General features: G+C 42.0%; 2 protein-coding genes across 3 annotated transcripts; one reads left to right on the top strand and one right to left on the bottom strand.

Annotated features, from left to right (window-relative positions):
* The first annotated feature begins 1,014 nt into the window (after positions 1-1,014).
* GAS6 (growth arrest specific 6) lies at positions 1,015-119,241 on the top strand. 2 transcript variants are annotated; one of them, XM_077482703.1, is made up of 15 exons: positions 1,015-1,305; positions 5,097-5,260; positions 30,600-30,624; positions 34,784-34,846; positions 60,834-60,956; positions 64,886-65,008; positions 79,144-79,269; positions 81,155-81,276; positions 82,728-82,846; positions 85,308-85,497; positions 97,417-97,581; positions 97,803-97,971; positions 104,244-104,416; positions 110,715-110,940; positions 114,050-119,241. In XM_077482703.1, the coding sequence occupies exons 1-15, from the start codon at positions 1,236-1,238 to the stop codon at positions 114,199-114,201; spliced, it is 2,010 nt and encodes a 669-aa protein (XP_077338829.1). In that variant the 5' UTR covers positions 1,015-1,235; the 3' UTR covers positions 114,202-119,241. The 2 variants fall into 2 exon arrangements, with proteins under 2 accessions (XP_077338829.1, XP_077338828.1); XM_077482702.1 differs by having other exon boundaries at positions 1,016-1,305; positions 5,094-5,260.
* Positions 119,242-123,643: 4,402 nt separating this feature from the next.
* Positions 123,644-230,426, bottom strand: TMEM255B (transmembrane protein 255B). Its single transcript, XM_077482704.1, has 9 exons — positions 230,164-230,426; positions 218,954-219,096; positions 215,597-215,659; positions 200,313-200,402; positions 166,106-166,186; positions 161,240-161,325; positions 153,439-153,598; positions 130,523-130,663; positions 123,644-124,550 (listed from the first exon to the last, which is right to left on the bottom strand). The coding sequence occupies exons 1-9, from the start codon at positions 230,204-230,206 to the stop codon at positions 124,383-124,385; spliced, it is 975 nt and encodes a 324-aa protein (XP_077338830.1). The 5' UTR covers positions 230,207-230,426; the 3' UTR covers positions 123,644-124,382.
* Positions 230,427-235,037: the final 4,611 nt, after the last annotated feature.

Raw genomic sequence — 235,037 nt, forward strand, 5'->3', positions numbered from 1 at the left:
TAAAAATCTAGGGCAAGCAAAGGGTTAAGCATGTGCCTAGCTAGTGTTTTGGTGTACTGTGTGTGGTGATTTTACTAAGGAAAGTAATTGATTTTATTCCCTGCTTTGCTGGGAAAGAAAATCGGACTTTCTCGCTGACAAGACACAGCCCTGTACTGTGAAAAAATTAATGAGGATCGCTGGGTGCCAGCAGTAATCCATTGGCTGGCACCCAGTGATTGACGTCTGCTGTGTTTAATCACAGCATGGCTGGGTTTCTGGTGGTGTGCGCACATGCCCCATACCCGGTAGTGTCAGATCACATACTAGGCACGTGATCTGGTGCAGCCGAGCTGCCATATATCTAGGTCAGGGATGGCGAACCTTGGCACCCCAGATGTTTTGGAACTACATTTCCCATGATGCTCATGCACGCTACAGTGTGGTTGAGAATCATGGTAAATGTAGTTCCAAAACATCTGGGGTGCCAAGGTTCACCATCCCTGATATGGTCGGCAAGTGGTTAAGCTTCGACGTTTAGGCTGGATTCACATTTATGCATTTTTAGTGCTTTTTGCATTTTGCAGATTTGCACTACAGAAAGTGTTCCGTAGGAAACAATGTTAGTTGGACTGTAGTGCAAATCTGCAAAATGCAAAAAGCACTAAAACTGCATAGGTGTGAATCCAGCCTTAAACTAGGTGCAAAATATGCTCAATGCAAAAAGCACTCAAAATGCATAGGTGTGAATCCATGCATATTGTGTAGCGCTGGCAATTAATGCGAAGTGTCGCATAGTGACGGCGCGTGAGGTGCAGAACAATGCAGACATGCTGTCTTATTTTCTGCACATCACACCACCGCACGTGGTGTGAATGAGCCCTAAACAGCTGTCCATGCTCTTCGCTGATGTGAATGAGCCCTTTGAAAATGAAATCTGCAAGCTGATTGGCTGCTCCAGTCCTGGTGAATTGCCCTGTGTGTAGTGTGATGTGATTGCCCCTGGAGTGTGCTGATGGCAGGCTGTGCTCTCTCCTGCTCTTTCAGCCTGTCAGGCTGATCTAGGTGTGTCTGTTGATGTATGCAAACTTTTTATCAAATGACTGGGAGGGAGTGAGCCTCCCCCGTCGTGTCTGCTACTGCCTGTGAATGCTATTCTCTCCCAGGAGCTCCTACTGCTGGAGGCACCCACCCTGCTGGCTCTGTCCGTCTATAGGAGGAACCACACAGCTCTGCCCGGCTCTCCCACACCCGACATGCCGAGCACAACCACCCTGACAGCAGCCCTGCTCCTCACCCTGCTGGCTGCAGACTACACACATGCCAGTGAGTACCCGGGCACTTCTCCTGCCACCTTTGCTTGTCTCCTATATGTGCCCCCAGGTGACTCCTCTCACACACGGCGCTCAGGGGGGTCACTTCTCTGTGCTTTATCATGGTAATGTGAGCAGGGAGCTGTGTGCTTTGTCAGCAAGTCTCCATGATTGCTTCACCCAGCCTGCTGCTTGTCTCTACACATGGCAATTAAAGAGACACCAAGCATAGGGCCACAGGGGACACACCTGGGTACTGGAGCCCCTGGAGGGCTTTACTTCCCCCTTCTATCAGGAGGAGTGCAAATGTTCTTATCCTTTCAGATATATAGGTTTCTAATAGTTCCACACTTCACCCAGCTTATTTATCTTGTATCTATTTATATTTCTATGTCTTTAATGTATTTACTTATCATATATGGTTTATCTATTTGTTTATTTTTATATGTATTATACAGCTTTGTTATATTTATCTATTTTTTTTCTATGTATTTGTTTACCTTCTATGTTTTTTTTTTTTTGTTTTTTTATATTTCTATGTATTTAATGTATTTGTTTACCTTCTATGTTTATTTTTTTTATATTTCTATGTATTTAATGTATTTGTTTACCCTCCTATGTTTTTTTTTTTTTTTATATTTCTATGTATTTAAGGTATTTGTTTATCTTCTATGTTTTATCTATTTATTTTGCAAATTTGTTATACTGTTTTATCTATTTGTATTGTTTATCTATTTTGTTTTATTTAGCTTAGAATAGATAAACATAAAAGGTAAACAAATACAACAAAATAGATAAACAATATAACACATTTGCGAAATACATAGAAAAAAAAGTAGATAAACATAGACGGTAAACAAATACATTATATACATAGAATAAAAAAATAGATAAACATAGAAAGTAAACAATGTTTCTATGTATTTTGCGCATTTGTTTATCTATTTTGTCTTATTTATTTAGCTTATTGATCTATTTAGCTTTATGTTTCTATTTATTTAGCTTATTTATTTAAAGGCTCTGTTTGTTTACACTTGTGTGTCCTTTTTTAAGTGGCGGCACACACTGCTGCGTCGTGCGAGATCACATGTGATTCGCACCGCACTGCAGATCACATGCGATGTCCATGCGATGCAATTTCAGCCATACAGCAGTATGGCTGAAATCGCACCGCATTCAAACCAAACTCACACAGAACCCTTTTTTTTTTTTTGTTGGTCTAGGGCATAGGCTCTTTACCACGTGATCAGCTGTGACGGATCACAGCGGTAACTAGGAAGTGCTGGTAACCGACTTTCCTCAGTTTGCGCTGACAAGTTGCAAAAGGAGGAGAGCCAATAGGCAACTCTCCTGACTAGGGATGAGCTCAGGTGTGTTCGCATGGACCACGTGCAGAGCCCGCCAGGAAGTCGGCGCAGCGCTGCGCTAATCACAGACAGTGAGACATTGTCCGATCTCTGCAGCCACACATCGAGGCAATGTCTCACTGCCTGCGATTAGAGCAGCGCTGCGCCGACTTCCTGGCGGGCTCTGCACGTGGTCCATGCGAACACACCTGAGCTCATCCTTACTCCTGACAGGGAAGGTCTGCGCTGATTATCAGTGTAGCCCCTGTCGGAGGTGCCCATCAGTAATGCCTGTCAGTGCCCATCACAGATGCCAATCAGTGCCCATTAGTATTGCCTGTCAGTGCCATCTATCAGTGCTGTATATTGGTGCCTCCTTGGCAATGCCCAGCAGTGCCACCTTATCTGTGCCACCTCATCAGTGCCCATCATTGCAGCCTCACTAGTGCCCATCAGTGAAGGAGAAAACACATTTTTATAACAAAAACAAAGAAAAACATATTCGTTTTTTTGGGGGGTTATTTTGGTCTTTTTTAATTTGTTTAGCAAAAAATTAACCCAGTGGTGATTAAATACCATCAAAAGAAAGCTCTATTTGTGTGAAAAAAATAATACGGATTTTATTTGGGTGCAGCGTTGCATGACCATGCAATTGTCATTCAAGGTGCGACAGCGCTAAAAGCTGGAAATTGGTCTGCTCTGGGCAGGAAGGGGGTTAAAGTGCTCAGTGTTGAAGTGGCTAAATGCATTTGCACACGTTTTAACAGCGTGCAGAGTTTTTTTGTGGTCCCAAATCCCTCTTCTGAACGCAATTTCAGGGAATGCAGAAAACATCCTCTAATCTCCCTGCTACTAAATTGCTAAAAGCAGTGTGCATGGACACACAGGAAAACATTAGGGGTGTTCAAGGGCAGGGGAAAAAAAGCCTAAACTCACAAAAACATTTAGAGTTTAACAGCAGTGTGTGCATGAGACCTAAATTAATCTTTTATTTGTAACTATAAAAGCAAGCAACATTGCAGGGCCTCAGGGGATCCCCTTCATAGACAGTGACTGCTAAGACCCAAAAACTTGTACCTTATTCTAAGTCACACAGAAGAGCATTGCTTAGGTGTGAACGGACTTCTTGAACAGTATGGGATTCTTCTTACTGTGTGCATTACTACGTGGCAGCCAAAGCACACCAAAACGCACACCTTCACATTTTAAGACCCATTTACACTGGGGCGTTTTTCAGGCATTTGTCAGGCGCTTTAGCGTTAAAAAAAGCGCCTGTAAAGTGCCTGAAAGAAGCCTCACCTGCAATCCCAATGTGAAAGCCCGAGTGCTTTCAAACTGAGACCCCTTTCAAACTATGGCGTATTTCAGGCGCTTTAGCGTTAAAATAAGCGCCTGAAAGAAGCCTCAACTGCAATCCCAATGTGAAAGCCCGAGTGCTTTCACACTGAGGCTTTATTGGGCACTAGCGCTCGAAAAACGATGGTAAAGCGCTGATAGTTTAAGCAGCACTTTACAAATGTTTTTCGGGCACTGGCAGTGTGAAAGGGCTCTTAAAGCACTTGGGCTTTCACACTGGGATTGCAGATGAGGCTTCTTTCAAGTGCTTTACAGGTACTTTTTTTTTAACACTAAAGCGCCTGAAAAAAGCCCCAGTGTGAAAGGGGTCTAACCTGCACGCGTATATGCGCCTGCTGGGGGGGGGGGGGGGGGGGCTTTATTGCCGAGTGGCTGCATATGTGCATCCATTGGGAATGATTTTCTGTGCTCCCAGCACAGTAAAGGTGCCCATATGTGATTCATTTTTTTCTGTTCAACCAGTGGGTTGAGCGAAAAAAATAAATAAAAAAAGAGCCATTATCCACCATTCCCACATTCTGGCTGTGGTTGTGTTCTGATAACAAGGGAACTCGCCTTCCATCAAAATATAATTAGTGTTTCTTATAGCCATCACCACTGATTGTTTGTCAAAAACACGACCAGGCTGGTTGTCGATCAATAGACTTGTGCACAACCAGCCTGCCCATACATGGATCAAAATGTAATTTGAATTCTGATCCATGTATGGCTGTAAGCACCCAATGCATACTTGTGATCCGGAGCTTCCGATCATGTAACTGCTGTGACAGCCAATCACAGACTTCACATGATTGGAATGCCCACCTCTGCCTCCTGGCAGTTAGATTATCTTAAAGAAACGGGTTGGCAGCAAGGGGTTAAAGAAAAATTCTAGGTATGGATAGGTTTACACATGGAAATCACTGATGTAGACACCTCTCCACTAGAAATCTCAGCTTTCTTCTAGGTATCATGTGGAGCGCGTACAATTCTGCTTTCAATTCACCAATGGCTAAATGCTTGCTGTTTGCTATACATTTTATTTTATTTATTTATGTGCCTCTGGGAATATTTTATTGATGTACTAACAGCCTTCTATTTTTATATTTGTTGGCCGCAGCAGTCTTGTTGTCTGCCAAGGAAGCTGTACAGTTTTTGCACCAAAGACACAAGAGGGCTAATCATCTGTTTGAAGAAACCAAGCAAGGCCACTTAGAACGGGAATGTGTAGAAGAACAGTGCAGCAAAGAGGAGGCAAGGGAAGTCTTCGAGAATGATCCAGAAACTGTAAGTATTTCCATTTCTACCTATCTATGTAAAACATAAGCACAGTTTAAAACAAAGTCAACATTTTCCCTTTTCCCCATTTACCCTGACCTAACCTAATCCAGCCTCTCTCTCCAGGGATTGATGTCTTAATTCAATGGCTGTTTGGTTTACATTCGTCTATGGGGCCGCCCCCCTTCTTTTCCAGCTTTAGGGCACCACCCCATAGACGAATGGAAAGCTGTAATGTGCAGTCAGACAACAAGACTTGTGAAGCTGTATGTAAACCAATAACCGAAGCTGTGACCACTAGATCAAGGTTAGTATGCATCTTTGGAGGGGTGGGTTATGTCTAGGTAAAGGAGCAAAAGATATAGGTGCTTTTGTGTAAACTTTTTTTTTTTTTTTTTTTTTTTTTTTTTTAAAGTCTAGAGTAGGGAAGAGTTAGAACCTCTTTCAGGCTTTTGTTGATGGGTCCCTGTTAAGAAAATTCACCCTCCTTTTTTTTATTTTTTATTATCTGCACAGATAAGAGCACAGCAGTACTTATTTAACCGCTTGACGACCAGCCGCCTCAGTTAGACTACGCCAAGCTGGCTCGACTGCGCGAATTGCCGTAGCTGTACGTTTGGCTTGTTCATGGCTTTCTGTGGCACGTGCGTGCCGATTGGCCAGCAAGGGAGCCAATCGCGGGCACCTGCTGTTACAATTTAAAAACAGTGTGGCTGTGAGAGGCTCTGCTCACACAGCCATGTCATTCATTCACAACTATCTGTGAATGAATCAACTACAAGTCCCACCTTCCACTGTGACAGACGGCTTGTAGTTCCCAGTGAATTGCAAGGGCGCTGGTGAGTACACTCGCTGTTCATTGATTCTCCCTACTCTTCAGGAACTGTCTGCCCGTATGGAAGGTATGGGCAGACAAGTGTACTGAGTGTCTGCAGAAGCCTGACATTGCACCCATAGTTTGCCAATTGAGGGTGCAATTCTCTGCAAGCTCCTGAAAAGATTTTCCTGCAACCTGTGAATGTATCCTTTAACACCTTGGTGCCATACGCACGCAAATATGTGGACTCTTGGTGGCCAAGCCTTGGCACAGCACTGTAGGCACTATTGCATAGTTATGTGCAATAGCGCCTACAGTGCTGTGCTGAATGTGCGCTTCCAGCAGTGACCGGCAGCTCATGAAAAGCTCCCGATCGGTGCTGGCAGTTGGGAGTTTTCCCATCATGTGACCGTCGTGACAGCCAATCACAGAGGTCACATGGTCACAAGCCCTGCCCTGCCCCACCCCGCCCCTTCCGGAACTACAATACCCTTAGCCCTTCCGTCGGAATGTGTCCTATCGGACCGCGTCGTCGGATAATCTGACTGTGGTATGCATCGGACTGATTCCGTCAGAATATCCGTCAGACCCAATTTTCCAACATGTTGGAAATATTTCCCGACCAACTGGTTAGATCGGACATACTCTGATCATGTGTAGAGAATTTTGATCGGACCAAGTGCCACGCATGCTCAGATCAAATTCCTACATCAAAGCTGTTGGCTACTAGCCTGAATGTAGTCCCATCGTAACGAAATTACGTCATCACGTTCTGAATGAATGGATTTTTCGACAACTTAGTCCGACCGTGTTTATACAACAGTTTCGGACAAGATCCGACGGATTTGGTTGTCGAAATCTCTGACCGTGTGTACAGGGGCTTAAAGGGTCGGCGGGAGCTGACACCAAGGGGTTAAACTCACCGTGTGCCACTTCAGTCTCAGAAATACTTATGTTTTTATTGTGGTCTCGGAATCCGATGGGGATAATCACCCCTATATTTTGTCCTGGTGACTATGAAAACTGAGACAGAAAGTGAGGGTAAATTCAAAATTTCAGTGTTGTCAACAGAGTAATAAGTAAAGGTCAATTGTCTGGCCATTGAGGCTGTTTTTAAGGGCGCTTCCTGTTAAGGGGTGACAGTGCTTTGTCTAGTGGGGTGGGTAATGCTACATAACTGCAGCAAATCTATCCCTTTTAGACTCCTGTATTCTTCCAAGACTAAACTGTCAGCTAGAAGCCTGTTTGTGAGGATCACACAAGAGCTACTGGTCAGGTAACCAGTGTTGGAAGGTAGAAGGAATATATCATCGATAATGGAAGCTAATATGGGAAACTGGGAGTGTTAAGTGGCTGACCAGCTCATGTGGTGAAAATTTACAAATCTACAGAATAATGATTTTTTTATTTCAATAAATTTTTATTGAATTATAGAGATAGATACGTATACACAAACAAGGTGTGAAACAAACAACAAAATACAATACAGTGCAGTACAGGTCACATGGGTAGAAACAAATATAATACCATGGGTAAATGCAGTGACGTTAATGCCTGGACGCGCCTAAGGGGGTTCCCCTCTTGCTTGTCCATATACTCCATGCCTAACTTAATGCCTCATGGCATCGCCAAACATGCGTTCAAAAGTATAGTTATGGTCTATGATTTTCTCCACATCTGAGAGGTTGTGAGCTAACAGAGATTTCTGAGTATCATGGAGTGGACTTCTAGCAATATGTGAGAAACGACTGATCTGTGCGAAGAAGGGAAAAGATCTATTCTGAGTTTAGTCAAGATTCCCATGCATGTGGAGATTATTGGAAATATTTGATTCCAGAAGCTAACAAGGTTGGGACATTCCCAGAAGGAGTATAATAGGTTTCCTACTTTGCCACAGTTGCGCCAGCAGAGTGGAGCAATGGTGGAGGAGAATTTTGCCATCCTGTAAGGGGTGTAATACCACCAGTTGGTAATTTTGAAAGTCGGCTCCACATGGCTGGTGCAATGGGTGGCTTGGGAAATTTACCTGAAAGGCCAGAATAAGGATTTTAAAGATCTACACTGGTACTGATTTTTACACAAGTGTGTTTGGCGATTTATGTAAATATGTGATTATTTTGCATAGAATTAACATGAATTATCATGGATGTTTTTCTATTTATTTCTTTATTATAGGTATTTATACAGTACCTTACAATACCTTGAAAGTATATTCATACTCCTTAAAATCTTCCAGATTTTGTCATGTTACAACCAAAAATGTAAATGTATTTTATGTGATAGACCAACACAAGGTGGCACATAATTGTGAAGTGGTAGGAAAATGATAAATGGTTTTAAAATGTTTTAAAATGTTTTTACAAATATGTGAAAAGTGTGGTGTGCATTTATATTCAGCCAGGACAGTACTTTGTAGAACTACCCATCACTGCGATTACAGCTGCAAGTCTTTTGGGGAGGTCTCTACCAGCTTTGCACATCTAGAGAGTGAATTTTTTTTGCCCATTCCTCTTTTCAAAATAGCTCAAGCTCTGTCAGATTGGATGAAGAACAGTTTCTCAATTGGATTTAGGTCTGGACTTTGGGCCATTCTAAAACACGGATATGCTTTGATCTAAACCATTCCATTGTAACTCTGGCTGTATGTTTAGGGTCGTTGTCCTACTGGAAGGTGAACCTCCGCCCCCAGTCTCAAGTCTTTTGCAGACTCTATTGCTGCGTACACCCAAACGGAGTGTCTGACAGAAAAAGTCTGACGGAAGCTTTTCATTGTATATTCCAATCGTGTGTATGCCTCATCTGACTTTTTTTTACGAAAGTTCTGACAGACCTAGAAATGGAACATGTTTTAAATCTTTCCGACGGAACCAATTCCTATTGGGAAAACCGCTTGTCTGTATGCTGTTCCGACGGACCAAAAACGATGCATGCTTTGAAGCAAGTACAAGACGGAGGCTACTGGCTATTAAACTTCCTTTTTCTAGTTCCGTCGTTCGTGCTGTACGTCACCGCATTCTAAACGGTTGGACTTTGGTGTGATCGTGTGTACGCAAGACAGTTTCAGCGGAACTCCGTCAGAAAAACCTTTGGAGTTTATTCCGACGGGAAAACTGGTCGTGTGTATGCGGAATGACAGGTTTTCGTCTAAGATTGCCCTGAATTTGGCTCCATCCATCTTCCCATCAACTTTGACCAGCTTTCCTGTCCCTGCTGAAGAAAAGCATCCCCACAACATGATGCTGCCACCACCATGTTTCACGGTGGGGATGATGTGTTCAGGGTGATGTGCAGTGTTAGTTTTCTGCCACACATAGAGTTTTGCTTTTAGGCCAAATAATTCAATTTTGGTCTCATCTGACCAGACCACCCTCTTCTACATGTTTGCTGTTTCAAATTGCAAACAGGACTTCTTATGACTTTCTTTCAACAATGGCTTTCTTCTTGCCACTCTTCCATAAAGGCCTGGTTTGTGGAGTGCACGACTAATAGTTGTCCTGTGGACAGATTCTCTCACCTGAGCTGTGGCTCTCTGCAGCTCCTCCAGAATTACCATGGGACTCTTGGCTGCTCTTCTTGCCCGGCTTGTCAGTTTATTTGGACAGCCATGTCTTAGTAGGTTTGTAGTTGTGCCGTACTCTGGACAATTTCAGATGATGTGTTGAACAATGCTCCGTCAGATGTTCAAAGCATGGGATATTTTTTTATAACCTAACCCTGCTTTAAACTTCTCCACAACTTTATCCCTGACCTGTCTGGTGTATTACTTGGCCTTCATAATGCTGTTTGTTCACTAAGGTCCTCTAACAAATCTCAGAGGAACAGCTGTATTTATACTGAGATTAAATTACACACAGGTGGACTCTATTTACTAATTAGGTGACTTCTAAAGGCAATTGGTTCCACTAGATTTTAGTTAGGGGTATCAAGATTAAAGGGGGCTGAATACAAATGCACACCACACTTTTCAGATAAATGTTTTCAAAATTTGTTTAAAAAAAATATAATTTTCCTTCCACTTCAGAATTCTGTGCCAATTTGTGTTGATCTATCACATAAAATCTCAATAAAATACATTTACGTTTTTGGTTGCAAAATGAAAAATGTGGAAAATTTCATTGGGTGTGAATACTTTTGCAAGGCACTGTATATCACTGTCAGTTTACACAGTGCTATATATATATATATATATATATATATATATATATATATATACACTCATGGCAGTCCCCTCAAGAAGCATACGATCGAAGATTCCTAGAATGCATACCTACAAGTGTTTGTTTCTTTTAAAGTAAACAAATTAAAAAACCGTTATAGGAAAAAACAGAAGATGAATTTTTGTTAAAACAATAGGGTGTACATGGCTCTTCTTGCATAGTACAGCAGGGATGAGTCAGTAATAAAAAATATAAATGCTATTTCCAGGAATAAAAAAGTGTATGCAAGTAAACTTGTCCTGAGAGAATTACAGCAGCTGCCATTGTTGCTCCCCGTCTAAAGCCTTGCTGTCTGTGGATTTAAAGTCAAACTCCAGGCAGATATAAATGACAGCTCTTTAATTATTAAGAAATCATTGAATGTATTTTTGACAAGCTGTGCAAGTACCTGAAATTGACTTGCAATCAATCTATTGCCCGTTTTGTGCTCTGTCTGAAGGATTTATTATAACCAGTACGGTGAACAGTTTACAGGCTGGCTTCTGGAATCAAGGCTTTCTCCTCTTTTATCTCATTGATAATGTACTACATTTTATGGGTGTACCATTTAAACGCATTATTAGTTAAAAATAATATAAAAAAAGCTGTCCCTGCATTGCTAACCCCGCTGGGTAGCTGTAATGGACACTGGACTGCATTATAGAATTTGAAATGTTATCGAAAGAGTGTGTTAAGGTAATGGATAACGAATAACTGATTTGTGCACTGAACTAGTTGTACTAATGTACCGAATTGATGAGACTTTTGTTTTGTATTGTAAACCCACAATAAAAACTATTGAAACATAAAATAAAAAAAGCTGTCCCTTCCCTGTATGTTCTCTGATCCTTACCCAAAGTATTCAAACTTCCTATCTCAAAATCAACATCCATCTGAGAGAGGCTTTTATTTTTGTTATCAATGTTTGTTGCTGATCTAGCTGACAATTTTAATTAAAGATTGGGAATCTAAAACATACCTGTTTTTCAAGGAACCTGATACTTGCCTTGATTGATTTTTAATATTTTATTGCAGAACATAAACATATTTGATCCCCACTTTTTTTACACTCCATCTCAAGGTCTCTTCAAAAGCTGACAACACTAATTCCATGTACACACGACCGTACTTTTCGACGGACTAGGTCCGACGGTCTTCCTGACGGACTTTCCGAATGGACTTGGCCACACACAAGCACACCAAAGACCAACAGATTTGAACATGATGACGTACGACCGGACTAGAATAAGAAAGTTCATAGCTAGTAGCCAATAACTGCCCTAGCGTCGATTTTCGTCCGTTGGACTAGCGGACAGACTAACGGATTTTTCGACCAGACTCAAATCAACAGAAAGATTTGAAACATGTTTTATTTCTAGGTCCGTTGGACTTTTGGGAAAAAAAGTCCGCTGGAGCCCACACACAATCGTAATATCCGACGGATTCATTCCGTTGGACGTAGTCCATCAAAGTCTGGTCATGTATACGTGGCATTAGGCTGCTGCTTTTTATTTATTTTTTTGCATCCATCTTTCCTAGACATCCTAGCCTACCCCTATACAGCCCTATTCCGTTGGCATATACTCCATGGGTGCAATGTACACAAGCTCTGAGGGGTGGGCCCACTGTGCTGACACACACACACTGCACCCATGGATGCCCTATGGTGCCAAGATGGGGGAGCGGTAACATGGTGGTATGTCATATAATTTTGCATATAGACAAGGTGCTGTTGCATGTGAATCTGACTTCCTGATACATTTAATTTTAATCTTAATTATTCTGATATAAAATAATGGATTTGGGGGCCTTTTGGTGGGTGTGATTTATTTATTTTTGGGGGGAGGGTGCAGCATTTCATTCTTGGACCCAGGCAGCACAATGTCTTGGGCCAGCTCTGGCTCCATAACTGTATGAAGTGATACATTTCCTGGAGTTTCACAGGCTAATTGAGTAATTGCTATGGCTGCTTGCATTCCCACTCGCACTTGCATACATTTGACAACTGATCCAGTATCTGGATTCTCCTGGACTTAGGCATACTCGTACCCTGTAAATAAGGTACCCTCCTCTTTTTCATTAGCATGTATTGGCACAAAGATTGTTTACTGTAGTAAGGTGCAAGGTTTGGACCCGAAAACAAGTTAAATGTCCCCAAATATTTCTAATTTTAAACTTGTCCCTAATGATTAACCTGACATAGCCTTATAGTAAATTAACAATTAAAGTAGAGCTATAGGCAAAACTTTTTTGTTTCATTTTGGATAGAGCAAGGGAGAGTTATAACCCAAGTCATATTTTTTTTTTCACCATCTGTGTGCCATTGCGGAGATCTCCCTTCACTTCCTGTCCCATAGCCAAACAGGGAGTGAGAGAAAATCCCTGCAAATGAACTGCTTCTGGACCGCCCACCGCACATTTACTGCAATTAATCCAATTTGTCTGCCGCAATGTCGCAGTCCTGCTAAAAATGGCTGATCGCCGCCATTACTAGTTAAAAATAAAAATGAATAAATCTATCCCATAGTTTGTAGAAGCTATAACTTTTGCGCAAACCAATATATGCTTATTGGGATTTTTTTTACCAAAAAGATGTAGCAGAATACTTATTGGCCTAAATTGATGAAGAAATTCTATTTAAAAATAAATAAATATTGGAATGCATTTTATAGCAGAAAGTAAAAAAATATTTTTTATTTTCAAAATGTCCTGTCATTTGTTTTGCACTATTAAAAAAAAAAAAAAAAAAAAACGCAGACTGCATGATCAAATACCAACAAAAGGAAGCTCTAATTGTGGGGGGGAAGAAGGACATACATTTTGTTTGTATACAGAGTCGCACAACCATGCAATTGTCAGTAAAAGCAGTGATGTATCGCAAAAAATGGCCTGGTCATGAAGGGGGTGAAACCTTCACTAGAACTAGTGTCCCCACTGGAAGATTTCTCCTTTTATTACTTGTATAAGCATGTAAAATAGAGAGGATGACTCTCCAGGGACACAGACAGCAGTAAATACTGACCGGGGTTCTAATCCATCTCTTCTCTATCCAAAATGGGAAAAAATGTTTTGCCCTCAGTTATACTTTAGCCCACCCCTTAAAGTCTATCCATTGATACGGCAGCCCATCTCTGGGTAACATTAACCTTCTCCCTTTATTTTACCCATTTCCTTTGCAAGAAAATACTTTCTGTGTGTGTGTGTGTGTGTGTGTGTGTGTGTGTGTGTGTGTGTATATATATATATATATATATATATACATACAATCATCTCTTTATTGCATTGTACACCCATGATCTTCAAAGTATTAGTTTTTCTTAGAGGAAACCCAGCAAGGGGTATTTGCTTTTAGATCTTTGCTGTCTATATGAAACCTACGGAGTGGTCTGAAAGGGAAGGGGACCAGTCACTGCTCACTTTCATTCAGTTATTGAATGTACATTTTAGCTGGGCTCTCTAATTTTATTTTTATTCTTTTCAGCAAAGCAGGCTTGCATTGCCTGGAGAAATAGATAATTGAGAGACTAGAGTTCCATATGCTTCTTTTTAATGTATTTGCTTGAGTAAAACTGACCCCTAATCAGAAAAGTTCTCTGTAAAAAGAAAAAAAAAAAAAAAAAAAAAAGTAAACACTATTTTATGTCAGTATACAAGTTGCATTTAATTAAATGTAGTGTCCAAATACTCATGCCCAATACAATTGCCTTTTGTTACAATATTTCTGGTAGTGGGGTTACATAGGAGCATATTGCCAGAGGGTGTCTGTACTAGGATTTCTGGTGACCTTAAGAATTAAATGCACACATGTGACCTCTTCACAGGGTAGAGGTGGAGAGTGAGGTCATCACCATTAGGTAATTTATTGATTTCTGCCACCCTGCCTTGTCCATTCGATAACCAGAAAGCACAATTAGATTTGAACATAAGACAACATAGCCAACAACAGTCAACGAGATACAGTTTTTAAGTAATTACAATTCCTTTTTACAATAATACTTTGTTTTGTTTTATGTTTTTTTCTGTGTACCATCACACCCAGTACAATAGTTTATAGGTTATAAGGTCATAGCCAAGCCTTTCATTTGAAGAATATCAATTTAATTATTTTTCCTTGTGGCATTTTAGAAAAAAATAAGCTGGAGAAATAATTCTGCGATAGCTTGTAAGAAAAGTTGCATTTAATTGACTACAGTCTGCATATACTGGTATAGAACTAATTGTAGTTTAGTTCCATAATTGCCTTCGCAAGTACAGAAAGTTCCCCAAAGCTAGGGGAAAGATCCTCTGAGAAAGTTGTCTCTAGAACCTGTTTTCAAATGGAATATTTTCCTTTATTCTAGAGCACTGGTCTCCAAACTGTGGCCCTATGCTTTCCTTTATCTGTCCCTTGGGGAACTCCTCCCACCGACACCAAGGATGGTTCATAAATCCTGTCACTGATACCAACAATATGGCACTATTACTTTTATTAACACCAATAATGGGACACTCTTCTTCCCACTGACACTAATGATGGTGCACTCTTGCTCCCAAGGATACCAATGGTGGGGCATTTTCTACTTCCACTGGCCTCAGTCCCACTCCCATAAAGCCTGAAGGACAGTAAACCAGCCCTTTTGTTTAGAAAGTTTAGAGGCAAATTTCAAAATGTTGGAATTCCTATCACTTTTTTTGCTGGTGGCAATGATCACTAGGACCACTAGTGAAGGTGAATCTCCCCAGCATGGGCAGTGACAGACTTCTTATTTGCAACTATTTTAAGTGGAGGCATGATTAAATACAAAGTAATCCTGTCCTGCATATAGTCTCATACCTCCTATACAGGTCAAATTGCCTGTTAAGTACTGTGGTTAAATCAGAATTCATGTTATGTGTTCCCCAAAGTAGCCGCATACTGGTGAAATCTTGTGATGGGTTCTTGGAGGTATCTCACAGTAATGGTATTTTATGCAGAAGTTGTTACCCTGTATAAACCTGCACCTTCAGAGGCCATTACCTTTTTAAAGTGGATGTAAACCCGATTCATTAAATTTGAGCTGGCCAGATATATTTGCAGTGTTTTCTTATCTCCCTTCCAAGCACTATGTCCTGTAGCTGTCTCCTGCTCCGTTCTTATGTTATCAGCCTGAAAAGTTTTCCGACACATGATAAAAGCAGCCCAAGTTTTGTGTTGGGGAGGAGTGCTGAACTATTCAATGAACAGATCTGAAAGTCCCTACCTGTGAGGAGAGGGGGTGTGCCTTTCCTCCAATCATCTGTCTTGGCTGTATGGCTAGACTTCACTGCAGTGCTGAATAGGAAGAGAAAATCTCCTAACATGATCTGAACTTTCTAAAGAATCCATAAAGCTGAAGACAGCAGATGTACAAGTAAAACTTATGTAGGGAGATTTGTTTCATCGCTGTATCATCTGAGGCTGTTCACTTAACTGGGTATATGTGAGGGTTTACATCCACTTTATTCTTTCACCTTTTGTAGTTTTGCGCCGCACATTTATGACAAATGAGAGATCCCTGTTGTGATAAAATGTTTTAAAAAATTTTTTTGCAAAGAGAAGTAGATCCTCTCTTGAAGGTGATCTTGTGAGATGGGATGGTATTGTGCACTGCTGAACATACACTGTGCAGAGTACCATTCCATTTCACCACAAGATCACTTTGAAGAAATTACATATTTCTGTGTCTTAGACAGACCCCTTTCACACTGAGGCAGTTTTCAGCCATTTTAAAGCTAAAAATAGTGCCCGAAAACTCTGCCTCTCAAGCCACCCCAGTGTGAAAGCCTGAATGCTTTCACACTGGGGTGGTGCACTTGCAGGATGGGACAAAACATCTTTGGGGTGGTGCGGGAGCGGTGTATACAGCACTCCTACACCGCCCCTGGCCATTGGAATGAATGGGCACCACAGCTCCTAAACTGCCATTGAAATCAGCAGCATCTTTGGGGCAGTGTGGGAGCACTGTATACAGCGCTCCTACACTGCCCCAGCCATTGGAATGAATGGGCACCACTTCCAAAGTGCCTTAAAAGCCAAACGCTGCATCATGGATGTGTTTAACCCCTTTTTAACCTTCTTGGGGGTTAAAAGCTCCCTGCTACTGCCCAAAAAGTGGTACCGCTATAACAGCTGTAAAGCGCCGCTCCAGTGTACAAGTAGCTTGAGTAGTTTAGGTAATATTTTACTTGTCTTTTGGGTATAGGCTAATAGAAACACAATGACAAGGAAGCTGGCTAAAGTGGTGCCCACAAAATCTTTTAGTCTGCAGTTAATGCATTTTTTATAGTCTTTGACAATCTTCCCATCCCAGCCATTCTTGTATCCACTGAAAGTTATTAAAAATTTATGGACACATATATATTTAGCTGTTTGCATTGTAAGTTATTTAAATTGGTTGTAAACCCTTTACAACCACTTTTGACTACAGGCAAGCCTATAATTAGGCTTACCTGTAGCTACACCTGCACGGTTTAGGAGATATCCCTGTATTTGCATGTGCCGACGTCATCGGCACATGCGCACTTAAGCAAACTGAAGCAATGGCCCGTACATGCTGTTGCTTCAGTTGTACTGTGCCGTCACCGGCGGCTCCCGTGCGCATTTGTAGGAGTAATGTCATCACGGCTTCAGCCAATCACAGAGCTGGAGCCACGATACCCGGAAGTAAACCCCTGGAGAGATGTCAGCTGCCGGAGCGGGGACCGCATGCTAGCTCATTATGACTTTGTCTTGCAGGGTTTTTTTTTATTTTTTTGATTTTTTCTTTAAAAGCATTTACAGCCACTTTAACCACTTGGGATCCGCGCTATTGCCAAATGACGGCATTAGCGCGGACCTACTTTTCCGGGACTACGTCTATTGACGTCGTCCCGTGCACGAGCGGCCTGCGCGCCCCCTGAGGGGCGCGCGCGGCGCGCTCTGTGATCGGCGAGTCCATGAGACTCGCCTGATCACCGATCCGTGCAAGGGGTCGATCCCGACCCCTTATCACGTGATCAGCTGTCAGCCAATGACAGCTGATCATGTGATAGAACGGAGCTGGTAATCTGCTATTATTCCTCCTCGCGCTGACAGCGCGAGGAGAAAAAAAAAAAGCCGATCACCGGCGGCCGTGATCGGGACATCAGTCCCGATCACGGCCAGCAATACAAGCGACCACCTGCCCCCTGCCAGTGCCCACCTGCCCCCTGCAGAGCCATCCTGAATAAAAGTGCCCCCCGTCAGTGCCACCCAGCAGTGCCACCCAGTAGTGCCACCCAGCAGTGCCACCCACAGTGCCCACAATCTGCCTCAAAGGTGCTGCACCCCAGTGCCGCCCATCAGTGCCCAGCAGTGCCGCCTTATCTGCGCCCATCGGTGCCGCCTTATCTGTGCCTATTAGTGCTGCCTTAACTATGCCCATCAGTGCCCACCAATGCAGCCCATCAGTGCCCACCAATGCAGCCCATCAGTGCCCACCAATGCAGCCTATCAGTGCCGCCTGATCAGCGCACTTCAATGAAGGAGTAAAATGACCCGTTTGCAAAATTTTATAACAAACTATTAAAACATGATTTTATTTTTTTTTTTGCATCTTTTTTTGTTTGTTTAGCAAAAAATAAAACTCCGAGCTGTAACTAAATACCACCAAAAGAAAGCTCTATTTGTGGGAAAAAAATGATAAAAATTTCATTTGGGTACAGTGTTGTCATTCAAAGTGCATCAGCGCTGAAAGCTGAAAATTGGTCTGGGACTGAGGGGGGTTTAAGTGCCCAGTAAGCAAGTGGTTAAAGGAGTTCTATAGTGACAGCATACACTTTCATTTAATAACATCAGCATCGTAATAAAAATACAAACAATAGTTATTTTGGCAATCCAATATAAACTTACTTGAAAAATCCCCTTTCATGTTGTCAGTGCTGTCTGCTGGCCATATCTCTCTACAACTATCTGGATTCCCTGCATGCTTTGCAGCTGCTCCTCTGCTTATTTGGTTTACTTTCAATTTCCAAAGACTATATATCCCATGGTACCTTGCTGCCTGCAAGCAGTGATTTCTATCTGCTCCCTGAACTCCTCCTCATCTCAGCTCCTCTGTTGCACAGTGAATATGTGGCACAGAATTCAAAGTAGTTGTAAACTCCATTCATGACCTGGGCACATATGTCTACAGTTTTACTTATCTCTCTCCAAAGCTCTAAGTGCCCTGTCTTTCTACTGCTCCATTCCTCTGTTAGCAGAGTCACTTCTGACAAGTTCTCTGACACACAAGATAACAGCAGCTGAAAAATTGTGTTGGGGAGTGAGCTTAGAGGTAGATAAGCAGAGAGCTTGTCTATTCACAGTACAGCTCTGAATGTTCCTTTATTAATCTGCCTATGTGGAGTGTGGGGAGGGGGGAGTGTCCCTTTCCTCCAATCAGCTCTGAGTGTAAGCCCAGACTCTACACCCACTGCTGAATGAGGGAACAAGATTTTTAACAGGACCTGCTCCTTCCAAAGAGTGTAGAATGGGAAAGACAGTAAAACTTGTGTAGGGAGATTTTTCATCTGTGTATCATCTGAGGCTATTCACTTCACTGGGTATATGTGAGGGTTTACATCATAAGGAAGTAAATGTGTGAGATTTTTCCCAAAGTATGTTTACAAACTTAAATTTTTTTCAAATTATTAGAAGTAGGCTAGAAATAATTGATATACAATGTCGAAATTAATATATAATTTTACATTTTGACCATAGATACACTTGTACAGTATTTCACAAAAGTGAGTACACCCCTCACATTTTTGTAAATATTTTATTCTAACTTTTCATGTGGCAACACTGAAGGAAATTACACTTTGCTACAATGTAAAGTAGTGAGTGTACAGCTTGTATAACCGTGTACATTTGCTGCCCCTTCAAAATAACTCAACACACATCCATTATGTCTAACCTTCTGGCAACAAAAGTGAGTACACCCCTAAGTGAAAATGTCCAAATTGGGCACAATTAGCCATTTTCCCTTCCTGGTGTCATGTGTTATAAGGTCTTAGGTGTGAATGGGGAACAGCTGTGTTAAATTTGGTGTTATCACTCTCTCTCTCATTCAAGAACTCTCTAAGGATCTGAAAAAAAAAGAATTGTTGCTCTACATAAAGATGGTCTAGGCTATAAGAAGATTGCCAAGACCCTGAAATTGAGCTGCAGCACAGTGGCCAAGACTATACAGCAATTTAACAGGACAGGTTCCACTCAAAACAGGCCTTGCCATGGTCGACCAAAAGAAGTTGAGTGCACGTGCCCAGAGGTTGTCTTTGGGAAATACATATGAGTGCTGTCAGCATTGCTGCAGAGGTTGAAGGGGTGTTGGTCAGCCTGTCAGTGCTCAGACCATACTCCGCACACTGCATCAAATTGGTCTGCTTGGCTGTCGTCCCCGAAGGAAGCCTCTTCTAAAGACGATGCACAAGAAAGCCCGCAAACAGTTTGCTGAAGACAAGCAAACTAAGGACATGGATTACTGGAACCTGTAGTCTGATGAGACTTATTAACCGACTTATTTGGTTCAAATGGTGTCAAGCATGTGTGGGGGCAACCAGGTGAGGAGTAAAAAGACAAGTGTGTCTTGCCTGCTGTCAAGCATGGTGGTGGGAGTGTCATGGCTTGGGGCTGCATGCGTGCTGCCGGCACTGGGGAGCCACAGTTCATTGAGGGAACCATGAATGCCAACATGTACTGTGACAGACTAAAGCAGCGCATGGTCCCCTCTCTTCAGAGTTTGAGTCGCAGGGCAGTATTCCAACATAACGACCCCAAACACACCTCCAAGGTGACCACTGCTTTGCTAAGGATAAAGGTGATGGACTGGCCAAATATGTCTCCAGACCTAAACCCTATTGAGCATTTGTGGGGCATCCTCAAACGGAAGGTGGAGGAGAGCAAGGTCTCTAACATCCACCAGCTCCGTGATGTCATCATGGAGGAGTAGAAGAGGCAACCTGTGAAGCTCTGGTTCCAATTGTTTTGGTCAAAGCTTATTTGAACAAACTGAAATTAGAATCTGTTTAGCTACCATGCACAACTGCACCAGATTGTGCACTCTCTAGTATTAGTTAAGCAAACTCACTGTTGCCCATTCTGACTGTAAAGACATTCCTTTGTGTGTTTAAATGCAAATCTAAAAAGAAAAACTTTCAATAAAGCTTCTTTCACACTGGGGCACGTTTCAGTCATTTTAGCTCTAAAAATAGCACCTGTAAAGCGACTCTCAAGCCTCCCAGTGTGAAAGCCCGCTTTCACACTGAGGCGGTGCGCTTGCAGGACGGAAAAAAAAGTCCTGCAAGCAGCATCTTTGAGGCGGTGCAGGAGCGGTGAATACACCGCTCCTAAACTGCCCCTGCCATTGAAATCAGCGGGCGCATTTAACCCTTTTCTCGGCCGCTAGTGGGGGTTAAAAGCACTCTGCTAGTGGCCGAAAAGTGCTGCTATAACTGCGATAAAGCCCTGCTAAAACTAGCGCCGCTTTACCGCTAACGCACAGGTGCCCCAGTCTGAAAGGGGTCTTAATGCAGACAGCAAGTTTTAACCCATCCCTACCCAATCAAAACAAAAAAAAAATGGCTTTGGATATACTTTAATCTGTAGTAATAGTCGCCTTGTAATATAGTTGTATTCCATTCCATTTGGATTGTAAATGCTTCTAGGTCAAAATTTGTTGCTGTAGAGATATTATTCTGCAAGCTGACAATGGATTCGCTTTTCTAAACTGAAAAAAAATCGAAATATATTAAAGGTAAAAAAGTAAAAAAAAAGGCTGAAAACTGCCTCAGTGTAAAAGGGGTCTAATTCTAGATGCAACAGGTTTTGGTGAAAAACAGCAATAAAAATTTATCAGGGGCCACTTTCCCACGCAATCCAATGCATTTATTTGGAATTACTAGGTTAATAATCCCGTGTGGAATAAAATGTGTGCTAATTTTTCCGCTACAGGTGTTTTTTATTCTGCATATTATTCAGTAAGGGGGAGTGGGTCATATTTAAAAGGCAGACCCTGTAATTTAAACTCCCAATCTAAACCACAAAACAAGAGTGGAATATATTGGAGATTACAACCCTCAAATATGTTTTTATTTTTTTTTTTTTTTTTTTTTTTTTTTTTCACCTGGTGATGCTTCAAATAACACACTTTTGGTCCCTTTATCCCTACAATTTCTCCTTGCTATCTATGGAAGGAGCCATGGTTTGTCAAACAGGCTGGACTTCAAACATGTCTGGCTTTGGCCATGTCAATTATATGGTGGATTGATAAGACAAATTTTTTGCCAAAGAGAGATAATGCTGTTAATACTGTTTTTTTCATCTCACAGAATGTGACATGGACGTTGCATTTTTTTTTGCAAGATCAATAGGTATTTTTTGTACTTGCTAAACATTTTGTTAGCCATAAAAAAAGAAAAGAAAACAAAGGTCTGGTAAGCTGCAACATTTTTTTTTCTTCTTGGGTTTAGTAATGCTTTGGGTGCTTGAAAGCACACTTGATATAAATTTGAGAGTGGATCTCCCTTGCTCTTGCTTCTGGCTACTCAACAATCATAATGCATATTCTGAAATGCTTGCCTACAAGTGGCGTGGCCTCCCCCTGTTCCCTCTGTGAATCTGTGTGAGGCATACGTACTGACTGGCTGCTGCTGCCGGAGTTCATAGCTTGGCACAGTTAGATTCTGAAACTTATAACACTTTTTTTTCTATGATATTTTAATGTACTTAGCTTGGGGTTTTTTTTTTTTTTTGTTTTGTATTTTAAATTGGTGTTTTTTAGGCTACATAGGTCCTTAAGGGTCATTATGGGTATTTTTTTGTATACAAAATTATGTAATAAATGAGTCCATAAACGAATCACTAATGCAATTTTCACCTGCATCTGCCGTCTTGCTGTAATGCACTATTATGGAAATCACATTATGTTCTATGGTGCCTATTTATATCAATTCAATGGGGTGCATTTTTGAAAAGGTGCAGGTACTTCTTTTCAGCACAATGCATTTTTGGTCCCATGGACATCAATCGAAGCATGTGAAATCTGCATGTATAAGCATCTTTGGCAGGGTTTTGTGTTTAACGATCAGTCTCTGCCACATGAAGTATGAGAATGCATCCAAAACTTAATGAACTCAAAATGGTTATGCAGCAGCACTAGTGTAAACCAAGGCTTATATCTGACAAATTAAATCTAAACAATCTAATGATCAAATACGCAGCATCAATCAAAACATTTCGGGTTTCTTTATATAATAATGTTATTATTAAAAGGCTAAGTTCACCTTTTTAGAAAAAAATCATAAATACAATTTTTTTACAGAAAAAAAAATGCATAACGTTTTCCTGCAATAGCATGGAATTGTACTTATGATTAGTGGATCAGGGGTGCAATGTCGGACTTCTGCAGGCAAGCCGTGTGGGTTTCAGCCCGTACCCAGGGCCATCTTTAATATTGATTGGACCCTGGGCAAAACTTTTTTTGGGGGCCCTCCCACCTCCCCATGCAGATTCGCTCTCCACTTGCTCTGAGACATACAATAAATAGCAGCTAGACTCAAAATCAGTTTACTGAATCAGATCAGGCAGCTATTTCCATGGTTGCCAGAGGTTACAGTGTATCATTACTGCTCACTGACTGGTTGCTAGAGGTTACAGCACACATTACGGCTCACTTAGTTGCTAGAGGTTACAGCACATGCTTTCTGCTTGTTGATTGGTTGCTAGAGATTACTGTGGATATGACCTGAGGGGGGCATGATATACATATCAATGCTACTGGCAGACACTATTTACATATGAATGCCGGTAATTTACATGTAAACAAAGGGTCTGCAGGTGAGTCACCTGTACACAACAATAGAGGGCAACATTAGTAGCAGCAATTCACACTGAGATATTGGGACACAGCACAGGACTAAAACCTCAAGAGACAAGGGAATTTAAACCAGGATAGTTGGCAAGTATAAGGCAGCTGCTTTGGGCCCCACAACAATGGCAGGTCCCAGGGCAGCTGCCCCTTTTGCCCTGCCTTAAAAACGGCCCTGTCTGTACCTCCGATATGGTTGACTATTTGCAAGCTGCAGGACTTGTGAATGAACGCCGAGTGTGCTCATCTGTGCCCTCGCAGTTCATTGAAAACTACAAGCTGTCAGCCACAATGGATGCCACGCTGTTTTTAAATTGTGACAGGGTGTGCTGGGAGAAGATCTCCTGCCTGCTGTCACAGGGTGGGGGAGATCAGTGTAACAAGTGGGAGGAGCTGGAATATGTTACATGTTCCACACATATTTAGGGAGGAACATGTAACATGTTGCAACAGGTGAACTTATCCTTTAACAGTTAGGCAAGTGCGTAAAAACTGAAGCAATCACCATACACATTTTTTGATACAGTGGGTTGATTTACTAAAGGCAAATAGACTGCTCACTTTGCAAGGGAATTTAGGTGAATAAGATGAAGCTTTGCTGACTTCCATCATCCAGTTATGTGCTAGCAAAAATGCATCTTCTTCCACATGATTGTATCTTCTTTGGAAAGTGAAATGTGACCATTCACTAAGCCATGTGGATAATTCCCTTGCAAAATTCAACTTTCTTTGCTAAGTGACCAGCCTATTTGCCTTTAGTAAATCAACCCCACTGCTTCATTTGTGTGTTTGATGCTTTTATTTTTAATAAATTGGCACAATTTATTTAAATGGTTTACCTTTTGTGTATTATGTTTATTGCTTAGGGGAAAAAAAATGGAGTATACAGGAATAGCATACACAAATAACGGAGAACATACAATTCAATGCGCAATATAACTACAAAGCAAGTCCATCTCTTATCTAGAAACAAAAGTTGCAGATATATACAGATGTCCTTGAGTTTGACAAAGTAACAAAGTTTAGAACGTTTCTGCATACTGTGAGCTGTCCCACTTATATCAAATATAACTTTGGGTGTTTGGAAAGAAAAAGGGTTTTTCTGGTATAGTAAAATCTGTGTTTGAATTTCTTATTTATGATTGATACAGATTAGATCCGGGGTCTCCAAACATTCTAAACAAAGGGTCAGTTTATTGTCCTTCAGTGTGTGGCCAGCGGAAGCAGAAATGTTCCTAGTATCAGTGAAAGTAAACATTGCCATATTTGGTACTTTGTGATAGTGCCCCATTGTTGGTTTAATAGAGAGGAACAGTGCCCCATTGTTGGTGTCAGATGGCAGTACAGTGTGTCATATCAGTAGAAGGAATAGTGTCCCTAGGGCCAGATAAAGGCAAGCAAGGGCCCCCTGTGGCCCTCGGGCAACAGTTTGGAGACCACTGGATTAGATCATTCTTCCACAGAATTCTTCTCTAATGAAATATAATTATTTTCATTAATTATAAAGTCTTCAGTTCTTTGCCACGCATTTTTTAATGAAAAGCATCATTCTGCTGATATTCGGAAGAGCATTTTATGCTGACGGTATTGTGACTTTTTTCAACAGCAAATCTAAGGCAGCAAAGTCATATTGATGGACAGGATAATTATGTGTCCAGCATAATTAAGAACTGATCTATATTATGCCTGTCAGGGTGGAGTAATTGATTGCATGACACAAAGTAAAGCACCGATTTACTGAAGAGAGCTGTCTATTAGAAGTCAGTCATTGGTGCAGAAAGGACATTTCACTGAAGAACATCCAGAAAAGTAACTCCAGGCTAAAGAAAATTCAGTAAAAGCATATGTTGGACTAAAATGTGGCACCCAGACCATATACAGTATATATTCAAGTAACGTCTAACCTTGCTGGTTTCTGTCTTGCTGAGTAGCAGCTGCACAAAGTATAGTTATTCTTTGTAAGCCTCAGTCTGCACACTTCTCTCTTCTGTCTACAGACAATGTGCCAGTCATGGCTCTCATACAGGGCCTGTCTTTCACATATTGATCTTGGACAGCTTCGTTATTGGCTTTTACATGCTAAGGGCACTAATTGGCTCTTTGAGATATTGATACTAACAGTTCGGTTTATGTCTCACAGATGTTTTCTCTGATGTCCAGCAGCTTTTAGGTCTGATGTTCAAGGTTGGCCTAATCCTGCAATTTAAAGGGAAGGCGCTATGAGATCTCTGCTGTCAGATGGAATAGCTGGTCTGCCAGCTCGAGCTACCAATTCTAATTCATCTGCTTCCTTTTGTGAAAGGTTTTAGACAAAGGGCAGCTTATGTGAGTGTTGGGGAACAGAAGGCCATTGGAGTCCTGTATTTCTTCACAGCCATCATTCAAAACAATTGTACAATTATACACAGGCTCTTTGTGCTCCGCTTCTTCGTGAAATTTAAAATGACATTACCTTTCAAAAAGTTAATATGTGAAAAGGTTCTATGTAATGCTTTGACTATATCTATTTATTTTTTGATCTTTTGTAGTAAGTGAGTGCTAATGGCTGTACTGTAAAGCGCATTCAGAATGTAATTGTAAGGCCAGCAGCATTTGTCAGGAGGCATCCTTGATCTATCAACAGTAATCTTGCTGAATAAGAACAAGCGTAAAGATGTCAATGGACATTACAGGTCTGTTGATCCTTCACAATTGGTCAGACCAACATTGGTGCAAATATCCCATGGCAGGCATCTGTCTAGGCCATATTTGGTGAAGTAAACATGTGTGAAGGCCAACCATTTTGCCTGACATTCTTTGAACCATTAAAATTCGGTCCAGATGTGTTCATCTGAGCACAAATACACTGCCCAACAATTATCTTGCCTTTGTGGCTGTGTGTGGTGATGAGATGAGCTTGGGCGTGTTATTTGTATATGCGGTATAACACGCACCTTCACTTTAAGAGGGAAGTTTCCGGAAAAAAGCTTAAATTTTAAATAAAGAACTGTGAAGCAAAATAAGGATCAGTGCCCATATGCAGCCCCCCACCATTGCCATGACTGCAGCCCCCCACCATTGCCATGACTGCAGCCCCCCACCATTGCCATGAATGCAGCCCCATCCCTGCTGCCATGAATGCAGCTCCGCCCCTGCTGCCATGAATGCAGCCCCGCCCCTGCTGCCATGAATGCAGCCCCGCCCCTGCTGCCATGAATGCAGCCCCGCCCCTGCTGCCATGAATGCAGCCCCGCCCCTGCTGCCATGAATGCAGCCCCACCCCCGATGCCATGAATGCAGTCTCCCCCCCCCCCCCATGCCATGAATGCAGCCCCCACCATTGCCATCAGTGTGGCCTGATTCATGCCCATCTGCAGCCTTGAAGGGGACAGGGAGGGGACGGGATGGGCGCCAACAGATTACATACAGGAGAAACTCCTTTTTTTTCTCGCCTCCTATGATGGCCAGAACAGTCATCCAGTGGCAGCGCAGGAGACGGTAATTCCTATTACAGAGGCCACCATGTAAACAGGACGTTTTCCTGTATGTACGGCACTCGTCCTGTCCTCTCCAAGGCAACCAGCATATATATATATATATATATATATATATATATAATCTATCTCTATATCTTTTGTGGGACCCGGTGCTCGGGGATTCGTTGGGGGGCCACAAAAGATATACATGTCCAAATTACCAGGCAGGCCGTTCTAAACCGCAACATGGCCCGGACTTTGGACATTCCTGGTCTAGAGCCATTATGAGGATTGGATATTTTTTAGCTGATACTTGAATCATTAGATTAGATAAAATCAGATTACATTAGATCAGTGATTCTCAAACTGGCGCTTTGAACCCTTGAACATATTGAAAAATGAAATGGTAAATGTTGCAAACGTTAAAAAGTAACATTCTCGGGAGAACTCGATTACTCTAATTATAATAATAGAGACCGTTCCATTCTAACATTGATGCTTATAAAGTTTGTTCATTGTTTAGTGATGGAGAGATACTTAATAAAGTCTTTGAAAGAAAAACTGTTAAATAAAAAGCAAGGAAGCAAGTGAAATTAAAACTAAATATATATGTAAAAATAAATAAGTTCTTCACCACAAAAATTGGTAAATCTTTTCAGGTGTGCCGTAAATTTTTTTTAGATCCTTTTTGGTGCGCAGTAAGACAGTTTGAGAAACACTGCATTAGATGGTTGTAACAAGGCTTGTAAATGTGATGCTGATACCAGTATCTGAGGTTTTACCAAGATGCAGACCTATTCTGATTCAATAGTTAAATGCTTTTAAAAAGATAAACCGATTGAATTCAGTGGACAATTTACCTATCCACTGGGTCCCCTTTGCCTAAATAGGATTATTATTGGTAATTTTAATTCTGGCCTTTTATGTCTCAGGTTTATTTTTAGAAAGACCTTTCCAAGAACTTTAACTCTTTAATCTAACATGACAAGATATTTGACACTATCCTAAATAATGTGCACACACAAGTACTGAATCCACTAAAGTATGTTAGACCATATTATGATCATATGCTTTAATAATAAATGGCCTACTACAAATCTATAAATCTCATTAAAAAGTGCTGATATACATAGTTTGCTAATATTTGTGTGCCCCCATAAATATCAATAACGAGCTATAGAAACTACCCTTAAGGCCTCATGCATACTACTGTTTGCCTAGTGCTTCTAAACGCCTTTGCTCCTGTCAGGAAAAAAAGCTGCTGGAAATCTTGCCATAAGCTGTTTTTGCACATGTGTTTAGGCATGTTTGGACATTCATTCATTCCATTAGCCAGAATATTATTTTATTCTGGCCACTGGAAGGAATGACCACTCAAGCACTAAACGCACCTAGGGATTAGGCCCATCTACACATCTACAAGTTTGTAGGCATTTAGGAGTGTCAAGCATTTTTTCTGCTCATATGCACAGGTAATGTGTGTGGTGTTTGTTTTTTTTTTTTTTAGCTCCTAAACGCTCCTCCTCACCTGTAAACACCTATGTGTACACGTTCGCATATGCTAACATGGAGGCTGAAAAACAATAGTCAAATGCCCGTAAAAGCTGCATTTAATTTTTTTAATGTCTGTGTGAATAAGGCCTAAATCCACTTTAGTATTTAGGTTAAATATTGTTGTAAGCTCCAGAAATATTGGTAGGTTAACTGTCTCCTTTGCAAATGGGCCCTGATGTCTGCATGTGTGTATGCATGTGAGATAAGGACATTAGCCTAGGTTTCTTGCATGCAGGGACTGATGTACAGTATGTAAAGTGCTGTGTAAATTGCTGGCACTATAACAATACCTGTAATAAATCAATGTATGTAATTTATTGCCAAATCTTGTAATGAGTCAAGTCAGTCTTTATTTTAACAAACCATACCCAACACACACAAGTGGCAGTGCTAGGAGTCAATTGCTCATTTTTATTGCATGTTTATTACTGTTTGACAAGAGTGGTGCTTTGACATTTTTCATTGATTTTGTTTACTTATTTTATGATTTTAAATTTTTTTAGGTTTCAGTTTTAATTTGTTTAGGGAGTATTATGGCACTCTGGTGGGCAGATTTATTATAACAGGATGGAAAGTTTCAGTTTAGCTTTGGTCTTCCTTAATCCAGTTTTTAAAAATCATCCCCATAGGTCTGATTTCTGCTGCTTGTTTTGAGCAATAATTCTTCATTTCTATACATGTCCCAATGCCAATGTTCCAAGAGCCACACAAAAATTATGCATTGTGGCTTCTGTTGTAATTTTCAAAGCAGTTTAGTAGGTCTTTAATATATCTCATATGTCACCTTAGATCTTTGTGTATTTTTTCCTTTGTACCATGTTATTACCCAGAAAGGTGAAGCAGTTCATACGAAATGTAATTTTCTATCTTTTTTTATTATAAATACCTGTAATAAAAACATTTTTAAAGGCTGCTTTTGCTACTGGGTATCCCCCCAACTTCCCCATATTGACATATGACAAAGAGCATTGGCACTTTTAGTGCAATAGACCATGTCTGTTTAAATAAAAGGAACTTGGAGTAACCATATTATTATCTAATAATTTGTTTACTTTACACTATGCTGGGTAAACTGGTATTAAGGGACTTGCGGTGTTTATAAAGCATGTGATATTCATCAAACCCATACTCTATAGTTAGATTTATCCATCTATCTTAAATATTTCATTCTTTTACCAGATAATCTTTATAATATAGCAGTAAAATAGCCCTGCAACCAGAACTTTACTTAAAACCGTATCAACAGTAAATGTCCATCTTTGGTGGGACTGCCCTAAAATAACTACTTATTGGGATAAAATAATAGAAATAATATTTGTGATAACTGGGGATAGGATTGAAAAACTCCCATGAACATGCCTGTTCCACGATACAGAGAAGGGGGTTGCACAATATAAACGAACATTAACCCCATACTTGCTGAATGCAGCAAAAGCCTTGATCCCATGCCACTGGAAAACCCAACAGGTTCCAACAGTAAAGGAATGGGTTAGGAGGATTGAGCAGATAAGATTAATAGAAGAGTCAATATACACGATGGAGGAAACTAGGGAAAAATATCAGAAGACATGGCAGCAATGGTTTACATTTATGAAAATGGAGAGATATTGTTTGATGCTAGAGGGTAATGAGGACTGAGAAGGAGTGGTGTGAGAGAAGGGGAGATGGGGGGGGGGTTCTTTTTTTTTTTTTGGGTTAGGGAGGGTTATGTTAAGTTATAGATAAATGGAATGGTAAATATAGCAGTTCAAGTTATATATGTCTTAAAAGATTGATATTCTGTATAATTATTTATGAAATGTATTGTATTAAACTTTAATATAAAAGATATATATATATATATATATATATATAAAAAAAACAGTAAATTTAGTAACCATTTATTGTAAACCTGTTGTCTCATGCAAAAGTAATATTCTGAATAGAACGTACTATTAGGCACCTTTTGTGAGTGTCCATAAACCAGGGCCTGCTTATTCTAATTTCTGCTTGTAAAGTCAAGCTTTGGATCATCACCTCCTGATGCTATTCATCAGCGTTGATGACCATGTCAGGAATGGTCCTGTAATAAGCGTTGTGTCAGCCTGTACTTTATTAGCAGACGCTGGTATTTGCATTGTAGAGCAAATGTATATGTAGGCAAATACTTGCACCTGCATTTTATTTATTGTAGCAGTTTAATATGTTGTAGGAGTCAGCAGCCTTTATTTCAAGAAATTAAATAAAAAATAACATTTTATAATTGATACTAAAATGAGGTGGTAATACATATAACACTCCTACCTCAGATGTCATTGATGGGAGGCTCTTGACAGGTGCCAGATACCTGTCTTTCTGAAAACCTGATGTAGTGTATATATATTCAATCATGAAAACATTGTTTTGTGAATTTTTGTTTTCTTTAGATTACTCTATTGTTTTAGCCTCTTCTCATATCTTACCATATCATATTTTTTTTCACAGGAGTATTTTTACCCAAGATATTTAGGTAAGTTCCCTGGTAGATAACTTTGTGATTATTATCTTTTACATTGATGGCATTTCTAAATGTACAGTTAAAATGTAATTCCAGGCAAATAAAACCATCCTCTATTTAATATTTCCATGTATTCATAAATCATTATATACAGATTTGAAATAAGAATCTGAGTTTATATTGGCTTCCCATATGACTTGGTCTGAAAGAGGAAGTGCCAGGAGTGTGACTGGTTACGTAGAGATGTCCGTTTCAATTGTATCTCATAGACAATTTTATTTATTTTTTTGTTTAGATTTCTTTTGCTGTTCATGTCTCCATTGGAGAGAGCCACCCCTCTTTTTGTACTGGTGTCCGTAGTCACAAAAAGTGAGAGGGAATGTAAGCCCTTGTACACACGGTCAGACATTCCGACAACCAAATCCGTCTGATTTTGTCCGGATTTTGTCCGAAACTGTTGCATACACACGGTCGGACAAAGTTGTCGGAAAATCCGATCGTTCAGAACGTGATGACGTTATTTCGTTGCGACGGGACTACGTTCAGGCTAGTAGCTAATAGCTTTGATGTAGTAATTTGATCTGAGCATGCGTGGCACTTTGTCCAATCGGAATTCTCTACACATGATCGAAGTATGTCCAATCGGAGCATTTTGTCGGAAAATTTTACCGGTAAGTTGGTCCGTTGGATATTCCGACGGAAACAGTCCGATGGAGACCACACACAGTCGGAATATCTTACAAAACTGTCCGATAGGACACACTCCGTCGGAATCTCTGACCGTGTGTACAAGGGCTAAGAGTTGAACCTAGATCATGAGGTGAGGATAAATCTTCCTACCTTTTCTAGGGACAACTATCTAACAGGAAAATACTTTCACATTGGGAGATTACCTCTAATTTTCTGTTGCTTCTATAGGACCGGGGGGGGGGGGGAGAAATTTCCCCAATGGTACACAGAATGCAAAAAAAAAACTATTAGGGGTTTCAAAGCATCTTTTACTCCTAAACTAAAAACAAAACACTGTGAGTTTGCTTCAGAAGGGAGGAAGATAGGGATCCATTCATCAGTATGCCATTGCTCTTTTTTTCCCAATAAGCAGACTAGAAGCTGGGAAGTGAACAAGCTGCATTAATAGTTTCTAATAAAGAATAGAATGGTCATGAACCTGGATGCCTTAGAAAATAATGCCATCTCCACATTTAGCTCAGCACATCCATTTACCAATAAAGCAATTTTGGAAACTCAGAAGACCAAAACACTGTCCAGGCCTGACATAAACGGTGATGAAGTACAGTATTGTGCAAACATTTTAGGCAGGTGTGAAAAAAATGCTTTCAGAAATGGAAGTGCTAATAGTTTATCAATTAACAAAATAGGAAGTAATTGAACAGAAGATCTTATGTGGGTGTAGACTGCTTCATATCCTTCTGTCTCTTCAAGCAATGACTTGATGTTGATCAGGGATCTGTGGGGGCCAAACCATCACTTCCAGGACTCGTTGTTCTTCTTTACACTAAAGATAGTATTTAATGACATTGGCTGTATGTTTGGAGTAATTTTCCTGCTGCAGAATCAATTTTGGGCCAATTGTATGCCTCCCTGATGGTAAACGATAAGTATTTGCTTGTGTTTCTCAAAATTGAGGACGCCATTGATCCTGACCAAATTTCCAATTCCATTTGCAAAAATGCAGCCACAAGCTTGCAAGGAACCTTCATCATGCTTCACTGTTGCTTGCAGACACTCATTATTGTACCACTCTCTAGCCCTTTGGCAAACAAACTACCTCCTGCTATAACCAGATAGTTGAAATTTAGACTTCTCAGTCCAGAGCACCTTTTGCCATTTTTCTGCAGCCTAGTTCCTACGTTTTCATGCATAGTTGAGTTTCTTAGGCTTGTTTCCACATCAGAGGTTAGGTTTTTGGCTGCAATTCTTCCATGAAGACCACTTCTGGCCGGACTTCTCCAGACAGTAGATGGCTGTACATCACTTCTTCACACCTGCCTAAAGCTTTTGCACAGTATTGTATATCTGCCAACTTCATGTGGAGAATGTCCAGAATGAAGTTCTAGAAAGCACATTCAAAGGATTAGTTACCCTTTTCGTCCACAGCAGAAACTTTAGCAAACTATTGTGCTTCTGAGATTAGGTTGCAGCAGAAGATATATGCAGGGACTTGCATGCTCCTCCGATAGGAAGAAAATATGACCTATTGCTAAATTGGTGAGACATAATGATTCCTAGCAAAAAGCAGACTCAATAGGACATATTATATTAATGCTTAAAAGATAATTTCCTAAAATATGGCTGTAGTGGAATCGGAACACATTATTTGCTCCATATACAGGAGCTATTTACATTTACTAGGAGATGTCATTGCAGCTTGAGTAAAATTGGCAACAATCTTCTAAAACATATGTAAATGGTTTTGGAATCGGCAAAATTCTGCAGCAATTAATCCAAGCATTCATTAGTTTTTGCCCTTTAGGTCCCTTATCTCTGGTTTGAAATTCTTTCTCCAACACCCTCTGACTTAAAAGCTACTTTTTTTTCCTCAAAGATGATTTCTGTATTTTATCTATCAAGGCTTTTAGACAATGTGACAATAGAATGTGTGTTTGTATGCAAAGTGTTATAATCTTATTGGCTGTTTTAGATTATAGTTAAAGAGCAATTGCAAACATTTTTTTAAAGTCAGTATTAAAGTACTGTAGCTGCTGATTTTTAAGAAACCGACATTTACCAGCACAAGAGTCCAGTGCTGTCTTCACCCGGTCCAGTTCTTCACTGGTCTTCGAATCCTGAGCACCGCCACCTTGGCTGTTGAAGTCGGCTGTGACTTCCTGCTGCTTAACAGCTGGCTGCGCATGTGTGAGATTGTGCTACAAATTCAGACTGGTCCCACAGTCTCCTGGGACATGTGATGTTTCCCAGGAGGTTGTGGGCAGAGGTGGCCAAACTTTAATAATTCTTGCCTGAGCTAGAATTGCAGACATGGGAGAAAGTACCTGTAAGAAAAGAAAACACTTTCAAATATGTTAGAGGAGGAGGGTAGAGGCAAATTTAGCTGTACTTTTCACTTTTAAGTGAAGGTCCACTTTAACTGATTGGATCATGCAGATTGTAAATATGCAGGTTACTGATCTTTTACATAGTCAATACAAAAAATATGCCCATATGTGATTTAATCATAAATTTAACTTTTTCAATTTAGTGTGATCATCAAGTATCAATTTTTGCCTAGATCACCACGTTGAATTAAAAAAATTTATAACTTTTATCGGAATGGAATACTTTCTGATTGACATATTTTTTTGTATACACATTTATTGTTGGACATATTATCTCTGACAGCAGTGCCTATTGTATTATTCCGTGATTAATAGAACTTGTTTCCAACATAGTTATTAAAGTTGAACTTTATGAATTATATTTATTGCATACTTACATTGATCTAGCCTGACATGTAAGTATGCATATCTCATACCTGACGGGCTCTTGGGGAATCTGAAAATCACTGTTCTTCCGGGTCCTACAAAGGTTCTGTGTGAGTGTTTTCCCCACAGGGGTTCACTCGCTTGGCACTGGCACCATTCATAAAATACCCTTGTATGTTCTTCAATCAATACAAGGAATTCTCTGATTGGATGAGTAGGGGAGGTGACATCACATTTTTTTTTTCATTAAGCCCAGTCCCTCACATATATTTGATCATTTTATATTCAGCTCTAGATATTTTCTTTTAAGTATTGAGTAGAGTAGGTAGGGTTGTCAGATTTTTTTTTTTATTGCTGTCTTTGCCTGGGCAGGTTCCTCCCCTCAACTCTTTCTCACTATGAAAGAACAAATGGCTAAATGGGGCAGAATGGTCAAAGATAGCAAAAAAAAGTATTTCACAGAAGTTTTAGCCTTTCCCCACTAAAATATTGCTGTATCTGTCCTCTTTGGAGATATTTGCCATAGTTTCCTGCTCTACTTACCTTTTGCCCTAGAGACAGAAAATAAAGAAAAATCTGCCCAATGGGAATGCAGCAATAAAAAACAAATGGTGGTTGTGCGCTTCCCACTGAAAAACAAAATTGAATTGAGATGGGCTATTTGACACCAGAATGTTTTAAAATGCAGCTAATATTTGGAACTTTAATGCATATTCTCTCTCCTCTAGAATGCATTCGTAGGTACTGGTTTCCAGAAAGAAAAGACCCTGGTCTTTCTACCTGCATACATAGTAAGTAGTCCTTGTGGCTTTTCTTAACGACACTTATTAGGCTAAATATAGTTGTAATCTGATAGCTCTTTTTTTATCCTTTTGGATGTGGTATTGCCATGTTTTCACATTACAAATAGATTGCAGCATTACACAAATGTTCCACCAGTATTTTTCTCTGGCTCGTTTTGTCTAGCTTATCTGTTCTTCACAAAACAATGACATACTCGTTTTTATAGTGTGAAACGGAAGCAGCTCCAATGAGCACAGCGTTCATAACTGAGAACTGGCAAGTGACTAGCACTTTATTCATAATTTATATAACAAGTAAGGCCTCACTTGTGTGAGATATTTTGTTGATATTGGAATCCAGCTTGGTATTGCAGTTGTAAAAGCTCAATCAGCAAATATCTGAAATTCCGTACTGAATAACCAGTTCCTTCCTCCTTTTCCCGAAACTCACTACACAGCTGCAAGATAAGGCCTTCCAATCTGCACTTGTTGACTGTACATGACTGAACCTTACATGGGGCCAGCTTTTCACTAGCATGATACAGATTGAATATTAGCTGGCTTGAAATAAAGTCTACTGCATTCAGTAAGCTGAAAAAAATTCCCAAACACTGATTAATATCAACGTTCATCAAACCTTATGCGCAGTAGTTCTGCGTTTCATATGGCCTGTCCACAAGTGCTGTATTCAGGCATACTGTTCATTGGCCTTCACAATATCATAAACTTAAATGTGTGCTGCAGCTGCACTGATCTCTGACAAAATTCAAACTGTATGTAATAGAAAACCTTACAGGATCTTAAATGCAAAATGAGCAGACACAGAAGTTAGCTATATAATTGCAGTAAGCCAGAATAGGTTCAGTATGTTAAATGGTTCTTCCACCTAAAACGGGGGGTGGTTTGAATGGACCTCTGTACATAAACCTATACAGATGTTTGTCAAATTGCCCCCGAAGTCGGGCTGCATTGCGTTTGAAATCGTGTGAGTTCAGCTGAACTAGCACGATTTCTAACCCACAGCAATGTGTACCTGGGCTCATCTCTAATCATTGGTGCATGTTGCAGCTGTGAATATGGCCTGCATTCAGTATTAGGGCCAAAGAATAACCGGGTGGGCAGTACCTATGGATGGCAGTAGATAATAACCGACCCTCTCACCAGACCAGGGGATACAGCAACAACGATTCCTCTGATTAGGTCCTATCAGAACAATCCTCTCCCTCTGGAATCCTGGGTGCACTTCCCCAAAAGCTCTCCCGGGCTCCCGGCGGCTCTCTCTCCCTCCTCTTTAGCCAGGCATGCTGGGGGCTGCAATTTATTTCCTTAGGGTTGCGATGTGCAGCCCTTGGTACTATATGTCCCACAATCCTCTCTGCTTTAAAAATAAAAAATAAAAATGTTTTACCCCTAGCCAATAAGGAGGGGTAAGAAACATAGCTAGCACCGCTCCTGAGTACAGTGGCAAGAGGGAGGGGAAAAGGGAAGAGCCTGCAGCTGCTCTCTCCACACAGATACAGCTGCTTGATCTTCTGCTGTTCTGCTACCACCTGCTGACAGGAGGAGGGAGGGGGAATGGGCAGAAAACACAAAGAGCTCTCCCGTCTTTTAGCGGTGGCTCGAGCAAGGTGGTGAAGGGGGTCTTCTCCTCAGATCTGCTCCTGTCATTTGCCGGTGGGGAGAGCAATTTGCCTAATTAAAGAGCCGCCTGGGAGTCCTCAAGAAATCTAAAATGAATGCCTCAAGGTTTAGCATCTACAGTACCTTGCAAAAGTATTCACCCCCTTGGCTTTTTACCTATTTTGTTACTTTACAGCCTTTAGTTCAATTTTTTTTAAGCTGACAAGCTCAAACTATCCAACTTAAAGGAGCTGGAGCAGTTTTGCAAGGAGGAATGGGCACAAATCCCAGTGGTAAGATGTGGCAAGCTCATAGAGACTTATCCAAAGAGACTTGGAGCTGTGATAGCCGCAAAAGGTGGCTCTCTACAAGGTATTGACTTTAGGAGGGTGAATAGTTATGCACATTGACTTTTTCTGTTATTTTGTCCTATTTGTTGTTTGTTTCACAATAAAAAAAAAACATCTTCAAAGTTTTGGGCATGTTCTGTAAATTAAATGATGCAAATCCTCAAACAACCCGTGTTAATTCCAGGTTGCGAGGCAAGAAAACACGAAAAATGCCAAGGGGGGTGAATACTATTGCAAGGCACTGAATTACAGATCGCAGTATCAGTTTTTGTTGGCTGTCCTTCTAAACACCCTTTAATTTTTTTTTTTTTAACATTAAACATATTAATGTTTCCTCTTTTGAATGTAGAAGTCCTTCTCAAAGCATTAGGCTCCATTCACACTTGTGTGGCTTGTCATGCAACTTTGGACCTTTGGACATCAAAGTGACATGGCAAGTCTTTCCTCGTGTTTTCCAATGATAACCATTCATATACTGTGTGTGCACTACTTGGTTCCCACTTTCATGCAACTTGAGGGCCGTACACTTCAATGTTAACCCTAAAAAGTTGCATGAAATTCATACCTTAATGTTATACAATGCAACAGTTGTCTATTATCACTGGCCAAGGTCATATCCTCCTGTATAATAATAATAATATCCAAGTTGCACTTGTCCAAAGTTGCACTCAAGTCATAAAAGTGTGAATGAAGTTTTAATGCAGCCAAAATAAAGAACAGAAAAATTAGCACAACATAACTTCAATAGGATGTGCCAATGCCTATTCTGTTAGGTGTCCCATATTCCCTCCATTGTTCATGAACACCATGATACAGTACCTATTAATAGCCTGCTTCAAATTTGATGCTTCCATTTTAACCTGATTCCATTGACTCACTTTTAATATAGTACATTTCACCTGGCCTCATTCCCAGACACTGATTATGACCTTTGTTTCTCTGCTGTAAAAGCATTTGTAAATAGCATAAACCCTATGATGCTGCTTCACAAAACCAGTATTGTTTATGGGTGTTCAGTGCATTATGTGGCACAATGCCCTGCCCCTCTCAGTCACCTGTATGGCTTTATTTTGTTTAATGGCTTTGGTGCAAACTAAGGAAAGATTAGTAACCACTAATTTTTGAGTTAAAGGGGTTGTAAATTCAGAAGGTTTTTTTTTCTTCATGCATTCTATACATTGGAATAAAAAGCATTCTGTGTGTAGCAGCCTCCCCAGCACCCTAAATACTTACCTGAGCCCCATTTCTGTCCAGCGATGGCCATGAGTCCTGATTGACTGAGACACCACAGCAGTGCCATTGGCTCCCATGGCTGTCAAGTAAAGTTAGTCAATTGAGAGAGAGGGGGAGGGGCCAAACTGCAGATCTGTGTCTAAATGGACATATGGAACTGCAAGCTACTTTCTGTGGGGGCACTCGACAGGAGGAAAGGGCCAGCAGCAGCGAAGGAGGACCCGAGAAGAGGAGGATCTAGGTTTCCCTATGCAAAATCCCTGCACAGAGCAGGTAAGTACAGTGGTGTGAAAAAGTGTTTGCCCCCTTCCTCATTTCCTGTTCCTTTGCATGTTTGTCACACTTAAGTGTTTCGGAACATCAAACCAATTTAAACAATAGTCAAGGACAACACAAGTAAACACAAAATGCAATTTGTAAATGAAGGTGTTTATTATTAAAGGTGAAAAAAAATCCAAACCATCATGGCCCCGTGTGAAAAAGTGATTGCCCCCCTTGTTAAAACATACTATAACTGTGGTTGTCCACACCTGAGTTCAATTTCTCTAGCCACACCCAGGCCTGATTATTGCCACACCTGTTCACAATCAAGGCATCACTTAAATAGGAGCTGCTTGACACAGTAAGGTCCACCAGAAGATCCTTAAAAGCTACACATCATGCCGAGACCCAAAGAAATTCAGGAACAATTGAGAAAGAAAGTAATTGAGATCTATCAGTCTGGAAAGGGTTATAAAGCCATTTCCAAAGCTTTGGGAATCCAGCGAACCACAGTGAGAGCCATTATCCACAAATGGCGAAGACATGGAACAGTGGTGAACCTTCCCAGGAGTGGCCGGCCCCCCAAAATTACCCCAAGAGCGCAGCAACGACTCATCCAAGAGGTCACAAAAGACCCCACAACAACATCCAAGGAACTGCAGGCCTCACTTGCCTCAGTTAAGGTCAGCGTTCATGCCTCCACCATCAGGAAAAGACTGGGCAAAAATGGCCTGCATGGCAGAGTTCCAAGGAGAAAACCACTGCTGAGCAAAAAGAACATCAAAGCTCGTCTCAATTTCTCCACAACACATCTTGATGATCCCCAAGACTTTTGGGACAACATTCTGTGGACCGATGAGACAAAAGTGGAACTCTTTGGAAGGTGTGTGTCCAAGTATATCTGGCGTAGAAGGAACACTGCATTTCAGAAAAAGAACATTATACCAACAGTAAAATATGGTGGTGGTAGTGTGATGGTCTGGGGCTGTTTTGCTGCTTCAGGACCTGGAAGACTTGCCGTGATAAAAGGAACTATGAATTCTGCTGTCTACCAAGAGATCCTGAAGGAGAATGTCCGACCATCTGTTCGTGTACTCAAGCTGAAACGAACTTGGGTTCTGCAGCAGGACAATGATCCTAAACACACCAGCAAGTCCACCACCGAATGGCTGAAGAAAAACAAAATGAAGACTTTGGGGTGGCCTAGCCAAAGTCCTGACCTGAATCCTATTGAGATGTTGTGGTATGACCTTAAAAAGGCCGTTCATGCTTGAAAACCCTCTAATGTAACTGAATTAGGACAATTCTGCAAAGATGAGTGGGCCAAAATTCCTCCAGGATGCTGTAAAAGTCTCATTGCACGTTATCGCAAACGCTTGGTTGCAGTTGTTGCTGCTAAGGGTGGCCCAACCAGTTATTAGGTTTAGGGGGCAATCACTTTTTCACACAGGGCCATGATGGTTTGGATTTTTTTTCACCTTTAATAATAAACACCTTAATTTACAAATTGCATTTTGTGTTTACTTGCTTGTCCTTGACTATTGTTTAAATTGGTTTGATGTTCCGAAACACTTAAGTGTGACAAACATGCAAAGGAACAGGAAATGAGGAAGGGGGCAAACACTTTTTCACACCACTGTATATACGTTTGTTATTTAAAAAAAAAAGGGACTTTACAGTCCCTTTTTAAAGCATTAGTTCCATATCCCCTGCACATACTGCCTGGCATCCTACCGTCTACATTCCTCTCCTGCAATATCGCCCACTGCCATACCCGCCATTTCTTGCCATTTCGTTCCTTTTCTTTGGCATTGCTTTAGCTTTGTTAGAATTTTGTAACTCTATAACTCTGTGTTCTGGAATGGGTTTAAGATACAGATGTTGGTACTTTTACAATAATGCCAACAAAAGACACTTTATTATTGAGAAGTTATAGTTTCTTTGACATTTTAAGCTAGCTTAGAAGGAAGTAGTGTTTTTGTTTTTTTTTTATATTTATTATAGATAGATATTTTATACAAAATTGTTATTTTCGAAAGTGCAGTATCTATTCCATTTTAGAGGATGAAAGGTGGAATGAGTATTTTTTTTTTTTTTTTTTACATTTGGTCCTGAATATAATGAAGGAACCAAGTACAAAAACGTTATAGATGCCCATTACTGTTAAATAAGGACTTCCTTGATTTTTTTACGCAGCTATGTAGTGCCACCATTTGGTATATATTCTAAATGGGTATATGCAGTTTTACTATCTAGTGTTCACGTCCAGCAGCTGTCTCATTTGAGTGCTTTCAATTCCTTAAAATGACTTTGGGTAAAAACAAAACTTGTCCTTCTTTTATCCCCTTCTTAAAGTAACATGTACTGTTACACTTATTACAGCCAAATACCTTTCACATGCCCAGCTAATTTTTTTAGGGCTAATATTTGATTCATTGTAAACTCAGTAGCCTATTCCGTTAGGTCACATTCATACATTGAAAGCAATGGGAGTGTGTCGATTCCCACAGCTAATTGCAGCCACTCGCAGGTAATCGATATGTGGCAATGAAAACCCTAATTCCAAAAAAGTTGACAATGTAAAATCTACATAAAAACGGAATGCAAGGATTTGCAAATCTCATAAACCCATATATTATTCACAATAGAAAACATATAAAATGTTTAAAGTGGTTATTAACCCACTTATTGTTACTACAATTCCCTCTGTTATAATAAATGATGTGCCCCACTGTATGTATGTGTTTTCTAAAAAAATTCACAGATTATATACCGTATTTCTTTTTCATGCATCATGGGACACAGAGTCAGGCTAATATTCATTACCTACTGGGTTATATTCTATCTCAAGGTGAATGGACACTGGTAGACCAAAGGTCTTCAGACAGGAAGTGATCCCCAATATAACCCCTCCCACACGGGAAGCACTTCAGTTTTTTTTGTTTTTTTTTTACCAGTGTCTGCAAGGTGGATGGCATGGTTTGTTTGAGCTCTCTGAGCTCCAGGTCTCTAGTCCCATAGAATCAAGGGATTGACCAATCAGATCCATTTGACACAGGCTTTATATGCTTGGATAAATGGTACCTGAGCCTTGCAAAGAAGACTCCAGATCCTGCAAGATTTTGCCTGTAATGCAGATTTCGGGGCGCTGGACCCTGCGAAGTGAAATCCTGGACACCACAGCGCTAAGATATTCCTGCAGGGTGCTGTACATGTCCAAGGGAGTAGACCCTAAACATGAAAAGGGTACCCAGTCTTCAAAAGGTCCTCAAGTGACAGGAACCTGCTGTGATGGGTGAAGTTTGAGGTCTTGCCCTGCATCTGGATGGGTAAGTGAAACCCCTTTTACTGTTATTGTGGGGTGTCCCGGTGATTGTAACAATCAGTCAATCTGCTAAAGGCTGCATACCTTTGTGCCGTGACCATATGGAGGAGTTTTGGGCTAGCTGTGGGTGTTTGCAAAGTTTACCTTTTTGGTTGTCTGGCTGTTTCTTACCTGTATGATGGCACACGACGGTGCACGTGTGTTCGCAAGAGTGCCGATGTGTCCAGCAGTTGTTTTTCAGCCTTGGCGCATGTGCATTCGCAAAAGTGCTGCTGGACTTAGCAGTTGTTAGTTTGGTGGCCATGGCGCGCACAGCTTCACCGCCTATGCGCAGTAGCCTTTATCTGGGTACACCAGGATTTATGTCGTACGCGAATACAGCCACTTCCGTTCGGCAGGACTGCGTGCGCACGTGCACACAGAACGTTTCGGCGCTCTCCCAGCTTATTTAGGCTGTGTAGGCCAAGCATGAGGTGATTCCAGAAGGCAGCTGTGGGACACAGAGCAGGCTCCGAACAGACACTTGCAGCGTTTGATTTTTTCCTTATCCGAGTTGCGCGAGTCACCAAGTGTTGCTTGGCAGGCTAAAGGTGCTTAGCAGGACTGTTACATAGGGGCTTGGGAGCCCTATTAAAGGGTCTCCCTTTTGAGGTGTGTTAATACTACACCCAAGTACTCTTTTTGTGGCAGGTAAATGTCTTCAAAAAAAGGCGTGGGATTAACGCTACAGGGAAGGGCACACCGAAGTCAATAGTTCCTGGTGAACCTAGTCGTATCCCTAGTGTTGCATCCCCTGAAACACCAGAGGCTTCTGGGAATCTGAGCCCCTGCGCCTATCTGGTATTGTGCTACTGCTTCACCCTTTATCACTAAGGATGAACTGTCCTCAGTCCTAGCCGGGTTAAAGCACAGGGTTGCTGACATGATTGCCTCCATCCCGCAGGGTAGCAGGAAGCATGACAGATCCCCCCTCCCCTGAGCCTCCTAGTCTGGAACAGGAATGGGTTGAGGATGTGGAAGAGCTTAAAGCTCAGGACTCTGTGGAGGGCCCAGCAGATGAGTCTGCTTCTGAGTAATCTGTAAAAGAAGATATCCAGTAGATGACTGCCTTTCAGTCGCAGAGGCTTTTGATTTTGACTCTGACCGGAAGGGTTCGTTCTGCCTTTAAGTTGCCTCTTGCAGAGGTGACTGAGCCCCCTGGTCCTCTTTGGGATCCCTGAGGCCACTTCAGGCCCCACAGTCTTTCCCTCTACACCCCCTGTTGGAACAGGCAGTGTATGTTGATTGGGAACATCCTGGCAGGATTTTTTTTTCTCCTAAGGTTTTCCCTTTTATATCCGATGGATAAAAATTGTTAGAAAATGGAGCATGCCAGCAGTAGATGCAGCAGTCTCTTCCTTAAACAAGAACATAACTTGTCCGGCAGATAACGCACATGGTTTGAAAGCCCCTGTTGACAAGAAATTGGAGTCATTAAAGGCTTCCTTTTCTTTGGCTGGTTCAACTATTCAGCCAGCTCTTGCAGCAATCGGTATCTGCCAGTCCGTAAAGGATCAGGTCAAACAGCCTGATAGGCCTAACCATGAAGCTGATCTGCCTGAAAGTAAGACGGATATTTCTTGAGCGCTGTTTTGTTATTGACGCCTTAAATGATACAGCAGGTATCTCGTTTGGCTCTCTTGTCTGTACATATGCGCAGACTCTTATGGCTTAAGAACTGGTCAGCCGAGCTTCCTTGTAAAATAGTTTTTGGCAGGTTTCCCTTTTCATGTTTATTTGGTGATCATTTATTTGGTGATCATTTGGACAATTATATCCAAAAGATCTCCAGAGGGAAGAGTTATCTACTTCCTGTGAAGAAAAGCACCAGACGTCCCTCATTTAAGACCTCAGGGACTTCTTCCTCCTATGTCTCAGTGTCAAGGTGGTTCCACCGCCAACAGGGTGCTAGGGCCAGGGGCAATCTGAAGGGCCAGAAGAAGCCCTGGGTCCAAGATTCTTCTAAACCCAGCACCAAGCCCTCTTGAGGGGACACCCCCACTCCATTGTGTGACAGGGAAGGCTGCTGCACTTTGCGGAAGGCTCAGTGGGTCACCTCAACTATATCTTTTGCGGTTACTAGCTAGAGTTGCAGGGGGGGTTGCCCCTTTAGAGGTTTTTAAGATCCAGTGTTCCCTCGGATCCTCTAAAAGGAAACTTATTGCTTCAGGCACTACATCATCTAGTACAGGGATATGCAATTAGCGAACCACCAGCTGTTGCTGAACTAAAAGTCCCATGAGGCATAGCAAGACACTGACAGCCACAAACATGACACCCAGAGGCAGAGGCATGATGGGACTTGTAGTTTTGCAACAGCTGGAGGTTCACTAATTGCATATCCCAGATCTAGTACATCAAGGAGTGATTGTAGAGGTTCCGGTATCGGAAGGGGCCACAGGGTTTTACTCCAAACCTGTTTATGATTCAGAAACCAAATAGGACACAAGGCCCATTTTGGACCCAAGATCCCTGAACAAGTATCTACTGATACAGTCCTTTCAGATGGAGCCTGTCCCCTCAGTAGTAGCCTCACTCCAGAGGGGAGACTTTCTAGCCACCATCGATATTAAAGACTCGTATTTACACATACCTATCTTTCAGCCTCATCAGAGGTTCCTACATTTTGCAGTTTGTGGCTCTACCCTTCGGGCTGGCTACAGCTCCCCGGATGTTCACAAAGGTCCTAGCACCAGTACTGGGTATTTTAAGGGCCCAAGAGATCCTGGTGCTCAGGTATCTGGACGACCTCCTTCTCGGAGATCACTCATTACAGGCTCTAGAACAGAGCATAATATGTACAGTGCGGTATTTGAAAATCTTAGGGTGGATCATAAATACCGAAAAATCAGCCTTGAAACCAGCTCAAAGTCTAAAGTATTTAAGTCTGATCCTAGATACGGTTCAAGCAAGAATATTCTCGCCACCCATAAGGATCTGTGCCCTGAAGGTTCAGGTGCATTAGATAAGGGGCACCAGACAACCCTCTATTCGGCTCTGTATGAGCCTTCTAGGGAGGATGGTATCCTCCTTCGAGGCAGTGCCCTATGCCCAGTTCCATTCCAGGCCTTTACAACAAGACATCTTGTTGGCCTGGACCAGAAGAGGAAAAGCCCTGGATTATCCAATGCGCTTATCTCCTCGAGCACCCTTAAGCCTAAACTGGTAGTTGCAGGATCAGAAAATGCAAAAGGGAAAATCCTTTCTTCCTGTAACTTGGAGAGTACGGACTACAGATGCCAGTCTCTCAGGCTGGGGAGCGACCCTAGAAGGGCTCATAGCTTAGGGGAAATAGTCAGGGACAGACCCTACGGTCCTGGACTGTGGAGCTTCAGGACTGCCCTATCAGGGTTCAGTCTGACAAATGCCACTGCACTGGCCTATATAAACCACCAAGGCGGTACCAGGAGTCATTCAGCTGTGAAGGAGGTGAACCACATACTAGCCTCGGCAGAGGGACACGTGCCGATTTATATCGGCAGTCCATATCCCTGGAAGGCAGATTATCTCAGCCGCCAGCAGATCTGCCCAGGGGAATGGTCCCTACACCCAGGGGTGTGCCACAAAATTTGCCAGCATTGGGGATGGCCAGAGGTCAACCTGATGGCATCCAGGTTCAACAACAAGCTACAGCAACTACAGAACAAGGGATCCTCTGGCAATCTGAGCAGATGCACTGATAGTTCCATGGAGACAGTACTCCCTGGTTTGGGATTTCTCTCTGATCCCTCTACTTCCACATTTGTTGCGCAGGATTCAGAAAGGGGGGGTTCCATTCTGCTGGCTCAGAAGGCCCTGGTTCCCTGAGATTGTGAGACTGACAATAGACGGGCCATCTCTAAATTTTACAGCATGGCTATTGAAGCCTGAGTGTTAAAGGACTTTTGGCATCTCTGGATTAGTAGTGTCTACTCTAGTGAATGCTAGAAACGCTGTCGCTAGGAAAATTTTATCATAAGGTCTGGAAGACTTGTATTGTTTGGTGTGAAGCCAGAAAATGGCATCCTCGGAAATACATGATTGGGAGAATTCTCTTTTCTACAGTCAGCTGTGGAAATCAAATTGGCAATACAATCAGAGTACAATCGAAGATCAAGTTTCTGCCCTATCAGTAGTCTTCCCATTCACTGATCCAAACCTTTATGCAGGGGGCAACTCGTTTGCTTACCCCCATTAAGTCTGTGTTACAGAAACAACCATTTGAACCTATCAAGGAAATTCCATTAGACATGCTGTCACGCAAGCTAGCCTTCCTGATGGCCATCACCTCGGCTAGAAGGGTGTCAGAGTTGGTGGCCCTTTCATGCAGGGAACCATACTTGATCCTTCACCATGACAGATTGGCGTTACAACCTGTTCCATCATTTTTGCCAAAGGTGGTGTCGGCCTTTCATTTAAATCATTTATTTTGCCGCTTTTTTCTCTCAGCTTCGCTTGGCAGAAGAGAGACAACTGTTTTTATTGGACGTTGCCTGAGCAGTCAAAGTTTATTTGTCTAGATCCTTTTACCAAAAGGACCCAAGAAGGGGCAGGCAGCTTTCAAGGCTTCTGTTGCCAATTGGGTCCGTCAAATGGAAAATTTTATCAAGTGGATGTTCGAGCAGCCGAGGATTCGGCTTTCGGCCACAGTGTACTGCGGGCTGCCGTATAAGTTCTGATGGTTTGGCAGGGTGTCTCCCTCACCTCAAGACTATTGCTCTGGGACGTGCCAGTAGGTAATGAATATTAGCCTGACTATGTTGTATGATGTATGAAAAAGAAATTAGGATTTTTTTCATCATGCTTACCTGTAAAATCCTTTTCTTTGAGTACATCGTGGGACACAGAGATCCCTCCCATCTTTTTTTGAGGATTCAGTGTTTGCTACAAAACTGAAGTGCTTCCTGCGTGGGAGGGCTTATATAGGGGATCACTTCCTGTCTGAAGACCTTTGGTCTACTAGTGTCCATTCACCTGGAGATGGAATAGAACCCAGTAGGTAATGAATATTAGCCTGACTCTATGTCCCATGATGTACTCAAAGAAAAGGATTTTACAGGCAAGTATGATGAAAAAATTATATTTTTATAGCGCCGATCGGCAGTCACGGGACCGGCCATCTCTCTCCTCTCCAGGTCTGACAGCAAAGCCACCACTGACATCAGCTGGGAGGAGGATAGGAGAAAAGGAGAGAGAGGTCATGTGACCGCCGAGCGGCGCAATAAAATAAGGCAGATTTTTTGGAAACGTATACAGTAGGGCACAGCATTTATTATAACAGAGGGGATTGTACCGTAGTAACAATAATAAGTTATGATACTATGGGGGGGGGGGGCACTGGTGCGAACTGTCAGGCAGAAAAAGGAGGGGGGAGGAGGACACAGGAGCACAGAGGAAAGCAGAGAGCAGGCACATAAACTGACCATGGTGTGAGGGCTCAACAGCCATGATATACTTTGATCAGTTTACAGAGGGGAGGGTAGAAACTGGTAGGATCAACCAGCTATTTCAGGGGATACAGAGGGCCAAATGACAGCACAAGCACTGTGCTGTATAACATGCTTTAAGGGAAAAGGATCCAATTGTTTTTTTTTGTTAGGTTACTAAACTCTTTAACCAATTTTAAGTGTAAACCTATTCTGACACTTCTCGCACACAACATTCCTCTCCCAAAACTCTAACAACTGGGTTTCTGAGATTTGCAAATCATTGTGTACATTTTTTTAATGTAGATTTTACACAGCAACCCAACTTTTTGGAATTGGGGCTTTACCTTTACTTTGATCAGCCCTGGATGTGGACAGCCTGCATAGAGATTACATGTGAGTGGCTGTAATTAGATGCGGGAGCCGTCAGCCTCCCATTGCTTTCAATTGTGCTGTCTCGCACAGTTAATCACCAGGATCCCCGACTGAGTTTCTCACATCTACACGCTGTTAGGCAGAAATGCAGGTGTGAATGTTGCCATATTCACTGGAAACATTTCAAAGGCACCTTTTAATCTTTGTCTTCACGCAAGCAAATATTTTTATTAGGCTCTGCTTAACAAGTGTTGTTTTCTCCTCCCGTATATATTTATATAGAGTGTACGCATTCTCATGCCTTTTGTTTCTACACCTTATCCCTCCAGATGGTAAACTTGTACAGGCAGGACTCCCTCTCCCAATGGATGTTATTGATGTAAACATTTGGTGATATGTTTTAGTTGTATATTTGAATTATCTGTATTACTCTCCTCTGACTAACTATATTAGTCACAACTAGCAGTAGTAATGCCATGTACACCTGTCTGGAAAAAAAACTCTGAAGGTTTTTCTGACGGAATTCCACTCAAGCTGTCCTGCATACACAGTCACACCAAAGTCGGACCGTCAAGAACGTGGTGGTGTACAACACGTACGACGGGACTAGAAAAAGGAAGTTCAATAGCCATTAGCCAATAGCTTCCGTCTCGTACTTCAGAGCATGCGTTTTGGTACATCGGAACAGCATACAGACAAGCGATTTTCCAGATAGGAATTGGTTCCATCAGAAAAATATAGATCATGTTCTCTTTCTAGGTCCGTCAGAATTTTCAACGTAAAAAGTCCGATGGGGCATACACATGGTCGGAATATACGGTGAAATGCTCCCTCCTGACTTTTTCTCAAGTGTTGAACTAGAGAGCAAGGTTCCTTCTGCATGCTCTCAAGTTCATGTGCTCCTGAATAGTCTATTAGAATGGCTGCATTACAAACAGTTAACTGCTTCCCAGCAGTGAAAGCATTTCTGGCTCTTTGCCCAGTCGATTGTTCATGAAGTACAATAATAATAAAAAGGTGATCAGTGTGTTTTATGTGTGTGTGTAATAAATATATCTTGCTGTATTCCAGCAAAAGACTGTGTTTACAGGAATCTCTGGGTGGCTTCAAGTTTTGGAACCCTTACAATATATCTATGCTGAAATCCACGGTTACAATTTTTGCAATATCTTTGCAGATAATCTTGTTGGTTTATACAGCCTGATTACTTGAATTTGATACAAACTCAGCCAGACTTTGGCTTTATATAGCTGACAGTGACATCCAGACGGCTCTTCTAACGTGTTGCTGGGGTGGGGGGGGGGGATTGTAAACATCCCTTGTGGGGGGCCTGAAGCACAGTATCAATCATTTCTCTGCATGCATTTACTTTACTTGGAGAAGAGGTTACACTTTTACCTATAATTATGTTATTGGGCATAGCTAAGAAACACTAACTGGTTCTGTAAAAGGATTTCTTACTCTTGTGTACATTTAACATGATGTCATTTGTAGAAATGTTCTTGTGTTCATTGGCAAGCACCAGGCCTTTCTTTGCCTGGTCTAGGAACTGAATTCAAGATAATTATGATTATTATTATACAGGACATACACTCTCCGGCCACTTTATTAGGTACACCTATTCAGTTACTTGGTAAAACAAATGACTAATCAGCCAATCACATGGCAGCATCTCAATGCATTTAGGCATCTAGACTTAGTGAAGACAATTTGCTGAAGTTCAAATTAAGCACTAAGAATGGGGAAGAAAGTGAATTTAAATGACTTTGAAGGTGGCATGGTTGTTGGTGCCAGACGGGCTGGTCAGAGTATTTCCAAAACTGCTGATCTACTGGGATTTTCATGCACAACTGCATCTAGGGTTTACAGAGGATGGTCTGAAAAAAGAGAAAATATCCAGTGAGTGGAAAAATGCCTTATTGATGTCAGAGGAGAATAGGCAGACTGGTTTGAGATGATAGAAAGGCAACAGTAACTCAAATAACCACTCGTTACAACCAAGATATGCAGAAAACCATCCCCTGAATGCACAACACATCGAACCTTGAAGCAGATGAGCTACCAAACCGGGTGCCACACCTGTCAGCAAAAACAGGAAACTGAGGCTACAATTTGCACAGACTTACCAAAATTGTTGGACATTGGAAGATTGGAAAAACGTTGCCTGGTCTGACGAGTCTCAATTTCAGCTGAAACATTCAGATGGCAGGGTCAGAATTTGGCATAAAGCAAATGAAAGCATGGATCCATCCTACCCTGTTTCAACGGTTGAGACTGGTGGTGGTGGTGGTCATGGAATGTTGTGGTGGATGTTTTCTTAGCACACTTTGGGCCCCTTAGTACCAATTGAGCATTATTTAAATGCCACGACCTACCCGAGTATTGTTGCTGACCATGTCCATCCTTTTTATGACTACAGTGTACCCATCTTCTGATGGCTACTTACAGCAGGATAATGTACCACGTCTCAAAGCTCAAATCATCTCAAACTAGTTTCTTGAACATGTCAATGAGTTCACTGTACTCCAATGGCCTCCACAGTTACCAGATCTCAATTCAATAGAGCACCTTTGGGATTTGGTGCAATGGGAGATTTGCATTATGGATGTGCAACCAATAAATCTGTGTGATGTTGTCATTACAATATGGATTAAAATCTCTGAGGACTGTTTCCAACACCTCACTGAATCTATGCCACGAAGAATTAGGGCAGTTCTGAAGGCAAAAGGGGGTCCAACCCAGTACTAGCAAGGTGTAACTAATAAAGTGCCCAGGGAGTGTACAAAGAACCAACAGTTTTTTAAACACTTTACAAAATTAAGGGAGACGAAGAGGATTCGAAGAGCTCCCTCATAGAAGCTTATGATTTAAATTGAGATTGGGGAGGGAGCTGGTACAAGGGGTATTAATTGAGGGGAAGCAAAAATAATAATGATTTTGTGCAAATGAGAAATTAAAAGGATAGTCAATAAAAATCTTCTAGAAAATAGCAATAATGACTAGTATGTGAAGTAGTAAAGTGCAATGAACCTCTGTGGCGTGAAGTGTCTCAGTGCAAATAGATGTCAATCAAAATTGACCAAATAAGCAAGAAAAAAAAAAATAGTGAGGAGAGAGAGAGAGAGAGAGAGAGAGAGAGAGAGAGAGAGAGAGAGAGAGAGAGAGAGAGAGAGAGAGAGAGAGAGAGAGAGAGAGAGAGAGAGAGAGAGAGAGAGAGAGAGAGAGAGAGAGAGAGAGAGAGAGAGAGAGAAAATATGAATATATTTATTACGGTTTTTTTTGTTTGTTTTTTTTTCTCCCTCACCATAGGACACTTTATTTATCCTTATACTGCTCACCCATCTGAGTTTATTTATTTACTCACTATTTATTTTTTCTTGCTTATTTGGTTAATTTTTATTGACCTTTGTTTGCACTGAGACACTTTGATCAATTTTGATTGACATTTATTTGCACTGAGACACTTCACGCCACAGAGGATCATTGCACTTTACTACTTCACATACTAGTCATTATTGCTATTTTCTAGAAGATTTTTGACTGTCTCCTTTTAAGTGATTTATTTCTCATTTGCGCAAAATCACTTTATTATTTTTGCACTTGTTTGGTGTTATTGTGAACACTATTAGATTTTGCAGCTTTTGTGATCACATCACTATTCTTTAGTTATGTAGATTGACATATTTAGTCAATCTTTTACTCCTAGTAGCGCGTAGGACCTATATATTTATATTTAACTGAGGGGAAGCGCTGGTGGAGAAAGGGCAGAGGTCACTTTTTTTAGTTGGAGGTAGGATGGGCTTTCCTGAGAGATAAGTTTTCAGGGATCTCCTAAAGGCAGACAGAGTAGGAGGTAGCCGGACAGGTTGGGGTAGAGCGTTCTAGATGCAAGAGTTTGGCATGCGAGCATGGGAGGGGGTAACTGGGGAGCTGGAAAGCAGGAGGTCTTGGGTGAAGCAGAGTGGGTGGTTTTAATAACATCTGAGATAAGGAAAATAAATCCTAGTTTCAGATGGGAGTATTTTTTATATAGGTTATTCATTCAACATGTTGTCAGGTTCTGGCAACAGCAGGTGGTTGTTCTTAACATGGAAATTCCACCATGTTTTGAAATTGTGCAAAAGACCCATTTAAGTAGTGACTTGGAAACCACTGGTCACACCACTTGTGGCGGCAAATAAAAACTTGCCATTTAGGCATCTATGTGGCAAGAAGTCTCAAACAAACCTATTCTTAACCACTTGACCTCCGGAAAGTTTTACCCTTCATGACCAGGGCATTTTTTGCTATTCAGCACTGTGCTGCTTTAACTAGCAATTGCTCAGTCATGCAACACTGTATCCAAATTAAATTTATATCATTTTTTTTTTTTACACAAATAGAAATTTATTTTGGTGGCATTTGATCACCTAAGTGCTGTAAATCTTTTGAGCTACATAAACAAATATTAAGTTCTTATGTAGAAAGCTGTTAGCACCGATCACTTCCCTTAAGAACGTGCACTCAGCACATAAGTAAAAAAAACAAAAACTGCTGCGCTAACTTATACTAATTACCATATTTATCGGCGTATAACACACACTTTTTCCCCTTAAAATCGGGAAAATCATGGGTTCGTGTTATATGCCGAACCGCTGCCTCGGAGGGGAAGGAGGGAACTGGCGCCGCTGAAATAGACAGAGCCGAGTGTACTGTGTACTCGGCTCGGCTCCGCTTGCAGTCGCGCCCTGATCTTGGCCTGCCCCTCTGTACTGGGGGCTACTGAAGCTCTTACCGGACCCAGAAAGACCGTGGACAATTATTTTGATAGATTTTCATTGTGGAGCTCCCTCAGGCAAAGTGTTTTTCCACTATCTGCTGCGTTTTAGTGGATTGTTTAAAATGGCTCACTTGCTGCCTATGAAAGGCACACCTTCGGCTATGGAGACGGCAAAGATTTTTATCAGAGAAATAGTGAGGCTGTATGGAGTCCCGGCAAGTATTGTTTGATCGAGGTGTCCAGTTTACCTCCAGGTTTTGGAAGGCTCTCTGTGATTCTCTTGAAATTGAATTGGCATTTTCTTCAGCCTATCATCCCTAGACGAACCAGCAGATGGAGAGAACCAATGAGACTTTGGAGCAATACCTCCGCTGCTTTTCTGCTTTCTCACAGGATGACTGGGTCTCTTTGCTGCCTATTACTGAGTTTTCCTACAGCAACTCCCTGCATTCTACAATAAAGCAGATGCCATTTTTTGCCAACTATGGCTTCCATCCGTCTTTCCTGCCTAGTTGTATACCTGAGTGTGTTTATTCCCGCAGTCTCCGAAACAATGGACTTCTTCCTCACTAATAATAAACTTTTACAGGAAACCATGGCTAAGACTCAGGAATACAACAAAAGGATGTTTGACAAGAAGAAGCGAGGAGAACTTCTACTGGAAACCGGCAACCAGGTATGGTTGTTCATGGCTAACTTAAAAATGGCTTGTTCTTCAAGGAAACTGGGTCCTAAATTCATGGGTCCTTTCTCAGTGAAGAGGAAAATTCATGATGTCACTTATGAGCTTGACTTACCCAAAATTCACCCAGTCTTTCATGTGATGATGTTGAAGCCTGTTATTCCTAATCCCTTTGCTGGTCGAAGTACCGGTCCACCAGAACCTATTATAATGAACAACGAGGAAGAATTTGAGGTGGAAGCGATCCTGGATTGCAGGAAAAGGCACAACCAAATCCAGTATCTAATTAAATGGAAGGGGTATGGACCAGAAGATAATTCCTGGGAGCCTAAAAACAATTTGGATGCCGAGGAGCTCTTACGGGCTTTCAGAAGTTCCCATGTCACCAGACTGGCCCAACTGGGCACCCGGTGGCTGCTTTTGAGGAGGGGGCACCGTCACAGAAGTCCCCATAATAGACGCAGTGCTGGGCACTCTGGTGCATGTTGTTGTGCTCCTGTTACTCTGTTTGAACGTTTGATCTCCTGACTACCCGGCTTGCCCCTTGGATTATCCTTGTCTTCTGCCTGCACCTTATCTCGGCCTGTCTTGACTCCAAACCTGTCTGCCCCTCTGTACTTCGTTGCCCACCTGTTGCCAACCCTGCCTGCTCCGCTCCTGCACTGCATCTGCTGCCAGTGTACTGGTCTGCCAGCCTGCTGTCAAGGGACCACCAAACCTCCTGCACCTGGATCCCGAGCCGTCTCTACTATCACCCGCCAGGCTCTCATACCACTCTGCACCCCTGTGCCTCCTGTCTATACTACTAGGGGCCGCGAGTCAGACACGCAAAGGATACCTTCCTCTGCTCTGTCGGGCTCATCGGTCAGGTATATGGAAGTCAGATACCAGGAAGTGTATCAAAAAATATTGGTATGTTGCTGTGCATGGCTGTGACTCCCACTAACAGTAAAATGTTCTGTTAAAACAAAGCAAGTGGTTAAATAAGTACAGCTAGGTGTGATGGTGCTCATTCTTGCTCTTTCCCTTATCTACACTGTCTCTTGCTTTTCCTTCTTCCTATTTTTCCTCTCTGATTCCACTCTACACTTTGGTCTTTATTTTTTTATGTTTTTTTTTCCCCAAGCATTGTAATAGAGCCGGAATTATCTATTGAGGTCTACCTACAGTATATGATCCTCATGAATAATTTGAATGGCCACATATTGGTTGCATTTAAAAAAAGTTCTGTAGCAGATGGTGTGTTCTGCTTTGCATGGAACTGTTATGTTACACTTTATCATTTCAGCCCTTTCAGGCTGGATTCATCTGTTGGTTGCACAAAATGTACCTCTGATCTTCCGTGTTTTTATTATTCATTTTGAAAACCCTTTTTATTAGCCTTGGATGAAATTGCATATCGAGTGAATTTAAAGGCCTTTTTTACACCCTACTTGCACATCTACTGTTTAATGGATTTCAGGCGAGACCCACCTACCGTAGATCTTCAATTTAGGTCATTGTATTAGATAAGCACCTGAATAGTCACAACATACAGGTATATACTATGTAAGGCTCGGTTCACACAGGGGCGACTTGTCCAGGCGACTTCGCCGCCTGACAAGTCGCGCTCCGTTCTGTACTACGGAACCGTTCTAATAGGAGCGACTCAAGTCGCTCCGACTTAGAAAAAAGGTTCCTGTACTACTTTTGTGGCGACTTCGGGCGACTTGCATTGACTTCTATACAGAAGTCGTTTTGCAAGTCGCCGCTGATCGTGTGCAGGTCGCGGCGCTGCAAGTTGTGCCGCACGCTGTGTGAACCGAGCCTAATACTGACATAAAATCACACACATAGGTTGGACTTGTGTCTTTTTTCAACCTCGCCTACTATGTAACTATGTATTGTAATGAACATATATTGTATTGTATGACAATACCCATAGGCCATGCTTTTTGGGGTATGTTGTGACTACCTGCTTTGTTATTACTTGTAATGCCCTGTACACACGGTCGGACTTTCTGACGGAAAATGTACGATCGGATCCTGTTGTCGGAAAATCCGATCGTGCGTGGGCTCCATCAGACTTTTTCCGTCGGAATTTCCGACACACAAAGTTTGAGAGCAGGATCTACAATTTTCCGACCACAAAATCCGATAGTTTAAATTCTGTTTGTGTGTAGACAATTCCTATGGACAAAGTGCCACGCATAATTCAGAATAAATTACGAGACGAAAGCTATTGGCTACTGCCCTCTTTATAGTCCCGTCGTATGTGGTTTACGTCATCGTGTTCTGAATGTTTGGATTTTCCGACAACTTTTGTGCGACCGTGTGTATGCAAGACAAGTTTGGGCCAAAATCCGTCGAAAAAAAATCTGACAGATTTTGTCATCGGAATGTCAGACTGGGTGTACAGGGCTTAAAAGTTTGATTCAGTTTTTGGTTTATGCTATATCCCTGTCTAGCTATGTGGTACATGGTTATTCCTTTCCAAGAGAAGTATACAGTTGTCAGCTGCTATTTTTGTATAGTGGAGTTCATAGTAGTATTTTTGGGAATGCTATTTATAGATCGTGTTTATTGTTGATAAAGTGTCGCCTACCCACTGCAATTGCAGAAGCTATTGGTGAGATACATGAGTGAATTTGAAACCATTGGTATATAAGATTCTTTCTTACAACATATATACACTGAGCTGTAAAACTTTTTAGTAGGCAAACTGTTGTTAAGACACCAACTTTAACGTGTAGTTCCAATTCAGAAGTTAAATTTGAAAAAAACTTTATTTGTCTATTCACACAGCATACTCCAAAAATGTTTTTTTTAATAGTTTTTACATTTTCAAGTTTGTTTCTTTGGAGCAGGCCTTTGGGTGGGCTGCAAGCTGCTCCGGACAAGTGAAAATTGAATGAGAAAGTGGAGACAGACATGTTTGCCTTTGTTAACATACAGTGTTAGGAGGACAGTGATCAAATCTAGTTTACAACTGATAAGGAGATCTGCTAGCTCTGTATATTGGTAAACTATTCCACAGCTCCCTCCTTACATAGCAGGGGGAACTTCATTTAAAAAAAAACAAGTAAAATGTAAACAGCAATTTTTTTTCCAGCCGTACATGGATCAAAATTTGTTCGGTTTAGCAGGGACTGGCCGAATTTCGCTCCATGTATTAGCAGGCTGGTTGTACACAAGTCGGTTTCTTCATCAGTGCCGCCATCTATAGCCAGCGGTGCTGATGAGTGTATTCTGATGGCGGAAATCTTCCCTCTGTCAAAATACAAAGGCTCAGTGGGAGGGATTCCTGGGTTGAAAGAAAAAAAAAATGACTGGTGTATGGTCAGCCTTTGGATCGTTTTCACATGTGATCATCAATGGCAGTACCCCAGTTGCTTTAAACACTATAAAGTATGATCCTTGGTATGAAAATTGTGTAGAATTGTAACTTTAAAAATCAAAAATTTCTGAGCATCAGATAGGTTTAGTGTTTGCTAGTTGTAACCTGAAATAATAATTTGCAATTTTCTATGAGAACCTTTTCAAACATGCATGTTTTGTCTTCTTAAATCAAAGTTGATTTTCCTGAGTCTGAGGACTTGTCTTCGCGTGCCCAGGCTGACCTTGTATAATTAAATGTTTCCTTTTTTCCTTATGTTGAACATTACATTGAAGCACAACTTGAATTTCCAGTCATTTCAGTGATGATTGTTCATATAAAAATAAGAGTTGCGAATTACTCCCATGGGTATATCCGTAAAAACATCTGTTGTTTAAGGATAATTAAAGTAATTTTTAAAAATATGGCAGCACTAGTATTGCTGACACAGTAATAAAATGTAATTGATGCTTGATAAGCTGTAAATAAGCATGCACATTTTTACCTCCCATAAAGGCGGTGGCAAACCTATACAGAAGAATTGATCAAATGTTCTACAATATTGGCTACTATGGCCCCATACAAGTGATTAGTCCTAAAAGAGAGGATAAATAATGGGCAAATTTCTGCCTGGAAAGATCACATTTGGGGATTTTTCTTTACACTCTTTACACAGCCCTAGCTGTGTGAAGCCTTCCAATTCGTTTGGGCCCCTAGGCAGTGTTTGTTGTGAATAGTGGTACAAGGATGAGAGAGGCTGGACATTTCTCAAGTTATTACCATTCATTGCACTTTCTTGGAAATTGGCCAGTACACTGGCATATTATTACCGCAACCCAATGCTCCCCAATCCAGATACACAGGGCCGAAAATAAAGGGGGCTGCCCCGACCGTGACATTGGGAGGGGTGCTGCAGATGGTACTGATCCTCCTGCAGCAGCTGAAAGGCCGCTTCTCCTCCTCTACCTCCCGTTAGCATTCAGCTGCTGCAGGAGGAAAATACAGGGATTGGTTTGTACCTGTAAAGCTGACCCAGCTGCCACACCTGTTTCTGCCCCCCCTCCTCTGGTCTCCCTGCAGCGCTCACCTCCTCTCCTCTTTCCTTCACCCACTCTCCATCTAGATTCCTCATGGCTGCAGGCAGGATGGAGAGTGGGGGAAGGAAAGACCAGGAGGACAAGTGTAGCGGAAGCTTGTCTTTCGGATCATATGATGAGCTTCTTCGTGCCAAGGATATTGTCATTATTCAGCCCGCACTTCACAACTAGCAAGGGAGAGGAAGTAAGCACTGCGGGGAGACCAGAGGAGGGGGGCACCAGATGTGAAAAGGGGGGGTCAGAGGAGTTTTTGGGGACCAGAGGAACATAGGTGGTCCAGAGGAGTTTGGGGAGCAGGGGAGCACAGGGGGGTCAGAGGAGCACAGGGGGATGAGAGGAGTTTGGTGGGGCCAGAGGAGCATGGGATACCAGAGGAACAAAGGGGGGGGGGGGAGAGGAGCACAGGGAGGATGAGAGGAGTTTGGGGAGGACTAGAGGACCCTGGGATACCAGAGGAACACATGGGGGGGTCAGAGGAGCAAGGGGGAACCAGAGGAGCGAAGGGATGACAGAGGAGCATGGGGGGACCAGAGTAGCACAGGGGGAAGGAACAGACAACTAACTCAACAGCTATGGCCTGGGATTTTCTCACTTTTCTGCCTAATCCCCCTGTCTATTGTACCAGCTGCCCTGCTTGCATTATCTCTTTCACACAGGTGGGTGGACTTCCCCAGCATATCCGCCTGCTCAGCATGGGAGCTCCCTCTGCTGATTCCTGCTGAGCAGATAGATGACAGGTCAGTCTCCACTCCATCTATGCCGAGCGGACACAGTCACAGCCCACTTTCCTCTATGGGCAGTCACATGTAAACAGACTGCCTGTCCATTTACATCCAACTGTCATCCGAAACATCAGATGGATGGGAACAGATCCCCTATCTGCCTATTTTTAGTGGACACATGTCCATTTACATGCACCACACCATAGAGGGCAAAACTGACAATCGGTCCACCTATGTGAAAGTGTCCTTACACTGCCAAACTGCTGAATGTTGGAGAAGCCACTATCCATTGGCGTAGCATCAAGGGTCATAATGGAAACCCCACTTATGTTCCTGTGATGCCTCCCTGCAACACTGGACAGGAGGGGTGGCATAAATTTAGAATTGATTACCAATTTTTCTCCCTTGCAGCAGCTGCCTATTTTAGACATTTTCTGCATCTTCATCCAAGGCACTGACTGACTTTGTCTCGGTAAGGGGGGGGGGGGGGGATACTGATTCTTTGCCCTGGGTGAAAGAATGTCAAGCTTCGCCACTGAAGACACGATTAGCAACTGAAAATGGCACACACATCAAAGTTATCAAAGCCTGTAATACAACCAACCACCATTATAGGGACACGCCCAAAATCCAGTTGGCGAAAGCCAACCTATTCAGTGGGCAGTGTATAGAAATTTGTACAGAGGTAAAAAGTCAAATGGAATTTCATTTGCAAAGTCTGTGAGGATTCATTTATGGTCTGTAAAGTGGTTATTGATTAACGTTATACATAGCTTAAAGCAGGGGTAGGCGACCTTAAAGTGGCAGAGATCTACCTGAACAACATGGGAGAAGTCAAAGATCACCAGGCACAGTGTCGCCTCCTCACACCTGATTTATACCTATAATTGCCGTACTACTACCGTGTAACAATTGCATTGAACAGCAATCATTGGTTTAAATCGGGTGGTGAGGAGGCGATATGTTGTCAAACACACTGGGATCACTATTCAGAAGAGCAGCAGTGCTGCACTTGTGAATGAGCCCTTAATTGAATTTGGCAGCGACACCCTTAGGGCTCGTTCACGCGTAAAAGCGGGTGGTGGTAAAACCCTGCAGTTGAGTTTACCATTCCCAATACCTATCCCCTTTAGTTGCTGAGGCAGCAGCCAAAAGTGTGCATGTGCCGCAGGAGGAATTCAAATAAATGGGGCCACTCTGCTAGCGCCCTGCAACTGTATGCTTCTGTGGCATCCAATGGGTTAAAGCAAGCGGTGAGAAAGCAACACAACACTGCCTGCTTTAACCCCTTGCTTGCTGTACTGCACAAGGTTGCAGGGCACTTTCAGAGTGAATGTGTCATGTTTGGCAGGTGCGACACCCACCAACCATGACGGTGTATAAATACTGCTGCAACTGCAACATATTACAATTCTGTGTATCCCTGCTTAAACAGTTGGTCTAAAAAAGATACTTTCTCATAAAGGGGTGCATGGATTGTGAGGCAGCATTTTAGGATGCCATTGCTCAGGAATGACCATTGACCAAAAGCCTGTGATGATTGTAGATTAGTGAATGAATTAGTCGGGTCTGCACATTTGCAGATGGAAAATACTGTCTGCACCAAATGTGGAAACCTTTTTGTGGCTTGTGGGATCCCTTCTGTATCATATCGATGAAAAGAGGTACACTGGCAGACTATGGTATGCCAATTATCTTGCATCATGAAAAATCGAACAAAAGGGAAAACCCCTTGATGGGATTTGCAGTGAACGCTGTAAGAGACTAGCCAGGATCTCTGGTTAGTGGCACTACTAGAGTCCGTGAGAGATATAAAGAACATTGATAATAAAATCTACCAGAAACCAAAATAAATAATACATTTCTGTTCTGATGTATACATTTTAATTTTTCACATGTAACAGATGAATGTAGCGGTTTCTATCGTTCTGTTATATAGATCTTCATTAAAGCAGAACTAAACTCTTTCAATCAACATTAATTATTTTATCTCTTATGCTGCTTCCTTGTTTCTGTCCGAGGTCAAAATAATGTCATATATCCACGTGTCATGGTGGGCATTTGTTTTAATTTCATTTAGAGGAGAGGCCTTCTCAGCTAAGCACACCCTCATGCCTGAGCTAAGGGCAGATAGATTCCAGGAAGTAAATGCTACATGCATCCTCTACCCTTACTCAAGATGGCCATGGCTAGAAATGCTAAGGGTGGAGGGGTTCAAAGTGACTTCTCAACAAAATGAAGCATGGAGACATGGATGGGTGAAATTGCTTTGAACATTTTGCATGCGATTATTGCTAGCAGTTATTTGTAGCCTCTAGTAGTAATCACTGTGATGACTGTCTCCCCCGCTACCAGGAGAACACAATCATTTTCACAGGAGGGATTCAGTCAGTGTTGATGGGGGACTCAAGCAATTTTCTTTCCTGCAACAACAAAGTTGCTTCATCTTTGGCCAGATTTATTTGCTCGAATTTCAACTGATAACCTGCTGCCTCAGCCAATTCATTACTACAAGCTTTCAATCAACTTTTGTCAAAGTAACCTATTGGAAAATGTATGGGCACACAGCACCTGCAAGCACTGTTCAGGTATATAGCCCATCAGGGAAGATTCCATTCTGTTCGAATAGAGGAATCTGTTAGCTTGTAATGAGATAATCAATGTTATTCATGCTACCTACCTGTCAGTGATCATAATATTTTGGTTGATTGTAATTTCTGATGAATACTGAAACTCTGTTTACCGATTATAAAAGCTGTTCTCTGCTTTACAGATCTACGAGACCAGTGTTCATCAAAGCCCTGTCACAAAGTTGGATCGTATTCATGTAAAGATCTGCATGGAGACTTCTACTGTAACTGCAAGAAAGGATGGACAGGGAAAACATGTTCCACCAGTAATTTTTTACCTAATTTTCTTTGTAATAAGGCAGCTCATACATTTAGATCTTCTTCTTTTTTTTGGGGGGGGGGGGGGTTCAAGAATGAGCAATTTGACATTAAAGTGGAGTTCCAGGCTTATAAAAAGTCAGCAGCTACAAAAAGTGTAGTTGCCGACTTTTAATAAACAGACACTTACCTGTTCCACGGTCCAGCGATGCGGCTGAACGGGGTGTCGCTCCTCTCTCCCTCCTCTCCGCCAGCGCCTCCATTGCCTCTCTGGGCACCTGGCCGTGACAGCTTTCAGCTTCACAGCCAGGCACGCATGGCGCATGCGCGAGTCGCGCTGCACTCTCGGAGTGGTCAGGCCATCTCCTAGGACCTGTCACGTGTCCCAGGAGATCGCCTACAGGGAGGGGCCGCCTAAGGCGAAAGGAGGAGTCACCTTGGTGGTCCCTGGGCGGAAGGAGGAAGCGGGACAGGAAGTCCCCCTCCTAACAAAGCCCCCACTCCCCCCAAAAAAAATGACATGCCAAATGTGGCATGCAAGGGGGCGAGGAGTGCTTAAAGCGGAAGTTCAATTTTTAGTTGTTTTAAAGCTTTTTTTTTACTGCGTACATATATAACTAGTTTAATGTCTGTAGTCTGGGCACTTTAAAGCTGAATTCTAGGCAGATATAAAAGACAATTAATGTAGCTTAGTCATCATTAATACACCATGAAGTGTATTTTTTAATGCAATTAGTATAAGTACCCGAATTTGACCTATTATCAGCATCTTGCTGTCCCCATACAGCAGGGGTGGAGCAGAGGAAGCTGCAGCACAAGGAGCCAGTCGGTCCATGGGCTGATGACAAAAAGCATACTACTTGGAAGAGAAAGCAGAGTAACAGACAAGCTCATCACTATACTTCTCTTTTCATTGTTTAGTAATAGGCTAGGGCAGGTCCAGAACTACCTGGACTCAGAGGAAGTGGTTTGAATGATCTGGTCATTAGACTAAGGACATTTAGGTATAAAAAAAAAAAAATGCAAGGGAAATCTCTGAACTGAAACTGAATATCGCACTAAAATCTGGTTTAGTTATTTTATCATTTAATGGGCTATTATATTTTTATTTTATTTTTCTCTTTTGTTTTTCCTTTTTTTTTTTTTCTGGAGTTCTGCTTTAAAAAAAAAAGGTTTTATACTATTGCTTTGTAATAAATGCTGCTAGGTATTCATTATTACATGATTGGATGCATTTAGTTTTAAGCACAAGTAATTGAATTGGACTTGGTATCAGCCTTTTGTCTGGCACTATAGAGGGCAGTTCAGACTGGGGGAAGAGAGTGGCAGCAAAAGGAGCCAATCGGTTGTTGTGCTGCATTGCTTTTTTGCTTACTAGGTGCCGAGAATAGAGTGACAGAAGATGAGCTCATCAGTCTGCTGCTTCTCTTTCACTCTTTATTCAATCTCTGGAGAAGGAGAGGAGACCTGTAATGCCGTGTACACATGATCAGACTATCCGGCGGACTTTCCGAACGAGCGGACCAGCCCACACACGACCGGACTTTTCCAGCGGACTAGGTCCGGCGGACAAACCGCCGGACTATGGCGGGAGTCCGCCGGACTTATTATTTGAACGGACTTGCCCACACACGGAGAAAAGTCTGTTCATTTTGAACGCGGCTCCAGGTAGACGGGACTAGCAAAGGAGGTCAATGTCGCTGCCTCCAACAGCAAGATTGACACCTCGCTGGCCCCGTCACCTGGTACGGCCTTAAAGGGGAAGCCCTACGCTGAAAAAACGGCATGGAGGTCCCCCCAAAGTCCATTTCAGACCCTTGTCAGAGCACGCAGCCCGGCTGGTCAGGAAAGGGGGTGGGAACGAGCGAGCGCCCCCCCCCCCCCCCCTTGAGCCATACCAGGCTATGTGCCCTCAACATGGGGGGGGGGGTGCTTTGTCCCCATGTTGATGAGGACAAGGGCCTCTTTCTGACAACCCTGGCCGTTGGTTGGCGGGGTCTGCGGACGGGGGGCTTAGTGGAATCTGGGAGCCCCTTTAATAAGGAGGCCCCCAGATTACTGGCCTCCCACCCTATGTGAATGTGTATTGGGGTACCATGTACCCCTACCCATTCACCTGGTGAAAAAAAGTGTAAAGAAAAAAACACAACACATGTTGTCCAATAAAACAATTTATTGGACAGCTCCGGTGGTCTTCCGTCTTGGGGGGGTCTTCTCGCCGGACTCCTCCGCTATCTTCTGCTCTTTTGCTAGCTCTTTTACTAGCGGAGGAGCCCGGCTTTCTTCTTCATCGCCACTGCCATCCGGGGGTCTTCTTCCGAATTTGGGGGTCTTGTTCCCCTCTTCGGTTCTTCTTGCCGGGCCTCCGCTTTCTTCTTCCAGCTATTTTACTAGCGGTGGCCCGGTCTTTAGCCATCGCCGCCACCGCCTTCTCTTCTTCTTCCTTTTAGATGTTGACTCAACGCGGGATGCGTTGTGCAGCAACTTATATAGGGACAAGGGGCGAGGTCACCGGGTGATGTCACATGGTGAATCCGCCCCCTTATGAATTCACAGTCCTGGAGGATGCAGGGTCTCCATGTGACATCACCCGGTGACCCCGCCCCTTGTCCCTATATAATTCGCCGCACAACGCGTCCCTGTCATTGCAGCCAGAGAGGGCGTTGAGTCAACATCTCAAGGAAGAAGAGAAGGTGGCGGGATGACAGAAGACCGGGCCACTACTAGTAAAAGAGCTGGAAGAAGATAGCGGAGGCCTTTCAAAAAGAACCGAAGAGGGGGACAAGACCCCCGAAGTCAGAAGAGGCGACGGTGACAGAAGACCCGGCCACTGCTAGTAAAAGAGCTATAAGAAGATAACGGAGGCCTGGCAAGAAGAACCGAAGAGGGGGGAAAAGACCCCCAAAGTCGGAAGACCCCTGGACGTCGGCGGCATCAACGAAGAAGAAAGCCGGGTTCCTCTGCTAGTAAAAGAGCAGAGGATAGTGGAGGAGTCCAGCGAGAAGACCCCCCAAGACGGAAGACCACCGGAGTTGTCCAGTAAATTATTTTAAAAACATGTGTTGTGTATTTTTCTTTACACTTTTTTTCACCAGGTGAATGGGTAGGGGTACATGGTACCCCAATACTCATTCACATAGGGTGGGGGGCCGGTAATCAGGGGGCTCCCTTATTAAAAGGGGCTCCCGGATTCCGATAAGCTCCCCCGCCTACAGACCCCGACAACCAATGACCAGGGTTGTCGGGAAGAGGCCCTTGTCCTCAACATGGGTGCAAGTTGCTTTGGTGTGTGGGGATTCTGTAGCGTTTCGCAGCATAATGCGCCACATAACATGCTGAGGTGAATAAATATGAGTGGAATGTCATTTTTTCACATTACAATAAAGTTGGAAAAAGTAAAAAACAAAAATGTAAACAGTGTGATGCGCTGTAATTCACACATTGACAGTGCCTCCTCCACAGTGCACACTAGCAGCCACATTGTGAACCAGCTCTAACAACAATTCTTTAGGTGGAACCTATCAATTGGAAATTGCAATATAGCTTCCCACCTGTTTTCATTCATCAAAGAATTTCTTTCTGAAAAAGTGCCAAATCACACTATACACAGTTCAGGAGGGCTGAAACATTTCTGGGGACAATATGTAGCTATATTCCTTATTAGTTCCTTGATTTTAAAATATAGTTTGTCCGCCTCTGTGCACATAGCATGCGGCTTATTTTCAATATGTATCTGCTTCATCAGGCAATACTTAATTATTATAGGTTTTCTTCACTACTAGTATTGTTGTCTTTGTTAGTTTGTCAGCTTCTAGTATTGGAGATGGACAGCAGGTATTCCAGTGCTAGGCTATGATTGATTGTTATATCAAATTTATTGCTATAGAGATCGCAAAATATTATGTACGGTAGTTAATTCCTATGATTATTTTTGCAGATGTTAATGAATGTGCGGACCGGAATGGAGGCTGTTCTCACTATTGTATTGACAGGCCTGGAACATACCACTGTTTTTGCCAGAGTGGTTTTCAGCTTCTCGCAGACAATAGGACTTGTGAGGGTAAGGATTTACAATATATTCAATTTTAATGTTCAAATAAAAATTGCAAAAACAAAGTCTGCTGTATGTAAATGGTCAGTACATCGGTTTAGTCAGACCAATAACTCACAACCATACTCAAAGTGTTTTAATACGTACAAAAAATCTTGCACAATTACCTGAGTTCAGGTAATTTGTGGGCACCTGATTTGATGCAAACGATAAAATGTATAGTTTTTAACAAAGTACCCCTTTTAGGAAAGTACACATGTAGTGAAAATTTGGCAAAAAATATATATTTTTTTGTTTTCTTTTAATAGGGTCAAAATACTGTTTTTAGAGATTCTGTAAGCTTCATCTGAGAATTTCACTTTTTAAGTGCCATAGAACAGCCTTTTCCAACCAGGTTGCCTTCAGGGGTGCCTTAGCAAAATGCCTAAAAGTTGGCCAAAAATTGTGTACAAGCCAGGAAGTGAATCAAAACTGCCATTTAGTTAGACAAAACCACAAGTTTTCATCGGGGAGCATTAAAATCTTCTGGCCACCAACGTCCCAACAACCAATGATGCCATTGATTGATAAGAAGGACACTGGACACCTGCAAAGCATCTTTGTTTGGCCCTCCCCTGCCCCTCTCCATCAGCACTAGGGTCATATTAGCTGAGTGATGAAGAGAAGCTGAGGGAGGAGCGATACATAGGAATAGTACCAGTGTGAAAAGGTGTATTTACTTTCCAAGAATAAGTCACCTCTAACGTTGGGTGTTCTGCATGTGTGGATGTTGCTGCGTTATGCAGAACTATTACTTTTGTTTTTTACATTTTTGATCGACGTGCCCCGAGATTGAATTTTAAAGGGTGCTTTCACTGAAAGAAGGTTGAAAAACACTGCCATAGAAGTGACTCATTTCCAGCAGATAATGCCAACCAAAATTTGTCCGGGGAGAAACAAACTGGTTGAAAATCTTTTTTCTGATTGTAACATGCCTCCCTAATTGGCCCAAATTTGGCCCTTGATGGTACCAAGGCAAAAGACCAGGCAAGAGTGCCATGTAGGCTGCCAGTGTTATGTTCTGACAAATAGAGAGGATAAATCTCTGTAGCAGGGAAACGGACATCAATAAAAGCCTGATGTTGTATCTAACCTTTCTCTACTCTATCCTTGAGATGCACTTGAAACTCTGTCTCTTAGAACAGAAGACAAACAAGCAGGGTGATCTCTTTTCTGGGAGGGGAAGGGAGTCTTATAACTATGTATTAAATGTGTACTGTAGCAAATTCCCATAAAGTGTAACAAACTGATCAGGCAGAACAGCTGCGGAAAGGTACTTTTAGTACTGTTTACTGAGACAAGCTGTCACAATGAACAAATGACTAGCAACCACACTAGATGGTGATGATAATGGCAGCACGATCAGATGCAGAGGGGGGATTTAGATACGTGCTTTTGGAATCAGCACAGGTAATTCGAAAATCTCACAGAACTCCTAGAAACCAATGTATTTTCAAATAATGCAAATACAGTATTGTAAATTATAAGAATGTAACAAACCACAATGTCCCATTTATTTAAAAGAAATCAGTAAAAAGGACATTACATACTATTAATGCAATGTGGCCTTTGTGCTGCTGGCTCATGATTTATCTTCCTTCTCTGATTCCCCCCACACCCAACTTTGCTGCTGTAATCTTTCAGGGTGGTAAGTGTTAATAGAGCCCGAAGAACATACCATATGCACTTATCAAGAGTACCCAACTATGCCTGCCCTTTCCTCCCACCTTCTCCATTCATTGGAGCTGTACTCTAGCCTCCTATGAATGAAAAGCAATCCATGAATAAAAGACAAGCACATGAAAAGATCTGCCTCCTCCATTCATAGATCACTTTTCCTTTGTGGAAGCTATAGTACAGCTTCTGTGAATGATGGAGGTGGGCATAGTTGGCACTCTTGATGAGTGCCTGTTACAGGTTCTTTGGCTCTATTAACCACCACTGCACCAGATGTTTATGGTAGTGGTGGGGGCTGGGGGGTCAGAGGATGGAAGGTTTCAAATAAAGCAGGAGCCAGTAGTACAAGTCATAAATCACATTGATAGTAATGTCCCTTCTGTTGATGTTTAATGTAATAAAAAAAAAAAAAAAAGATAAACTTAGTTTCTTGATCATACATCATGGGACACAGGAGCTTCATTACATAGTGGGTTCTATAGGCACCTCTGGTGATTGGACACTGGTTAACCCCAATTAAGGAGAATTCCTCCCCTATATAACCCCTCCCATATGGGAGGCACCTCAGTTTTTTAGCCAGTGTCTATGGTGGTTGGTCACGTAAAACATGTGCTATGAAGAAAACTCTGTGCAGGTCCCTGCGGGGGCCTAAGGGCTACATCAAACCGGATCCATATCTCGGGCCGATATTTGACTCCCAAGATGATATGGTACCCGGGCCTCGTCAGCCGAAGAAACAAGGTTTGGCCTGTAAGTCCTCTCCTATTGGAAGACTGGGCTCTGGGAAAACCAGACTTGGTGTACTGTTTATACAGAGCGCACAAAAGTTTCTGGCAGAGTCTTTTACATGGTCCAGGTAGGAGGCTTTTCCGAGAGAGCCCCAGATAAACCTGAAGGTTGGCGAACACTGCCCGCCGTGATGGGTGAAGGCTGGAATTTGTCTGTTTCAGCAATTCCTGCGGCGGGGACAGGTAAGGGAAGTTAATCCTATATATAATTATATGATGGATTTCTTCATTTTGAGTAGTTGTATGTCTTACCTGGTTTCCACCACTAGAGGGAGTAAGAGCAGCCTGATGCATACTTACATGCCTTTCAGTACACACGCTCAGTGAAGCCTGGTTCTCCAGCTGTCTCACGTCTCCACTGCAATCCCTGCCACAATCGAGGTAATACAGGGGGCCCACGCAGCTCCAATGGAGTTTCCCTCCCCCCCCCTGGATTCCGCGGTCCTCGTGCACGCGCGCGCTCCCGGCCTAATGGAGGAGGGGGGAGTGTGGTTGTGAGCCGTGCACGTCAGTGTGCACGTCACTGTACTGCGCAGGCGCCAGGCGGCAGTTTTAAAAAGCCCAGAGCGTCAGGGGGCTGTAAGTGGAGACACAGGAGCTGTGGGCAGTAAGCATCCCAGGGGATTGGATCCAGGCAAACCTTAGACACCTACTCAGCATCAGGTTGTGCAGTTTAAGCATATATATTTATTGTGAGACTTTAAGCACAACAGTGATTGCACTTTGTACTAGTACCTCTGCTTTGTAGCTTAGGACTATGTCTCCTTGTAAGAGGGTCTCAGGGGGAGGTAACAAGGGCACTGGTAAATCCCCGCCTAGGTCCAGGGGTTCTAAAAGAGCCTGTAAGTTACCATCCCCCCCTGCAAGACTGGAGCCAGCCTCTCAGGATGAGTCAGTGGCCCTGTCAGGTTTTGCAGCCTCTCCTAATGTGTCAGCCTCGGTATATGTCACTGAGGACTCCCTTAGGGCTACATTGGAGGGTTTTGAAGGGAGAATAATTAATTTTATTTCTGCTTCCCTGAAAGATAGCAGGAAAAGGGGTAGATCCCCTCCCTCTGCTGAGATTCCTCTTTCAGATGACACTTCTGACAATGAGGAGAGATCCCTGTCTTGGGCCAGGGATCTTGAGCAGTCGGAGGAATCAGAGGAAGAAGAGAGAGTCCCCTCCTCCCAGGCGCTCAGAAAGCAGGTGCAGTATTATACTGAATTGGTGCGTTCCACATTCAGAATGCCTGCTGCTGAAGTCGCTACGTCCTCTGTTTCTTCCCTGGGAGTCAGGAAAGCCCCACAGACTGCTTTTTCCTTTCCAATTCATCCCTTAATGGATAAATTGTTGTATGAGGATTGGGGACATCCCAATAAACTGTTTGCTCCTCCTAAAAGGTTTTCTATGCATTATCCTCTGGAGGAAAGTTTCACCAAGAAGTGGGGGGTCCCATCTGTTGATGCGGCTGTTTCTTGCGTGAATAAAAGCCTGACATGTCCCTTGGATAATGCGCAGGTATTTAAAGATCCAACTGATAAGAGGTTGGAAACATTATTAAAAGCCTCCTTTTCCATGACTGGTGCGTCGCAGCCGTGGGGTTGTGTCAGTTCCTCAAGGAACAGTTTAAGCAGATGCTTGGGCTCCTTCCCAGTGAGGAAGTAGAGAATTATGCAGAAATACCACAAATTCTGTGTTTCATGATTGATGCGATTTTGGATTCTGTCCAACAAGCATCACGTTTGTCTCTCCTGTTGGTACACATGCAAAGGGCCCTATGGCTAAAGAATTGGGCAGCTGAGCTGTCATGCAAGAAGCATTTGATTGGGTTCCCGTTTAAAGGGGAACGTTTGTTTGGAGAAGAATTAGACAAATTCATCCAAAAATTTCAGGGGGTAAATCTACTCTCCTTCCAGTCAAAAGGAGCGAACGTCCTTCATTTAGGCGCGCTCTCTCTCCCAGAGCATCAAGCTCTAAACGGTGGCGACGGCCTTCCCAACCTCCCTCTACAGGAAAGGCTCAGGGCCGGGCCCAAGGGCAGAAAAAGACTTGGAGGCGAAAGCCTGCCAAGCAGAGCCCAAAAGCTTCCTTGTGAAGGGGCGCCCCCGCTCGGCCGAGTGCGGGGAAGGCTCCTGTAGTTTGCAGGAGCCTGGCGGGAAGAGATCTGGGACAAGTGGGTGATCTCTTCGGTATCTCTGGGCTACAGGCTAGAGTTTCAGGAGATTCCACCTTCTCGCTTTCTAAGGTCAAGGATCCCCAGGGATCCAGTAAAGCAAAAACCGCTATTTCTGGCCTTAGATCACTTACTATCCCAGGGGGTGATAGTAGAAGTGGACCCAAAAGAACAGGGTTCAGGGTTTTACTCAAATCTCTTCACCGTTCCGAAGCCAAATGGAAGTGTCAGACCTATCCTAGATCTGAAGGATCTGAACCGGTTTTTACGCATCCGGTCCTTCCGAATGCAGTCAATCCACACTGTGGTCTCCTCCCTGCAAGGGAGAGAGTTTATGGCATCAATAGACATCAAGGATGCATATCTCCATGTGACAATTTTTCACGCACACCAAAAGTTTCTAAGATTTGCGGTAGAGCGGCGCCATTTTCAATTTGTGGCCTTGCCGTTCAGGCTTGCTACGGCCCCTCGAGTCTTCACAAAGATTCTGGACCCTCTCTTGGCAAACCCAAGAGCTCAGGTTATAGCCGTCATGGCTTATCTAGACGATTTGCTTCTCATGGAGAAAACAGTAGCGTTCCTGAACCACAGCGTTACCAGAACGCTAGAACACCTGGAACGCCTAGGTTGGATTATAAACCTAGCAAAGTCGTCCCTACAGCCTGGAATACCTGGGTATGATCATCGACACCGCCCAGGGCAAGGTGTTTCTTCCAAGGCCAAAAGCTCTGGCCATTGGGGATCTGGTGCGCCTAATTCTGGGCAGGAGATCTTCCCCCATTCAATTGTGCATGAGACTGTTAGGGAAAATGGTCGCCTCCTTTGAGGCCGTCCCATTCGCCCAGTTCCACTCAAGGCCTCTGCAAAGATGCATCCTTGTGGTTTGGAACAGGAAGCCCCAATCCTTGGATCTTCCTATGCGTCTATCCCCAGGGACACGCAAGAGTCTCGTCTGGTGGTAACAAACCAAGAATTTGCTGAAGGGCAAAACTTTTCTTCCTTTTCCATGGAAGATTATCACGACAGATGCCAGCCTGACAGGCTGGGGAGCAGTGTTGGAGGAGACGTGCTCGCAGGGGAAATGGTCGGTGATCGAGAAGCTATTGCCCATAAATGTCTTGGAGATCCGGGCAGTTTATATGGCTCTCATAAAGTGGTCTTGCAGACTACGAGGTCTCCCTGTTCGGGTTCAGTCCGACAATGCCACAGCAGTGGCTTATATCAATCACCAGGGCGGTACCAGGAGTCTGGTGGCCCAAAAAGAGGTGAATCGCATACTTGTCTGGGCAGAAAAGCATGTTCCCTGTCTTTCTGCAGTCTTCATTCCAGGAGTGGAAAATTGGCAGGCGGATTTTCTGAGCCGCCAGCAGTTGTGCCCAGGAGAATGGGCTCTGCACCCCGACGTGTTTTGGAACATATGTCACAGGTGGGGTACTCCAGACGTAGATCTGTTTGCATCCAGGTTCAACAGGAAACTGGACAATTTTGTGTCAAGGACAAGAGATGCACTTGCTCAGGGGTCAGATGCTCTGACAGTTCCCTGGGATCAGTACAATCTGATCTATGCCTCCCCCCCGAGCCCGCTTCTGTCGCGGTTCCTGGGAGAAAAAATCGGTCCTTTTGGTGGCCCCGGCTTGTCCCAGGTGACCGTGGTACGCAGAGATCATGAAGTTGGCAGTAGGCAGGCCATGGATCCTCCCTCTCTGGCCAGATCTGCTCTCACAGGGTCCAATTTACCATCCTGCTTTACACAGTCTGAATTTGATGGTTTGGCTGCTGGGACCCACATTCTGAGAGACCGTGGCCTTTCGGAGCCAGTCCTTTCTACTCTGGTCAATGCCAGAAAGCCGGCCTCCAGGCTTATTTATTACAAAATCTGGAGGGCATATGTTTCCTGGTGTGAACTCAGGAAATGGCATCCTAGAAAGTATGTCATTAGCAGGATCTTGGCCTTTCTCCAGTCAGGCCTAGAAATGAATTTGGCCATAAGCACTATCAAGGTGCAGATTTCGGCCCTGTCAGTGTTTTTTCAGAAGCCACTTGCATCGCATTCCCTGGTGCGGGCTTTCATCCAGGGGCCATGCGGATAAGACCGCCAGTCAAACCTCCGGTATGCCCATGGGATCTGAATTTGGTTCTCTCAGCTTTGCAGGGGCAACCATTTGAACCTTTGCATCTGGCTTCACTAGTTCTTTTTGACTAAAAAAATTGGTTTTCTTGGTAGCCATATCCACGGCTAGAAGAGTATCAGAGCTAGCAGTTCTTTCCAGCAAGGAGCCGTATCTAATTATTCATAAGGACCGGGTGGTCATGCGTCCCAACAGGTCCTTTCTACCTAAGGTGGTTTTGGGATTCCATTTGAATCAAGACGTAATCCTACCATCCTTTTTTCCGGACCCACAGTCCGCAGAAGAAGAATCTTTGCACACTTTGGATGTGGTTAGAGCAATCAGTATCTATCTTCAGGCAACTGCTCAGATAAGGAAAACTGATTGCTTGTTTATTTTTCCGGAAGGCACTAGGAAGGGCCAGGCGGCGTCAAAATCCACTCTCTCAAAGTGGATTAGACAGATTATTTCTCAAGCCTATAGTGTTAAAGGGAAGATCCCTCCTTTTCAAGTGAAAGTGCACTCTACTAGGGCTGTAAGTGCTTCTTGGGCAGTGCATCATCAGGCCTCCCTGGCTTAGATCTGTAAGGCTGCAACTTGGTCATCAGTCCACACATTCACCAGATTCTACCAGGTGGATGTCAGAGGGCAAGAGGATATTGGCGCAGTGTACTGCAGGCTGCAGTTTAGGTCCTCCGGTCCATGGCGGTCTATAATTATGATCTGTGTCTCCCTCCCCTCAATCTGAGCATTGCTTTGGGACATCCCACTATGTAATGAAGCTCCTGTGTCCCGTGATGTATGATCAAGAAAATTGTATTTTTCTATACAGCTTACCTGTAAAATCCTTTTCTTGAGAGTACATCACGGGACACAGGGCACACGCCCCTCTTGGGTTTTACGTGGTTTCTTATTGCTTTGCTACAAAACTGAGGTGCCTCCCATATGGGAGGGGTTATATAGGGGAGGAATTCTCCTTAATTGGGGTTAACCAAGGTCCAATCACCAGAGGTACCTATATAACCCACTATGTAATGAAGCTCCTGTGTCCCGTGATGTACTCTCAAGAAAAGGATTTTACAGGTAAGCTGTATATAAAAATCCAATTTTTAAGACCCAGTCTGTACAATGGAACTGTTCTAATAGGAGAGACTCAAGTTGCTCCGACTTAGAAAAAAGGTTCCTGTATTACTTTGGGGCGGCTTGCATTGACTTCTATACAGAAGTTGTTTTGCAAGCTGCGCTGAAGCTGTGCTGTACGGGGCAGCTTCAGAGTCAGGCGACTTTGCAGATGCCCCTGTGTGAACCAGCTCTTAAAGTGAACCTGTCCAGGGCAGGTGTTTCTTGTTACAGCCAAGGTTCCTGTCCAGCACTGGAGTCTGCAGTTCTTTAATGACTCAGTTTATTAAAATAAAATAAAAATCAGCATAAAAGACAGTACTTATATTTAATGAGATGTGTTCCTTGTGCTAGTACCGGCTGTCCTAGTTGCAATCGTCTGTCCTCCTGCCATTCCCCTCCTTGTGACCCCTGAGTTATTGCAGCCATTGGACCTGTCACAGGTACTCATTAAAGGAGACGTATGGGAATGCAAAAATAGGTGGTACATGCTACTCATACCTGCATTGCATTTCTTACTTTGCTCAGCCCTTTAGTTTTTGCAGAATTGTAGAGTCCAGAATTAAACTCTAACGGTTCTTTCTCAGTTTAAAAGTTTGCAGGGGAGGTGGACACAGCTCCACAATCCAGCCCCTCCTTCACTCTCTCCCTCTGGAGGACATGTCATGTGTTTGGTGAAAAGGTGCACACCCAGGCTGCTATCTAGAACAAGCACATTATTCACGTGCCTTCGTTTCCATGGCAGCATGTCCCCAGCTAAAACCCGGAAGCAGCAGCGTGACAAAAGCAGTTAAGTCCTCACCTTTCTCTGGCTGTTATCTGTAAGCTCTCATCTGCAAGCTCTCCTCTGCAAGACTCCAACACCTCTCCCCTGGACTTTGATGTTCCTTCCTGTGTCCTCCGAATTCCCCCCTCCTCCCTCTCACTCAGAGGCTCCAAGTCTGTCGGCTTCTCCAGCTAAAGGGGGGGGGGGAGGGGCTCACAGGTAAACTCTCTACACAGTCACTGTTGTTTCAGAAGAGGGGACATGGTAAGGAGCATAGTAACTTGTTTCCTGTGTTCTCTGAAATGAACAATGTGCTATGTGTATAGAGCATACCTGTGTACAGTACACAGCCGGTCTGCAGGGGCAGTGCAAATTGACAACTTCCTGTCATTTTAAAGTGAAATATCCCTGTTTAGACCCAGATATGTCCCCAGAGTCTCCTTTATTGTACAGTGGTGGTGAGGATAGGGATGGCATCAGTGGGGAGGATAGGGATGACATCAGTGGTGGGGATAGGGGTGACATCAATGGTGGGGATAGTAATGACATAAGTAACATCCGTGGTGAGGCTAGGGATGACATCGGTAATGGTGGTGGTGAGGATAGGGATGACATCAGTAATGGTGGGCAAAGGGATGACATCAGTAATGGCGGTGATGAGGATAGGGATGACATCAGTGGTGAATATAGTAATGACATAATTAACGGTGGTGGTAAGGCTAGGGATGACATCAGTAACAGTGGTGGTGGGGACAGGAATGACATCAGTAATGGTGGTTGCGGGGATAGGGATGACGACAGTGGCGGGGATAGGGATGACGACAGTGGTTAGGATAGGGATAACATCGGTAATGGTGAGGATAGGAATGACATCAGTAACAGTGATGGTGTGGATAGGGATGGCATCAGTGGTGGGGATAAGGATGACATCAGTAACAGTTGTGGTGGGGAGGCTAGGAATAACATCAGTAATGGTGGTGGGGATAGGGATGACATCAGTGGTGGGGATAGGGATGACATCAGTAAAAGTGGTGATGGGGATAGGAATGACATCAGTGGCAGTGGACTGATGTCATCCATATTCCCACCACCACCACTGATGTCCTCTCTATTTCCACAACCGCCACTGATGTCACCTCTAGCCTCACCACCACTGATGTCACCCCTAGCCTCACCATTTAGGCAAAAAAACAACACAAGATACTAGCGCTTTAAAAGATACTGGTGTGTCCTTTTCAGTTCAGTCTGTATTGTTCATTAAAATAAATTCAAAACAGTTTTTATCAAAGCAAGATGTTTTTTAAAAATGTTATCTGAGAAAACAGTACTTGGAATTTGCTGAAAATCCAGAAAGGTTGCTTGCTGTCCTTAGAGGATAAGGGATGTATGTGCACAATCACCTGCGGCAGCTGCTTCTTTAGAGTGAAGTCATCTCATGAATAGGATACCAATAAAGGAATATATAGAAGAGCGCCAAATCAGTAAAAAGTGCATTTATTTTATACAATCAATAAAAGTCTCACTTACATCCATAATTATTATTGTCCTCCGTTTGATAGTCAAATCACTGTTCCCTTTCGCTGGTGCTGTTACTGGATGAATCCTCCTCCTCCACAGCGCGCTAGGGGAAGCTCTGCTGTGTTCTGTGATGCACAGAGACACAGACTGGCTCGTAGACAACGTACGAGCGAGGCTTGCGCAAGCTCAGAAACGCGTTGTGCTTTCGGGTACCCCCCGGCTGACGTCACACGCTGTCTACGAGCCAGTCTGTGTCTCTGTGCATCACAGAACACAGCAGAGCTTCCCCTAGCCCGCTGTCCCACAGGTAATTAACTCTATTTTAACAGAAAAAAAGGAACTTCTCAGAGGAGAGGAAAGATTTGTAGATACTAGCAGATTATAAGGTTTAGAATTAAGCAAAAAAAGCAAACCCATACTTTTCTTTTAAGAGTGCCGACTATTTCCTCCTCTTTCTGAGCCCCCCCCCCCCCCTTTTTATAGTTTCCATCTATAAAAAGCACTTTATGAATGGTGGACAGGTGGATGAATGAAAGAGCCACCTCCTATTAATGTGGTTTTCTAATATATATTATAATAAGTGGGTGTCTTGACTTAGAAGTATTGTCATGAGCCCTCATTCTGTTGCTCTCCCTTTTTTTTAAATAAAGCAAGCCAGACATGTTAAAAAAAATATATATACAGTGCCTTGCGAAAGTATTCGGCCCCCTTGAACTTTTCAACCTTTTGCCACATTTCAGGCTTCAAACATAAAGATATAAAATTTAAATTTTTTGTGAAGAATCACCAACAAGTGGGACACAATTGTGAAGTGGAACGAAATCTATTGGATAATTTAAACTTTTTTAGCAAATGAAAAACTGAAAAGTGGTGCGTGCAAAATTATGCGGCCCCTTTACTTTCAGTGCAGCAAACTCACTCCAGAAGTTCAGCGATGATCTCTGAATGATCCAGTGTTGTCCTAAATAAATGATGGTGATAAATAGAATCCACCTGTGTGTAATCAAGTCTCTGTATAAATGAACCTGCTCTGTGATAGTCTCAGGGTTCTATTGAAAGTGCAGAGAGCATCATGAAGACCAAGGAACACACCAGGCTGGTCCGTAATACTGTTGTGGAGAAGTTTAAAGCCGGATTTGGATACAAAAAGATTTCCCAAGCTTTAAACATCCCAAGGAGCACTGTTCAAGCGATCATTTTGAAATGGAAGGAGTATCAGACCACTGCAAATCTACCAAGACCTGGCCGTCCTTCTAAACTTTCAGCTCAGGCAAGGAGAAGACTGATCAGAGATGCAGCCAAGAGGCCCATGATCACTCTGGATGAACTGCACAGAAATACAGCTGAGGTGGGAGAGTCTGTCCATAGGACAACAATCAGTCGTACACTGCACAAATCTGGCCTTTATGGAAGAGTGGCAAGAAGAAAGCCATTTCTCAAAGATATCCATAAAAAGTCTCGTCTAAAGTTTGCCACAAGCCACCTGGGAGACACACCAAACATGTGGAAGAAGGTGCTCTGGTCAGATGAAACCAAAATCAAACTTTTTGCCCACAATGCAAAACGATATGTTTGGCGTAAAAGCAACACAGCTCATCACCCTCAACACACCATCCCCACTGTCAAACATGGTGGTGGCAGCATCATGGTTTGGGCCTGCTTTTCTTCAGCAGGGACAGGGAAGATGGTTAAAATTGAGGGGAAGATGGATGCAGCCAAATACAGGACCATTCTGGATGAAAACCTGTTGGAGTCTGCAAAAGACCTGAAACTGGGACGGAGATTTATCTTCCAACAAGACAATGATCCCAAACATACAGCAAAATCTACAAAGGAATGGTTCACAAATAAACTTATCCAGGTGTTTAGAATGGCCAAGTCAAAGTCCAGACCTGAATCCAATCGAGAATCTGTGGAAAGAGCTGAAAACTGCTGTTCACAAACGCTCTCCATCCAGCCTCACTGAGCTCAAGCTGTTTTGCAAGGAAGAATGGGCAAGAATTTTAGTCTCTCGATGTGCAAAACTGATAGAGACATACCCCAAGCGACTTGCAGCTGTAATCGCAGCAAAAGGTGGCTCTACAAAGTATTAACGCAAGGGGGCCGAATAATTTTGCACACCCACTTTTCATTTTTTTATTATTTAAAAAAGTTTCAAAAATCCAATAGATTTCGTTCCACTTCACAATTGTGTCCCACTTGTTGGTGATTCTTCACAAAAAATATAAATTTTATATCTTTGTTTGAAGCCTGAAATGTGGCAAAAGGTTGAAAAGTTCAAGGGGGCCGAATACTTTTGCAAGGCACTGTGTGTGTATGTGTATATGTATATGTATATGTGTATATATATATATATATATATATCTTCAATCATCCTAAACAGAGAAGAATTGCTTAACTTCATAGTCATGTATGCATATCAAAAGGTTACTAGAAAAAAAAGCACAAACTGGATTGTGCTTCTTGCCAGCACTGCTGTTTCTCCTTGGCAACCAATACATTAAAAAAATGTAAGATTTTCTTAAATTAAAAAGTTTCAGTTACATTGGCCAGCAATATATTATTTTCATTGGTAGACTGCTTTGTGGGCTGGAGTGAGGATTGAGGTTTGTAGTGTAGTGTACATGACTATGAAGATACTCTAGGCCAGCACTCCTGCAGTTTCAGCACACACTGTTCTCCTTCCATGCATTGCTATACAGAACAAGACTGGACATGTATCTATTCAGCCTCTCCTGTATCCAAAGCACCAGCATGATTCCCAAGCAACAAACCAACATTTAAAACCATCATAATTACTTACAAATGCCTTTAGTGCAGATTTAGCTTTGAGATTACAACGCATTATTGCTTCCCAATACATAAGAGTGACATACTTTAAACGTATTTGTTATATTTGGAAATAACTAAAACAAATCAACTATATACCATTGCATTAGTTATACTACCTATTGGGCAAACAATATGTCTGTAAGCAGTCATATCATATAACTGAATGTGTTACTCTTTCTTGGCTTCATTTATTGAAATGATGGGAAGAAGAACGGACTGTGCTGCCCCATAGAGAGTAATCCGATTTTTATATTCTCGGAGGGAATTTTTGTATCAAATTTGTGTTCAAATGTGATTGTTGAGAATTGGCAAAGATGTATTTAAAAAAAGGGCAAAATGGCCCCTTTTTTCTCTTTAACCAAATGTGGTTGCTGTGGGTAGCAGCTCTTCTAAATACACCCCCTGTAATCTGGTCATTCTGCACGTGTTGTAATTCTGCCCCATGACGTTCAAATTATGGACAGCAGCTTTATGTCTTCCTTTGCTGTGGTTTCTATCTATTGCTTATATATTTTGGTGCCCTGGATAATTAAGTCAGCCTCTCATTTTTCCTGGGTATTATAAGAGAATAAAATGGTGAATCTTGTTGCTTAGGTCAACAAGAACAGCTTCAACTTCAGACACGTTAGGCTATATTTTAGTGAGAACCTGAATGCCTTTAGCTACATTTATCCCATTGCCATAGTTCACATTACGGTATTTGAGATATTGATGAGGAGAGGCAGAAGTGCAAGCCAGTGGGCTAATATACAAATAGAAAAATAAATCCTTTGAGCACAAATAGTTTGTGCCCTGATTTAATGTTCAACATTATTGCCTACTACTGAAGGGCTTTCTTCTTTCAGTAGGAAATGGTAGTTATTGAGCACCTTTCCAGGCCCTCTAAATTTCCCAATCAGAGTCGGTAAGAAAAGTATTTGGTTAAAGGGCAAAATATCAGATTCTAATTCATCTGGGAGCCTACTGAATTGGATTGAATGTAAACCAGTCTTTTATATACCAGCCCAATATAACAAATGTAACTGTCTCTGTTGTGAGATGGAGGATGATACTGCAGAAAGTAAAGGGTATTCTGTAGACCTTATTTTCTAACTTGGTTTATTTAAAGTAAATAAATAAACTTCTTAATCTTTTTTTGCAGATATTGATGAGTGCATGGTATCCCCGGATATCTGCGGAACAGCGCTATGTAAAAATTTGCCCAGTTCTTACACCTGTATTTGTGAAGAAGGGTTCATTTATAATGAAGTGACAAAAAGTTGTCAGGGTAAGCCATAGCAGTATGGATAGTCTTCATTGCACAGCCATTAGAATGATATTTGTTAATTATGGAGCCAACATCTAAATCCAAAATGCATTTCTGTATGTCACAAATTTGTCTAAAACTGGTTCAGTTAAAAATCTCTCCAGCAGGTTTTCTACTGTAGTACAGCAATAAGTGCACAATTAACCTGGTATACAGAGACTTTCCAGCTTTTTGGAAAATCCCCCTGTAAGTCCTGATCCATTTTGAAGGACCAAAAATACTGCATGTGTTTTTCTTGAAGTCAAGCAGTGATTCCAGTGGTATCTGGCACTTGTCCAAGTCATATGAGGAAGGGAATATCTCTTCTCGAGTGACACTTCATTAGTGTACTGGTAAAAGTTAGCCATGGATCATTTTCCAGGTCCATAGCAATATCACAGCTGCACAGTGTGACCCAGTCTCTGAAGGCTTACGTGAGTAAGACCAGTCAAATTACAGCACTAGGAGCTACCTCACTACCTGTACTGCTGGGGCCTTTTAAAATTCCCTGCCACTGATGGTTTTGCCACAGCAGGGGTTATTATTGAGGAATTGAGAATGGGCATCATCTGTTGCATGGCGTGTTGAGTGCACACACATTAACTCCCCATTCAACATAGACAAATCACCATTCCTCTGGTGCTCCTGATTTCAAGTACCTCGTGGAACTCTGATTTCCAGTCCTTTCCCACAGCCCACTTACAGTGAACAGGTCATTTCTGGCCACCTAATCTTATCAGCATTGGCTGCCTGGTTTGTGAGTACCTAAGCCTTGCCTCACACCTTGGGCCAAATTGCATTACTACAATTCTGATGCAACATGTCTGCATATAGACATAAAGGTCGACAGTCCTACTGCCAAGAGTGACCTCAGCCTATACCCCCCTAGTCGTTCTGGGGGCTTCTACTTGGTATCCACTCTGGAGTCTGGTGCCTGTAATCTGGAACCGGATACCCCTATAGGTACAGGGTCTTCTTCATCTGAGTCTTCCTCAGTTCCATCAGTTGGAGCACCTGCCCTGGCCTCATGGACTTCCACTCAGGAGTTTTGACCACATGGACTCAAATCTTCATGTACATGGCCTGCAGAGGCTCTAAAAGTGCTCCAGTGCCATTCTCAGCAAAGTCAAAAGGATACTAGCAACCAGTGATGCTGACAGTGAATGGAGCTGGATGGGGAAGCTAAGGGACTAGTGCCTTGTGATTGTCAACAGGCAGTAGGTGGATTCCATAGCCACTAGCAGGCTGGCTGTTGACTAAGGAATCTGCACACTTCCTGCTTTCAATCACAAGTGAAGTAATGGGGAACTAGTGTCTGAATCCCCATTAGGCTCCCTCCACCCAGCTGCAAAATTATTTAACCACTGTGCTGCCGGTGTGACATCTGCAGCAGTGGGGAGGGGGCTTAACTTCACTGAGAAGTGTGTTCGTATTCATGTACCTGTTTCCAACACCCTCACCAACATTTGTTGTACAAAGGCAAGACTGAATTCTAAAGAGTGTCATAGACACTCTCGGTGTTCTCCAGCCTGTGTTCTGTTCTATATACCAAGAAAATAATTTTACAGATTTTACTAAAGCTTCCCTTTCAAATCAAAGGAAATGTGTCATTAAATTCAGAATAAACAGCAGTGATAATTTGCTAGTGTGTGTGTGTTTTTTTTTTTTTTAACAACTGTACTTCCGCATTGTGTAAGCACTAATGCTAATTAGCATTGCTTTCACTAAAAAGAAATAAACCTTTGCTTTTCTGCATCAACCATTATTTTCATTACAGTTCTATTATATTCATTATTATTACCGTAATAGTAATTATACTATATTGTGCAATTTTTTTTTCTGGATCACTGCTTCTTTTTCATTACAGATATAGATGAATGTGTAGCGAAACGCTGTGAACAAACCTGTCTCAATACACCGGGTAGTTATTTATGCCACTGTGATGGACGAGGAGGGGTGAAATTATCACATGACATGAACACCTGTGAGGTATAACTATTTTTGGTGATTTTTAAATATGGTTAGTTGCTGATTTATATCATTTTTGATCCTGGACTTGTGTGATAGTGCTGGTTATAGACCTGCTTGTGCATTCTTCATATTCCCAACCCTGGGAAATCCGCTCATCCATGAATAACTGAGACTTTTCATGAAGTTGATAATAACAGTTCTTAAAAAAGAAGAAAAAACATTATTAGCACATTAAAGTACATTATTGGCTCCAGGCTGTTGCTAACTGGTGGTAAACCTTTTTAATTTGCATAAAACCTAATGGGACAACTAGCTTGTGCTCTTATTTTTGAATTTTGGGATAAATGTAGCTGTGCATTATACAAAGGCTGGCCTGGCCATGCATTCAAACAATTCTGACATAGATCGCAGTATCACAATATTGGAGTTTGCTATAACAGGTAGCTTCTAAGGGAAATTTGGCAAATAGTTTTTTTTTATCTTTTTCTTTTAGTAAAACGCTTTTTAAAATGCCTTGCACTTATTCAGTCATATGGAGGTACATATTCGATGGAATTCAATACAGAAAAAAACATACCGGGAAGAGTGTATGTGTAAGCATGTGTATTAATGCTGGAAAGGGGACTTCTGAAAATGTATTTGCAAATAGAACTCTCCAAAAAGAGACATTTCTGAATGGCAAGGCTTTAAGTGTATTCCTGAGTAGGTCCCGTTCACATCTAGGCATGGTAGAAACGCAGGCAGAAACGTGTGTTTGTTTCTACCCGCATTTCTGCAAATATGCAAAAAACATGCAATGCACGTGCAGTGCAATCATTTCTTAATTTCTTCTGCAATGCAGGTAGCAGTCATAAGTTTCCATGCGACAAAACACTTGAAAAATGTGCAAAAACGCCCATTGCAAAATGAGCTTGACTTGGTGCCAAAATTTGGTACATGACCCTCTTTAGCATATTTTTGGAAAGAGAGAAGACTGCTCAAATGTTAAAAACGCAATGCTGCAACGTCACTCATGTGTGAATGGGGCCCTGGATATCAATGCGTGTCAGTGACAGAGGGCTTATACTTTTGGCTAAGTGTGTTTCTTTTTTGTGGGATTCAATAAAATTGCACAGATCCCATCTCTGCACCTCATTGCATAATCCTTCATTAATAGTAAATACACCATCTCTAAAGAGACATATTTGATAAGGTCTTACAGTTTGGGTTGTCAGTAGCAGAAGTATATTGCAGTAGGGCTACACTAGGAAATACTTTTTTTATTGAATAAGTCTGTTTGTTTCTTTGGTTCTACTGCTACTAACCTTCAGCAATTCATAGATATAGCAGTAAATGCAGCTTGCTCTATGGGTTGCTGTGGCTCACAATAATTGTGAAGATCACAAAATACCATCAATTGTTTGGCAGAACCAGTATTCTGTTTCTTGTATCCTTATCAGTTACGTACTTATACTGCTTTCTGCTCACAGGATATAATGCCATGTGTTCCATTTGCTACGGAAAAAAGTAAAACATCCCTGTACCTTGGCAGGATGTTCAGTGGTACACCTGTGATCAGGCTTCGCTTTAGGAGGAAGCAGCCAACCAGGTGAGATTTATAAACTCCTAAAGATGAGCCTCTATGGCATGGGACAGGGTATGGTGCCCTACATTATAGTTATTTTCGTCATATTTACATGTGAAGATCCCAAAAATTGTATCTTCAATGCCATTTGAACTACTTCAGCAATTACAGATTTTACTCTATAACTGCTTGCCTAATACTAATGAGATTATTCAATTTTCCTCTGTTTGGCTTCTATACACCTGGCCCCCAGCCTTATCTGGATTTCTTTTTAAAAACACTGTTTGACGTTTTCAGCTTTCTCCATTAGGTTGAAAGCAAATGCTGGCACGTGTAAGAACAGACTTAAAATTTGGCTGTAGAATGTCTACTTGTTGGCCCAGTTTATGGAAACGGTCCTGATGTTTTTTTCTGAAGAATTTCCTAACACTGTGAATAATGACTTTAGTGGTTTTTATGATTTCTCACTCCTTTTTGGCTCACAGCTCGCACTGACACTGTACATAGGCCTTTTGCATTTTTAACTTGAAGTCTCAAACCAGGTTGATGAGAAAATAACATCAATGATGCTTACTTTCAGATAGAAATTTGCAAAACATGGGAACAGGTGTAACCTGTAACATGTGCAAAGTAAATTTTAGCTATGATACAGCAACGCTGCTTACTGTTTTGCCAAAACATACAAATCATATATAAACTAATAGGTACATAGAACAAATAGCATTGCTTCCACCAGGGACCCGGGTAAACAAATATACCGTGCTGTCTAAACATTAGCAGCCAGCACAAAAATGTGTAAATAAGCAAACGTAAATATAGAAAATGTGCAGTGCTAACTAAATATCAAGTGTGAAATTAACTTATGAAAAAAATTATTAACAAAGTTGGAAATACATATATTCAATAAACAATATGTGAAATCCAATGGTAAGTGAATAACAGTCAAAAAAGTCTTGGGTCCAAATGTGATACAAGCGACATAAGAAATCCATCAACAAAAGCATCAGTCGCTTACTGAAAAGCGTGGACTCATACAGGTATACACCTGATGAGTCAAACTGGCTTTAAGAGATGACCAAAAGACTCAGGCTCGCTGAATAGATAAGACCTCCAAACGATCGTTTTGAAAATGTTGAGTGGGAGTCATCTTGGCTGGGTGCCCATTTCTAGGAAGAGTAGCCACAGTACTAAATTGTCTTCATTTATAGACAATTTGTCTAACTGTCCACTGATGGATGCCTACACACTTTGAGATTGCTTTGTATCCCTTTCCAGCCTTATGTAGAACAAGTACGCTTGATCGTTTCTTCAGAGATCTCTTTTTTGCATGGTTCACATCAGCTTATGCTTCTTATGAACAGTGAAAAATTTTGAGGGTCTTTTATCAAAGTATTCTTATGCAGGATTTATGAAGTAGCTCATTTGAGAGATAAGTATACATGCAGGAGGCATGTATATCCTTCTAGATAACCAATATTGCAGTCGTTTAGAAAGGATGAGTGGGTTTACATCCACTTTAATGTCTGATGAAGATGCTGTGATGAGGATCAGATTACATTTTATGGCAAATTACAGCTGAAACCCAGTTAATTCCATGGGGTTCACATTCTTTTTCTTATAGTTCTAGAAAGCCGCTCACATGTAAAAAAATGTTCTCTTTACATGTGAGGGGCTTTCTAGAACTATAAGATTAGTAATTAACTGGCGATGTTTGTGCGCACCAGTACTGTTAGTTTCACATTCTTTTTCTTGCCACTGTATGCTTAGAAACCCAACAAACATAGTTCTAAAATGCATGGGGCTAACATACTGCAGAATTTTGCAAATGTTGTATTAACAAATGCTAGACTTGGTGCAAAAGGACACTACACTGAGGGCCAATGCACACTAGACAAAAGCAGCATAACATTTTTCCATAGTAGCTAATTTTACAGTAGGAGTTAGGAGAGATAATGGTCATTTGCTTTTATAAGTGTTTTTTTTTTTTTTCAAAAACATCCCCGTTTTTGCTCAGTTTTCACTTTTTCACTATAATCAATATACACATGAGAATGCCAAATGCTAATGCTCCTAAATGCCAAGTTTAGGCGTGTTTTATTGTTTAGCGATTTTTTTTTATTTTTTTTGTTCTGCCTGAAAACTCCTTTTAAAAATGCGCTTGTGATGTTTTTTTTTTCTGCCTCTAAAGAAAATATCCCTCTAAACACCCTAATGTCCATGGTCACATAGGATAACACTGGACTGCTTCTACAGGCAGGAGGAAAAAAAAATGTGTGCATGGATCCTGAATATTGGCATGACCAGCGATAAAATACATGTAAAACCTGGTCAAAGGGATCTGATACTCATTGGACAACTAAATAGAAGGTCATTTATACATTGTTCTGCCCATTCTAAACTGAGGAAAGCTGGTTTGTGATAGGTAGCTGTGTGTGCCCAACTGTATTTTGAATTAATAAGACAAAATGTATTTCTTTTTTGTTAGACTTGTGGCAGAGTTCGAATTTCGTACTTTTGATCCAGAAGGAGTGCTGTTCTTTGCTGGAGGCCATCAAGACAGTACATGGATAGTTCTAGCTCTGCGTAATGGAAGGCTTGAATTACAGCTGAAATACGGTGGGATTGGGCGAGTAACAAGCAGTGGGCCAATCATAAACCATGGTATTTGGCAAATTGTGAGTATTTCTTAGGTAGGATGGACCCTGCTATGGCAGGAATGGAAATTCATCTTTAATCTGCATGCAGTTAACCTTTGCTGGAAGTAGTGGTATGTTAGTGTGTCTCAAAAATAAACTGCAAGCTAGGGTGCTAAATTATGAGCAATTTAAAATGCATGGTATCCAATAAGAGACATTTCATTTGATAGCCACCATTTTGAAAGATATACACAATAATTTCACATTGAATGGGGCTAAAAAATTTTTACAGGGAAAACTTCAATGCCTATAGTGAACTAATCTTTAGTTTAACAGACTGAAAAACATAATTGCCTGATCTTTTGGCAGGTAAAAAAACATTGTATTCAGTGTATTTAGCGGTTTGCTTGGAGTTCAGCTTTAAGGAGGTCTTTACACAGAAAAAAAATTGTTTTTTATTTATTTTTTATTAACTTTGTCATTGAAGATTCTAGTAATTCTTACACACACGTACCTTTTTGTATAAAGATGACATTAATGAATGAATTCTTTCAACAGTTTTTTACCAGTGCAGAACAGTGTTCTGTACTAAATAAAGGTTTCAGAGTCTTGTGTTCTGAATTTGCATGTCTGTAGTTATATGACCAGTGTTACTTAAAGTTTCCCATAGTTTTAAAAGTGATGAGTTCCTAATGTAGTATGTTGCAATGGAAAACAACTGTATGCCTATTTTTATGGAAAATTCCTTTGCAGGTCAGGCAAAGTTAGAGGGTAGCTTATACCTGCTTATCCAGTTGTTTCCTGATGGTAATGACTAATTTAAAGGGAATTTGTGAGGATGATGGGGTAGCCATCATTTCTCTTCTCTTTTTTTCTAATTAAAGGTGAGAGTTTCTGATTCTATTCCTTACCCCGTTTACCAAAGTTATTTACACAACCTTGAACCCATTTTTCCATGAAATGATCTCCCAGGTGTAACCTTGTCCTGAGCCCCAGTGCACCTTTTCCGTCCTTTCCCATCCCTTGTATTGCTTGATAACAAAACTAGGGATAGACCCAGTGCTGCTTGTGCCAGTGTTCAGTTACCCTAAGGCAGTGGCATACAGTACTATGAAAACGTTTTAGGCAGGCGTGAAGAAATGCTGTAACGTAAGAATGTTTTCAAAAATATATATTTTAATGGTTTATTTTTTTTCAATTTACAAAATGCAAAGTGAGTGAACAGAGGAAAAATCTAAATCGAATCAATATTTTGTGTGACTACCTTTTTTAGGCTTCAAACCAGCCTCAATTCTTACACTTGCACAAGGTCAGTGATTTTGTAGAATTTGAGTCAAGTGTATGAGTAATCAATTATACCAAGCAGGTGCTAGTGATCATCAATTTCATACATACAGTATCTCACAAATGTGAGCACACCCCTCACATTTTTAAAAATATTTTATTATATCTTTTCATGTGATAACACTGAAGAAATTACACTTTGCTACAATGTAAAGTAGTGAGTGTACAGCTTGTGTAACAGTGTAATTTGCTGCCCCCTCAAAATAACTCGACACACAGCCATTAATGTCTAAACCGCTGGCAACAAACGTGAGTACACCCTCTAAGTAAAAATGTCCAAATTTTGCCAAAAGTGTCAATGTTTTGTGTGGCCACCATTATTTTCCAGCACTGCCTTAACCCTCTTGGGCATGGAGTTCACCAGAGCTTCACAGGTTGCCACTGGAGTCCTCTTCCATTCCTGCATGACGACATTGCGGAGCTAGTGGATGTTGCAGAACTTGTGCTCTTCCACCTTCCGTTTGAGGATGCCCCACAGATGCTCAATAGGGTTTAGGTCTGGAGACATGCTTAGCCAGTCCATTACCTTTACCCTCAGCTTCTTTAACCACTTCCCGACCAGCGCACGACAATGTACGTCGACAGAATGGCACAGGCAGGCATATTGGCGTACAGGTACGTCCAATATTCAATGCCGCCCTGCCATCGGGAGAGCGCCGCCGGCGGCGCGCTCCCGCGCTGGTCGGGACCCCCGTGAGTCCGGTCGCGGGACCCGCGGACTCGATTGCCGCGGGCATCCCCACGATCGTCTCACGGAGCCGCTGAATGGAGGAAATGCCGTGTAAACAGCATTTCTCCATTCTGCCTAGCAACTAGTGACGCTGATCTCTGCTCCACGTGATTGGAGCAGAGATCAGTGTTCACTAAATGAAAGCCCAACCCCCCAACAGTTAGTAACACACCCCTAGGAACACTTAACCCCTACACTGCCACCCACTGGTTAACCCCTTCACTGCCAGTGTCATTTACACAGGAATCACTGCATTTATATAGCAGTGATTACTGTATAAATGACAATGGTCCCAAAAATGTGTCAAAAATGTCCGATGGGTCCCCCACAATGTCGCAGTCACAATAAAAATCGCTGATCGCCGCCATTACTAGTAAAAAATAAAATAATAAAAAATTATTAATAAAAATGCTATAAAACTATCCCTATTTTGTAAACGCTATAACTTTTGCGCAAACCAATCAATAATCGCTTATTGCGATTTTTTTTTACCAAAAATATGTAGAAGAATACGTATCGGCCTAAACTGAGGGAAGAAAATGTTTTTTTATATATTTTTGGGGGATATTTATTATAACAAAAAGTAAAAAATAATGCGTTTTTTTTTCAAAATTGTCGCTCTATTTTTGTTTATAGCGCAAAAAATAAAAACCGCAGGGGTGATCAAATACCACCAAAGGAAAGCTCTATTTGTGGGAAAAAAAGGACGTCAATTTTGTTTGGGAGCCACGTCGCACGATCGCGCAATTGTCAGTTAAAGCGACGCAGTGCCGAATCGCAAAAAGTGGTCTGGTCTTTGACCAGCAAAATGGTCCGGTCTGCAAGTGGTTAACAAGGCAGTGCTCGTCTTGGAGGTGTGTTTGGGGTCGTTATGTTGGAATACTGCCCGGAGGCCCAGTCTTCAAAAGGAGGGGCTCATGCTCTGCTTCAAGTATGTCACAGTACATGCTAGCCTTCATGGTTCCCTTAATGAACTGTAGCTCCCCAGTTCTGGCAGCACTCATGTAGCCCCAGACCATGACACTTCCACCACCATGTTTGACTGTAGGCAAGACGCACTGGTCTTTGTACTCCTTACCTGGTTGCCGCCACACAGGCTTGACACCATCTGAACAAGATAAGTTTATCTTGTTCTCATCAGACCACAGGGCATGGTTCCAGTAATCCGTGTCCTTAGTGTGCTTGTCTTTAGCAAACTGCAGGCTTTTTTTTTTTTGCATCATCTTTAGAAGAGGCTTCCTTCTGGGACGCAGCCATGTAGACCAATTTGATGCAGCGTGCGGTGTATGATCTGAGCACTGACAGGCTGACCCCCCTACTCCCTCAACCTCTGCAGCAATGCTGGCAGCACTCATACATCTATTTCCCAAAGACAACCTCTGGATATGACGCAGAGCACGTGCACTCAACTTCTTTGGTCGACCCTGGCAAGGCCTGTCCTGTTAAACCGCTGTATGGTCTTGGCCACCATGCTGCAGCTCAGTTTCAGGGTCTTGAAAATCTTCTTATAGCCTAGGCCATCTTTATGTAGAGCAACAATTCTTTTTTTCGGATCCTCAGTTTTTTGCTATGAGGTGCCATGTTGAACTTCCAGTGACCAGTATGAGAGAGTGAGAGAGATAAAAGAAAATTTAACACACCTGTTCCCCATTCACACCTGAGACCTTGTAACACTAACAAGTCACATGACACTGGGGAGGCTAAATGGCTAATTGGGCCCAATTTGGACATCTTCACTTATGGGGTGTACTCACTTTTGTTGCCAGCAGTTTAGACCTTAATGGCTGTGTGTTGAGTTATTTTGAGGGGACAGCAAGTTTACACTGTTATACAAGCTGTACACTCACTACTTTACTTTACTTCGTAGCAAAGTGTCATTTGGCAGTTTTGTTCCATTAATAGATATATAATAAAATATTTAAAAAAATACGAAAGGGTGTACTCACTTTTGTAGATACTGTAGGTTGAAACACAGTCATTAACTCAAACGGAAACAGCTGTGTAGTAAGCTTAAAACTGGGTAAAGAACAGCCAAACTCTGCTACTAAGGTGAGGTTGTGGAAGACAGTTCCATGTCGCAGGTCATACACCATGGCAACACTGAAAACAGCAACAAGACACAAAGTAGTTGTACTGCATCAGCGAGGTCACTCCCAGGCAAAATACATCAAAACAGACACGTGTTTCAAGATGTGCTGTTCAAGTTCTTCCGAAGATGCACAAGGAGACCTTCAGCGTTGAGGACCATAGATGTAGTGGTCTGCCAAGGAAACTTAATGCAGCAGATGAAAAACACTTAATGTTTACTTCTCTTTGACATTGGAAGATGTCCAGCAGTGCCATCAGCACAGAACTGGTGGAAACCGGTGGAACCCAGGTATGCTCATCTGCTGTCTGGAGAAGACAGGCCAAAAGTGTCTCAATGGAAGAATTGTGGCCAAAAAGCCGTACCTCCAACATGGAAGGCTAAGTGACATAACTATGTACAAAAACATAGGGAATGGGGTGCATAAACATTGCAGCAGGTGCTCTGGACTGATGAGTCAAAATATGAAATATTTGGCTATAGCAGGAGGCAGTTAAGGTGACGAAGTGCCAAATCGCAAAAAGTGCTCTGGTCAGGAAGGGGGTAAAATCTTTTGGGGCTGAAGTGGTTGAGATGTATATCTGACATGGATGTTATCTCAATAAAAATGTTCTTTCGTGATTGAAAAAAGAAAAATCGTGTAAGAAGAATTGCTGCGGTTTTTGAAGACAAAGGTTTGTCACACAAAATATTGATTTGAATTTCTATTCTGTTTTATTTACTTTCAGTTTTGTTAATCAAAATAAACCATCAAACACTTATATTTTTTAAAGCATTCTTTACAGTATTTTTTCACACCTGCCTAAAACTTTTGCACAGTAGTGTATAACCCATGGCCTATGAATCAATTCCTGTCCTGTAGTATGCCTTTAAGATACCAAATTTACAGGTATGTCAAAATACCTATTTTCCTTGTGCATTTTGACGGATGCCGCCAAATTTTCTATTCCCTGTGAAGGTATATACCAAGGTCAGTAGTCTTCAGAGAAGATTCTACTACTTTTTTTTTTTTGTCACGGCCTCCTCTTAGTGGAATATTGAGGGGGATTCCACAAGGTGAAAGACATTCTCATTCTCAACATAAACATTAGAAAATTCTGCTAATGTTTCCATTTGATGGAGTCATGTCTAGTTTCCTGTTTGCTTGCCACACTGAATATATACTGTACGTATACAGAGTTTAAGCCACAGTGTTAAGAGTGAAAGGGTGAAACTTTCCTAAAAGTTAAGGGAAAATGTTAAATGTCATCTTGATTTTCTGTTTTCAGGGTAAAGCTGACTAATATTTTTTATAGCTGGAATAGTTGTACTGTTTAAGGCAAGTGTAATATAGAACAAATGCTGCGTTGTGCATTTTCTTTAGTGTGCAATGAAAAGTGCTATTAAGTAATATTTGACTTTTGATTGGTTTTCAAGTACAGTAATCACTGTGTTAGGATAAAAACAAAAGAATAGATTTTAGGTTGTTTCCTAAATAACATTACAGGAAAAGTGTGTATATGTGTATATATTATTGGTATTGCGTGGCACTTCACAAAATAAAGTGAGACATTACACTTAAAATAATATTCAAGGCTAGAGGGTTAGACTGGGTACACACGGGCCGAATGTCGAGACATTTGCTGGTTCAAAAAAAAAAAAACAGCCTATGTTCAGCCCGTGTGTATGTCTTTTTTACAGAAGCCGGCCATTTGGCCAGCTGCTGTCAGACGAACATGCTGGAAAACCAGCAGGAGACTGACTCCTGATCAGCGTTCTCAGCCAGTGGCAGAGAGCGCTGATCGGATTGTTCTGGCAGGGGGCCGTCCCTCTGTCAGGGCACAACAGCTCAGTGGGAGAGAGTGCTGTACTAGTGTCAGATGATTGCAGGAACAACAAAACTGTTAGTGTGTACCAGGCTTTAGGCAGGCAGTGCCAGTGAGCGCTTACAATCTAAAAGTGTGGGGGGGGGGGGGGGGGTAGGGAGGAGTCAAGTGATCAAGTGATGCAGAAGGTAGTAACTATGGGAAGGGGGCAGGTCAGTTGATGGAGAAGGTAAAAGTTCAGTTTTTGAGTGGGGTAGGCTTCCCCAAAGAGATGCGTTTTTCAGAGACCATCTAAAGGTGAATGGAGTAGAAGATAGCTGGAGAGATTGGGGTAGGGAGTTCCAGAGGATGAAAGCGACCTTAGAAAAGTCCTAGGGGTGAGCATAGGCAGATGTGACAAGGAAGCTAGAAGGCAGGAATTCTAAAGGAGGAGAGAAGAGGATGGTTTGAGTTATATTGTGAGAGGAGGTTGGCGATATTACTTTACAGTTATGAATGGCTGTGAATGGCTTTGTATGTTAGTATTTGAAATTTTATTTTGGTGAGTGAAAGCCAGTTGTTACAGCTCGGACAGCTCTGTACAGGTATTGCTTGTTTCCAGCTCTGTTCAGCTCTGCTCACACATTGCTCATTTTCATCCCTATTCCAGTCCTCCCTGTTTTGCTACAGTCCACGGTTTCCTCATGGCTCTTTTTGCCGTTTAGTTCTGGTTTTCCAACATGTGCACATTAGGATTCTTTGAACAGGCTGGTCCTGTGTATTGCCTGATTGACCCAGATTGCCTCACTACCCTCTGCTTGCTGCATGTCTTGACCCCTGCTTGAACCTGACTACTCTCTCATCTGCTGCCTTATCTACTCATTGCCAACCCAGATTGCCTGACAACCCTTTGCTTGCCACCTACCCAAAACCCTGCTAGTACCTGACTACTCTCTGCTATCCCCCTAGGAAGACCCCTGCTTGGATCTGACTACTCTGTAGTGTCCTGCCTTTCCCACTGTCTCTGCATTGGAGCCCCTCCTGTCACCCCCTGGTGAAGTGAACTCCAGGTCATGACCTGGTTCTAACTTGCAGTCAGGGGCTACAAGGGTTCTCAGCCATCATCCCTTTTAAGACTTCTGGTTTCATCTGCTTGTCAAGGCTGTTGTGGTGTGGGCTCAATTCTTTATATAGTGAGAGGAGCTAGTGTGTCCGGGGAGATAAAGTAGGGTAGCCAAGCAGAGAAGTCATCAAGGAAGATTTGCACCAATCCAGGAGGCTGATAAATCACAGCTATTCTCATGTAATTGTAATAAAAAAATTCTATGAGATTCCAAAGAGGAGAGTAGTAGAAAAGGAGGTAAAGGTAAATTTGGTAAATTCCAACTGTACCTCCCTTTTGTCAACTGTGTCAGTGGAAGCCAGCATGGGAGAGGGCAGCTGGAGAAGCAGAGTAAGATTCGCAAGGCCAGGTTTAGGTAACTGAAAGTAGGTTGACTGAGTTGGAAATAAAGAAGTCATGGACTGAGCTGAGCTATACGCAGACAGTGAGGATACATCAGAATATGGGGCTGATTCTTGGAAAATGGAGACTAGAAATGCGGGTGAATTGTGGTAGAGGAAGAAGGTTGCCAGAGTGGAGGTGAAGGGTAAATACTGGAGGGCTAAGATTAGGGGAAACATCCACAAAATTTAGGAGAAGCAGGTAAGTGACGGAAGAAAGATGGGAACAAGATTTATTTGTACGCACATGCCTCAGTGTCCTGAGGTGATGTCAGCATGTGGGAGCAGAATTAGCAGGAAGTAATGAGTCCAGTAAAAGGAAGAGGAAAAGTGTCAGTGATATTTATAAGCTGTGGGGTAGAGAAGAGGGGTAAAGGAGTGAGAATTTAGGTAAACATTGTAAAAGGAAAGGCAAGAGAGAGCATGTTACATTTTTGAGAGGGTATCATTCATGCTTGGAAAGAGAGCTACAGTAGATGCATTAAATATAGGTTCACTTGCTCACTGCCAGTAGTTGAGCAGTAGTTTAGCTGAACTGATGTGCTCGCCAAAAGGTATAAAGTATTGTAGTATGTTCTGCATGGCAAGTATCAACTGCTAGAGATGCTTGAAAGATATGCAGGGGAAAGAAGAGCTGCTCTCCCCCATCAGACACAAAATTCTGTGAACATTGGTAAAGAAGAGTTCTGGCCAGATGGTTGGATCATACCTCCAATGACCAGAGGATGCCATTATAGATATGCCAAAGGATGACTTGTGTGTCCAAGAGGACTTTTTGCATGGTACAGATGTGCAGTCTTACTCTGGCAAGAAAACCGGTTGCTATCAATGTGGTTCCCCCGAAGGCAGAGAAAAATGAATAATGGCCTCATTTTGCAGTCCGTAATCGCCTGCCTTATCAGGTCACCAAGGTTATTGAAGACACAGCTGAATAACTGTTGCTGCCCAACAATACATTTGGGAATAATTAGGAATTGCAGGGTGAGTGGTCAAGCCCAAATGTGTTGGTTCCAGGGTGGATTTGTTTTAAATCAAGTCTATTTTAAATCATGATTTATATCACTAGTAAAAAGGCTTGTTTTAAATCATAATTTTTAAAGAGCAACTGTCATCTATGTAGCACAGTGGCTCCTCCTCTGACCCACTGTTGACTCACCGACCCATTCACTTTAGTGGGACTAGTGATGCGGCAGTGACGCAACAAGTTGAGGGACATGACAGCAGCAGGTGAATGGATGCTCGCTAACAGGCGCTGCTATGATGGACCTGAAATGACAGGCGCTCTTTAAATGTTAGGACTTATTCTTGCTGGTTGTTAGGAAACCTTCATTTTGTTTGCAAATATTAAAGATTCTATTTAGAATAATAAGCTGGCAGGTTAGAAAAAAACAACTATATCAGAACTCATTCAATCATACAGTTTGTAGTGTACATAGATTTTCAAAACTATGGGATAAAGGAGTATTCCAGAACTTTTTTTATCTCATGGTTACTGTGCCATTGTGTGAATGCATGTGAGTGCACGTTATCTCAGCTTGCAGAGCTTGGATTCATTGAATAAGTTTACCAAAAATGTAAATATTGAAGAATATACAGCCTCATGCTATATAACTAGCTCCATTTCATGCTGAATAAACATAGTGGCATACAGTATGGCACAAAACAATGTCATTGCAAAAGCAAAAAATAATTAAAATAGAAGACATATTTGTTTTTTCATTTGGCAAATCTTTTTTTTCATTTTTAAAGTAAATATGAAATAAAATCATTTTTCAAGACTATATTGGCACACGAATGCCCTGTTTGTCCCCAAAAAAATGATATATGTATTACTTTGGCGCATTCAGTAATGTTAAACTTATTGCTGAATCAGTAGACCCTTAGCTGAGATGTAAAAATGACTGTCTTACATGTTTAAGGCTGGGTTCACACTGCTGCGGGGGGAGATCCGGATGTGATTCGCACCGCAAATCACATCCGATCTCCGTAGCGATGCGAGTACAGCCATACAGATAGTATGGCTGAATTCGCATCGCTCCCGCAGCAAACTCGCACGGGACCCTTTTTTTGGTCCGCAACAGAATCGGATCGCATGGGGGTTCACACCATGCGATCCGATTCCTGTGCGAGTCGGCAGATCGCACTGCGATATGCGGACGGATCTGGGGGTGTCATTAACATATCATTGACACTCCCAGCCGTCCGCATAGGGCAGTGTGAACTGCCGGCGGGAGTAATGCGATGCGGGAAAACGCCGCGGATTCGCAGCGTTCCCGCATCGCAGCGGTGTGAACCCGGCCTAAATGCTGAGGTAACAGACGGCAACCATGTTAAGGGAGAAAAGCACCACTAATGTGTCCAGGTTCAACTTTAATTGTTCACTAAAATCATCCAACACATTTCAGGGACTTTACAGTTTCCTTTGGATAACATAGTTCTCAGTTGGCGTCGTTGGTGGGGGTGACCCGGGTGACACCCACCAGAGCTTGGGGGGGGGCCTTTGGTTTGGATTAGAAATAGGAGGGGGCAGATTTGAAGTTTTACCCCCCCCCCAGCATAATTCCTCTTCCTTCCCAAAGCACATATCCTGTAATCCCACCCCAGCTTCATCTATTCCCCCTGATCCTGTCCCAGCTCCACCCCGCCCCCCCCCGATCCTATCCTGGCTCCATCCACCCCCTCCTGGCTCATCCACCCCTCCGATCTCATCCCGGCTCCATCTACCCTTCTTATCTCATCCCGGCTCCACCCCTCCCCATCCCCTCCTGGCTCCATCCAATCCCTCACATCCTGGCTCCATCCATTGTGACAGGTTAAGGGGGGAGAGCCACACCGATGCACTAGCCTGGCTTAATGCCGGAGGTGGTGTGACATCATTTTTTACTGTGCCAGGTGACACCAACCCTAATGACACCACTGCCTGTTCCTGTTGGGGATCATCTGCAAAACTCATGCTGGAACAAGCAATATTTAGCCCTGTCTTCAAGGGGGACCTTTGAGGCACAAATAAAATGTATTCTAAATGCATACTAATGGAGTGACACTTTTATCCTTAAACTTTTTTTCTACATCTGTATAAGGCCAACACCAAGGGCTGCTTAGAATTTGAGAGCTGCCTACAAATCTCCAGACCACCGTTGGAATACACACTAGAAATATCAGCACACCTAAGGGCCCAGCATTGCTCCCTACCACAAAGCAAAGGCTAAGGACAAGGGTTACCGGATTACTAATCGTGGGCAGTTATACATTTCCCTACGTTTAATCACTTTTAACAAACTGCAAATATGGAAATATAACAGTTTGATATATCATAATTATATGTGTGTTCATACCTTTCTGTTGAGCTGAAACACAGTCCCTAGAATCCATAAGCAGTGTCATAGAAACTTCAGAGTACTGTTGGACCACAATTGTTCAAGCTCGCAGATTCATGCGCCTGTCAGAAACTGGTACGTGAATCTGTCTCATTTGGGCCAACACTGAGATTAGAGTGTCCATATTGGTGACTCCCTAATGCTGAGCCCCCTCACATAGTGGGGTGCAGGGCTGAAGAGTTTTGTTGTGAGGTAAGTGGAGCCTGAGGGTACCTAAGAGAATAGTTCCCTATCATGTCCGCCTTGCTTGTGATGCAGATTCTATAGTGCATATTCAGACCAATAGCATCTGCCCGCTGCCAACTGTTATCAATCACAGGCAAGCCGGACCTGATGTGGAGCTGGTTTCTCGGAATCCCCCATCATGCTCCGCCCACACAACAGGCATAGTGGCCATGGAATTGAGTTGTCCTGTGAGTGGAGCCTGATGGGGAGCTCTGAGACTAGTTCCACATCAGGTCCACCTTCCATGTGATTGACAGTGGGTGGATAAAATCTGTTCACTGCCATCGGCTGTCAATCAGACAAGGCAGACCTGGTGGAGAACTATTCTTTAGGTTCCACATCAGGCTCTATCCATCCACTCCCCACCCAACAAGTGCATTGGGCGTGGGGTTTTGTGTTGCAAGGTGGGGGGAACCTGATGGGGATCTCTGCGAATCTAGTCTCCCATCAGGTTTACTTCCTGTGTGATTGATAATGGACGTAGTGGGCAGATTCCATAGCTACTCTTCAGCCCTATAGTGGTTATGACATCTGCCTACTGCTATCCACTCTCAATCATAGGATAGGTGAACCTACTGGGGAACTAGTCTTTCAGTGTACCCATCAGGCTCTGCCCGCTGTCATTGATTGCTAGGACACCTAGCAACTAATAAAGTAAATACAAAATTGGAGGGAATTTGTCAGTCATAATGGCATATTGTAAAAGTAATACACACAAGAACTACATGGATCTGTTGTATGTGTCAGAAACTATTAACAAAACTGTTGCAATGCTTTCATGAATATGGAAACAGGCAATTTTAAAGGGATCATAATACAAGAAAACTGTGTTTTGTTGAATTTAGTCAGCTCAGATGAAAGCTTGGCACACCAATTGAAGTGTTTTGCTTTATTTTTGTTTGTTTTTAGATTTCTGTTGAGGAAATGGATCGGAACTTGGTTATAAAAGTTAATAAGGATGCAGTAATGAAAATAGCTGTTTCTGGAGATCTTTTTACTTTCGACCGAGGACTATACCAACTAAATTTGACAGTGGGAGGAATTCCGTTTAAAAGCAGTGATCTCATTCAGTCGGTAAGTGTCTCCTAAAGGAGTGTTTTTTATTTTTTACTATAACTTTTATTATTCAGCATGCGCTAGGTGGCAGCTGTATGATAACTGATTCAAAATGGCACATAGACATAACATACATACCAGAAAAGTCCAACACAGAACATATAGCAAACCCTATTAGTGAATATGAGCAGGACGTATTACTTTATAAAAAATGTTTTTTAACCTATATATACGTTCAGATAAACACACGACTGGATGGCTGTATGCGTGGCTGGAACTGGCTGAATGAAGAAGACACATCAATACAAGACACTGTGAGGACACAAGAAAAGATGCAGTGCTTCGTGGTGGCTGGAAGAGGCTCTTTTTATCCAGGAAAAGGGTTTGCTCTTTTCTTCATTGATTATAGTAAGTAAGATATTACATAAACTGTTGCTGAAAGCAGAAGTAAACTAGGCAGTAAAACATGTGGACAGTAGACTCTGTGTGTATGTAACATTTCTTCCCCGCGACATATTTGAGTTTTAGTTATGAAATGCCTGTCCATTGTTGCTATCCTAACAAGAAAAACATGTCTTTGTGAGACTGTGAGGTCCAGCTGTAGAAAAATTCCATCATGATTTTAACTGTATTTTTTAGCTGGTACTTGTAGGCTAAAGATTGTTAAAACTGAACTCAGGAAAACTAAAAAAAGTCCTCCCTGGGTCTGCACTGCAAGGGTTAACTGCCCATTATGCTTTAGGGGACATGGAAAGTATTTTTTACTTGCCAGAATCTTGGCTCCCACAAATTTGTCCACACTGCTAGATCAGTTCTTGCACTCCACTCTACTCCAGTAGTCTAAGGTCCTCTAACATCATCAAGACCTGTGCTGAGACCATAGCCCTGCATTGGAAGTGAGGTTGCCAAGGAACAATCCACTGCCAAAACAGAGGGAAGTTTAAGATCAGCTAAAAGTGCTCTTACTGGGCTCCATTCACAATATCACATGTGGTATTTACCGTATTTAAAGGCGTATAACACACACTCCAAATTTAGGAGGGAATTTTAAAGAAAAAAACTTTTAGGAGGGAAGTTTAAGGAAAAAACTTACATTTAAATGCCCATCAATGCAGGCTTATCAGTGTCATTTGCAGCCTTGCATTGCAGCCTTGTCAGTCATTTTCAGCCTTGCATGTCATTTGCAGCCTTGTCAGTCATTTGCAGCCTTCCATTGTAGCCTTGTCAGTCATCTGCAGCCTTCCATTGCAGCCTTGCATGTCATTTGCAGACATCCATTGCAGCCTTGTCAGTCATTTGCAGAGTTCCTTGTAGACTTGTCAGTCATTTGCAGAGTTCCATTGTAGCCTTGTCAGTCATTTGCAGCCTTGACAGTTTATTTTTCTGGCTTTCCATTTAAAAATGGTGCCGCTGAGATACAGAGCGGATGTCCTGTGTATCTCGACGGCGATCGGTACCTCTCGGCCGTTCTCAGCTATTTTTGGCCGCACTCGCGCCGAATGCCTGGAAATAGCTGACAGCCGCCGAGAATAGCCAAAAATAGCCAAAAGCTGCAGAGAATGGCCGAAAATAGCCGAAAGCTACCGAGACCGGCAGAGAAGCTGAGAATTGGCGGGGGATCAGCGTATAATACGCACCCACGATTTTCCCCTGATTTTAAGGGGAAAAAAGTGCGTGTTATACGCCGATAAATTCGGTAGCTTTCCAGACACATTTTTCCTAAATGTTGCATGCGATCCTCAAACTGTCAATTCACTATATGGTTTTGCTGTATTCACTGCAAAATACCTGGTAAATACCATATGAACAGGTGTTAAATTCAATTCACAGAAGGAAATCGATTATTAAATGCATGTGGTAATTTCATAGTGTTCCAAGCATGCAGTATTTAAAAAATATGTATGATTTTAACTGCAAGCATGGTTGTTAAGGAGTGGGCAGCCGCCACAGCCTTAACAACTGGGTTCCCCGCTGACAGCTGAATGTAAAGAAAAGAATTGCTGGCTTACAAAATTCACAAATAAAAAATGGTGTGGCTTTGGAGATCTGCAGGCGGGGGGCTTATCGGAATCTGGAAGCCCCCTTTAACAAGCACAAAGTATCCCTACTCATTCACCAAAAAAGTGGTTAAAGTGAATAAAGACTCAAGTGTTTTTCACAAGTCCTCTTTTTAAAAAAAACTGTTCAAGGGGCTTCCAGATTCTGATAGGCCCCCGTCTGCAGATCCCCAAAACCCCTGGCCAGGGTTATGCGGAAGAGGTCCTCGTACCCATCAACATGGAGACATGTGCTTTGGGGGGAAGCCCCACTGCCCTAAAGGACCACTCCATGTTGAGGGCATGTGGCCTGGTATGGTTCGGGGGGGCACTCGCTCACCCCCCCCACCCCTTTCCACACCATTTTTTTTTTTGTGATTTATTTTATTTTATTTTAATGCCGACAATTCTTTTTTTTACATTTAGCTGTTAGCAGGGAATCCGTTGTTAAAGCGGAGTTCCACCCATTTTCTGAACTTTCTCCTTTCTCAGTCTTTCTGTGTAATTTTTCCTTTAGTTCCACCCATCCCAGCCTAGGCGATTCGCAAGGGTTCCTGGGATAGTGGCGTCATGTATCCCCGGACCCCTTCGTGAATCGCCTACTGCCAAAATCTCGCATTATTGGAAGGAGAGCCACGTAGCTGCATTACTGCGCATGCGCGAGATCAGGAGATGCATGATGGGTAGCCAGCTGCAGAAATCCAGGAAATTAACACAGGAAAGCTTCAGATCTCCACAGCTAAAATGGAACCTGCCTGTTCCGAGATCTGTGATTAACAAACTATTTTTAAAGAAAGTAAAAGGGCTAAAAATATGACATGTTAGAAATGTTCATGTACAGGTTTAGACAATTACATGGCAGACTTTAAAAAAATAAAAAAATGTATGGGGGACTGGAACTTAGCTTTAAGGACGCAGCAGCTGCCCACAACTATGATGGTTGTGAATTCACATAAGGTTTCACTACTAAAATACCACATCACTTCATAAAATAGTGCATGCAATATCTTAGTAGCATTTTTTTGTGAATTAAGAAAACACTTCATTCACAAAGACCAAACAAGCACAGCCTTAATGCAAAGGAGGACTTTTCAGTTTTCTGGAGTTCAGCTTTAAAGAGGAAGTAAACCCTGATGGGTTTACTTCCTCTTTCATTCCCTGCAAAGGCAAAGCATAATGGACTACTATGCATCGTATAGTAATCCATTATGTGTCACTTACCTGACAAAGAAGCCAGCGAAGCCGCTGTCCCCTGTAGTCCGGCGCATCTATCTTCTCGGTGGGTCTCGCCGCTCTGCCGCTGTCATTCGGCGAACCCGCGATGACGTCACTCCCGCGCATGCGCACGGGGGCCACCGTTCGCGGCATATCACCGTTGACCGCGGTGCCTGTCTTTCTGCAAATATCTCCTAAACCGTGTAGGTTTAGGAGATATTTCTTGGACCTACAGGTAAGCCTTAATCTAGGCTCACCTGTAGGTCAAAGTGTGTTGTAAGGGTTTACAACCACTTTAAATTATTTGCCTCCTGGAAAATCAACACATTCTATACCATTGTATCCCAGCCTCTGTTTTAGATGGCCAAGTGTAGGGCACGTTTTTAAATCTGTTCAGAAAATCAGTGGGGAAATGTTCTTTGGGCTTCTATGTAGATACAGTTGTGTAAAAAAGTATTTGCCCCTTCCTGTTTTTTTTTTTTTCTGCATATTTCTCACACTTAAATGATTCAGATCATCAAATTTTAATATTGCACAAAGATATCCAGAGTAAATCCAAGAAGCAGATTTTAAATTTAATTTAAGGGAAAAAAGCTGTTCAAACCTGCCTGGCCCTATGTGAAAAAGTAATTGCCCACTCCCATGCTGAATCATGAATGAACTGTGATTAACCACAATTTTTGTAAAGCTGAGTTAAATTTCACTTGCCACACCCAGGCCTGATTACTGCCAGGCCTGTTGAATCAATAAATCAATAAATCAAGGAAATAGAAGCTGTCTGACAAAATGAAGCATGCTAACAGATCACAAAAAGCCACACATCATGCCACATCATCATCATGACATCTAGAAAAAAAAAACAGATTAGAAACAAAGTAATGTACATGTATTGGTCTAGTAAGAGTTTCAAAGCAATTTCTAAGGCTTTGGAATGCCAGTGAACCACGGGGGAGAGCCATTATCCACAAATGGAGATAATTTGGAACAGTGGTGAACCTTCCTGGGAGTGGCTGACCTACAAAAATGATTCGAAGAGCATGACGACTCATCCAGGAGGTCATAAAGGAACCCAGAACAACATCTAAAGAAATGCAGGCCTCACTTGCCTCAGGTAAGATTCGTGTTTGATTCAACAATAAGAAAGAGACTGAGCAAAAATTGCATCCATGGGAGAGTTCCAGAGCCACTGCTGACCAAAAAGAACACAAAGGCTCATCTCACATTTACAAAAAAAATCTTGATTATCCCCAAGACTTTTAGGCAAATATTCTGTGGACTGATGAGACAAAAATTTTACTTTTTGGAAGGTGTGTGTCCCATTACATCTGGCATAAAATGAATACAGCATTTCATAACAAGAACATCATACCAACAGTCAAACATGGTGGTGGTAGTTTGATGGTTTGGGGCTGCTTTGCAGCTTCAGCACCTAGGCGACTTACCATTACTGATGGAACCATGAATTCTGAGCTCTACCAGAAAATCCTAAAGGAGAATGTCCGGCCATCGGTTCATGACCTCAAGCACACTTGGGTTATGCAGCAGGACAATGTTCCGAAACACAACAGCAAGTCCTCCTCCAGATGGTTCAAACAAAGCAAAATTTAGGTTTTGGAGTGGCTTAGTCAAAGCCCGGACTTAAATCCAATTGAGATGCTCTATCATGACCTTACACAGGCCGTTCATGCTGGAAAACCCTCCAGTGTGGCTGAATTAAAACAATTCTGCAAAGAGTGGGCCAAAATTGCTCCACAGCAATGAGAAAGACTCATTGCCAGTTATCGCAAACGCTTGATTGCAGTTGGGTGGCACAACCAGTTATTACGTGTAGTGGGCAATTACTTTTTCACATAAAGCCAGGCAGGTTTGGACAGATTTTTTTGCCTTAATAAATGAAACCATCATTTAAAAACTGCATTTTGTATTTACTCGGGGTTATCTTTGTGTAATAATAAAACTTGTTTGATCGGAGTCATTTACGAGTGACACATGCAAAAAAATAAAGAAATAAGAATGGGGGCAAATACTTTTTCACACAACTGTATGGATAATGTAACACAGCCATTTTACATGCTGCCCCTCTTGACATGAATTCAGATATTATTTAAATGTATTATATGATGGTATATGAAAACTGTTTTTCAATTTTGTTCTTGCCTGGGAGTTTTTGTTTTATTTATTCACCTTTTCCCCAAGTAATTTTATTTTCAATGAAGCCTCGTTCCCACCCAGTTATTTCTTTGTTATCCTCGTGGGTTAAGTTGCCTTACAGAAGATGAATTGATAGAAAACAAATTAAGATGTACCATTAATACTGTTTTCCAGAATCTTCCATAAATACATCCTGGATAAGTCCTTCTCTGTACTATATTGTTCTATTTGATCGACCGTATACTGTATATGTTCAATGGAAAGGCAGCTCTCCTGCGCAGGATCACATGCCTAGTACATGATCCTGCACTTCTGGGTTTGGGGCGCACATGCATGCCACCAGCAACCCTCTCCCCCTGTGATTGGACACAGCAGAAGCAAATCAGCATATATAAACAAGGCAGATTGCCGTTGATCCTGTATTTCTGCAAAGCAGGGACACGGATCAACGCCTTCCCCTTGTACAAGCACCTCCCCCCACAGTAAACAAAGCACTGACTAGGCACACAGTTAACCCTTTGATCGCCCTTGATGTTAAATCCTTCCCAGCTGGTGTCATCAGTACAGTGAAAGTGCATATTTTTAGCAGTGATCACACTATTCGTGTCACTGGTTCCCAAAAAAAGTGTCACTTGGTGTCCGATTTTTTTTTTTTTCCGCCGCAGTATCACATTCCCGCTATAAGTTGCTGATTGCTGCCATTACTAGTAAAAATAAATAATTCCATTAAAATATCCTATAGTTTGTAGACGCTATGACTTTTGTACAGACCAATCAATATACGCTTATTGGGATTCTTTTTTACCAAAAATATGTAGCAGAATACGTATTGGCCCAGATTGATGAAGAAATTCATCTTTTTTTCTTTTTTTTTTTACATTCTTTATTGGATATGTTTTATAGCAGAAAGTAACAAATTATTATTTTTTTTTTAAATTGTTGGTCTTCTTTTTTTTTTTTGTTTATAGCGCAAAAAAACTAAAATGGAGATGTGATCAAATACCACCAAAAGAAAGCTTTATTTGTGGGGGAAAAAAAAGCATAAATTGAATTTGGGTACAGCGTCGCACGACCACGCAATTGTCAGTTAAAACAATACAGTGCCGTGTCGCAAAAAAATGGCCTGGTCATGAAGGGGGATAAATCTTCTGGAGTTGAAGTGGTTAATTCTGTTTCTATATTGCACATTTTGCTCTCACGCTGGTAAAATAATGTATATGCAAGTTTTTTTAGAGCGATATTACCACGTGTCATCATTTTGTTATCTGTTTACTCTAGCGGATCTATCTAATAAACAGGAAGACGTGCCAACCTGGAGAATAGATGTCAATGCAGAGATAAATCCAGCCACTGATACTGGAGTGCTCTTTGCTCTTGTGTCAAAGGACAAAGAAGTCCCTTTATCATTAGCTCTAATTGATTATCATTACACAACCAGAATGAAAAAGCAGGTAAGAAGTGTATGTTGTACTATATACAGTAATGTACCTGGTTCTCATGGCACTGGCTAACACTGCTGCCAGTTTCCATACACACCCCCCCCCCCCCCCCCCCCCACACACACACACACACACTTATTTTATGTTTAGGATTTAAGATCTGAATCACCACCTTCAACTTGTTATAATAATGCAGCGCAACCACTAAGGCCCCTTTCACAATGGGGCGGGAGCGGCATCAGCGGTAAAATGGCGGTATTCAGCCGCTAGCGCTACCCCCTGCTAGAGGCTGAGAAAGAGTTAAAACCACCGCAAAGCGCTACTGCAGCAGAACTTTGCCTGCGGTATAGCTGCATTGCCCCATTGATTTCAATGGGCAGGAGCAGTGTATACACCGCTCCTTCACGGCTCCAAAGATGCTGCTAGCAGGACTTTTTTTTTACCGTCCTGCCAGAGCACCACTCCAGTGTGAAAGCCCTGGGGGCTTTCATACTGGAGAGACGGCAGCGGCTCTTTCAGGGAGCTTTGTAGGCGCAATTTTTAGATCTGAACCCAATTTCACACTAAACCCAAGCTCAGACATCTCAAGTCTCCCGGAAGGTGCGGGAGACTCCTGTATCTGATGGCTCCTGCACACCCACAAGCATCTCCCGATGATCTGGGAATGATCATTGCGGCGGGGATCAGCTGTCATCACAATCTCCTTTGTATAAATTTTTGTCTGACAGCCACTTCTCGTATTCTCCCTCCCGTTGGCTGACGGCTAAAAAGCTATACAGGGAGATTAGTGATCACAGCTGTCCCTCCAGCCGGCACCGATCATCCCCAGCTGCTTCCTGTGTGTTCCTCCGGCCCCCTCCATGTCCTTCTCTGCCCCCCATCCCACACAGCCGTCTCCCCTCCTCTCGCGCCAGCTGTGGGGGAAACTAGTAATAGGACACAGTGAGCGAGTTCGCTCCTCTGTCCTGTGATTACTGAGCAGAGTAAACTGTGTTCACTCTGCTCAGTTTATGAATGGACAGGAGCCTCTGTCTCCTGTTCATTCATCTTTAGTGCTGAGAAAGGGACTGGGGAATCTATGTCCTCAGACCCTTTGTCTCAAAGGGGAGATGTCAGGGGTCTGTTTAGACCCCTGAAATGTCACCAAAGCCCCCCCAAAAATATTGTAAAAAAATTCTAAAAAATTAAAAAGTGTAAAAAAATAAAAAACTACTGACACCAGTCTGCCCTGCCCTACCAACCCTATCCACCACTGCCCCAACCCCCTCCCCCCAAAAAGCATTGTGAAAAAAAAAATGTAAAAAAATATGTAATTGTAAAAAAATCAATTATTAAAAAAAAAAAAAAAAACTACTGCCACCCACCCCCACCCCCTTCCCCAGAAGCACGACGAAAAAATATTGAGAAAGTGATTTAAAGCATATTTTGCCGTGGGGGGGGGGGGGGGGGGCGTTTGTAGGCGCAAAGTGTCACCTCCCTGAATTGAGTTTGCCACCTCCCTAAATTGAGTTTGCCACCTCCTTGAAATTAGTTTTTGAAGGTTGGGATGTCTGCAATCTCATCCTCTGTTATCAGCATTAAGCTCAGGCAAGATGGCTTGGCCATCTGGTTATTCCACACTGGTGGAGAGTGAATACAAACAAATAGCAAAAACAATTAATGCCTGGGAAATAAGGCTGCGCTGATAAAACCGTGCAAATGTGGAGATTCACAATTTTACACATGTCTATTTTATTCTTTTTAATAAAAAAGTCTGCATGTATGTGTAGATCCACGTAAAAAAAGGCATTGCCTTGCTATATAGGCACTCTTTCCACTGCCTTGCCAATGCCTCCTCCATTTTGTGCAGCAGATGGAAACTTTAAATTTGGCCTTTAGAAGCTTACTGTAGAACATAAATAAACTTTCAGGGATCTTAACTGTGCAGCCCTGCCCAGTGCTGTATAGTCTTTGCAACAAAACTGTCTGTACTGGTTCCTCTTCACTATGCATGCACACTGTGGCCCTATTCATTCCTACATGTGAGCTGTACTCAATCAGCTGTACTAGTCATCTAAAGGAGGTGCAGCACACCCACACATGTAAATGGTGCCGCAGCATGCATGCGCAGTGGGAAGAGGACCCAGCGGGACAGGGTTTTTTTTTTCTTTAAGGCTGGGCGGCACTTGGCAGAGCCACACAGTGAAAGGAGTGGAAAGGAATGTAAATCTGGAAACCCCCTTTAACAAGGGGACACCCAGTTCCCGACCCCCCCACCCGATGTGAATGAGTATTGGGTACATTGCACCCCTACCCATTCACCTAAAAAAAAAAAAGTGTCAAATAAAAAATAGTACTCAGGTTTTTAAAGTAATTTATAAAGTAACTCCGGCATCTCTTCCAACTTCTTCTCCCCTCTCCGGCTGTTCTGCCTCTGCTGATGTCTTCTGCCTCTGCCGGTTCTTCTCCCCGCTAGGGTCTTCTCCGCTGATGTCTTCTAGCCCTCTCCGGTTCTTCTCCCTCTGTCCGCTGTCTTCTGCCTCTGTTGGGTCTCCTCCGCCATCTTCTTGCTCTTTTGCCGGTCTTCTCTGTTGTCTTCTCCCTCTGTTCTACTTCCGATTTTGACTCAACGCTCTCTCCCTCTCTAATGCTGGGTGAGCAGTGTGCCAGTACTTATATTGGCATGGGACGGGGTCACTGTGTGACATCATCCGGAGGCCCGCCTCTTATGTCACAGAACAGGGCATGATGGGCAGTGATCTCATAAGGGGTGGGCCTCTGGTGATCCCCCTATGCCAATATACGTAGTGGAACACCACGCACCCTGCATTAGAGCGGCAGAGAGCATTGAATCAACATCGGAAGAACAACTGAGGGAGAAGACCCGGCAGAGGGAGAAGAACCAGAGAGGGCTAGAAGACATCAGCAGAGAAGACCCGGAGAGGGGAGAAAAATGGCAGAGGCAGAAGACATTAGCGGAGGAGTCAGAAGAAATCACCAGAAGAGGAAGAATTGCCAGAGAGGGGAGAAGAAGTCGCAAGAGACCCCGGAGCTGCCTAAAAAATGACTTTAAAAACCTATCTTTTGTGTTTTATTTTTGCCTTTTTTTTTTTTTTAGGGGAATGGGTAGGGGTACAATGCTCGGATAAAGGTTTGGTATGGATTTTGGAGGGAACCCCACGCATTTTTGTTTGGCATGGAGATTCCCCTTACAATTAATGCCAGACCGAAGGGCCTGGTGTGCTCTTGGAGGGGGAACTCATGCCATTTTTTTTTTTTTTTTTTACATTGTGCGTGGAGTTCCCACTAAAGATTCATACCAAACAGTGCCTGGTATTGTCGGGGATCAAAGTCGGATGCATGACAGGACAGTTCAGTGAACTACTACAGCACTCAACAGCTCCCTGGTAGTTCATTGAGAACTACAAGCCGATGGCCGCAAAGGCTGTCATTACTTGTAGTTCTCCCATTCACAGAACACTTTTTTCAATTGTGACAGTGAGGTGCGGGGGGCGTTGGGGCGTTGCATCTGTAAAACATTGTACACCCTGAATATGGGTGTAACATGATACAGAAGGTGAATGTACCCTTTAAGCTGTCCATAGCCTGAGGAACTAAATAAAATCGCTTAGTGGGTGGCTTTGCTGGCTCTGCTCTGTGCAACAAAAGTGAAACATTAAGAGTCTGCTAGAAAATTTTCCACTGAATAGTGGCTGCATCCAATCAGATGCAGCTGCTGTTTGGGTATTTTGACAGCCGGCGGTACCAGTCAACATACAAAAGCTGCAGCAGGAGATTTGTTCATCTGCACTGTATAACATATATGGACGAATCAGTTTTTGTTTTGTTTTTTGTGTAGTTTTGTGTTTCTGTATAGTCATGTCATTGGTGCCACACAGAAAGGACGTTAGGCAAATATATGTTACACCACTCAGAGGTTCTGACATATGAATGTACTTAAGTGATTAGCCATTGCTGTAGACGGAGTCCCCCCCTGGCAACCCCAAAAAAATCATAGAAATTGAAAAGGGGTAGAGGGTCGAGAGATATGTAAAGTAAACTTGTGGAAAAAGAAGACAATAGGTGACAAAAATATGAATAAAACATAATAAATTGGAATAATTTTGTACTATTGTAAACATTACATTTAGACCTCTTTCACACTGGGGCGCTTTGCAGGCGCTACAGCGCTAAAAATAGCACCTGCAAAGCGCCCTGAAAGAGACGCTCCTGTCCTCCAATGTGAAAGCCTGAGGGCTTTCACACTGGAGCGGTGCACTGGCAGGATGCTAAAAAAAGTCCTGCTAGCCGCATCTTTGGAACGGTGAAGGAGCGGTGTGCATACCACTCCTCCACTGCTCCTGCCCATTGAAATCAATGGGCAGCGTGGCTATACCGCCAGCAAAATGCTGCCGCAACAGCGCTTTGCGGCTGGTTTTAACCCTTTCTCGGCCACTAGCAGGGCTAAAAGCGAATACCGCCACAAAATTGACGGTAAATCGGCGCTAAAAATAGTGCCGCTTTACTGCCAACGCACCCACCGCCCCAGTGTGAAAGGGGCCTAATATAGATGGCCACGTGTGCAATAGATTAAAATCCTGTTATTACACACTGTGAGGTAGAAAAAAAAGCATAGGTATCACACAGATAATGGTTGGCTTCTATTCATCATGGTCATGGATACAACCAGGTCTTTTTGAGGGTCCTATAGAGGGAAAATATTTGGTTAATTCAAAGGCAGCACTTTATCCAATGCTTTTGTGCTTCGCCGAAGCCTGAATCCAAGTGTGGTATTCACATTAATGTTGAACAAAAAAAAATGATACGCTCATATGCACAAATACTTCAGAAGTGGTATTTATCATCCAATTTTCGTATGGTGTGTATGAAGCTTAACTGTTAGTACATAAAAAGAAAACAATCCTCAATAAACATAAATACGGTAATTCTCTGAATAATCAGCATTCATTCAATTGTGCTTCCATGCAAATGTGAACATCATGTTCTGATCTTTATTGGGGAATGTCATTTTTTATATAGAGAGTGTTTGTTTATGTAGTGAGTTTACACTTTTCATTGAACAGAATTTGGATAACACAGGGTTAAACGGAAAGGTCATAAATTAACTGCACATTATCTGGACAGAATGCTTGGGGAGCTAGTGATGTGTTCCTGCTTAGGAGATGTATGTTAGCTTGGGGGGGCTGCAAACTCTGCAGGGCTCCAACACACACTCGCTGCTATTCCAACCCTTCACATATTTCCACATAAACCTTCTTCCTGGTATTAAACTTTGCCAGGTATTGTGCTCAGCTTACCAGCCCAAAATGATGTTCCTCCTTCTGTTCACCTCTCTCCCTGCATGTCCTGTGAGCAGAATAGCTGTGCTCCTCCTCTGGGTTCTCTCATCATATGGCACTGAAGATAGAGGATGGGGGGGATTCAGCGGGACACACAGAGCAAGTATGCAGGAGACTGGGGGGGGGGGGGGGATGAGGAGACAGAAAATCAAGAGGGGCCGGCTGGGAGGAGCGCATCACGAGAGGTCTGACTAAATACAATCTCTTAGCAGCAGGGACCCGATCTACCTGTCAGCTAGCTGTGATTGACAGGTAGATCGAAGAGGAAGCTGTCATGGGGCCCCCTACTGGCAATGCCTGAATGGTCAGCTGTGTGGCACTTACTATTGCGAGCTGTGTCGGCGGCTGCTGGTGTAGCACCTGCCACACAGCTCGCATACTTCAAAGTCTTGCAAGACGTGGCTGCTAATGGGAACTGAGTTCCTGTTGTGGAAAAAGTACAGGAACTCCGTTCCCATGCATCCCCGCATGACTTGAGCCCTGGATCTAGTGTTGAATTAAAATTTTGGGGCTGAATATATGTTATTATATGTTATGTTATATATATATATATATATATATATATATATATATATATATATATATATTACATATTCTAAGTCTAAATACCTTGTCAATTTTTTTTTTTTTTTTTTATAAGGCCAGTGTATCAGTTTGCCGTTCGTTGTATGGTAATCTATTATTTAATGGCGATTATTGCCTCTTGATATCTTGTCCAGAGCTTTCTGGATGTTGGAGTAGACATAATAACATGCAGTTAGTCATATGATACCATGTGGAAGCTGTCCTACAGTTTGGCTAGACAGCAGCGTGTAAACACAGCTTGGTGTGAGACATTCTCCTCTAGCTGTTACTTGGGCAGTGATGCAGTCACCTAGAGATGGATGATATAGTATTACTGAGGCAGGTTAGCTGAGGATACGCTTCTTTAACAGTGACAGTTAATTTGTTGCCTTAATTCCATTCTGCAGTTCATCATCCTGTCTGTAGGAAACGTTGTCGTGTGTCGATTAGAGGTAAATGTCTGTGATAAAGAGCACATCGTGGAGGTCTCTGCAAGCAAGGATCACATAGTGCTTTCCTTTGATGGAGAGTCTGGACAAATAGAATTGGAGGAATCGGCATTACAACTCATTCTTTCTGAATTAAATGAACACTTGCAGCAAGGAGTAAATACCTATATTGGAGGATTACCAGGTGAATGTTTCATTGTTATCTATACTTTTTATTTGTGCGGGTTTATTTTAGAACCAGAAATACAGATGCAGTAATTTTAAGGGAAACATTTTAAAAATTGATTCTACCAAATTAGTCATATCTTTGGAAATTTTTAGTTTGACTTACAAGATGAATGTGTCTAAATGATCAGTGGGATATCGGGGAGATTTTTATTTTTTTTTGAAGGTTGAACAAGAAGCATTTGTCCTAAACTGTTACGTAGAAGGTGAGGCCAAAAAAAAGACACAAGTCAATCAAGTCCAACCTATGTGCATGATTATATGTCAGTATTACATTGTATATCCCTGCATGTTGCAGTTGTTCTGGTGCTTATCTAATAGTTTCTTGAAACTATCAATGCCCCTCGCTGAGACCACCACTCGTGGAAGGGAATTCTACATCATTGCCGCTCTTACAGTAAAGAACCCTTTACGTATTTTAGGGTTAAACCTCTTTTCTTCTAATTTTAATGAGTGGCCACGAGTCTTGTTAAACTCCCTTTCACAAAAAAGTTTTATTCCTATTGTGGGGTCACCAGTATTGTATTTGTGCACCTTTGCTTAGGATAACCTCCGCCCGTTAACCACGCAAATAAAAGGCGCTCAGCATCAAAAAATATGCTTTCTACCTGGGAGCTGTGGAATTTAAGCAGCTGTTTTAAAAGGTATTAAATCAATAAAACCACTAGGAAACATTAAACACAAATCTACGAGGTAAATGGATAAATCAATTCACCCGTAGAGACAACAGCGCATAATACTCAATAGATAAAAAGAAATTATATGTGATTTGTGCTAGTGCAAACTGTTGTTCTACGGAAAAACATGTATATCTTCCCAAATGTAGTCATACAAAATAAGTATTGTCCATGATCACTGTCCATATATCTAGATTATACTGAGTAATCAAGATGGTTTCAGGGAAAAAAAAAAAAAAACTGAAACGGAATATCTATTTCAGTCCATAAACAAAAAACAAAACTGAAACAAAGTGTCCTGGTACAGATCATAAGGAGTATGTGATACAATCCTTCCTTCCAACAGTAAAATGCAGTATTCCCGAATTTGCTGGGGTGCAATCTCAAGCATGAGGTGACCCCCCTTAGTAATATTCTTACCAGATGTGCCTGGTTACATGGGCTCTCAGATATTACTCCTCATCGGCTTGATCTCCTCCGCTTCGTAAGCACCAGGTCATGCACGATCAGATTTGATTGGTTACAACGGGCTCTCAGATATTACACGGGCTCTCAGATATCACTCATCGGCTGGATCTCATCCACTTCATAAGTGCTGGGTGATTCAAGATCTGGTGGTGACAATCTCTGGTGGTCCAGTGTGGGCTTTCTTGGTGGGGCTGCACTGATAATCAATCAGCACAGAACCCCCTGCACTTCCAGACACTGTGTCTGGAAGTGCAGGGGGTTCTGTGCTGATTGATTATCAGTGCAGCCCCACCAAGAAAGCCCACACTGGACCACCAGGGATTGTCACCACCAGATCTTGAATCACCCAGCACTTATGAAGTGGATGAGATCCAGCCGATGAGTGATATCTGAGAGCCCGTGTAATATCTGAGAGCCCGTTGTAACCAATCAAATCTGATCGTGCATGACCTGGTGCTTACGAAGCGGAGGAGATCAAGCCGATGAGGAGTAATATCTGAGAGCCCATGTAACCAGGCACATCTGGTAAGAATATTACTAAGGGGGGTCACCTCATGCTTGAGATTGCACCCCAGCAAATTCGGGAATACTGCATTTTACTGTTGGAAGGAAGGATTGTATCACATACTCCTTATGATCTGTACCAGGACACTTTGTTTCAGTTTTGTTTTTTGTTTATGGACTGAAATAGATATTCCGTTTCAGTTTTTTTTTTTTTTCCCTGAAACCATCTTGATTACTCAGTATAATCTAGATATATGGACAGTGATCATGGACAATACTTATTTTGTATGACTACATTTGGGAAGATATACATGTTTTTCCGTAGAACAACAGTTTGCACTAGCACAAATCACATATAATTTCTTTTTATCTATTGGGGAGTATTGTATTTGTATATTGAAATCATATCCCCTCTCAAGCGTCTCTTCTCCAGACAGAATAAGTGCAGTGCTTGCACCCTTTCCTCATAACTAATGTCCTCCAGACCCTTTATTAGCTTTGTTGCCCTACTTTGTACTCGCTCCATTTCCAGTACATTCTTCCTGAGGACTGGTGCCCAGAACTGGACAGCATACTCAAGGTGCGGCCGGAGCAGAGTCTTGTAGAGTGGGAAAATTATTGTTTTATGTTTTATCTCTGTAATTAATCTCCTTTTTAATGAACTGTACTGTGTAAGGAGTTCTTTACTGGTAAAAATGTGAATCTCCCTTTCACGGTTAGTGGTATCAGTGGGGTTTTTAGATAAATTCAAAAAACCTTTAGATGTCGCAGGGATATAAAATGCACTGGATGGACCTGTGTCTTTATTCAACCTTTATTCGACCTTACCTTCTATGTAACTAAATATGCAATTCCAGTTGAGGTGGAAAAAAAAACACCTTACAGAATGTATGCATTTGCTTATGTTTTAGCTCCAGATAAGCTGTAGCTCAATTACAAAATCAATTTTGATTCCAAAGTTTTATTTCATTGTGTCCTCATCTGAATGAGATCATACAGCCTGCACTGGCCAGGGTTATTCTAAAAGCACACAGAAACCTTTTTAAAAGCTGACCTCTTCTTTTTTTTTTTTTTAAATGTTCATTGAGGACCACGTTATCATAGAGATCTTTAATGCCAAAAAGTACATCCACAACCGAAATGCAGACACAGTTAATGTATTCTTATGCCCTGTTGTTAACAGACTTTGTGGTTGTGGAGCCTGGAGTGCTCCTTATACTCATGGAAATAAAAACATATTTGGGGCAATAGCTTGACATCCATTACTCTCCATGAGCAATATTATATTGTGAGCTTTATGAATAAGATGCATTCCATTGGAAATTCACCATTATTACCATCAGCAGTCAACTTTGTGGTAAAGGCTTCTTAATGGCGGTATTCGTGATGTTTTTTTTTCCCCTCTTCTTTACTGTTCAGATGTGGATGTCACGCGCACACCAGTAACTGCATTCTATCATGGCTGCATGACCATGCGTGTTCAGCAAAAGACCTTGGACTTGGATGAAGCTGTACACAAACACAGTGACATAACTTCCCACTCATGTCCTCCCATTAAGTCTCTCAAATAGGTTCATTCCTCTTATTATTATTTTTTTAACCAAATATCTTTTATATATATATGTGTATAAATTATTCTGACTTTGCAGTATTGTGTGTATAGTTTCGTAAAAACACTGAAATGATGTAAGACCTACTGATTTTTACGCCATGTCAAACCTTTTAGGACAGCATCACCCTCCCCGTTTGCTGGGGAATCTGTCACTAAGTAAAATACCTGCATGAAAAACCTCTGCTGGAATCTGCCATTCTCTGATATCCATGCTGTATACTAGCCTTGGGTCAATGAAACAGTATGCAGTCCGGGAGTAAGAAAATTAAAGTTTCCATCTGGAGTTTGTCACCCAGATGTTTTCTTTGCAGCATGATAGATACCCTTTTTAAGATTGTAATATATTGTAAATATTTCAGAAAACTAATATTAATGGTCAGAAATGTGCAGCAAGTGCATTGCGGACTTTTGTTAGAAAGCAACTGAGAACTGTGGTAAATTATGTTGTGGCAAAGATATGTAGAACTGGAAATTGTGTTATATATTTTTAATACCTGATTTTTTTTTTTTAAGCAACAACTTAAAATAAAATAAAAAAAAAGAACAAAACCTTTTTAACCGTTATATTTTTATATTTTACAATTATATCAGTTTCTCAGACCTGCACCTTTTGTTTGTCAAATAAAGAAGCATATTTGTCTGAAGGAACTGTTCTTGCTGCCTTATAGCAGCCAAATTCTTGCTTTCCTACAGTATGGGAGAATGAAAAGAAAGATCCAGGCTATTTTCTCTGGGCGATACTTGTTTCAGGCTTTTTGTATATGAAACTTGAAACACTTGGGGACTACTTTAGCTGACAGCATGACTTACATTTTTATTCAGAGATCAAAGGTTAACTATTCAGTGTGGTTCAAATGCTATGGCAAACTTGCCAGCAGCAGGATTGAAAAGACTTCAGCTGCTTAAATGACATTGCCATATTGCTGCTACAAACCAGTAAGGTGTCACTCCATTTTTTCTTCCTCACTAGTGATCTGAATTCTAACAGAAAGCTACCTGGTTATCACAGTACCCACGAAGCAAGGGTATGTTCCCTTATGGACATTACCAGGTTTGCCCCTATGTGGACAGGACTGACACCTTCAAAGATGCACTAGGTGAACAAAGTTATCAGATACGTGATCTTATAAATTGCTCAATATCATAACAGTAGGTTAAAGGGTATGCAGGTCAAAGGAATCTATATGCTTAGACTTTCACCAAGAAGAGGTGACTTCAATTTGATACCGCTACAGAAGTGGTGGATATACAGGTTGAAGTCCCTCTGGCCTAAGGGCCTGAATACTGACCTATTTGATGTCTACAGAGTTCAAGGTTCAGCACCACTTAGCAAAGCCAGCAGTATGACACCAAATATCTTTTTAGCCGTCTTTAAGGGTGGTATTCTGAACACCACTTTAAGGGGCACATTCTTCCTATTAACCACCAATATAAGGATCATTGTTCCTATTGAGGCCTGATGATTTGGTTTTAGGAAGGGTTCCTCGAAACATAATTATTTTTGGAGTTCCTCTAGGGTTAAAAGGTTGAGAAAGCCTGATCTAGAGGAATAGCTACATTAGCCCGAGGTATAATGATAGGACTTTAAACTTTTGTTACACACTATACCAAACTCTATGGATCTGTATGTTGTTGCTCAATAAGTTTTTAATTTTTCCCAATCTGCGTGCTTGTCTCTTTGGTGTCTCGGTGTGTCTCAACCCCCCCCCCCCCCAGCCCACTTATTATTCTATCTGGGGTAATTGAATAAGTGAGTATTGGCCCGATGTATCTGCTAGTCAAGAGCTTGTGTACCTCCTAGCTGTCTGAATAGTAATGGAATATTTCTCTATCAAAAAAGATCATAAACCCAAGTAATCTGAAAATGAATCTAAGTGATGTAAATATGATCATCACCTCAATGAAAGAAAATGTAAAGCCAAAGTCATAACTGCTGGCACTACTGTCAACACCACCACAGCATGCAAAAACAAACCAGGCTCCTTTGAGAAAATGTAATAGGGGCCGCACTATCCGAGGTGGCGACACCGTGAAAAGGAGCCCTCGGATACCGACCCGATGTCCAGACGAAGATACACAATCATATAGCAAAACCCGTTGACATCATCAATGCCCGAGACTCCATCTGAGTATCCTCTGCAGTTGTTGGTGAGCATACAGGGAGATCCCTTTTACTATAGAGCTGATCCAGTATTCCAACCACGTGTATGCCGGAAAGATCGACCCCCTCCCCCCCTCAGGCAGTGACACTAACCCAGAGAGGATGTGGTTACTCGCCCCAGGAACTCTGGTGGGCTCAGCTTTTCACATCAAGCAACCTGGATAGCAGTTATTGTTGGGACCAACACAAAGTGAAGCGTTCTATGTGGAGACATCTGTTGATTGGCTGGAGACTCGTGCAGGAGTGGTAAAGTACTGCTGCCTTTGCTTGAGACTGCTTTGATGTTTTACTGTGGATCTACGATATGATTGTACTTTACATCACTCAGTTCCAGCCACTCTACTACCTCCACTAACACTTGCAAGATCCCTCAATTGCATTAATTCATTCTATGATGACTGGTTTATGATTGTGATCACCTCCAGCCAGTCACTCAGTCTCTGTGATCGTCAGAGGCTAATTGTCACTCATAGTTGTTATCCTGCACGATGCGACCCATTGCATCCTTATGGGCAATTGTAAGCCACAGACTTCCATTGCAACAGAAGGAGATGTCCTCGCTTTATTGATCCCAGCTACTGTGGCATACCAATTAGAGCCCAGTCCACCACCCAATAGCCCACGACCACACACTCTCCTAAGCACACAGGAACTTTGCATCCATGATGGACTAGTGCCCCACCTGTTCTGTATGACTGTCTGGGACAATAGGATCGGTTCTAGAACAGCAGGATCAACATACATCCCCCAGTTGGTTGCCATTTCCCCGATCCCTCCTGCTCGAAGCTTCAAGGGGCTGACACTCAGCAGCACCACCTTGACAGACTTGGTTAATTAGTGAAACGGCACTTGCTGTGGTGGTGCCCCATGTGTCAGTTCATTTGGCATCCAGATGCCTTTGTTTTATGTTTCTTGTATTTGTGTTTTTGTTCTATGGGAGCATGCTTGTCATGCCATGCAGAAGTGGTTTCAGGAGTATCCCACCTGGGTGTTAATGTATATTAAGACCTATGTCTTTAGGTGGTACATTTCTTGACAATCAATACAGCTGTCTACACTCTGTCACTATTTCAACCTACTTGGTTGCCCACCCTGGGGAACAATTTTTTCTTTGACCTTAAGCCTATTAGATAAGGTGGCAGTTGTATTTCAGTTATTTACCAATGTAACATGACTCTAACATGTCACTCTACCCATTCTGGGCAAAGCAACAGTGCCTCCTGATAGCCCACCTCCCAGCAAGGTATACATGTTCATCCATGCTCCCTCGCCAACCAATTATTTTGATGTAGCAGGGTGTCTTAGTACAGAGGACATGTGAAAGTGTCTGCTGAGCATCCACTCAGCAGACACTGTCACATGCACGAGACAAGGAATGTAATTCATAATGGTAGACTCTGGAAACAGAGCTTCATCAGGGTGGATTTATGCAGTGGAGTAGTGAGTATACCTAGCTGGGGGGTGGGCTACCAAGAGGTACTAACACTCTGCTTCATGGCCCTATTTTAATAATATACGTCTGTTCTGTGAACAAACAGAAAAAATATTGCTCATAGTAATTTGTCCAGCTCTAATTTTTAAACCTGCACCTAATGCACAGTAGTTGGATAGTTGGAATCTGCTTTCAGTAACAACTCCATCTTTATAGTTCTCTAGTTTTAAAGAACACACCTTTTTAGGGGTCCCTGGAGAGCATTGGTCAATACAGGAAGTGTGATCTACTATTACTGTTAAGAAATAAAGCAATATTTTGTCGCTGCAAGAACTAATGAGCTTTTAAAAAGAAAACTAATATTCTTTAAACCAGGATGATATCAAATTAATATGATGTAGTCAGCATTTTAACACGTGAGACCCTGATGTAATAGTTCCATAACATAGTATCACAGCCAGGGCTGTAAGCCCAGGCTGAAATCTGTCGCCAATTCTGTGTATAATATATTCGTATGCGCTCATCTCATTCCTGTATATGGAAATGTTCCACGAAAACTAGCTTTAGTTTTCAATGGGGATTCTATACTGCTGACATACCGGCAGACACATCATAAATCTGTATTTATTCACTGTCACAGTGAAAGCAAATGGTTGATTTATAGAAAGTGAAACAAGAAATCTAATTCTAGCTGTTATTCTTCCAGTGTATGACTAAAAGGTATGAATATGTCTTGTTACCATCAACACTTCTTTCCCCAATATTCAATTGCAATTGTGACTTTAGCTGGCCATACTTTCAGAAATGGTAGGATGGTGTGTAACAATCAAGTCACTTTAAAGCTAGTCATTCATCGTATGACAAACCCAACCAGGGGTTGGGCTTTTGGAGGGGACTGCAGGCTAGCCTGTTGCTTACGGACTATGGAATTGGCATTTGAGGATGCTAAAAACATTTAGGATGATGTCCTGTTATATAATGCAAGAGGACATTATTACATTTAATAGTCAAGACTCTGCCAACTTGAAACTCAGTAAGCAGATGTATGTGAAAAGAAGGCTGATTAATGAGATTTGGACAGCCCTTGGTCTTCTTGAATACTGTTGCTGGACAGTTGGGATTCCTGATTAATCAAAGCATTATCTAAGTGTGAAATCCCATTCACCTATTGTTTCTGTCTGATAGTATTGTGTCCACTCCACCTTGTTGGCAAACTATTGTGGGATGTTATGTTTGTTAATTGGATTACTGGTTGAGATCACTGTTAGTTGTTAGCTGTTAATTGAATAAGGTTTTTGAAGTATGCATTGACATACTAATATCCTCAATAGGGGAATGTCCTCCTGTGAGGTATAAAGTATGTGTCTGAGTTTCAATAAACATTTATTCCTTTGGTTCAATCCCAACATTTTGTCTGTGTACAATGCTTGGGGTAAAAAGGGCTGGTATTAGCTCTTGGTCTGCTCTGAGCGGTTTGACTCAAGGAAGCACCCCAGCGGGGTGCCCAAGTTGTTCTATCACTCAACAATAGATTTTTTTTAGTTCAGGCTGTAGGTATACAGAGCAGATGGATGAATGTCCTCATGTGCCTATTGTATTTTGATAGCAGCTCTCAAAATACCCAAACAGCAGCTGCTGTTTTGATGCAACCGTTTTTCTGCCAAACAACATCTACTGCAACCAATGCTGACATTTCAGTTTTGAGCATGCCAATTGGTTGTGACACCAACCAAGTTCTTTAATTTTAGTGATGTTAGCTGCAAGATATCTACAACTGATGTTCTAGCTGTCACTCTCACTATATGAGCTGGTTCCACTCTTGCCTTTTGAGATCTCCAGCTATTTTATATTAGACCCCTTTCACACTGAGATGCTTTACAAGCGTTATAGCGCTAAAAATAGCACCTTTAAAGCGCCTCTCCTCTCACTCCAATGTGAAAGCCTGAGGGCTTTCACACTGGAGCGGTGCGCTAGCACGACTTAAAAAAAAAGTCCTGCTAGCAGCTTATTTTGAGCCATTTTAGGAGCCATGCATACACCACTCCTAAAGCGCCTCTGCCCATTGAAGTCAAGCTTTTAACTCTTTTGTTAGTGGCTGAAAAGTGCCGCTAAAATGACAATAAAGCATCTCTAAAAATAGTGGTGCTTTACCGCCAACGCCTGGGTGCTGCAAGTGTGAAAGGGCTCTTACACCAAAGGAAATGCAAGACTCAATGATGCGGCTTTTAATTGCTTTGGATGCTGCAATGATCAAGTCAGTGATTCCATCCACTAGCGTAAAATTTGAAGTGTCAGTTTTGAATTAACATACCACATTAAAGCATACCTGTCAGGATAGGACTATGGGAGCGATCATTGTTGGCTTGTTTTTGAAAGTTCATGCTCCAGGGCTGTCAACATACACTTTATTCATGGTTCAGTGATTGCCTGATGCAGAATAAGCATGTATATACTAGTTGTCCAAGCCCTGATATGCAACATGCTTGTTGCAGATTAATAACCAACAGAGTAGCAAATGAAGGATAACGATGCGCCTTAAAAAAAAAAAAATGAAGAATAGCAGCTTATCTTTAAAGATCCTTTTTAAGATCTGCCCAAACATGTTCACAATCTGATGTATGCAATACATTCCACAGTGAAAGATTTTAAAATGGTGAAGGTGAAATAGCAGGGAGTAATATTTCTAAATACATCTGATTTTATGGGTATTTAGGAAGAAAAAGGGAAATCAATCTGAAATCGGAAACATCCTTCTGACCCAAAAAGTTATTTAACCACTTGCTTACTGGGCACTTAAACCCCCCTCAGTCCCAGACAATTTTCAGCTTTCAGCGCTGATGCACTTTGAATGACAATTGCGCGGGCATACAACACTGTACCCAAATGAAATTTTTATCATTTTTTTCCCACAAATAGAGCTTTCTTTTGGTGGTATTTAGTTACAGCTCGGAGTTTTATTTTTTGCTAAACAAACAAAAAAAGATGCAAAAAAAAAAAATCATGTTTTAATAGTTTGTTATAAAATTTTGCAAACGGGTCATTTTTCTCCTTCATTGAAGTGCACTGATTAGGCGGCACTGATAGGCTGCATTGGTGGGCACTGATGGGCTGCATTGGTGGGCACTGATGGGCTGCATTGGTGGGCACTGATGGGCTGCATTGGTGGGCACTGATGGGCTGCACTGGTGGGCACTGATAGGCATAGTTAAGGCGGCACTAATAGGCACAGATAAGGCGGCACCGATGGGCACAGATAAGGCGGCACTGATGGGCAAAGATGGGCACAGATAAGATGGCACGGATGGGTGGCACGGATAAGTGTCACGGATGGGTGGCACGGATGGGCACTGATAGGTACCACTGATAGATGGGACTGATGGGCACTGATAGGTGGCACTGATAGGTGGCTCTGATAGGTGGCACTGCTGGGCACTGATGGGCGGCACTGCTGGGCACTGATGGGCGGCACTGCTGGGCACTGATGGGCGGCACTGGGGTGCAGCACCTTTGAGGCAGATTGTGGGCACTGCTGGGTGGCACTGTGGGTGGCACTGCTGGGTGGCACTGTGGGCACTGCTGGGTGGCACTGACGGGGGGCACTTACTTTTATTCAGGATGGCACTGCAGGGGGCAGGTGGGCACTGGCAGGGGGCAGGTGGTCGCTTGTATTGCTGACCGTGATCGGGACTGATGTCCCGATCACGGCCGCCGGTGATCGGCTTTTTTTTTTTCTCCTCGCGCTGTCAGCGCGAGGAGGAATACTAGCCGATTACCGGCTCCGTTATATCACATGATCAGCTGTCATTGGCTGACAGCTGATCACGTGATAAGGGGTCGGGATCGACCCCTTGCACGGATCGGTGATCAGGCGAGTCTCATGGACTCGCCGATCACAGAGCGCGCCGCGCGCGCCCCTCAGGGGGTGCGCAGGCCGCTCGTACACGGGACTACGTCTATTGACGTCGTCCCGGAAAAGGAGATCCGCGCTATAGCCGTCATTTGGCTATAGCGGGGATCTCAAGTGGTTAAACAACTTTCTGGATAAAAATATCAGCAGACTGTTCTTTTATAATTGTGCATATCACTAGTTAAATTTTTTTTGTTTAAATTCCATTGCTGATTATATCAATACTGCCATTAATTTTACATTGCCCTCTATGATTAAGCCTCATAGGTGGGGTGAAATGCATTGGGGGCATGTCATGGGTGCATTCACTAAGCTTGACTGGAAAGGGAGAAACACCGCCATATGCCAACTTGGCACGAAAAATGACTCAACATAATGGCTTCAGCCTGACTCCACCCATGCCATGCCCCCAATGCATTTCACTCCACCCATGAGGCTTAATCATAAAGGGTAATGTGAAATTAATCAGGGGTGTGGCCTGGGTGGAATCAGGCTAAAGCTGTCTTGTTGATTCACCTTTGAAGATCGGTTGGTGTACAGCAGTGTTTTTTCCTTTCCAGTGCATGCTACAGAGCCTATATACAGGCTCCTTAGCCACCTGAACCCTTGAGTAGGAGTCACCAGAGTTGAAGGATGTTTTTCTAGGATGGCACCTCAAGTTTTCTAGTGTTAAAGTGTGTATTCATTAACCAGTTCCCGACCGCCGCACGACGATGTACGTCGGCAGAATGGCACGGGCAGACATATTGGAGTACAGGTACGTCCATTTTTAAATGCCACCCTGCCACCGCGAGCACGCCGGCGGCGGCCGCACGCTCGCGTCCCGGCCTGGAACCCCGTGAGTCCAGTCGCGGGTCCCGTGGACTCGATCGCCGCGAGGATATCCGTGATCGTCTCACGAGGCGGCTGAACGGGGAGATGCCGTTGTAAACAGCACCCCCCCGTTCTGCCTAGCAAACAAGTGACGCTGATCTCTGCTCCATGTGATTGGAGCAGAGATCAGTGTTCACTAACACAAAGCCACAGCCCCCCACAGTTAGTAACACGCCCCTAGGAAGACTTAACACCTACACTGCCACCGCCTGGTTAACCCCTTCACTGCCAGTGTAATTTACACAGAAATCAATGCATTTGTATAGCGTTGATTGCTGTATAAATGACAATGGTCCCAAAAATGTCCGATGTGTCACAATAAAAAATCACTGATCGCCGCCATTACTAGTAAAAAAAAATTATTAATAAAAATGCCATAAAACTATCCCCTATTTTGTAAACTCTATAACTTTTGTGCAAACAAATCGCTTATTGCGATTTTCATTTTTTTACCAAAAATATGTAGAAGAATACGTATCGGCCTAAACTGAGGGAAAAAAATGTTTTATATATATATTTTTGGGGATATTTATTATAACAAAAGGTTAAAAATTATGCGTTTTTTTTCAAAATTGTCGCTCTATTTTTGTTTATAGCGCAAAAAATAAAAACCGCAGGGGTGATCAAATACCACTAAAAGAAAGCTCTATTTGTGGGAAAAAAGGACATCAATTTTGTTTGGGAACCACGTCGCATGACCGCGCAATTTTCACTTAAAGCAACGCAGTGTCGAATCGCAAAAAGTGGTCTGGTCTTAAGCCAGCAAAATGGTCCGGTCTGAAAGTGGTTAAGCTATCTTAGTAGGTCCTGTTTAGTCACAGAGCCTGCCTTCTGAAATAGGAGTTGCTGAGAGAAGGTGTTTCAGGAGGTAAAGTCAATACAGAAATTACTGTTTCCAGGCAGCAAGGTACCACAGGATATGTAGTCCTTAGAAAATGAAAGTAAATGGCAGAAGATAAGCTGCAAAGCATGCTGGGAATCTGGAAAGTTGTGGAAAGAGATTACCAGGCGATGATTGCAACATGAGATGATTTTTCAAGTAAGCGTATATTTTATTGCCAAAAATGTCTATTAGTTGGAATGGTTATTACAATGCTTATGTTATATAATGAAAACATATGCCATGACTATAGAACTCCTTTAAAGGAGAAGTCCAGCTAAAGACGGTGGCTGCCCGCCCCTCTACAGCTCAGCGCTCCAGTGAGCGAGGAAGAAGCAAACTGGAGAGCTGCTTATTGACAGTCAGCAGCTCTCTTCTCCAGGGAGCTGTGAGAACCGAGCCATCAGCGATGTTCAATCGCTTGGCTCTCAGGGTAGAGGTGCAGGGGGACTGTTGCAGCATCTGACAGATGCTGCATTCACCTAGGTAAGTATGAATATGGAAAAAAAAAAAACATACTTCTCTTTTAAGGAGTGTAATACTTATAAAACTATAGTACCCTTAAAAAGGAAAACATTTATTACTGAGAACAGTATTGGAATTTTCAAGCAATGTGGTTTGTTGTATTTCATAATCTACCTTACCTACAATATGTAATATAAGAATAGTTAAATATAAAAATGACAGTTAATAAAAAAACAAAAGGACTCACTGCAGCCAGTAACACATAGTAAACTGTATTGATGTAAATCTGTTGTCTAGACTATTAAGTTTACACCTGGTATATTTTGGAAGTTGGAAGGAATGTTTCACTTTTTCTCCAGAAAGCCCTTTTAATCCTTGGTTTCCTGCAAGTTCCACATGGTCATTGCATCAGAGCATTGAGCCTAAGGAACATATGGAGGAGGCTTCTCAACAGGTAAGACCATGTTAGAGTCGTACTGTGAATGCAGATTTGAAGCCAATCCATTCACAGAGTTGGAGTGCGGTGGATGCTGACTGTCATCTGATAATGAGATATCTGCAGAGGAGGTTGCTGGATACGAACCTGAAGGCTGTGAAACAGTAACAACATTTTACTTCAAGCATACTTGTACACAATATTGCAAATTTTAAAAGATATTACTGAATATATTGCACCATTAAATTAACACATACTATTAGTCTAAAGTGCAAGTTCATGTTTCAAGTCCAGCCCCCCACCTGCAGTTCCCTACTTGCCTCCTTTGTTGGCTGCAGCCTGGCCAATACGAATTTAGTGCTGGGGTGCCAGCGCCTACGCCTCCGCAATCGGGAACAACAACAAATTCAAGTCTATAGTATGCTGCTGACAAACCAGCAGTAGATTTTCTCAGACAGCACAAGAGGTGGCAGCTGTTGGAGGAGGTAAATAAAGGTCTCGGGGGGTAGAGCATAGAGCAGGTAAGTACAACAGATTGCAATGATTTGAAAATCTCATAAACCCATATTTAATTCACAATAGAAAATAGAATACATATCAAATGTTTAAACTGAGAAAATGGTCTATTAAAAAAAATAAGGTAATTTTGAAATTTATGGCAACAACACATCGTTCGGGTGGGGCAAAAACAAAAGCTGTCAAAGTAAGTGGTATTAACAACGAAAAGATGAACATTTTTGCAATTCATTTGGTTAACTGGCAACAGGTCGGTACCCTGATTGGGTGAAAAAAAAACAAGCATCTTAAGCCCCATACACACTATCAGATTTTCTGCTGATTTTTGTCTTCAGATTTACCAAAACCATGTAGTGCAAGGGCCTGCCTGATTGCATACAAATTGAACCGCCTAAGGTTTGACCTCATATTATATGTATTCGGTAAATCTGACAAAATAAAAAAAATCATCAGAAAATCTGATAGTGTGTATGGAGCTTTAGAGAGTCAGTGTCTCAGAAGAGTGTTTATTCACTAATCTGTGATAAGCTGCATGTAAAAATTGTCAAACAATTTTAGAATAATGTTCCTCAATGTAAAATTGCAGACTTTAAATATATCATCATCTACAGTACATCATATTGTCAAAAGATTCTGGCAATGTGGAAAATCTTTGTACAAGGGACACGGCCAAAACACAACAATGCTTGCCCCAGACGGCACTGCATTAAAAACAGGTATGATTTTGTGATGAACACCACTGCATGGGCTCAGGAATAGATTCAAAAATCACGGTCTATGAACCCAAAAATGCAAGAATCCTATATCACGCAAGGATGGAACAACATTCCTCTCCCAAAACTCCAGCAGCTGGTCTCCTTTGTTCCCAGACATTTACAGAGTGTTGTTACAAGAAGAGGGCATGCTACACCGTGGTAAACATGGCCATGTTCCAAATTTTTTAACAAGTGTTGCTGCCATCACTTTCAGAATTGCCTTATTTTTTTATTTTTTTGTTAAAGATGTTTCCTTTTTATTGTGAATAAAATATGGGTTTCTGAGATTTGTGTTTCCATGTAGACTCTACACAGAGTTACACCTTTTTTGGAATTGGAGTTATATAACATTTTTATTTTAGTTTAAAAATAAAAAAACTTTACAACCACTATAAAGCAGCCTATTGTTTACGGAGCTCAGTACCTAAGGCGGTAATTTATAAACACAAATAATTGAGTCAGAACAGTGCCTCGACCCCACTCACCTGCCATCTTCTACACAGCTCCATCCCATTTTTCATTCAGAGACAAAATTAGATAACTTGTTTCACTGTACAGTGTACACCAAGAGCTATGAAATTGAGATGAGATGATATGACACTTCAAGCGAGTCTACAGGTGTCATTGAAACAGTGTAACCATTTTTTTGTTTACTACTTCATATAAAAAAATAAGTAAAAGGTCAAAATCTGTAAAAAAAAGAACTGGTTTCCAAGTCCAATTTAGAGGTCTTGAAGGCATGGGGTTTGAACATAAAAAGGCTTCTGGCGGATTTTCCATGGGCCCACCCAGATCATCTGGACCTGCTGGCTGAAGGACCTGTGGACAATCCTCCTCGGTCACTGGCTTAACAACATGACTGTTCAAGCCCATAAATAATAGAGGTCTTTTGGAATTTATTTATTCCTACCCTCCTAAAAAATAGAAAGTCCGCTAGGAAATTCTCTGTGGGACTAGTTATTTTGCTTTCTTTGGGGGGGGGGGGGGGGTGTCTGCTTAAGTCCTTGCTCTAAATACTATTAAGAGAAGTATGGACTGGGGACTTTCAGTCCCTGGCTCTCTGCTTGCCCCCCCTTCTGCACCGAACTGTGAAGGGGGTGGGAAAGACTGGCTAGTCAGGCTCTGTGACGTGATCTGACAGTGGACTTTAGAAAGAACTGCACTTCTGTGATCTATAGGTGAAGCACAGCCAAGATAGCTTTGGCTTTACTTCTCCTTTTAAGGGTTAGTTCTCTGCCTTTATAGACCCTCCTTGCCTCTCATTTCTGGTGAGAGTTTGTTCAGGGGGTTGTGCACATTTTTCTATCTGTGTGTACTCCATTGTCTCTGTGGGACCTGAGTATGGTTTTGCAGGTTTTCAGTGGTTCTCCTCACTCAAAAGTTGGCCTTCCTTCTTACGTCTGTTTGGAGAGTTTAGGAAGTTCTGACCTTCTCTTGAAAGGACTGAGGCCTCTCCCCCTCGGAGTTATGGGCCGCCTGGGTCTTGTTAAAATGATCCTTCTTCCCAAGCTCCTTTACTTATTTTGGCACACCCCGCTGCATGTACCGTCTCGTGTTTTCCGCGATATGGAGTCAATCCTCAATTCGTTCATTTGGGGCTCCTCCAGGCACAAACTATCCTGGCAGACCCTCAAGTGCCCATCTCACCTGGGTGGCGCTGCATTACCCGATCTCGAAACATACTACCTGGCCTCCCAACTCTCCCACCTCCACTACCTCAGCACGTACGACAAGCTGAGGTATTCCCTACTGATCTGTACATCGGCGACGGACGTGATTGCGCACCCCTTCCAAATTCTTTTTTGTAGACACAGAGGTTTGTCGCGCCTGGGGCCTGGGCGTGCTATGCTCGCCCACCACGGCCGGGTTTGGCGGACGTCACAGATGAGATCCGGGGCCCCCTCCCTGCATGCACATACACCCCTCTGGGACAATCCTGCCTTGCCCGAACTGTTGCGAGTGCCGGATTATAAGGTGTGGATATGCAGGGGGGTTATCTACCTGTCTCATCTCTATTCTCCTCTTGGGGTTAAGGCATTCCAGACGCTCAAGGACGAATTTGACCTTCCTAACCACGTTTTTTTTCGCTACCTGCAGGTCCGTCACGCGCTGCAGACACAGTTTGGAAACGCACCCCCAGCCTTGACTCGCACGCCCCTAGCTAGCCTGGTCCTCGGGGATGACCCCCGGAAACTCATCTCCACTATCTACACACATCTCCTCACTCCGAGGGCCACGGCTCACGCTTATAGTCTCAAAATTAAGTGGGAGGCGGACGTCGGTGACATGGAGGACGAGCTTTGGGGTGAGGCCCTGGCGGTGTCGACTGAGGTATCCCCCAAATTATCCGACAGATTGACCCACCTTTACATTCTCCATCGCTCCTATGTTACACCTAGACGCTTGACTAAATATAAACCTGACTTCAGCCCCTTATGCCCCGGGTGTGGCGATGCTTCCGCCACTTTTTTCCATCTTATCTGGACCTGTCCCCCCATTCGCAGATACTGGGCACAATTAGTTGCATTTCTGCACGATCACATGGGCTCCCCTCTCACACTATGCCCCCGTCAGTGTATCCTTGGTCTTCTCCCCCTCCGGGAAGAAGACAAATATCTTAGGACTTTCCTACAGGAGACTCTTTTTACTGCTAGGATGCAGATAGCTAGATTGTGGCTCCGACCTGATCCCCCGACGCTCCAGCAGTGGAAGAGAGCTGTCAATCTGACCCTATCATACAAAAAAACTATCTACTCTAATCGGGGATGCCCTCTGAAATTTCATAAAATCTGGGACCGATGGTTAGAGAACTCTCACAGTTGCGTGACTTAGGGCGGCGTACCCGTGATGGTACTATGATCCTGGATTTCTCTGAGGTGGTTACCCGTGGGGGCCCTAGAGGGTTTTTTTTTCTATTTGTAACATGCGTAAGCAGTTCACTGTTTGTCCTGTACACTTCACGGTTGTATGTCAGACATGGAATTTACTCATCTCCTTTTTTTTACTTTTCTTGTGTAACATGTGGTGCCTGTTGCACCGGTTTCTAAGTGTGTATATATGCTGTATCCTGCTTCTACATGCTCAATAAACCTCACTTTGGTTAAAAAAAAAAAAAAGAAAGGACTGAGGCCTTGAACCTTTTTTTTTTTTTTAAATAAAGGTGTTTTTTTCAATATCTACCTAACCGTGACATTGTCCTTCCATCTTTCTGTCCTAAGAAACCTAAGGAAATTGGTCCCCATTACCTGGAAGTGGGTTGAGAGTTGTGTGTTGCAGCATCCATTTTTCAGCTTGCCTGCCCCTTATTTAGCTTGAGGACCCACATGAGGGGCAGCAACTATTGCTAGGTGGATTTGTCTCATAATCACTTAAGCCTAAGACCTTAGGTACCTCCTTTTATTGAGAATGCACATTCTACTAGAAGTATTAGTGCTTCTTGGGCCCACCAGCATCAGGCCTCTGTTTCTCGGGTCTGTGGGGCTGCCACCTGGTCTTCTGTTGTCTTTATGATGAGGTTTACCAGTTGAATGTTCAGGCCTCAGAAGACGCTGGCTTTGGTGGTAACCAAGTAAGTAAACCTCTTCTTTGTTTTTTTTGGGGGTTTGGAGTTCATGGGCTCGTATTGCTCACCTCTTTTGGTTTCTTTTTGGCGATTCAGTGGTCTAAGAATTTAGCCAAATCTGCACCCTGGGATGTAGAATAAAACAGGATTTTTCACTTGTCCGTGCAATCATTTTTATGAAGTGCATTACAGGCCACGTTACCCTTCCCTCTGTCTTGGGTTCTTTCAGCATTGCTTGCTACAAAACTGAAGGCATGCTGGGAGTGGGAGAGTTTTGCAGAGCTGGGTTACAGCTTTGTGTTTAGCCAGCGTTTAATGGCCTGGCTGAGCAAAACCCATTGGTATAAAATGTTAGCCAATCCTATGTCCTGTGATGTACGCAAAGAAAAGTATTTTACAGGTAAGTCAAATCATTTTATGTCTTTTTGTCTATACAGGACATGGAAAATAACATAATCCTTTTTGCAGGATATTATTTCTAAGAAAGACCCTAATTTATGGCCAAAACAATTTATATATTACTTTTTATGTTTATTCATTAATGTCAGGTCCTAAGGGGAATAAAGATATGATAACCAAAGTGGTTATGCAGTCTTTCATTTGTGCCTGACAAAAAAAGTTTTACATTTTTTTTTTTTTTTTACTCCTAGTCATACCAAAGAAAAGGCAAAATCACTAAACATTACCTTTGAAATATCCAGCTTACATGCTGAGAATCAACACTATGAAAACAGTGGACTGATTGAACGATGCAAATAAAATTAATGAATTAATGGGCTGATTTAAAGTGGAACTTCAGTCTCCTAATCAACATTGATTATTTTTAATCCTCATACTGCTAGCATTAGTAAATGGATAGGAAAGTATATCATATTTACTTGTTTAAAAACTTTTTTTTTACATTTATTCAGTCACTTCCTGGTTTTCTGCCTAGGCAGATGATGTCATACATCCCAGGAATTGTCAGGAGAGGAGGAGGGGTTTTCTCAGCTAACCACACTCTCCTGTATGCATACTTGTGCTAAGGGCAGGAAATAAATGCTACATTAATCATTTTCCCTTACTCAAGATGGCCACGCCTAGAAATGCTAGAGGGTGTTTTTCAAAGTCATTTCTCAGCAAAATAAAGCATGAAGACCTGGATGGATGGGGGATTTTGCTTTGAATAATAAAAATTAATTAGCATTTTTGTTTTGTGGTGCTCAGATGCATTGAAGATCCACTTTAAATATAACATCAAAATGCTGTTTTTTCAGATCCTCCTTGTAAAGATTGTCAATGATCTGAGGTTACCTGCAGTGGTAGTGGATATGATGCATAGGAAGGAAGGGAGGAGGATGGAGAGCAAAAACCAGTGTAGGTCAGGATCTGTTGTGCTGGGTTATAAAGTATCTGTGGAGGAGGCGAATTAAAGTTGTGTTGTAAAATTGGTGCCTAGAAGAGAGGAAAAAAAAAGACATTTGATAATTTAGAAGTACTTAACCACTTCGCATCCAGGCCAATTCTGATACTTCGCTCCCACATGTAAAATTCATAATTTCTTTGCTATTAAATTACATAGAACCCCCAAACATTATATATGTTTTTTAACAGACACCCTAGAGAATGCAATGGCGGTCATTCCAACTTTTTATCTCGCACGATATTTGCGCAGTCATTTTCTAACGCGTTTCATGCTTTAAAAAAAAAAAAAAACAGCAAAGTTAGCCCAATTTTTTTGCATAATGTGAAAGATGAAGTTACACCGAGTAAATAGATACCTAACATGTCACGCTTCAAAATTGCACATGCTCATGGAATGGCTCCAATTTTAAAAACTTTTACTGGTTACATGTTTTGAGTTACAGAGGAGGTTTAGGGTTAGAATTATTGCTCTCGCTATAACGTTTGCTGTGACACCTCACATGTGTGGTTTGAACACCGTTTTCTTATGTGGGTGGGACTTACATATGCGTTCACATCTGCATGCGAGCACACAGCACGGGGACAGGCACTTTTTTTTATTGTTAATTTTACTTAATTTTTATTTAATAGAATTTTGATCACTTTTATTCCTATTACAAGGAATGTAAACATCCCTTGTAATAGGAATATGACAGGACCTCTTTACAGTGAGATATGGGGTCAATAAGATCCCACATCTCGCCTCTAGGCTGGGAAGCCTAAAAAAAAAAAACGATCCTGGCTTCCCAGCCAAGGCGGCATAGTTTTGAATGCAGAGGCTGGGCGTGATGTCATAATATCGCGCCCCGCCTCCGACAATTATAAAGACTCCGGCAACCATCTGGTCCGCCAGAAATGTCTATGGTGGACATCCGGGGCCGGCGGATCCTCTGTCCGTCTCACCAATCGCTGCGGTGAGTCAGTAGAAGCACCGGAGGGTGGCGGGAGGGTGGATGTCCTCTTTCGTCCGCCTGCAAGAATGATTAAGCGGCGGAACAGCCACTATGATCTTTCTTTGGGTATAGGGAATCGCTGGATGAAAATGCCAATATCTGAATGATGCCTGTAGCCTCAGGCATCATTCAGATATACCACCGCAAAATCGAGGCCATCCTATGACGGCCTGCCGACGTCAAGTGACTGTCTTGTAGGGCAAAATAGAAAACAATATCCTTATGTAACGACATGTTTAAGGATACAAGTGATCCCCCTATCAGGCAACTTTTACAATGTTTACCATAAAGTTATTTTTTATTAAACCTTCACGTGTTTAAATGCTACTTTCTGCATATTTTTTAATGTATTAAATAACACTGCCTCTGCGCTTACTGATAGCTCAGACTCAGAGTGTCACGTACCTCGTCTCGAGGCAGAGCTGATGAGAGGGCTTCCCTTAGGGCTGAATGCACAACACCCCTGGAGATGGTAACAGGAGATGCTGAGCCCAAAGAAGCACGGGTTGCCATCTGTATGGTAGTCAGATGGATCTGCAGTAGTGATTCCTCTTAATCCCCATGTACCCTATCAGACTTTCTGCTGATTTTTTCCATCAGATTTACCAAAACCATATAATATGAGGTCAAACCTTAGGAGTTTAAATGTGTATGCAATCAGGCAGGCCCTTGCACTACATGGTTTTGGTAATGCTGAAGAAAAAAATGTGGCTTTAAGGTGTAAGCTGGGCACTGGAAGTAGCTGATCCAGGATGACACACTTGGAAGTGCTGACAGCAGGCAGGAGACATGGTCAGGAACAGAAGGCAAGGTCAGAGCACCGTGACCAAGCAGAGGAATAGAGAGGATTTTGGTCTGAGGCAGGCCATGGTCACACACAGGAGATAATCGGAAACGGGTTCGTATAACAAGCCATGGTCAGAGCCAAAAGAGAATCAAGGGGAAGTCCAGAAATAAGCTGCGTCAGTAACAGGAAATACAGAAGTAACAAGCACACAGGAACATGGGCATCAGGGATCTGAAGACCAGTCAGCAAAGTCTGTGAGCATCTGTCCTCAAAAAGGCTGGAGGGTGCCAAAATAGGCACGCCAGGTGAGCGATGTGAATGAATGTTCGTGCGCCTGCCGCGACCATGTTGGATATTGGTAAGTGTGCCAGGTCTCTGAGCCAATCTTCTCTGGCTTATCCCCTAACGGTGCCTTCCCCCCCAATGGGCAGCCTCCAGGTGCCCGAACGTGACACCTTCTCAGGATAATTTAATGAAGAACTCCTGAAGAAGCCTGGGGGCATGTATATTATTTTCAGGTTCCCCATGATATTTCCTCGGGTGCATACACTTTCCACTTAATAAGATACTGATTTTGTCTTGCTCTCTTCCTGCACCTCAAATTCTGTTTCTTCTGCAACAGTAAATGGTGGTGATAATAAAAACACAAAGTGCACAAAAACGGCCCCAACGCACCACTCAGCGCTACGGACGAATGATCCTCTTAAGGTAGTAAATGTCAAGGTTACAGCTTATAATCTTAAATCATAAAATAGCAGCTACTGAACTTAAAACAAATATAAAACAAATGGCAATTAAAAATAATCAGATGTCAAGCGACTTTAAATCGCCATAGCAGCGCTCATGTCAATTTATGCATATATGACACGCTTATGTACAATCCCTTATACAAGAAAAAAAATCCCTTGAGATGGTTTCCGGTGAATAAATCTAAATTTTCTTAAAGGTGAAAAAAGTTCATAAATCCCTGCACTAAACACCCAGATTTGTCACCACATGAAAGGAAACCCCTTTGGGGTTAAACTCAACAGAAATCTTGTCAAATCAAGCATGCCAAATATATCTTTGTGTTGCCACCTCTCAGGGATATCCACTGACTGCTAGTATTCCTATTAGGTGTGGGCAGCTCCAATAAACCAGGATCATGTGAGAAGATAAAAATCACATAGCATAATCCCATTTAATTTGCTTTATTGAAGCCCAAAAACCCCCCTTTAAAGGTTTAAAATGCAAACCGTAGCATTGCCAGCGATCGCTAGCCACAAGGAGACATCAGCATCTAGGGGCACCACCGCGCTTGGCTGCTTCCTGGTTTCCCAGCTGTTGGTGACCCGCAAACGTCACTTTTGGCTATCGTGGAGATCACGCAGTGATGCGTTTCGTCACTTCCGACAGAGGGCGTTCAATGCACATATAAATTACAAACTAAGCAAACATTTTTTTCTTTTTTTTTTTTACACATGCTAAAAATATTATTATAATCAAGTTGATATATTTTAAAGTTTCATCCAAAAGCCAATGAAAACTATACATTCTCTTTAATGGTAAGTAATACAAGAGTTCCATGAAGTTGAAAAAAAAAACATTTGCAAAGACAAAAGAATAGAATGCTTTTTGTGAGTGTAGTATGTCAAGAAAACTGAAAGAATAAGGGAATGTGATAAGCCAGGGATATTATTATTATTTGGATAAGTGTGCTAAGTGGGGTCCAGTGATATCATGTAAGAAAAACCTAGCATAAACTATAAAATCGGCAAAGCCCCAAAACTTAAAGAGGGAATAAAAATAGACCTTTTTTAACACGAGTGGAGTCTGTGTGGCATTCTCATAGTTCTCAGTGACTGGATAGTGCAGGTAATTATTCAATATGGATGCTCCAAGAAAGAATTTATTATTACATGACAAATATTTAATTCAGACGCTGACAGGCTCTCTAGAAACAAGCAACTTTTTTTTATTCAAAGTTTATTGAAACAAAGTCAAATCCAGTGTAGAGGAATGACATATGAGAATAACAGAACAGTTCCCATTCCCACAAGCCAGAAATGCACATTGCCACCAATCCATGGTATCCATGGCAAACAGGTACAGAACAAACTAATGTCATATCACTAACTGAAAATATGACTTTTAATACATCAAGACAGCCTATGAAATATAAGTTTAGTAGGGATGAGGCCAGGAGTAGACATGTGCATTTAGCTTAGTTTCGAGTTAGTTTTTTACAGAATTTCGACAAATTCAGAAATATCCGAATTAACGAAAACCTGTTTAACAATTTTTTCCAAATATTCGTAAATTTGAATATTCAAAATATATGAATTTCCGGATTTCGAATTTTCCAAATTATGAAAATTCGAGAATTCGAAAATCTGTGAATTCGAAAATAAACTAAAATTCAAAAGAAGAACGAAAATTAGAAAATCTGAAATAACAACAACTGTTTAACTATTGCTAACTAATAAATTATAGGTTTTTGAATTTCCTTTCAAATTTGGCTGTTAGTGAACGTAACGAATACGGATTTTTTGAAAGTTACAAATTTTCCAAAATAATGACTGCCCTATCTAAACAAATGGAATGTAATGAATCAATAATAAATAACAATAATAAAAAACCTTTTTTATTATTATTTGTTACCTTTCACTTGTTTACATGCGACATTTGTTATTTCAGATAATTCATAACTTTGGATAAATTCGTATTCCTTACATTCGCTATTATTTTGTATTTTGGAATTTTGGATTTTCGTATTTTTGTATTTCCGGATTTTGATCATAATGAATCGACAGAGTCCGGTCATGTGTAAGCTGCATAAGTGTAGACTTATCTCCCATATAGAGTATCCAATCTTTCAATGCTGATTTCACCTGTAATGTATTTCAGTTATCTTGCAAACCTGGCCTGTTAGTGGGCCCTGAGGACAGGGTTGATGACCACTGTTCTAGACCATATAAAATACCCTGCTTAGGGTCTAAGTGTACAGTGGTATGAAAGGTTCCTTTAATTGTGTCTACAATTTGTGTCCAATGTATATGGAGATTAGGACAGTGACATACCATGTATATTAGACTTCTGTGGTCTCTACAATACTTGCAACATATAGGATTTGACATAATGCAAATTTTATGCAGCTTAATAGGGATACAATGCACATGCAGCAAAATGTACAGTTAGGAAAGTTTTTGGGAGGCATTTAAAGAACTCAAATTAACTGATTGTAAAGCCATCCCATAGACCATCATCTGGAATGCTTAGATTGACCACCCAATTCTCCAGTGCTTTGCATAGATAATCATCTTAGTACGAATGCAAAAGCATGGCATAACAGTTTGAAATTAAACCTAAATCGATGTGGTGTTTTGCAAAAGATTAAAAATAGGGCTGGGAGAAAGTTGTCCGACATCAAGGTATCCCTGAGCTGTTACTGCCTGCTTCAGTTGTAAATAATAGAACTGCATGGGGTCAGGCATGCCATATCGTGACTGCAGGATAGAGAACAGGACTATGGTGCCCTTACAGAAAATGTGTGAGAAGTGAGTATTTCCACAGGCCTGCCATTTGGCCATGTACTTGGCCAATTCAGGATATATATTATTTGACCAAGTAGGACTATAAATCATTAAGTCTGGAAATTGTCTATATGTGTTAATGAGATAAAGAGTTTTATGCCTAAAAATGATTCCAGGCCAGAATTCCAGAGGCTGTTGCAGACAGGTACTGGCACAAAGACTTTAGAGTAATGTTTACCTAGACCGCACTGACCTGCTGTGGGACAGCAATTTTCAGCATGTTCATTTCTCAGGTCCCCATTGACTTTCATTACTCCTTCCTGATAGGCCCAGTTCGGGTGCCATTGGGGAGGATGTATTAAAGAAGTGGATTATGGGATGTGTAGTTTCATTACTCCTATGCAGAACTGTGCCCTGTTGGATGAAAACTACAGTTACCAGAAGCCTCAGCCGCTAGAGGGGGGTAGAGACAGATAAAGTTTCCCGGAAAGACTGGGGGGGCACTTTGTGCCACACCAGGAGAAGAGACAGAATATGGGGGCTCACAGCTCCTGAGTGCCCGCACAGCTTATCTTCAGCTATCCGGAGACATTGTGTGAGATTGCCATCCTGCTTTTGGGTATTCTGAGACCCAGTGCAAGACTCGCTCTCAGCTACAGGGCCTTGAAAAAGAATTCATCCCCTTTGAAATTGTCCTAGTTTTGTCATGTTACAACCAAAAACGCAAATGCATTTTATTAGAATTGTATCTAATAGATGAACACAAAGTGGCACGTAATTATAAAGTGGGAGAAAAATGATAAATCGTTTTCAACATCTTTTACCAAATAAACAAATTTTTTAACAAATAAATATCTGAAAAGTGTGGTGTGCATGTGTATTCAGCCCCCCTGAGTCAATACTTTGTAGAACCACCTTTCGCTGGAATTACAGCTGCAAGTCTTTTTGGGTATGTGTCTACCAGCTTTGCACATCTAGAGTGATATTTTTGCTTGGTTAGATTTAATATTCAAGTCATGCCACAGATTCTCACTTGGATTTAGGTCTGGACTTGGGTTTATTTACTAAAGCTGGATAGTGCAAAACCAGGCTCACTTCTGCATAGAAACCAATCAGCTTCTAACCTCAGCTTGTTCAAATCAGCTTTGGCAATAAAACCTGGAACCTGATCTATGCAGAAGTGAGCCTGATATTGCACTCTACGGCTTTATTAAATAAACCCATTTTGACTTGGCCATTCTAACACATGAATATGATTGGATCTAAACCATTCCAGTGTAGCTTTGGCTGTATGTCCACCCCAGTCTCAAGTCTTTTGCAGACTCTTAACAGGTTTTCTTCTATTGCCGTGTACACACGATCGGAATTCCCGTCGGAAAAAGCTCTGATGGTTTTCCCGACGGAATTCGACAGAATTACGCTCAAGTTGTCTTGCCTACACGCGGTCACACCAAATTACGATCGTTTAGAATGCGGTGACGTACAACGCATACGATGGGACTAGAAAAAGGAAGTTCAATAGCCAGTAGCCAATAGCTTCCGTCTTGTAGTTGAATCTGAGCATGCGTGATTTTTGGCATGTCGGAATTGCATACACAAGATCTGAATTTCCGATAGAAAGTTTTTCCGTCGTGAAAATTGAGAACATGCTATCAATTTTTGACTGGTGGAAATTCGGAAAGTTAAATTCAGATGGAGCATACACACGGTCGCATTTTTCCGATAAAAAGCTCTCATCGGTCTTTTTCTGGCCAGAATTCCGATCGTGTGTACGCGGCATAAGATTGCCCATTAATGCTGATCAGCTTTACTGTCCCTGCTGAAGAAAAGCATCCCCACAACATGATCATGCAACCACCATGTTTCGCGGTGGGGATGGTGTGTTCAGGGTGTTGTGCAGTGTTAGTTTTCTGCCACACACAGCGTTTTTCTTTTAGGCCAAAAAGTTCAATTTTGGTCTCATCTGACCAGAGCAGCTTCTTCCACAAGTTTGCTGTATCTCCCACATGACTTCTCACAAACTAGACTTCTTTTGGCTTTCTTTCAACAATGGCTTTCTTTTTGCCACTCTTCCATAAAGGCCAGATTTGTGGAGTGCACGCCTAAAGCCCCATACACACTATCAGTTTTTCTGCTGAGTTTTTCCTTCAGATTCACCAAAACCATATAATATGAGGACAAACCTTAGGAGTTTCAATTTGTATGCAATCAGGCAGGCCCTTGCACTACATGGTTCTGGTAAACCTGAAGGAAAAAATCAGCAGAAAATCTGATAGTGTGTATGGGGCATAAGAGTTGTTCTGTGGACAGATTCTCCCATCTGAACTGTGGGTCTCTGCAGCTCCTCCAGAGTTGGCTGCTTCTCTGATTAATTTTCTCCTTGCCTGTCCTGTCAGTTTAGGTGGATGGCCATGTTTTTGTATTTGTGCCATACTCTTTCCATTTTTGAATGATGGAATGAACAGTGCTCCATGAGATGTTCAAAGCTTTGGATATTTTTTTATAAGCTAACCCCGCTTTAAACTTCTCCACAACTTTACCCCTGACCTATCTGGTTTGTTCCTTGGCCTTCATGATGCTGTTTGTTCACTAAGGTTCTCTAACAAACCTCTGAGGACTTCACAGAACATCTGTAGTTATACTGAGATTAAATTACACACAGCTGGACTCTACTAATTAGGGGACTTCTGAAGGCAATTGGTTTCACTAAATTTAAGTTAGGGGTATCAGGGTAAAGGGGGCTAAATTCAAATGTGCGCCACACTTTTCAGATATTTATTTGTAAAAAATGTTGAAAACCATAATTTTCCTTCCACTTCACAATTATGTGCCACTTTGTGTTGGTCTATCACATAAAATCCCAATAAAAGACATTTACGTTTTTGGTTGTAACATGTCAAAATTTGGAAAATTTCAAGGGATATGTATCTTAAGGCCGCGTACACACGGGCGGACTGTTCGCCCAACTTTGTTCGTCAAACAGTCCGCTCAAAATTTGCATGAACGGACTTGACCACACACGATGAACGAACAGTCCGCTGAAAGCGTGCGCGATGACGTGAACGGCACGTACGACGGGACTAGAAAAACGACGTCCTATACACTGCAATGCAACCTTCGGCCGTGTAAACCCTTTCTGAGTATGCGCGATACTTAGTCCGTCCAACTTGCCTACACACGAGCGGACTGTCCGCTGAAACCAAGTTTGGACGGACAAAACCAAGTTTCAGCGGACTGTCTTACGGAAATTCCGAAAAACTTTGTTCGTCAGACTGTCCGCTGAAACTGTCCGCTGAAGCCCACACACGAGCGGACTGTCCGCTGAAACACTGTTCAGCGGACAAAGTTGGGCGAACAGTCCGCCCGTGTGTACGCGGCCTTAGACACACAATAGGTTCACTGATTCAGCGACTGTTGGCTAAAGGCACAGGGTGGTATCGCTGACCTGTCTTTCTGCATTTTAGGACATAAGTTCATTCTGCTGGGCAGAAGAGTCAACTAGGCTGGAGGTAGAGCATCACATTGACTCCTGAGAGGCCCTTAAACCGCAAGAACTTGCCACATATGTCCTGGAGTTGATGAGTGAGTTATATACCCATCCTTACTTTGCGCGTTAAACAAATGTACAACAGACTACCACCTTTCATCCTTACCATGCCAGTAAGACTATTTAGCCTAACTGCTCCCCTGCTGCCACCCACAGTGATGTTCTGTTAACCCATAATCTGTCTTATCACACCAGAGCATAGATATTCTCCTGCTTTTCCTTTTCCCACTTGTTGTATTGCCCTTCTCATTTGCAATTATAATAAAACTGTCTGTAAGCAGTTAAAGAAGCATTCCATAGTTTAAACTGTTTATCAGCCCATTACCTCTATCTAGGAGAGACTTAATGGAATACATTTAAGTGCACCACAGTATGGGCTCCAACAAAGCAGGCATATAATAGTTACTGTCACGCATATATAGTTTGTTCACTCCATTTGAGGACAGTGTAGAAAAGTCTCTGGTACTCTGTATAGCTAGTTCGATTTGGTGACGTGCAGGCAGACTTGAACTTACTGGGTTCATGCAACGGGCCCAGTACAGCTTAGTAAAGAGAGAGCTTTTGGTCTATGTGTCTGTGTCCTTTTGTCTCCTTGTTACAGTTTAAGCTGATTTGAGTCTGAGCCTAATTATTGTTGGTTTCTGTGGGGTATCATTAGCATAGTAGGTCCCTGTCTAGAGTTAGTGGGTGGCTATTGTTCATTTCTTTATTCTATTGCTATTCTGTGTGAGCTGATTTTGAGAATATATTTACAGTCTCACTAACATTGGTGTCATTAATTCCTGGTTAGGAGTGTGTCAGAGTGGTTGTGATGGTGACATCCAGAAATTTGGTCTCAACTCATACTAAGAGGGTGTACTCATTCTGCGGCTCCCATCGGGGGTGCTCTACACTGTGATTTAGTGAAATATAGTATATCAGACAATGAGTCGTTGTGGGCTGCACTGCCCTCTGATGATGATGAGGCCAGCCCCCAAACCACACGTTGAAGCTGTGCAGCTAGGTAGTACAACCAGGGATTCGGAAGAGCTGTTTTTGGGACGTTAAAGGTGTTTTAATTTAATCCTGGGTGGATGACCCTGCCACGGAAATGTTCTAGATATTGTATGGACAGTACAAAATATTTTTAGCAGAAGTACAGTGACTTGAAAAAGTATTCATACCCCTTGAAATTTTCCACATTATGGCAAGTGGTACATAATTGTGAAATGGAAGGAAAATGATAAATGGTTTTCAAATTTTTTTTACAAATAAATATGTAAAAAGTGTGACATGCATTTGTATTCAGCCCCCCTGACTCAATACTTTGTAGAACCACCTGTCGTGGCAATTACAGCTGCAAGTATTTTTGGGTATGTCTTTACCAGCTTTGCACATCTAGAGAATAACATTTTTGCCCATTCTTCTTTGAAAAATAGCTCAAGTGCTGTTAGATTGGATGGAGAGTATCTGTGAACAGCAATTTTAAAGTCATGCCACAGATTGTCAATTGGATTTAGGTCTGGACTTTGACTGGCCATTCTAACACATGAATATGCTTTGATCTAAACCATTCCATTGTAGCTCTGGCTGTATGTTTAGGGTCGTTGTCCTGCTGGAAGGTAAACCTCTGCCCCAGTCTCAAGTCTTTGCAGACTCTAACAGATTTTCTTCTAAGATTGCCCTGTATTTGGCTCCGTCCATCTTCCCATCAACTCTGACCAGCTTCCCTGTCCCTGCTGAAGAATAGGATCCCTACATGACGCTGCCACCATGAACGAGCATGTCTTGGTAGGTTTGCAGTTCTGTCATACTCTTTCCATTTTCAGATGATGGATTGAACAGTGCTCCATGAGATGTTCAAAGCTTGGGAATTTTTTTTATAACATAACCCTGCTTAAAATTTTCTCCACAACTTTATCTCGCTGTTTGATGTGTTCCTTGGCCTTCACGATGCTGTTTTTTCATTAAGGATCTCAAACAAACCTCTGAGGGCTTCACAGGACAGCTGGATTTATACTGAGATTAAAATAGACTCTATTGACTAATTATGTGACTTCTGAAGGCAATTGGTTCCACTAGATTGTAGTTAGGGGTAGCAAAATAAGGGGGGCTGAATACAAATGCACGCCACACTTTTTCAAAATTTTGTAAAAATAAATATCTGAAACCATTTATCATTTTTCTTCCACTTCACAATTATGTGCCACTTTGTGTTGGTCTATGACATAAAATCCCAATAAAATTAAATTACGTTTTTGGTTGTAAAATCACAAAATAGGGAAAATTTCAAGTGGTATGCATACTTCTTCAAGGCAACACAGGTACACTTTTGGGGCATAAAAATATTTTTTATGAGTTTGGTCCTGCCTACAAGGGACAGCCATAGTTTTTTCCAAAGCTTCACTTTGTCTCAAAAGCGGGGCATGATATTTAACCACTTCCCGCCTGGCCTATAACAGAATAACGGCCGGGAAGTGGTTCTGCTATCCTGACTGGGCGTCATATGATGTCCAACAGGATAACACACCCACGGGGGCACGCGGCGAGCTTGTCAGTCTGACATACCGCATCTCCGATTGTGATAAGAAGCCTCTGACAGAGGCTTCTTACTACGTGATCAGCTGTGACCAATCACAGCTGATCATCGTGAGAACCAGGAAGTAAGCAAGAGTTGGGAGCTGATTGAGCTGCACTATACAGCGATAACTAGGAGAGTTTTTCTTTCCCTCCTCCCTCTATTTTTTGTTTTTTCCTTCTGTGCCCAGACTATTTAGTATGACTGCCAGTACTAATAGCCCACCAATAAATAAAAAACCTTCCCTTTTTGTACATACAGTGCCTTGCAAAAGTATTCATACCACTTGAAATTTTCCACATTTGGCAATATCAAAAGTCACTGGACTTATCCCGTCAGATAAAAGGCCCAAGCAGCAAAGGAATCCATCCTTCAGACGCCACCTGCCTGAACGATTTTGGGATGCAAGGACTTATAAGCCAGGGAAGGAGTTTAAGCAAAATTGGCGGAATATGCAGCCATCCTTTTTGAGGGTTCAAAAGTCTAAGGGGACTACCCCAGGGTACCAACCGAAGTCCTTTTGATGTCAGGCTTGCCCAGCCCACAATAGTAGGAGCGAGGCTGAGGCTATTTGCTCATGTATGGACGGAACATATACAGGACAACTGGACAATCTCCACCATCCAAAGCGGCCACAAATGGAGGTTCAAACACAAACCGCCCCAAAACCACTGCAGATTCACCAGGTTACCATCTTCACACCTAAAACGCAATCTTCTGGTCGGATATGTCATAGAGCTTCTAGAGAAACAGGCAATTATAGAAGTTCCACAGGAACAGAGAGGTACGGGCTTCTATTCTCCTCTCTTTCTAGTTACAAAAAAGACAGGAAATTTGAGGCCAGTGCTGGATTTAAAGGATCTCAATCAAACAATTCTAGTCGATTCTTTCAAAATGGAGAGTCTGCAAACTATCCTACTAGCAATAGCACCAGGAGACTGGATGCTCTCGGTCGATTTGTCCGACGCTTATTTACACATACCCGTACATCACAACTTCCAGAAGTACCTGCGCTTTGCCAGATACACTTCCAGTTCCAAAGCCTCCCGTTTGGGATTTCAACAGCACCCAGAACCTTTACAAAGGTCTTACTTCCCATTATAGCATACTTGAGGGAGAAAGGTCTAAGAGCCCTACACTATTTAGACGATATTATCCTCTTAGCCGACAGTCGGGGAACACTCTTACGACATCGAACGATTCTAATTGCCACACTCCAGCAGTTCGGGTGGATAATAAATTGGAAAAAGAGCAGCTTAGTACCAACACAAAAGATCATCTTCCTGGGAGCCGAAATAGACACCTGTGGCAACACAGTGGGTCTCCCCCAGGAGAAGATCCTTCCACTCATCCGCAAAGTAAGAAAGCTCCTTTTCGCAAACCATCTAGCCGCAAGGTCGTGTCTGAGTATCCTGGGATCGATGTCCTCTACCTTCCTAATGATCCAGTGGTCCCAGTGGAATTCGAGAACTTTCCAGAACTCGTTCCTGAAGCAATGGAACGGATATTCTACGAATCAACAAATAGTGATTTCTCAGGAGGTGAAGATCTCTGGTCGGTGGTGGACTCAGGTCAACAATCTGACACGTCGCTGTCCCATCGTACCCCCACTACCCGAGATAATAACAACAGATGCCAGTTTGCAAGGCTGGGGAGTGCATTACCAGCATCACGGGGTTCAAGGACGTTGGGCTTTTCGGCCGCGAGGCATAGTTTCAAATGTGCTGGAACTCAGAGCGGCGTGGCAAGCACTTAGAGCCTTCAGCCCACTCCTTACGGGGGAAAAGTATCCTTCTACGAATGGACAATATGGTAGCAGCAAACTATGTCCACAGACAAGGGGGCACTCGAATGGGCGCAAGTCCACTTGGCGGACTTGAAAGCGGTATACGTCCCAGCAGCACGCAACCAGCTGGCAGACTATCTGAGTCGAGTTTTCGTGTCAAACAACGAATGGTCTCTCAGCAATCAAGCTTTTGCTCTGATCGTGCACAGGTGGGGATTGCCAGACATGGATTTAGCGGCGACGCCGGAGAACAGCAAATGTCCCCGCTTTCTAGCAAGAACAGCCTACCCAACAGTGGCAGGGATCGACTGCCTCCACCATCCATGGGAGTTCCACCTAGGGTACATATTTCCTCCGGTACCACTGATAGCCAGATTCTTGGCCAGATTGAGAAGATCGACATCCACGGTAGTGGCAGTACTGCCATTTTGGCAGAGGAGGTCATGGTTTGCGACTATTCTGCAACTGAACACGGAAGAGCCACTTCCTCTTCCTCTATACCTGGACTTGCTCTCACAGGGACAGTTCCTACATCCATCTCCAGAACGGTTACACCTAACGGCTTGGAGGTTGAAAGGCTGCTAGACCAAGGGTGTTCACTCCGGGTAGTATCCACCCTACAGCAAGCCAGGAAAAAATCAACTAATAGTATATATAATAAAATCTGGGAAAGATTTGCCACGTTCGCTGAACAGCAGTCCTGGGATCCCTATATCCATCAGTTTCTCAGATCCTAGAGTTTCTGCAGTTAGGTCTGGAAAAGGGGCTAAGTTCCAGCACCTTAAAAGTCCAAATATGAGCTCTTTCTGCGATATCAGGGGTAAAATGGGCCTCGGATCCTCTCATTACTCAATTCCAGAGGGCATGCCTGAAAGTTAGGCCTCCCAGGAAACCAATCTTCCCGACCTGGGACCTGTCAATTGTGTTGGAAGCTCTATCAAAGGAACCATTCTTTCCCCTACATTCAATTTCCCTATGGGACTTGACACTCAGGTTAGCCTTTTTGTTGGCAATAATGTCAGCCAGGAGGGTTTCGGAACTCCAGGCTCTGCTAATTAAAGAACCACATCTGGTGCTCTATCCAGACAGAATTGTCCTTAGACTCACGGATCAGTTCATACCTAAGGTAGCCTCTACCTTTCATTTCAACGCAGAAATCAACCTCCCAGTTTTTCTCAATATTGAAGGAAATTCTCATCCCTTGGATGTAAAATCAGTCATTTCAACCTACTTAGAGGTCACTAGTACATTCAGGAATTCGGAGCATCTTCAAATCATACCATATGGTGCAAAAAGGGGCCAGACAGCGACTTCAAGCATCTTGGCTGATTAGAGCAATAAAAAAAGCATACGTAGTGCAACATCTCCAGATACCAGAAGGATTAAAAGCCCACTCGACAAGAGCAGTAGCGTCCTCCTGGGCAGCATATTGTAGAGTGTCTCCAGAAACCATTTGCAAGGCAGCAACCTGGTCATCAAAAACCACATTCATGACGCATTACAGAATAGACTCGACTCAGTTAACTACAGCTGAGTTCGGCAGATCAATCATCCAAACGAATTCATCCATACCTTGTACTTGAGGAATTAAATGTTTTGAAATGCACCCACCAATGTAGCGAGTTATTTACCAATGTGTGTGCTGCCATGATGCGTCAGGAAAACGGAAAATTGTATACTCACCGTTCCGTAATTTTCCTTTCCTGACGCATCCCATGGCAGCACACAGGATCCCACCCCTCTAAGGTGACAGTTACTGAGAATGCAACGGTGGACTCCTCTTCAAATCTTATAGCTAACCAGTCCTATCAGGTTGTGGAGGAGGAGTCACAACCCAATGTGTGTGCTGCCATGGGATGCGTCAGGAAAGGAAAATTACGGAAAGGTGAGTATACAATTTTCCATTTTATTGAGATTTTATCTGATAGACCAACAGAAAGTGGCATATAATTGTGAAATTAAAGGAAAATGATAAATGGTTTTAATATTTTTTTTACAAATATCTGAAAAGTGTGGTGTGCATTTATATTCAGTCCCCCTAAGTCAATACTTTGTAGAACCACCTTTCCCTGCAATTACAGCTGCAAGTCTTTTTGGGGATGTCTCTACCAGCTTTGCACATCTAGAGAGTGACATTTTTGCCCATTCTTCTTTGCAAAATAGCTCAAGCTCTGTCAGATTGCATAGAGAGCATCTGTGTTGACTGGGCTATCCTAACACAGGAATTTGCTTTGCTTTAAATCATTCCATTGTATCTCTTGCTATACCTTTAGGGTCATTGTCCTGCTGGAAGGTGAACCCCCGCCCCAGTCTCAAGTCTTTTGCAGACTCTAACAGGTTTTCTTCTAACTATAAACAGGACTTCTTTCAGCAATGGCTTTCTTCTGATCAGATTCTCCTATCTGTGCTGTGGATGAGATCTCTGCAGCTCCTCCAGAGTTACCATGGTCCATTTGACTGTTTCTCTGATTAATGCTCTCCTTGTCCGGTCTATCAGTTTAGATGGACAGCCATGTCTTGGTAGGTTTGCAGTTGCGCCATATTCTTTTTCCATTTTCAGATGATGGATTGAACAGTGCTCCTTGAGATGTTCAAAGCTTTTTTTGTAACCTAACCCTGCTTTAAACTTCTCCACAACTTTATCCTTGACCTGTCTGGTGTGTTCCTTGGCCTTCATGATGCTGTTTGTTCACCAAGGTTCTCTAACAAACCTCTGAGGGATTCACAAAACACCTGTATTTATACTGAGATTAAATTACACACAGGTGGATTCTACTTACTAATTAGCTGATTTCTGAAGGCAATTGGTTCCACTAGATTTTAGTTAGGGGTATCAGAGTAAAGGGGGCTGAATACAAATGCATGCCACACTTTTCAGATATTTATTTGTAAAAAAATGTGAAAACCATTTAACATTTTCGTTACACTTCACAATTATGTGCCACTTTGTGTTGGTCTATCACATTAAATCCTAAGAAAATACATTTTTTGGGGTTGTAACATGATAAAATGAGGAAAATTTCAAGGGGTATGAATACTTATTCAAGGCACTGTACATACAGATACAGTCCAGAAATGTTTTATTGATTAAAATTTGCATAAAAATTATATTTTAATGTCAATGGCCTTTGGTGCGCAGGGTACGCACCCTTTGTGTAGTGAGCATTTTACTTTACAAAAAGTGGAGAAAAAGGAATATTAGACTTTTCCAATAAAATAGCAGTGTCTGCATTTTTCTTTAGAAACTCAAACATTTACAGTATAAACTGAAAAATGCCTGAAGATATAGCTTTTATGTGAATCACTGAACTAACATTTAGTTGTATAAGCACTGTTTATGAAAACTGCTTCACATCTGTGTTGCATGGAGTCGACCAACTTCTGGCACCCGTGAACAAATATTCCAGCCCAGGACGATTTCACTACATTCCACAATTCCTCTGCATTTCTTGGTCTCTGAAACAACATTTTTGATGTCACACCACAAGTTTTCTATTGGATTAAGGTCCAGGGACTTCAAGGGCATTTCCTCTTCGGCATACGGCAACATGAGCTCTTCAAGTATTTTGATGTATTCAAACTGATCCATGATCCTTGATATGTGATAAATAGGGCCAACACCATAGTATGAGAAACACCCTTATATCATGGTGCTTCACTCTCTTCACAGTGTACTGTGGCTTGAATTCAGTGTTTGGGGGTCATCTGACAAACTGTCTGTGGCCCCTAGACCCAAAAAGAACAATCTTGCTTTCATCAATACACAAAATGGTGCGCAAATTCTCTTTAGGCCAGTCAATGTGTTGTTTGGCAAATTGTAACCTCTTTAGCATAAGACGTTTTTTCAACAATGGGACTTTGCAGGGGTTCTTGCAGATAACTTGGCTTCACACAGGCATCTTCTAATTGTTATATTACTCACTAGGGATGAGCCGAACACCCCCCGATTTGGTTCGCACCAGAACCTTGCGAACGGACCGAAAATTAATACGAACTTTAGAACCCCATTAAAGTCAATGGGACTCGAACGTTCAAAATCAAAAGTGCTCCTTTTAAAGGCTAATATGCAAGTTATTGTCCTAAAAAGGGTTTGGGGACCCAGCACCTGCCCCAGAGGACATGGATCAATGCAAATTTTTAAAACGCCCATTTTTTCGGGAAGCACTGATTTTAATGACGCTTAAAGTGAAAAAAAGTGAAATATTCCTTTAAATATACCTGTGAAGTGGCACGTGTTTCCTGTGTTTAGAACAGTCCCTGCACAAAATGACATTTAAAGGAAAAAAAGTAATTTAAAACTGCTTGCAGTTTTAATGTAATGTCTGGTTCCGGCAATAGGGATGAAAATCAGTAAGGAAAATAGCATGGGTAGCCCCCCTGCCCATTACCAGCCCCCTTGTCTTGTACGGATATTAAGGGGACCCCCATACCCAAATTAAAAAAAGGAAAGGCATGGGGCCCCCAGGCCCTATATACTCTGAACAGCAATATGCAGACGGTGCAAACAAGACAGGGACTGTGTAGGTTTGTTGTGTTAAGTAGAATCTGTTTGCAATTTTGAAGTGGTACATTTTTAAAGTGTTTCTCCAGTCAAAAAATCTATTTTTAAGCTTTTTGCAAAACATAGGGAAGGGTTATCACCCCTGTATAATTTTTTTGGCCGTCCATCTTTTTTCATCTCACTACCTGTTGTCTCCTTCCATTTGCAAGTAGGAGACATTTGTAAGTTGTATGTTTGGAAGTAGGGGCCTGCCCGATATGCTCTGCAGAAATTTGGCCCTAAGGTGTTGGTGTTGCCACAAGTTAACACTGTAAGCCCTCAAAGTGACTCTTGGTGGGCGCTGGAGCACCCTGCTGTGAACTATTATATCAAGAATTGTAATTACATGCCATTGTTGAACAGTGGTAGAAAAATTGGGCCTTTGGTGGTTGTAGTGGTGCTGGTGGAACACAACACTGTAAGTCCTCACAGTTACTCTCGGTGGGCGCAGGAATGGGCCCTGCTGTGAAATATTATTTCAAGAATTGTAATTACATGCACCTGTTAAACAGGGGCTGAAAAATTGGGCCTTTGGCACTGGTGCCACAACACTGCAACACCTCACAGAAACTCTAGTTGGAGAGCAGGAATGAGCCCTGCTGCAAAGCATTGCATCAAAAATTGTAATTACATGCCCCTGTTAAACAGGGGCAGAAAAATTGGGCCTTTGGCACTGGTGCCACAACACTGCAACACCTCCCAGGTACTCTAGTTGGAGTGCAGGAATGAGCCCTGCTCCAAAGCATTGCATCAAAAATTGTAATTACGTGCCCTTGTTCAACAGGGGCTGGAAAATTGGGCCTTAGGCACTGCTGGCGGTGCCCAGAGCCAAAAATGTTCTTCCAAGCTATCAGCAGGATCATTGAGGAGGAAGAGGATAATCAGTCAACATAACAGGATAATCACTCAGCATCAGCATAGGCAGTCTTGAAGGGATGTGATATTTCAAAAAAAATTATTCGGTTACATCAGCTTCACGTGCTTGGTAGCTGGTGGTGATCCAAGACTGATTCATCTTTATGAAGGTCAGTCGATCAACCGAGTCGGTGGACAGGCGCACCCTGTGATCGGTTACAAAGCCTCCAGCAGCATTGAACGTGCATTCTGAAAGAACGTTGGATGCAGGGCAGGCCAGTAGCTAAATTGCATACTGTGCAAGCTCTGGCCAGTGATCCATCCTCAAGACCCAGTAAGCCAGAGGATTTTCAGTGGGAAAGGTGTCCAAGTCTGACCTTGCCCCTAGGTATTCCTGCATCATGTAAATCAGACGCTGGCAATGGTTGCTGGAACCGATCATACCTTGGGGCTGCGGACTAAAAAATTGTCTGAACGCATCGGTCAGATGGCCACTTTCTCCACCGCTCCTTCTGTGACTGACCAAAACCTAAGCAACACGTTGTCCAGGACCAGGAGTTTGTAACCTCCCAGTCTCTGGGAACGCATTGCACAGACCTTTCTGCAGGGCCTCCCGGAGATGTTTCATCCTCTGCTCCCTCTGCAACGGCAAGATAAGGTCTGCAACCTTACCCTTGTACCGTGGATCAAGGAGAGTTTCCAGCCAGTAATGATCCCTCTCCTTGATCCGAAGAATACGAGGATCCTTCCGCAGGCTTTTCAGGATCATGGAGGCCATGCAGCATAGGTTAGCTGAGGCATTTGGTCCGGAGACCTCTGGGTCACTAAGGGCGACATGATCCGCAGCCACCTCCTCCCAGCCATGTACAAGTCCACGGGTTTCTTGGGACTGTAAATCATCCCTAAAAGACTGCTGCTGCTGCTGAGTGCCAGGCTCCACCTCTATGCTGACGCAATCCTCCTCCTTCCTGTGTGATCGGTGGGACAGCAGGAACACTGTCTGGATAAAGGGGGCCTTGAGAGGCAAGGAAGTCGTCCTCTTCCTGCCTCTGTTCTGCCTCAAGTGCCCTGTCCATTATTCCACGCAGCTCCAACAGGTGGACAAGAGGTACAGTGTCACTGATGCATGCAGTGTCACTGCTCACCATCCTCGTGGCCTCCTCAAATGGTGACAGGACAGTGCATGCATCCCTGATCATGCCATATTGGAAGTTAGTTAACAACGGGACAGAAGAAGACGTACCTATATATAAGTCTATCCTGGAAAGGGAAGAATGGGTTTTGGAGAAACATAAAAGTTGTTGTTCGTGGGGGTGTCTATCCCTCTAGAAACTAGTCCACCCCACTTCCAAAAGAAAGACGTATAGTGTGGTACCTCTACAGTTAGGGCCTGATATAACCAGGATGGGGGGGGGGGGTGCCAGTCCAGGGGTCTATATACTTTTTTAAAGACACCCAAATGAAAGAGGGGTACATCTGGTTTATCTAGTAGAAAGCACAGTAATTGCCTTAATGCCATAGTGGAATTTGAATACACTGTACACCACAGCTAATATGCATGTAACCGTATACAGTTTGCAATGTATAAAAATATAACTACTCTTAACATCATCAATTGAGGCAAGTTCCTGAAAATCTAAAGATCTATGTAGCAGAATACTAACACCTCTGAAAATGGATGAATAAACAGAATGGTATGCATGAAATATCCAAGAGTAATGGAGACTTAAGATTTTTTTTCATAAAGTGGGTCTCTTGGAGCTCACAGTTTGCAGGGTGATATTTGCAGAAAACAATGTTGACCAGGGGACTGTGCAATCCCCTAACATTCCAAGATATCAAAGGGATATCTGCCCTGTTGATATCAAAAAAGGCATGAAATAACAAGGACAGTCACCCAAGTATGGAAATCAGTTACTGTCCATCTTGTTGTAGTCTACCTTGGTAGACAATCATAGGCTTGACTGATGGGATGAAGGCAGGCACTGAAAAAGGAAAAAGGCACAACAGTACTGTAGAGATATGGAGCCAACGTGGGCAACCTGCAAACACCTGGAGAGCAAGGGCTTCATGGTATATAGAACCAACACATCTTGGAGATAGTCACCATGTTGACTTTGACCTATAGGGTATGACAGGCACATCCCCAGTCCGTTGCAATAAGGAAGTCTCATGGGGTAGAAAGGATGATAAAATGGAACACTGTACTGTTAGATTAGAGCCCACATTAAGAAGCTCCCTTAGGCTGCTGGGCATGTAGACGACCCTCATTTGCATCCAGCTAGTCGGAGGCATCCCTGGGCGTGTCAAAGAAGTAGGTCTGACCTAGGGCTGCAACTCTCAAATGGGCAGGATATAACATGGCATATTGTAGATGTAGGCATTGCAGGTGATTTTTAACATCAAGGCCGTTGAACCACTGAAGAGAAATCCGGATAGAAGGATAATTTAACCCCATTAATTTAGAGCATTCCCGGGCCAAACGTAGATACATTTCCCTGTCTTTGTAATTCAGGAAAAAGGCCACAATCAGTATGGGCGGATGTCCCAGGGGTAGCGGGTGAGTGTTCAATGTCCTATTCTACCACAAATAGGGGAGTCAAGGCATCAAAGTTCCAATGGCCATTTCTCTACAAAGTCTGTAGAGTCCTTACCCCCTGTACACTCAAGAAGGCCCGCTATAGGGACATTATTTTGCCAAAGCTTATTCTTGAAATCCTCGTCTTTAAGACTATATCATTGTTGGTGAGTTGAGCTGTGAAGTGAGACTCCCCAAGCAGAGGAGGCAATCTTAATAAGGTAACTTCTTTTAGCTCCCCGAGCTGCTCTTTAACTGACTGCACTGAAGCAGGGCACTTATGAACTTATGAACTACACGTAGTAGATCTCCCAGTGTTGCTGTACAGAGTCCACCGGTACCTCAGAGGAAATGACTAGCTGCCGTGTCCTGCATCTGCATATTATCAGGGTCCGATAGGGGATCCAAATCATGCAGCAGATCTAGTTGTCAAAAACAAGCAACTGTTGGTCAGATCCAGCTGTGTGTCCAGGATGGACACATGGGTCATCTAACAGCTCTTGTTCCTGTGAGTCTGTCAGTTTCTGTGTATACCATAGCATTTCTCTGGTTCCCACTCTAACCCCAGGGTGAGAAGTCTTACCGATCTTGGAGAAGATTGTGTTGGGCTGCTCTGTGTCTTTAAGAGGGTTCTGCGGGAGAGCTGATGTGATGCCATGCTTGATCTCCAGGGCAACAGCTTTCTCTTTATTTTTTTTCTAGTCATCATACTGGCTAATGACTGAAGAGCTGCATTGGAGGGATCCCAGATTTGTGTGAAGGAGAAGGCTGGCTGGTATCAGTAGTATAGCTTTCGCAAAAAGAATTAACAGGAAGATAAATGGCGGATGCTAATTTAGGCACAACCGCTCACATGCCCAGCATGACCACGTCCCCAGAAACAAGAAACTTTAAGAAGGGATTTGCTTCAAGCATTCCTGTAGGGCAGTGGTTCTCAACCCTGTCCTCAAGTACCCTCAGAAGGCCATGTTTTGAGAATTTCTCTTAGATAAAATAGATGTCCAAAATACCAAGCCATTGACTCTGAATTAAAGCACCTGTGCAAGATAAAGGAAAACCTGTCGGCCATGTTAAGGACAGGGTTCAGAACCACTGCTGTATGGGACCCGTGACATACTGTGTGTGTATATATACATGAATATATATTTTATTTTTTTAAATGTATTTGGACTTGTACATCTGACTTTTTCATTTGATTCCCGAATACATTGGTGATATACTGAAAGAGACTTATCAAAACCAGTGCAGTCAGAATTTGGAGCAGATCTGCATGGCAACCAGTCTGCTTCTTTTTTAATTTTCAAAAGCTTAACAGAACAATCTGAAGATGGAAGCGGATTGCTTGCCATGCACATCTGCTCAAGAGTCTGGCTGCTCCAGTTTTGATAAATTCTCCCCAGTGTGTTAATGTATACCTGAAGTAAAAAAACTGTGGTCGCTGCACATATCAAGAGTTTATTTTATGGTTAATGTAACTTTTAATGCTCTCTTTATCTATATATTCTATGGAAAATTCCTTCTTTATTATGCAACCCATTGTTTGTATTACCTCATAATATCTGCAATGGACAGACTACACATTTTCTGTCTTTGAGACAAAGTTGGCTAAAGTACAGCTTTATATTCAGATAACTTAGGAAATAAATCCTACCATATCCTTAAAGGCTCCAAGGACAGCCGCAGTGACACTGCCAAGGAAGAGGCCGACAATATTTAGGACGGTGCAGGTCCACAGCAGCCGGTATAAGTGAACCACATCCTGGCAACTTTTTACGCCAACAAATTCATAGTAGCTGCCAGGTTGTTCTGAACTGCCAAATAAAAGAAAACAAAAACGCTTGTCAACTTATATCTGAGATGGAATACATTTTAAAAAATATATCCAAGAAAACATGCCACTGGCACATAACTGTGAAGTGGAAGGAAAATGATAAATGCTTTTCAAATAATAATACATTTTTTTTGAAAAGTGCGGTGTGCATTTGTATTCAGCCCCCCTGAATCAAAACTTTCTAGAAAACCTTTTGCTGCAACTACAGCTGCAAGTCTTTTTGGGGATGTCTCTACCAGCTTTGCACATCTAGAGAGTGACATGTTTGCTCATTCTTCTTTGCAAAATAGCTCAAGCTCTGTCAGATTGGATGGAGAGCATCTGTGTACAGCAATTTTCAAATCTTACCACAGATTCTCAATTGGATTTAGGTCTGGACTTTGAGTGGGCCATTCTAACATATGAATATGCTTTGATCTAAATCATTCTATTGTAACTCTGGCTGTATGTTTAGGGTCATTGTCCTGCTGGAAGGTGAACCTCCACCCCAGTCTCAAGTCTTTTGCAGATTTACAGGTTTTCTTCTAAGATTGCCCTGCATTTGGCTGTATTTGGCTCTGTCCATCTTCTCATCAACTCTGACTAGCTTCCCTGTCCCTGCTGAAAAAAATCATCCCCACAACATAATGCTGCCACCGCCATGTTTCATGGTGGCAATTGGGTATTTAGGGTGATGTGCAATGTTAGTTTTCCACCACACATCGCGTTTTGTTTTTAGGCCAAACAGTTACATGTTGGTCTCATCTGACCAGAGCACCTTCTTACACATGTTTGCTGTGTCCCTCACATGGCTCCTTGCAAACTGCAAACAGGACATTTTATGGGTTTCTTCTTGCCACTCTTCCATAAACGTCAGATTTTTGGCGTGTAGGACTAATAGTTGTCCTGTGGACAGATTCTCCCACCTGAGCTGTGAATCTCTGTAGCTCCTCTAGAGTTACCATGGGCCTCTTGGCTGCTTCTCTGATTAATGCTCTCCTTGCCTGGCCTGTCGGTTTAGGTGGACGGCCATGTCTTGGTAGGTTTGCAGTTGTGCCATACTCTTTCCATTTTTGGATGATGGATTGAAAAATGCTTTGTGAGATGTTCAAAACTTGGGGGTATTTTTTTATAACCAAACTTTTATAACCTTTAAAACTTTAAAACTTCACAACTTTATCCATGACTTGTCTGGTGTGTTCATTTGCCTTCATGATGCTGTTTGTTCACTAAGGTTCTCTAACAAACCTCTAAAGGGCTTCACAGAACAGCTGTATTTATACTGAGATTAAATTACACACGTTTACTAGTTAGGTAACTTCTGAAGGCAATTGGTTCCACTAGATTTCAGTTAGGGGTATCAGAGTAAAACCGGGCTAAATACAAATGCCACACTTTTCAGGTATTTATTTGTAAAAAATGTTGAAAACCATTTATCATTTTCCTTTCACTTCACAGTTATGTGCCACTTTGTGTTGGTTCATCACACAAAATCCCAATAAAATACATTTACGTTTTTGGTTGTAACGTGACAAAATGTGGAAAATTTCAAGGGGCATGAATACTTTTTCAAGGCTCTGTAACATGGTTCTTGCCATAAATATTCTTATATCTTATATATTGAAGTGTACAAAATCTTGTGCGTTATATGGTATCACAGTGATTGTACTAGATGGTTATTTTATGTCTTCTGGATTAGTATGTAAAGGTTATCCTCGAGTTACAAACGTTACTTTTGCAAAAAGTAAAGCAATGAAGTAAGATATGTGAGTATTTTAACACAGTAACACTAACCTAGTATTAGACAATTTCCAGTTATGAAATGTAAGATCTTTTTAGGACTATAGCCTGACGCTTGATATATGGATGCTTAAAGTGTTTGTAAATGTTCGTGTTTTTTAAAAATAACAAAAATGTTATACTTACCTGCTTTGTGCAAGGGTTTTGCACAGAGCAGCTCTGATCTTCTGGGGTACCTCGTGCCATTCTTGGCTCCTCTTCTTCATCGGGTGCTCCCATGGAGAGCTGTTTTCCATGGGGGCATACATGTGGGTGTGCTGCTGCATCCATTGACACAAATGGCAGGACTCAGCCCCGCCCCCTTCTCCCATGTCACTGGATTTGTCAATGGCTCCGCTGCTATCAATCTATCCAATGGGGACGGAGACAGTGGCTAGAGTCGCTGGGCTCATGCACATCGCAGCGGGTTCGCCGCAAGATCACCGTTATCGGCGGCGGGAGAGGTGCCATCCCCCTTCTGCCACTCTCCTGCGCCTTCCGCCGCTTACTGGAGCCGTCAGTAGCGGCGGAGGCGACTGGGTCCTATCGATGGCTGGGTATGGAGACGAGTGAGGCTAAGATGGCCCCCACTCGTCTCTATAACATAGGAGGGGGGAAGTGACGTTTTGACCATACCTCTTAAAGGTATATTTTTTTCAATGTAATTTTTTCAAATGACATTTTTTTTTTTTTTTATTGCATTTAAGTCCAAATATGAGATCTGCGGACTTTTTGACATCAGATCTCATATTTAAGAGGATCTATAATTCTTTTTTCTATTACAAGGGAGGTTTACATTCCTTGTAATAGGAATAAAAGTGATCAATTTATTATTATTTTTTTAAAGTGTAAAAATAAATAAAATCAAGTAAAATAAATAAGAAAAAAAATTAAAATTTTTTTTAAAACACCCCGTCCCGTCAAGCTCACGCACAGAAGCAAACGCATACGTGAGTACCTCCCTTAAGTGGTTAATTAAGGACTTTTATAACCCCTTTAAATCCAGAAGAGTCTCTATGGAATACTATGGACTCTCTATGCCGAGTAATCCTGGATACAGTATATCTTGATATTGAGTGGATATCCTATGGTAAAAGTTTGATTATTGCATTTTGAAAAACCAATATGGGAGCAGAGCAGATACCCTGTGAGGGAGACGAACCTATGCTTTTATAAAAGGAAATATAGATAAAACATGTCAGTACAAGCTTACTTACCTCCTCTAGGCCAGGAGATATCTGTCTGCATACCAAGCACTAATTAATTCATCAGTGTGAACTATCCTTGATTATCAAAAGACTGTGTGTCCTCTGATGTTCCATTAGAAGTCTTTCATGGCAAGATTGAGCTTAGTGGGAAGACACAAGATGGTCATCCCTCTTCAGCAAGCATCCCTCTTCTATCCTAAGCAGGTAGATGTTTTTACTTTCTTGCCTGAGTATAACTCTGTTTTTCCCCAACCATGTTTAAATCCAGGCTAGGTTCACACTAATGCAGTGTGGGAATCGCCATGATCCATGCTCATTTCCCACACCACATTCAAATCGCACTAACCTTGTGTCAGTGCAATCTTAATGACATCCAAAAAGCAGTGTGTTTGCCAGCACCAAATCGCATTGGTACAAAACAACCATGTGATCCTGTTGAAGTGCTGTTTCAAAATTGCTGCATACAAATCTTTGGTGCGATTTGAGCACATTCAAAATGAATAGTCTCAAACCACACTGCACTTAATTGCATATGAATCTTACAGGAATGGGGTGTGGTTCCTGTGCCATTCACATGTGGTTCATAATGTGAACTAAGTCTGAGACCCCTTTAACAGTAGAGGCGTTTTTTTGGCACTTTGGCTCTAAAAATAGTGCCTCTAAAGCGCCTGAAAAAAGCCTCAGCTGCAATCCAGGTGTGAAAGCCTGAGTGGGGCGCTGCGCTGGCAGGACATTAAAAAAAGTCCTGCAAGCAGCTTCTTTGCAGCTCTGTAGGAGCGATGTATACACCGCTCCTAAAGCGCCCCTGCCCATTGAAATCAATGGTAAGCACCGTCAGCAAAGCGCAGTGCTTTGCGGGCAGTTTTAACCCTTTTTTGGCTGCTAGCGGGGTAAAAATAGCTAGCGGGGTAAAAATAGCGGCGCTCGGGCGCTGGCAGTGTGAAAGTGACCTTAGTGTTGACTAACTCACAACCTCCTCTGGAAGTCTATTCCAAGATCAACTACTCTTTCTGTAAAATAATATCTCCTGAGGTTAGTTTTCAACTTTACTCCTGAGAGTTTGAGATCATGTCCCTGTGCTGTTGATCTTAGCTTCATTTTTAAAATGCTACCATGTTTGCAGATACACTACCAAAAGTATTGGGACACCTGCTTTTACAAACACATGACATTTATCCCAGTCTTGGTCAGTAGGGTTCAATATTGAGTTGGCCACACTTTACAGCTATAACAGCTTCAACTCTCCTGGGAAGGTTGTCCACAAGGTTTAGGAGTGTGTCTATGGGAATGTTTGACCATTCTTTCTGAAGCGCATTTGTGAGGTCAGGCACTAATGTGGATGAGAAGGCCTGGTTCGCAGTCTCCACTCTAATTCATCGCTAAGGTGTTTTATCGGGTTGAGGTCAGGACTATGCAGGCCAGTCAAGTTCCTCCACCCCAAACTCTGTGTCTTTATGGGGCCTTGCTTTGTACACTGGTCCAAATAATTTGGTGGAGGGAGGATTATGGTGTGGGGTTGGGCTTGACCCTTTAGTTTCAATTAAGTGAACTCTTAAGGCATCAGGACATTTTGGACAATTTCATGCTCCCAACTTTGTGGGAACAGTTTGGGGATAGCCCCTTCCTGTTCCAACATGACTTTTTTTTATTTTTTTGAGGCAGGACACAGGAAGATGATTTGCTGAACCGGGAAGATTATTAACTAATCATGAAATACATGTGTCACCTGTCTGTACCATCTGAAAAATGCGGAATTTTTTTTAGTTTCTGCAAGTTTTTACTGCTTCTAGCGTTTCGCTCACTTTAAAAAAAAAAAATGTCTGTAAACATAGCGTTGTTTTCTAACTTGCATAACAACTGATATTTTCTACATTTAAATTAAATATATAGTTTTTTTCGAAAGCTGACCTCCAGGCAAATATATATAAAAAAGAACACTTTAATCCAGGTAATCCAAAATATTCCTTAAAATTTTTTATTTATTAGAAATGGAAAAGACAATGCAATGAACAAATCAATCTTTGCTGCATTGCATAGTTTCCTCCTTCTAATAATAGGTTCACACTTGTGCGCTTGTGCAGGTCCTTGTGTGCATGTTTGTACTCATTGATTTGAATGGCCCGCTGTATAGGAAATGCAGTCGCATGGGACCACATGGTGCTGCCAGGGCCGGAACAAGGGGTGGGCAGAAGGGGCCGCTGCCCCTGGCACTGAGGTATTATGTAAGGTGGGGGGCACCACAAGGCGTTGGGGGGTTGATTTGTGTTGGGAGGAGGAATTTGGGGGGGGGGGTGACAGGGGATATGAATTGTTTGAGGAAAGGAAATTTGGCGAGGTGTGCTAGGAGTGGTTATATGAAGGGAATTTGTGTTGGGGGGGGGGCTGAGGGAAGAAGATTTGTGTTAGGGGAATTTTGGGGGTTTATGCTAGAAAAGGTAATATGGTAGGGGGAAGGGGATTTGTGCTAGGAGGGATTTTTTTGGGGGGGGTGTGTATTTGTGCTAGCAGGGATTATAGGGGGGGATTCTGGCTAGGGTGGGGGATTGGAGAGAATTTGTGCTGGAAGGGCGGAGATTTGGAATGGAGGGGAGAGGATTTGAGGGGTAGATTATTTGTACTAGGAGGGGGATGAGGGCATATGGGGAATGAGAGGATTTGAGCTGGGGGGGCTTGGGGGCAAAAATTCATGCTTGGAAGAAGGTTAAGCATAAAGATTACTGCTGGATTTTTTTTTTGGGGGGGGGTGGGGATTCTTCCTGACATATAATGCTCATACATCTTGGGGTGGGGGGTGCAATTTGGCACGTTCGTCCTGGGCTCTAGGTGATCTTGTCTCAGCACTGGGAGCTGCGATGCTATGTGGTTAAGGCACAATAAAATGCCCTTATTTCATATGGGTGACCCCGCACCCCGCTGATGTAACACAGGCAGGTTTCCGTTACATCAGAGGGGGCAGGGTCACCCATACGTCATGGGGAAGCCCGGGTTTCTCTTGCGTCAGAGGGGGCGGGGCCAGGTGGCCCCGCCCTCCGCATATAACAAACGTCAGGCCGCCAGAATCCCCGCAGTGTCTCCTCCGTGGAGACAGAAGATGGATGGATTCGCTGCGCTGATTCAGTTCAGCCATTGCTGGACCCCAGAGAGATGATTGTCCGTCGCTGGATAGCAAGAGTGGATTACCACCAGTGGAATCTTCTTCTTTTTTTTTTTTTTTTAATAAAGAAATTTTTCAAAAGTGTGTTTGTCTTATTTAACAATTTTTTACACTTTATTTGTGAAATGGTAGGGGTACTTTTGTACCCCCTTACCATTTCAAACTGGGGGGGCCGGGATCTGGGGGTCCCTTTGTTAAAGGGGGCTTCCAGATTCTGATAAGCCCCACACCCGCAGACCCCCACAACCAACGGCCAGGGTTGTGGGGATGAGGCCCTTCTCTGCATCAACATGGAGACAAGGTGCTTTGAGGGGTCACAGACCCCCAAAGCATCCTCCCAATGTTGAGGGCATGTGGCCTGGTACGGTTCAGGAGGGGGGGGGGTGCTCTCTCGCCCACCCCTCTTTTCCTGCGGCCTGCCAGGTTGCGTGCTCAGATAAAGGGTCTGGTATGGATTTTTAGGGGGCCCCCACGTCAATTTTTTTAAAAATTTTACACGGGGTTCCCCTTAATATCGATACCAGACCTGAAGGGCCTGGTAATTGAATTTGGGGGACCCCCACGCTTTATTTTTTTTTTTTTAATCAATGACTTTCAATGAGTGTTCTCTGTGTTACGGAGCCGACAATTCATAATAGCTGCGAGTGATTTTAAAGGACTTTTTTTCCTGCATAAATGACACTTTGTGCAGGGACAGCTCTAAGCACCAGAAACATGCGCCCCTTCACAGGCATACTATAAACACCCCCCTACGAAATTTAAAGGAATATTACACTTTTATTGTTTCACTTTAATCATTATTAAAATCACTGCTCCCGAAAAAACGGCCGTTTTTAAAACTTTTTTTTGCATTGATACATGTCCCCTGGGGCAGGACCCGGGTCCCCAAACACTTTTTAGGACAGTAACTTGCAGAATCTTTTCTCTCTGTCAAATCTTTTTTTCTCTGTCGAATATTTTCTCTATATAATCTTGGACTAATAGAGGTAAGGTTAGGCACAATCGACCACAGGTTCAATAGACACAGATTGTTATTGTCAGAGTCACGTCGAATCTCCTATTCTATATCGAACTGTTGTAACAACGAAAACGAAAATAAAGCATTTATTTATGTCGGATCTTTCGTTTTTCGGATTCTGTGCTTTCGTTATCGTTTGTCAAAACGAAAATGAAAATAGCTGAAATTCGGACGAAAATGCATTCGGACGAAAACGAATGCACATGTCTAAGAATGAATAGCACCCCACGTGTCTGCTAAAGAGGGTCGGGAATGCATGCATTTAAGCTGTTGCTCCTGGCCATTTTCCAAACTGGGCTATATTGCTGGGAGTCTGGGAGTGGATATGCTATATCTGGCAGAGTGACCTGGATCTCAGGAGTGCCTGAACAGAATAAGTAACACAGTTCTTGGAAATGTATTATATAAAGTCTACGAGCTTGCCTGGAGTTAAGCTTTCAACATATGCTCTACAACACCAGAAAATAAAATTCTATTACATACTTTTCACAGTCATATAGATCACAACAGTAGCATGTATGAGTCCTTATTCTTAGTTGACATTGACTGCTTGAAGTAAAGCATGTTACCTGTACCGTACAGTGAAAAGAAAAAGGGAACAATGAATTGGCTCATAATGCTTTTGACATACAAATATAGCAAATAAAAATGCACACAATGTAAGCATGATATAATGTCTGGTACATAGTCAGTGCAAAAAGTGAAAAAAATCTCACACGTGGTATTGTCACACTTGGGAGAAGTAATAGAATGTGTATTGACTTGTAATTCAAAGTATTCAAGTATGCCTATGTGTGTGTGATAAATATTTATTAAATTGACAACTATGTGTAAAAAAAATTACATTTTTATTTTCTTTCTGCATTTTCCAAAAATTTGTGGCTATAAAATTAAGTCTTTAAAAGACTCCCCATACCTCTTAAAAAATACCATTTGAGTGTTTGCTTTCCAAAATCTGGATTTTTGAGTGTGTTTCCACTGTCCTGGTGCTTCAGAATCTCCAAAAATGTAATAGGTAGTCCGTAAATGAGATGCATAATTTATGCCCCTAGAATGCCTGAAGGTGCTACTTGAATTTTGGGCCACTTTAAGTGGCTAAGCTGTGAAAAAGTCTCACGCATGTGGTATCCCTATACTTGGGAGGAGTAGAAGAATAGGCTTTCCATAAATCTAAGTATACCTAAGATATGTGTAAGAAATATGTTATTACTTGACAACTTTGTGTAAAAAAAAGCAAACAAAAGAAAAAAACATTTTCATATTCTTTCCTTCATTTTCCAAAAACTTGTGGCAAAAAAATTTATTTTCAAAAGACCCACTGTGCCTTTCAGAAAATACCTTGAATTGTTTGCTTTCCAAAAACGGGGTCGTTTTGTGGATATTTCAAAATGTAGTAGGTAGGAAATTTAGATGTGTAATTTATGCTCAGGAGGCATAGCAGAATATGTTTTGGGGTGTAATTCTAATTTTTCCTATACTGTGACAAAAATTACAACTTCTCATTATGCCTTTTACCAAATACCTTGGAATGTCTATTTTTTAAAAAGAGGTGGTTTTTACTGTCCTGGCATTTTAAGGCCTCTAGAAATGAGATATGCAGTACACAGGATTGATCCATTTTAAATATATACCATAGTTTGTAGACTTTATAACTTTCACACAGACTAAATAATTATTGTATTACGATTATGTGTGTATTTTTGTTTTTTCAAGCTGTGCAAAGAGAGATCACATAAACATCTGATTAGGAAATGACAATTAAAGATAACAAATGTCATAATGTTGGAAAAATGCCTACTAATAGGGAAACACAAAATGTATCCATCCAAAATACACACTGATATGGGTTATTTTTACAAAAGGATGTAGCAGAATAAATGTTGGTCTACATTTATAAAGAAAGATTATTTACAGTATTTGGAACATTTTATAACACAAATTAAAAAAATGTTTTTTTTTTGTTTATATAGCAAAAAAAAAACGGTGGTGATTAAATACCACAAAAAGAAAGCTCTGTCAAAAAAAACAAAAAAAACATTTTCATTTGGGTACAGTATTGTATGACTGAATAATTATCATTCAAATTGTGACAGCCCTGTAATCTGAAAATTGGCTTGGGCAATTTTATTGTAACAAGCCATTGCATATTTTTAAAAACTTTGTCCATTTACCTGCTTATTAAAACACATTCATGTTAAGAATCTACCAAATAAAAGCTTTATATTTTCCTGTAAAAAAATACTCAGAATATAATTGTGATATGCAAAGCAGTTAGAGATTTTTGTTAAGTAAACACACATCAAAACTATAAAATGGGTCTTGGTCACAAAGGTTTCACACCCCCTTATTAGTATGATATGAGTATAAAGTGTATGTACACAATAAAAAAAGTATTCAATGCATATGTATTTTAAATTGCACCAATCTGCCCCTGGCTGCAATTAGTTGATGGAATGGGTCCTGCTAGTCATCCTCCCAGTCATCATTAGCTTAAGTGGGAATGTCCAGTGGCAACTTTCTCTGTGTTTATTTAGTCCCTGTGATGTAGGTTGTTAGTAGTGCCTTGTATAGAGTTTAGTGAGCCTTGGGCAAGGACTCTCCATAGTCCCTGCCACCAAGTGGAAAAAGGTTACAGGAAACTGAGCAGTGCAGGCATGGCGTAATTCAATTGAGCAGAATAAATGCCTATTAGGCAAAGAGTACTTCATTTTCAATACATCAAAGGGGGAAAATGTAGCATCCAAAAATAGATCCCTTAGGACCTTAATCCCCCTTGATATCCAGATGACCTGAATTTAAAGGAGATGCTGGAGATTTGGATTGTTCCAGGAGGAGTATGTGAGGACCAGTGATTAGTATGGACTAATGGAAGCACCCCAAATCTGCACCAGTCCCTGACAGTGGAACACATAATTTGAGTGAAAGGTTATGGGGCTTGGACACCTCTATAAAGGAGTAACTGGAGCACCGCGTATGAGCCCAAGAAGTATTGAAAAAAAATCAGAAGGCCAGGTGTTGCTGTAGGGTAGATAAACTGAGATGGGAGACCTATTGGAGAATAGGTCTACCATCTCAGGAGACTAGGAGAACAATAGTGCGTCCAGTTGTTTAAAAAGGGTAATAGAAGCCACATTGGATTGTTTCTAAGAGCATATTAAAAAAAAAAAAAAAAAAAAAAAAAAAAAAAAAGCAGGACGTAGCTTCATCTTGATTAAATTCCCCTCTCCAATGAGATATGGGATAAAGACCTCCAAGCCTTAATACTGGACTTTGCGACTAATGGCGAAAAGCTTAAAGGGACAAGGTCATTAACGTCATTAGTCACCTTTATGCTCAGGTATTTTATTTTGGTTACCCACTGGAGGAACAGCACTATATCTCGGGCCATTGTCTGTATGCAATCAAGTGGCAATATTTCCAACTTGACCTAGTTCATTTTAAGGCCAGAGAACACAAAGCACTCCTCCAGGGTCAACAAAGCTGAGCTCAAATAGTCATAGTTGCATATCATCTGCATACATGGCCACCTTCTTCTCAAGTCTATGGAGTATGAGGCCTTAAATATCAGGGTTAGTGTGAAGAGCTACTGTAATAGACTCCATCATGAGACCAAAAATTGCAGGCGACAACTTTGGCAAGTACAACGTTGTATAGAAAAGGGAGGAGACCATGTAGCCTACCTTGATGGCTGCCTGGGGAAGCTTATACAAAAGGGTGATGCATTTCAAATCCCATCCTCTCCATTACCAAGTGCATATATTGCAAGTACACTACATCAAGGGCTTTTTCTTTATCAAGCGCCATGACCATCCTGGTACCCACATTAGAATTAGATGCTTAAAGATTAGTGAAAAGTCTCCTAATGTTAATATCAGTGGATTTTTGTGGAATAAAACCCATATGATCAGAAGCTACCAAAGTTTCAATGACTCTGGACAGGCGAGTTGCCAGGACCTTGGTGAGGATCTTAAGATCCATGTTAGGCAGCGATATTGGTCTGTAGGAACCACAATTCATGGGGTCTGTCTCCAGTTTCTGAATTAGTACTATATGCGCTTGGTAAACGGCTTTAAGGAGGGTCCCCTGCTCATGAAATTCCGCTAAGCAGCAGGGCAGCTGCTCAGCATGGGAACCAGTGCTAGCAGTGATCACTGTAGTACTGGTGCCTACTGCAGTGATTTCCAGCTACCATGGGAATCAGCTACACACACATGCACACACATACATACTTACAAGCTGAAACAATGTATCTTTACCCAAGCTTCAGCTTCAAGTAACACCAGTGTACATGTTAACTGCTTGCCTACCAGCCACTGCAGTTTTACTGTGGCAGAATTGCATGGCTAGGAGAAACGACGTGGCTCTTTGGCCACTAGAGGCTTGCATGCACCAGGAAAGGGTGCCCAGAGCCCATGCGAGTGCCTGGTGGGCGAGATGACCGCCGGGCACCCACGATCACTCATGACAGAACGAGAACCAGGATCTGTGTGTATAAACACACAAATCCAGGTTCTTTCAGGAGAATACAGAGAGATTGTGTGTTCATACTAAATATGAACACTGATCTCTCTCTCCTCTTAGACAGTCCCATCCCCCTACAGTTAGAACACACCTAGGTAACACAGTTAACACCTTGATCGCCCCCTAGTGTTAACCCCTTCCATGCCAGTGACATTTATACAGTAATCAGTGCATTTTTATAGCACTGATCGCTGTATGATTGTCAATGGTCCCAAAAATGTGTCAAAAGTGTCCAATTTGTCCGCCGCAATATCACTGTCCTGATACAAATCGCTACCATTACTAGTAAAAAATAATAATAATAAAAATGCCATAAATCTATCCCCTATTTTGTAGAGGCTATCATTTTGCCAATTAATATACGCTTATTATGATTTTTTTTACCAAAAATATGTAGAAGAATACATATTGGCCTAAACTGAGGAAATAATTTAGTTTTTTTGATAAAAAATGTGGGATATTTTTTATAGCAAAATATAAAAGATAATGTGTTTTTTTTTTTTTTTTCAAAATTGTCTCTCTTCTTTTGTTTATATCGCAAAAAATAAAAACCACAGAGGCGATTAAATACCACCATACGAAAGCTCTAGTTGGGGGGGGAAAAAAGAACATAAATTTTGTTTGGGTACAGAGTCGCACGACCACGCAATTGTCAGTTAATTTGACACAGTGCCATATCGCAAAAAATTACCTGGTCATTGAGCAGCCAAATCTTCTGGGGCTGAATTAATTACTAAACCCATGCAGATTTTAAATGATTGTATTGATGAGGCTATACATATATTAGTATTTTTTATGCCAGAATTGTGTTTATTGATGTTTACTTACTTCTGTCTGTTGTGTGTCATATGCAAGTCCTGATCCACTTGCGTAGAAAATACATCTCCCATTATACAAAGGTCTTGGTTCCTAAAAAGATAATCTCAGATTAACATATTTGTCTAGGCACTTTCTGTTATTGGATGAAAACACTTTTTCCCTGTCTCGTTTCCCTCTCAATTGCTTTCTTGCATTGTCACCCTGTCACATGTGCTTCTACTGGAGACCATAAGTGTCTGTGCCAATGCTCAATACCCAGGCATGTTCTGTGTTTGCCATCAGGAAGCTCATTCGAAATGCCAAGATTGGTAGACAGGAAGTGGCTGCTAGAATGCTGGAGGAGATTAAAAGCACAGAGATTCCAAAAGAAGGTTTAAAATAAGTATTATATGAAAGAACATAGCAATTGTTTATGATACACAGTGCATTTTTAAACTAAATGTAATTCAGTTAGGGTTTACATCTACTTTAAAGCCCAACTTTAGCCAGAACGTTGTTTTTGGATAATGTAGGTAAGGACTGGATGCTTTGTCTATTTCTTTTTTATTTACATTTTGTCCCTATTGTAGAGAACCTCTTTCTTTGTGCTAGTTTGACAGTTGGTAAACAGAAAAGGAGGTGAGTGTAAATCTCCCTATCTTGCCCATAAACCGTGGATCAGCACCATTATCTACACTATTCAGTTAGCAGGAGGGTGACAAAAAACTGCAAAGCTAAGACAAGAAATCATAGCGCAACCGACTGGAGCTGTGGGTAGTTATGATTATTTTAATTGTCTACATTGAACATGATTTGTTCAGCAGAGGACCAGATAAGGGTAATGGAAAACCAAGATCAGTAACCTTTGGGAGAGTGAGTGAACTGAACATTGAACACACAACTTCTAATATATATGGTGTTCAATATGCATGTCCCTCCTCCCACAAGAATGTATATGCCTTTTATATCAATGTGGCCTACTTAATAGATTGTAAGCTGCTGGGAGCAAGATTCTAATATCTTGTGCTCCCTGAAATATTTTGTGCTGGTTAGGATGTATGTTTACCATAAATTCTACAGTAGAGATTTGCAGAATAGGATGTGGTATGATACCTTGTGTATGCAGAAAGTTATGTATTTTTTTACCGTGAACTCCAGACTGGAGAATACACATACCTTGTTTTTCATGTATTGTTGTCCTAAGAAAATGTAAAATGGAACCACAGACTAACAGCTAAATACACACTATGGTACTCTCTGGTTTATATTTACTGACCTCTGTTATTGCAGGAACTGTTAAGCAATTCATCCTCAAATTTCATGGCATTGAATTTCTTTAAGTCCTGGCAACAGCTTAAAGAGGAGGTCCAGCCTGGGTGAAAATAAATTAAAAGTCCGCAGCTACAAATACTGTAGCTGTTGACTTTTAATATTAAGGCACTTACCTGTCCAGGGAGCCTGCGATGTCGACATGGCAGCCGATCTTCGGATCGACTCCTGGATGGTGCCACCACTATTCCTGGTAAGGCAAACAGCCATTGCTGGTTCCCTACTGCGCATGTGCGAAGTGGGCTGTGCTTTCTAATTTGCACGGCAGTGAGGGAAGGAGGAGGGGAGCCGAACTTCCTTGAGATTGGGCCCCTGTCCTTCTTTCGGAAATGGGGAAGGGGACCTGTCAAAAACGGTTCCCCAGTCCCCCCTGGAAGGTGCTTTAACTTACCCCGCTCTTCCCTTCCAGACCTATAGCTCTGGACATTAGAGATTAGATGGCTGGGAGGGAAAAGTAGGGAAAGCTAAGCTGCTGAAGGAAAGAACAACAACTTTTTAACGCTTCTGTCATGAATCTTGGGGATGATTGCCCTCGGCAAAAGTGATCATTTCCTGTTTAAGAATATGCAAAAAAATATCAAGGTACATTATCTGAACACAGTTACATTTTAAAGAGTAACACTTTTGTAGAGAAAAAAAAACATCCCCCTCTGGGTGACCTGTGTACTTTGCAAGGATTTTAACAAACTTTGTTGCAGATTCCTACCTTTTATTATTCTGAAGAAATAGTTGTTTGCTTGCCTGTGTCCATGTGCAGAGTTAATCTATATGTGGTTTTATAATCATCAGTCAGCTGCTGCACCTGAGTTCCCTTATGGAAGTATCTCACAAAAAAATACATTTGAGTTAGGCCTCTTTCACACTACCAATCCATTCAGGTCCGCCTATCAATTTTTCAGGCGGACCTGAATGGATGCTCCATAGAGGTCTATGGAGCATCGGATGTCAGTGGTGACATCCGACCCGCTCCGATCCGAAAAAGTGTAACGGAGGAAAAACCTACTTTTCCATCCGCCATCGGAAAATAGGGGAGAGCGGCGCTCTGACAGGTCCGTCGCTGCGCAGTGTGCAGAGACGGACCTGTCCTCTTCCTGCTCAGCAGGGATAGACGGAAAGGACCCTTACAGGGGATGCCAAAACTCTGTATCTTAGTGCAGGATTCTGGGAAAATCAAAAAGCCAATCACTCAAGCGGGAAATTAAATTTTCAAGGTGTGTTTTGTATACAGAACGCTTCCAGGTAGCCATATTACATTGCATTAGACAGAACATTGCAAAGCTGCAGACTGAAAAGGAAAGAACATTTTTAATAGCAATCAATAGCAATATGACTGGAGCCACAATTGTATAAAAAACAAAACGCCCACCTGAAAAAAGATTTAAATTTAGCTCCACAAGTACTGGGAACTCCTATGACATCAAAGAGTTTATATGCTGCAACACGGAAGGAGCCGTGTATGTCCTACAATGCAGTTGTGGCCTACAGTATGTAGGCCGCACCAAAAGACCCCTGAGAGTTCGCATAAAGGAACATGTCAAAAACATAATCAATGGATTTGACAAACATAGTGTGTCAAAGCACTTCCTGACACACCACAATAAAGATCCCACTCATCTCACATTTTGGGGTATTGAGCCCTACAGGAAGCATTGGAGGGGAGGTCACAAAGTGAGAACACTTAGCCAATTAGAATCAAAATGGATTTTCACTTTAGATACTTTCACACCCCAAGGGCTCAACATAGAGTTTGACCTTAACTGTTTTATCAGCGACTTTTAGATACTTTTAATTATGGATTGGAATTTTATATACTTGAAGTACTATCACATATAAATTTTGTTTTTGATCTACTATGCTTAGGATGATACACTGGAATGGAGATATGGGAACTCTGGACTTCATTTCCGGTATCCATCCTCTAAATCGCATATATATGTGAGGTATTTGATACCTAGATTACCGTTAAATAAACTGTCTGGGGTACCTTATCGCTACACTAGAAAATACTATGATATTGTTTTAGATATAATACGTTTTTACCCATAAATTAAAGAAATCACCAACATTTTAATATTTTATTAATACCTCCTGTCTTAAGCAATTTTTTAATGAATTTTTTATGAATTTTTTTAATAATACCTCCTGTCTTAAGCCATTAGTTTATGAATTTTTTCGATCCCTTCGTTTTAATTCCAAAATTGTAAGTTAATGTCTCTAATCCTTTATTAATACCACTAATGTTATTTAGAGCCATATAGGCGGAGGAAAGGATCCCGTGTTGTTGCCTGAATAAGTGTAACCACCGGGTGTCTGAATTGAACCTAGTCCGTAAAAGTGGAAATAGGTTTACCTTCGTTTCCTCTATCTAAACGATGAGATAATGGCGGCGAACAAAGCATCCGCTCACTAGATGAGTGTAGATGATGAAACTACGATAAAATGGCCGCCGCTAATCGAATAGTCGCTATCACTTCCTTAGAACCTATAAGAAAAATGACCGGGAAGCGTTCGGTACTAAAGCCTATTAGAAAATGGCCGTGCAGCTAGATTCGTGACCGCGAATAGGAATAGATAGCACAGGCTACAGGAAAATGGCCGTTAATTAGAGATATTATTTAAACGTTTGTCCACCTCCTATGCTTTAGTCCCTGATGAAGTCACGTGATCAATGACGATACGCGTAGGATTTGCCTAGGAGGATACCAGAAGTGACGTCTGGGGTACGAACGAGGAAGCCGTTCGTTGTTTTATCTGTAACGTTTGAATTTTATTACTTAAATGTGAGTACCCAGGACTTGGTCCTTTTTATAATAAAGAATTTGTGTGACTTACTTCACTATTGGAGCCCCTTTTCTCTTTTTCGGGCCTGACCTGTGATCCTTTGCGGAGTACCTGGAGGAAAATATCTGGGGCGCTTGCATTACATTTAGGATACACACCGCAAACCTTTGGAGTATACTGCTGTACATATACCAACTGAGGACACACACCCCAATTGAGGATACACCTTATATATTGGAGCATATTGCTGTCTAACTGACAGCAGTGAGGTAAGGTACCCACTGCACTCAGTGTGTGAGCACCCACTTTGAGGAACTGTAAGATCACCGGTGGAACTACCCCGTGTTTATTCACAGGATTAACCCTTCACACAGCACAGCGTGGATTCACTCTATTTTGCATGAATTGATATGGATTACTAGTCCTTTATGTCAATTAAGAGACACTTTAAGAAACCCTTCTGAACTGCTGTTTTTTAGGTTTATCTATTTACCTTTTGATATATTTTTTTACACACATTTTTTATTTTTTATTCATTTATTTGTTGGATTTTACCCTTACACAATTTTCTGTATACACGCTGGCACTTGGATGCACTTTTATGGACTAAGACACACCTGCTTGATTTCACAACTTTCTGGATTGATATTATCAGGATTTGCGTTTTTAATTTTTACTACTTCACTTGCACTTTATTACGATTGTATAGATTATTTATATTTCTCTATTTTGATCTCAGTATGAATAACACTAGGAATAAGTGTATATTCTGAACACCCCATTAATCACTTTGTATGATTTTATGCACATAGGTTGTAGATATAATTTAAATTAATTTTAATCGCATAGGTGCGTCTTTTAGATTTTATATGCGATTATTTATTATTTGTGTTACTAGATTTAATTAATTTTGTGTGGAGCGCAACACCATTCTTTTTTACTTATTATCACAATTGTATACACTATATTGTTTTGTTTAGTTTTTTTGTTTTTACCATGAAAGTGGAGTTACCCTTTAAGCTGTATCTAATCAGCAAAGCTGTGCTTCTCCCAATAGCTGGCAACCATCAAGGACCAGAAATCAACATTGCTGTATTACACATGTGTACATTTATGGCACTTTTTACATGGCATACATTATCAAAATGTAAGTGATGCAAATGTAAAAATAATGCAATGCTCTGGGCTCATCTTGAAGTATTATAAGTGATTTATGGGAATGGCATGTTCTCTAATTCACGGCATATCTGTAATCCTATAATCAGAATTTGGAAAAGACTGACAAAAGTAAGCAAAACACATGAGAAAATGATCAGTCCAATGGCACCAATCTCTGTGCAAAAAAAAAGGTGTTGCACTTTTCTTGGAGTCCCCCGTAGAGCAACACATAGCTTGAAAGTACACCACGTTCTGTGCTTAGGTTTCCTTTCTGCTTTTTCAATCAAAGTTCATTATCAAATAATACACATATAACAGTTTAATTCTGTCATCTAAAGATTTACAGGAGGCAATATAACTGTTACAATAATGGCACAAGAATTAAACTAAAAAAAGGTCTGCTGCTGGAACTGTGAATTCTCATTCAGAAACTGCTGGACAGTTTAATAGAGATCTTCCTTCCTTTATACCTATTTTGTAATGAGCAGAGAACTATATCAATCTTTATAATCCCACCAAGTAATCAGAGCAAATGCACAGCTAGGCAAGAATTGAGACAGGTAGATTAATGTCTTCCATTCATCACATCACTTGATGTGACCTTCTCCACAGCCAAGGAAACCAAAGAAGCTATGGATAAAACCAAAATATAGAGTTTTAGACTCAAATTAAAGGGGAATTCTTGGTGATGCCTCTATTTTCAAACAATACAAATGTGTAATGCTATATACTGTATATATGTTGGTAAAAGAAGATACACGATCAGTTACAAACCAACAAACTATTCATTTTGTTATCTGCAACCTTAAGGCCACTTCCACATAGAGGTGTTTTACAGGTGTTTTTGCACTAAAAATAACACCTGTAAACCACCTCTTCTGCAGCCCCACTGTGAAAGCCCATGTGCTTTCACACTGGGGTGGTGGGCTTGCAGGACAAAAGTCCTGCAAGCAGCTTCTTTGGAGTGGTGGAGGAACGGTTTATACACCACTCCTCCACCACCCCTGCCCATTGAAATTAATGGGCATCGCTGCCAAATCGCCTTCAAAGCACTTTTCGGGTGCTATTAACCCTTTGCTTAGCGGGGGTTAAAAGTGCCCACCTAGAGGCCAAATAACACCGCTATAACAGCAGTAAAGCAGTGCTAAAACTAGCAGTGCTTTACTGCTAACGTCAGGGGTCTCAAACTGGCGACCCTCCAGCTGTTGTGAAAATACAAGTACAATCATGCCTTTGCCTGTGGGAGTCATGCTTGTAACTGTCAGCCCTGGGACTTGTAGTTTTGCAACAGCTAGAGGGCCACCAGTTTAAGACCCCTGGTCTAAATCCATCCTTGGCTCCTGTCTTTTAGGCCACTTTCACACTGAGGCACTGGCTATGTTGATAGTAAAGCACCACTAGTTTTAGCAGTGCTTTACCATCGCTTTAGCGGTACTTTTCCGCTGCTAGCGGGGCGCTTTTAACCCCCAGCTAGCAGCCGAAAAAGGGTTAAAAGCTCCCTCAAAGCACCGCTGCCAAAGCGATTTGCAGGTGTTTTGGCAGTGCTGGTCATTGATTTCAATGGCAGGGGCAGTTTAGGAGTGGTGTATACAGAGCTTCTGCACTGCCCCAAAGATGCTGCTTGCAGGACTTTTTTTTCCTGTCCTACAAGCACACTGCAGAAGAGGCAGTTTACAGGTAAGCCATGATCATCAAAATTAAAAGACAGAAATGCTTGAAATATATCACTCCATGTGTAAAGCATCTATATAAAATATGTGAGTTTCACTTTTTTAATTGAATTACTGAAATAAATTTACTTTTTGATGATGTTCTAATTTTATGAGAAGCACCTGTATAAAAGATGTCCATAAATATACTCTGCCTATAGCATGTTTTTATTAGATGATTGATTGCCATCTCCATAATATATATTTGTGGGTTTTGTTTGATATTTATTTTATACTTCTTTTGAATTCAAAGATATTTATAACCAAAGTTAAGTCCTCAGCTTAATGGAATTAGATTTTTGGCTTTTATGATGTATAAACAATGTGAGATTATTCCAGCTGGTTTACAGAAAACATGAATCTACCACCAATTATTTGTTACCGAAAACAGCCATCATCTTAAATTTATACACAGATGATCTTTCTGCTTTAAACTATTTATTATGAAGGAGGACACAAAATTGTAACCATAATACTTTTGGTTGTTTTCATCCTTCCTGCTTTAAAGTGCACCTTTGGCCTAGGCTCAAACGGGTGCGTGCAAAACACTGCAAGTGATTCGCACAGGAATCGCACAGCATTCCTCTGCGCATCTTATGAAATGTGCAATCTTATGTGCGTTGCAATTTGAGCCATACATTTTCCCTGCACCTGAATTGCACTGCATTTTGCAATCTGTTTCGGGGTGTCATTAATATAACACTGACACCTGCAGCAGATTGCTTGGACGCCGTGCAATTACCAAGCAGTACCAGACAGTCTGGTCATACAGGGGTATACAACTTTAGGCAGTATACTGAATCATAGTGAATTACACAGACATCAGTGCAAAAGATTTGACATAGGCATAATGGTATAAAGTGAAAATATGCTACCAAGTCAGGGCAAGAGCGTGTGCCCAAGTATTAGAAATCTTCAGGGCACAGCACATCAATGGACAACCAAGGGTAGTATAATCAGCGCTGGGATAGGGTTAGCGGACTAGCCAACCATCTACCCCAAATTTTGTGAAAGGTTTTGTTCCTTTTTCTGAGGCCACGTACACACGGGCGGACTGTTCGCCCAACTTTGTCCGCTGAACAGTGTTTGGGCGGACAGTCCGCTCGTGTGTGGGCTTTCAGCGGACAGTTTCAGCGGACAGTTTGACGGACAAGGTTTTTCGGAATTTCCGAAAAACTGTCCGCTGAAACCTTGTTTCAGCGAACAGTCCGCTCTTGTGTAGGCTTGTTCGTCAAACAAAGTTGCGCGCATGCTCAGAAAGGATTTTCACACCGAAAGCTATAATGCAGTGTATAGGACGTCGTATTTTTCGTCCCGTCGTACGTGCCGTTCACGTCATCGCGCACGGTTTCAGCAAACTGTTCGTTCGTCGTGTGTGGGCATGTCCGTCCATGCTAATTTTGAGCGGACTGTTTGCCGAAACTGTTGGACGGACAAAGTTGGGCGAACAGTCCGCGCGTGTGTACGCGGCCTGAGTTCAAAAGTCAGTTTATAAAGTGGGATAAAGTCATTAATAAGTTTTATCCAGAAGGATTTCAGAGGGGTCTGTGCACCCTTCCAGGACATTAGAATAGTGTTTTGGCATAAAAATGGAGTATGCGGAGCAGTCTCTTGGCATGGGACGATATGGGTAAATCACCAAAGATGCCTAAAAGGCAATTCTTGCTGTGGTGTACATTTGGGAGATCCAACATCAGTGAGGTGAAAGCGCCCACTTCTTTCCAGAAATCCTGGACCATTGGGCACGCCCAAAAGCAATGTAGAAAGTCGGCCTCCTGGCCACAGCCGCGAAAACAGGCAGCAGAGGGCAAGAGACCCATCTTGTGCAATCTGGCCGGGGTGAGGTGGGTCTGATGAAAGATCTTAATCTGAATGATTACGGTTCCTGGAGGCAATAACGGAGGTTTTATATGTATCACTGAATTCTGACCAGTCTTCGTCCATCAAAGACATGTCCAGAGATGTTCATTTCAATTGAGCTTTATGAAACCTGGGGTTAAAATATTACATAAGGGCTGCATAGTAGGTGGAAACTAGTTTAGTGGGGTCTGGGTGTCTGAGTAGTTTTTTCAACAGGGGCAAGTCAGTGGGGTTGTCCAGGGAGCCAAACTGAGTGGATCGCATGCCTGAGCTGGTAGTAGTAAAATAGGTACGATCTTGGTAAGTCGAAGTCTAAGCGTAGCTGGGAGAAGGTTTTAAAACCCTGGGCATTGTACGGGTGGCAAAGATATTTAACCCCTTTGGAGTACCAGCGATTGGGGTCCGGGAGGGAAAACAATTCCTGAAGATTGGGGTTGAACCACAGGGGATTGTTTGGATATTTTAGCCAAGTATGTTTGGTTATCCCTGTGACAATATAGCGAAATAATGAAAGAGAGGTGTTAAATATAGAGGTACCAGGGCGGTCAGGGACTCGGCCTCTATAAATTATATTATGCAAGGTTTCCAGGGAAGATGCAATAGCCCCTTCTGTGAAGGTGCAGGCGTTGGCTGGGGCCGGGCACAACCAATCGTGAATGTGCACCAGCTGAGATACCAGATAATACAGGAAAAAATTAGGAAACACTAGGCCCGCCAGGTGTGCTAGCAGCCGCAATGTTTCAAGTGCCACCTTGGGGGGAGCCACCCTTCCGCAGGAAAGTTGTGCATATACTGTCTATTCGTTTAAAAATGGATTTCAGTATTCTGCATGGGGAGTTAGCAAGGATGTAGAGAAGTTTCTGTAAGTATATCATTTTGAGTATATTGGCCATTCCCATAAGGTCTAGTGGCAAGTCCATCCACTGCCTGGTCTGCTTCTGAAGACAGGCCAGGAGGGGATCTAAATTGTTAGTGATATATAGGGATAAAGGGGTCTGCACCAGAACCCCAAGGTACCTAAAGGAGGACACCACCTGGAGCTTGGATTCAGGGTGTATCCGGGGGGGGGGGGGGGGGGGGGGGCAGTCACATCCAAGAGAAAAAGGCTGGACTTATCCCAATTCACCCGGAAGCCGGAGTAGTCTCTGAAGGTAGTGACCTCCTCCAACAGGGCCTGCAGTGACCCATCACTGTCATCCGCACAGAGTGAAATGCATTCCTCTATATTAGCAATTGGGAGTCCCTTAATTAGAGGGGAAGAGCGGACGCGAATTGACAGTGGTTCCATGGCCAGGGCAAACAAGAGGGGCAACAACAGGCACCCCTGTTGAGGGCCTCTGGTAACCTGGAAGGGTTCGGTGATAGTGGAATTGACTCGGATCTGAGCTACCGGGGATGTGTAAAGGAGTTTTATCCATGCTACAATACGGGGGCCAAAGCCATACATTTGTAATACCCGAGAGAGGTATGGCCATTCCACACTGTCAAAGGCCTTGCAGGTGTCCAAAGACACAATGGCACGGGTGGGAGGGCAATCATGTGGATACTGTAGGTTGTGGAACAACCTGCAGTTATTCTTCCTGGTGGACCTGCCGGGAATAAAGCCGTTGACCAGGGACGTAACTACGCTGTTTAAATGGTTATTATTTTGGCCAGAATCTTAACGTCCACATTAAAAGCGAAATTGGACGATAAGATTCACATTTAAGTGGATCTTTACGGGGTTTGAATAGAAGTATGATCAGAGCCTCCCACATCGATGGGGGGGAGGGCTCCAATATCCAGGGCTTTGTTATAGGTCCTTAAGCGGAGCGGGAAGATCTTTCAATTTCATGTACCATTCGGTCGGGAAATCATCCAGGCTGGGGGTTTTATGTGCAGGCATTTATGAAATGGCCGCAGTAATTTCTTCAGTCTTAATAGGCTCCTCCAACGCATTTCGCCCCTCATTTGATAAGGAGGGGAGAGATATGTCAGCCAAGTAGTCGTTCAATTGGGAGTCATCATAGTCAACCCTAGATGTATACAGGTCTTTGTAAAAACATAAGAAGGAATTTAGGATATCTCCCAAGTTATCACTGATGGTACCCTGGGCAGTGCTAATACATGGAATGGAAATGGGAGAATGGTCAGGTATACCAAGAGACGCCCGGCTTTGTTATCATGTTCAAATGATTTTTGAGTAACATGTAGCATGCGTTTCTGCGTGAGATCTAGCAGACGTAGTTCATACTCCCTGCAGCTCCGTAGCCATGCCTCCCGAGTGTCGGAGGCAGGGCTAGAGGCATAAACAGACTCTACACGAACCATAACCGTTTTGAGTTCATCTGTGAGCATCTAATTATTTTTGTTTATGACCCCCGTTATGGACATAAAAGTACCTCGGTGTTGTCTTAAATGCCTCCCATTCGGTAGATGGGTCAACTTTGTCCAAGTTGTCCCTCCAGTAATCGGCAATGCCCTTCCTGCATTCACCCTGCACTATCTCGTCCTCCAGCCAGTAAGGGTTCAGGCGCCAAACAGCGGGTCCCGAGCCTGGGAGGAGGAGGAGGTCCACAGAAAGAGGGGCATGATTCGAAACCCCCCTGGGCAAATATATACAGCGGAGACCACTGGAAGGGTCTCCGCTGGGGCTAACACCATATCCAACCTGGACATGTTGTGGAAGGAGTCCGAGTGACAGGAGAAGTGGCGTACATCTGGGTGTTTCCAGCGCCACACTTCTGTAAGGCCATGGACTTGGACCCAGTCCACAAAGGAGGGGAAGGGCCTACCCCCACCCCCCAGGCCGTCCATTGCTGGATCCAAGATACAGTGCCTTGCGAAAGTATTCAGCCCCCTTGAACTTTTCAACCTTTTGCCACATTTCAGGCTTCAAACATAAAGATATAAAATTTTAATTTTTTGTGAAGAATCACCAACAAGTGGGACACAATTGTGAAGTGGAACGAAACCTATTGGATATTTTAAACTTTTTTAGCAAATAAAAAACAGAAAAGTGGTGCGTGCAAAATTATTCGGCCCCTTTACTTTCAGTGCAGCAAACTCACTCCAGAAGTTCAGCGAGAATCTCTAAATGATCCAATGTTGTCCTAAATGACTGATGGTGATAAATAGAATCCACCTGTGTGTAATCAAATCTCTGTATAAATGCACCTGCTCTGTGATAGTCTCAGGGTTCTGTTGAAAGCGCAGAGAGCATCATGAAGACCAAGGAACACACCAGGCAGGTCCGTAATACTGTTGTTGTGGAGAAGTTTAAAGCCGGATTTGGATACAAAAAGATTTCCCAAGCTTTAAACATCCCAAGGAGCACTGTGCAAGCGATCATTTTGAAATGGAAGGAGTATCAGACCACTGCAAATCTACCAAGACCTGGCCGTCCCTCTAAACTTTCAGCTCAGACAAGAAGACTGATCAGAAATGCAGCCAAGAGGCCCATGATCTCTCTGAATGAACTGCAGAGAACTACAGCTGAGGTGGGAGAGTCTGTCCATAGGACAACAATTAGTCGTACACTGCACAAATCTGGTCTTTATGGAAGAGTGGCAAGAAGAAAGCCATTTCTCAAAGATATCCATAAAAAGTCTCATCTAAAGTTTGCCACAAGCCACCTGGGAGACACACCAAACATGTGGAAGAAGGTGCTCTGGTCAGATGAAACCAAAATCGAACTTTTTGCCCCACAATGCAAAATGATATGTTTAGCGTAAAAGCAACACAGCTCATCACCCTCAACACACCATCCCCACTGTCAAACATGGTGGTGGTGGCAGCATCATGGTTTGGGCCTGCTTTTCTTCAGCAGGGACAGGGAAGATGGTTAAAATTGAGGGGAAGATGGATGCAGCCAAATACAGGACCATTCTGGATGAAAACCTGTTGGAGTCTGCAAAAGACCTGAAACTGGGACGGACATTTATCTTCCAACAAGACAATGATCCCAAACATACAGCAAAATCTACAAAGGAATGGTTCACAAATAAACGTATCCAGGTGTTAGAATGGCCAAGTCAAAGTCCAGACCTGAATCCAATTAAGAATCTGTGGAAAGAGCTGAAAACTGCTGTTCACAAACGCTCTCCATCCAACCTCATTGAGCTCGAGCTGTTTTGCAAGGAAGAATGGGCAAGAATTTCAGTCTCTCGATGTGCAAAACTGATAGAGACATACCCCAAGCGACTTGCAGCTGTAATCGCAGCAAAGGGTGGCTCTACAAAGTATTAACGCAAGGGGGCCGAATAATTTTGCACGCCCCACTTTTCATTTTTTTATTAGTTAAAAAAGTTTCAAAAATCCAACAGATTTCGTTCCACTTCACAATTGTGTCCCATGTGATTCTTCACAAAAAATAAAAATTGTATATCTTTATGTTTGAAGCCTGAAATGTGGCAAAAGGTTGAAAAGTTCAAGGGGCCGAATACTTTCGCAAGTCACTGTAGCATTAAAGTCTCCTACATATAGAAGGGGGCCAGGGTGTCTATTCAAAAGCTGAAGTGACAAATTGAAGAGTACCTCCAGTGAAAACGGGGGGGGGGGGGTAGTCACTGTGGATATTTGTAGAGTAAGAACAATAAATCGCCCATCAGGGTCAATTTTAACCTTTATCATCTCAGCTGAAAGAGATTTGGCTAATAGAATAGAAACCCCTCTGGAATAATTAGTGTGGGTGGCATGATAGGGGTTAGACAACCATGGGCGTTTTAAGGCCCTTATTTTGGAGCCTGTGTGGTGAGTCTCCTGGAGGCAAATAATATGGGGGCAGCGCTTTATCAACACCAAATAAAACAAGGATCTCTTCTGGGGTGCATTGAGACCCCTAGTGTTCCAAGAGACTATCCTCAGAGGCTTCGCCATAACAAAATATACAGTAGTAAACAAGCACGGATAAACATAAAAACCAGTACATAGATGACCAGAAAGGCTGTGTCCCATGAAGCCCATACAGGCACATGAACAAAAAAGTGTGTGGATCTGCCATCAGGAGGGTGTGGGCCAAAGTTAACCAACAGAAAAAAAACTTTCCCAATGGGGGGGGGGTTGTGGGGGGGCTAAAAAAAGGGGGGATGGGAAAAAAAAACAATGGGAGAAAGGGGAAAGAAAAACCATTAACAAAATCCCATAAAACCTTAGCCTCCCTCCTCGCTCGACCATCCCAAACACAGCGAGCCTGGATCCCAAACCAACAGACCATCCCGACCGTACCTCGGTGGTGGTCAAAAAAGAAAAAAAGTTATGCGAATGAAATAATGTTTAAAAAAGAGAAGGAAACCTGGAGGGGCAAATAGGTAAGTCACAGTAATCTGTTCTCCAAGCTAGGAGAGTAGTCCAGCCAAGGGGATAAAGTGGTAGAAGGGAGGAAAAAAACCCATCAGGCATTGTAGATTACCACAGAGGCGCAGGATACACTCAGGGATGCACAGGAGGTCCGGTAACAAGGCAGTCATTAAGGTGAATCCTCAGTTCAATGGCATTGTCAGTTCCGTTCCTGCCTGTGGGCTGTGCCATAGTGGTCATTCAGCCATGCCATGGCTTCCTTAGGGCTGGTATAAAAAGGAGCCTTACCATCATGGATAATGCGCAGTTTGGCAGAGCATGGCATAGGACAGGCCTTCTGTACACAGGCCGGTTTTTACTGCTGAGAAGGAGATGCATTGGCATTGAGCTTCAGCAGAAAAGTCAGGATAGACAGATATAGTGTCACCGTTGTACTTGAGCGGGCCTTTTTCACAAGCAAGACGCAGAATAGTGACTTTATCCTGAAAGTTGAGGATGCGTGCAATATTAGAGCGTGGTGGGGCTCCCTCAGGAGGGGGGGGGGGGGGGTGTGCGGTGTGCGGTGTGTGCGCTCTATAACATGGGAGAATGAGGGTGCATCCGAATCAAAAATGTCTCATAGCCAGGAGTAAAGGAATTTTTCAGGCTGAGGGCCCTCAGAGGGCCCTCCAATCGCTATGGGAACCCCACAAATCTAAGATTGTTCCTGCGAGAACGATTTTCCAAATCGTCGATTTTGCTGTGGAGTGCCGCCATCTCACTGGTAGTATATTGCATGTTAACTGCCAGGGGATTTACAGTGTCCTCCAGAGTACTAATGCGTTCCTCTGTGTCTCCGGTTCTGTCCCGGTGGTTCTGGACATCTTGTTTGTGTGGATAGGGAGGCCTTGCAGTCTTGAATAGCCAGCATAATGGTGGACAGTGTAGGCTCAGCAGGGGGGGAATCCACAGCCTGAATGCTCTCATTAACATGCTGGGAGTTTGGTGACAGCAGAGGGTCTGTTTGTGTGTGGAAGATGGCTGGAATTGAAGCACTCACCCCGTTTAGCTGTGCTCCGATCTGCAGAGGAAGAGGTCTGCAGCGCGTCTGTGTGCTTCGGATGTGTCTCGGCACCATCTTGTCTCGGAATCGTGCCAGTTGTTCCCTCATGGATGGAGGCCAAGGTGGCCCATATTTCACTATGTCAGCCAGCCTGCTAGATGCCCACAGCTCTGGGGGACAGATCGGTACCACTGGCGAGGAGATAGGATCCAGAATAAGGTAAGGATGGTAGTTGGTAGCTGGAGCTGTGAGACTATGCAACCGCTCTCTCCACCATCGAGCCACGCCCCTCAAGGGTAACATTTCATTGTATCTTTCCGCTACTAGCTCATTCAGGAAAACAGCAATCTCCTAGTTGTCTCTCGTGGCTTCAGGAAAGGCCAAGCGGCTTTACCACGCACGATAGCCTCATGGCTGGTTAAAACCATCAAGAATGCTTATTCGATACAGCGACTCTCAACACCTGAGGGCTTAAAGACTCACTCTACCAGGACAGTGGCAACCTCCTGGGCAGCATAAAGCAGAGTATCTATGGAAACAATATGTAAAGCTGCAACACAGTCTTCCAGGAACATGTTCATATAACATTATAAAATGGATCCTGCTCAGTTGACAACTCTTGTTAATAAAACATAGTTCCTAGCACCCACCCAGCTGGCGAGTTTTATCCCAGTGTGTGCTGCCATGATGCAACAGGAAAAAGGAAAATTGTATACTCCCCTTTCCGAACTTTTCCTTTTCTGGTGCATCTCATGGCAGCACACAGATTCCCACCCATTGAGGTGATAGATACAGAGAATGCTGCAGCAGGGTCATCTATTGAATTTATAGCTAACCAGTCTTACCAGGTTGTGGGGTCACAACCCAGTGTGTGCTGCCATGAGATGCGCCAGGAAAGGAAAATTACAGAAAAGGTGAGCATACAATTTGCCATTTTATAGCCTATAGCCCATGTATTAGTAATTGAGCTGGTGTTGGCACAAAGTAGAGTGAAGTAGCAAGCTAGCAACATATGGTTACAAGCATAGATGTCGAAACACTCACGGCACTTTGCAGAATGAAAGCACCAGGTTTTAATAATAGGGTGATATTCGTATGCTATGTATATACACACACATACATACATTCACAAATAAACATTTAATTCTTCACAAAGGATTCACAAACCCCTATGGGTTAGCTAAAGAGACAGAACAGCAGAACTGCTCGATATGAGGGCCAGTTTGACTGATTTAAACTGAGCTAGCTGAGGGACGAGTCACTGCTGATGAGTCATTGAGCTTTGAACATCAAATAAGCCAACAGATAGTCTATAAAATATGAAAATAGAACTAAACCTTCACCTTCTGGCTCAAAAAGAAAAATACAAGATATTGTGGCTCGACCACATCTTCAGTAAAAGACAATCAGCATCGATAAATTCAGAGCTTCCGGTCTCAGCCGCGAACGCAAGTGACGTCACCCAGCTCCTCCCTCCGTGATGTCACTTCCAGTCGTGGTCGAGACCAGAAGCTCTGAATTTATCGATGCCATTTGTCCTTTACTGCAAATGTAAGTTACTACTGTTCAATAAATCACTGTTTTTTACAGAATTGGTGCACTATAGAGATTTCTCTTATCTTATATGGTCTTTTATGGTCCTTAAATGGAGAAGAGGAGGAGGATGGGGAGAGTCTTCAACATTAATCATCCCTAATTGCTACCCCACATATCCTATCCCTGGTTTTGTGCTCTAAGGAGAAGAGAGTGGAATGTGATCTGCCATTAAATAAGTTGCAAAGGCAGAAGTTTTTTTTATCTTAATGCATTCTATGCATTAAGATAAAAAACCTTTTGTGTGTAGCAGAATCCCCAGCACCCCCCTAATTATTTATCTGAGCTCCATCTCTCTCCAGCGATGTCCACTAATGTCTAAGCTGTCTGTGACACGCCTCCTGACCTTTTAAAAAAATATGTGGTTTTAACCACTTCAGGACCGCCGTATTGCCATTGTACGTCAGCACAATGGCACAGGCAGGCAGAATCACGTACATCTACGTGATTGCCTTCCAGCGGGTGGGGGGTCCCATCGGACCCCCTCCCGCTGGTTACGGCGGTCCGATTCGGTCCAGGAGCGCTCCGTGATGAGGGGATGGCCGTTCGTTTTCGGCCACCCCCTCTGGATCGCTCCTGGCCAATGAGAAGCTTCCTCCCCTGTGTATTGTTTACACAGGAAGGAGGAAGTGATGTCATTCTCCTCGGGGGCGGTCTTTTTGACCGGACTACGAGGAGAAGAGTAAAAGTAAGTCTGCACGAACACTACACTGACATGTAGGTACACACAGGCACACAAACCCCCCCCGATCCCCCCCCGATCGCCCCCCGATCCCCCCCCCGCCCCCCCTCCCCCCCCAGTCACAGTGTCACTGATTGCATTGAGTGTCAGTTGTGACAGTAAAAACTGTCAGGACAGTTAGTGTTAGGTCCAGGGTAGCCCCCTATCACCCCCCCAATAAAGATTTAACCCCCTGATTGCCCCTAGAGTTAACCCTTTCACCCCCTTTTGCCAGTGTCACTAAGCGATCATTTTTCTGATCGCTGCATGTGTCGCTAGTGTCGCTAGGTAGCTAGTTATTTTTTTAGGTTCACCGCCAGGTTTTTATATCGCTAGGTACCCCGATATACTACCCAATAATGTTTTTAACCCCCTAATTGCCGCTAGTTAACCCTTTCACCCCCTTTTGCCAGTGTCACTAAGCGATCGTTTTTCTGATCGCTGCATTAGTGTCGCTACAGTCGCTAGGTAGCTAGTTATTTTTTTAGGTTCACCGCCAGGTTTTTATAGCGCTAGGTACCCCGATATACTACCCAATAATGTTTTTAACCCCCTGATTGCCGCTAGTTAACCCTTTCACCCCCTTTTGCCAGTGTCACTAAGCGATCATTTTTCTGATCGCTGCATGTGTCGCTAGGTAGCTAGTTATTTTTTTAGGTTCACCGCCAGGTTTTTATATCGCTAGGTACCCCGATATACTACCCAATAATGTTTTTAACCCCCTGATTGCCGCTAGTTAACCCTTTCACCCCCTTTTGCCAGTGTCACTAAGCGATCGTTTTTCTGATCGCTGCATTAGTGTCGCTACAGTCGCTAGGTAGCTAGTTATTTTTTTAGGTTCACCGCCAGGTTTTTATAGCGCTAGGTACCCCGATATACTACCCAATAATGGTTTTAACCCCCTGATTTCCGCTAGTTAACCCTTTCACCCCCTTTTGCCAGTGTCACTAAGCGATAATTTTTCTGAACGCTGCATCAGTGTCGCTAGTGTCGCTAGGTAGCTAGTTAACTAGGCTCCCAAAAAGTCCCCCACATGTGGTATCCCCGTACTCGGGAGAAGCAGCAGAATTTATTTTGGGGTGTAATTTGACTTCTGCCCATAGCATGTGTGAGCAATATATCATTTAGTGACAACTTTGTGCAAAAAAAAAAAAGTTTGTAATATTCCCGCAACTTTTGGCAAAATATAAAATATTCCATGGACTCAACATGCCTCTCAGTAAATAGCTTGGGGTGTCTACTTTCCAAAATGGGGTCATTTGGGGGGGTTTTGTGCTATTTTGGCATTTTATGGCCTTCGAAACTGTGATAGGTAGTGAGGAGTTAAATCAAAAATTTGCACCCTTAGAAATCCTGAAGGTGGTGATTGGTTTTCGGGGTGCCGTGCGCGACTAGACTCCCAAAAAGTCCCACACATGTGGTATCCCCGTACTCGGGAGAAGCAGCAGAATGTATTTTGGGGTGTCATTTCACATATAACCATGGCATGTGTGAGCAATATATCATTTAGTGACAACTTTTTGTAAAAAAAAATTTTTTTTATTTTTTTTGTCATTATTCAATCCCTTAGGACAAAAAAAATAAATATTCAATGGGCTCAACATACCCATCAGCAATTTCCTTGGGGTGTCTACTTTCCAAAATGGGGTCATTTGGGGGGGATTTGTACTGCCCTGCCATTTTAGCACCTCAAGAAATGAGATCGGCAGTCATAAATTAAAAGCTGTGTAAATTCCAGAAAATGTACTCTAGTTTGTAGACGCTATAACTTTTGCGCAAACCAAAAAATATACGCTTATTGACATTTTTTTTACTAAAGACATGTGGCTGAATAAATTTTGCCCTCAATGTATGACTAAAATTTAGTTTATTCGATTTTTCTTATAACAAAAAGAAGAAAATATCTTTTTTTTTAAAAATTTTCGCTCTTTTTTCATTTATATCGCAAAAAAAAAAAATCGCAGAGGCAATCAAATACCATCAAAAGAAAGCTCTATTTGTGGGAAGAAAAGGACGCAAATTTCGTTTGGGTGCAATATTGCATGACCGCGCAATTACCAGTTAAAGCAGCGCAGTGCGAAATTGCAAAAAGACCTCTGGTCCTTAAGGTGTTTATTGGTCCGGAACTGAAGTGGTTAAACATTATAAGCACTATGTAGTTTGTTTTCCATCTACATGTAGGGAGGAGACTGATCTAAAGATCAGCACAGGAGCCTGGAGATTCCTTTTCAATTGAGCCCAGGGGGGGCTTACCAGCGCTGACTGACCAAACTTAGTTGTGTGGTCACACTTCCAGAGGTGAGGATAATACCACTGGGGAGGAGCACTTTGATTATATGTGGAGCTCTATCGCATTGATTAACCAATATTGATAAGTTCACAAAGGATATGCACTGATGGACTTGTGTTCTACTAGGCACTTAAGCAGTACACAGGAGGACTTTTAACTTTAACTTTTTGCAAGTTTATTTTTAACTTTATTTTTATTCTTATTTGTTTTTTAACAATTGTCATCTATTTAAAATGTTTATTGAATATAATATATAGGAGACACTAGGTTGGATGTAGGGACAGTGCGACACTATTGTTGTTTTGAATGACTTTAGTTGGATATTGTTGAAGAAGTGCGTGTGTATTATAAACAGATTATATATATATATATATATATATATATATATATATATATATATATATATATATATATATATATATATATATATATATATATATATATATATATATATATATATATATATATACACACACATACATTCTTTAAATGTATTTATTATACACATGCACTTCATCAACAATAATATCCAAACATTTATTTCCTTTTTGTAGAATTTTACATATGCACATTAGTGTGTGTCCAATAGAAAGAGCAATAGAAGAAACAGATTTATTATGTTATAGTCATACAAGAACTTTATCTATAATAGAATTCCAACAAATGCACTGTCTCCCACACCCCCCCACTCCTAAAAAGTACCATTTCTTCATCAGGAGCAGGTGAGGAGGCCTTAAAGCAGAACTTTCACCTTTCAGTGGAGCTCCGCTTTGAATATGTCCCTGTTTTAGCTGGACATATATGGCTAAATTAAGTAAAACGAAGTACACTGGGTCAGGGCTACTAAGAGAAGAGATCGACAATTTCTGTAGGCTGTTGGAGTCATGGAGCCCATTAAGAAGTTTCCACCAACACCACAATCAGTGACAAGTCTGACTTTTGATGTCCTGCTGTCAGCAGCCATTTGTCCATGTTCCAATTAGAGCAGATTCACTAACCAATCCATGATTCAGAGGGAAAGACTTATACTTCTGTATTCAATTTGAATATCTCAAAAGCAGCAGCTAACACAGTGGACTGAGATATTCAAAGTTAGAAAATCTCTTTTCCGGAAACTCAACACATTCACTTTTTTTTTTCTGGAATGGTAGATGCCAGGTAAAAACAAAAATGTTTTTTTTTGTCTGACATGGGGAAAAGTAAAGCCCCGTACACACGAGCTGACTTTTCAACATCCAAGGTCCGTCAGACCGAGTCCGTCAGACTATCCGATCGTGTGTGGGCTGCAACGGACTTTAGCTTCGCAAAAGTCTGACGGACTTTAGAAATGAAGCATGCTTCAAATTTTCCCGACGGAACTCCGCCGGACCCGGTCCCCTTCGAAAAATCCGCTCGTGTGTATGCTACTCCGACGGACTAAAACCGACGCTAGGGCAGCTATTGGCTACTGGCTATGAACTTCCTTATTCGAGTCGGGTCGTACGTCATCACGTTCGAATCCGTCGGAGTTTAGTGTGATCTTGTGTGGCCAAGTCCGTTCGGCCGAAAAGTCTGTCAGAACTCCGGCGGAACTCCGGCGGAACTCCTTTGGAAGTCTGTCGGACATAAGTCCTCTCGTGTGTACGGGGCTTAAGAACCTCTGTCAGGTTTTACCACTCAAAAAAGCTAGGTGAAGAACACCATACCAAGGATCTAGCCAATCTGAAAGTTTTCCTTAGAAAATAATATCCCAAAGCGTTTCAGGGGCCAGGCCTTATGAAGGCTAACCTGCATGGGCAATTTAAATGAAATACAATACATATAGATAAAAATACAAATAAAATGTACATTTATAGAAATGATAAAGTCTGAAAAGAACATTTTTAGATAGACAATGTTAAAGTGGAATTGAACTTAAGAGACCCTATTAATCTCTTCAGTTATAAGTGCTCCTCTCTGCCTATAAGCATTAAAGTACCCTTAGCCACGCATGTGCAGCTCAGCATACATTTAAGGAATGACTTTGTGCTGTGATGATGTAACTCCTGTGCACATGAGCAGAAGTGTTCACAGCTTGGTCACTCAAGTGGCTGAATAGTCTGAACCCAGAAGGAAGACCAGGAGAAGATGTAAGCACCTGTGACTGGTGGAAGCACTGACAGCGCAGCACTAGAGGTGATGTATCTTTACTGTGATGTAAAAAAAAAAATAATAATACAAAGGATATGGGGTTTTTGAGTGATGTTCAAGCACTAAGCCTCTAAGTCAGTGATGGCGAACCTTGGCACCCCACATGTTTTGGAACTACATTTCCCATGATGCTCAAATACACTGCAGAGTGCATGAGAATCATGGGAAATTTAGTTCTAAAACATCTGGGGTGCAATGGTTCACCATCACTGCTCTAGGTAAAGACAAAGAGGCTTATTTAAAAAGTCTTTCCAGTGCATGTGCCTTAAATTACAGGACATGGTTAACCACCTGTGAATGTTTGTTGATTGTCACATTCATTCCCTTTTAACTTTGTCTCTAATGTCTGGCACACACATTCAGTTTTTTTTCGTTCAGCCCACCAGGTTGAATAAAAAAACTGAGAGATCACTGTACTAACTAAGTGATGTTAGGTGAGCAATCTCTCCCACTGTGCCTTTGTGTTCTAACAGGAGGGCTCCCCCCTCCGCCAAAACACACTAATCAGGGCTGATTGGATGCTGGTTTTCCAGCATGCCCCTTCAACCAAAGCTGGTCCCAATGGCCCATATACACGATCCAAAAATCTTACAAAAAAATACCACTTTCAAGGTGATCGTATGATAATCTGACGATTAGTAGACAGTTTTTGATAGCCAATCTCGACAGTTCATCCGATATTTTCCTTGTATGATACCAGGTCGGATGATTTTCGTTTTAATCAGTACAGTTGTCGTCCGAAAATACAATACAAATACACTACAACATATTATATAATTTCTGAATTTTTTATCTACGAGTATTTTCATCACTTTAGTAACCTCTTAATTTTCGCTATGAGATTAGCATGCAAAAAAACTAAACGGATAATCGTTCTTTTAATCTCATCATGTGTATGGGCACATAATCAGAATGTTGGCCGGTTCAGGAGAACTGTGTGTGCCCAGCTTAAGGGTCATAATGTGTTATTTAATCAACACAAACAGCTCGCTAGGTGCTTATGTAAACAGAATCATATGCAGAATTTTTTTGAAATCTAAAAAACTAATTTCATCATAAAGGAAAGGTGACTATGAGTAAAAAATTAAGGAGACAGATTTCTGGTTAAACGTCCATCCTATAATATAGTGTAAAATCAAGTGATATATTGTTGCAAGATTTGTTGCAATATGTCACCTATAAGAAGGAAAAGAGTATTAAGAAATCTAAAAGTGAGTACAAAGGGCATAAGTAATGTTACATAAATAAGTATGGGATGGTAAAGAATGCAGTGTAACAGGATTTGACAGGACTCAAGATGATTAATATTTCGTAAAAGTTAAAAGAGAGGATATGGCGCACATGCACTTCCTGTATAGGCTGCAATTCCGGCCTCGATTAATCCAGTGGACCCGATGATCGCCGCGGATCACCCTGCAGCTATACCAGGTATCTCACACCCCAGTCCACCATCCCATGGGGCAGATTTGGCTAGCTCAGTCACAGTACTAGACTAAATTACAGGCCCTGCTACAGGATTTGACACACAACATTACAATGGCAGTTGGGAAACTTGAACAGGAACTCAGGGGGGGCAATTGACCAACTTGGGGCACGCACTGACACCTTGGAAAGCAAGTTTGACAAAGTGCAATATGTGTGTAGCGCCGGGCTCCTGAAGAGCACGCACTATGTTTTTGTCAATTTAGATGTTTCTAAGACCATAGTTGGGTTTTAGGTTAATTGTAGTAAATTATAGTCTCATTATCAGTTTGGCTGGAATGTATTGTGTTCTGCTTGGCCAAAGGTGTGGGTGTCACCTTTGGCAGGCATTGTAATGCAGTTGGACACATTGGGTGCCAATCTTTCTCTGAACCAATCAGTGGGTGTGTTGTCTCGCTGTGTATTCTGGGAAAGGGTACTTAAGGTACTGAGGTCACGTGATTCGGGGTTCCGGTCCAGAGGATTCTTTCTGACTACCTGGTCCTGGTCCTCCTGACCAGCCCCCAGAGGCCCTCATGGCCTGGGGTGCGGATCCATCTGTTTCCGAGTCTCGGGTCTGGCTAGCCCAAGGCACAGTAACTGGAAGGAGGGTTCCAAGGTGGTCCAGTGCTGTCTCGGTTTTGGAGAGGCCCAGCAATTGAGAACGCAACCAGGGGAGGACTCTTCGGAAGAGGGCCCCGCAGAAGGCTGGCTGCTCAGCAAGAGCCTGGAAGCTAAGGTGGAAAGGACACCAGGTGAATCCATACTCGTACTGTATTGCCGGACCGGCTGCAAGATACTGGTACCGTAAGAGAGTTCTCTAACTTCATCCTTCAGTTTCAACCAAGTCTGTGAATGAATGAATGAATGAAATACTTGTATAGCGCACAATGCGAACTGAATCGCCTCTAGGCGTGGTGGCGAGCTTTGATCATCTGCTAAAAGAGGAAGGTCTTGAGTTTTTTCCTAAAAGCCAGGTGATTTTCTTCCAGGCGGATGTTGATTGGTAGAGCATTCCATAGCCGAGGCCCTTGGACAGTGAATCTCCGATCACCCTTGGATTTATACCGGGCTTTTGGCACGAGGAGGAGGTTTTTGTTGGCTGATCGAAGACTGCGGTTTGGTGTGTAATGATTTATTTTCTCCATTAGGTATTGCGGAGCTTCTCTATGCACGCATTTGTGGGTGAGGCAAAGGGTCTTGAACGTGATCCGATTTTTTACGGTTAGCCAATGTAAGCTCCTCACTGAAGGAGAAATGGATTCCCAGGTTTTTTTTCCTGTTATCAGCCTTGCCGCCGTGTTTTGGATCAGTTGTAATCGCGCAAGTTGATATTGTGGTAATCCTATGTAAAGCGAGTTTGCGTAGTCCAGTCGTGAATTAATGATTGTTCCAACTACCACTGCTTTGTCATTCTTTGGGATAAAAGGGATGAGTCTGCGAAGCATGCGCAGCAGATGGTGAGATCGACTGACTACAGATCCTATTTGCGCATCCATTGACATTTGTGCGTCTAAAATAACCCCGAGACTCTTCGCTTTGGTCTTTGGGGAGATAGTCTGCCCAAAGACGGTTGGTGGAGACCAGGAGGTTTTGGTTGCGGGCTTATGATTTGGGTGTAAGATAAGAAGCTCTGTCTTTGATTGGTTCAGCTGGAGGGAGTTGGTGGTCATCCAGTCCTCTATTGATTTGAGGCAGTTTTCAAGTTGTTGTTGGTGATCTTTTTTTCCATTGATCCGGAAATAAAGTTGCGTGTCGTCAGCGTAAGAGTGGAAGCAGAGATCTGAGCATCTGATGATTTGAAGGAGTGGGCGAATGTAAATGTTGAAGAGAACGGGTGACAACGGAGAGCCTTGAGGGACTCCGCAGGTGACTGCCCGAGTTTCGGAGAGGAATTTTCCTAGTTTCACTGTCTGTGACCGATTTCCTAGGAAGGACGCGAACCATTGGAGATCTATGTCTTGGACTCCGGCTACTTCTGTGAGGCGGACGAGTAGAGTATTGTGATCTACTGTATCAAACGCTGCACTTAGGTCTAGCAGTATGAGGAGACACGGCTCTCCGTTATCTGCTGCTTCGAGGGCGTCATCCCAAATCTTGAGGAGAGCTGTTTCTGTTCCATGACCTGGGCGGAAGCCTGATTGCAGCGGGTCCAGGAGTTTGTGAGTATCCAGGTGAAGTTGTAGCTGATGTACTACAGCTTTCTCTATGATCTTAGAAATGGTGTTGAGGCTTGTAATCGGCCTATGGTTGTTTGGATCCTGAGGGTCCAGGTTTGGTTTCTTGAGTAGAGGTTTGACGATGCCTTGTTTGAGGATGCTGGGAACAATCCCTTCGTGGAATGATCGGTTTATGAGGTGGGTTATGGTTGGAGCCACGATGTCGGAGCATTCTTTCAGTAGTTTTGTGGGGATGATGTCAATAGGTGAGGTACTGTCACGCAGTTTATTAATGATGTTTTTTGCGGTGTCTACGGTAATTGGAGATAGTGAAAATTTTGGCGGTTGCGGTATGTTGGTGCAGACATCCTCTTTATGTATTTGCTGGCTCAGGTTGGATGTTTTCTTCTGACAAATTGTTTCCCTGATGGTTTTGAGTTTGTCACAGTAATCCTGGGATTCGCTTTCTGGGGGTTCTAGGCACACCGGATTCATTGATTAACCAGTTTAAACAGTTCCCGTGGTTGGTTTGCGGCCGTTAAGATTGTATATGAGAAGTGGTCCTTTTTGGATTTGAAGATTGCTTTCCGATAATTCTCTGTCAGACCTTTGTAGTTAAATAGGTTTTCCTCTGTGGGATTTCTTCTCCATGTTCTTTCCGCTCTTCTGCGTTCTTGCTTTAGTACGGAGAGGGAGCTATTAAACCATCCAGCATTTTTCTTCCTGATGAGTGCCCTGCATTTTGGTGCTACCGAGTCTGCTGATTGCAGTAATGCCTTGTTCAGGGAGTTGAGTGTTTCCTCCGTAGAGTGGTTTAAGGTTATTGTAGATATCTTTTTGGACAGAGTGGTTTTGAAGGCTTCGGAGTACAGTTTTTTATGCGATCTGGTCCAGTGCATTGTTACAGATTTCCGTTTTGCGTTGGTGATGTTGGTAGTGATTTTGAATTTGATGGCGTGGTGATCCGTCCATGGCAGAGTTATGTTGTCGAGTATGTTGACGTCGATGTTCTGTTTGAAAATGAGGTCCAGGGTGTGTCCTGACCCATGCGTGGGATTCTTTATCAGTTGCTGTAGACCCAGTTCTTCTAGTTGATTGATGCAGGCAGTCGCGATGGGGTCTTTAGGCTCGTTTGCCCAAAGGTTGAAATCTCCGAGTGCCAGGAAATTTTTGAATTTTAGGGTGTGCATTGCAAAGGATTCCGTGAGGGGTGAAAGAAGATTGGACTTTGGTCCCGGTGGTCTGTAGCACAGTAGAATATGAGTGGTGTCATGGGGTGTTGGTTGAAGATGTAGCGTCAGGGTTTCCATAAAAGGAACTGGGTTCTGAGATGATGGTTTAGTGAGATCCAGGTGACCTTTAAAGATCACTGCTAGGCCTCCTCCTTTTTTCCCTATCCGGTGTTCGGTTAGGATCCTGTAGTTTTCCGGCACCAATTCGGTGAGGATGGTGTTGCAGTCAGAGGTTAACCAGCTTTCGGTGATGAAGAGGCAGTCTACATTGTTCTCGATGATGAAGTCGTGTACTTCCAGTCTATGTTTGACTGCAGACCTGGCGTTAATCAAGGCGCAATCTAATTGTAGTGGTCGAGTAGATGTCTTCCTGTGGTTGGGAGCTGGTTGTCGTCCGGTTTTTAATAGTTGTTCTCTTTGAAGTATTTTTTGTATGGAAGATGGCAATGTGGTGTTGATGTTCCTTAGTCTGTGCAGAACTTCAGCTGAGTATTTGAAGTAGCACATGGTTTGTGGATGCTGTTGATGGTACTATGGGCCTAAGATGATGATCCTGATCAGGGTATTGATCCTGAGGTGGGGCTAGGTATCAGACTTGCCGCCGTGCTTGAGGCTATTAGCGCGCAAGTTGATCAGGGGATGCCTATATGGATGCGGAAGGAGTTGTTGTATTCGGTTGCTGGCAGTTCCAGCTACCTTTACTTTAGGTGGAGGTCTCCGCTCAGAAAAGAAGTCTGGCTGTGATCTGGAATAGTCGTCCTAGGATAGCGTAAAAAATGGAAAGGAGGCCGGAGGTAGGGGTATGCTAACCTATGGTTGTTCCAGAGGAAGGCGAAAAACCCCCTGACAGTAGCAGCCAAACGCACCAGTGGGGCAAAAATTCCTTCCTGACCCCCGTAGGCGGTCGGACGGAGTCCCTGGAACAATCAACGGGGGGGGGGGGAAGGGAGGTGCAAGCTTACCTGGCTGCGGTTGTCCCCTTTAAACACTCTGGTTCCGGTGAATCTGGCTTGCTGTCAGCCTGACATTTCTGGAAGGCTGTCTGGTTGCCCCTTGCAGTGGGATCTTTAAAATGGATGGGAGGATGGATGTAGGATAGAGGTTAGAGACTCCTGTCTTAACTCCTGTTTTCAACTCCTGGTTGTTAACTCTCCACTTTAGTTCACAAAATCCACATGCAAGCCACAATCAGGGAGCAAGCTCCTGGGGGAGTTTGTATAACTACCTTTATACACCTGTGAACAATTAACCCCTCCCCTAATTTGGCAGGAAGAAAGAGGGGAAAAAAAAAATGCTGTTTAAAAAGTGTCAGAAAAAAGGTCTGTGGCAGAGACTTTTCATCCTAAAGTTCTATAACCAAGTCTGTGGCAGTGACTTTGCTTTATCTGAATCACCTGTCGGTTGCTAAATTCACCAAAAGGAGATTTAGCCGATAGTTGTAATATCCAGTTGCGAATGGCTATTCCCTGGATTGCATAGACAGAGAGATTCAAGTTTAAGCAGTCCCAAGAGTACCTGAGCTTTCCTACCCATACCCTCTATTCCCTACTGAGAGACTGTGTTCTGTTCAACGTCTATGCAAATAAAAATCCCTTTAAGCGGATCTGCCATCAGTCTCTATAGTTTCTGGGCCATCTACCACGGGAAACCCCTAGACGCAAATCGAGGTAAAGAAGGTAACAGTAAGCCCATTAAAACCAAATGCTCCTTAGGGGGTCAGTGCTACATGTGCATGTCCTAGAAGAAGATAATGCAGCCCTCAAACATACTGTTTCCCAGATCCAACTACAACAGGAAGATCTGGAAAATAGGGAACGCCGTCAAAATTTGAGGATTTGCGGAGTCCCTGAAACAGTCACTGACAAGGAACTGCAGGCCTATCTTCTTGGTCTGTTTGTCACCATAGCCCCCACACATTCTCGACATTGATTGGTGCCTGGACAGGGCCCATAGGTCCTTGGCTCCAAAACCACCCCCTGGGTCCAATCCAAGAGACATAATAGTCCACTTCCACTATTATGAAGCAAAGAAGCTCTCACTCTGGCCACACGCAATAAAAATCGCATAGATTTTAAAAGTTCCAAAATCCAAATCTTCAGCGATTTATCCCCCATCACTTTAGCCAAGAGACGCAACCTCCGTCCGATAACTATGCACCTGCAACAGCACCAAGTACCCTACAGATGGGGGTTTCCCTTCCGACTCGCGGCCTCCAGAGATGGAACACAATACTCAATCCGTGACTTGCATGAATGTGAGGCTTTCATTTGCAATCTGGGGTTGCCGCCTATCCCTGAGGAAGACCTTCCACCACCACCTCTAAATCTGATCTCTAACCTCTCCAAGCCCCCACAACGATTTGGAGCCTGGTTCGTCGAAGATATCAGAAGTCCTTTTCTACTCCTTAACGGCTCACCTCAGCCAGACCTCCTACCTGAGATACCCTGCCCTACTGAAGTGATCTTCTTATATCTTTTTATAGTCCCAGCCAGATGACCAGGACTTAGACGGAGGTTCCCCGGTATCTGAAGGGAGGGCTCTCCCTATCCTGTTTCTTTATGGCCATACTTCCCAGATGACGGCCCACTCTGCAGCCTACAAGATTCTGGTTTGTTTTGATCCATTTTTTTCTCCTACCATACTATGTTAACTGTTTAAGATTTTGACTTCTTCGAGGGAGCTCACTTCCCTCACATAAAGCTCCAGGCCCTAAAGGACTCCCCTATTCCTACTACGAAACCTTCCTCCCAACTATAGCTGCACACATGTTAAATTTATTCTCCTCCCTACTCAAAGGTACCTTACCCTATCCCCAGTTTCTGCATGCATACATCACCGTTATCCCCAAAGCAGGCAAAGACCCGTCTATCCCTGATAACTATCGCCCTATTGCTCTATTGAATTTGGATTATAAAATCTTTACAAACACATTGACAAACAGACATTCGGTTATCTTACCATCGTGATACATAAGGATCAAGTTTTTGTCCCCACGAGGCATGCAGGTGATAACACACAGCATACAATAGACCTCATTGACCTACTAACTCAAACTAAATCTCCTGCTCTGATATTAAGTCTAGATGCTCAGAAAGCATTTGATCGTCCCAGCTGGTCCGTTATGTTTGCAATTTTGTCGAAATACGGATTCTATGGACCCTTTATACAGGCCCTTCGAACCCTATATTCTCACCCCACTTCCCAGGTACAACTCTCATCCCATCTATCTCAGACATTTCCCCTCAGCAACAGTACCAGACAGGGATGCCCATTATCACCTCTACTCTTTATTCTCAGCTTAGAACCCCTGGCTGCTGCAATACGCGATTGCCCTAATGTTACAGGAGTATACTTACGTCAAAGAAAATATAAACGATCCCTTTTAGCGGATGAAGTTCCTCTAATGCCGCGTACACACGACCGGACTTTCCGGCAGACTAGGTCCGATGGTGTTCCTGACGGACTTTCGGCGGAGTTCCGACAGATTTTCCGAATGAACGGACTTGGCCACACACAATCACACCAACGTCCGATGGATTTGAATGTGATGACATACGGCCGCACTAGAATAAGGAAATTCATAGCCCTAAAAATTTGGAAAAGATGCTCCGATCATTACTCTCTATCTTCTCCATGCTCACCACTTCTAGATATTCTCTTTAATACGGACATACCAGACAGTTTGTCCTATGAGTGTATGCTACATTGGACTCGGGCCGGGCTTTTTCAGTTGAGGCAATTTGTTAATCCAACTACAAGACACCTATTATCTTTCGCTGACCTGCAAGAACAACACCAAATTCCTAAAACACTTTTCTATTTCTACTTACAAATCAGACATTTCTTTTCCACCAAATCCCCCTCCCTATCCCTGGACAAACCTTCAGATTTTGAAATGTTATTTGCCAAGGGCCCCTATGGCCCCAACTAATCTCCACCATATATAAAATTTTACATGAAGCCACCCCCATTACATGGGGAGATGGTCTAAGACACTCCAGCATTACATCTCCCTGTTAGATTGGGAAAGTATCTGGGAGTCCACCTCCAAAATTTCCCTATGTGTTACACACAAAGAATCTGCATATAAAATGCTTCTATTTTGGTATAAAACTCCAGAATTCCTACACGCTTATAACCTGACGATCTCAAAACTATGCTGGAGATGCAATAAAGCAGTGGGCTCACATTTTCATATTTTCTGGAAATGTCCTTTAGTCACCCAATTTTGGGCTCAGATCCAAACACTTTTATATACTATATACTAGGTCTATCCTTCTCAGGTATCCACAAAACCAAATGGAGGCTGATGTCTTTTATATTACTAGCTGCTAAAAGAACTATGCCTAGGCTCTGGCTCTCCACTTCTCCCCTGCTCTCTCACAAGTCCTCTTGATCTTGGCAGACATATGTAGAATGGAACATTTAACAGCCATAATTTATGACTCAATACAGAAGTTTCTACAAATATGGCAGACATGGGACGAATCCGAGTATAGCTCTGAGGCAAACAGTACCAACTGAAAGATAACAGACATGTACAGTACCTCTCACTTTTTCCCTGTGTCTTTGCTGACTTCATTCAATGTTGTCTATGATCCCATTCCCTTGGTACCTTTATTTCCCCTATAGATATGGAACATGTATCCTGCTGAAACCAAACCGTAGGCGTTTAAAAACTTTAAGTTTGTCTAGATTGCATTCTCATTATCATACCATAGGTTCTTCATACTGTTCTAACTCTGTATATACTTCAATGACAGTGTATATCTGCATCATCTGTAATGATTGTGATAAACATGTTACTATGTATCCCTTGCAAAAATGTGTTAAATAAACAATAAAAAAAAAAAAAAAGAGAGGAGGTTGGGAGAGATTTTGTAAATCTGGTGCAGAGGTACATAGCAACCAATTAGGCTTTGACAAAAGAATCTAGAACAGCTTTGCCAGGTTCTGTGTGTACTAGTTTTAGTAAATCTACCCGCTGTGTTTTTCTCAACAAAAGTGGAGTTACATTTTAATGTGTATTTCTGGCCTAAAGATAACTTTTAGTCTTATTTATTACACATTTATATAGCACAATTTACTCGGTACTTTCCATATGGCACATTCATATCAGTTCCTGCCCTCAAGCAGCTTACAATCTAAGTACCTTTCCATATATGCATACAAATACTAAGGCCAACTGACCTACTAGCATGTCTTTGGTGTATGGGTGAAATCTGGAGTACACAGAGAAAACCATGTAAGCACAGGGAGAACATGCAGACTTCATGCAGTTAGTGTCTTGGCTGAGGTTTAAACTGAGGACCGTATTGCTGCCAGGCAGATTTAATCACGTAGCCACTGTGCTGCCCAATTCTAGTTAGAGATTTCTCTCCTTATTTACTGTGATCAGACAGGAAGTGAGGAAAAATCTGCAACGGAACATAGACATAAATAATAGTTGAATGGCCAGCTTTGATAATTGTGCTGTAATTTCCCTGCCCGTTCTTGCCTCTTGCATATTTCTATTGGTCTGTGAGGCTGCCCATCATAGCGATGAGTCAAAAAGAATCTGAGAGGGTGGGTTTTAGTAGCAAGGCTTTGTACAGAAGACAGTAAGGAGAGAAATATGAAAAGGAGTCCTAAAGCTTCCCATGCCTGCTGGATAAAAAAAAAAAAACACATACAATACAATTTCTATGCAATATTTCATATTTAGCTGACAAAAATTAAAAAAAAATAAAAATATTTATTTAGAGCTGATTGTAATAAATAATGAAAATATAGTTAAAAAATACTTTACCAACGTTATTGGATTATTTAGCTGATTTTGTATTATACAGTGCATCCGGAAAGTATTCACAGCGCTTTACTTTTTCCACATTTTGTTATTTTACAGCCTTATTCCGAAATGGATAAAATTCATTATTTTCCTAAAAATTCTAAAACCAATACCCCATAATGACAACATGAAAGAGGTTTGTTTAAAATCTTTGCAAATTAAAAAAAAAAAAAAAAATCACATATGTACATAAGTATTTACAGCCTATGCCACTCAAAATTGAGCTCAGGTGCATCCTGTTTCCACTGATCATCCTTGAGATGTTCCTACTACTTGATTGGAGTCCACCTGTGGTAAATTCAGTTGATTGGACATGATTTGGAAAGGCACACACCTGTCTATATAAGGTCCCACAGTTAACAGTGCATGTCAGAGCACAAACCAAGCCATGAAGTCCAAGGAATTGTCTGCAGACCTCTGAGACAGGATTGTATCGAGGCACAGATCTGGGGAAATGTACAGAAACATTTCTACAACATTGAAGGTCACAATGAGCACAGTGGCCTCCATCATCTGTGAATGGAAGAAGTTTGGAACCACCAGGACTCTTCCTAGAGCGGGCCACCTGGCCAAATTGAGCAATCAGGGGAGAAGGGCTTTAGTCAGGCAAGTAACCAAGAACCTGATGATCACTCCAGCTTTTCTCTGAGGAGAGAGGAGACCCTTCTAGAAGAACCATCTCTGCAGCACTCCACCAATCAGGCCTGTAGTCTAGAATGGCCAGACAGAAGCTGCTTCTTAGTAAAAGGCACATAACAGCTCGTCTGGAGTTTGCTAAAAGGCAACAGAAGGACTCTCAGACCATTAAAAACAAAGTTATCAGGTTTGATAAAACAAATGTTGAATTTTTTTGGTCTGAATGGCAAGGATCATGTCTGGAGGAAACCAGGCACCGCTCATCACCTGGCCAATACCAAGCACACAGCCAAGATAACTAAGAGGTGTCTGCAGGACAACTCTGTGAATGTCCTTGAGTGACCCAGCCAGAGCTCCAACTTGAACCCGATTGAACATCTATGAAGAGATCTGAAAATGGCTGTGCACCAATGCGCCCCATTGCATGATGGAGCTTGAGATGTCCTGCAAATAAGAATGGGAGAAAATGCCCAAAAATAGGTGTGCCTAGCTTGTAGTATCATACTCAAAAAGACTTGAGTCTGTAATTGGTGCCAAAAGTGCTTCAACAAAGTATTGAGCAAAGGCTGTAAATATTTATGTACATGCTTTTTTTTTTTTTTAAATAAATTTGCAAAGATTTCCAACAAACTTCTTTCATGTTGTCATTATGGGGTATTGTATGTAGAATTTTGAGGAAAATAATGACTTTAATCTATTTTGGAATAATTCTATAACATAACTAAACGTGAAAAAATTGAAACGCTGTGAATACTTTCTAGATGCACTGTATATCCGCCGTTTTGAGCGGTGGAATAATGAACTGAAGTTTTCTGTATACAAGAAGTCATTTCATAATACTCAAAGCCATTCATCACTAACCAATATATTTAGAAATTATGTAGTTGGCTGACTATACAGTATATGACAGTGTCTATTTCAAGTGTGTCTGTCTTTTTTGCATAATGAAAAACTAGAAAGAGTTTAAAAGCATTATCATAAATAAATACTCACAATATGTCGTGCCGCAATCACGCCATCAACTATAGCACAGCAGAATGATGCTACCACACCAAAACTGATAAATACAATGGCAGCTACTAGCTAGAAGAAAAAAATAGGCTGGATCAGAAAAAGTTTGTTGTGGAAAACGTTTACGTTTAATAAATGTAAGAAAATTGACATTATTAATAGTGGATATTAATATGACCTTTTATGTTCCATGTTTAAGGTTTCTTTATTTGAACCATATTGAGTATCTTGCATGTATTTTCAACTATCAATTCATGTACTATGTGTTGTTTTTAAATGTATGTCAATACATTTTGTCTTACATTTTTTACATATGTTTGAGATGCATCATTAAAAGTCCCATGGGAATACGATTGTTGCTGTATAAATACTAATTGGGACTGAGACATCACCTCCACCCACCTCTCACCAGCCTCCCCCCTTCTTGTTTATTTTAATTTTAATAACTTTTAATGCGGATATATTTATTTGTATGGAAGATGCATAGAACAAATTCTCTATCACCTTCAACTTTGGTTTATGAGCTCATTCAGAATCATTGAGGTTGATTTACTAAAGGCAAATAGGCTGTTCACGTTGCAAGGGAAGCTGAACTTTGCAATTCCCCAGAGCTTAGTGAATGTGGTGAAATTTTAGATTGCAAAAAATACCCCATCATGTGCAAGGAAAATAAACAAAAGCAGCATTTTTGCTGGCACATGATTGGTTGATAGAAGTCAGAAGAGCTTTTCCTCCTTCACAAAGCTCTAGGCATAATTCCCTTGCAAAGTGCAACTTCCCTTGCAAAGAGAACAGTCTATTTGATTTTAGTAAATCAACCATCCTGAGTGAGCGCCTTTTGACTTAATAGAGAATTGTGACTTTTGCCCTGAGTGGTAATCATTTATAGTTGGTCATGCTACAGCAGAAGATAATGCATGTCTACAATTCCAGTAGATATTAGAAAAATGATAACTGCAGCTGACCATAAATGCACATCTACTTTTTTCTGCTGATTGACGGCATTAGTACTAAATGTGAACAATGTCTATATTTATTTATTGATATCTGTCATATTAATGTTTACACATTCTAATGATACATTTTGGCACTTTTTTTTTTTTTTTTTTGATGGGGGTGACACTCCCCCATCATATAATTTTCTGCAGCTATTACCTTTTGTATCACCCCCTCCCTTTAGAATGTAAGCTCTACGAGCAGGGCTCTCCTGTACCTTTTGAATTGAAATGTACTATAATTGTGTTGTTCCCCCTATACATTGTAAAGCACTGCATAAACTGTTGGTGCTATATAATCGTGTATAATAATAATAATAATAATATTTTTTTTTGTACAATTACCATGCACCATCTATGTCAAAAGGAAGCCTGATTTAGGACTGCATTTCAACAGCAGTAAAAATAGTCATAGATTTATGTCAGGTAATATTGTCCTAGTGAGAGTATGTTATACAAGCAAGGCACATTTTAATATGAGATACAAGATAAATAGACTATTTCATTAAATAATCATTGGTTCAAAATAAAAGGTTGCGACCTCAGTTTTGATCCAATCCCCTCGCAAGTTTAAACACATCCCCTGGGGCAATGAGAGAAGTGCTCTAATACATTTCATTACTGATGGTAAGGATAGTGCCAAAACTGTGCATACAGGACATGTGCCACAAAATGCACAGCACTAAAGTTTGAATAGTGGTTTTCACTAGAAGGGGTTGAAGTTTGGTTACGCTTTATAGCGACTGGTTAGCAAATCCATTTGCCAGACACAGGTTATGTGAACAGGGGTCCTCATAGGGAGGGCCATCTACTAGCTGCCAACAACCTATCTAGTGATATATGTTGACAGAAGTCACTTGGGGGGTTAGTTTTGAGGAAGGCTATAATACAAGCATAACTACCAAGTTAGAGGAAGACTTATGCCGTGTACACACGATCAAACAAGCGGGTGGAAAAGTCTGGCAAAAGTCCGCTCATTTAGAGCGGTCTCCAGGTAGGCGGGGCCCGCGAAGGAGACGTCGCTGGCCCCACCACCTGGTATGGACTTAAAGGGGAACCCCCAACGCCGAAAAAAATCGGCGTGGGGGTCCCCCCCCCAGGTCCACATCAGACCCTTGTCCAAGCACGCTACCCGGCCGGCCAGGAAAGGGGGGGCGGGAGAGCGCCCCCTCCTCCTGAGCCGTACCAGGCCGCGTGCCCTCAACATGGGGGTGCCTTGGGGAAGGGGAGGCCGCGCGGCCCCCCCACCCCAAAGCACCTTGTCCCCATGTTGATGAGGAAAAGGGCCTCTTCCCGACAACCCTGGCCATTGGTTGTCGGGGTCTGCGGGCGGGGGGCTTATCAGAATCCGGGAGCTCCCTTTAATAAGGGGGCCCCTGGATACCGGCCCCCCACCCTATGTGAATGAGTATGGGGTACAATGTACCCCTACCCATTCACCTGTAAAATAAAGTACAAAAAAAACACAACACACAAGATAAAATAGTTTATTGCACAGCTCCGGGGGTCTTCCGTCTTCTAGCTCTTTTACTAGCTTTCTTCCTCGCCGCGGCCTCTTCTTCCGACTTCGGGGGTCTTGTCCCCCTCTTCGGTTCTTCTGCCGGGCCACCGTGCCTTCTTATAGCTCTTTTGGTGGCCCGGTCTTCTGTCGCTGCCGCCGCCGCCTTCCGTTCTTCTTCTTCTTCTTCTCCTGGAGATGTTGATTCGACGCTCTCTCCGGCCGCAATGCCAGGGACGCGCTGCGTGGCGACTTATATAGGGACAAGGGGCGGGGTCATCGGTTGATGTCACATGGGTTGATGTCACATGGCGACAGTCCCAGCATCCTCCGGGACTGTGACATCATAAGGGGCGGGGTCACTATGTGCCCCTTGTCCCTATATAAGTCATCGCGCAGCGCGTCCCTGGCGACGACAGAAGACCGGGCCACCAAAAGAGCTATAAGAAGGCACGGTGGCTCGGCAGAAGAACCGAAGAGGGGGACAAGACCCCCGAAGTCGGAAGAAGAGGCCGCGGCGAGGAAGAAAGCCGGGCTCCTCCGCTAGCAAAAGAGCTAGAAGAAGATAGCGGAGGAGTCTGGCGAGAAGACCCCCGAAGACGGAAGACCCCCGGAGCTGTGCAATAAACTATTTTATCTTGTGTGTTGTTTTTTTGTACTTTATTTTACAGGTGAATGGGTAGGGGTACATTGTACCCCATACTTATTCACATAGGGTGGGGGGCCGGTATCCGGGGGATTCCGATAAGCCCCCTGCTCGCAGACCCCAACAACCAACGGCCAGGGTTGTCGGGAAGAGGCCCTTGTCCTCCTCAACATGGGGACAAAGTGCTTTGGGGTGGGGGGGCCGCGCGGCCCCCCTTCCCCAAGGCACCCCCCATGTTGAGGGCACGCGGCCTGGTACAGCTCAGGAGGGGGGGGCGCTCGCTCGTCCCCCCTTTCCTGGCCGGCCGGGTAGCGTGCTTGGACAAGGGTCTGATGTGGACCTGGGGGGACCCCCACGCTGTTTTTCTTCGGCGTTGGGGTTCCCCTTTAACCTTCCTAGCGGTAATCCCGAGTCTGGCTCGGGTTGGGATTTTAATTACAAGAGCGGTAACCCCGAGCCAGACTCAGGATCGCATCGCTCGATGCAGGGGAGGACACAGGGAGCGTTACTCACCTTGTCCCCTGGATCCAGCGATGTCCGCCGCGCTGTGTGATCGAGCTGCCCTCCGCTCGATTCACAGTGCCGAATGCCGCCGAGCTCCGTTCCCTGCGACGTTACGACGCACAGGAGCGGAGAACGGCGGCAAATTCAAAAAAATAAAAACACACAAAACACACACAGCACTGTAATCTTACAGATTACAGTGCTGTAGTAAAAAATACACACCCCCTTTGTCCCTAGTGGTCTGTGCAATGCCCTGCATGCACTTTTATATTATAAATACTGTTTTTTACTGCCTGGAATTTGGAGATTGTCCATAGCAACCAAAACATGTCCCTTTTTCAGTTTTTTGGGGATTTGATTACATTATTGAATAATTTTTATTATTCTTTATTATATTATAAACTTTATCATACCCGGGATGTCTGCTAGACTCTGGTTTGAACAGATTTAAGAGCGTTATTCCTAAGAATTACAGGACTACAAAATAAAAGCCAGATTTCCATGCAAAATAATTGTACCGCTTTCAGCACCTTATTCCAGACTGAATCATACCGCCAGGGAGGTTAAGTTCATAGCAGGTGGTGGGGCCAGCGACGTCTCCTTCGTGGGCCCCGCCTACCTGGAGACACGCTCGAAATGAGCGGATTTTCCTCCGCGTGTGTGGGCGAGTCCGTTCATTTCAAAAGTAGGACGGATAGTACGGCGGACTTAGTCCGCCGTATTAGTCCGCTGAAAAAGTGCCGTGTGTGGGCAAGTAGCCCGTTCGGAAAGTCCGACGGACAGTCTGGCGGGAAGTCCGCCAGACTAAGTCCGTCGGATGGTCCTCTACGTGTGTACGTGGCATTAAAGGCATTGAACATGTTCATATGTTTTTATTTTTTATGTAAGTTTTGTTCCAAAAATATATAAATATATAACGAGGATCCAGAGATTTTATAGAGAAGAATTTTATACACAAGGTCAGATAAACATATGTCAAGTGGTATTTAACTGCTATACGGTGTATAAAAAAAGGCATTTCAAGATAACATCAGTCTAACATGAGAATTCACGGAGGTAGGATTATGATAAGTTCAAAGTTATCATCGACCATATAGTATTAAATTGCTACTAACCCAGGACCCTGCATTCACTATATCTGGTCTCCCACAGTACAAAAAACATGGAAATGCAATCGTTTTAGTAAATATAAAACTGCTAAATACCTTTTCTCATCAGCATTAAATTGCAGTCTTGCGACTTCTATCAGTGCCTGGTTAAAGCTTGTGGGAGGAGTTTTCATACTGCACCGACTGTCCTATTAGGATGCAGAACCCCTGACCCTCTGTCTGGACAGTGCTGATTGGCCCTTTGCTGATCACATACACTCTTTGTAGGGTCATGGCTGATCAATCCCCCTGTGTTCATATATTGCTGCAGCTAGCATATCCCTATTCACTAAAGGTAACAGGCAACTTCTTGTTCCAGGTTACACAGTGTCAAATGCGTGACTCGACATTTAATTTGTGTTTCATCACAAATTTGGTAGTGCAATTATTTGAAACTGACCTCTCAGTTATTTGCTCTGCCTGTTGTGTCTGTATCAGATCTAATTAATTTGTAGCTCTCACCTACTGAGAACTAGACTTAGGCCGCGTACACACGGGCGGACTGTTCGTCCAACTTTGTCCGCTGAACAGTGTTTCAGCGGACAGTCCGCTCGTGTGTGGGCTTTAGCGGACAGTTTCAGCGGACAGTCTGACGAACAAAGTTTTTCGGAATTTCCGTAAGACTGTCCGCTGAAACTTGGTTTGAGCGGACAGTCCGCTCGTGTGTAGGCTTGTTCGGCAAACTAAGTCTCGCGCATGCTCAGAAAGAATTTACACGGCGAAGGTTGCATTGCAGTGTATCGGACGCCGAATTTCTCGTCCCGTCGTACGTGCCGTTCACGTCATCGCGCAAGTTTTCAGCGGACTGTTCGTTCGTCGTGTGTGGTCAAGTCCGCTCATGCAAATTTTGAACGGACTGTTTGTCAAACTGTTTGACGAACCTAGTTGGGCGGACAGTCCGCCCGTGTGTACGTGGCCTAAGAGACCCAGTGCGAGACATCTATGTAATTTCTTCACAGGAAACTATAGGTCTTACACTACAGATAGAGGTCATGCATTAAAATGTGCAGGGCCATGCCACATGCCTGTGTTTGAACACAAACTGAGACTTATTACACTGCAATATAAAGATGTTGCATGTACAGGGCAACCGCTGAAAACCTAAAAATGAAAACACAAGGGGGGTTATTTATGCACTTGGAATTACAGTCACTTTAGATCCAAGGGGGACATGCAAGAAAAATAAAAAACAGCATTTTAGCTTGCACATGATTGGAGGATAAAATAAGCAGAGCTTCTACTCATTTCAGATCTACCCCTTAGATTTAGAGCAACTGCACTTCCAAGTGCACTTTCAGTGCAATGTGGATTTGCCTTTCTTAAATAACCCCCAAGGTGTGGGTAGGAAAGTTTATAATACTTTTAAGGCAAACAATCCACCCCAGGAGAGGGAGGGCATCACTCTGTCTGGCTCTAAGATTTATCAATATTTTATTATTATTAATAATATTATTATTATTATTATTGTTTATTCTGTAGGTTTCATTCTAGCAAGTGTAACCCCCCCAAAGGTTGATTTACTAAAGGCACGTAGACTATGCAATTTTACAAGTGCAGTTGCTTCAGAGCTTAGTAAATGAGGCAAAGCTTCACTTTACAAAGAATACCCAATCACATGCAAGGAAAATAGTAAAAAAAACTAAATTTTTGCTTGCACATGATTGGATGATGGAAGTCAGCAGAGCTCTTCGTCGTTTACTAAGCTCTGAAGCAACTGCACTTGCAGAGTGTACAGTCTATTTGCCTTTAGTTAATCAACCCCTTAGAGTAGCTTACACTTTTTTACTCTATATCAGTTTTCTTTGTTGCCTTCATTAAACTAATGATGCAAACTCTGCAATAACCTTGGGAAGGAGTGGAATCTTGCCTCACTTCTATATCCATGTATCCAAAAAATAAAAATGCACATGCATTTTCCAGAATTCCAGCGCCAGGGAAATGTGACCTATAATGACTTCTATTTACCCAGTGCTCTTCAGAAGCTATTACATTAGTGTTAACAATAAATGTTGTTTTGAGTTTTATTGGATTCATTGAATTCAATTTGTTGTTATATTTATAAATGAGAAAGGATGTCTAGCTGAACAAAATGGAATAAACCAATTAAAATGATACAAAATACAACAGGAAGACAACACAAAAATATTTTAAAATGCCTTGAACTATGCAATCTTCTTTCCAGTAAATAAAAGTACTTATGCTATGGTTAGATAACTCTAGTTGTTAATATGAGAGTAGTGACATTGAGGCAGTTGAATTACTAAAACTGGAGAGTGCAAAATCTAGTGGAGCTCTGCATAGAAACCAACCAGCTTCCGTTTTTTTATTTTTTTAAAAGCTTAAATTGAACAAGCTGAAGTTAGAAGCTGTTAGAAGTTAGAAGCTGATTGGCTACCATGCACAGCTACACCCGATTTTTTAAATTAAGCCCATTGGGTTTATTGTGAAGAAGGGGGCTAGGCTGACAACAGATTTACACAGTGGATGCTACAGGCTATCAGCCAAATGCTGTATTCCTCAGAAACTTGCAAATAAGTGATAAATATATTGGAAGCATCCATTCCTCTCTCTCCTGTTATCTGCTTCAATTTTCTAGGTCAGGTTAAAGAATTCAGTTGTATGATGAATGCTATTCTTCAACCTGCAATTTCAGCATTTGTGAAAAATAGACTATAGAATTATAACTTCATGTGTTAAATTATCATAATAATAATCTCTGTGCAGCACAATAAGTGCTAAACAGCTAAAATAAAACCATAAATAACCCAATTTGTTAAAAGTTGCTGCTCACACTGTGCTGTGCTTCCCAGTTCCCACATCAACCTGAAGAATTAATCAAATAGTGCCATGCATGCAACTATATATGGCAATATATACAGAACCGACGCAATAGTAAGACATGAAATTACGTTATCAAGCTCCACCCTGACATGTTTCGTTACTTGCTCTGAGAATTCTTTAAAGGGAAGAACGCACATGCAAATCTTCACAGGGTCTGGCAACATATTTAACTGTTTTCATTCATGGACTTTGTTCTCATAGAATATAATATTGTCTTTATTTTTTATTTGTCATATTGATGACACAATAATATTTCCTTTGGGTGATTAGGAGAGTTTTGGAATATTTCTAATTTTACTATTATTTTTTGTATGTTCTGTATATTTTAGCAGTAGCTGCTGTATGAATTAAGTCTGCTAACAGCAATTGCAGGCTTCATTTGTAAACGGTTTTTAATAATAATGTTGTATGGTATTTCTTTTAGGTCAAATGAAAAATATATCCATTCATTTGTAATTTTGGGAACACTGCAATAATAGTGAAAACAGTTTATTTTTTTTCAGCAAAGTTTTTCCTATGTTATTCTTTAAAATGACACTATCATTAGGATACATGTATTGCTGCAAAGAAGTAAACCACATGAAGAAATAGAACTGTCAAATATGGCTTCCATTACTGACCTTCAAAGTATTGAACAGTATAAAAAACTAGTAGGAGGGCAAGACTATGAAACTTTACACCAGCTTTATCATCATCCCAAATGCAGACCCCTTGCTCAAACAAACAGAAATTATCAAGGCTCCCAGACAGGGTCCCTATCACTGTTGTGGAGTGAGCCAAAATCATTTAAATTCTCTCTTTAAGTGCTGAGAACAAAAATGGGATCCACTGCCTGTAGGATACATGTACAATCATGGCCAGAAATATTGGCACCCCTGGCATTTCTGTCTACTAATGCTAGTAGCATAAGGATTAAAAATAGTCAATGTTAATGAGAGAGTGAAGTTCCGCTTTAAAAGAAACCCTGCTTAGAATACAGTCATGGCCAAAAATAATGGCCCCTCAGAATTTCTGTCAGATAATGCACCAGCGAAGTGCCCAGAGAATTGTTGCAATTACAAATGTTTAGGTATTCTCACGCTTATTTTTGTTTGCTTTGGTTTGACACAAAAACAAGTAGAAACAAAAATCAAAATCTGCCATATGCCACACAAAACTCCAAAAATGGACTGGACAAAATTATTGGCACCGTCAAAATATTTGGTAGCACACCCCTTGGGAAAAATAACTGAAATCAATTGCCTCCTATAACCATCAATGTGTTTCTACCTCTCTACTAGAATTTTGGACCATTCTTCTTTCGCCAACTGTTCCAGGTCTCTTAGATTGGAAAGATTCATTTTCCCAACCACTGTTTTGAGATCTCTCCACAGGTGCTCTATGGGATTTAGATCTGGACTCATTGCTGGCCAGTTCAGTACTGTCTAGTACTTTGTCTTAAAACATTTCTGGGCGCTTTTTGACTTGTGCTTTGGGTCATTGTTCTGCTATAAAACCCATAACCTCTGATGAAGGAACTTTCTGACACTGGGCTCTACATTGCACCCCATAATTCTTTGGTGATCTATAGATTTCATAATGCCATGCACACGGTCAAGATATTCAGTGCCTGCAGTGGCAAAGAAACCCCAAAACATCAGTGAACTTCCACCATGTTTGACTGTATTTTTTTCTTTAAAGGCCTCATTTCTTTTTCTGAAAATAGTAGAATGATGGGCTTTACCAAAAAAACTGTCATTTTGTTTCGTCTGTCCATAGCACAACTTCCCCAAAAGGATTTTGGCTTCCTCAAGTAAGTTTTGGCAAACTCCAATCTGGCTTTTCTATGTTTCTGTGTCAGCAATGGGGTCCTTTTGGGTCTCCTACCATAGCATCCCTTTTCATTCAGATGGCGACATATAGTGGGGGCTGACACAGTTTTACCCTATGCCTGAAGGTCAGCATGAATTTATCTGGAAGTTGATTGAGGTTCTTTATCCACCATTCAAACAATCCTTCGTTGCCATCTTTGATCAATTGTTCACTTTTGTCCACATCCAGGGAGATTAGCTACAATGCCAGGGGTGTAAACTTCTTGACAATGTTGCGCACAGTGGACACAAGAACATTAAGAATATTTGTTCCCAAATCCTCAGACAATTCCTTGCTGCTCTTTCTCTTCTCTATGTGGCACACAGAGACAGACAACAGAAAGTCTGAATAAAGTTTTCACCTTTTTAACTGGTTGCTGGTGTGATTTCAATATTGTCAGCACCTATTAGTTGATACAGGTGAGTTTAACAACAAATTACAGAAGCATCACAAACTTGGAATGCAATTATTGGACTTTTGTTTCTCCACTTTTTTGTGTCATACCAATACAAACAAAAGAAATAAACACGAGAATGCCTAAGCATTTGTAATCGCAACAATTTTCTGGGGAAGTGGTGCATTATCTGACATAAATGCTGGGGTGGGGGCATTATTTTTGGCCATGACTGTATTCTAAGTAGAGCTTCTCTTAAAGTGGAACTTCGCTCTCTCATTAACATTGACTATTTTTTAAATCTTTATGCTGCTAGCATTAGTAAATAAGTAGTAAAATATATTATATTTACTTGTTTTAGACTTTTTTTTTAACATTTCTTTAGTTGTTTCCTGGTTTCCAGGCCTAGGAAAATGCTGTAATACATCCCAAGAGTCTTAAGGGGAAGAGGAGGGGTTTTCTCAGCTAAGCACACCCTTCTGCCTTCATACCTGAACTAGGGGTAGATGGATTGCAGGGAGTAAATGCTACATGAATCTGCCCTTGCTTAAGCTGGTTACAGACAAAAATGCTAGGTGGTATTTTTCAAAGTTATTTCTCAGCAAAATAAATCATGGGGACATAGATGAGATTGCTTTACACATTAAAAAGTAAGTAAATAGCATTTTTTTTCTTTAGACATTTTTTTCATTCATTTTGTTCTTTCTGCAGCGCTACCCAAATATTATATACACAATTTTAGAAAAACCTCTATTTAATTTGTAAATAACGTAATTGTCCTTTGTACCAGACATATTATTATACTAAGTTTTTTTAAAAATGGCAAATTGCAGGATAAATTGTGCACTTTTGATGAGCTATCGGCTGCCTTAGCTTAAAGATAGAACAAATATTGGCTATCATAATAGTAATGGAAACCTGGCTTTGTTTTGCTATGCCTACTTACTAAATCACATTGCTTCCTCACAGTCAAAGAAACGTGTCCTGACATAGCAGCAATGTAACCAACCCTTTCAGAGGTCAAAAAAGGCATTTCCCATATTTCTCTCATGACAGGTTTACTTTTAGTTACAGGCAATTCTTTCTGAAGAATTACAACTTGTTAATGGAACTACAAAAAAGACATTATACTAAGTTGTATTAAATCGTCAGATTTTTTTCAAATATGGATGGTGCAGTGCAATTTGCTGGAACACCATCCAAAACAGATATTGCCATAAATAATACATATAAGCTGAGTTAACCACAGGCTCCTTACATCACTTGAGGACTTTAGTGAGGAGCTTCTAGGTCTTTGTTACCATTGCAATAGTCAGTCATTCCATTGGATTTTTATTAAAATGCACTAGAATTGAGCCTAGGACATAGACAAGTGAGGTTTGTAAGTGATGTTCTTCAAAGATGTACACTGTGCAATATATATATATATATATATATATATATATATATATATATATATATATATATATATATATATATATATACACACACACACACACAACTTTTCTATATTTATAATTATTATAATTACTAATCTATTTTAAGTACCTAAGAGACAGAAAAGTGTGTCCAAATCTAATAACAAAATTTTAATATATTACAGTTTACTAGTCACCAAGTTTGGTGACTGGATTCATTCTCTTCCAGGCTTTTTACATTGTTTTCACCTGGTTATTTCTTCAGTACTGCACTTAAATCTTGGGGGGACAACTCATTGTATTGTACCTAGGGAGAAGCAGCCTTGCCACCCTATAACAGGAAGTGAATCAAAACTATAGAACTCAGACCGGGCTAATGACAATACTTGACATTTCAGTGTAACACTGTCGGATCACTACAGGAAGTTAGAAGCTCACAGGATTTCTGGCAGGTTCGGCTTTTTTTTTTTTTATACTGATTATTTAACAGACCTAAAGGAAGTATATCATGGTGCCTGAAAAACCTGTTGTGTTGTTTGGAAAAGTGTTTGATAGGAGGTATTTAGCTCCATGGTCCCCAAAAGCGTAACTCCACATTTTATTGAGAAAAAGAAAAAAAAAAACAATCCCTTCTGGGTTATGAATGAACATTGCAGGGATTTTTACAAACATTATAGTAGATTCCTACTATTTGTTGCTGTGAAAAAATAGCTGTTTGTTTCACCAGACTAATATATTCCTGAATAGGAGGGTCTGGTTCATTATAATGAGTTAGTGCTCTTTCTATGTTCCATTGAGAAAAGTTAGTAATTAGAATTATCTCACCAAACTGAAAGAAGTATTAAACCCGAAAACAAAAATGTATTAATATTGCAGCTTACCAATCATTAGTAGTGGTAGCTGCATTTGTTTTACTTCTTTAGGTTTTTTCCCTCTGTTAACACCTGATGATCTGGCCAGTAACACACCTACTCTATTAGAGTCCCCCACACTGGATGACAGAGCACAGGGGGTGCTTTTGGACAGCAGCATTGTCAGTCTGGGGGTTGGGGGGAGGGTTTCATTTACTAGCAGATTTAGATACACTGAGAAATTGATGCCGAATTCCATTTATAAGCATAGCAAACTGTTTTTTTTTTTTTTTTCTTTTTGAGATAAAGGTTTTATGTAAATAAATATAATCAAAAGTATTAGTAGCACTGCGTATCACTGATCCCAGCGCTCAAACAGATAAAGTTGCCGCACTATAGCAGCTATTATATAAATAGAACAAATAATAAAAATGCAAAGATCCAAATAAGAAATAATCATCCTAGCATTAACAGTGCTAAAAAAATAACTAGGCGTATTTAGTGCAATTAAAGGACAAACAAATTCCACACACAAAGATCAATTCATATGTGACAGAGTCCAAAAAAAGTCCTTACGAAAGATGTGGTGCTCCGTGGCCCCTCAGAATCTTAGGGAAGCCTCAAAGCCTGAATACCAACACCGAAAGAAACCTCATATGCTCAAGTGGTCCCCGTTGGTAATGCACTTACCACAAAGGAGCTATAAAATTGCCTTGTACCTCTAAACACTATTAGGTGGGCTACTATCCTGGAATCGAATCTTCCATGGACCAACACCAATGAGAAAGGCTATAACCTTATGTCTCCTTATAGTGTGGGATGGGCTCCTGTCCTTGATTTATAATGATTGTTTCTTAGGTTGACTCATAAAGTACACCATGCAGAAAAAGAAAGAAGGAACTTACATAGCATAATAATGTTTAATTTGGGAACACACCTGCAAACGATATAAAATATGCTTACAAGAAAATCACCGCTTCCTGGTGTTGGCAGCTGCGATGAGACCCGGGATGACACGTACTGAGACTGACAGACAGAGGAGCTGCGTGGTCAAGTCTGAACAGGTTTTGTCATCACATCTTCTTTGGAGGGCCTCCAAAGAAGACATGACGAAACGCATTAGTGTATGACCACGCAGCTCCCCTGTCTGTCAGTCTCAGTATGTGTCATCCCGGGTCTCATCGTGGCTACCAACGCCAAGAAGCGGTGAGAGTGACATGCGCTGTGCAGTACAGTCCCCATGTTTATACTGCTAATTTTATCTGATTTTCTTGTAAGTATATTTTATATAGTTTGCGGGTGTCTTCCCAAATAAAACGGTATTACGCTATGCAAGTTCTTTCTTTCTTTTTCTGCATGGTGTACTATGAGCCAACCTAAGAAACAATCGTTCTAAATCAAGGACAGGAGCCCACCCCACACTATAAGGAGACATCAGGTTTTAGCCTTTCTTATTGGTGTTGGTCAATGAAAGATTTGATTCCAGGATAGTAGCCCACCTAATAGTGTTTGGAGGTACAAGGCAATTTTTTTTTTTTACCTTTGTGGTAAGTGCATTACCAACGGGTCCACTTGAGCACAAGGTTTCTTTTGGTGACGGTATTCAGCCTTTGAGGCTTTCCTAAGATTCTGACTGATTAGGGAGCACCACATCTTTCCTAAGGACTTTTTTTTGGACTCTGTCACATATGAATTTATGTTTGTGTGTGGAATTCGTTTGTCCTTTAATTATACTAAATAAGGTTTTTTTGAAAAACAACGGGCTTACTGTCAGGATCGCCAGTTGAAAACAAAAGAAAGACAGCCTAAAAAAGAAAACAAATGCAGCCATCACATCTAAGATTTGGTAAACTGCAATAAAAGAAATGATTGCTTTGAGGTTTAATACCGCTTAAAATTCCTATTCCAGGGGATGCCTAATATAAAAAGCCAGTTGTATCTTAGTGCAAACTTCTGAGAAAATCAGTGAGCCAGTCGCACAAATCTAAAATTACACTTTTGGAGGCCTTCGGTTTGCTGAATTGCATTGCGTTTTACATAAAATTACAGTGCTGCAATTTGAAAAGGAAAGGTAATTATTCAATAAACATTAAACTACAACACGACTTGTATAACCATTTTTTATGTAATATTATTTTTTATTCATTTGCTATATATTTTTTCTGTGAAAGTGTACTTACTCTTTTTAACGTGAAGCCTGGGGGTAGAAAAATGGAAGCTGATAGGTTTCTATGCAGAGCTGCACCAGATTTTGCACTCTCCAGTTTTAGTAAATCAACCCCAGTGTGTTATCTCAGAGAGAGACATGGTGGACTGTGGCCGCTAGATGGATGTGAATGTGATGGGAAGGAACCTGTTTTATGAACTGCTGCCATGCCAGAAAGGGACATTACCTGGAACACATGCCTTCATGACTTTGTTCAGGATGTGAATTAAATGGGGATCAGTCAAGCAGAAGTTTGCTTCATCTTACATACTGTACATTTACTTTGCAGCTGGAGGCCTGTATGCTTTGTGTTTCATTGTCCTTGAATAAACAGTGTTTTTTGTTTAAGAAAATGGATGTTGTGCCTCTCCTTTGAGCTTAATTCCCACACAAGCAAATAACAAAAGTTCATTGTTGGGCCTCATTCACACTGGCATTCCTGCATTTAGCTTATCTAATAGCAGGAGGAGTCATCTTTTATGCCTCCCAGATCCCAATTTACTGCAATTAGATGTTTCTGGTGTGCTTAGTCACATTTTCATGCATTTAGAGTTTCTAATCAGATCCATAGATGCACAAAATTCTATTTTCTCTAAACTGATCACATCTAAATGCAGGTAAATGCTCAGTGTGAATGGAACCATTGAAAAATCATTACATGTGCTTATATGTGTTTAGAGGTGTCCTCTAAATGTATATAAATGCAGGTTTAACAGTTCCAGTGCGAACAAGGCCTTGGAGATTACATTCACTTTAATTTTTACAGAAAAAGTGCTGACTATGATGGAAAGTCCTAAATGTCATAAATGTTTCTAATAAACTGGACAAAATAGGAAATTCCCACAAATGTTTGTGTCAAATTATTGTTATTTGCATGGGGCAGATTCAGATGAGAAACTTAATATGATACATACCATTTGTTTTCGATTTTCTACTAGATGAATTCCAATAATACCTAAAAAAGATCCAAAGCCGAGCTGGGAAAAAAAAAGAAATTCTGAAAAATATAACTTAGTTATATGTATTACATAATTGGCACAAATGTCTTTATACTGTTTGGAATTTACCACTTCCCACAGCTAAAGTAACCATATCCCCTGTATCTAAGCCAATGATCTGCTAAAAATTTATAAATGTCCCAATTTCTGATGATTTCTATGTTCTAAACTTGTGTACACTTACTGTATAATTGTGCAATTTTAATGTATGGCTAGAATCACATTTAAAATGTATGTTATAATCATATAATTAAATGTATATGTTCTATGGCAGTATATGGTAAGGGTCGGTTCACACTGAGGCAGCACGACTTGCAGCGCCACTGCCTCAGGCGACCTGCATCCGACTTCAGCGGCAGCTTGCAAAATGACTTCTGTATAGAAGTCAATGCAAGTAGTCTGAAGTCGCCCAAAAGTATTACAGGAACCTTTTTCTAAGTCGGAGCAACTTGTGTCGCTCCTATTAGAACGGTTCCATTGTACAGAATGGAGCGTGACTTGTCAGGTGGCTAAGTCGCCTGACAAGTTGCCCCAGTGTGAACCGAGTCTTAGGGTGTAGCTATAGCCATAACAGTTCATGGGATTTTTGTGAGAACCAAAAATGCAGGGTGCCCAGCACTGCTTGGCTATAAAGTGATAAATGCAGACAACAATAGCAAAAAAATTAAAGGATAAATTGACATAGCAGATACAATGAATGTAAATATAATTTGGGAAACTCTATGCAATTGGTTTTATAGAAGAATAGCATTTGAAATGGAGATTAGAGAGGCAAGGGGCCCCTTAATGGCTTTGTTATGGGCCCCTAACAATGTTGCTGGAACAAGAATTTAAAGGAAATCTATTTAATAGGAACATATTCAGCAATACATTCATGTTGTTCACACTACAGTCAGGCCATCTTTAAGGCAGGGCAAAAGGGACAACTGACCTGGACCCTGACATTGTTGTGAGGCCCAAAGCAGCTACCTCATACTTGCCAACTATGCCTGTTTAAATTCCCTTGTTTTTCGTCCCGTGCTGTGTCCTGATATCTCAATGTGAAGTGCTACTACTGATGCTGCCCAGCTCTGCCGTATTGTTGTGTAAAGATGACTAACCTGCAGACCCTGTGTTTACATGTAAATAACGGCATTCATATGTAAATGAACGCAGACCGGCAACATTCATATGTATATCATGCCCCCCTGAGGTCATATCCCCCATCACCTATACTGAATGCTGCCCACTGGGTAGATAAATGCTTGAAAGTCCTGCCTGCAACTGTGGTCATTCAGTTTAACATCAACCTGTTCCACAAAGGTAAGCAAATTGGTGGGGGAAGGTAGTGTGGGGTGTGGAGAGGTAGGCAAAGAAGGAATTACAGTTTGGGTGCACAGGTAAGCAAGGAGGGGGATGTATTGGAGTAAGGAAGGTGGGTGCAAAGATGAGCAGAGGAGGCAGGTAGAGTTAAAGAGGTGGAGGGTTGGAGTGGAGAGGATGGGGGAGGTTTGGGGTGCAGAGGTTAGCAGGGATTTTAGGATGCAAAGGTGTACTGACAGGGTGGATAAAGATGTAGATCACGTGTAGGGCAGCCCAATTTTTTCAATGGGCTGCTCTATGCACTAGAAATGCATAAGAAATCCCTAACCCTTATTCAAAATCACTCAGTGCCACAGCACATCTCAGCTGTGAGGGTGTCATTAACAACTGATGGCACTGTTGTGTATCTTCTAAAAGGCAGCACATTTTGTGGTGTCAGGAAAGCTATTTTCTATGCGTTCCCAACACACACAAATGTGAATGCAGGCTAAATGTCTCAGTTACATTGGTGGTCAGTGTGAATCTTCTCATTACATTGGGGCTAGCGTAGAATCCTTTCATTTACACTAGTGGCCAGTGTAAAGGTCACCCTTACATTAGTGATCACTGTAAATCCCTCCTTACATTTGTGGATACTGTGAATGCTCCTATTACATTAGTGGTCAGGGTAAATCCTCTTTACATTGGTGGTCATTGTAAATCTTCTCATTACATTGGGGCACAATCCTTTTATTCACACTAGTGGCCAGTGTGAGGGTCCCCTTACATTAGTGATCACTGTAAATCCCTCCTTACATTGGTGGTTACTGTGAATGCTTCTATTACATTAGTTGTCAGTGTAAACCCCTATTGCATTGGTGGCCAGTGTTGAAACTCCTTTTTATATTGGTAGTCAGTACAAAAATCAGTATTGCCTTTGATCACAGCCTCTCTTCCTCTCAGCACTGCCACTGATCGAAGGAGTTCTAGGATTCCTATGAGTTTTCTGTCTATTGATGGGTCCCCTCACCACCCCAGTCCATGGTATGCAGGCAGGTGGAGAGCGAAATTGCATGGAAGGGGGCCCAAGAAAATGTTTTCCCAGTGTCAAATCAATATTAAAGATGGCCCTGACCACAGTGAGGAAGGATTAAAATCTTTGTGAAATGTTATTGTTGGCTGTGTTCTGCTTCAGAGTTTTTCCCAACTGTCTATGTGGTAACGTTAACAGTAAGTCAGAGGCGACCTCATCAACGGGGACAGACAGCAATAAAAAAATAAACACGTTCTAACTTTCCCTCCTTTGTACTATCAAACACTGAAAGAAGTATCTGTATATGAAAGACAGAATGGGGAATTAACTAAACTTTCTATGCCATTTCAATGGAGCGGGAAACTGTCAAAAGCAGAAGTGGTGTGCACCTCATTACCTAAGTAGATAGATCTTTGTTAGGTCTATCAGTGCCACCCAAGCCAGTTTCTATTTCAGAGTGAAAAAAAACTGGTGCAGGGTCTGCAACTAATTAACAAGGGAATGCATCAGTTTTCCATATAAAAAAAAATGCTGTTTATTCCCTGCCCCCCCCCCCCCCGGGGTTTGATCCTGTTATAAAGGATGTGCTCTGACAGCTTGCATCCCCCCTTTGCTCGTGCAGTGATTACACTACACAAGCAGAACCTTCAGGGCTAGTAACCCTGCATGCAACTCAAGCTCTCCTGTTCTCTGTGCTGTGTTTATTATAGCCATGACAGAACAGAGTACTGATTGCTTCTAATTAAGAAAGGGGCTTGCACCACTTTTGTTAATTAGAAGAACCATTTGCTCCATTTTTTTTATGTCTGGAAGAGTAGTGCAAGCATTGTGTTCGTAACACTCCTTGGTAATTTCTTCCATTATGCCTATGTCATTGCAATCAATTTAAAACATATACAAATAAACAGTAGTTGTGAAGCGGCTGCATTAATAACACAAAACTGAGAATTAGAACTTACAATGATCCCTGGATAGTAGCCTCCAACTGTTATGTTCTCTGTCCTAGTGGTTGCAGCAAGGCCAATTATCAGTATTAAAATTGATACCACAAGAAGAGTGGTGGTAAACCACAGGGAAGTCTTCTTTCTTTTAGCAAAGTTGCCTACAATTTAATTTGGAATTGGAATTACAGTCAACTTTTGAAAATCAAGAGGCACAAATACTTATCCACTTTATGACAATAGTTTGGCAGCTATAAATATGTATTTAATAAGGTAAAAAACAATATAACTAATCAGAAATCATCTTTCACTGAACTGACTGCAGTAAACAGACATTATGTTGGCTACGTACATTATCTTCGCAGTTTAATCTTACTTTAATTGTAACTTTTGGAACAATAAAAGGACATACAGTATATGATGCAGTCAGTCACTAGCATTACCACAACAGTTTTCTTTTTCTTCCAGGACATTACAAGTTAAAACTTACAATTGATCAAGTCTTTTTCAATTTCCTGTAATAGGGTGGTGAAGCAGTAAGATTAGACAGCAATTTTGCTACCTTGTAGATACTGTACAGTAGTCTTAGAACATAGTTTTAAATTGACATTGGATAAGAAATAAACAAATTAAAGCCCAACTACAAGCTAACATTGTTATGCAATTACAGCAACAACTGTTTTCCTTTAGAAAAAAATGTTTAAAGCTAACCATTTTAATCACCCCTTCGAGTGTTAAATGATTTGTCCCAACTCTGTGACACTTTTACTGGATAGCTGAATAGCTTGGCCTTTTAAATGCAGCAAAAAACTAAAAAAACTTCTCTACTGACAGGATCAACACATAATAAAACTATTTTCCAGGTTTTATAACATGGTCATTTATGCCAATAGTTTCTCTTTAAGCTTAGGAGCCCCTAACTGATGCTAATTAGCAGTTGTAGTTTTCCTAGAAATCTACTGAACTGTCAGTTTTTTAGTGCCAGTGTTTCATTTAGAGACCTGTTTTTTACCTGTAGCCCCTTTCATTTCTTACTAGTTGGGAGTTTGAAAATAAAGGGAAGAATTTAATTCACTGTGGGCAACACACAGTGGGGGTTATTTACAAAAGGCAACTACACTTTGCACTACAAGTGCAAAGTGCACTTGAAATTGAACTTAAAGTGCACTTGGAAGTGCAGTCGCTGTAGATCTGAGGGGGGCATGCAAGAGAAATAAAAAAATATCATTTTAGCTTGCACATGATTAGATAATAAAATCAGCAGAGCTTCCCCTCATTTCAGATCTTCCCCTCAGCTTTACAGCGACTGCACTTCCAAGAGCTCTTTCAGTCCAATTTAAAGTGCACTTTGCACTTGTAGTTTTCACTTGTATTTGCCTTTCGTAAATAACCCCTACTGTTTGTCATTTAAAATGTAGCCAGTATATAACAATGCATTTCATAATAATGCACTGCAATTCCTAAAAATAAAAAAAAATAGGACACTTGACCCAGGGTCGGTACAAGGAGTGGGCAGAAGGGGCGGAGCAATTTATTGTAGGAAGGGGAGTGCAGTGCTGACAGTGTGCTGTTAAACTTTCTGGGCAACAAGTAACTGACTACCGCTGGTCGCCCCTACAACACTGCAGAGCTGCGTCTGCTTGCAAAGATGTGCCAAGTGCGCTCCTGCACCCGGTACAAGCAAAGGACCCAGTCTTCCCTTGCCTGTCAGGTGAAGCTGTGGAATAATCTCCGCCCAACATGCGCTTCCGAGTGTCAGGTCACCTTGAGGCCAGGTGACAGATGCACACCGTTGGGATCAGGAGTGCACCGCAAGGTTGTGGACCCTACGGTTGACTGCTGCGGATGGGAGTCAAGTTGATAAGGAAGGCAGGACTGCCAGAACACCAAGTAGGATCCCACCAGGGTTAGAGCGTAAGATTCCCTGGGGTGTGGAGTCTAAGAGCCAGCAGGTGTTCACCAGAGCCTCTAGTGGTGAGTATGAACTGGGCTGCAACTGGCTCCAGGTCGCGACCCACAGGGTCCCCCAGCTCACACCCACAGTAGGCAACAGGAGGATAGGAATAGTGAGGGATAAAGCCAAGGTCGGGGCCACAAGCAGACAGGAATAGTCAGGGACACACCAAAAGGTCAGGATCACAGGCAAACAGGGACAGTCAAGGACACGCTAAAGTCGGTAACAGAACAACAGAAGAGCACACGGCAGGTAACAGGAAGCCAAACACACAAAGGTTGATCAGCAGGGTTGACCTGCAGTTCACAGGTTAATATAGAGTTCTCTGATAGGAGCTAGGGTGGAGCCATGCCAGAGGATGGATTACAAAAGCAGTCAGGTGAGGGTCAGCTGGTCTCTAGAGATGAACACATGGAAACAGGTTAGCAGACAAACTCTATTGCATAACCATGACATTGAGTCTTAGGGAGGCGCAATGTCACTGAAAGGCCAGCCAGGAGGCGGGAGGAGAGAGGACCATAGAGAGCTGCCGGGTAAGAGGAGGAACCAACCAGGCAGTCAATAACAAAGTAATCAGATGGGCATCTATGAATGAATGAATGGGCTAACTCTGGTGGTGGTGGGGGGGGGGGGGGGGGTGAGATTAATAATTAATGGTTTTCCAATGGTATTTTGCAATATACAGCATGAGAGGATTCATGTATTGCCACTGGTCACTGATGCATTAATGACCAGTGTCAGTTAATTAACCCCTTTGTGCTGCATTAGTGGCACCGGTATCAGTGTTCATTAACAGCATAACACTGATAGAAGAATTTGATTCTTCTGATGCCACTAATGCAGCACAAAGGGGTTAATTAACTGACATTGGTCATTAATACTTTAGTGACCAGTGGCAATACATAAACCCCCTCATGCTGAATAATACAAATACCTTTGGTAATTAAAGGGTAAGTTCACCTTTTCAGAAAAATCTGTAAAGTGAACTTCCACAGGACACCCTCCTCACCCCTCCCCCCCCCCCCCGGTCCCACTGACCTGGAGCAGGTATGATTAGGAGCATTCTAATTGGTCGGCGCCGTCACATGGGATCAGAACCCGCATAGCCCGTCCTGTTACCGTGGACGAAGAGAGAAAGCCAAAGGGATTTCAAATCCCCGGACCTGTACAACGGCGATACGAGCTGTCAGTGCGGGGGATCGCTGAACTCCAGGTTAGCAGGACCGGGGGTGGATGGGGAGGGGGTCCAGTGTAAGTTCACCTTACAGATTTTCTTACAGTGAAGTGCTTACAGTGATAAAATCAGGATTTAATGGCTTCATGGCTTTTACTATAAAAGCTTCCTGGACATGCTTGCTCCTTTATTACAAAAATACATTTAACATAGCATCCTTCTTAGCTGTAAATTCATTGACTCCTAAAAATAAAATTATATAAATTGGTCTAATTTTAGGCCTATTTCTCTAATCAATGTTGACCTGAAGCTCTTCTCTAAATTTCTTGCGACAAGGTTAAACTAAGGTATAGGGGAACGCATTCATCGAGGCCAAGTTCTTTTTATGCCAATTAGATAAGCCAGTGACAGACTGGCTCTTCCTATTGAGACTTCCAAATGCGCGTACGCTTCTATCATTGGATATTCTAAAACCATTTGATTCTGTGTCCTATGGGACTTTGGCCGATTTGAAATATTACTCATTCTCAGTCTTAGCCCTTGTACACACAGTCGGACATTCCGACAACAAAATCCGTCTGATTTTTTCCGACGGATTTTGTCCGAAACTGGTGTTGCATACACTCAGTCGGACAAAGTTGTCGGAAAATCCAATCGGAATGTGATGACGTTCATTTCCTTACGACTGGACTACGTTGTGGCTAGTAGCCAATAGTTTTGGTCTCGTAATTCCATCTGAGCATGTGTGGCACTTTGTCTGATCGGAATTCTCTACAAACGATCGGACAAAGTCCGATCGGATCATGTTGTCAGAAAATTTTATATCCAGCTCTCAAACTTTGTTGGTCGGACATTCCGACGGAAAAAGTCAGATGTAGCCCACACACGGTCGGATTATCCGACAACACGGTCCGATCGGACATTTTCCGTTGTGTACAGGGGCTAAGGGATCTCTTTGCATGTGATGTTATTCTTACAATTATAAATCTGCTTGTCTCACTGCCAAATTTACATAGCAATATTAGTCAATTTGGAGCTCTCTCAGGCCTATAGGTAAATACTTTGAAGTCTAAAGCTTTTAATGCCACTCTTCTTACCTCACTACTCCAAACCCTTCAACCTACTTTTTGTTATTATTGGGAAGACACTAAAATCCCTTATTTAGGCATACACTTGACAGGATCATTTTCTATACTCTGTGGGGCTAAATACCCCTTCCTTTATTCACAAACTTAAACTTCTCCTTTAACACCCAGGCTACTTACACCCTATCGTAGTTGTGATGTATTTGTGAAGTATTTGTCCCACCTTTTCTCTGAGGGAGACAGACATCCCCTCGCACCTCTCTCTCTTCCCCCACACCCTGTCACAGCACTGGACATAGAGGGATCCATCTGGTACCATATACCCCAAGAGTTGCAATTAGGACCATTAGACACTGAGCGGTAAAGCAGCAGTTTGGAACTAAGGCCTTTTTGCAGTTATAGATAGATGGTTTTGTCAGGAAAGGCTGGCTGGGGACAGTGTTCTGTCGCCTGTCTGTGTGTGCATGTGCGAGAGCACGCGTTCACGGGCGGCAATGCGTGCGCGCGCCAGGTGGACTATTTAAACCCAGTTCTCCCTTCAGATCTTGCTGCTTGATCTACAGAGTTCCTGAGTTTATTGCCTGAATCTGATCTGATCTTGTGTTGACCCGGCCTGACCTGTGAACTTCCTTGCCTTCTGCCTGCCTCTGACCTCCGGCTTGTCTACGACTCTGCACCTGCCTTATCCTCTGGTCCATCCGTGCTCATCTGTTACTGACCCGGCCTGTTCCACGATCCTGCCTCTGCCTGCTGCATCTGTTCCTGTACTAAACGTCTGGTTTGACCCGGCTTGCCCGACTCTTCTGAGTGCCTGCTCCTGAGGGATCTACCTGTTCTTGTGGTTTCCCTGCTGTCTGCTGGTTCCTATCCGCTGCTGCTGAGGTCTGCTTATCCAGCTACAGTTCCTGAAGACTGCCTGATCCATCCTTCGGCTGTTGATCCTGCCAGGCACTCGCTCTACCTTTGACTCCCGTGTCTCCTGTCTCCACCATCAGGGGGCCATGAGTTGGGGATGCAAGAGCATTCTGGGCTCACCACTAGGTACGTGACAGGTTCCTAGGAAAATTGAAACTTCCACTTTACTATTTACCATGTGTCCCCACATCCTGGCATATGAGCTGTTTGCAGCTGCTGTAGAGGGGGCCCCATGAGTGTATGGGGCCAGTGCTGTTGTTTTGTTACCTGTGGTGCAAACATTTTTCAAGCTCCTGAAGAAGCGACTTCTTGGTCGCAAAACACATTCAGAATTCCTTTATACTAGGAGGACAAGTGGAACCCCCAAATGAGAGGAGTACATATGTGGATACATTTATGTGAATTGTTACACAATATATGATATTATTCCCTCCAGGGGAACTAAGGGGAGTCCTCCCTAATTTTTCGATGCCCTATGTGTTGTCCTTTTTTGTAATGTGAAATATAGTTTTAATGTAGATTAATAAATTGTTATAAATTGTATATATGCCTTTTATATATGCCTCTAAAGTCCGTTAATTTTTTTCCTAAACTCAATGCAGGGAATAGTGGTCTTTAGTAGGCGTGGGACAGAGGTTGTGGAATCTGTCTGACTGCCAGCGCTTCATCTGGGTGGTCTTTACCATTCTGGGGTGCTGTCTGCTGCTGGGGAGATGAGTGGCTGCTACACCTCCCTTACCTTCATCTGGCTGCTGGGGAGTTACCACCACCTTCTCACACTGGGCCTCCAAAACTGCTGCGGGTGTGGAGCTGAGGTCTTGGACCCTCTATACGGTTGCCAACGCTTTAGCTGGTGAAATTTGTTGTAACACTACAGATGCTGCTGTTAGGAAATTGCATGTCCCTGTCAGTGGTGTGGGAGAAAGGCTGGCTGCCTCATCTCTTTGGCAGGCTGATGCTGTTAATGCTGGGCAGAGCTCATTGATGTTCTGCCCTGATGCCAGCTATTCCACTGGGAAGTAAACTGAAAAGTCAGTGGACTTGCACAAATTCTTCAGGGCCACTGATTGTTTTATGCAGACGTCAACAGCGCCTTGATGCCAGGTCTTCTACTGGAGGCTTATCAGGTTGTTCCGCCTCAGCAGAAAAGTCTATTAAATCTCGTTTCTCTGGAACTGGTGTCTGAGAAAAGAGGTTCTCCATCCCCTGTCCCTGGAACCCAGAATATGTTACAGGTGCTGGGCAGAGACTATCAGAGCTCTGCCCAGTTGTCAGCACTTGACAGCAGTTGGAATCTCGGTAAATGTTACAGCCTTCAATGAAAAGTCAATTAAATCCATGCCACATTGTTGACACTTTAGCCAAGATTTCAGGACTGTCAGCTGGTTCTTCTGGATAGTCTCAGGCAAAGAAAACCCCACCCTGCTGCTAAGCAGAGTCTAGCAGTTGTCCGTAGGCGATCTCCAGCTCCCATCCCTGAACAGCCAGAAGCTCCATATCTTCCAGTGCCCAGCGCACTTCTGAGATGTTCAACATCTGTTTTCTGTAATCCATGATTTCCTCCAACCACCACTCCAGATCTCTCCCAAATTCAGGGTCCCCTGATAGCTTTCCGTGGATAGTCTTACCATCTCAGCAGGACCTACATTGGCACTGGTCCTCTGTTCTTCATATGCATCTTGTCATGGCTGTGCAGTAATATGTGTCTGTCAGCCTACCTCTCTCCGTGTGTTCCTTTAGAGGCCAGCCACTCTCACCTGACTGCATATATAATGTTCCCTCAGCATAGCTCCACCTCAGCCTCTAATTTGGAACACTATATTAACCTGTGCATTGTAAGCCAACCTTGCTGATCAACCAGTGTGTGTTTAGCTTTCATGTGCTACTTGCTGTGTCTCCTACGTCTGATTCCAGTTATCATTCTTGGCCTGTTCTCAACTATCCCTGTTTGCTTATGACCCTGATCCTTGGCATGTTCTATGTTTATTCTTGTCTGCTAGTCACCCTTACCTTTGACTTATCTCCTTACTATCATTGTTGTTCCAGCCTGCTGCTTCCTTCCTTTATCTCCTGTAGTGTACCGTGAGCGTGAGACCCTGGGGGCCGTGACCTGGAGACAGACTGCAGTGCAGTCCATCCTCGCCACTAGAGGCTCTGGTGAACACCTGCTGGCTCTTAGACTCGGCGCCCTGGGCAATCTATGCTCTAGCTCCTACTGGGATATGTGTTAATGATCTAGTAGACCTGCTTCCTGAACCTCCGAGGGTTAGATCCGCAGCAGTCAGTCCTAGGGTCCACTACTTTAGCAGTGCACTCCTGACTCCTATGGAGTGCATCTGTCACCTGGTCTCAGGTGACCTGACACATCTCTTGCACTCTCCTTATGAATTCCTCTTCCATGGTGGCTGGTGTCTGTTCCTCTCTTCTTCTGCTAACTGGACCTCAGATCCCAGGGGAGGTTTTGGATATGTTCACAGCAAGGAAGCACTGTTCCACCGCTTGCCACCAATGTGATGGACCCCAGTACTCAAGATGAATATGTCCATCATATAAGCTTCCCTTTCTTGGTAACAGAATGATAGTCACTAGTCGGGACACAGTGTAGGGTGGTGAAAAACATAAAAATTGTTTATTGAAAATTCAGAGAATTTATATACCAAAAATCAGATAAAAGCTTGATCACATTATTGTATGCAAAGGGAACTGTATATAGGATTATAATTAACATAACTGAGGAACAACCAACATATACATTATGCTAATCCACATCTAGCAACTAATAGCTGACAGTGATATAATTAACATGAGCCCATTAACTAGGCCCTTAAACCAGCTTAGCTGACTAGACCATTAGGCACCTACAACCCTGAATATAAAGTACTGTGCTATACACATTATCACAAGTATAAAAACATAGATGAGAAGACAGACAGAAACAATGGGGGATCCAATTAACAATGAAAGGAAGACACTTAGGAGGCACACTATGAGAGAGACCTACTTAAAACAAACACATTATGACAGGGGACCCCGGTTGTTTGAGCTGATTACATTAACATCTACAGTTATTGTTGGTTTGAGGCATAGATGCCCCAAATATGTATATGGAACCTCCAGTTCCCAGAGCCTGTGTGTTTTGGGGAGATATGGACTTTAATCAAAAGAAAGACCACTCTAAGGGTCCTCTAGCCACACACTTCCCAAAGAGTATGGTTCCCTTAAAAGCCAAGGCCCATAATCAGTATGCACCGTTCAGTCCCCTCCAAAAGCCCTGTCCCAGATGGAATTGAAAAAATTCTGTCACATTCACGCTGACTGAACTCATTCTGATGTATTTTCTTTGACATACAAGGTAAAAGTGTATCAACCACAATAATGGGCAAAACTAAATATAACTTACATTTTGCACCCTTTCCATACAACTGGGTTGTGCAGAAGACAATAAAAATGGCTCAGTGTGTGTGATAACTGAAAAAATACATGGGTAACTGGTATATGCAGCCTTACATCACAGAGGCAAACTGCATACTTTATCATATAAATATATTTACTCTAAGTGGGAGTTATAGTTCCTCAAAATATAATAATGTCAAGCATATAAGCCAATATCAATAAATACGAAAGGAGCTGCACAAGATATTAATTTAATAAGACAGGGGTAAAGTCATTTTATTACAGCAGCAGGTTGTAGTCATGTCAACACTCAGTGATTTGTTGGATCAACAAGAACAGAGGCTTCAGATGAGATCCTCTAATTAAATCACAACTACAAATTTCTAGACAGATAATAATGACTGGATGGCAGATCCTACTTTAAAGGTCCCTATGTTTAAAATGATGATACTTAACTGTTTTTTTTTTTAAATACACAATCCCTCCTTGTGTTTTAACAATATAAGCTAAATGAAAAGCTTCACAAACTATTAGAAAATGTTTACTATTCATAAAATAGATTTGTTTTTGTTGTACATTCCCACCTATTGGTTACCACAAAGAAATATATTTTTTTTCATTTAATTTTATTATTACCTGTTGACATAAGGTTAGAGATTGTTTTGTGGTTTCTACAAGTACAAGCATTGAGAAATTATGTTCAAACAGTGCTGTGAATTTTAATTATACCTAAGAGAAATTCCTAGCTAAAGTTAATGAATAAATTAACCTTGGTTAAAGATGACTTTCTATTTATGAGAAAAAGTAAAATGATTTACAAATGTTTTAAGTAGAATCTGTGTAATGAAAAAAAGCAACATTACTGGTAATGCATTGGTAAGCAACAAAACCTCCTGGGCACCCTGACCTTGTGAAAAGCTGGGCTTATAGAACTGCTTAAACTTAGGTCCAGTTGGGTTTTTAGATGATACATTTGAAGAATTCTGACCAGTTGAAAACTGTTTTAAAATGGGATGCCTTAAGAGTCTTTATGCAAAAGGGTTGATTTACTACAGACAAATATGCTGTTCACTTTACAAGGGAATGTTTCCTATAACTTAGTGAATAAGGTAAAGCTCTGGTGATATCCATCATCCAATCATGTGCAAGCAATGAATGCATGCTTACTTGCATGTGATTGGGTATTCTTTAAAATTTGAATTTGCCACATTCACTAAGGCAAGGGAAATTCCCTTTCAAAGTGAACAGCCTCCTCAAAGCAATAATGTTTAGATTTATTTTACAAATGTTCAATTTTCTGTAAGGATTGCATGTGTATAATCAAACTGCCAATGACCATTTTATCACTCAACTGGGTTTTTGTTACTGCAGAAAAAAAAAGATGCTATGCAAAGTGTCTATAGTACTATATACACTTCACTTTATAGGAAAATATTTTATGGCTTATAAGGTATGAGCTTCTCAACTTTACACAGAGCTCATTGAGGTTAATTTACTAACACTGGAGCACTCAGAATCTGGTGCAGCTATGCATGGTAGCCAATCTGCTTCTAATTTCATTTTGTTCAATTAAGATTTGGCAATAAAGCCCGTGGTTTCTATGCAGAATTGCACCAGATTTTGCACTCTCCAGTTTTAGTAAATTAACCTCACTATCTTTTATAATAGGCCCTATTATGCCCTCGGTTAGTGCAGATCTTCGCATTCCCTGCATACATCCCACACTACGAACAGGAAATATACAGATAAAGACCAGAATGGCACCTCACACATCAAAATTTGAGGAAAGGTCTGTCTGATGGATATTTAATTTGAACAGATTCTCAAAATTAGTTTTTCTTTGATAGCAAGCCATAGCAGATTATGAAACACATCAGGCTTTCCAAACCCAGTCTTTAAAGAATTTGTAACATGTATAATGAGTATTTGTGGTGTCTGTAAATGATAGGATGAAGTAACTGTATAGCAGGAACACTAGTGCTGCTATTATGTACGAAATAAATAATTTATGGACTATCTGATCGCTGGGTTTGAATGGCAGTGTTCTCTATAACAAGCCAGCAAGCCATCCAATTTATTTTCCTAACTCAGAAATGATAAAAGTTTAACCTAAACTATGTCACACATCACAAAAAATGCCTTTGTTGTTCCTAAAAAAATTATGTCTAGGAAAGAATGCTAACATTCGATAGTTTGTCATGAAGTAATAGCAAATTAATAATAACTAAGTAACACAAATGTACATCATGGCATGTTTCGCCATCTGTCAATAAATCCTAATAACATCTTCACAGATAAAGTCTGGACTGCAAGGTACGTAGATTGGATTTGGTTTTGTTGTTTTTATTATAACCTTGATAGGGGATGTTGTACAAAAATGATCCTACAATCTGTGTACAACACATTTTTGCAGCAGGAACAATTATTTTCTTACTGAGTATTCATTTGTCACCATTGGATGTCTCTGTTGCAGCTTAAGCGTCCTGTAAATTAATACATTATACTGCTAAAAACACCTAAAGTCTAGAAATACACCATCATCTTTCATTTCTTCAGCATCATATTCGAGTATAACTAAAATAAAATAATAACAATTACACTAAGGAAAGAAGAATATAGTAGAGAAACATTTGCAAAGCCATACAATCTGCACAGAAAAAGTAATATATTCAAACTGCATCATTAGAAGACCATGGATAAATATTACCTGTGGCATCAACTGCAGTCGTAGAAGCCGAGGCTGGATGCATCTTTCCAGAGATATACACAGATCACATTAACATCAGTCTTCTATCTGTCCCTCCTAGACTATAACCCAACCAGTCCTGCACAATTCACAGACACAGCCTGCCATTGGATTCTGTTGCCTCTCTCAATGTGACCTGCTGGGCAGACAGGTGTGATATGTTACTGAGAGTGATGCTGGCTTCTCCTATTACTGTCCTGCTTAACCGTACAGCTTCCTCACCACTTCAATTCTTTGCATTGAAAATGCTCTTGAGTTACAGAATATTTGATTACAGATTTCAAATCATGAACACATGGCTGTATGCTTTAGAACAATACTAAACAAAGACAAGTCCTGCTGCAGACCTTTTAATGATATTGAAATTATTAAATTATATTTTATTTCCATCACTCACACTGACTTCAATTCACTAAGCTGCATGAGCTATTTCATTGGTGGTTCTAATTTTATTTAGTAAAACATTTCTCATATATACGTTCCTAAATATTATATAGGTGTGCAGATGTTATTTTATCTATACAAAATAATTATTTTAACTATTAGCTAAGCATCATAAGTGATATATATATATATATATATATATATATATATATATATATATATATATATATATATATATAGATAGATAGATAGATAGATAAAATAGAGGTGATTCTCTGCCACTAGTCAGATGTCTTGATTTACCACACTGCACATGTTGACACATGCATATCCCAGCAAATTGTAGAATTCCAACTTGCAAGATATCTGCTCTGTCTGAATGGTAGCATACTGAGGACTGATTTGCGCATCTGCCATTCTCATGTGTGATTAAGAGAGTGTATTCAATACAAAATGCAATAATCTTGGTTATACTTGGTATGCTGCTATTTCTGTAGACAGTTTCCTTGTTGAAATTGAACTTGTCTCCTGTAACCTCTTAACAGTGTATATGGTTGGGTGAGCAGCAGCAGGTGAGTAAAATCTCAATGTCACATTCTAGACTGTGGGCCAAATTACTGCTGCTGTTTTTGTAGAACAGTTTTAAGCACAGGAAAAAGAGGTATATGAAATAAATAACTCAAATGAAGGAAAGGAAAGGGAAAAATAACAGTTATTTTCTAGATGTTGGTCCTCCTGACCAATTTTCTAAACAATGCCATGGATATCTACGGTAAAAATCTATGATGGATATTTAATACAATATATCACCTAGAAATACATTTGTAACCAGCTCCCTGTTTTACCTATTGCTGACTGAGATCTTTGTAGGAAAAAATTATAATATCTTGCTGTTCAGACATGTAGGTGTTAGTATCATTTTACCATTCGTATTATATATCAGAATGAATATCTTCTTAGGTGTAAATAGCAATGTGTCTGGCATGGCTTGATTCAAAAACCAGTAGTAAAAAAACTTTACTACTATGAACATGATGCAGCTAGATGGCACTTTAAAAGTCATTATGGGGGAAAATCAAGGTAAAAAATAGAGGAACTCATCAATAAGCAATGCTTAAGAGTTAATGAAGAATTTTAAGTGAAGTTTTCACTCTTAAGCCAGGCACTAAATTATTTATGCTTTAGAATTGGTGTAAAATCTGGATTTGTAGTGCAGGGAAATATATTCACAGCACATGGTAAAAATGAATCCTCCATGTCGCCAGCAGTAGATATTGCCAAGGTCTAGAGCCTGCATTTTCAATTAACTGTCATGAAGCAGGCTATAACTTGGCTGTGATAGTTTTTATACTGGGGCCCTCAAAACTACCCACAGTCAAAGTGCCTGGCAATGTATTATGCAGCAAACAAGTGTAGTCAATAAACCCATTAAAAGTATAAGGTAGGTGGCAGGCACTTCATTTGGGAACCACAGTCCAAGCTGAGTTGTGATTAGGAACAGCCAACAGAAGCAGGTACCAGAGGACACACTAAGTGGTAACCAGAGTAACAGAACAGAAGAATCGTGCAAAAATCCAAATACCGTAAGTGACAGATTTGCTCTGGCTAGGTGTAAGTAGATTGAACCAGACTTAAACACCAGAAAGGTGTTACAAGTGAGCTGCAGTGTACCCATGCCTTGTAAAAAGACCCAACCAAAGAAAAAAGAGGACACAAGGAATAGATGGCGTATAAGTGAAACACTGGTAGGTTGCAATATGTGAGCAATGAGCGGGGGCTTGTTACCGTAATTTGGTTAAGCATTTTCAACATAAAGTGACATTTAAGGTAATGTACCTTAAAAGACCAGGATGCAGGTCACAAAATTTCAAAATTGCTCCTTTAAAATATATCTTGTTTGCACTGTATCATCTATAGCTCCCACAGTTTACCACAATTTACATGCATAGCACCGTGGCCCAAATAGGGGACTAACACCATTTTAATTCATAGCTAGGGTGAGAATAGATTTTTTTTTATCCCAGTGGGCTTTAAGACCCATATAGCCTTCATAGAAAGAGATTGGGTTGGTGTTTTGGATAATGCTTAAATTATTTTTATTATTTATAATTATTATGATAAAGTACAGCAGACACACCATGTGAAATCAACTTAGGTGCATTACTGTAGGTTGCCCTGGATGATAAAAGAGGGATGTTTAGGTAGTACACGAGGGAGACTTTTTTTTTGGAATTCTAGTAGATTGCTTCTTAAAGGAATACAGGGGCTAATCTGTTTAAAAACATTTTTTTAAATATATGCACACCAGTAACTCCCTTCTACACCTTATTTACTTATGTTCTGTCAAGGTGCCACCAGAAATGATGCTTAGCACCCTTCTAAGCTTATCATTGGAGAGCTCTGCCCTGCTTCCTCTGCTGGATTTCTGGAATATAAATCCTGTCCTCACAGAGAATCCTACATCCAATTCTATGTTCTTTCCAAAATGGCCTTAATTTGTAAAGAATACATTTTCAAGTACAACACCCCTACAGTTGTGGCTGCTAGAAAGATAAAGAAGCACCAATATATGTTCTTTTTTGGCCTTTATCTACATAACAGGCCCTGCTCTTACTTACACAAAATGTTTGTGTAACTCAGTGATAGACAAAGAACAATCTGGGAAATACTGCTCCCCTCAGCTTTACACCCTAACGCAGGGTTAATGTAAGTCCACCCAAAAGTGATGTTTCAATTAGAAATTGAGATTAGTGACCTTATTATGCATACAAATGTCCAAAAACATAGCACAAGTGAAATGAAAATAATGTAATGATGCAGGACATAGGGAAAAAAACATAAAAAAATGTACATTAACATAAGTTAACAATAAGGTGGATAGCCAACAGAGGTAGCTCTTCATTTCACTCTGATCATTCTTTGTTGAGATAAGAAATCAGCCACATAGGTGTTTTATTTTTCCAAAGTTTGTAGACCATTGACTCACAGACTGTCACAACTAAAGAGAAGGCATGCAGTGGCTTATATTTAGACTGTACTGGCAAGGTAATTACAAACTGAAAATTTGTGGTTTTTTTTGTTTAACCCTTGCATACTCCTACTCACTTGTTAATAAGTAAAGCATTTTAAGTAATTGTACCCCCATTAGTAGATTACCCTTAATAGAGTCACCCACTCCTGGGCACAAAAGCTGTGCATCAGCGAAATCATTGTAAGAATAAATACAGTGCAGTGCAGTGGGCTTTCTTTGTTACATTACAGCCTTTAGTTCAATGTTTTTTTTTAATCTGAATTATATGTGATGGATCAGAACACAATAGTCTAAGTCGGTAAAGTACAATTAGAAAAATATATACATAAACCAATTTTTCAGAAATGAACTTCTAATTGGCATGTGAGTATGTATTTATCCCCTTTTACAATGAAGCCCATAAAAAGCTCCGGTGCAACCAATTACCTTCAGAAGTCACATAATTAGTGAAATGATGTCCACCTGTGTGCAATCTAAGTGTCACATGATCTGTCATTACATATACATACCTTTTTTAAAGGCCCCAGAGGCTGAAACACTTAAGCAAGAGGCACCACTAACCAAACACTGCCATGAAGACCAAGGAAGGGACAATGTTGACGAGAAGTACAAGTCAGGGTTGGGTTATAAAAAAAATATCCAAATCTTTGATGATCCCTAGGATCACCATCAAATCTATCATAACCAAATGGAAAGAACATGGCACAACAGCAAACCTGCCAAGAGACGGACGCACACCAAAACTCACGGAGTGGGCAAGGAGGGCATTAATCAGAGAGGCAGCACAGAGACCTAAGGTAACCCTGGAGGAGCTTCAGAGTTCCACAACAGAGACTGGAGTATCTGTACATAGGACAACAATAAGCAGTACGCTCCATAGAGTTGGGCTTTATGGCAGAGTGGCCAGAAGAAAGCCATTACTTTCGGCAAAAAACTAAATAGCACATTTTGAGTTTGTGAAAAACTTTGAAACATGGTGGTGTCAGCATCATGCTGTGGGGATTTTTTTCCGCAGTTGGGATTGGCAAACTGGTCAGAGTTGAGGGAAAGATGGATGGTGCTAAATACAGGGATATTCTTAAGCAAAACCTGTACCACTGTGTGTGATTTGAGGCTAGGACGGAGGTTCACCTTCCAGCAGGACAATGACTCAGGGCAAAATAACACATTTTGAGTTTGTGAAAAGGCTTGTGGGAGACTCCCAAAATGTATGGAGGAAGATGCTCTGGTCTGATGAGACTAAAATTGAACTTTTTGGCAAACCCAACACATCACATCACCCAAAGAACACCATCCCACATTGAAACATGGTGGTGTCAGCATCATGCTGTGGGGATTTTTTTTATGCAGCTGGGATTGGGAAACTGGTCAAAGTTGAGGAAAATATGGATGGAGCTAAATACAGGGATATCCTCGAGCA

Source organism: Lithobates pipiens, unplaced genomic scaffold, assembly GCF_037356315.1.
Source record: "Lithobates pipiens isolate NorthernLeopardFrog02 unplaced genomic scaffold, aLitPip1_a1.2 Scaffold_16, whole genome shotgun sequence".
NCBI lineage: Eukaryota > Metazoa > Chordata > Amphibia > Anura > Ranidae > Lithobates > Lithobates pipiens.

Coding starts and splice junctions, on each gene's coding strand:
- GAS6 (XM_077482702.1), top strand. CDS start 1,236: ATGCCGAGCACAACCACCCTGACAGCAGCCCTGCTCCTCACCCTGCTG. Junction 5,261..30,599: donor TCGAGAATGATCCAGAAACT/GTAAGTATTTCC, acceptor TTTTTTTCACAG/GAGTATTTTTACCCAAGATA. Junction 97,972..104,243: donor TCTTTTCTTCATTGATTATA/GTAAGTAAGATA, acceptor TGTTTACTCTAG/CGGATCTATCTAATAAACAG.
- TMEM255B (XM_077482704.1), bottom strand. CDS start 230,206: ATGCATCCAGCCTCGGCTTCTACGACTGCAGTTGATGCCACAG. Junction 166,187..200,312: donor TGATTGCGGCACGACATATT/GTGAGTATTTAT, acceptor TTATCTTTTTAG/GAACCAAGACCTTTGTATAA. Junction 124,551..130,522: donor CATATCCACTACCACTGCAG/GTAACCTCAGAT, acceptor ACTGTTTCACAG/CCTTCAGGTTCGTATCCAGC.